Genomic DNA, 281,703 nt, shown 5'->3' on the forward strand with positions numbered 1-281,703 from the left:
AGGAAAGACTAGTGTCCTTAAGAATTGCTTTTGCTCAAATATGGGAACTAGGACACAAAAGATGACAAATGGGACTAACCGAATCTATCATAAACGTGCCTGTGAATTTGAACATTGTGCAAAATGCTTTGCCCCTATCATTGAATAATACATCAACTGTTGCAATGTCGCTTAAGCAACGACTTGAATATAAAAGTGCCTTTCAAAAAGGAATGGTAAGACCTAATATTATTATGCAAGCTCTTCATGAATTGGAAAACACAACATTGTACAAATTAGAAAATGTTCAAATCAATGATGCATGGTTACAATTATTGGAGGAAGAGCAACAAGATAAAACATTAAGTGAATCTGTGTCATTTGATTCTGATTTAGAAAGTGATAGTAACAATGCTAACCCATCAGAGACACTAATACATGGATTTACAGATTCAAGAAGCATACGAAACATGGATGAAATTTTTTATTGAAATAGTACCTACTAAAGAATCTTACCCAATAGGAATATTCAAAGATAAATATGTAGAGGAAATGAATTTTCCTACATTATTTTTTGGAGAACCACGCAATAGTCATGTCTCAGAAAAATTAAGTTATCAAAAACTCGCACAATGGGAAGTCCTAAACTGTCATTGTAATTTTGCACTCCATACAACAAATATTTTCTTCAAAGCAGTCAAGATACTAATACAACATGTATTGTCAACAATGTGGATCAAAATCAAAAAAGGTCAACTTAAAGGAAGGAAACTCATTGCAAGAGATGTTAAAAACAAGCCAAATTTGGAAAAGATATTGAAATCAAACATTGGATATGTTGACTTCAAAAGGATACGAATATCTCCAGACTATTGCCAACAACTTTAAAAAATGCCTTTGCTATGATACGTCAATTGGGACCACCAACTTTTTTCCTTACCTTTACAAGTGCATAACAAAATTGGGAGCCATTAACAAAAACTCTACACTCTTTGCACAAAATAGATGAATAAAAAAGAGACAACAATGAAAGAACTTGCGAAAGTAATATTGACATAAACACACTCATTCGCAAAGACCTAGTCACATGTGCATGTTATTATCGACATCAAATAAAAGCTATCTAGAAAATAATAATGAGTGATGTCTCCTTCTTTGGTAGAGTTTCTGATTTCTTCTCTGTAACAAAATTTCAAAATAGAGGTAATGAACATGACCATCTTTTGATTTGGGTAGATAATGCACCAATCTATGGGAGAGAAAGCAATATGGACTTAGTTAATTTTTTTGATAAGTACATAAGATGTAGTATAGAGCATTTAGAACAATCTCTAGCAAAATTTCAAATACATCATCATACAAAACAGTGCAAAAGATCAACTAAAAGAACATGTTGATACAACTTTCATGTCCCTCCCTTTCCAAAAATAGTGATACTTGAAACTTTAGCATAAAGCTCTTATATAATATCAACAAATGCAACAAACATATTCTCAACACTACAGAAAGCAAAGTATGATAGTTCATTCACACATGATATGTTTCTGAATGAGCTGCAATTGACAAAGTATGACTATGTCAACTCAATTAGGTCAATATTAGATAGGCCTACTCTATTTCTGAAATAGAAACCTTGTCAAATATGGAACAACAATTTCTCAAAGAAAATGCCATTGTTGTGGAGAGCAAATACAGATGCATAATTTGTGTTGAATGCATATGCTGCAGCTATGTATTGCAGCTCATATATGGAAAAAGTAGACAAATCAATGACAAATGCATTCAAACGGATTTGAAAAGACCATCAAAGAAATAATATAGATGCACTTCACATGATAAGAAAACTAGAAAATTCCTTACTTAACTTGCAATAGATGTCAACACAACAAGCTGCACATTTAGTCCTTTCAATGCCACTCAATCAAAGTTCCCGAAGGTGTATATTCATTGACACAAGACTTGATGATGACCACATTTTTGTGCTTAAATCTTCGAAAGAGTTGAGAGAAGAGCTAGATTAATCTGAGAATATAATGGAAAAATATGCACTACATTACTATGTTAACCATTTAGAAACTCTAAAGCACATATGCTTTGCTGAATTTGTTTTAGAATACTATAGAAGTAAACATTTTAGTAGAAAAAAATTAAAACCTACTATAATATGTTTTATGAATTACAACATCCATACTGATCCGAAAAACTACTATAGAGAATAGGTCCTACTATATGTTCCATTTATAATAAGTATTCAAAGAATCTTTAACAATTTCAGCTGTTGGCAACTAGCATATGCACACCATAAAACAATTGTTATAAGTAATCGTAGAAAGTTTTGCCACAATATCAACAAAAAATGGGGAAACATTGAAGAAGAGGAAAATGAACTACATTTCAAAGAGTCCAACATACAAAACTCAAAGGAATAAGAAAAAAATGACATAATACATGAAGATTACAACATATCAATAGATATTCCAACAAATTCATATAAAAACATGTGTACATCATCAAATGTTGGATTTGAGATTGTCAAACACCCTTAGATAATGAATAACATTGACTACTTCAACTTATGTCAAACACTTAATATCGAGCAACAAATGATAGTTAAAGACATCATAATCAGGGAACAAAAAGATAGAGCCACACCAATACACCTTTTCTCAACAGGCGGTGCTGGCACTAGGAAAACATTTACAGCTAAAGCTATTTACCATGCACTCCTACGTCTATATAGTAATGACATTAATGATGATCCTGACAAACCAAAGGGATTGATAGCTGCATATACATGAAAAGCTACCTATAACATTGGCGGTGTCACCATACATTATGCATTACACATACCATTCAATAAGTCTGAATTCATCCCTTTAAACAATGATACACTTGACAAGATGTGTAAGCACTATTTCCACCTTCGAATCCTACTCATAGATGAAATATCCTTAGTGGGGTCCTCTTTCTTGAGATACATTGACTTACATTTGTGTGACATCATGCAAAAACCCACTACTTATTTTAGAGGATTAGACACAATCTTCTATGGTGACCTATACCAAGCATTACAAGTTCTAGATTCAAATGTCTTCGAAAGCAAACCAACAGGTAAAGAATTGATGCCCTACAATTTTTGGAGTGACAATATAAAATGTTTCTTTTTGAAAGATACAATGCATCAAAAAGACCCTGTGTTCGTTGACATTCTAAATAGAATCCATATAGGTAAACAAATAGTAGAAGACATAGAATACCTTAATGACCATTGCATAAAACCCATACCAACTAACCCTACTCTTCCTTTCCTATTTTTCAGGAGATTAGATGTAGATAAACATAACAACAAGATGTTATCAAATATGCCCAGAAGTACAATTACATTAAGAACAATTGATCACTTTCAGGAAAACTACAATGCATTACAACTTTATGCTCATACAACATCTCTCCCTACTAAACTAAATGTAAAGGAAGGAGTTCTCATAGAAATCTGTTCAGGAAACTACAACACACAAGATGGTATTGTCAATGGTTCAGATGGAATTTTCAAATTATATACTAGAAATAATGACCACAACATTGTGTGGATCAAATTCAATGATACAAGCATAGGCTAGCAACAAAAAACAAAGTATATTACATACTACAATGACAAAATTGAACAAGATTGGGTACCAATTCTATGCATTGCAAGACCAATCCTTAAAATGATTGCAAATAAAAAAATAACCATGCGAAAACAATTTCCAATTCAACTTGCATGTGCTCATACTATCTATCGATCTCAAGGGCTAACAATGAGGGCACTTACTTTTGATCCAACAAGAGTTAAAAATCATGGCCTCACATATACAACACTTTCACGAACAAGAACAATTGATCAATTATACTTGCTCAAGCCTCTTACAATGAAAAATTTAAAAGTGAAATAGAAAATAATTAGAGAGATGGAACAACTAAGTACAATTGCACAATGGAACTTCAACATGATAACATATGCTTGGAATCATCACAGCATTTGACCATTTGCTCACTAAACACTCGCGGATACCATGCACATTTAGTTGACCTCTCAAATGACTATGACATCATCTCTTCTGATATCTTATGACTACAAGAAGTCAATGACAAAATTGATGACTTCATACCTTTTAGTGACAAATACAACTACTTTTATATTCATGGTATCCATGGTTTACTAACTTTAGCAAGAAAAGAATTATTAGCAACCAAGGTCAAAGAACACGTTATAGAAAACATAGAAATACTAACAATCAAAATAACAAGCCTCAACAATAAAATTAATATTACCAACTTATATGCAAGGCAAAACACCAATATAGATGAGTTACAGGCAACTCTAAATTACATACTAAACAACATAGACCAAAATAGCATATTGTACATAGTAGGAGATTTCAATATAAATATGCAAACAGGTAGCATTCAAGCTAAAACTCTTAACAATTACATGCAACACCACAAACTTAAATTCCTCTTACAACATACATACAATATTAACACCTCACTTATTGACCACATTTGGTCCAACAGAACTACAAATATATGCAATATTTACAAATTAGAAGCATACTAGACCGATCACCTGACCACAGTATTGAAAATCCATCCAACAAATGACAATTTTAACCAACATTACTAAAATTACTAAAAATCCATCCAACAATACCCTACATTTATTGAAATACATTTACCACCAACAACTACCTACTCTATATAATCGCATTGAGTACACATAACCAAATCAGATAACAACTCCTTTTGCCATTTCTTGACACTGACAAAATTACATGCTACAACAAACAAAATATGCAATATTACAATTTTCAAAATAAAACGATTCAGAATACTCCATGGCAAACAATTATGCTAATAATATTTTACTAATTACTATATTAACATCAAACTTTAAAACTCAATAACCACATTATACAAATTACAAAATATTTGCACGCTAACAAAGAATATGATGCACTAAGCCAATTTCTCCTACCCACAATTTATTTACAGGAATCAATGGATGCAAACAAAAGAGTAGGAAAGACGACACAAATGAGGCAAGAACTATCTACAAAAAGGTAATCTTTGTTTGTTTTTAAAAATTTTTCAGTTTCATATACACACAAAAAATGCACTAATATACATGCCAATGTAGGACAAAAGTGAAAACCACTGACTACATTTTATAGAAGACATAAATGCAAGAAAACAAGGCAACACATTTGAAGGAGATGTCTTAGTTGTGTACAAAGTCAACCTTGACAAAGTCAACAAAACACAAGAAGTTCTATGAGCAGACCTGACAGATATCAAAGCAGAGATGACAGTAACAGTGAGTGTCAATGAAAACTTAATTCACCAATATGAGGACAAAATAATCCTAGGCATGGGTGTTTCCATAAGTGGATTTGAAATTCAATCAAAATTAGACTATGATAGAGGTGATTGTGATTGCATTCTTGTACTAAAGGAAATAAGCATTGTTGAAACAATCAATCACATATGCAACGACTACAATTTCATCCCCAGCACTACAATAAGGAACCTGTTGAATAGCACAAGCAACTACCCTATTGGAACAATAGGTGCATTGGTCATTGCAGCTCAAAAGCAAGGCAACATCAACATTCTAGAAATAAAGGATGGTCATTATGATGAAGATAGAGCACATGTAACAATTAATAGCAATCACTTCTTCAATTATACTTTTTCAAATTACTGTAGCATTTATTATGCAAATACTCAACCCAATATTTTAAACTCTATCTATATATTTTATGTAGCTGGAAATCCATCCAAATTTTATTCGGCACTATATCTTAGCAGAAGAACATCTTGCCTGAAATGAAACACCAACATTATTTTTTAGAAATATTATAACAAGGACAGATAGAAAACAAACACTTTGTACAAGCCTATCAATTTTTATTTGGAAGTTAAATGACAAAATAACATTGCAAATATTACATGACATAATGCAGAAAACTAGAGAGGTAATAGAAAACCATTGCTAAATTGTAAACAATTGCTGCTATTAAATGTAATTAACACTTAGAGACTGCACTTTGAAATAGGTCAATGGAAATTGAAGATTGCGAATCCATTCTCCAATCCATTTGGAGCATTTTGCCCACACTGCCAACACAAATTTGAAGGATATGAAATCTTTGAAGAAGAAATTGGACACTATATTGGATGCAAGCAAGATGTCAACTATGTGCACAAGTTACACCTAAAGACATTGCTTTTTAGTCAAAATAAACAACCAATCCAATGCTTCATTGACAACACAATAGTTGAACAATTAATCCTAGCACTCCATAACATCAAGTACGAGGAATATATGTAGCACAAATCCAAAGTTGTATTCATCCTAAGAGAGCTTTGCATTGAAGGAACTTTCACATTGACCCAAGCCAATGCAATTATGCATGTCAATTTTCTTCAAACCACTCAAGCAATTGAAAAGGTAAGCCTACAAATACTTTAAGAAAAGCACTAAATACATAAATTATTGCACAAATTTGTCATATGGCAATAAAAAATATGTAACTTGATTCTTTTGTTGACATTGCAGGACAAAGAAGAATAAAAAAGCTACAGAATACTATTTTAGAAGAAGCTTTGTTACAAAGTGCATCAAATTGTAATAAACCAGATTGCTATATTGCAAATATGCTTAGAGACAATATTCCACTGATACCTTAGGTTGAATACTATACCAAATATGACTATAACTATGTATCTTATTTTCAGACATATTTCTAAATTGTTAATCTGGGTTCACTTCTTTGTGACCCTCTATAGCATCGTATCTATAAAACTAGTCTACATGGTATGAAGTAAATTAAAAAATGAAACAACTATTTGTTACTGTAATATGTGCATAAATTTTACTGCTCTCATGCATATATCATGCATATGAAGGAATATGATATATGTACACAAATTTTACTATTATCATGCATAAGAATGGATATGATGCAAATGCTTCTTTGTTAACTTTACAAAATGCTTTTATAATTGTTTCAATATAAATTATGTAATTTGAAATAAAATTAATAGTGACTTTCATTTTTAGATAGTGCATAGAAGATTACGTGTCTAAATTATGGAAACAAGATTTACCATATTTATATTTTCTTTAATATTTTTATGATAACAAGCACTCCTCAAATACTAGAAACAATAGTAATTAATCATGATCTTAAAATATCTTCTTAATCATTGTATCAATTTATAATTTTTCTTTCAAGTCTCAAGTTCTCCAAGGTTAACCTACAATTAACACCTTCAAAAGTGTTTTTTAGAAAATTGATTCTTTTAATTGCTCTAACCAATACAAAATCAAAGAATTCATATTTTGAAATTAGCTAAAAAAATATATCTATAAAAAATTGACAATTGTATTTTGTTGTAGGAAAACTTAATTCTACCTTCTCAGTGCTTTATTTACTTACTCAAATAAAACAAATACAAAAAAATCAAATAACAACAAGAGGCGCAAGCGCCAAAGTTCCTGTATTTGAAGATATTTGTGTTGTATAGATGTGTCGGAGAGCATAGTTGGAAAATGGTAATTTAGAAATTAGTTTTTCTTTAATGATAATCTTGTTTGACTGCTAATTGCAAATGAAGAACAAAATTACAAAGAGAATACACATAATATAATGAGAGGTCAGAGAACCATATTCCACCAACCAATTACTTAAGCATAGCCAACTTGCAAATTTGTTGGGTGAGAAATACAAGGGCAAAATTTTTTTGCTTCTGCTGGTGCTCAGCAATTTCCTTACAAAATATATCATTTCGAATCATTTGGATATCAATTCAAAAACATTACGATACAAACCATCTCTCAGACAAAAGATTAGCTAATAAATACCTTAGAAATAAACTTAACACTAGAAGAATCACCGCCTGTAGCAAGAGCAGGGATAGGCCACATGTGTTGCTTTCGTTGTCGCTCTTCACTCTATCGTCCATGCATAGCCTTGCATCTTCGCCAATTTTAATCAGACATTAACGCAGCAGGTCTAGAAATTGATGCTGGAAGTTATGATGTAGTAATAGACGTTTGTATGATGCTTCAAGATTTCAAGGCAGCTTTTGGACTTTTTAGAGACATGAGAGAAGCAGGGGTGGGTTCATTAAAGACAAGTTACCTTACTATTATGACTGGTCTCACCGAAAACCACGGGCTTGAGTTGGTGGTTGCCTTTTTGGATGAGGTGGTTGTGGATCCACGAGTTGAGGTTGGTGTTCATGACTGGAATTCTATAATTCATTCCTTTTGCAAGCTTGGGCGTTTGGAGGATGCAAGAAGGACATTTAAGAGAATGGCATTTCTTCGTTTTGAACCAAATGCACAGAGTTACTTGTCTTTAGTTAATGGATATTGTGCAGCAGAGAAGTACTTCAGTGTTTTTCTCTTATGGGCAGAAATGAAGAAGAGGATGGCACATGCTCAGGAAAGAGGAAAAGAACCCTTGACAATTAGTCGGGATTTAATTGATGGTTTTCTATTGGCTTTGGTCAAAGGAGGGTTTTTTGATGGAGCAATGGAGGTAGTGGAAAAAATGCAAGAACTCAAAATATTTGTTGATAAATGGACATACAAACATGTTTATCTTGAGACTCACAAAAAGCTGAAACTGGCAAGACTTAAGAAAAAGAGTTTTCAAAAGGTGCAAGCAATTATTGCTCTGAAGAACTGGGTAGGTTTATCCACATGATTGAAGCAACCTTCTGGGTACTCACAACCAGAATCTAAATCTTATGTCTGTCAGAGATCCCTGTATTGTTTGTAATTATCATGGGTTGACTAGTGATGAAAAGGGATGCAAAATGCATATATTGTCTCTTTGGTAGGTTGGTCTTATATGAAAAACATTTTTGCATCGGAAGGTGTAAAGCAATCAGATTTTTTGATTTCCTATCTTAAGGATTGGGGGAATTGTGATTTTTTCAGAGAACTATATGAGTCAGTTTGTTGATCCAGGCTTCTATCAACATCTTGACTTGAACTTTAGTGGATTTTGTGAGGCTAGATTATATTCATTTTTTTTTTTCACTGAACACGTTTAATCTGTCACATTCGTGAGGACACATTTATGGTGCATGACCTTTGTTGACTGAGGGGGACTGAGACTTGGGAAGTTGAACACTGCCTCCTATTGTACACAACACAAATTCATGGGATAAGCTCATGAGAAGTTGAATATGGGGTGGGTTAATCACATCCCCACTTTCCAGCTATTTGATCCATTTTTGCATCTTTTATCCATTCAAGTTTCTTATCAGTTGTCAGCTTTGCGCTCAATCTAGATTCTAAATCTTTGTTGTAATAGAGTGACTTCAATTTTGCTTTCTTTAGATATATCAAGCTAAACAAATATTTAGAGTTTAGATCTCTCAGTTTTATGTATTCTGGAGTCGTAAAAAATCCAATCTGAAGCTAAAATTCTTAACAAAACTCAACATAAGCCTGTCTAATCTATGTATCCAAATTCTGCTTCTCTGCTATTTTTTATCTCCTAGGATGACATTATAATATTCTCGGTAAATGAACGTAAAGAAGACCAAACGTTGTACAGAGCAAAGCTTAAAAACAAACTAAAAACCATTACAAAAGAACTAATTAATTGTTGTGAACTAATTAAGCAGAAATTGTCTTCAGAATACAGTAGATATCTTCACCATAAAATACCATTATAATAAATATCTATAAATATTTGCAGATATTAAACAACTTGAGAAAAGCATAAAACAATGGAAATATATGACACAGGAAATATTATAAAGTAGTATGCATTACTGTGATTGTCGAAAAGCATAAGATGTTTCAGCTACAGGTAGCGCAAATAGTATGATCAGTGTAATATTCAAATCAAAATTGTTCGAATGTACTTCTTAAGAAACTTAGTTCAAACAAAAGATATTACAGTGCTTGTGTAATTGTGTTTCTGAGCATTGATTGCTCTTACTATATCGAAGGGACAAAATTTTCTAAGCCAACCATAAGCAAAATGGAAGCATGTATAACTGTATGCATTATGTCTCCAGTCTTGATAGTATGTTACTTGTAAAACAAGATTCATGCTGGCAAAATGTTAGAATTGTTTAACAAAAACAAGTGAAAATAAGATTGTAAACATATAGATGAATAGTACACTAACCTATGTTGGTGATGTCATTCTACTATTCTTGAAGTAGAGTGGCACGTACAATCATGTGCTGAATTTGCCTTTCATTGTGAAGTTTCGTAAAGTGAAAATGACTGCTAATTTGTCGGAAATATACTTCTCATAGGTCATGTTTTTTAAAGAAGGCCAGATTTGTTGGACAATGTTTTTTTCAGCAAACCAGTGGATTGTTTGGTTATTGTTGTTTGTTATAATTGCTTTTATGTGTAGACAGTATATGTAGTTGACCTGTTCTTTGCATCCGGTACAATAAGCTTGTTTGTCATCAAGTACATCATACTTTTCAAATCTAAAATTACAGTTAGGGTAGTAAGCATGGAAAGGATTGCAAAAGGCATTTGTAGGCTCCAGAACTCCTAGTACCTACAGAAAATAAGATGGTGTTAGTATGGCAATAAAATGGGGAGGAAGAAATGAAGAACAATAGGCATTTTAAATTTTTACCTCGAATGTTGTGTGCAAGAGGTCATTTAGTTGTTGAGTTGTTCTTTTGTCATTCAGTGGACAAATATATGTTGCAAGAATAGTGCAAAGAGAGTGTTTTTGATCAAGCTTTTTTGCAATGCTTCAAAAGAGCAGTATTGGCATTTCATTTTTATGTAGTTTCTCTTGCATTTGGAGGTAAAAGTGGGCAAATTTGGAATGCATGTACAGTTGTTATTAGATAAAACTGTTAATCATTTGATTTTAAAAAAAAAGGAAATAAAAATATACAATTGCAAATGAAAATAGAAATACTATGCAAAAGAATACCAGTGCTTGATCCATGTTTGTGTGACCATCTTTGATGTCAAGTATGTATTGAGATCCTTTTTTGTATGCTGTTGCGACTATTGCACCAACTTATCCATTGGGGTAGTCTTCTGTACTAGTGAGCAAGTTTTTTATAGTTGTGCTTAGAATGAACTTGTATTCAGTAGACAACAGTGGAATTGTTTCTACTATGCTATAATCATTCAGAGTTAGTATGCAGTCTGAATCTCCATGATCATACTCACTCTTAGGTCCAATGTCAAAATCTGTAATTGCTATAGCTATGCCTGCAACTATTGTATTCTCATATTTTTGTATGAGGTTGCTTCCAATACTAAGTGTTATAGTCATTTCACCTTTGGAGTCTGTCAAATTTGCACGTAGAACTTCTCGTGTTCCTGTGGTTCTATCAAGGATAACTTTGTACACAACGAGCACATTTCGTTAAAAAGTATTGGCTGATTTTCTGGCATTTAAATCTTCAATAGTTGTTAGCCTTTGAGTAGTCAATTTTGGCCCAGGCAAATGAGGAACCATGTCATTAGTTTTTTTATGTTCGTAGTGTTAGAAAGAAATGTCATTAGTTTAAATGCTCAATGTAATTATCTTTTTGCCATTTTGTCTTCATTTGGGTCTGCTTCATGTATTGATCTTGTTGAATCCATTGTTGCTACAGGACAAAATTAGAATATTTAAAGTGTGTTTTTGTACTGGTTGTTCTTTGAACCTTTCAATAATTGTGATGAAATTTAGTTACTAGGGTTCATGGTCATGGGATGAGGTTCCTTATTTGTGGCCTTACTAGTTCATAGTTCTAAGTCAAAAGTATTACCTCCTCACTATCGTGTCAATATCATTGATCACTTAAAAAGTTTACCAAATACTTAAATTATAACTATAAGAATAGTTTAGTTTATCATGTCTAGTTTCTTTTATAAAAAAACATCTTCCTACTTGATTGACTTTATCAAAGATTTTTAAAAACTTGGCAATAATGACCTTTTAGTTAGTTTTGACATGGTTGCCCTCTTTACCAAAGTTAGACCATCCTTGACTCTATTTAATGTAAGAGAAATCGATGGAGTTGTAATGGGACCTCCTTTAACCCCCTTTGTTTCCAATAGAATTCTCTCATCAAAAAGTGGGATGGCTTCCTAGCCAGAGTAGTCTTCTACAAATCCACACACACATATCTCTACTTTCAAGCCTCTTCTCATCACCATCCAACCCAAAATCCTTGAATCCTTGAATCTCTAGCTAGTAGAGATTTTAGGATTTGTGAATAAAACCATATTGAGCTTGAGTTAGGTACCCCTTCTTGGTATGTGAACACCTAGCCATTTTGGTGTGAATTAGATACAATTAATGTATTAAGACTCAAAGACAAAAAAATCTAGTTAGACTGAGCCTAATTGAATCCATTTTACCCAAAATGTTTCACATGAGAATTATGAGGATCAAAGACACCAAAGGTAATCAAGTTGAAATTTGACTTATAAAGGGTAAATCCTAAGAAAATAGGTGTTTAGGAAGCTAATTTGTGTTAGCAAGAATGTTAAGTATATTCCTTAAGGGGAGATTGTTAGCACGTTTGGAGAGATGATTGAGTAGTTGGTAGTTGGATTGATTTCTTATGTTGTTCTTTGAACTCTAAATTGTGTATGAGAGTAGTTGAAATGTGGTCGTGGGGGAAAGTGAATATTTGTGAAGGTGGCAAGATGGTCTATCCAATAGGCTTCTGTTTTGTAGGTGGAACATATTTTTTCTAGTGTGTTTGTCCATATATGGTCGATGAGTTTTTTGTTTGCAGCATGTGCTTCATTCAGGATGAAGTTCATATTGTGTTGTTGCATTTGTTCAGTGAATCTTTGTGTCACTTTGTTTTTTGTAGACATGTCAAAGTTGAAGTCACTGACAATGAAAAGAGGAGTATCGGTAGTTACAAATGTGACTTGTTACTTAATTTTTGCACATGTGTAAAAATTTAAGTATACATGCAGTGAAAATACAAAAAGTGCTTTTCATTTCATTCAAACAATAGAAATGTCTTTGTATTTATTTACTTTCAAATATACATTGACGTTTTCAAATAATGAAATGAAATGATATGCTGAAAAGAAATGATCTCACACAAGCCGTGAGTATAGCTCACTGTATTAAATTTCTTTCATAAGGAAATACATGAACAGATACATATGAATGAAAGAAATAAAGAGTAGAGATAACCAGTCATTGCCTATTGCTTTGACTGGTTATGCATTCTATCCCCGGTGCATCATAATCTAGCTCTAAGCTTCACATGATCTCCAGCCTGCAAAAAACATGAAAGCAACTGATGTTAGATCCCGAAGGATCTAAGCAATGACTACCTATCTCTACAACTACATACTCTATCTATTGATGCATCTCATTATGAAAGACAAGAAAGCTAAAAGAAATAAAAGTTATTTATGGGTGTCACGAGCCCGTCATTGAACCTCATAAATAATATGCCACAAGGTACAAAAGATTACAACAAAAGAATTAATGATTGATAGCATTGAAATGTATAACTTACTGCAGAAAAGCATGGACATGATTGTTTCCTTCGATGAAGACAATAATTGATTGGAAATTACAGCAAAGATTTAAGGAAAATGAAGTAAAACCTGTTTGTACATCACAAAGATTTAAAATTACATTTTCAAAGAAATAGATATGTAATAGCAGTGAACTCGGTTTCAAATAATACAAAATGTAACTGGAATCTATATATGCAGTAGATACAGCCTATCAACAAATACCCACAGTGGAGGAGGAAGTGTAACATGGTGGTCAAGGACTGTATCAACCAGATCTTTGCCTTGGGAAAAATGGGTCAGCTCTATGGAGTTATGAATGATAGAGACAAATACATATATATTTCTTTGGAGGAAATGAAGGCTGTTGAAGACTACATCAAGAGACAAGGAAGGGTATTGAATACTTTAGATGCAGTATTGGATGTGAGTGGTGTTTATAATCGAGAGAAGGACCGCTATGATCACCATTAGAAAGGGGTTTGATCATGATTTTGGACATGGTTTTAAAACAAAATTGAGTTCAACAGGCCTTGTTTACAAGCACTATGGAAGGGAGATAGTAGTAAAGAACTTGGGTTAAGCCCAGATCATTTGGATGTTGAGAGTGTTTATCTTGCTTTATACAAAGGTTTTATGGAGGAAATTGACACTATTGACAATGGCATCAATCAGTATGATACTAAAAGCCAACTAGGTATATCAGTAATACATATTTGTCGACAAAGGTTTCACATATCAACCCTGATTAGATGGAGGAAAATACAGCTGGGAAAGAGGACCACCTTTTTCATTGTGCTATGATGGTTGTTGGTAAAGACTTTGTAGAGATGTTGTACCATTATGCCAAATCTTGGTTACCTGGACGCTCAATAGTTGTGGAATGACATTGATCCAAGTGGAGAGATAATGTTACTAAAGAGATATTGCCCATGGAAACAACATTATTTTCAGCTTGAGCCGAAATTGAATGAAAATTTAAAACGTCATTGAGTTAAGCCATTACACAGCAACAAAACGTTTCCAGCAAATATAAACAAAAAATTGCAGATTTGAACCTCTACTTGCAGGCAGCAATGAACAAGAAACATTAGTAATGGGTTTTAATAGTGCCTCATATTTTTTAAACAAGTGAAGGCAACATAGATTCGCAAGATGTTTTAGCAGTTTCTCGCGCAGCAACTGGTCTTGCAAAGATGACAGAAAGGAAACTGTTTATGCTAGAGCATACAACTAGTGACTTGAATCTACCACTAGACACTCAAATTAACTGGGCAAAGGAAAACTAATATATTTGATCTGAATTTGGAAAGTTCTAAAAATAAGAAGAGAACTAATAAAATCCATATAGAAGTATCATTAACAACAGATAAATGACCATGCTTCCAGTCATGGCGGATTAAAGCAATAGATTCTATTTGGGTTTTTTCGAAACATAATTTGTTATATATTCAAAGAGAAACTTCAAAACTTCAGATGCTTTTTGAAAGTGCAGAGAGCCCAGTCACAGTTTCAAGTTTGTCCTAGAAAAAATCATAGTAATAGCATCAGATTTAGAAAATTTAAACTCTTACCTCTCTAGCTATAATGGAAGGTGCACAGTCACGGGAGAACGAAGACCAAGTAATATGTAGCAACAAAGAAAAATCCAGAGATCCTCAACTTCATACAGCGTATCAAATATAACAAATTCATCGATGGATATAGCGAACTCATTAGAAGACTCCATTTTCTCCAAACCCTCGAGCTTTCCAAATGTTTCATAGAAAGATGCATATTAAAAACGAAAGCTTTTTAGGGTTAAAGCTTGTTACGCCCTTTTCAAAGTTACATAATTCTTTGAGATCTGCGGCCTTTCATGGGATTTTATTTCTTTTTGAAATAAAATTCATATGTGTGATGAGTGAGGTTAATGCTGAAGTTTTTTTTTTTAGCTTATAACATTACTTTATATTCTTGCATATAACTATAATAAAGAAATAATATTTAAATGATTAGTTCTAGTCATTTAATATTATTTTCTTATTCCAAAATGTAAGAATATTATTTTAAATCATTTCTTTTGCATAGATATTAATGTAAAGAGAAATATTTTAATGACATAATTATAAGTCATTAGATATTTTTCTATTTTTAATGCAAAAGATAGAGTCATGTCATGGTCTTTAAGACTGAAAATAGTTAGGAAACATATGCATGGAATATAGGAGGTCGGATTTTGACTTTGCTAAGTCAGTTTGGGGGTCTTTATGACCAGTTTGAGCATTTTGTTGACAGTGGAAGGTGAATCATAAGGTTCTTTATGACTGAGTGGAGCTTTTTGAGCAAAAGATCATTATTTTAGAAGGTTCTAAGCCCTGTTTTCTAGGCTATCTTTCTGCATATGACCCAAACAGTTGAGCATTGTACTTAATGAGTTTTTTAACTCATTGGAAGAGAGTTCTGATTTTATGACTGAGTTTTGAGACATCTTTGGAGTCCTAAGCTTTGTTATAGGGTCTGTAATTCAACATTTTGAAGAAATAATGCCAGTGACAGCAGTGTGATTATGCCTTATGAAGTAAATTGTTAAGTTCTTTTTCCTTTCTATAAATTCTGTGTGTGTTTTGAATGATTTGATAGGTTAACCTGTGAATGTTTACATTATTCCTTGTTTTCTGTCTCATTCCAGCACCTTTTTGTGGAAAAGTAAGTCTGCTTGCAGGTTATGATATGTGTTTATAGGTGAAATTAGTCAAAGTGAGATAGTAATTTATCTTCTTTTTGTAGTTTTAGTATTGAAACCTTATCATAAATCACTTGTGCAAGCCTTTACAGGAAAATGTGCTTTATCTGTATTTCATAGAACTATAATCCTCTTTGTTACATGTGTGTTACGTCTTCATAGTAACTTCTGGTGTATCACCTCTTTTCTTAGTTTAAGCTTTAGGTTTTAGGTTTATTTTCTGCACTTTCTTACCTTTTCCCTATAAGTTTTCATTAAGTTTTAGAGTGTTTCACTAAAATATATAATAGGAGCCGGCCTAAAATCCAGAGGTTTCATTTCATTATCCAGTCTCACATAATGAAATGACTCCCATGTTAAGTAAGGGTTACTGAACATTGCCAGTTCAGTAGGGTTCAAATCGTCAAACTTAACAGTTTTGGCATGCCCGATGGGACCTAAGCACATTTTTCAACTGTGCTGGAACAACTGAAGGTCATTTTTCAACTATCTAGCAGGAGGTGATGAATTTATGAGAAAGATTCAAACACGAAGTTCCACTTCTTTTGAATATCTGTAGTTGGAAACTCCAAAAAGACGTGGAAGGAGCTTATGCAGGACAAAGCCAGCATCAAGGAGGCAACTTTTGATCCTTGGTCTTCGTGTATACAGCAGAACACATCAAAGAAAAGTTAGACATTCAGTAAGCCCATTAATAAGAGCTGATTCTTTTGGCATTTCTACTGATTCAATTGAAAATTCGGCAAGTACTGGTTTTATACTAGCAACTACAGTCAATACAAGTTTTCAACAACAGCTTGTATAGCAACAACTAGTACAACAGCATGTACAACAACCTCCACCAATGGCGAGGGCATATGCTTTTGTGCCTTTTAATCAAGGGAGTCCCTTGAATTTTGCACAACATCATGATATACCATTGGCTACATTGAAGAGTCTGCCTGATTTCACAGGAGAAAATCAGACTACAACATATGAGCACATAAGAGATGTTGCAACTTTATGCAACGTACATCATGTTACAGAGGAGGATGTGGCTACTAAGCTACTGGCAGGATCATTTAAAGGAAAAGCACTTCAATGGTTTAGAAGCCTAGCTGTTGGTTCTATAGGCTCATGGGATGCTTTGGGTGATGCTTTAACAAGACATTTTGAGGATAAGTCAGACTTTTTGTCACTTGTGGAGTAGCTCACAACCATAAAGCGTGCACCATAAGAACAAATGATGGATTTTAATAACTGGTTTCAGAGAACCTGGACTAGGATACCCAATGTGGTAAGACCTTCAGCAGAGCATGCTTTTCTTTATTATTTAAGAAGCTTAAATAGCGATATTTCAGTAATGATTTGGTCTATGGGAGGTGTTTCGCTGCCTCAAGCTTATGAGATTGCTATTAGGGCTGAAAATAGTCTTATCCAGGCTAGTAAAATAGCCCCTAGGCCTCCAATGCCCATTTTCCCAAACATTCAGTCAAATATACCATTGGTAATTCCGCCATTTAACCCATTACCTGTTGTTCCCGGCCAAGATATTACCATGGCAGGTCCTTCTCCAGAGCTGCAAGAGATTAAGAACAATTAGCTCAAAATTGAAAATATGATGCAAACCTTTAGTAATGAGCTAGTTAATCTTAAAAAGCAACAATTTCAGCCTAGGCCATCTCACCAACAGCAGACTCTAGCTGTAAATCTACCTTATCACCAGCAAAATCAAGGCCAACCTCAAGGAAATAGACTGCCATTTCAAAGGTAATACGATGAGTTATAGGCAGAATATTAATCAAAGACATTTCTAGTCATATAATCCAGTTCCTCTTAATTCCGCGAATCCAGTTAGAGACATAGTGCCCATGCAGAATAATCTTGCAGTGGACTTTGAGTGGTGTTATCCCTGTAATGAACCTCACAATCAGGCTACATGCACAAATGGAGTTATAAATCAGGCATTAATGGTGCAAAATACAGTAGCAGGACAACAAAATGTCACAAATGATGCACCTAAACAACAACATGATGTACCGACTCCTGAGATTGCTTTCCTCAACTAGTAGAGAGATGAGTTTTGCATAGTCAATAATGACTCATCAATATCAGCAAATACTCGAGCTAAGAAAAGAGCTCTTGAAGCAGACCAAATAGAAAATAAGGGTAAAACCACTGATACAGCTGAGCCATCATCAAGTGCTACAAACATGGTGGGAGACACTCATGTCCTTGTCACTAAGGAAAACATTCACAAACCAGTAGAACATGTTGCTGCTAAGATACATCAAAAATCACACTTTGTTGCGCCATTCAATATAGTGGAGAATATGAAGAAGAGGAACGTGTCTATGTCAATGTGGGAGACTTTGGCTATTCCTGGTCAAATGGATATCCTACAAAAGGCCCTTTTGGATGAAGCAAATCCCAAAGCAAAGATCGTGTTAGCCAACACGGATGAAAAGAAGGATGACAGCAAGAAAACTGCCAAGGAATCAAATAAGGTAATAAAACCACCTTCGTTTTATCTTTCCTTAATCATTGGTGACAAGTTAGTCCATAACTATATGGTAGATAGTGGAGCTACAAGCTCGGTAATGCCAAAAAAGATAGCTAACCAGTTAGGACTAAAATACTAGCCTATTGAAAAGGGTGTTGTTCAACTTGATGGGACGTCTGTAGGTACTATAGGCGTGATTAAAGATGCAAGTGTCACCCTTCATGCCTATCGTAATTTTACCATTCAACAAGATATATATGTCATAGATTTACCTCTGTACTTTGCTATCTGCTTGTCTAGGGACTTTACAGCAAAGATCAGTGGTTATTTGTCATCTGATTGGTCTCATATGCTTTTTAGGACTAGATATGGCACTAAAGTAACCATTAAATCTGAGTTTCTTGCAAAAAACCATATAGAACCTTATACACCCAGTGCTGTCAATGCAAATTTGCTTGCATTTAATGAAGAGGAGTGTCATACAGTAGCTGAAAATCGAACCCAATTAGATAACGTCCCAGATATTCTTCTTGATGAATGGGCCTCTAGTCAAACTTTTGAGAATCAGTATTTTCATATAACAAATGCTGACTTAGGGACCTACATTATCCATGAACAAAATGAAGTCATTCCAGCTTTGGTCAAACTAGCAAGTCAGTCGATAAAGTTCAAAGATTAGCTATGGAGCATGTTTTTTGATGGTTCGAGAGGTAAACAAGGTGCTGGTGGGGGTGTTATGTTGATTTCACCTGATAATGAAAAATATTATGCCGCTTTCAGATTCAATTTTTCTTGTACCAATAATACAACAGAGTATGAAGGATTAATCCAAGGGTTAGAATGGGCAAGAAAATGTGGCATTAAGTGTTTAAAGGTATACGGTGACAGTGAATTAGTAGTAAACCAAATCAGATGTCTAAATGTTGTAAAGAATGATATTTTGAAATCTTATAGACATCGTGTTTGGGATTTACTTGAACATTTTGATGCATTTAACATACTGGCTATTCCTAGAAACAAAAATCAGCATGCTGATAGGCTAGCAGCTGTAGGAGCTCAGTATGATATTGTTAACAAAGTGTCTGCACATACTGATCAACAACATATCAAAATCATTACCAGACCTTCAGTTCTTGATAATGATACTAATTGGCAAGTTTTTTACAGTGATGAACAAATTTTACAATTTTTGCTGGAAGAAGATGTTTTTGCTAATTCTAATCAGCAGAGGTATAAGGATCAGTATGGTGACCAGGTGATCCAGTTAAAAAACAACAAGTTGCCAAAGGGTTTAGTAATGCTAGAGAGCATTTTTAATTCAGATGATCAGCTCAAATCTGGAAAGGCTAACTTGTTGGTTACAAAAAAATAGTATGCAGACCTGGAAATTACACTGGGTAAATGTTTGAAATTTGGTAAAGTTAACTCAGCTGAAGAAAAATAAGATTTTCTTCATTTGTTTCAAGAATTCAGCGATGTGTTCACTTTGCAGTATAGTGATTGAAAAGGATTCAATCCGAGATTGGCACATCACACAATAGAGCTGGAACCATCAACAAAACTAGTGCGGCAAAGGCAAAGGCCTATTAATCCAAAGATGGAACCCTTGATGCACAAAGAGGTTCTCAAATTAATCGAGAGTAAGATAATTTTTCCTATTAAGCACACGAGCTGGGTTGCAAATTTGGTCCCAGTAAGGAAGAAAAATGGAGAGTTACAATTGTGTGTAGAATTTAGAGACTTGAATTGGGTCTCACTGAAAGATAGGCACCTGCTTCCATCCATGGAGCAGATATTATAGTGTGTGTCAGGGGCTGAAAGGTTCTCTTTGTTGGATGGCTTTTCAGGCTATAACTAAATCTTGGTCAAAGAAGAAGACCAATATAAAACAACGTTTACAACAAAATGGGGTACAATGGTGTACAAAAGAATGCCATTTGGATTGTCTAATGCTGGAGCTACCTTTCAGAAGGTTATGGAGATGGCTTTCAGCAATTTGATGTACAAATTTGTTTTGGTGTATTTGGATGATGTCACAGTTTACTCACAGAAAATAGCAGATCACATAGATCATTTAAGGTAGTTTTTGAGCGCTGTACAGAGTTCGACATCTCCTTAAATCCCAAAAAGAGTATATTTTCTGTACATGAGGGAAAGTTACTTGGATATGTTGTATCAAAGGCTGGCATTATGGTGGACCCTGAACGAGTTGCAACAATTCTGGAGCTGCCTTTACCACAACACAAGAAAGGCCTTCAAAGTTTCATTGGTCGTATCAATTTTGTGCGAAGGTTTCTCCCTTATATTGCAGCACTTCTTAAGCCTTTAATAGCTATGTTGAAAAAGAATGCAGTTTTCGCATGGACAAAAGAAGCCACAAACAATTTTCAAGCTATCAAAAACTCGTTAGCATCAACACCTGTCCTAATCAATCCTGATTTTAGTAAAGATTTCATTCTTTATGCGTATGGGGGCTATGACGTGATTTCAACCATGTTGGTACAGCAAAATGCAGAAGGATTGGAACAGCTAATCACATTTTTCAGCAAAGGACTAGAAGAGTATGAGCAAAGGTACAGTTTCATTGAGAAACACGTCCTTGCTGTTGTGAAAAGTCTTAAAAAATTCAGACACCTATTAACACATAACAAAGTTATTTTGCGTGTCACGCATCCAAGTGCTAAGGAATTCCTCTTAAGTAAAGATCTGAACAAGAAGAGAGCTAGCTGGATCACACATGTCATGGAGTATGACGTCGATTTTCAGATCACTAAGCTGGTTAGAGGGAAGGGCATGTGTGAGCAAATTGCAGATAAGGATATTTCAGAACTTGAGAAGTAAGAAAATACAATTTTGTTGATTGGAGCTGCTGGAATTGATGATCAACCAGCTAGCTGGTTGCAAGATATGATACATTTTTTGAAAACTAGTCATTGTTCAGGTACCTTGGATCGAGCAAAGAGAAGATAATATTGCTTGCAATCAGTCACTTTTGTGCTGATTAATGACATTTTGTATAGGAAAGACTTCAATGGAGTCCTTCTCAGGTGTGTGGATTTAGATCAAATTGCTCAAATATTGCACGAATTTCATGATGGTCATTCCGGAGGACACTTTTCTCCAAGGACTACAACTTATAAGATTCTAAGAGCAGGCTATTACTAGCCTAATTTGTTTAAATATTTTCATACACATGTCAGAAAATGCGCCAAATGCGCTATGTTTGCAAGAAAAGAGAGGCTGCCAGCTTTGCCTTTGCAGCCAATTAAAACAGAACAACCTTTTCAGAAGTGGGGAGTTGATTTTATAGGGCCCATTAGCCCTCCATCCAGTGTAGGTCATAAGTGGATTATTACGGCCACTAATTATTTCACGCACTGGACTGAAGTAGCAGCGTTAAAAGATGCAAATGAGACAGCAGTCTTGAATTTTTATGATGATATTGTGAACAGGTTTGGAGTACCTGATTCCATTATTTCTGATAATGCGCTTGCTTTCATTGGAATGAAAGTAACTGATTGGGCCTTTGATCATGGGATTTATCTTAGCACCAGCTCAAATTATTACCCACAGGGTAATGGATTGGTTGAATCTTCAAATAAGAATCTTATAAGGATTATCGAGCGCAACTTACAAGAGAACAAGAGAGATTGGCATTCAAAGCTGAAAGCCGCCTTATGGGTTGACAGGATTACTCCAAAGCAAGTTACTAGAAACTCACCTTATAGGCTGGTGTATGGGAAAGAAGCCAAATTATCCATTGAGACAGAATTACCTGCACTTGACCTTGCCACACAGCTGGTTTTGTTTGAGGAAGGTAACCCTATTTTAGTGCGGTGCACCCAGCTGATGGAGTTGAAGGAAATAAGGAAAAAAGCCATGGAAACCATGGAGTATTAGCAAATGCAGACCACGAAGAGCTTTGACAGAAGAGCTTGAGCTCGGGAGTTCCATGTTGGTGACATGGTACTGAAGTGGGATGTTTTGAAGAGCAGGCCAGGCCAGCACAATAAATTTGATCACATGTGGGTTGGACCGTTTCAGATTGTTGAGTGTAAACAACATAATGCCTACCAATTGGCTACCATAGAAGGAGACGTACTACCAATCACTATGAACAGGATCCACCTCAAACCATGCTTTGAGGTATGAGTTTCAGTCCTACCTTGTATATAATAGGTTAGTTTTTCCTGTTTTCAATAAGTGTGTTTGCATTTAGTTTAGTTTAGTTTTCTATTCTATTTTGGTTTGGTAGTCTAGGTTAGTTTAGTTGCTGGTTTACATCATTTTGCAGTCATATTCACTCATTTCATTCGCACATGCATAGATATGTGTACTTAAATGCATGCACATATCCAACACATGCACACATACACACATACATATCGCTGACACTAAAATATGTCTGGCTGTCCACCATACATATCTGCATATGCATGCATATGTTGCATACACGCATTCCTTCAAGTCCATCCATCTACACATACGCCAACCAAATGGTCGACTATGATGGTGCAACTTCTAAAGTTGATACTTGAGTTTTGACCCTGCATACCCATCAATTTAATAAGAATTTCCAGTCTTATTAAATTGATGAACATACATTCAAAACTAAACCAACAACTTTAGAAGTCGCTTTGTGTCAGGTTTAGGTGCTAGGATTGCATAATCAGACTCTATGCCCAATGAATAAGGCAATTTAAACACTGGTCAAATGTCAAGCAAGCAAACATACAGTAGAAGTCGCCAAAAATGTTACTTAATTTTTGCACATGTGTAAAAATTTAAGTATACATGCAGTGAAAATACAAGAAGTGCTTTTCATTTCATTCAAACAATAGAAATGTCTTTGTATTTATTTATTTTCAAATATACATTGACGTTTTCAAATAATGAAATGAAATGATATGCTGAAAAGAAATGATCTCACACAAGCTGTGTGTATAGCTCACTGTATTAAATTTATTTCATAAGGAAATACATGAATAGATACATATGAATGAAAGAAATAAAGAGTAGAGATAACCAGTCATTGCCTGTTGCTTTGACTATTTATGCATTCTTTCTCGGGCACAGCAGAATCCAGCTCCAAGCTTCACATGATCTCTAGTTTGCAAAAAACATGAAAGCAACTGATGTTAGATCCCGAAGGATCTAAGCAATGACTACCTATCTCTACAACTACATACTCTATCTGTTGATGCATCTCATTATGAAAGACAAGAAAGCTGAAAGAAATAAAAGTTATTTATGGGTGTCACGAGCCCGTGCTCGAACCTCGTAAATAATATGCCACAAGGTACAAAAGATTACAACAAAAGAATTAATGATTGATAGCATTGAAATGTATAACTTACTGTAGAAAAGCATGGACATGATTTTTTCCTTCGATGAAGACAATAATTGATTGAAAATTACAGCAAAGATTTAAGGAAAATGAAGTAAAACCTGTTTGTACATCACGAAGATTTAAAATTACATTTTCAGATAAATCGGTATGTAGCAGCAGTGAACTCAGTTTCAAATAATACAAAATGTAACTGGAATCTATATATGCAGTAGATACAGCCTATCAACAAATACCCATAGTGGAGGAGGAAGTGTAACATGGTGGTCAAGGACTGTATCATCCAAATGTTTGCCTTGGGAAAAATGGGTCAGCTCTATGGAGTTATGAATGATAGAGAAAAATAAATATATATTTATTTGGAGGAAATGAAGGCTGATGCAGACTACATCAAGAGACAAGGAAGAGTATTGAATACTTTAGATGCAGTATTGGATGTGAGTGGTGTTTATAATCGAGAGAAGGACAGCTATGATCACCATCAGAAAGGGGTTTGATAATGATTTTGGACATGGTTTTAAAACAAAATTGAGTTTAGCAGGCCTTGTTTACAAGCACTATGGAAGGGAGATAGTAGCTAAAGAACTTGGGTTAAGACCAGATCATTTGGATGTTGAGAGTGTTTATCTTTCTTTATACAAATGTTTTATGGAGGAAATTGACGTTGTTGACAATGGCATCAATCAGTATGATACTAAAAGCCAGCTAGGTATATCAATAATACATATTTGTCGGCAAAGGTTTCACGTATCAACCCTGATTAGATGGAGGAAAATACAGCTGAGAAAGAGGACCACCTTTTTCATTGTGCTATGATGGTTGCTGGTAAAGACTTTGTAGAGATGTTGCACCATTATGCCAAATCTTGGTTACCTGGATGCTCAATAGTTGCAGACTGCATGAAGTTGTGGAATGACATTGATCCAAGTGGAGAGATAATGTTACTAAAGAGATATTGCCCATGGAAACAACATTATTTTCAACTTGAGCCAAAATTGAATGAAAATTTAAAACGTCATTGAGTTAAGCCATTACACAACAACAAAACGTTTCTAGCAAATATAAACAAAAAATTGCAGATTTGAACCTCTACTTGCAGGCGGCAATGAAAAAGAAACATTAGTAATGGGTTTTAATAGTGCCTCATATTTTTTAAACAAGTGAAGGCAACATAGATTTGCAAGATGTTTTAGTAGCTTCTCGCGCAACAACTGGTCTCGCAAAGATGACAGCAAGAAAACTATTTACGCTGGAGCATACAACTAGTGACTTGAATCTACCACTAGACACTCAGATTAACTGGGCAAAGGCAAACTAATATATTTGATCTAAATTTGGAAAGTTCTGAAAATAAGAAGAGAACTAATAAAATCCGTATAGAAGTATCATTAACAACAGATAAATGACCATGCTTCTAGTCATGGCGGGTTAAAGCAATAGATTCTATTTGGGTTTTTTCGAAACATAATTTGTTATATATTCAAAGAGAAACTTCAAAACTTCAGATGCTTTTTGAAAGTGCAGAGAGCCCAGTCACAGTTTCAAGTTTTTCCTAGAAAAAATCATAGTAACAACATCAGATTTAGAAAATTTAAACTCTTACCTCTGTGGCTATAATGGAAGGTGCATAGTCACGGGAGAATGAAGACCAAGTAATATGCAGCAACAAAGAAAAATCCAGAGCTCCTCAACTTCATACAATGTATCAAATATAACAAATTCATCGATGGATACAACAAACTCATCAGAAGACTCCATTTTCTCCAAACCCTCGAGCTTTCCAAATGTTTCATAGAAAGATGCATATTAAAAACGAAAGCTTTTTAGGGTTAAAGCTTGTTACGCCCCTTTCAAAGTTACATAATTCTTTGAGATCCGCGACCTTTCATGGGATTTTATTTCTTTTTGAAATAAAATTCATATGTGTGATGAGTGAGGTTAATGCTGAATTTTTTTTAAGCTTATAACGTTACTTTATATTCTTGCATATAACTATAATAAAGAAATAATATTTAAATGATTAGTTCTAGTCATTTAATATTATTTTCTTATTCCAAAATGTAAGAATATTATTTTAAATCATTTCTTTTGCATAGATATTAATGTAAAGAGAAATATTTTAATGACGTAATTATAAGTCATTAGATATTTTTCTATTTTTAATGCAAAAGATAGAGTCATGTCATGGTCTTTAAGACTAAAAATAGTTAGGAAACATATGCATGGAATATAGGAGGTCGGATTTTGACTTTACTAAGTCAGTTTGGGGGTCTTTATGACCAGTTTGAGCATTTTGTGGATAGTGGAAGGTGAGTCATAAGGTTCTTTATGATTGACTGGAGCTTTTTGAGCAAAAGATCATTATTTTAGAAGGTTCTAAGCCCTATTTTCCAGGCTATCTTTCTGCATACGACCCAAACAGTTGAGCATTGTATTTAATGAGTTTTCTAACTCATTGAAAGAGAGTTTTGATTTTATGACTGGGTTTTGAGACATCTTTGGAGTCCTAAGCTTTGTTACAGGGTCTGTAATTCAACATTTTGAAGAAATAATGCCAGTGACAACAATGTGATTATGCCTTATGAAGTAAATTGTTAAGTTCTTTTTCCTTTCTACAAATTCTGTGTGTGTTTTGAATGATTTGATAAGTTAACCTATGAATGTTTACATTATTCCTTGTTTTCTGTCTCATTCCAACACCTTTTTGTGGAAAAGTAAGTCTGCTTGCAGGTTATGATATGTGTTTATAGGTGAAATTAGTCAAAGTGAGATAGTAATTTATCCTCTTTTTGTAGTTTCAGTATTGAAACCTTATCTTAAATCACTTGTGCAAGCCTTTACAGGAAAATGTGCTTTATCTGTATTTCATAGAACTATAATCCTCTTTGTTACATGTGTGTTACATCTTCATAGTAACTTCTGGTGTATCACCTCTTTTCTTAGTTTAAGCTTTAGGTTTTAGGTTTATTTTCTGCACTTTCTTACCTTTTCCCTGTAAGTTTTCATTAAGTTTTAGAGTGTTTCACTAAAAGATATAATAGTTTCCGGCCTAGAATCTGGAGGTTTCATTTCATTATCCAGTCTCACGTAATGAAATGACTCCCATGTTAAGTAAGGGTTACTGAACATTGCCAGTTCAGTAGGGTGCAAATCCTGAAACTTAACATGACTATTTCATAAATTGATGTCATGATTTCAGAAAATGCAGTATTAGGTCATATGTAAATGTTGGAAACATTGAGTTCAGTGGAATGGTGGCGTGGTGTTAATGTAATGGCTTCAATATTTTTTGTTCGATGGTGTTTTACATTGGAGACAAGTAGATTCTTTGACACAAAAGTTGCTATGCCATGTATATGATACATCATATGGTGGTTATATTTTTCAAGCAAAATATTTGTGAATGGTGTATATATGTGTGTTTCTTGTAAGCATAGAATGCTTGAGGACATTATGTCATGGTCAATGGTAAGCTCATGTGCATGGATTTTTAAGCTACGGGTGTTTAATGTGCACAATATTTTGTGGGGCAAAGAATTTGAGCATGGTAGAGGCTTGTCAAGTTTCCATTGTGTTGTTGATTGCAGCCGATACATTTCTTGCTCAATTTGTTGTTTGACTTTAAAATGTTTGGGAAGTAAAGGAGTCAATAGAAATAATGATTGAATTTTTTTTGTTCTTGATAGTGTTGTGTATGTTAATCCATGTTGTGTTATGCATGTTGGATCAAATGCAAGCCCACCCATTGTTAATCCTTGTGATCGGTGAATTGTTCGAGCGCATGTGATCTGTATTGGGAATTGGTTTCTAATTTTTATTTTCTCATTACTAAGTACCTTTGGGATGGGCCTTGCAATTCGAGTTATGGGAACCCAGTGTTTTTCTATTGTTGGAGCATAGTATTGATCTAGTGCTTTTTGTTGTTGTTTGCCAACTTTGGGGTCATTGAATTGGATCCATACGATATCAAAATCTTGATGTTTTGTGTTGACTTGAAGATTCCATTAGACCCATTTACTAGGCCATCTTGTGTATTGTAGTTCCCTCCAATAATCTCAATGAGTATGTTTGGTTTTAGGATAATTTGAGTTGGTAGTATTGCTACATGATTATATAGTCGTGTTGTTGAATAATTGTCATCTTCAACATCTATTGCATCTAATATTATGGGTGCGCCTATAATTGTTGAGAGAATATTGTTGTTGTATCTATTAACATTATTTCTTCTATAAAAAAGGTAGGGAAATGTTGGGTCAGATGGTGGTGGCTTTAGATAATTGTAGTTTATGTATTGTATATCTTCGTCTGTTTGTATACCTAGGCGTATTCTATTGAGTGTTGAGACAAAATTTTCATCTTGTTGCCGCATGGTTATGGTTAATGAGTAACACTTGACATTGTCCTTCCAAAAATTGTGAGGCATTAACTCTGTGAGATTGTGTTTGTTGTCGAGGACTAGAGCATCTAGTACAGGGAGTGCCTGGTAAAGGTCACCACAAAAAATTGTGTCAAGGTTGCCAAAGTATGCAGTAGGCAATTGTTTAATATCTCATAATCATTTGTCAATGTATCGTAGAAATGTAGAGCCAACTAATAAAATTTTGTCTATGAGGAGCACATGTAGTTGACCATAATTCTTGGACATTGAGTCCATAATTTCTATGCTAAGTGGGACAAATTTAGATTTGTTGAAAGGTATGTGAAAGGATGAGTATAGTGTTGTCCCTCCAATGTTATATGTTGCCTTGCATGTGTATGCAGTTATTAGTCCTTTTGGTTTATTTGGATCATTGTTTATGCAATTTCTATATAGATGTATTAGAGCTTCATAAATAGCTTTTGCAGAAAAAGTCTTTCCTATTCCAGCACCTCCTGTTAGGAACAAGTGCAATGGAGTCTTTAAATCTTTCATTTTTTTCATAATAACATCCTTGCAATTGCTTGTTGTTCTATATTTAACATTCTTATCAATTTGCAGTAGTCATTATTATCCATTATTTGTGGGCATTGAGCAATTTCAAATCCATTTCGAGATATGTTTTGTGGGGTTGTAGGGAATGTGGTTTGCATATGCTCCTGTATATTATAGTGGTCTTCTTGTTTATGTAATTTGTCTATATAGCATGTATTTTCAATGTTGGGTTCATTTTCAATTAGTTCATTGATAGCTGTATCAATATCACCCCATCTAGAATTTGTATTATAGCAGAAATTTGCTCAATTCAATTGGATAGTATTCTCTTGATAGAAGTATGCCTTTTCCCAATACTGGAAATTATGTTTCAATGTCTCTTCACTTAGTGTGAATGGCATGTACAAGAGTAACTATTCTTTAAAATGATTTTCTGTGTTGACGTGTTTGTTGAAATTAATGAATCATATAACTCTTGGTTTGTTATTTAGTTGAAGTTTTCTTCCATCTTTTTTGTATTTTGACACAAATTCTGCAAGGCATATGTGTGCAATAGTGTGAGGGTGTTTTAGGTAGTAGTCAATTATAGATTTGTGCATGACATTTTCAGAATCATCAGATTCTTTGTTTAAGTCTTTCGCAGATTTCAATATGAAAGTATGATTATCGTCTGATCTTGTGTCGATAAAAATGCACTTTCTAGAGCTATAATTTAAAGGGAGTGATAGAGCAAGATGCACTGCTTGTTGAGATGACATTTGTTGCAAGTTAAGTAAAGCATTTCCAAGCCTTGAAATCATTTTGACTGCATCAATATTGTTTTCTTGGTGGTCTTTACAAATTCGATGAAATGCAGTTGTCATTGTTTTATCAACTTTTGTCATGTATGAGCTGCAATACATTGCTGCTGCATATGCATTGAGGACAAATTGTGCATCCATATTTGCCTTCCATATTTGGGGTTTTTTTTTGGCAAAACTATTGTTCCATATATCAGAAGGCTTTTGTTGAAGGTAAATAGTAGGTCGATTGATTGTTGATCTTAGGGCCATTATGTATTCAGGTTCATTGGTTGAGATATCATCCAAGAAATTTTGGAATGTATATGTAGTGTTGTAAGTTGCTTTTTCGATTTTCGTAAGAATGTTTTTTGCAAGTGAATGTGTAGTTTCATCTGTTTCAAGTAGTGGCTCGAGTATTGTAGTCTTCCTTATTGGTGGAATTGGGAAGTTGAATCTACATTGTGTTTTTTTTTTTTTTTTTTTGCACTGTTTTGTATGATGGTGCTTATGCAATATAGCTATATGTGCTTCTAAATCTTTTGTGTCACATGTGATATAGGTGTCCACAAAATGTACAATGCTTGAATCATTTTTCTTTCCATAGATTGGTGCACCTTTTACCCAGATGAGAAAATGGTCATGTTCATTTCCACGATTTTGGAATTCAGTTACAGAGAAATAGTCTACAATATTTTAAAAAATGGAGTTGTCTGCAAAGATCAATTTTTTTAATGCATTTATCCTATGTCTATAGTATCGAGCACAAGTTATCAGGTCTCTTTTGATTAGGCTAAATGCATAATTTTGATTTTCATTATAAATATTTTATTTTGTTGATAACTGGTAAGAGTTATGAAATTCTTCAAGCGTGGTGTTCAAAGGTAGCCAATTTTGTTCAGCACTAGTGAACGTGAGGGAAAAAGTGGGTGGCCTCAATTGTCGTATCATCGCAAAAATATTTGTTTTTAATTGTTGTGTGTAGTTAGGAGATATTCGTATTTTTTTGAAGTCAACATAGCCAATATCTAATTTGAGTATTTTTTCTAGATTTGGTTTATGTTTGACATCTTTTGCTAATAATTTTCTTCCTTTTAATTGTCCTTTTCGTATTCTGATCCACATTGTTGATAGTACTTGTTGAATGAGTATCTTTATTGTTTTGAAAAATAGATTTTTTGTATGGTATGCAAAATTTCTATTTGAATTTAATAATTCCCATTGCACAATTTTTTGGTAGCTATAGTTGTTCAAAATATCTTCATAGCGTGGTATGCCAAAAAATAGTGTTGGAAAATTCATTTCCTCTGCATATTTATCTTTAAATATTCCAATGGGGTAGTTGTCTTGTGTAGGTGCAATCTCTATTACTTTGTCTTGCATGTTGTGAATGTTGCTTGATTCAGTGAATCCATGGATTAGAGTTTGAGATGGTTCATATTCATTGTCACTTTCATAATCTACTTCACTTGTGCTATTTTCTAAGTTTTCTTCAATGTCGTTATTGGTTTGAAGCGCTTGTTTCTAGTTATCATTTCTTTGTACATTTTGCAATTTGTATAAGGTTGTGGTTGTTAATTGTTGAAGTGCTTGCATGGTCAAAGTTGGACGCACCATGCCTTTTTGGAAGGCATTTTTGTATTCAATGCGTCTTTTTAGGGACACGTCAATTGTTGTTGTGGTATTAGTTGATAAAGGCAACGTTGTTTGTACAATTTCTGTGTTGACTGGGACATTAATAATTGAACCTGTCAAGCACATTTGTGATCTCTTGTATCCAAGTTTCCATATTTGTGCAAATGCAATTCGTAGTGAAACTAGATGCTCTTTTAATTGTGTTAATTGTTGTACATATTGTAATGGATTGTTCATTCTGATATTATGTGGAGTTGCATATTTAGGTACAGTGGAATGCTTTAATGAAGTTTGACAATTTTGACAAATTGAATCTGTTAGTAGATTGTCAAATGATTTGACCAATTTGCAATACATTTCTTTTTGTTTATTTTTGAATGTTCTGATGTCTTTCTTGAAATACAATAATTGACAAATAGAACATGTATAATTTGGTGTATCTTTAATTGTTTCTTCGAACACTTGTGTTGGGGATAATTTTTTTTAGTTTTTTTAGGTATGGATTGTTCATGTTTTAAGTTAGAAGAGGTTTTGATGTGGTTTGCTTGGAATTTTTGTTGTTCCACCATTGTATCTGGACATATAGAGTCATGGGAATCAAGTTCATAGTTTCCTCATATTTTTTGCTTTAGGTGACGAAGAGATGTATGTTCATTTGGTTTTCGTTTTTGGGCCATGCTAATTTGACTTTTGATTTTATTAGTGCTTTCTGAATTTGGCTGATTTGTCATTGTTGCATCTTGTATGTTTGATTTGAGATCAATTGTTTGCTTAAGCTCTTTGGGTAGGCATTGCATATCTTGTGTGTTAGTATTTCTTGTAGATTTCATGAGAGGTTCGAAATGTCCAAATAGTGGATTAAGATCATGGAATAGTAATGAATATGATTTTGTATTTGAATGTTTGTTGAAATGCAAGTACTTTTTCCCTCTTGTTGATGACCAAATAGATATTTGTATATTCAACCAGTTTGATAGCCAGTGTATACATAATATATCTCCCCAAAGTCTAGTTTTTGTATTTGGTGTTGTTGGTTTTGTAGACAATTGCATTCTTCGTAAATATGTTTGAACATCGTTGACTTTGTGCAACTCATATAGACTTTGTGGATTCAATTCATGGTTGTTGGAGTCAATGGCTTATGGTTCATGTCTTTCTAGGCAAGCTAAGAAATAGTGAACAATGCCTTTTCACAATTGTATTGATGTATATGTATTGTTCAACAAGAACTGCAATGAATCAAAAAGGCAATCTCCTATATTATATTTGAATTTATGTAATCTATAAAGTCATTGTTCCCTAAGTATGTTATCAATGTTACAATCTTGAATTTTTCTATTGTTTTCATAGTTCTCAATGTCTTCAACTTCTATATTTTTCATTTTTAGTTTATGTGTTGTGGCGATACTAGAATAGAGTGTGATCTACTTCTCTATAGCATAAATTAAATAATACAAACAGAAAATAATATAAGTAGTCAAAAGTGAAAATAAACTATATATTTTGTGCAAAACCTAACAGAAAAGCAATTTCATTTCTGGAAAAATAACAAGCATAAAATACATGCGAAAATGGAATTCATACCTTAAGTGTCCTATTTTCTTAACTGATTTGTTGACTTTGTTTTCTATATGTGCTTTATTTCTTTATGCAGGCTACTATGTGTCTATACCTGTCAAAAGCAACAAGTGTTCTTAGCCAACCTCAATTTAGAAAATGTGACATTAATGGTTACTTAAAATATTGATTGACTCCTCATCCTAAAATAGAAATATAGACGAGACTCATAAACATAGATATCTTAGATAAAGGAGGAGACAATAATAGAATACAAAATAATAATATGATAAATAAATATATTTAAGATACAGTCAATATTTAATTAGTATTTGAGAATATAATTCTCATTTGAAATATTATTTATTTAGTAAATGTATAAAATAATTAATAATTAATAATAAAAAATATAATATTATATAACTTAAATAAGATAATATAGTTAGTATAACTAACTCTATAATTGAACATAATACTTTAATTGTAACATAGTATACTAACGTATACATTAATTAAAATTTTAAAAGAATATATATAAATATTATTTAAATATTTCTCTATATAGAAGAGTTTTATAAAATGATAGAAATTCAATTGAATTAGAAAATAAAAATAATATTTATATTAAAAAGTATCTTACCTATATTTAACTAAAGATATTTAAAAATGTAAAGAATATTTAACTAAAAGAATTGAGAAGCTTATATATTTTAAATAATTTGAATTAATATTACAACTAACATTAATATGACTCAATAATATAATTATTCTCATTCACATGGAAAAATAGTTACATTTCAATTGAAGACAATTTTTTTTAATCTTTCATATAAATATTTCTTGTTTTTTTAAAAATAGTTCTCAATATATATTTTTTGTCATTGTTGTAGTAATTATTACTTATTTCTTATATTTTTAATAAATTAGGTAATTTAAAAAAAATTATAATGTCTAAATTATTATATTATCTGAAATATTCATTTTATTTAATAATTTTTATGTACAAATATTTATTTAGAATATTATATATTTTAAACGTACAGAGTTTATTTTTAAAAATTCAATGTCAACCAAATTAAAAAAGAAGAATAAAGCTAACTAATCTATGAATGTCAACCAAATTAAAAAAGAAGAATAAAGCTAACTAATCTATGACAAAGTATATAGTATATATAGAAGGGTAAATGATAAAAATTAGAAATAGACTAATGCTGAAAAATATATTAAGAATAGAAAAGAGTCCAATAATTTTTGCACTATTAGGATGAAACTCATATAGAATACTCAATCGAAAGACGAAAAGTTAATGGGATATCATTTTATGAATGCAAATTGCTCATGCTGTACACAATTAAAATAGCTTGACAAAAAATTTAGTCAGGGCTCAAGGATAAAGATCTGACTGTTGTGTGTGTATTTGATGTGGAATTTGATCTTGAAGGTCAAATAAGTTTTATTAAAATTATATTTCATTATCAATCTATTCAGAGCTGTATAGAGCTTCTTGATTAGAGTCAATTGGCTGCTTTTCCAAGATTGGCTAAAACTATTACAATTATATACAACAAATAAAAATTGACAAAAAAAGGACAAGTAACAATTTATCTTAAAAGAAATCTCCCCCAAGCTTTTAAAATTTGAGAATCTTCAGATATTTATATATAGAAGATAACTTAACACTATTAACCTCACCAACTAAAATACAATCCTTGAAAAAATTGACAACAAAATGAACTCCCTTACAATGAACTTTTAAGATTGGAAAATTTTCAGATATATCATAGTTATATACTGAAAGTAACATAACACTACCAATCTCATCAATTAAAAGACAATCCTTTAAAAAAAATAAAAATTCCCTCTTGCCATTAATAGATAAAAACAAAAAAATAATATTAAATCTCAAAAATAAAATCTCCTTCAACTAAACTTATTTCCAAATATTTATATACTGAACATAGCTCCACACTATCAACCAACTACACCGATTGGACAATAATAGGACTATGTGTACTTGGAAACAAGAAAGGTGGAAAGATTAGGACGAATTTTATCCTTGTTGTAAGGAATTGAGTCAGACTTTTACTGCACAGACTCTGCAAGAGACCAGCCATGTTTAATTTTCTGCCAATTTTGTTCTGCGTGGCCATGCTTTTGATCTTTTTGAGATAGTTTCTATGTGAAAAGGAGCAAAATTAGAGCACACATTTTTTATTTTCTGTCAAATTTGTCCTGCTTTGTCCCACATTTTATCTTTCTGAGATAGTTTTTATGTGAACAGAAGTACATCGAACAAAATATTTTTATTTTGAAATGGAGCCAACTATGGTTATTTTGAATTGTATGTTGTCGTAGCATGAGTTTATCGTACGGATCCTGTAATTTTAGAGTTCTTTTGAGACTCGATTAACCATTTATTGTTGGGAGGTAGTCAAATATGCTGAGCTTTGAAAAAATTGTACCAAATCCTAAATTGAACCAAATATCAATCTTCAATTTTTCTGATCTTTGGCCCACACATGGCACTGACCTCTTCTTTTTTATGAAACAAAGTTAAGCATACATATCATTCTACATGTCTGAACCAATTCATTATGGGAATGGGGTCTTAGGAAATGACATGTTGGCTTATTTGAAAGACATAATTGTGTAGCTCCTATTGTCAAAATAACCAGAGCAGCAGTGATGGAGAACCAACCAAGTCTTCTCTTTTCAACATCCATTTTAATTCACGGTACCAGCAGAATCAGAAATCTCAGAAAGAGTGGAAATTCTTTCCTCTCTGTGGGCGTGACTATGACTGGCTATGGCTAATGAACAAGAAATAAACAAAACCCACTCCTAAAAAGATGTTACAGCCATGAGATACCAAAATTCTTCTGCCATGAGGTAAAGAAATCATTGCAGTAGCAGGCGCTTCAGCCATTAAAATGATTACAAAATTCAATAGCCTGTAAATGAATTCTTACGCGCACAAGAATCGAAATTCATCATGATCCAATTCAAACAATGAGTCCGAATTTAACAAGCCCTAAATTAGTGAAATTTTCTTGTGGGTATTGATTTTCTTAGAAGCCACAAACGCTTAATAGGTAACTAAAGCAAGCCCTTCAGTCAATAAAATAGTTAGAAAATTCGCACAGCCCTAAGATGCATTTTACATTACGATCTAGTATCTGTACCTGTGTCAAATTTTCTAATTGATGGCTACCCTTGGTCTAGCTGAGAACTGTATTGAATCCAGTCTTTTGTATTGGTGGTATTGGTCATCAGTGGAATGGAGACAATAATTAGAGGACTTGTTATATGGACTTGTTATACAGCCAAAGCTCACAACAGTTCTGAGATTCGATTTGAATATTCAGGCCTCCCCTACTCCTCAGCTACCCTTCTATAACTAAATACTTCCCCAAACCCTATGATCATATTTTAAACATGCGCACCTGCTCTAATTCTGTCTGTATATTCGTTACATATATGCCAGTTCCCCTTTTACTGCGTTATGAATACCTTGTATTCAATTAGCTTTTGTAAGCTTTCATTTGTGTACCCAACGTTTAACTTTTTCTGCCTGTAAGCAGCTGTTAGAACGAAATGTGTTTCACTATTTGTAAAACTGGAACTGATTCCAGAAGCGGATGCTTCCAAAGCCACCAACGCTTTTGAAATGAAATGGGTAAGTCTCCTAATGATTTTAAAAACTTGAAAAATGAGAAAAACTCAGAAAAATGGAATGGGTTTTTTCCAAAGCCATTCAAAAGCTTGAAAAAGGTGAAGTGGGTATTGTAAAGCTACAACAAAAGAAATGGGTGTGAGCTAAAATTGCTTTTTTAACAATAAAACCCAGAGAATGTTGATTTTTAGAGCAAAAGCCCCAATTTAGCGAAATGCAACAGAGGAAAAAAAAATTCATTTTGTGTTCATCATGACCAGCGATGAAAAAAATACAACAAAGTTAACAGAAAACTACAACCCACATAGTCTGTAGATCCCAGAACAGAGTATTCAAAAAGAATTTGCACATGAAAACTAAAATGTATTCAGTTACACTGTCTATGGTCAATAATCGAAACAGAGCAAAATATACCCGGGACGAGATGTTCTAGTTGTCAATGTTCTAAACGGTTTTGAATCCTTAAAGCTTCAGAAGAAGAGCAGCGTCTGGTGGTGTCTGAGTGAACGGTGTTTGGGTGTTGCCGAGAACATAGGAAGATCTCTGGAGGCTTTGAGATGCAGGCACTAGTAAAATATGGCTAAAAGATGGTTTACAGGGCATACATTAATAATAGCAATTAATAGACATTAAATTAATGCGAAAGCTGTCAGATGACAGATCACCTTATAGGAATTTAGTAGACATTAAATTTGTGACAACAAACATTAAAGCGATGAAATGTGTCGTAGCTGTCAGATCACAGGAACAAAAACAATTAATTATATGCTTTTTTTGCCACATAAAATCTATTTTACTCATTGCATTTTTATAATTAAGCCAATCAAATGTAAGATTAATGTTTTTTATTTTTTTAAAATAATACAATAGTAATCTAAACTTTATAATAAATAAAGCTCTCCAAAAAAATCTGTAATTTCATTGGCTAGATTTTTTAGTTTTGAGAAACTGGAGGAATCCAATAGTTTCCCTGCCTTGGCAGAACTAATAATTACCAAAATCACCAAGTTCTCTCACCTCAACACTATAAGCTACAATTCAAAATACATGACAACAGGAACTGGACGCTTCGCGTCCTTGTTCGAGGTAGGGCATCCTCGACATTTTCATATTTTGCCTCTTTTTAACAGGTTGAATTTTCTATGGAGCGGAAAGGGTTCGACTTTGACGGATCTGGAGGCTCCTTCGTGCGATATCCAAGGTCGGCTACATCTTTGCTTTCAAATCAAACAGGTACGCTCATGTTCGCATTTGAGTACCTCATTTTGAATTTATGTGCTGCTGCTTTATGCAGTCTTTTGTTTTCCGGTTCGTTAGGATCGGAGATGTTTCAGCAAAAGCACTGTGGATTTGAAATGCAAAATGCTCACCCCATGTCTGTTATTTTAGATGTAAATCTATTCTCTTACGAGTTTGAAATAGGTATTTAGGGAATAGAGAGGCATAAAATGTTTAAAATATCACATATATGAATGTATTTGCAACTGTTAGTTACAGAGGAGAAAATTTATAACTTCATTTCAAAGTTTATGGCTAAAATATCACATACATGAATGTATTTGTGACTGGTTGTTATAGAGGAAAAAATTAATGAATTGTTTCAATGTTTATTATAAAATATCATATACACAATGTATATGCAACTGTTAGTTACAGGAGAAAATTCATAAATTTATTTCAATGTTTATGCTTTTGAAGGGTTAAGTATTTGTACTACTGGTAAAGCGTGAAGTATTTTGATTTCTTCAGATGCGCAAGCTATAGATTTACAAAAAAAATTGGTTAAAAAGGGATACAGACGGATAGTCACCTTGTAATTTGGTGTAGAAGCTAATATTCCTTTTCAGTTTTCCCCTAGTTGAAGAATGACGGCGTCTGTTAGGGTACTCTAGTCCAAGAAAATGTGAAAATAAACTCAACGTATTTCAATATTAAGGCTTATAAAATGTTAAGTATGGAATTGCTGGTGGAGAGTCAAGTATCTGTCATGATTCAGGTGCTCAAACTGTAGGCTGAAAAATGTTAATGACAAAAGGACAAGAAAACAGATAGGTAGTCACCCTGTAATGTGGTGTGGAGGCTAACTTATCTTTATTGATTTTTCCCTAATTTTTAAATGGCAGTGTTTGCTTGTGAATTTTAGTGCAAGAAATTGTGAAAATGAAAAAAGGTTTGATCAAGCTATTTGGACATTAGGCTGAGAAAGCTACAGCCTAATATATTGTTCGCTTCCTGATGCAGTCTTTGAAAAATTAGTAACAGTCTATGGCAATTTTCAGTGTTTAATGAATGTTAAAAGAGTAAATACTAATGGCCATGAGACGAGTCACACAAAACATGGTTGAGGTTGAAAAACATGAATGGTAGAGCCTGAAATTAAGTTGACAGATGTGATTGGTAGAGCCTGGAATTAAGTTTGATCTGTTTTGAATACGTGGCCGGAGGAATGTCAATAGGAGACTTTTGGAACGAAGGTTTCGTGATGTGAATCAAAGACTTTTAGAAAGGAGCTTTTGTCATGATTCATGTGTAAAAGTATTAAAAGTATATTCACACAAATCTCATTCAACCCTGAAAAACATGTATTTGTCGCCTAGTCAAAAAGTTAGTGTTTTGCATGCCTTAAAGGGCCCGTTTGGATTGTGGGAATTAGCAGGAATTAGAATTCACAATTCTAAAAAAATCGTAATCCAGTGTTTGTTGACAATTTGCTAATTATGATATGTAATTGTTGTCATTAATGGCAACACATGATCTACATGTTGACAGGAAACCTCAGAAATAAAGATACTTAATGTTTGGTGATAAGAAAATTGTCTAAGTATAGAATTTGGCTTACAACAGTATATTCGTTTGTTTATAACATGTTGCAAACATCATATTATGACAAGCGAAGTTATATGGAGATAGTATACATGTTGATGATTACGTGTATAACCTTGGAAGTTTGTACGGATTGTACGAAACAGAGTTAATCATGTTTTGATGAAGCAGGACAATGGAATTGAAGGAAAGAATTGTTTTGGTTGCTCAACAATTACTAGTCCATTTAGGGCCGACATCCTAGATGTTTACTCTAACTTGGAAAAATGAATTGTGGTCTTAGCCGACCTAACAGTATTTTATGTAAAGGCATGGTATTTATGCAAAGGACTTCTTGCGATAAGAAGTGTGAAATCTTGATATATCATGAGAGCGAACTTGTGAGCGAATTTTTGTGAAAGCGATATATGCGAAGTTTTGTATGAACTATTTGGTGATCTGAGATCAAGTTGAAGAAAGGCAAATAATAGTAGATTACTTGTTTGAGTGAGCTCTTCATGTAGTTGAAATTACATGTTTGGGCAGTGGGCTCATCTTGCATACATTACCCTACAACTCCTAATAGGGTTGGAATCTTCTAACAGGGATTCAAAAGTCTCATAACAGGGACTGTTATATCGAATTTGCTCATTGACTCCTAACAGGGTCCATCCTCTAGCAAGGAACATATATATCAGTATATTATCTAGTAGGTATCATCCCCATCGGGGTTATCTCTTGGCTAGGGTTTCCCTAGTTAACAAAATATGGTGTAATGAGTTATCTTTGTGCATTATTACTGTTACTATCCAGCATTACTTTATTGATTTGTTATGCATGGTTTAAAGTAAGCAATAATATCTAGTTGGCAACTAAAGTTTGTAGATTACTGATTCACCCCACCCTCTCAGTAATCCCTATTTCTAACAATTGGTATCAGAGCATAGCTACTTTTAAGAGGCTTAACAACTTAAGTAAAATCCCTATGGATATGGAACAATTGATAAAAAACCTCAAAGAAGCTCTTGAACAAATTGATCTTCTTATTGAAGAAAGAGATAAGCTGAAGGACAAATATGAAGAATCTAAAGTATACATTGGTCACTTGAAGGAAAAGATTGAACATCTTAAATTCAAGCCTGAATCTACTGATTCTGCAACTATTGATGATGACTATTCAAAGTTGAAAACAGAATACAAAATTCTGAAGCATGAATTGAAGATTACAAATTTGAAGTTGACTTTGAGAAGTGATCCTAGCAAAATTGAATCTGATTTGAAGACCAAAAATGCAGATCTGAGAGCAAGTTTGGCAAAGAAAACATCTGAGTTTGAAATATTGAAAGAAGATCATGAAGAACTCCATAAGTACAATACTATTGTTAAAGGGGAACTAACACAGTGCAAACAACAGCTTGAGAAGCTCTATTCTAGCAGAGAAAAACTTGATGATTCTGTCTATACAAAGACCTTCTTATGATAAGATTGGTCTCGGTTATTTGATTAATATATTTGCAAAGAAACCTGAGATTAGATCAGATCCGAAAGAAAAAGACAAATCTGATGATAAGATTTAGTCGAGTCAATCCTTTGAGAAACCTAAAGAAGTCGAGCGAATCAATGAAGTTGAAATCTTGGATGAACCAAAGCAAGTGGAGACTCCCAAGACAACTAGGTGTAATTTAGAGTTAAGTGCTTTTTATGTAATGAAATAAGTCATATGAAAAGAGATTGTACTAGTAAGTCATTTAATCATGTTAAGGACTTTTATTGTCATAATTGTCATGGTATGGGTTATAATGCAATTGATTGTAGGAAACCTAAGTATGATAATGATAGAAGAAATAGTAGAATCTCTAGAAATACTAACCTTGCAAATAGAAGAAGATCTAATGAAAGGATATCGAGAGAAAGAAGATCTTATGATGACAGAAGACAGAGTGTGTGCTATAAGTGTAACAACTTAGGACACATTGCTTGGAATTGTCATGCACCTGATGATTAGTAGAATCCTAGAAGCAGAGCACTTGTATGTCAGTTATGCAATAACTTCTGACACACAACATGGTATTGCAGAATGGACAGAAACTTTAGAGATAAAAGGAACAATAGAAGAAACTTCGGATCAAAAGGAATGATGGAAGAAACTCTGGAAATGATAGAAGGAACTAGGAAACTAGTAGAAGCAATGAAGAACAAAGAAACATTGTAAGTGAACTTCGAGAAGAACTTAATGAAGCATTTGTGAAAGGAACAAATATCTCAAAAGAAAAGTAAATTGATGATAAGACAATGATTGAAGTCAGTTGTTGAGTTTGATCCAATTAAGTTGAATTAAGCTTGTTCATAGCATCAAAATTTGAGAACTTCAGTTACAAACCGAATTAGAGGTAGCGAAGTTGGGAAAAGGTGTATCCAGTTGTGTTTAGATGGTACCTAAGCTCGCTTGTAATCTGGAGCTCATCTAAACAAGTTATGATGAAATTCAGAGTTATTGGTATTACAGTAAGAGTTGATTCTATAACAAAAGATGAAAAGTACATTTTTATAGAGAATCTCATGATGTGAAGTTTTGAGGATGTTTGTCATGATGAAAGGAGGCTATAGTAAACCTCGGATGACATCTGAAGATCAGATAGATTAGTTTGTGTAGTTATCTAATTACAAAACCCAAATAGCAGCTTGTTCATGTTTGCAAAGTACACAATTAATGCAGTTTCAAGTTGATGCATAAATGGAGTACAGAATTGATTTAACTTCATTTGCAAACACAGTCGAAGAGAAGTGCATTCTGAAGCGACTTGTCAGAGCAAAGCAAACCCTATTTTCGGAAAGAGGTATTTTATAGTTTTTCCACAATATTTGTTCGGTAAAGGATATTGTTGATAAGAATTATGGATATGTCAGTTGTTCACAGTATCAAGAATAAGGATAGACCTGAGTTTAAGGTAGTTTCCGTAAAACCTAGTGATGGAAACCCTATTTTTGCATTGTCTATCACCCCCAACAACATAGTCTATTTGGAAGATATAGAAAATTATTTGAATTGCAAGTTCGAGTCTATTGGCAGTGAATATATGAATAAGGATATGGAAATTATCTTTAACCACGACATGACAGTAAAGACTGGATTTGAGCATTTGAGTGAATTGGACTTCTTTAAGTATCATTTTTACGTGAACTAGATATAGATGAATGGACACAAATTATATTGAGTAGAATACATGATGGAAAGTTATGGATGCAAGATAATGTAATAGACATTTCTGCCAACCTTATACATGAGGTAATTGGTCTTAGCAAACAAGGCAGTGTACCCATAGGAGAGAAACTAGTCAAGAAGAAAGTAGAAAGCTACACTAAGGCAATTTACAATGGGAAGGCTATGGTAATCAGCTCCATCAAGCAGGATGATGTGAGATTTCTTAGCAGAATAATAGCTTATTCAGTTTGTGCAAGTTCTAAGATAGATGAACTTTCAACAGGTTTTATATATGCAACTTACAAGATTTGTGTTGAGAAAGAACAGGTGAATTTGAGTGAAATTCTGAGAATGCAACTCTTGGAGAACCTTGAGAAGATTAAAAGAACAAAGAATGGTGTGTTTAGGTTCCAGTCATTAATTAATCACGTAGTCTTTCATGTGCTAAAGAGATTTCCTTACTTGTCAGTAATAGATATTATGAGTAGTGATAGATGCACTATGGAAAAGATATCAAAGGTATGCAGAAGACACCCTACAAACAAGGTATTGGACAGTGCTAATCTGATTATGAGAACATTCCAAAATGAGATGAAACAAAGATTTAGGATCTCACCTACTATTGTGGATAGATTCAAGGAGGACATATATATTTTAGTTGACACTAACTATACATACATTCCAACAGTAGAACCTCAGGAAACATTTTTGGATCCTTTGAGCTATGAGTTGAGTGATGATATTGTAGTTGGCTACATTGATCTATTGTTGAATTTTGAGATAGATAAAGCTAAGTATAGATTTGGTACATTTGATGAGATCACATAGCATGCTCATCAAGCAACCTTGGAGAAGGCATTTCACAAGAAGGTTGAATCAGTTATGAAGAAGGCATTATTTGAGGCCGGAATGACAGAAAGTGAGTCTAAGGTAGTGAGGCAAACATTGAAACAAGGTGTATTGAATATTCAACCCTTGTCAGATTTAGTTGCAAAGACAACTTCGGGACAGAGTAAACCTTATGCAGCAGCATTCGATATTCAGCCCAGTGAACATAAGAGAAAATCAAAGAGATTAGCTGAAGCAAGGCCAACAAAGGCAAAGAGAGTCAAGCAGATGGCTTCAGGACCTGGAAAGAAGCAGAAAGCATTGTTGACAATTGAATCAGTAGTGATGAAGAAGTTGAGGAACAAGAAATCAAGGTGACTCCACCTAAACAAGCAGCAAGAAAAGCTCGACAACCATGGAAGCCGAAGATTGAAAAGATAAACACAACAATTGCAAATGAGGGAAACTTTGTTCAGAGGAACAAATTTTATGATCTTTATAATAACTTCAAGAAAGATCAAATTGATATTTCTACTATAAGACACATCATTGCAAATGATCTAAGTATGAAGGATATCAAAGGAGTAGTGAACCAAAAAGTCTATGAGAGACTTATAGAGAAGAAGATTTTTAACTTTGGAAGTCTATGCTAAGGGCAATCTACAAGACTGATGATGAAGATGAGATTAAGAGATTTTGAACTTCGGAAGTCTATGCAAGGGAAGACGATTTTGAACTTTGGAAGTCTATGCTAAGGACAATCTACAAGACTGATGATGAAGATGAGATTAAGAGATTGCTGAATAACCTTGCCTCATACTTGTGAAATAAATTAAGGCCATTTTTATTTATGGTTGGAGAGAAGGATAAGTTGAGGAAGGAGACAACAGTAGCTATCATTAAGATGTCAGAATCACAGACAACAACTCCTCGAGCCCCTAGAACAATAGAAGTATCAATAAGTGGTGATACCATGAAGATTGATCAAACCAATGTTACTCTGAACATTGATGATACCAATCCATTTGGTGGCTCCAAACCAAACATACCTGATACCAAGGATGTTGAAGATAAGGTGAAGCAAATTGAGGAAGAAAAAAGGCTTATAGAAATTAAAAAGCAAAAGATAGAGGAAGCTAAGCAAAAATTGCTTAAGATGATAGGAAAAGAAAGGAAGAAGAAGATAATAAAAGAAAAATAGAGGAGGAAGAAAGGAAAAGATTAGAAGAAAAGAAGGAAAGAGAAGAAAAAGAAAGGAAAGAAGAGTAAGAGAGGAAAGCCAGGGAAGCAGCAAAGAAATAGAGGCAGGATGAAACTAAACCATCTAGTTCATCTACTCTGCTCTCTCTTGCTAATCTATCTACCGATGACGATGATCAAACAGATCTAATCTCATCCTCGGCCAAATTAATTGAAAAAAACAGGAAAGTAAAGAGTTTACAAAGAACACGGATGGAAGTGACAGACAAGCTACACGGTACATTGGTAGTTCAACACTTAGAATTAGATCCCAAACAGAGAGCACACGCAGTGCTAAAGTCTTTTGATGAAAAGTTTACAAATTTGCTAAATGTTGCAGAGGCAAAAGCTCAGATTTCCTATGATGCTAACTTGTTTAGCACCATCTGCCATAATATCAAGAATGACTTAGTTAACCTTAATACATGCATCAAAGAACTTCAAAAGTATCAGCAGGAAGGGGAATTCTTATATGTTAAGTGTACCTTATCATACAAACTGGCTAAGAGTTTGGATAGCCAGTTAGATGCAAATTTGAATGAGTTAGAGGCCTTATCTAGCCTAATCGAGCGCCCATTGAGTAAAGTTGATGATATTGAAAGCCAAGTTGCCAGTGTTCACAGTGAGATTAGGAAACTGGAATTTCGGAAAGAGCAGATATTAAGGAGAACATCTGATTTCAGAGAATCCATTGCTCTGAAGTTATCATTTGTTGAGAAGCAACAAAAAGAATGTGTCAAGGCCAAGGACACATATACTAACTTCTTGTATTCAGATATCAATGCAGTTGAGATTGTGCATCATATGCATTATGTGCAATTCTCTCATCAACAGAGTCTACAAAAGAGACATGGACGAAAGGCATGGACAGCTTGAAAATTGTTTTTGAAGATTGTATGAAGATTATTACAGCATAAAGGCAAGGACAACAATTTTGATAGTTTTTGGATAGAATCTTGACATTCTGTGACCTTTGTCATTGATGTCAAAGGGGGAGTAATAGAAAAGAAAATTGTGAAGCAGAGAAATACTTGTTTAGTATGAAGTATATTGTAAGGGGGAGCATATATATAAAGTTGTAATAGATGTAATGTTTATTTTGTTAGTTAAGTTTTTGTCACTTAGCCAATTTTTCCTATTTTGTTGCCATTAATGCCAAAGGGGGAGATTGTTGACAATTGGCTAATTATGATATGTAATTGTTGTCATTAATGGCAACACATGATCTACATGTTGATAGGAAACCTTGAAAAATAAAGATACTTATTGTTTGGTGATCAGAAAATTGTCTAAGTATAGAATTTGGCTTACAACATTATATTGTTTTGTTTATAACATGTTGTAGACGTCATATTTTGACAAGCGAAGTTACATGGAGATAGTATACATGTTGATGATGACGTGTATAACCTTGGAAGTTTGTATAGATTGTACGGAACAAAGTTAATCATGTTTGGATGAAGTAGGACAGCGGAATTGAAGGAAATAATTGTTTTGGTTGCAAAACAATTACTTGTCCAATTAGGGCCGACATCCTAGATGTTTACTCTAACTTGGAAAAATGAATTGCGGTCTTAGCCGACCCAACAATATTTTATGTAAAGGCATGGTATTTATGCAAATGACTTCTTGCGGTAAGAAGTGTGAAATCTTGATATATCATGAGAGCGAACTTGTGAGCGAATTTTTCTGAAAGCGATATATGCGAAGTTTTGTATGAACTATCTGGTGATCCAAGATCAAGTTGAAGGAAGACAAATAACAGTAGATTACTTGTTTGAGCAATGAGCTCTTCATGTAGTTGAAATTGCATGTTTGGGCAGTGGGCTCATCTTGCATACATTACACTACAACTCCTAACAGGGTTGAAATCTTCTAACGGGGATTCAAAAGTTTCCTAATAGGGACTGTTATACTGAAATTGCTCATTGTCTCTTAACAGTGTCCATCCTCTAACAAGGAACATATATATCAGTATATCATCTAGTGGGTATCATCCCCACCAGGGTTTTCCCTTGGCTAGGGTTTCCCTAGTTAACAAAATATGGTGTCATGAGTTATCTTTGTGCATTATTACTGTTATTGTTTAGTATTACTTTATTGATTTGTTATGCATAGTTTAAATAAGTAATAATATCTAGGTGGCAACTAAAGTTTGTAGATTATTGATTCAGCCCCCCTCTCAGTAATCCCTATTTCTAACACTATTTGGGTCGACGAAACAAGAATTGGAATTTGAGAAAAATAGAATTCCGCATCCTCATTTATCCCCCAATTTGAGGATTTGGTCTTCCTTCCAAATAGTTGGTATTGCTCAAATATCTATTTTAATTCCAATTTTGGAAAAACAAGCATCCAAATTAATGAAAGAAACTTTTATTCAAAGAACGAAAAGTCGGAATCGGCAAAGCCTACTTGAATCGTAAATCGCCTATGGATTGCCACGAATCGGCAAAGTGATTTTTGACGATTTATTTTTATTTTTAATTTTTTAAAATTAAAATTATTTAAATTTTGCAAAAAAAATTTTTGTGAATTTTTGGGGCCCATTTTGATGATTTCTAGCGATTTTTGGCTCAAAAATAGGCGAGTCGATTCATCGACTCACCATGAATTGCATGCCTTAAATCAGATTGCCTGAATTGTCTGAATTGCGGTGATTCACGTTACTCTAATTTTATTTGATGTTCGTCATAGGCCTTTTTTTTGGCGCTCACTTTTGGTCTGCTAATATTGTTGTTGCCACTTTTGCTCACCATTTTATCTACTCTAGTTTCTCAACATTGTTGTTCTGCAAACATATTGTCTACAAGTATGGAATGATTTTTTATCATTTTGGGTTTGCTAAGGTTTATATATATATTCAATTTCTCCTTATCGTTCAGTTTTTCCATGTTGTAGAGATGAGCGCTTTTAATTATCGGGAGGTTGCATTCTTCGTTGGGTAAAATCTTCCTGTAAGTGGCGATGTGTTTTTTGGGGCTTTTTTGTTGTTGATGTTTTAGCGTCAGGAGAAGTAAATCCGAATCTTCTATGATGTTATTATTTCAGAGATATAAGCAATTTGTATTCTGACTCTAATATCTATCTTTCATTTCTAAGAAGTATGTAGGCATCAGTATCTGATATACATGACAGAGGCATATCTATACGTACATGTATTCATACTAATGTATGCATAAATGTAGATATACATACACCTCTATTATGTATATATATTAATTATGACAGTAAAATATGCATTATGATCGACCGACTTGAGTGGTCAAACTTCATATTATCCATGATAGACCTTGCTGTCGGATTTCACATTACACATAGCAGATATCACTGTCGAGTTTCATATTACCCATAACTAAGATTAACGCTGACCTTTTGTTATTCCTGACTGATGATATTGTCGGGGCGTTAATCCACATTAAGCATGCTTTCTTATGTCGGGTCTCCAACCCGTGTTTTGATGCAATTTATATCATCGTAATTAAGCCCAGTGTTATCAGGTAAACAAAAGTATGAACAGTTATGTGTTAAGATAAACATGTCTCCGAAGAGGCAAGGGCCACGTAGGGGCATGACTCTTCGGAGTCATGACTGTTCATTATGTATATATTTGGATCACACAATCTGCAGTGAACATATACAACAAAACATACAAGTACCTGCAGAGTTATACTCATGTTATAATATTATTGCCATTATCATTCACAATATTTTTCTTACAATGATCCAGTAAAAGCAATCAGTGCTGAGGAAGAAAGAATTCAAAGAACCTGCTTCAAATACAAAAGATAAGTAAAGTTATTCTGCTTATTTGATTCAAAATTTAAAACACATATTTGTAATTGTTTATCTATCAGAGATCCTATATTTCTAACATTTTTCTTTTGAGCTGTTTCTTGTTGAAGGCTTTTTTTGAGCCGTTTCTAGTATGTATCATGCATGGTGATCTCTTTTCTTTGGTTTCGTTGAAGGCTTTTTTTGATCCATTTCTAGGGTTTGTTGTATTTTGTTATTCAGTGTTCTCCACCACAGAAATATAAGTCTGTTCCCTGTAAATACTCTGCAACTGTGCTAGAAAATGGCGGATCAGAGCCAGCTTCATGTGTTGATGTTTCGTGGCTTGCCCATGGCCACATAACACCTTTTCTAGAGCTGGTGAAGAGCCTTTACAGTTATGGCGTCAGAGTTTCATTTCTCTCCACTCCCTCATTGAGAGGATTAAACACCAAATATCCCTAATACCGCTACTCATCCAAGATTGGAGCATTAATACCGCTATACCCCCAAGCGAGGCTCTCACGTATCTTCCTCATCCTTCACGAATATGCCACAATGTTTAATGCCAAAACTACAAAGCTTTATCAAATCGACCCAAAATCCAAAGCTTCCACCTGTCACTACCAAGCATTTACTCCATTTGAATGCATTCATCCTTCTTTCTGAGTTTTCACGGGTCTGAAGACTCTGCCATTTGCATTCTGCTGCATTGGCATTACAGAGCAGATTCATGTTTTGCAGTTCCCTGCCATCCACAGGCCTGCAAATGTTAGACATAAACATTAATATAAGCGGCGTAGGAATAATCATATCCTTTGTTCAACCACTTAATTTATTATTACTTCTGAAATTTTGGAACCATGGAGAATATTTTTGAATATTTGATTTTGGGGGATGTTTTTACAGGAAAATCTGTATACCCACAATACTTAAGAGACAATGCTAAGATTTTTTTTCTATTACAAATAAGTCAACTAAACTACAATATCGAGTCTCTTTGCTGTGCACTCATCAATCGACACAGTCTACGCAATATCAACATTACAGTCAAATATATGCAGATATACAAGTATGAGACATGTGAAAACCACTATTATTCCTTACGAACCACACAATCCATACTGATGGGCCTTCCACCCCCCTCAGTATTGTGTCTTTTTGAATGTCTTGACTGTATGAGTGTATCATTACTTTACCACTGATATACCTTCTCCAGGAAATGCAGCAAGTATAATTTCTGCAATTGGTACTTTATCAGCCTGTTTTTCTTTCTTCTGTTCTTTAAGTTCTGTCATGAAGTTGCCTATGTCCTGAAAGTTAAAATATGCCTGGCTATCAATGCATTGATTGCCGCTAACATGGATTCTGATCTCATAACCCTGTTCCCCACCTTTTAGGCAGGTTCATGAACTCAAATTTATACTTTTATTTGCAGCAAATGTCCTATGATCTCAAGACTTACATCAAATGTCCTTAGCTCTTTGCATTCTACCAAATTTCTTACAATCATTTGTTTGATTGCTTAGTTTATTCCATTTCTCGAGTACCCTAGCTATATCATTGATCTTAATTCAAACCTGCACTGCCTAGCTACTATGGATTGAATAAATAAGCATTGCAATCAATGCACTTACATTTAAAACAGGGGCAAATTGAAGCAAATGACACCATTTCTGGTTCGAGGAACATGTGGACAGATCAATGAGTCTTGATCAGTCCCCATCTCTGAAGGCAATTCTTGAATAGCCATATCTGGACTCCCCTCTTTATAACTGTTGTACTTCTCTTCGGTCCCTGTTGATCCATCCAACTAACGAAAGTCTTTCTGTTGAGTGCTTGTATGTATCTCTGTAAATGGCATTCAAGCATATCTAATTTATTCAATGCTCTAAGTCTAATCATTCAGCTTAGGACTTATCACCTTTCATGCCTTTATTTGTAAGATACTGTTTTGAAATTTTTTGTTTACATAGTTTCTTTTTGTACTTGTGTTATCATAAAAGAATGTGTAACAGAGGGTCAAGACATTTTTTAGTACTTGTGTTTGGTGCCAATTGATTACATTTTTTGTGATCAAAATTGCAAATGGAAAGTGCTACTAAATGGCAATGAAAGTTTTATTGGACGATGCCCATAAGTACATAATCCTAGGCATAATATCAAATTTGGCACCCACATTTATGGGATGGTTGTTTCTCAGAAGTCAGTGTTAAATTTGTGAACATTTTTATGGCATAATATCTACGAAGTGAAAAGCTTCGGGAAATGAGTTAGAGTCAATTCGAAGTTGAGGATTTTGGATATCAGACATTACATGCCCGATCTTCCATAGCTCTCACAGTTCAAGCACATTATTACATGCCTCAAACTGAGGCTTCATCAGACGTGTAGGATTGTTATTGAATACAAAATGGAACAATGCTTTCTAATTACATCCCCAAGTTTACATTCAAGTGTATTACTTGCTGTGTATTATTTGTGATTTTGTCCTCTTTCTGATCACTATGTTTGTCTGTCAGTGCTGTATTGGATTCAATGGAAATTTCAATCTGCAATAAACTAGCAAATTCCAAGATTATGCTCGTATGTGACATGATTCCTCTGTTAGTGCTACATTGGATTCAATGATAACTTTCTGTCTGCAATAAACTAACAAATTCCAAAATTATACTCATGTTACACAATTCCTCTGTTAGTGCTGTATTTGTCTATGTAGTAAAAGGTTGAAACTCATAGATGCTTCAGCCATAAATCACACCATAGTTGATATTTCCTTCTGATCCAACCTTAAATATTGTATTATCTTATCACTGAATCTGTTATATATCTCCCTCTGATATGTTGCGACTGGTCTGCCCTTTCATTGATTTCTACTATTTACTCTCAGAAAGTTGTTCATCATCATTTTTTATAATTTTATCGAATCCATGGATCTAATGAAACGTGTCTTTACATTGGTTTTAGGTTACTGATGGATCTAATGAAAGATAAAAACATTCTAGGGCACATTGCTAGGAAGAGAAGAGTCATTTATGCTCTTGTAGTTGATCTTGCAGCCTTTGCTGCATCTATAGCAGCAACTGTACAAGAAGGTAGAAGAGCAATATGTAAGCGCAAAAGAGGCGAGATTCCCTTTTATAAATGTATTATCTATTCGAATAAGACTGATTGTCATGATCAAATTCGAATGAATAAACAAGCCTTCTTTCATCTAGTTGATATTCTTTTGCAAGAAGAAAGCATCAAAAGTACGATGCACTTAACGCTAGAAGAACAATTGGTGATGTTTCTCCATATTCTTGGCCACATTCTGAGGAATCGTAAAATTGCTTATAACTTTGGTCACTCAGGGGAGACAATCAGCTGATATTTCCACAAAGTTTTGACAGCAATCTTGGCACTTCGTGGAAATTATTTTTTGCCACTTGGTCCAAACATTCCTCCAGAAATTAGTGGGAAGGACCATTTTGATCCGTACTTCAAGGTACATACCCCATTGGTACACTTTTTTTTCCTTTAGTTCTTTTATTCCGTCCCTTTGATTATAAATTTGCCCAATGTAGGATTGTGTGGGAGCAATTGATTGAACTCATATTCCAGTCACAGTCGATGTCGACATGCAAGCTCCATATCGTGATAGAAAAGGCAATTAATCTCAAAATGTTATGGGTGTGGCTTCATTTGATTATAAGTTTCAATATGTTCTTGCTGGATGGGAAGGGTCAGCTGCAAATAGTGGTGTTCTATCTTCGGCCCTATCAAGATCCCATCAATTGGTAGTTCCCCCTGGTATGTCTAGTATGTCTATATACTGATACATGTGACTTTCTTAAAAAGTCATATTAATAAACTTTTATTTTATGTAGGAAAATATATTTAGTGGATGCTGGATAATAATTAGTTTCAATTGGGTGTGACCTAAATAAAAGAAAAGAACCCTCCACAAAGTGCCACAGTTGATGATTAAGAAATCTGATTTCACCATGTTGGGTGATTGAGGGTTTGAAAATATGACAGTATCAATCAGATATATGGGGAAGAAGTTGGTGTCCTTCCTACCTATGCCCAAATGGAGGCTTGGATTCTAGGGTGTTTACATCCATCAAAGCATTATTGTAAGGCATTTTTTTAGGTATAACTATTGGAAATGCTCTGTTAGACACATGTAATATATGGAATCATAGAATGCAAATCGGTTTTGGATGAATGGAAGGAATGACATTTTGTTTGTTTGATAGGACATAAATAATGAGGGATCATAGTTAGCAGCTTTAATTCACTATTAGCCTTGTCAAAAGAAGGTTTAATGGATGTAATGAGCCTGGTCTATTTAAAAGTGTTGTTTGGTTTAATGTAGGTGAATTTTGGGTAATAAACAGTCCATGATTTGAATTGCAATGATTTTTGAGAAAATAATATTAATGTGCCTGGAAGGAATCAGTCTAGTTTCGCTAAAATGCAAATGGGTTTTGGTTCAATGGAATGAAGGCCATTGTGTTTGTTTGATAGGACATATATTATGAGGGTTGATAGTTAGTAGCTTTTATTTACTATTAACCTTGTCAAAAGAAGTCTTAATGCCTAGAATGAGCCCGACCTGTCCTAAGGTATCGTTAAACACAATCTTAACATTGTAAGCTTTTCCTTTTTCTAGGCAGGGATAACTTTAAGAAACCTCTCCCAAGAAAAATATGTAAAATGCTGGTGAAGTCAACATTAAATGTGCAGGAAAAATTTCTAATCAAGGGCAATTGTTTTGTTTGAGGCAAGGGAGAAAATTATTTTCTTTTGGCAAAAATTTCCTTTCCCTATCAAAGTTTAATAATAATTATGGCGAATTTTTTTTTTTTTTGGTATGCAAATACATGTAGGCGATTTTTTTTGTTGGTCAAACATTTTTGTAATGTAAGAGGTGAATTAGTTATTTCATATAACGCAAAATATTAATATGGCTAATATGTTGGTTGCCACGAAGAGATTATTTAATTTTTTGGTGAATTTATACAGTCACAAGTGGTCCATGGCTCACATGCCAAGTGTACACTATACAATGTACTTGTAGTCTGGCAATCCATTAAGATTCAATTAATAATGTGTCCTTTTTTATTCCCAACTTGGTCATCATCACCTTTCATGTTATCATTTTTATGATGAAAGGAATTAATTTGGACCATCAATTAAGATAGATCAATGGTTTCAACTCTATTTTGGGTCTAAATTTAAATGTTATAACATAGTCTAATTATTCCCGAAGTCAAGACATGTGTCCCAAAGCCCAAAACGTAAAATAGTTGGCTAAATAAGGGTAGTTGGAGACACGTGTCGGTAAAATGGTAGGCGATGCTCAACCCTAGGGAAAATATTATTTTATTCTAAGGGTGAAATAACATTGTCCAATAAGGAAACATTAGGGAAAGGTTGGCGAAAATTTTAAGATAACTGTGTCCTAAATGTAGATTACATTGGCGATTGGATTGGGATTTGGGACCAATTATGTGTAAACTAACAAGTGATTAGCCTAAGATTTGGACCCAAATTATTTAATATCTCTGCGATGTGGTTGACCCCATATGTAGGTTTTATTCTCCAAATTGCGATTTCCTAAAGAGATGGAATCACCAATTAGCGAAGATTCGCCACTAAAAAAATCACTGGTTCTAGGTGCATGCAGTAATAGGGGTTTACTAGTGGATGAGGGCCATAAACACTTCGATCACATATGAATATAGTACTTATTTATTAATATTTTGAAAATTTGATCTGGAAATCTTCATCTTGAAATGGTCAGTAACCCCTAAAATATTCAAAACTGTTTAGAGATATTTGTGTTAGAAAACAACATATGTTTCTCAGAAAAATACATTCATAATTTTCACAAGAATTTACCAAAAAAAAAAAAAAATCTTAATGAAAAAGGTCACTTTGTGATATTCAAAAGACAAAAAAAACTCCACTCTTAGGCACTCTTGAACACTGATCTTAGAACTATTGGTAGCAAGTCAAATGTCCAACCCTAGTTACAAAAAGTTACAGCAAAATAAGGATGTCAAGCTCAGGCAAAACAACAGAAATTAAAATATTTCAGCATGTGCAATAGCAATTAACCAACCGCCATATCCTTCTTGTCTCACTTCTTACTTAAAAGGTGAAGCTACTTCTCCTTGCACAACATACCAAGTTTTTGGAGCACCCAAATGCAGAGACTTCAAACTCTGCAGGTCAAATGGTTTTGCAGTAATCACAGAGAGAGAGTCTGGAATGGTGGAGCAGTTCAACAGGTCAAATGGTTATGGATTTATAACACCTGATGGCAGGGGTGAGGAGTGATGGCGGTGGAGTGGGTTTCTTAGAAGTTAATCAGTCAGTCATCCAACAAAATATTTCAGGTATGAAGAAGTCTATGATTGCTGTAGACTAAATTAAAAGATACAATTTGAATTGTTTTACTATAAGCTGCAAAAAAATGAAGTTACCTGCCCCAAAAAACAGCATTCTCTATTCTGAAGAGTGTTATTAATATTCATGTTTATTCAAGTTTTATGTGTCTTCTTGAATGATTAATTGTCTATAAGGGATGCTATTTTAAATTTTACAGCTATGCCCCTTTCTAGCTATAAAAAATCCAAGCAACATGATAATTGAAAACTTCTCCACGCAAAATTTCATCTTAGACTTTGAGTTTGATAATGTTTCATATCATGCATAGCTGAGGCAATTTCTCATCCCTATCAACTGGCAAACATTTTATTCTCCCATCTCTATTTTCTGTTTGCTTGTTTTAATTCATAATCAGTCGTTTCTAATATAACTATAAGAATGCAAGTTCCACATGAAGAAATCTTTTCAAACTTCAGAGAAATAGTGCCTTTCAATCAAATTATTTTGTTTTTTTCCTTAATTTTCTATTTAAGCCTCATCACTTGAGGGACAATTCAACAGAATGCAAGAGGCAATTTTAATGACGATTTGATAAAATGAGCATGGACTTACTTCTTCTCCAAAGTTTCCCAGGTACGTACATTTTCTTAAAAGGTTCACAAAAGTATTACGATCTCGTAGCATCCCCATCCTTCCCATTGTCTAAAATAAATTCAAAACCTATTACCCACACCCATGTTGAGTATGTCCTACAAGCATTGCATTCAAAGAAGCAATGTTCTCTTCTGATTACATCTAACATTTCACATGCATTATCATTGTTTCCACGTTGAACATGTGTTGTCATTGTACTAACCCATGACACAACAACCTTCATGATTATTTTCTCAAACACTTGACAAGCTTCCTCGTTGCTATAACATTTCCTATTTTGCCAATTTTCTCACTTCTTATGTCTTCTTTGCAGGACTGTGTTCCAACTATTCTTGATTTATTCAGAGCCAATGTAATTATTCATGGCACTTCTATGAATCTAGAAATGATGTGTTGGAGATTTTCAGCTATATGTGCTTCGTAGGTGCTTCTATAACCACAACTTTTCTCTAATAAGTTGCTCAGTTGGAAGCTTTGCAATGACCCAAACACTTTACAACTCTTCATGTTTTCAAGCATTTCAAATTTCTTGTGTTTTGGATCTCTCTCCCTCTACCTCTCTACTCTCTATCCATTTCTCTTCCTCTTCTTCCCACTCTATCTCCAACTTTTCTTTTATCTACTCTAAACTAATGGCAGGAACTTTTAATGCTTTTAGTGTAAATTTTAATAGGTCTTATTGGTGGAGAGTAAACAATTATATTTTCAGACTTGAGAGGAATTAAATCCGGAGACCTTGAAGTTTATTATAAGAAAGCTCGATGATTAATGTAAATTCAAGATATCTTCAATATATATATATATATATATATATATATAGAAGCATAATCAGGTAGGGGCATGACCCTACGTGATCGTGTCTCAACATAACCTTAACTGCATTGTTTGATAACCAAACATGACAACCCGATACTGGATCAGTGTGATTGAAAAGACAAGGTGACCAATATTAATCGGTGTGGTAGGCAAGACAATGTAACCGATATTAATTGGTGTGTAATCACCTGATACTAATGATGTGAATGTAAACCAAGACTTCCGATAATAATCGGGGTGAATATAAGGCAAGACTCCCGGTGGTAATTAGTGAGTAAGAATAGACATGGATGATGTGATCTCTGATTCTATTAATGACAAGGTAGGAAGAATAGATTCTCATTGATAATCGGTATTTGCAGTATAAGGTTATGACAGATTATATATATATATATATATATATATATATACACACATATGAATAATCAATACTTCATTAGATGCTTTAATTCACTATACAACTAACATTCTTAACACTCCCTCTTTAGCATTGAAGGATTTGAAATATATATATATATATATATATATATATATATATATATATATATACAAGTTTTAAACAACACTTAACTGTGGTTAATCAATTATGGTGTCCGGCAAAATCCGACCCGAAGAACCATGGAGGTTATCAATATGTCTGGCAAAATCCGGCCCGAAGAACAATGATAACTCTTTCCTTCAACAATTTTGGTGTCAGAAGGTCGATCAACTATTGATAAGATCATCACCTTACAATATTGACCACATATGAAAGATCGTCACTTTTCATATTAAATATTTGCAAAAAATCTAATTTTCAATATTCATGAATATTTATAAATTTACAAATGTAATTACAAATTTGTCATACCAAGTTTACCTCTAAAGTACTCTATTTTCATCCTTGCGAGAGGCTTGGTAAAAGTATCAGCATTTTGATCATCAGTGCTGATGTAGATCAACTTGATCACATTCCTGTCTCTAATATAATGGTATGGAGTTTCGATGTGCTTTGATCGATTGTGAAACACTGGATTAGCGGAAAGCTTGATGCAGCTTTGGTTATCATAGTGAATCACTGTGGGATCTAATTTCTTTCCAAATAATCTAATAGCTTTCTCAGCAATATTTCTTTGTGTGCTCCTATGGAGGCTGCCACGTATTAAACATCGGTGGAGCTCAAGGCGACTGTAGGTTGTTTTCTACTAAACCATGATATCATCGTTGACCCAAGACTGAAGCAACATCTTGTTGTACTCTTGTGGTTTATGGAACAACCAGTGCAACCAAAATCGGTATAACCTTCAAGTTTGAGTTCAACATTTCTGTACTTTAATCCAAGACCAATAGTGCCACGTAGATATCTCAAGATATGTTTTGTAGCCATTAAATGTATCTTCTTTGGCTCACACATAAAGTGACTCGATACATTTGTCGCATAGCAAATATTGGGCCTAGTATTTATCAGATACATGAGTGATCCAATGATTTGTTTGTAGAAAGTAGGATCAATAGATTCTGAATGTATTGCTTCCTCCTTTAGTTTGTGTAGATTAGTTTCCATTGGAGTTGCAAGTGGTTTGTTGTCCATCATTCCAAATCTAGTCAAGATGTCTTGAGTGTATTTTTCCTTGATTTAGAAAGATATGATCTTTCTTTTGACATACTTCTAGACCCAAAAAATAGTGTAGTAGGCCTAGATCTTTTATTTCAAATTCAGCTACAAGATCTTGTTTGCATCTTTCAATTAGGTGATCATTTCCTGTTATCAATAGATCATCAAGATATAAAACAAGTATTAACATATCATTATTAGAGATTTTGAAATATATGTTAGGATCAGCTTCGTTCTTTGAGTATCCTAATTTGGTGAGGTAGCTATCTATCCTTTCATACCAAGCTCGTGGTGCTTGTTCGAGGCCATAAAGAGATTTCTTGAGTTTACACACATATAGATTCTCATCTTTTATAACAAAACTTTTAGGTTTTTCAATATATACTTCTTCATTAATGACCCCATTTAGGAATGCAGTCTTGACATCCATTTGGTGTATCTTCCTTCCTTTGGCTGCTGCAATTGCAACAATTGTTCTTATTGAAGTGTATCGAGCAACAGGGTCAAAAGTTATTTCATAATCAATACTTGCCTTCTGAAAAAAACCTCGAGCAACAAAGCTTGCTTTATGTTTTTCAATACTGCCATCTGAAGCATATTTGATTTTGTATAACCACTTTGAAGAAACAACTGATTTGTCTTTTGGTCTAGGTATAATATCCCAAACATCATTTTGTAGTATGGATTGATATTCTTTAACTATAGCATCTTTCCAAGCTTGACAAGTTAGGGCTTCTTTAACAGTTGATGGTTTAGATTTAGTAAGCTCAGTTACTAATGCAGTATAACAAGATTTGTTTCTGCTTTTCTTGCTTTCCCTGGATATTTCATCTTGCTCAACATTATTTTCTTCAATCATTTTTCTTGCTCGTAATGGCCTTTTCTTGATATTGGAGATGTCTCTATCTTTTGTATCTGGTACTAGTTCATTCTTTTCTGATATGTTTTCTGTCTGAATTTCTATTTGAAGATTTTCATCTAAGTCTGTAATGGGCTCATCTTCTATATTTGTTGATAGTTTTAACATAGTGTTTTCCTTGAATATGACATCTCTACTTACTTCAACTGATTTTTGTCTAGGTACATAAACTCTATACCCTTTAGAGTTTTCACTGTACCCAAGAAATATTCTTTTCTTCCCAGATGGTTCTAACTTAGTTCTTTTTTCTTTAGGTATGTGAATATAAACAGAGCAACAAAAAATTCTAAGATGACTTAAGTTAGGTTTAGTTCTTGTAAAAACTTCTTTAGGTGTTATGTTTTCTAGTATTGAGTGTGGGCATCTGTTTTGAATGTATACAACAGTATTGGTGGCTTTCGCCCCGAATGAGAAATGTAAGTTTTGATCATGAAGCATGGCTTTTGCTACTTCAACAATGGTTGTATTTTTTCTTTCTGCTATCCCATTCTATTGAGGATTATAAGGTACTGTATACTCCCTCTTAATCCCAACAAAGGTACAAAAAACTTTGAAATTTTTAGAAGTATATTCTCCCCATTTTTTGATCTTAGGGTTTTAATTCTTTTTGATGTTTGATTTTTCCACAATTTCTTTGAATTCTTTAAATTTTGATAGAACTTCATTTGATTTTTTGACTTTTAGAAAATAAATCCAAGTTTTCCTAGAGTAATCATCAATTAATATTATGTAGTAAGAGTAACATCCTAGAGAAAGTGTTGGCATAGGCCCACACAAGTCAGAGTGAACTAGTTCCAGAACTGATTTAGACTTGTGCTCACTAGGAGGAAAAGTTCTTTTAATGTTCTTTCTTAGAGCACATTCTTTACAGGTGCCTATATGCTTTGAATTTAGGCTAGGTGTTCCAGTGGTGATTTTCTCTCCATTTGAAAGTGAACTAAATCCAATATGTTCGAGCCTTCTATGCCATACTTCATTAGAATTTGTTACTTTGTAGTTAAGAGCTTTGTTTTGAATGTTGCATAGTTTATATAAGGTCCCATCTCTAGTCCCTATGGTGATAACATTTTTTAGATTTGAGTTTTTAGGTAGTACAAAACTTTGTCTTCATTGAAGGTGACTTGAAACCCTTCATCAGCTAGTCCAAAAATTGATATTAGATTTCTTTTTATGCTTGGTACAAAGAGAACATCTTTAAATTTTAGTGTGACTCCAGTCCTTAGTTGTATAGAACAGGTCCCAATTCCTTTCACTGGATAGGTGGAGTTGTCTCCAATGGTGATTCCTTCAGTGAGATAATTTCCAAAAATTTCAAAGTTATCTTCGAATCTTGTTATATATCAGGAAGCACCACTAACTATTATCCACACATTTTCATTTGATTTCATCTCACTTGATAAGGTGGAGTAGAATAATAGATTTTCATCTTTCTTTATTTTGGCTAAAGAAGCTAAGATTTTTTCCCCTTCTGGACGATTTTTGAAAGTATGTCCAAATTTCTCACACTTATAACATTTAACTTTGGAGAAGTCATTTCTTTTGTAATTATTATTCTCTTTCCTTATGTCATATTTCTATCCTTTGAATTTTCTCTTTTTCCCTTTGTTGTTAGAGACTAAGAAGAGAGCTTGACTTTCTCCCTCTTGATTTGATATGACCCCTCTAGAGGTTAGTCTTGATTCTTCTGATGTGCAATCCTTTTTTAGTTGATCAAAAGCTGGTATTGAAGGTCTGCTGATGCCTTGGATGAATGCATCCCAAGATAAGGGTAATCCTCTAAGTGCTATTATTGACAGTCCTTCATCTTCTATTTTGCTTCCAATAGAAGATAGATGATATTTAATTTCTGAAATCTTTCCAAAGTAGGATGAGATTGTTTCACCTTTATTCATTTTAGTATTCATTAGTTGATTTTTTAATGTAATCAATCTACTTGAGTTATTGATTTCAAATGTATCCTTAGTTGTCTTGAATACTTCAAATGCCTTTTTTAGATTTGAGATGAATGGAAGAATATGATCTTTTACTGAATCCACAATAATTTTCCTGGCTTTATTATTTTGTCTTTTCCAAGTGGCTTTTTCTGCCTCATCTTCAGGTATTTAAATGTCTGATTCAATAAAAAATTCTAGTTCTAGTTCTTCAAGAATTGTAATAATCCAAATTTTTCAAGAAAAGAAATTTTCTGCTCTTTCAAGTCTGTCCTCTACTCTAACATTATTTGACATGTCACCTTTTGATTCAAGATTAAATTTGATAGTCTATCTACCAACTTGGCTCTGATACCATGTAAAGTTTAATAGATCTTATTGGTGGAGACTAAGAAATGATATTTTCAGACTTGAGAGGAATTAAATCTGGAGACCTTGAAGTTTATTATAAGAAAGCTTGATGATTTATGTAAATTCAGGATATCTTCAATATATATATATATATATTACATAGGGGCATGATCGTATGTCATCATGTCTCAACATAACCTTAACTACACCATTTGATAACCAAACATGAGAACCCGATACTAAATCAGTGTGATAGACAAGAAAAGGTGACCGATATTAATCGATGTGTTAGGCAAGACAATGTAACTGATATTAATCGATGTGTAACCACCTGATACTAACGATTTGAATGTAAACCAAGACACTTGATGATAATTGGGGTGAATATAAGGCAAGACTCCCGATGGTAATCGGTGAGTAAGAATAGATGTGGATAATATGATCTCTGATTCTATTAATGACAAGGTAGGAAGAATAGACTCTCACCGATAATCAGTATTTGCAGTATAAGGTTATGATAAATTATATAATATGATCTACGATTCTATTAATGACAAGGTAGGAAGAATAGACTCTCACCAATAATCGGTATTTGCAATATAAGGTTATGACAATATATATATATATATATATATATATATATATATATATATATATATATATATATATAATGTATAGATTCTATACATTATAGTATAGATACATATGAATAATCAATACTTCATTAGATGTTTCACTTTACTAAACAATTGCCCTTCGACCCCGCTGGGGGCGTTGCCCCCAGACCCCTGGTCAGTTTAGTTATCAGTCTTTGGGAAGTGTGACCAGTTGATGAGACCTAGAGCTGCTGCAGGAATAGAGTGTTTGTATGCTAGAGGTGGAGAGAGCATTGGAGCAAGCCTTTCGAGAGGGGTGCTACGCCTTGAGGCATTCGGAGTAGGTGTTGGTTGGACGTGAGGCTATTTTGGTGGATGCATAGAGAGCTCGGGAGGAGTTGACCACCCAGTTGGAGGTAGTAGAGCGACACTTGTTTCCATGTATCTAGTAGTTGGAAGCAAATAAGGCGGCACGGGTGGCTATCAAGGTCAGATTGGCTAAGGAGAGTATTGTGTTAGTAGAGGCTACAGATGCAACGTATTTTTGGAGACCAGTTTGCTGCAGGCACGGGAGGAATGTGAATGTGATGTGATGGAAAAAGATCTATCTTGTTATAGTTAGTCATAGTTAATTTATTCCATTTTTTTAATTTGTCTTGGACATTTTGTAATTGTCGTCCGGAGACGATTTTACTTTTTGGGGGGATGATGTTGTTGGTAAATTCTATATTGTAGCCAACGGGTAGAATTGTATCCAAAAGGGTGCATGACGGTTGAGTCACCCGTTCGGGAAAGTATATGTGCATCATAGGGACTATTGAGACATAATCATAATCATCATAATCATTATCGTAAGCATTCTACTTGGAGTGCATATTGCATATATGAATAAAGTATTTGTTTCGTGTGATTTCTTACTGTACTACTTGTGATAAGTATCTGTTTACCTTGTATGGGAAACAACCACATGAAATGGGAAAACTGCTGTGTGAAGCAATCAATAAAAAGTAAACTCAATTGCCGCATGAAGGAAAAGGAAAAAAAATAGTTTTTTTTTTCACGGTTGAAGTCCAATGTTGATGGGAGTTGACATGGAATCACCAGGTCGACAAGGGAATCGAATGGAAACGACACCAAACTTTTTGAATAATATCAAATTAAATAAAATGGTACCCTATGTTGGCCCACAAGTGTTTTTCTTTAGGTTCCGTTTCCAATTCGACTTGTACCTGGAGATGATTCCCTCAAGGTAGTGATTTGGCTACTTAGACATAATTAAGTGAACTACTTCACAACTCTATGCTGGACCACAGGTGTTTTGCTTTAGGCTCCATTTGCAAATTGACTCGCAACTGGAGACAATGCCCTCAAGGTAGCGATTTGGCTACTTAGGTATAATTAAGTGAACTACTTCACAACTCTATCTTTTGAATTGTCATTGTTTATGGAGAATAGCTTAATACTAAATTGTGGGCCTCATTAATTAGATTTTTGTTAAATTGGATTTGTTTGTAGAAAAGAGCAGTAGATTTTATTACCTTGATCATATCGCTTATTCATGGTCTCATATTTATTTTGATTTCCAAAATTGAAAGATTATATTGTATAAAAAGATCATTATATTGCAAAGCAGCAACCAAGATGGAAATATGACTTTAGAATGTGAAGGGTACACTCCCTAAAAGAATAGCACATTTGTTGAATTTTCTCTTAAGAATCAGAAAAGATTGAAAACTGAATGGCATTAATGTCCATTAGCCCTTTCCATTAGGAACCCCACTGACATGTGGAAGTTGTAATATAAGTGAACATATGTATGGATAGGAAAGGTTGGAGGCCACTTAAAGAAATGAAGTAGAAGCAGAAAACAAAAATTCTTTTACCATGGATCTCAACAGCTTAACTCAACAGTTACCATGGGTAAAATGGATGTCCACTTCATCACTAAGCTGCTGCCCAAGTATAAATTCTCATAAAGATATGACTGACATATGAGCTTATCCGTCTCGGAGACGATTCTTCAGCATGGATCAAAGATACAGATGGCCTTTCATACATAATAATATTACTTGTGAATTACAAAATGATCTTTTTGTGTTTTCAGAAGAAGAAAAATTTACTTATAGTCAGCTAGATGGTTGAAAGTTAGGTTTGATGTTAAAAGTGCTCAAAGCGTTCATTTTTCAAATGATAAGACCAAACTGTATAGAATTGTGGTGGAAGGGTTAGAAAAAGGGGCGATCCTTATCTTTGATGCCTTTCATATTCTTCTTGTTGTGGAGTAATATTTATATAGAATTGGTGGTTTAGTCATTCGGATGTTGCTCACCTAGTGGCAATGAGTGAGCAAAATATGGCTAACAATTTACTTGCTGTTCGTAAACAGATTTGTCCTCCGAAAAGAGATAGAAAGAATGACTCAAGATGTCCAACATGAAGAGCAAAGTTAACTAACAGTTGGAAAGACTATCATGGGATTGATAGCTTTCCTCTGAATTATGAAGTACAACTCCCTCCGAAAAGATATTCAATGAATTAGATATAGGCCCAAAGATACAAAGGCTACTAACATTCATTCTTCACTATGAAATGAATGTGATAATAATTTGAAGGATCCTGAGGAAAATGGATAAATGATCAACTGATCATCTATAAAATCTTTACATATCACAGAGAAATCAGAGGACAATTAAATATTTTAATCACAAAAACATAAGTGCACAAAAACCAACTGATTCATGTTACACATACACTTAATTTGGTTATGCAGACGCGAACTCAAAAACATGATTGAAGTAACTGACTGATCAATTTCAATCAGAGAAAATAGTATTCACGCCTACAGATCTGATATACAAATTCCTCTTCATTTCTGTTGGTTTTGGTGATCACTGCAAATGTATTTGCATATACTATTATGCTATATATTTTCCAATGGCAGCGATTTCACTCTTATTTATATTAAGGAAGAGACATGAGATGTGCCTCCTCATGAGACATGTCTATCCATTATTATCTAATTACTATAATAACAAATGATTATTGAATTATATAATATCTCATATATTTAATATATATATTTTTGCACTTTAGTCTCATAGTTTATCCAACTGAAGCTAACCGCTGTTTGATTTCTATCATTATTGGTTTGGACATGCGGGCAAACCACATCTGGTTTGTCAATCTATGTTATCATATTATCATTTATCTACAGTTTAACCACTTCTTAAATATGCAGCAATACATAGATTATGTGAAGAAGATTTCGTACATGATAAACCATCCTAACTGTTCTCTTGGTGTAAGATTCAACAAATGCAATATTTCCACACAAGAAAACTCAAACCCTATGAAGATTTTGAAAGCCTTGACAATGTTGGCCCACCATTTTTTTTGCAAAACTGGTTTTGGTGTGGCTTGCTTCTTCTTGGTTTGTGGGTGCACGTTTACGTTTTATAACGTGCAAGTGACACGTTGTTGATGTCAGTTTTTGTACCACTACATAACATATTAGCAATTGAATATCTAATACGGAGTATCAGACACACAATTGCTCTCTTGAAAAGTTAATACTTATGCGAACATAAGAGGAACTTCAATGTTCCTTACACCTGTGGATACTAACTCAGTATATCGATGTGATTTGCTAGTAATCACGTAGACGGCCTTACACTATTTGTTTGAGGATGACTTGGACTTTGGTGGAATGATGGTGGTGGTAATTCGGTGTGAATACTAGATGATGTTGATGGAGGAGGTGATGGTGATGGAGGGTGAATGTTCTTGTGACTTACGGCTTCCTAACTTTCCTCTTCAAACTCCAACTCCTAACTACTTACTATTCTACTCCTACTCCTATGAATGGAAGATTAGCAAATGGACGGGGATCGAATCTAATGAAAGTTTACCGGTGGCTCCACCTCCATAGATGCAAAGATTCGAGGAAAAAGAACTAGTTTACCACACAAGGCTTCCCAACAAGACGCTAGGATGCTAGTGGTCTAGTTATTAATCCCTATCAAACATCCACTAATGCTACCATGCAACTATCCATCTACTTTACTCTTACTTAGCAACTTGAAATGAAATCTATTTTGACAACTTCAAAATGAAAATCTTATTTTAACTAGTGGAAGTAGAAACCATGCAACGACACCAAAAGCTCTTAATCACCATGCAAGTCACAACAATGAGAAAGAAAAGCAATTTTTTGGCATTATCTTTGCAACAATTTTCTCTGATCATTAGAAATGAGAGCAAATGGCCTTATATAGAGGCTAAAATGTACAACCAACGGTAGAGATAAAGAGGCAAAACCGACGATCCGACGATCCAGATTGAATCCTAGAAACCCTAATTAGGGTTGCCACTCAATCGGCCAATGAGAAGATGCCACCTCGTCAATGGATCAATAAAAAAGTGAAAAAGTAACAACCAATGAGAAGGCACCAAAATGATTGCCAATCAGAATTAGGCACTTGTCCTTTCCTAGTAGAAAGAGAAATTGCCACTTGGGCTTACATCAAATGATCTTCTAATAGAAATCTCCCTTTTTCTTTCATTCTTTTAGCTAAGGCAATGAACTTAGCTAGCCTTTCGTTGACTTCCTCCATAGGAGGGCAAGGTGTATGCTTTATCTTGAGCTCAGCTGATTTCATCATGCTGCTTGCTGCCTGTAGTGTCTTCTCATGGTCCTCATAATCTTTTGCGTATCCAATAAAGGCATTGAGGGAGGAAAGGGTGCCCAAATATTTCTTCTTGATAGCGGCCTTTCCTAACTAATCCAATTTTGATCCAAGCCCTGTCTCATTGATGTCCTCTTCTCTGATGTCTTCAAAATCAAATGCCGCCCCAACGTTGCTCATCATGGTTGAAATGGAAGTTTCGACGCTTGGGCTGTGATATGCAACTGCCTTCTGTATCTCCTCAAGTGTTCTTAATCTGGTAGTCAAGGCAACAAACCAAGACTCAACTTTACTCAACCTTCCTTCATTAACCAACTTGGCCCTTTCCAAATATGTCTCTGGTAGCCCAATGAACGCCTGTAGCCTGGGAATACCTAAATCCTTGACGAGAAGGAAATCCTTCCACTCCTCTTCAAATACTCTGAATTTGTTTCTAATAGTCACTAATGACTGGAATGTCAAGATAAAGGAAGGCAAGAAATTTCGCCCGTCTTCGATTGTATCATGGATCCAATCCTTGACTTCATGTAGCTGAGCCGATATCTCTTCTATGTTGCTCCTGTTGTCTTGACGAAGGACTGCTTGGTGCAGCTATTGGATAGGCTAACAATCCCTCCAATATTTGTTTTCGGCCTCCAACTTTATGATCTTTTCATTTGCTTTCCTCAACCTTTCTTTGATTGAAGCTATACCCTCTTGGATCTCCTCAGATTCCATGTCATCTGTGTTTCTTCCCAAATTATGTTCTACTATTTCATATTCTTGAGCTACAATCTCATCCAATGCCTTGTTGACTGTTGGTATAGCAATTTGAACCTTTTGGTGACCATCACTGTCGCTTCTGATTACCTTTGCCACCGTTTTTGCCATTTGTTTTTGGTTCTCGCTATCACCCTTTTCTATTAGTCCTTGGATGTCTTCAACTGTTCGAGTAGTTACTACCTCGCCTCTTGGCATAAGCATTTGCCTTAACCATAGTGGTGCGGTGCATCTTCCCAAATTTGGATTTGGTTCAATTAGCCTATCATCACAAACGGCCTCGGGCGCTTGACTTATTTCCTCAATATCAATCAGTCCATCTTCTTCTCCACTAGTAACTGCCATGTCATCTTGTTGGTTTTCTGAGAGAGGAGAATACTCGGTGCTATTGCTGTAACCACTTGACTCTGAATCAGAGCTCACTTCTTCCGCGGTCCTTTGTTCATTTGTGTTATCTTCTTGGCCTCTAACCTCAATTATACTTTCCCTTGATGGTGCTGCATGCTGTCTCTTTGCTGGAGGTTCTAGATATTCTTTGTTTTTCTCAACCTCCAAAGCTCTCTTCTTCTAATTCTTTCTTGTTGCCGGCTACTTCCTTCACCCTTCTGTCCAACTGATTCCATTGGACCCTCTTTTGGCTTCATCTTCTCTTAAGGGGTATCCTTTGACTTTGTAGCTTCCTTAATCTTTCATTGTACCATGACTCGGTATGCAAATCAACTGCTCTTGTAATTGCATCTAAGGAAGGATCCTGATGATCATCCCAATCTACTAGATTCAACTCTATTCCCCCTACTGTATCATAATCTTCTCTTAGCACATCTCCATCATCTTCCAGTTGATCGGAAATATCAAGGCCTCTCCATTTGATATCTAATCTTCTCTTAGCACATCTCCATCATCTTCCAGTTGATCGGAAATATCAAGGCCTCTCCATTTGATATCTCTCATCATGTTCATCGACAATCTTGAGAAAGCTAGCTTTCTCACATGAAAGTCATCCTTGGCATTGGCCCAAAAGTCTTCTATAGTGGGAACATGTTTAAATGCATTTCCATGAGATACCTTGATAAGACCATTAGGATCAAATCCTTGCCTTGCGCTGTACCATCCTAAATGATACCATTCCAATTCCTTCTCCACAACTGCAAAGGCGACACGATTGGGGCAACTATCATTGTCAATTCCAAATGAGAAGGTAATCCCTGACTTACCCTCGAGTTTCATTATTCTATCATAATGCTCAAGTTTCCTAGCCAATTCCATCAAACCTACGTTGTCGGGTTGGTATCTTGGAAGCCTCTTGGGACAAATTGTGCTTCCTGCTACTCTAATGTATGTGAATTGCAAAAATTGGATGAACCAACTCCATATTTCTTAATCTTTGCTCCTGCTTCTGATGAAAGTCTCTCAGTAGGTGTCCCTTGTAATACCCTTACTGTCTTCATGGCAAAGGCCTCATAGAATATTTTGTAATCTTTGTTGTTGTGCAAATGAAGCTTTGGATAACATTCATGCACTAAATATTGCCCCGGCCCACTGCCAATTTCTTCGAAGGCCTTAAGTCCCAAATTTTTATACAATCTAGCAATTAGGTAAAACATATAGGATCCCATGTAGAATTTCTTTTGGTTTTGTACGGTTCTAAGTTGCAACTCTAGATTCTCGCTTATGATCCTAGCACAATCAAATCTTCTTTTTCCTTTTTCAATTTCATCAATAAAGAAGTACATCCAGTTTTTGAATTGCATACCTTGAGCTAGGCCCATGCCCGGCTGAGGAGCACAATGAGGTTGCCATATTCTAATTTGAATTCTGCCGCTGTGAGCCTCGATGATTTGGTTACTCCTTTCTTTCCCTCGTGTAGCCAATTCTATTTTAGATACATGAAATAAGCTTCTTGGTTATCCTGAAATGACTTGGCCGCCTAATCCATCATCACCACTATCATGCTCTTGTACTAGGGAATGTAAAATGCTTCTTCGATCGCCTGTCCGCCAATGTTGGCCAACACCCTCTCCCTTTATAAAAAATGATGGATTTACTAACCAAATCAAACCTAGATACACATTCCATAACCAATTCTGGACACGGCAAGGTAGGAGGAAAAGTTGTTGCATGTACAATTCCATTTCTGTATATCTTCTTTGCTATGGGGGATTGTCCTTCCTTTAGTCTATTCTTTACCTGTATCATATTCACTGTACCAACATTGGTATCGATTATTTGCCTCATTTTTGAGAAGAAAGTTGTTTTGGGCATCATATCCTCTTTGTCTTTCTTTGTGTTTGTTCCTTTAGGGTTTTTGCTTGCACTAACATTTACCATCCTAAATACTTATTTCTGCCCCTTCGTTCTAAGTGATATGGACTACTCTTATTGATCTTCAACCTTCTTTCTATCGATGAATTCTAACTTATTTCTGCCTCGCCAAGTCCTATTACTACACTTATCAATCTCCAATCTTCAACCAAGGGGTGGGACTACCACTTATTTCTGCTTCTTCATTACCTTAGGATGGACTACACTTATATCTCCCAACTTCATTCGTAGGGTGGTCTAGCTTATTTCTACGTCTTCAAATGTGCTATTATGGATTCTACCCTTATCAATCTCCAATCTTCAACCTAGGATGGGATGATGAAGTGGTGGATGATGAATGGAAGAAGAACCAAGAGAAACAAAACTAGAGAAGAACAAAAGAACGAAATTTGCTTAAGGACCACTTTCAACTCTAAATGAATTGAATTTACCTTTACCGATGGCCGGGTCTTCTTTTGAATTTCGGATCAGACTTAAGAATTTCAAGCCCCTTGCAAATATTGATGCCTTAGCTGAGAAATCAGAATTTTGTCCACTTGAAATTGCCCATACATGTGCCAAAATATCAGATTTAATCACTTGTTTCCTTCACCAACCAAAATCGGCCAACCACTAGGGGAAAAATTGCAGCCTCTTTAGAAGAAATCAGACCTCAATAATAAGTCGTCTAAGGCCATAAAAATTAGATCTGCCTTAGGGAAGTCATCAAACATGGAAAATTTGGCCATTGCAACAATTTGCTAAGCCCGGAAAATGTTCTTGCAAATAAAAATCGCCAAGTTTGGAAGAAGGCTGCCCTAGCAAGGAAAATCGCCAAAAATGGAGTGCAGATCTGCTTTATAAGAATTGCCAAGGAAGAAGAGCTTCTTCTTGAAACAAATCGCCAAACATCAAAATCTGCCCTTTGCAAAAAAAAATCGTCCAAGCATGGAAGAGGAGGATGGAATGAATGAGGGGGTAAGGGGAAGGAGATCTCTCTTATACCTAATCTACATGCTTTCCCTAGTTGGTCGACTTGCACCTAGGAGAGGGAAAAAAACATTAATCAATGCACAATTTTGGCTTAGATTAAATGATAAGTCAAAAATTAATTTTGCCACAATGAAATTTGCATTTTTAAATTGCCAGTTAAATCCAAAATTGCAAAAATAAAATTAATAAAGTCTTGGAGATGCTAAACATTTTCACTTAATGACGATTTAGTAATTAATATATCATTAAAAATTGGATTTGGCAAGTCAAAATCGATTTTTTCAATTTTAAATTACTAATTTCTTTAAATATTTTAAAATCTTCAAGGCAAATTTAACCCATTTAATGCCAATTTTTGCAATTTAATCTAAAATCAATTTTGCCATTCAATTTTAGTTTTTTTCAACAGAAATAAATCATTTCTCTCAAATCTAAAATCGATTTTCCAATTTGATTTCACCATCACAAAATTAATTTTTTCACACAAAAAATTCAAGATTTTCCGAAAAACCTCAATCTAACAAAATTTCATTTTTTGAAAATTACTCAAGTTTATACAATTATATCCAATTTTTAAAAAAAAATTGTCTAAGTACAAAATTCACAATTCTATCTTGTCAAGTGTTGTTCTTTGAAACTTGTTCGGCCTACGGATAAAATTATTTGTTCTGGAAAATCAAGTTAAAACCGGGTGAAAACAAACCTAAACCTTTCTCCCTTCGGGCCCGAAATCGTCCAAGAAGTAAATTTTTCTAAGATTGGATTTTTTTGGACAACTTCAAAAATTATTGCCAAGGCAACCGAAAAAAGGGGTCCCCAAAATTTTGGGGCAATGGATTGAGAACCTCACAACATCTGGTGACTCCACTGGTGAAATGATCTTGAACATTTCAAGAAATAAGTAACTTAGAACAAAAATCTCAGGATGGCCTATCTGCAAATCTACTTAAGGACGAGCACTCAACAAGGGAAAGAACTCTCAAGTTACTCTTAAGCAGTCTGACCATAAGTTACATATGTGTGTGCAAATGATTTATTCCCCGCTCGACAAGGACTTGATAATTTTTCAGATCTATTAATCTTAGCTTATTATAATATCCTTACTTCAAAAGCAACCTAGATAAAGCCCTGCTGCCAGTTAGGCGTCTATAGCCTGGACGGAGTTATCGCTGTGGCACCACAATCATGGGTCTACCTTTAGTGATTATTTTTATAGCACTGGTAGAGATGATTGCACACCCTTGAACCAAATTTCATCTTTATTTTTACTTTGATATTGCTTTTTTCTTCTTCTTTTTTTCATAATATTTCCTTTTCTTTCCAATCTTTTGTTTGGCTTGCAGGCAATGAAGCTTGCAGAGGGTTTGGAAGACCACAGTGGTGCTGAGGCAAGCATAAGATTTTTACTAAGTCCAACTTCACTTTAAAACACCAAGAACTCAGAGCAATTAAGTGTGAGTAGAATGTTGTAACCATGTCAAAGATAACTTAAGAATCTCTATTGATTTCGACCCAAATTTAGTACAAGTCCTATCATAGACCAATGACTAAACACATCCTTTAATCTCTGAACCTTGTTAAATGTATTCGAGAAATGAACAAGACAGACTCCGTTTTGTCGTCAAAGTTGTAAAATCTACACATCTCGCCCACGAATGATAACATGGACCCCCTTTGCTCTTGCAAAGGCCCAAAACCAAAACTGCTCTCCATCTGAGGGAAGTTAAAAGATCCCAAGTCAAATGACTTGATGCAAACTAAACTCGAGCTCTGTCTCAAACCTGAACTAAACAACTAAAAGAAAACTACTCTAACCAGCTAAAAGGGAAACTACTCTAACCCTCGGGCCAAATGGTCCAAAACAAACTCTATTCTAAAGAATGGAAAACAAACTAACTACTAACCGAAAGCAAACCTATTCTAACTATGTACAAAAGGGCTCCAAATGGAGTCCTAGGTGTAATGTCCCCTCTTTAGTTCGACATGACATTTATCATGGATTTTGCCTATTCCAGACTCTCGTAGGCAAATGGTGTGGAGAGAGAGTCAATTCTGCGGATCAGATGGTCATATCTTGCTCTTGAAGAAGTGTTAAGAGGTTATATTTTATTATTATGTGTTATTGGGGCCTACATGTTATAATTTTAAGTTGAGTTGCACTTTTTATTTTATAAAATTACTTTATTATAAAAAGTGCATTATAATGAGATTTTATAAAGGATGTTTCTAGAAGTTCTAGAAAAAGTGCATTATAATGAGATTTTATAAAGGATGTTTTTAGAAGTTCTAGCAACTTTTTAGAAAAGTGAATAAATAGAGGGCTGGGCCTCTCATTTTGGACATGCTTGGATTTGAGATTTCTTCTATTTCTTCCATTGTGGAGCAAATTTGTAGTCTCTTGGGTCTGCAAATTATTTGATCTTTGGGAACGAATCACTCCCTTGGATTGGCGACTTTGAGGGTGTGAAATATCACCTGAATTGTTGCATTTGAGGAGTTGGTAATTCAGCCATCTCATTTGGACTTCATTGAGATTCAGTTATAAGGGTTTACTTTGGTTGGAATAAGGGTTTCAGTTGTGCCCTAGCATTTGTGGATTGATTAACAAGGTTTGTAGACACAGTTGTGCATTATTTTCAGACTGCCAGTCCAGGGTTTGGACCCACGTTTTTGCTCATAACTCCTAATTGGCTTGACAGATGAATTTCATATTTTAAGGGGTTATTCAGCAACCCTAGGCGCCCAGATTTATTGCTTTTGGAGTGACAAAAAATGCTGCAATATTTTTATCTAGCAGCCGTACTAGGCCGTACCTGTACGGCCCTGTCAATTAGGCAGCAACAGCAATTTTGTGAGTTGGTTTGGGGCAGATTGTGAGGTCTTCGTGTGGCATTAATTCAGCATTCATATCCGGCAAAATTGGAGCTATTCCAGGTGCACAAATTGAAGTTTTGATTGCCAAAATATTGCATGTTCTGGATTAGAACAGTCAGCACTGTCATTGCATAAATAGTTATTTCCAGTCATTAATAACTGTTGTAAAAGTTTCGTCATTTGCATTCCAAATCTGAATTGGGTTATTGTTCATGTCATAACATTGCATTGTCAAGAGCTTGATGTGTTAGAAGTGCATAGTTGTGACAGTCTCTCATTGTAATCAGTTCTATTTGCTGTCATAAAATCAGAATTGCATTGGACTTCATATTTGACTTTCATATTGTCATCTATCTCTTAGATTGGTAGTGTTATAATCTGGAATTGTTTTTCATACATTATTGGCATCATATATTGAGGTTTTGTTGTACAACAATTAGTAATATTGCAGCCTTATTCGGTTACATGCCAACTGTTTGACAAAATTCCTAAGTCCAGTTTGAGGGTTTCAGTGGCCTTTATAGTAAGGGTCTTTACAGTGGTATCAGAGCTATAAGTCCTGCCATCCTGTGGATGTCTTATAGGGAATTTGGAACAGCTGGATAGGAGGGAAAGTGTTTGACGAAATGTCAAAACACTAAAATCAGAACATTTATGAGCATGCGACAGAGGCTTTATAATTTCCGCAATACCAAAGCAAGACAAGATAGGATTTCAGACTTGCAGAGCGAACAGTCTAGCTCATCTGTACAGGTGGATATAGAATCCAGTCATACAGACACAGGGGAGGTATTCTTTGATCAAGACTACGACTACAATATGGATAGAGGCGGGAATGCTAGTCCAGATCAGCAAGAGGAAAGATTTTTACAGTTATTAGACACCTTGGCACAGGGACAACGATTAGCCGAACAAAGAGTACAGGAACAGAATCAGAGAATGGAGCTTATGATGCAGATGATGGCTCGTCAAATGGGGTTGAACGCTAACATAGGTGGAGGAAATAATCAGAATGGTAACAATCAGAATGGGAATAATCAGGATGGGATACATAATGGAGGTGAACAAACTGGGAACAATTTCGGTCATGCACCCCAGCAAGCTAGGACAGTGAGTTCGAGACCTATGATTCCCACGTTCCTTCCTAGAGCTCTAGAGCAGCCAGTACCAGAACCCCAGATCACTGACATACAGGATCAGCTAAGGAGAGATTGGGAAGCAGGAGGTCCAGATTTTACAGCTGCAATCACCTTTAGAGAGTATATGGATGTGCGGATGAAGCATATGCCCCGTGGACATGACAGGACTCAGAGCTATGAGTTACGAAAGAAAGTAGGGAAACTTCAGTTACCATATTATGATGGCTCGGGGAAGTCTACAGCAAGAGCTTGGGTTCAAAAACTTGACACATACTTTCAATTGAACCCTATGTCTGAGGAAGAAGCTATTAAGTATGCAGCAATTCACCTGGATGGGTTAGCACACGAGTGGTGGAATCATGGTATGATCACTATGGGTCATGCACACATTACCTCATATATGGAGTTTACGGAGAGACTGATTGAACGTTTTGATAAGAAGGATCCAGAACTCCATTTCAAGGAGTTAGCTCAGCTTAAACAATGGGGATCATTGGAAACATACATTTCAGAGTTTCAAAAACTTGCAGTGTTAGTAACAGATGTATCTGAATGGAGGCTATTGGTTTTATTTATGGATGGGCTAGTTGATCCGTTGAGAGGGTGGATTAAAGCTCTCAACCCTCCCACTTTGCAGGAAGCCATTAAGAAAGCTCGTGACATGGATTCCTCTTCAGCTTCTAAAAATAAATTCCAGGCAAAGAGTTTCCCTTCAAGAAAAGATAGGGACAGGAAACCCTTTCATAGAGAGACACAGCTACATAAGGAGGAAAGTAAGAGGTTGGACAAGGAGACACTTAATGACTTGCGTAGGAAGAAGCTATGCTTCTATTGCAAAGGCCCGTATGAGTATGGCCATGACTGTCCTATGAGGCCAAAAGGGAAGACCAACCGAGCAATGTGGGCTTATTACGAAGGTTCAGATTCAGATAGTTCAGAACATCATGATGAGGATCCTGATGAAGCAGAGGGAGAGCAGGAGATAGACAATGCAGGGCAACAGCAGGGAACAGAGCTACATTTACAGGAAGCACGACTGTCTAGTATCCAGAGAGAGGGATCTTTTAGAATTCGGGGAGTTTTGGCTGGGCAGAAGGTTATTACATTATTGGACACAGGTGCCACACATAATTTCATTGATGCACGATTCGTGGAGAAGCGTGGACTCATTACTGAGGAGTTTGTGGGACTAAGAGTCAAGGTAGTTGATGGATACACTCTTCGTTGTGACAGGATGGTACGAGACCTACCTTTGCGCCTGAACAACTATGAGTTTAAGGCGGACTATCATGTGGTCAACATGGGTGACATGGATATAGTACTTGGAATGCAGTGGCTACATTCATTGAAGGTGGTTACCCTGAGACTAGAGGATATGGAGATACAATTCGAAGTGAATGGTAGGACTCATGTGCTTAAGGCTATCCGTAATGGAGACATCAGGACTATCTCATTTAGGCGGCTGGAGAGATTAACTAGGCATAATGATATAGAGTGGGCAGCAGTTTGTACTTTGACACCTACACAGGAGGAGCAACATAAGACGGAATATCATCCTGATATTCAAAAATTGAGGATTAAGTACGAAAAGGTATTCAGTGAGATTCCACTAGGCAGGCCACCGGACAGAGGCATTGAGCATGTTATTGAGCTGGAGGAAGGTGCTAAGCCTATCATGATCACACCATATCGACACCCAAAGCGACTCAAGGATGAGATCGAAAGGACCATCGAGGAGTTGCTAGCTATGGGGCACATCCGACCAAGTAAGTCACCTTTTGCATCTTCTGTTGTTTTGGTAAAAAAGAAGGATGGAACTCTTCGGATGTGTGTTGATTACAGGGAATTAAATAAGAGAACCATTAAGAACAGGTATCCCATTCCTTGCATTGATGAGTTGATAGATGAATTGCATGGGGCTTGTTATTTCACGAAAATTGATTTGAGAATAGGATATCACCAGATCAGAGTCCGTGAAGAGGATATTGAGAAAACTGCTTTCAGATGTCATTGTGGGCACTTTGAGTTTGTAGTCATGCCTTTTGGTCTGACCAATGCACCTGCCACTTTCCAGTCCACTATGAACAGAGTTTTCCACCATCAGTTGAGGAAATTCGTGCTGGTGTTTTTTGATGACATTTTGATCTATAGCCGATCATGGCAGGAGCATCTAGAGCATTTGGAGACAGTGTTGAGCATTTTACAGGAGTCCTTGTATGCAAAAGAGTCCAAATGTGACCTAGGGATGACCGAGCTGTTATATTTGGGACACATTATTAGTGCAGATGGAGTGCGGATGGATCCTGAAAAGATTCGCGCTATTGTTGATTGGCCTCCACCAGAGAACCTTACACAGTTGAGGGGGTTCCTTGGTTTATGTGGTTTCTATCACAGGTTTGTCAGTGGCTACTCACGACATGTAGCTCCCATGACAGATCTACTGAAAAAGGGGAATTTGTGTGGACTCAGAAGGCACAGGACTGTTTTATGAGATTTAAGGAGATAATGACTACATGCCCAGTTCTAGCATTACCTGATTTCACGAAGCCATTTGAGCTTCAATGTGATGCATCTGGAGAGGGAGTAGGTGCTGTACTTATGCAGAATAAGCACCCCATAGCTTATGAGAGCAGGAAGCTCAGAGGCCCCGAGCATTCGTTCAGTATATATGATAAGGAGATGTTGGCCATCATGCATGCTTTGGCCAAATTCAGACAATATCTTGTGGGTAGCAAGTTTTGTATTAAAACTGATCATAACAGTTTGAGGCATTTCTTGGGACAGCGGGACCTGAATGATCGCCAACAAAAGTGGGTAAGTTGCCGGCATATGATTTTGACATCTCATATGTCAAGGGAACTCAGAATGTTGTTGCAGATGCTCTTTCTCGAAGGCCACACCTCTCACTCTTATGGTTCAGATATCAGAGAATTGGCGACACTTGATTATAGCAGAGTATGCCAGGGATACATGGGCCTCCGATATAGTGGAGGGAACAGTGATTGATACCAGATACACACTTGTAGATGATTTAATCATTTACAAGAACAGGATTTACCTAGTCCCAGGATCGAAGGTTAAGCAACTGATTTTGAGAGCATTTCACGACTCACCGACAGCAGGCCATCCCGGGTACTTCAAGACTTATAGGTCAGTTCGAGAGCGGTTCACTTGGAAGGGGCTGAAAGCTGATGTTTGCAGTACGTTCGAGAGTGTCTTGTTTGCCAGCAAAACAAACAAGAACACACCTATCCGGCAGGGTTCCTACAGCCACTTCCGATCCCTGACAGGAAGTGGGAGTGCATCTCCATGGACTTTATCATAGGTTTGCCCAAGGTACAAGGACAGGATTGTATTTATGTGGTGGTAGATAGATTAACAAAATATGCTCATTTCTTTCCTATCACTACTACCCACTCAGCAGCTTAGGTGGCAGAGGTTTTCTTTCGGGAGGTTTTCAGATTGCACGGATTGCCTCAGAACATTGTGAGTGACAGGGATAGCCATTTCATGAGTCATTTTTGGCAGGAGGTATTCCAGTTATGTGGCACAGAGCTTACACCCAGCACTAGCTATCACCCACAAACCGATGGTCAGACGGAGATTGTGAACAAATGGGTGGAAGGGTATTTAAGGAATTATGTGGCAGCTCAGCAGTGAGCTTGGGTCAGATGGATATATCTCTGCGAGTATTGTTACAATACTACATATCACATCACTATACAGATGACACCCTTCATGGCACTTTACGGTTATGAAGCACCTAGTTTCTTGGATTTGTTGTTGGGCGACAGCTGGGTACCAAGTGCAGGAGAATTATTACAGGAGAGTAAGGATATAGTTGCTACTCTCAAAGATAATATTGCGAGAGCTCAGAACCAGCAGAAGCAGTATGCCGACCAGAAGAGGACTGAGCGTAGTTTTGAGGTGGATGATATGGTTTACCTCATGTTGCAGCCATACAGGCAATCTACTCTTAAGAAGAGTGGTGCAGAGAAACTCAAGCCACGCTATTACGGACCATTCAGGGTTATCAGGCGAGTTGGTGAGGTGGCTTATGAGTTGGAGCTTTCGGCAGACGGCAAAGTGCACAATGTGTTTCATGTGTCCCGCCTCAAAAAGGCGTTGGGTCAGAATGTGGTACCTTCTGCAGTATTACCTCCTTTAGACGATGAGGGAAAATTGATTTTAGTGCCAGAATCCATCCTGGAGAGCAGAGAAAAGCAGCTTCGCAGAAGAGTGATCAGAGAATACTTGGTTAAGTGGAAAGATCTACCTGTTGAGGATGCTACTTGGGAGGGGGAAGCTATTTTGCAGCACCCGGCGTTGAGATTGCTTGAGGCCAAGCAATTTCAGGAGGGGCGGACTGTAATGTCCCCTGTTTAGTTCGACATGACATTGATAATGGATTTTGCCTATTCTAGACTCTCGTAGGCAAATGGTGTGGAGAGAGAGTCAATTCTGCGGATCAGATGGTCATATCTTGCTCTTGAAGAAGTGTTAAGAGGTTATATTTTATTATTATGTGTTATTGGCGCCTACATCTTATAATTTTAAGTTGAGTTGCACTTTTTATTTTATAAAATTACTTTATTATAAAAAGTGCATTATAATGAGATTTTATAAAGGATGTTTCTAGAAGTTCTAGAAAAAGTGCATTATAATGAGATTTTATAAAGGATGTTTCTAGAAGTTCTAGCAACTTTTTAGAAAAGTGAATAAATAGAGGGTTGGGCCTCTCATTTTGGACATGCTTGGATTTGAGATTTCTTCTACTTCTTCCATTGTGGAGCAAATTTGTAGTCTCTTGGGTCTGCAAATTATTTGATCTTTGGGAACGAATCACTCCCTTGGATTGGCGACTTTGAGGGTGTGAAATATCACCTGAATTGTTGCATTTGAGGAGTTGATAATTCAGCCATCTCATTTGGACTTCATTGAGATTCAGTTATAAGGGTTTACTTTGGTTGGAATAAGGGTTTCAGTTGTGCCCTAGCATTTGTGGATTGATTAACAGGGTTTGTAGACACAGTTGTGCATTATTTTCAGACTGCCAGTCCAGGGTTTGGACCCACGTTTTTGCTCATAACTCCTAATTGGCTTGACGGATGAATTTCATATTTTAAGGGGTTATTCAGCAACCCTAGGCGCCCAGATTTATTTCTTTTGGAGTGACAAAAAACGCTGCAATATTTTTATCTAGCAGCCATACCAGGCCGTACCTGTACGGCCCTATCAGTTAGGCAGCAACAGCAATTTTGTGAGTTGGTTTGGGGCAGATTGTGAGGTCTTCGTGTGGCATTAATTCAGCATTAATATCCGGCAAAATTGGAGCTATTCCAGGTGCACAAACTGAAGTTTTGATTGCCAAAATATTGCATGTTCTGGATTAGAACAGTCAGCACTGTCATTGCATAAATAGTTATTTCCAGTCATTAATAACTGTTGTAAAAGTTTCGTCATTTGCATTCCAAATCTGAACTGGGTTATTGTTCATGTTATAACATTGCATTGTCAAGAGCTTGATGTGTTAGAAGTGCATAGTTGTGACAGTCTCTCATTGTAATCAGTTCTATTAGCTGTCATAAAATCAGAATTGCATTGGACTTCATAGTTGACTTTCATATTGTCATCTATCTCTTAGATTGGTAGTGTTATAATCTGGAATTGTTTTTCATACATTATTGGCATCATATATTGAGGTTTTGTTGTACAACAATTAGTAATATTGCAGCCTTATTCGGTTACATGCCAACTGTTTGACAAAATTCCTAAGTCCAGTTTGAGGGTTTCAGTGGCCTTTATAGTAAGGGTCTTTACACTAGGCTTGGAAATAATGCTTGAGGAATTGCCCATTGATAGGCAATGGGATATCCTCGCCAGTGAGTGTCTTAAGTCTAAATGCATTATCCCCGATGATCTCTGAAATTTGGAAAGGACCCTTCCATAGTTTGTCAAATTTATCATGTTGTACCTTCCTTTCATGTGCTTTGTCCCAATATAAGACTAAGTTAGAGATCCTGAAGGCCATATTTTGCGCTTTTCTGTCAAACCAACGTTTTACTACCCCTTGATGTTTTGCAAATTTTTCTAGGGCTTCGTCTCTTTTTTCATCTAACTGCATCAGTTGAGCCAACTTAACGTAGATTGCATCTTCGTTTTCATCATAGTACTCCTGCATGAACCTTAAGGTTCAAATTTTCAATTGTATCAGGAATATAGGATCTTGTCCATAAACCAAATGATAAGGAGTGATTCCTATGGACTCTTTAACTCTTGTTCTATTGACCCACAAAGCGTATCTCAGCTGTGTGTGCCAATCTCTTGGGTTCCTGTCTAAAAGTTTTCCAATCACAGTCAAAAGGTTCTTGTTTGTGGATTCTACTAGGCCATTCCCCTAGGGATAGTAATTTGACGAAAATTTCAAAATGATCCCGTGGTCAAATGCCCATGTATGTATGAAATTTCAAAGAAATGAAAGTAGAACCATTATCACATACAAAAGAAGAAGGACAACCAAACCTAGTGGTGATCTTTTCCTCTAAAAATTTAATGACAGTCTCAGCAGTGCAATTCTTGAAAGCTTGAGCTTCTGACCACCAAGTACAATAGTCAGTTGCAGTTAGAATATACCTGTGTTGTGCTAAGGAAGGTGGATTGATAGGACCAATGATGTCAAGTCCCCACATTGCGAAAGATCTCACCTCAATAATAGGCCGCAAAGGCATTGCTGGATTTCTTTCTCTCTTTGCTGATGTCTGGCAAACATGACAAATCTTTACATGCTTGTGAGTGTCTTTGAACAAAGTTTGCCAATAGTATCCGACTCTTAGTATCCAATGTACCATAGCTAGATCTGATCCATGTCCTGTTCCCCATTTATCATGAAAATGTTCCAAAATGTTTTTGGCTTCTTCTTTTCCAACGCATCTCAAATATATCCCCTCATGATTTTGCTTGGATAATACTGCTCCTTCCAACATGTATCTTTTGCTCTTGAATCTCAATGCCCGCTTTTGTACTAGATTTAAATATGAAGGGCATCGGTGATTTAACAGATAGTTGATTATGTCCTGATACCATTCATCAGGGTGTACATCCTCCAATTCATAAACTTATTGCACAAGTCTAGGCCCCTCTGATGCCATGGTTTGCACCAATTGTTGTCCTCTAACCAACTTCATTGGTCGAATTTCTATGTCATATTCCTGGATAGTGGTGACCCACTTGCCTTTTCTTTCTCCAAAGTTCATTTTGCATCAAAAGAGTCTTTACTGCTATGTTAGGCACAATTGCATGTACCTTGCTTCTCCAGATGTAATGCCTGAATTTCTTCACTGCCTTCACTAAGGCATAAGCTTGTTTCTCCACATTTGGATCATTCAATTCGGCTTCTCTAAAAGGTGCACTCATAAATGATATCGGGTGCTCTTCACCCACCTCATTTTTCTGTGTCAAAATGGCCGCACACGCGTGATCAGAGGTGAAAGAATATATACTGAATGGCCTCTCATAATCTAGGCTTACTAGAACTAGTGCATTGATGATAGCATGTTTTATCTCTTCAAATGCCCTCTTTGCTACTGGAGTCTAGTCCATTTTTGCATCCTTCTTCAACATGTCATTCATTGGCTTTACAATCTCAACAAATGCAGATATGAATTTTCTCACAAAGTTGATCTTTCCAAAGAATGATTTGAGCTCTTTCTTGCTAGCTGGTATGCCAAGTTTGGAAATTGCTTCCACTCTCTCTAGATCTATCATGATACCTCTTTCTGAAATTACATGTCCCAGAAGTTCTCCTTCGGTAACTCCAAACATACATTTCTTCGGATTCAAAGAAACTCTGAACCTTCTACATCTTGTGAAAACTTTCCTCAAATCTAGGATGTGATCTTCTCTATTCTTTGAAAATACTGTTATGTCATCCATGTAAATGATAATGCATTTGTCTTTTAAGTCCTTGAAAGCACAATCCATGGCCCTTTGAAATGTTGCACTTGCATTGATCAGGCCAAAAGGCATCCTCCTGTATGCAAATGTTCCCCACTTCGTGGTGAAAGCTGTCTTCAATCTATCTTCTTCTTTGACAGTCACCTGATTGTACCCTAAATATCCATCCATATATGACATCATCTGTGCTCCATTTACAATTTGTTGGACCTCATCTAGTGATGGCAATGGATAATTATCCTTTTTTGATGCTTTGTTCAAATTTTTGAAATCAACACATAACCTTACCTCTTCGTTTTTCTTCCTAACTGGGACAAGATTGGCGACCCACGTTGAATGTGTTACTGGGAAGATGATCAGTGCATTTAGTAGCTTCTTTACTTCTTGATATATCAATGGTTCTAACAAAGGGTTGACTGGCCTTTGTCGCTGCCTGAATGACTTACTCCCTTCCTTCAGTGGAATCGTGTGTGTAATGATGGAAGGATCATATGTTTTCAAATCTTCATATCCCAAGAAATTACATCTGGGAATTCCTTCATCAAACTCACTATATCTGCCTTCTCCTTAGGTGTGCAAACTTTCCCAATATGAACTATTTTGGGACAATCCTCTGTTCGAAAATTAACCTTTTCGCATACATCACTTCCTGTGGGTTGATATTGCACTTTGTGGAATTGGTCCATGTCAAATATTCTTTCCAACTCAATCATTCCCTTTGGAATAGTATTTGTCTTTAAGCTCATAATTCCTTCTAAATCGATCTCTGCTTCTTCGTCCACTTTGCCATCGATGATTTGTGCTGTGAAGACATTTGAATTGGTCAAGAATTTGAGGATATGTCTATCATCTTCAAACACCTGGAAGTTCTTGACATTATCTGGTACTATTGGGACCAATGCTAACTCAACTCTAAATTTCTTCAAACCGTCCAACTTTATTGGTGCTAGTAAGCTTGTAGTTTGTGCGAGGGCATTTGCCACTGAATTATTTGCTCTATAGCTAAACTTGATATTGAAGGCATCGAAGTCCTCTATCAAATCCCAAACTCTGTTTCTGTACCTCTTCAATCTCTTGTCATGGCAAGCGAACTTCTGCTTTATTTGCTCAATTACTAAATATGAATCTCCAAGTACATGAAGTATCTTGGCACCTTTCTTGATAGCACACAAGCCTAAAATCAAAGCTTCGTATTCTGACATATTGTTGGTGCATGGGAATTGTAATCTATGTGCCTCCAAATATGTTGCCTCTGTTGGGCTGACTAACTCGAATCCGGCTCTAGCTCCTTGCTTAGTTTTGGAACCATCGAACCTTAAAGTCCATATTTCATCGCTTTCTTGATACTTCTTCTAGGAACTCTTGGACTTGTCTTCGTCAATTCTCTTCATTTCAAAAGTGGGTTGTGTAATTTGGTTCTTTGTTTCACCCCTCATGCTACTTTCTGCTTCATCATCTTGTAAAGCTTTAACCTTCTGTTTGCTGTGTTGATCATACTATTTTAGTGCCCTTGGGATTCTCTTCTCTACTTGTTCTAGGGCAACTGTGCACAAGGTGCAAGATAACTCCAAATGGAATGCATTGTGAATTTTGCACCAGTTGGGTAACAATAAGTCTCTCACTGATGTTCAGTTACCCAACTCTATTCCTTGCTGTACAGTTCTAGTCACAAAGTTCTTAAAATTCTCGAACATGCCTTCACCCTCGTCGGATGAAGCATCTAGATCTGACTCAATCAGGATCTCAGTGGAATCCCTTCCTTCACTTATGATATTCATTGTTAATACTTCTATTCTCTTAGGTCTATAGGTGTTCACACTCGTTTCCACAAACAATATTTCATTTGGTTCCCCATATTCTGTAACTGTCAATCTCAACCTTGGGGTGCTATCGATTATGATTTGGTTGGCTATCGATTATGATTTGGTTGGCAAGTCCTTTCCATGGGAGCCACATGTGAGAGAAGTCAGTTGCCATGTATCCAATCAACCTTCTAGCCCAATCTCTACTTAGGATCAATCCATAGGTATCGGCTACATCTACCACTGAAATATCTACCATGTGTTCCATTCTCGTAGCAGATGCCAACTACACGTGTATGTTGTGTAGCTCACCCACTACCGGTACTTCTGTCTTATCCAATTGGGTAACCTTTTTGTTTGATCCCAAAGGTGTGAATTCCAAACTTCTACAAATATTCAAATGTATGACGTTACTTGATGCTCCTGAATCTATCAAGCAATTATGAAGCAACTTCCCAAATATCCTTACTGATAGTAGGAATGGGGCTGGCTCATCCTTCCCTTGATAATACACCATGGGTGTCTTATGTACTTGCTTTGGCTTTACTCCAAAGTTTGTCAGTTGAACCAGCTCTTCTTTCTTCACAGTTTCCTTATTGTTTACTGGGTCTTGACTTCTTTGAGTTTTTTGTTCCGTTAGCATTGATCCTTGAGCCACATAAACTAGTTGAGGCCCTGGCTGTTTGATGAATTCACTGATATCGCCATATGCAATCTCTTGTGTAGAGCTTCCTATCTCTCTGGGTGAATTTGTCATGTTCTCTCCTGGAATGTCTTGAATCACATGCATCGAGTTAGGAGGAGGCCTTCCTTGAGTATGTGTTGTTGCACTTTGAATGTGAGATCCTTGTGATTTATTATCTTTCAAACTATCAAGGAACGTATCTCTAATCTCCGCTACTTTCAATAATTTGAACATAAGGAGATTGATTTTGACCTTCTTCATCTCCTCTATCACACTTTGTCCTAATCTTTTCAACTCATCATTATTCACGACATTGCTTCCAGTTCTTCCTCTATTTGCTTCTTGTGTTGATTGGACACTCTGAGATTGTCGAGTATCTTGATTGTTCAGTTGTTTGCTTTGTTGAAAACTCTGCTGTCCATTTCCATTGTTATGATTCCCATGTCTGTATTCGGGTGCATCCCTTGAAGAATTTGGTACGTTACTTGCATTGGGGTGTGGATGCATATTGAAATTATTTGGGGGTATGGAGGATGTGAAGGGTCCATCATTTCTCTTATTGTTCCTCTGATAGAATCTTGCATTGCTAGCTGGTTGTTGAAATGTTTGGTTCCCACCTGTTCTTTGAACTAGAATAGTGTCTCCCAAAGGTGGGAAAGAAAAATCCAACCCAATTTTATACCCCTTTTGATCCATTAACTCGTTAACTAGCTTGTTTGCTGAGTTGGGAGTAAATCTCCCTTGGTGTTCTTCATATGCTTCAAATTCTGGCAGAAATGAAAACTCCTCAAAAGTCAAGCACTGATCATATCCTGAGGATGGGACAATTTCATACCTCGTGACCTTAATATCCTCTTGGTTGTTTGACTCATCTATTATGTTTTGAAACATGTTGGATGCTTTCTTGAACTCAGCACATCGTAACTCCGAATGTTGATCAGTCTCATGGAATCTGCAATATTTAGACATGGCGGACTTAGGTAGGAATATTCTATCCACAAGTCTACTATCCGTTGAGGCTTGATTATCAAGTGGCGACACCACATTTCCATTGTTTAGGCCTGTGTTCCAAGTCCTATTCTGGTTAGACTGATTGTTGTATTGTTGGTCTTGTGACTGGTTGTTACCTTGATAGCTATTGTTTTGATAGTTCCTTTGATAACCACCACCTTGGTTATTTCTTTGGTAGTCTTTGTCTTGATAGTTTCTTTGGTATCCTCCTTCTTGATGATTTTTTTGATACCCTCCTTGGTAACCTCCACCTTGATTTTGATAATTATTTCCTTGATTATTTCTATGGGAACTTTGTAGTTGATTGTTTTGTTTCCTCAAATAAGTGACTTTTGTAGATAGCTTCTTAACTTGCTCGATCAATTCCTTCATTTCCTCCTTTTCCTCTTGCGTTCTCGTGGATGAACTTGCGCATTGTAGATAAATTGGCATTGATGGCGGTGCCCGAGACAACGAAGGTCCTAGATGTACCATCAATTGATTTGTAGGTGCCTGGTATGTGAGTTGTGGAACTAGATTGTTCGGATAGCTAGCACTTGGAGGTTCCATTCCTTGTTGGCCCAATTGCTTCTCTATTTCAATTGCTTTAGTGTAAGCCTTATTCAATGCTGTGGGAGCAGGATTCACCATTCTTGTAAACATAGCCATTTGACTGTCTAAGGCACTGTAGTATGCCTCCAATGCACCTGCCTCCGTCATTGTGTAAGGGGCTTGCAATCTCGTGTAGGCCTTATGGAAACGATTGTTGAAGGAACTTATTGACTCCTTATCATGTCTCCTAATGTCCATAAACATTCTATGTAACTTTAGTGGTGTGGTGGGCATGCCAAATTTTGTAATAAAGGCTTCTCTGAGCTGAAACCATCCTGTTATAGATGATGTCGACAAATTGACGAACCAGTAATAAGGTTCTTCCCCCAATGAATAAGGGAAAAGCCTACACACTACATCTTCATGTTGAATCTTTCTATTGCACATTGCATCTTCAAACACTTTGATATGCTCCTCTGTTGTATGGTTAGGGTCATTAACAAAGAACTTGGAGCAAAATATTGCCGAATTCTTTGATAAATCATGATATTGTTGAAATGAAATGGTTGAGCATTGTTTTGAATCCATGGTGGTTGAGCCATCGCTGCTTGATTGACTTGAGCTTGAACATGTTGATTTGAGGGACTAGCCAAACTTGAAGTATCAGCTACCCAACGGTTCCTTGATTTCTTATGAAATTCTAACACAAGTAAATCCTCTTCTTGGTGTGGCGTAGATCTCAATATCCTTTGCCTCCTATCAGATTACAATTTTTCAAACCTTTCAGGGGAGAAAGACCCGATTCTTCTATCCAGCTTGTCTATAGTTTAGACCTGATTGATTTCTCTAATCTGAGTTTTCCTCAAGAGCGGTCTAAGCTTGTCTTCGTGCTCTCCTTTCTCTTTCAAGCTTCCTTTCTAGTTCTCTTTGACATTCCAAACTTTTCTGAATTCTCCTTTCAATAGCTCGTGCTTTCCTTTCTTCTTGATTCAATATGTCAACGGTGCCCAGATACTTATCTGGCGCTAGGAGGGCTTCATTGAAGTTCATTGGAGGGCGAAATCTAAATTCATTCTTGGGAAAATCAGAGTGTTATTGATGGGCATACCCTCCATTATCGTGCCATCAACATTATCTAGCACTAGAAGGAGGGCCTGAAAGTGTTTTGTTTGAGGATTTGCTCGCATTCAACTATGAGGAAGAATGGTGCTTCCTAGATCAAATCAACCTAGAGCAACTTGGGGAACACTCCAAGACCACATCGTAGCTAGTTTGTGCTCAACTGCTTGGAAGAAAATTGTTGCAAAGATAATGCCAAAAAATTGCTGTTCTTTCTCATTGTTGTGACTTGCATGGTGATTAAGAGCTTTTGGTGTTGTTGCATGGTTTCTACTTTCATATAGTTAGAATAAAATTTCTTTTCAAGTTGTTAAAGTGGATTGCATTTCAAGTTGTTAAGTAAAGAGTAAAGTAGATGAATAGTTGCACGGTAGCATTGGTGGATGTTTGATAGGGATTTATAACTAGGCCACTAGCATTCTAGCAGCTTGTTGGGAAGCCTTGTGTGGTAAACTAGTTCTTTTTCCTTGAATCTTTGCATTTATGGAGGTGGAGCCGCTTGTTAACTTTCATTAGATTCGATCCCCGTCCATTTGCTAATCTTCCATTCATAGGAGTAGGAGTAGAATAGCAAGTAATTAGGAGTCGGAGTTTTGAAGAGGAAAGTCAGGAAGCTGTAAGTCACAAGAACATTCACCCTCCATCACCATCACCTTCTCCATCAACATCATCTAGCATTCAAACCGAATCACCACCACCATCATTCCACCAAAGTCCAAGTCATCCTCAAACAAATAGTGTAAGGCCGCCTATGTGATTACTAGCGAATCACATCGATATATTGAGTTAGTATCCATAGGTGTAAGGAACACTGGAGTTCTTGCTTATATCTGCATAAGTATTAACTTTTCAAGAGAGGAATTGTGTGTCTGATATTCTGTATCAGATATTCAATTGCTAATATGTTATGTAGTGGTACAAAAACTGACATCAACAAACGTCTATTCCGTGCTGGTGTTATTATATGATCGATACCTTAATATTACCAATGACACAACAATTTCTTCAGTTCGTAATAATATGAACTCCTTTAACCCTTATATAATAATTATTAACGACAATTGATTCCATGACAGGTCCAGGTTTGTCAAAGCTGATAGGCTGTCTACAGACTCAGGAATCTTATCCATTAGACAACTGTTGGGCAACCATAAATTCTCTGTCAGATTCTAAGGAAAACATGGATTGTTTGCCAACTTCAACTCTACAAGGTTGCTCATATTCATCAAAATGCTCAAAATAGTTCCCTCCAGAAGATTACAAGATAGGTCCAAAGTCTCAAGCCTTCAAAGCTTGCCAAAGCTTGGAAGAATCAAACTGATGAAGTTGTTAGGGAATAGATCCAAATATTTCAATTCAGATAGATCTGATATAAAATCAGAGAGGTCTCTAACGAAGCGATTCTATAATAAATCCAAATGTTCAAGCCTCCTGCACATGGAATGGTTAGGAGACAACTTTTCCCCATTGTTATTGTACACCAGAGATAAACTCCTAAGATGGGGCAGCCAACAAACTACTGGAAAATGACCCAGATGAATTACGACTACTTAGATCGACGACCACAACAAGTTTTGATCTTTGGTTACATGAAAATCCTTTCCATCTGACTATGTTTTCTCGTGTGCTAGGAAGGATAAGATAAATTTATTATCTAATTTCATTTTCTATATTCCTCATATTCAATCTTCTTTTATGTTTTCATGCTAGTGTTGCTTTCTTCCTTACATTTGCAGCCTGACTCTGATACCATGTTGGTTTTGGTGATAACTGCAAATGTATTTGCATTGCCTATTATGGTATATATTTTCCAATGGCAGCGATATCACTTTATCCATTATTATCTATTTAATATAATAACAAATGATAATTTAAATATATATTATCTTATACATACATACATACATATATATTTCTGCACTTAAGTCTCATAGTTTATCCAACTAAAGCTACCAAACATCAACAATTTCTAAGTACAACCTCATGATTGTTAATGTTGTAGCTTCAGTCGAACTGAATTGATCTAGAGTTAATCCCTTATGGTTATTGGTTAAACACTATTGTGTTGATTAATCATCAATTATATATTTATATATATATTATTATCTATTTAATATAATAACAAATGATTATTTAAATATATATTATCTTACACACACACACACATATATTTGCACTTAAGTCTCATAGTTTATCCAACTAAAGCTACCAAACATCAACAATTTCTAAGTACAACCTCTTGATTGTTAATGTTGTAGCTTTAGTCGGACTGAATTGATCTAGAGTTAATCCCCTACGGTTATTGGTTAAACACTATTGCGTTGATAAATCATCAATTTTATATATATATATATATATATATATATATATATATATATATATAATGTCTAATGGAAATTAATTTACAATAACCAATATTGATTAACATAGACATGTATCTTCATGAGACATGTCTCTTCTACTATATATATTCATTTGAATCTGCACTTGGAAAACACTTAAAAACATATATAGTGCCATTACATTTGCAGTGATCCTGAAAACTGAACACGGCCAAATGTAGAAAAGAAAAAGAAAAGAAATCAGAGCTTTAGAGGAGTTGAATGTAGTTTAAAAATGTAATAAAGATTGTGGAAGTGCTACAAATGTAGCAAAGCAATTGGAAAATATGATTTTTTTAGTAGTCTTAGAGCCTTCAGTTACAGAAAGAACATTTCTGCCACATGGATACTACTAGAGACATTGGCCATATAAATGTAGGAATTAACGTGGATTATGAAGACATAACTGAAAATTAATATATGCCCATGTCTCAGTAACATGGTACCTGACTATTGTAGACTTGTGCCAATTTAGAGTTGACGCTGGGATCAGGAAAGCATCATATATAAATATAAAAGGGGGAGCGAACAACTTGTTTCAACCCCAAAGAATTACCTAATTGGGTTTCCAACTGCAGAAGATATAAGGTCGGGAAAAAGTAGATTTGAACAGACAACATGTCTGCATAAGGAAACATGAAATTGACGGAGAGATGAGGACAAAAGGTGGAAAGAATAAGATAAGTGTAAGAGACAATAAACCACACCTACATGCAGGTATTGTAAAGAAGTTGCAATTCTGCAAATATATCGGGCCAACATACATTACAGTGAATAAACAAGGAAAAAAATTTAAAAAGAAAAGAGCACATGGGATTCAACCCACTATGATATAAAAACAATTGGTTTTTGAACATATATCAAATGTGACACACTCTTACATTGTAGAAAGGGAAGCATATAATCGTAAGACATTAGGGATTGACATTAATTCATAGAGGAGGAACCACTGAAAGGATTACAAAACAAAGCATATCTACGTCATCTTAGTTTAGACATACAAAGCAAATGTATGATCCTACATTTCACCCCTTCCTCTTAGTGGTCCTTGATGCTTAGGCTAAATAAACTGCCCCTATTGACTATTTTGAGTGTTAATCCCCCCACTGCATATACGTGAGGAAATGTCAATAGATGAAGACCCCTAGCTATTGTTGCAGTTGTTGTTCTTCTCATAGTATCATAGCAAATTTATTCATATTCCTCTCCATTCGAAGCAACTCCCTACTTTGGACAGTCAAGACGATCAGTCCTAGGGGAGAGAAGTCATCCACGTCTACTTCAACAGCTAACCGAGATACGGATAGGGAATGCTTCACCTATCATATTCACATGACATCAAGGACTAAGTCCCTACCTCCACTACAAAGGTAGGGGTGGATCTTTTGGAAAAGTCACATGGGTGTATGAATAAGTTAGAGCTGAATACATCCAAAGTCGGATTAGGCAAGATCACCATTAATTATGGAGAACTTTAACATATATCAAAACATAGGTTTACATTGATATGGAGATAAGGTCTCTAGTACCAACCCAACCAAGTAGGTATAAAGATATGTTTTGGCATTTTATTAGATATATATTTTTATATCAGTATCAAATGGGATATTATAGTTAATAATATATATGCTCAAAATATATATTTAAATTAGATAATTATTGGAATAATCTTATATTATTATGCAAATTATTTATTATCTTTGAGTATTATATTAGTTTGTCTCTTATCTTTTATTTCAATACGTACTATAAGAGCTATTTGCCTTGATCTTTTCCTTTCTCTTCGAGGATGTTCTTGCAGGAAAAGGAAGATTGATATCTGATTAAGAGGTAGTCAAACACTACATCAAAGGCAATATTGGATGAGGAGTTCAGAAGATTGATATTCAAAGGGAGTTTGAAAATTCTTGTAGTATGGGCCTACCTTCTGTGTGCCTGCATGATTATCACTTGTAAAAGTTATTGGAAGAAGTTCATTGGGTATTCTTGAATATTGACTTTATATTCAACATCCTGCCATAAATGTATATTGGTGACTCATCCTTAGTATTGACCATTCCTTGAAAGCAATTATTTTTGCCAATGGCAATTTATTAAGGGTATAGTGGTAAGGAAGCTTGGTGCATGGATTTGAAGGAAGGATTTTTTGATGCTTCTATAACTAGAGATTGAGCAATTAGATTTGAACTTTCTGTTGCTGTGTGAATTCTAGGTTTATAAGGATTCCAAGTTTTGGTGTAGTTGTATGAGGTGAATTGTAAATTGAATTGAGATGAAGATGATAAATTTATTGGTGGCAGCTTTTGAGTAGATAATTTGCATGAAGACTTTCCTTGCTATGCTTGAAGTTTCTCAATTTCTTGGTTGGAATATGAACAAAATTCCAATACATTTCAACTCATATTTGAGTCAAAACATGTCTAATTGAAAATCTGCAGATCCTAGCTGATGTTTTGGGTATCGTGATTTTAGGAAGAGCCTGTGATCTTCGTTGCTAATGTGGTTGGCATCACTGTAGTTCATAATAGATACAACTCGGTTCATTCCTTCAATATCCTCATCATTATGCTAGAGTATTGGAATACAAGAGATCCAACAAATTGGACATTTTGGCATTACCTGTAGAAAGGTGATTCAGTTTGAAGAAGAACTGCAATAGAAGCTGTGAATTGGAATGATTGAAATGTCAAGAAATGCATAACAATTGCTTATATATTGGCCTCTATGCATACATAAGAGATGCTACAAGATCATCCTAAAGATTCTAAGCATTATAAAACGTGACTACTTCGTGTTGAAGTTGAACATTACCAAAAGATATGATCTTCTCGTAAGACTTTGAGCTGAAAGCTCGACCTGATTGCTTGTATAATAAATGGACTAAGTTTCTGAGATCTACTAAACATATAGAAGTTTTCCATAATTGATGCAAAATTGTTTAATGCTATAAGAGTGAGAATTTTACTATGTTGGGGGGCAGCGCGGGGGTTGGAATAATAACCAATGTTCCATTTCCAGTTGAACCATCTTTAGAAGGGAGCTGTAAGGGAAGAGACATCATCAGGGTTTCAAATCAGAGTCATCTTTTGATTTGATGCATATGGGCCTCATTGGAAAAACTTGTATTAAGGATGTTAATGTGCAAATAAGTATTTATTATTTTTGAGTATTATAATTACTTTCTTATTGTAGTGTCTTTCTTTATATGAATAATAAGAGCCATTTGCTTGGACATGCTCTTGTTCCATTCCTTGGTCTACTTCCAGGAGAAGAAGAATGATGCATTAGGAATGTTGTTGAGTGATAACAAACGAGACTATGAAATTAAGACAAGACAAATGGCTCTTTCATCGAGAAGGAGCAGACTGCGATGAAATTTTGTTCTAAGATCAAGATTGGTCGTCCATATATTCTTATGATAGTAGTTCAAGAGTGAGTAACTAGAGGATCTACTTTAGTTGACATCGGAAGATCTTGGACATATTATTTCAAAGGGAGTCTAACAAGCAACCTTGGATGTAGAAGTCAATAGATTGAGATCTGGTTAATGAGGAAGAAATTCGAGGTGAAATTCCTTTTATTGCAAACTTCTCTATGAGAGAAGTTTGAGGTGAAAGCCTTTGTTCCACCCTTTAGGAGCAGCTATGGTTGATCCATCCTCTGACATGGTTCATGGTCGATATCATGAGTAACTATTTTTCTTATGTGGATAATGTCATTGAAGGTGACGATCTTTCATTGATGTGTTTGTTTGGTTGCAATTGTAAGGTGACGATCTTAACAATGGCTTCACTTGCTATCATGATGGACCACATTAAGTTGCTGTCCCAAAATGCGCTAGATATCATGATAATGAACATATCATGATAGACTACATTAAGTTGCTGTCCCAGAATGTGCCGGAGATCATGATACCTGTCATGATGAACTACATTAAGTTGTTGTCCTTGAAATCATGATTGTTATCTAAAAGACTATATTTATTTGCTGTCCTGGAGTGTGCTAGAGATCAAATAACCCATATTCTTCTAGGATATGACATTATCTTAGTAGGCATAATGGACATGATGTCAATGGACATACCAATAGAATATAAGTATGATGAATATCATATGGTTGATATTCCTCGTTGAATCATAATCTAGATTATATCGAGCATAACATGTATTTTAATGGTGTTTCCCAAGTTTAAGTTCGTATCTTTTTGCTCTAGGGTTTTGAGTCAAGTCAAGTGTTAATGTCTTGAGTTTGAGTCTAGATTGCTCATAGGATGGCCTTTCTTCTCATCATTCCTTTGAGCTAACCTGATGCGAGAAATCATGTTTGCAATGCACCAGTCCAATGGCTATTAGGTTTTGGAGGGTTCTTATGCGTTTCCTTGATGAGAAGAAGGTCTGGATATTCTGCTGATTCATCTTTCTTTGTTCCTAATCATGTTGAAGACAAATATTCATTTTGTGTAATAGTTTTTCATGGAAGATATTGCAGATGATCAAGATCGAATGCAAGAGAAGCAAATAAATCATCAAAAATGGTGAAAGAAAACGGTCAAAGGTGGTATGACTTGTTAAAATGAAATTGATGGCTTATATTCAATCTACACGTTTAAGTTGCAAAGTTGACAAGTCAAATGGCCCAGAGATTAAATTCAGATCATTGGATGAAGACCAGATCGACGGATGGTGTTTTAAAGATGGAATTATAAGTATTCAATAATGAAACTCTTCAACCGTCAGATCTTTAAAAATCTACGCTCGTCATTATGTCGCTTTTTGAAGTTGCGTGGAAGATAACCAAAGCGACATTACACAGTTCAACACGTGTCTTGATGGGCCCATTATATTCCATGAAGTGCCACGAAGCAAAGCAGTCCAATGTCAAATTCTCCAAGCAATGGAATAGTGCCCACTTGTCCGCCACGATGTGCATAGTTAGAAAGTGGACCTGCACCACAAAACAAATAGAGATTTAAGATCATCTATCACCACTGTCAGATTCGAAAAATATCAATGTCTATCGTATTTTCACTTTCCAAAGATGCCCGAGGTTTAGCTAATGCGAGAATAGTGAGATCATCACACATGGATTAGGTGGGCCCGTGCTATAGAGCAAACCGGATAATTAAAGTTTCCAAATCTCAGCCGTTAGATTTGAATAGATCAACATCTATCGTATTTTTGCTTTCCAAAGATGCATGAGGTTTAGCTAATGTGAGAAAGCGAGAACACGACACGTATACGCAAAGGGACCCACAGAGGAAAATGTAAAGGAAGAAACAAAGAGGTTTATAATGATTTAATCTTGACTGTTGATTTGAGATCAATGATGGAAATTCAAAGCTGCAGTGACCGTTTAATATGAATTATACAAACTTGGTGCCAAACAACCAAATATGAAGAAAATGATGATTTTCTACAAAATTCCAAAGATTGCATGAAGTTGAACATTCATCATGTGTTTTTAGAAGTATCATGGATTCATAATCATCGATAGAAAAGATGCCACGTGTTCATATCATTGGATAATTTCATATTTTATTTCTTTTTCTATTTTGTGATTGTTGCTCTACTGAACTGAGAAATGATAGAAAACTATAAATGTAATCTCTTTTGATAATACAAAAGTTGGCAAACTTGATGGTGAATTGGTCTATAATTCCATTTACTCCATTTGCTTGTCATGTTTTGTGGCCCATGCATAGAGTAGTTTTGTATTAAGAGTTGAAAGACAATCATGTATGATTCTGTAATTAGTAGATGAATTCCATTTCACTTTGATGCTATAAATTATTGGTTGGTTTCAATTTCATTTAAGGTTGATAGTGAAAGCAATTCCATTTGCCCTCATATGCATATCTCTTCATTCCTTTTTTGAATTTAGATGGTTAATCTGCATTTAGAATAGAAGTAAGAGTTAGAAATATCAAGATAAGCTACTACAGTCATTCCATTGTGTGTGATAGGTTATTTAAATCCATCTTGCGTGAATTGTTTGCGCCTACAAACTATTTGGTTATCCTTTACTGCTCTCAGGTTAAGAGCTTATGATGTGAAAACTTATGATCTCATAAAAACATATTCATTGCATATCATTGCAAATCATAGGGAGCTATACCTAATCATTTAGAGGGCAGTGATAGAATACATACACTGAACCATTTGTTGGTAAACATCCTTTTGTCTCTCCAAACATTGGGTATCAAAGAGTTAGGTTATAAAATCCAATAGGAGGGCAAACTGTTAACCAACAGTTTTTGGCGACTCTACTGGGGAAATTCAAATAAAGCTTTGAAGAATTTTCCTTAATGTTAATTTGCACCCTAATTCTATATATTTGAGTTGCAAGAAAAGGTCTTGTGGAAATCGGGTGTTCGCCATAAGCACTTGATGCCAATTTTACAGCCTCAACCCGCTGAAGAGAAGAAGCAAATTCAAAGTTGAAGACTGGTAAAGTTTTCTTGATCACCAGGGTTAAGGTAAACTCAAAAACAATATTTTTTTGAACAATTGATACATCCTGGATTCCAAATATACCAGGAGTGCCAAAGAAAGAGAAAGGATTGACCCCATATACAAAGAGCTCAACAAGGCCAATTTTCCTATCCTAGAAGATATTTATAGAAGAGGAAGAGCACATGTAAGGGAATATGTGACTAAACAATTCCAAGATACTCACTTGTTGGCAGTTGTTCCTCCTAATAGAACACATAGAAGTCAATCTTCTTTTCCTATTGTTAGAACTTCTATTCCTCCTACTTTTGAGCAACACTTCCAGTTTTTGTTACTTTTCAAACAAACTAGAATATTATACCAGCAACTATGGCACAACCATAGGGAAATGCTATTGGTCCTCTTTCCCTTGGGGCTAATAATGATCAGCCAAGAGCATCAAGGAAGAACTTTCCAAAATTTAATGGTGATGGTAGCACCTTTGCAGAACAACACTTAGTGCTTTCCATAAGGCTTGTGGTGTAGTAAATCCTCAACATGAGGATGTGGCTGTCAGAATGTTTGTTGATACACTTGTAGACAATGCTGTTGATTGGTTTCAAGTCCTGCTTGCAGGATGCCTCACAAATTGGGATATCATGAAACAAAGGTTGAAGAATGTTACAAAAGTACAGAGGATGCACAATTATTGCTGTTGCAATTGGTACAGGTAAAGAAAGAACCATCAGTTTCCACGAGAGATTTTAATGCAAAGTTCAATAAACTCATCAAAAGAATATTTGCTGCAAGTGCACCTACAAATGATAATAAGAAGACCACCTACATTAGCTCTATGCCTCCTGATCTGGGATATCAAATTAGAAGAGCAAATGTAGCAAACTTGCAAGCTTCCCAGACACTAGTTGTGGAGATGGAGGATGACATGATAGCCTTTGGTAAGTGGAAAAGAGAATTCCAATCTAGAACCATGAGTAATACAACTAGTACTTCAAACAATACAAAAGCCTAAAAATTGTCTAATGAGCTCATTTCATTAAAGAAACAAATCAATAGGCCTGCTCATTCTTTCCATCAACCTCATCAAGAAGGTTCTAGAAACCGAAATGGAGGTAAAACATTGCAAATACCACCAATTCAACAAAGATTAGCAATTGAGTCTTCCCCAAAAAGACAAAATATGTGTGCTTTTCACTTAAGGGCAGATCATGATGGAGATACATGTGCTGATATGATCAGGCAGATGGTGGATAATAAAGAACAAATAGTTGAATATCCTAAAAGTGAGGATGATCATACTCCTCATGGCGACTCTGAAAACTTTTTCTTGGAGTATGAATCAGATTCAAAAGCAGGAGGTGATTGTTTTGCAACTATAGAAGGACCTCAGTTAAGAGTGATGACTAGAGGTCAGAAGAATAGAAATCAGACCAACAATTCAGTTCCTGTCAAAAGTAATGCACCATCAAACAAAGCTGATAAAGATAGTGGCATAGTAACTCCAACTGCACAAAAGGAGTGTTAAGTTGTAGCTTCTGTCGGATTGAATTGTCCTAGAGTTAATGCTTCTATGGTTATTAGCAATCATTAATTAGACATAATATATATATATATATATATATATATATATATATATATATATATATATATATATATATATATATATATATTGTATGCTATATATTATATATTTATATATAATTTAGATATGTTATAGTTAGTAATGTTTTAATTAATGATTTATTAATATAACCATATAGACATGTCTCTTCTCAAGACATGCCTCTTTAAGATATATTTATATATCTTGGAAATCTGCAATTGAAACACATAGAATTACAACAATGTTATTACATTTGCAGAGATCTTAAATCTAACATGGTATCAGAGCCTACTGCAAATGTATGAAATCCTTCAAACTATTAAATGGAATATCTCTAACATTGAGGGAGACACAACATAACTCCAATAGAACTGCGCAAGATTCTGAATAATACATAAACACATAGGGCCATTACATCTGTAGAGATCCTTCATTCGTCATCACCAATGTGGATCAAATATAGAATTCTCAAGTTTGTTTAGATCACAATGATAATTTGTAAGTCACAGTCCACAAATTGATGTTAAAGTGAAGAGAGAGCCCACTTGAGAGAGGTCCTTGTGCTTTGTGGGACTTTAAGAAGAGATGGAAAGCTTATCATGAAGCTCTATCTCGGCAATGAAATTTAGCCGATCAGGCTGCTCGGTGAGGAAGATTGACTATACCGACATTTTGAATTAAAACATTGTGTTTCCGAGGATGACAGAGATTGTTTATGATGGCGTCACCTGCTGCCCAAAGTGGATCTGCTATGTGCAGATCAAATGAGAATGATGGAGTAATTTGAGATATGCATATCATGTTGTGCTGAAGCAAAACCGACAGCTCCACTGACACATGCAGAGAGGACACGGCCAAAGTGATCAAATTTGTATGCACAACTCTAATTAAATAATGTACATTAAGCTTGTGAGAATAATCAAGTGGGCATGGAGTAGTTTTTTTTTTTTTTTCTCTTGGGAGGATTTTGTGCTTTACGCATTCCTGCAGAACAGTAACATATGCGGAGACCACATTTCTTAAAAGGACCTTGTGATCAAAATGATTCACATGCTTTGTCTATGCTTCCGCATTTTGCATATATGTCGACCAAAGCATTTTCATAGGAAGCGATAAACATTTTGCAAAGCTCCCATTTTGACACAGGTGCGAAACGACGATCAGCAAGCACTAGACATGATGGATGGAAAATGACTGGCCGTGTGACAACCAAGGTGGATGTATTCAGCTTCGGAGTGGTGTTAATGGAGCTCATAACAGGCCACAAAGCCTTGGACGAGACACAACCTGAGGAAAGTATGCATTTAGTCACATGGTTCTACCATGGCTATCTAAGCCGTGACTCATTCAGGAAAGCCATCGACCCAATGTTGGGTGAAATCACAGATGACTCATTCCAAAGTATCTGCACAGTGGCTGAGCTTGCAGGTCACTGCATGGTGCGGGAACCTTCTCAGCGCCCAGACATGGGCCATGCTGTGAATGTGCTCTCTCTCCTCTTGTTGAGAAATCAAAGCTAACAACTTTGGTCGACATTTCTAAACATCTTCATTTTCCCAGTTATCTTAACAGATATTAGAGTTTAGATATCCACATTTCACTCTTACATCTTTTGATCAAATACGAACGCGTTGAATTCAGCAAGAAAGACGTGAATCGTCATTTTTTCTAGGATTTAGAGTCGCCTTGTGAATGTGGCACAACTTTTGAATATGATCAAAATTATGAAAGAAATGAATAGCAATGGAAGCCAACTAACATAGACAACAAAGTTCAGCTCAAGCCTTTCATATAGAAAATGCCTATGGCGTAATAAGAACATATTAGGTACCGAGGCCTTAAAGGTAAGTATATTTTAAGTACTGCATTTCATGTTATTAATGAACATTTTTTTCTTTAAATGTAAGAGATATGTCATGTATGAATAATTCAAGGGAAAGACATAATAAAATGAGTAGAAAAAAATAATAAAATGAGTAGAAAATAGATATTAAAAAGAAGGTGATAAGTGATGAAAATAAAATCTACTCCACAAATAATATAAAGTTAATACATATTTTCTTCTATATTATTGAGTCAATACATATCATTAAATATATGATGATTATATATGCATATAAAGTATATATGTTTTCTAAATAATTTTTTATGAATAGAAGTGAATATAGATCGAGAAATTGGTCATCTTAGAAAATATTGTTGGAAATGGAGATTATAATGTGCATATAGAAGATGGAATATATATATATATAATGTTCAATGTATATACATTTATTATATTGGAATAATGGGGATCACTCTCAAAGTAAGAGGGAATGATGTTAGTTTATAAATATCTACATTTTATTGGTAAGATCTTACATTTAGTATTATATTAGTCTCTCTCTTATTTATATTTTGAATACATAGTATGTACCTTGAACTTTTCCTTTGAGGATATTATTGCAGGGAGAGGGAGATTGATATTCAGAGGAAGCCTGACAGTTTATTAGAGGCAATTTTGGAAGAGAGGGAGTAAACCTAGATTTCCAAATGATCAATACATTGTACCAATCATCAGAGCCGCGATTCATGAAAATATCTCACGAATATGTGATTTTAATGGGACTACCCAAGATCAAACAAATACATGTGAAATATTAATGAAGTTCTTAAGAATTCATTTAAACCATCTTCGAGTCTCTCTTTTTGAGTAAAATTTGAGTAATAAGTTGAAGATTCATACACTTCGCACAATCAGACTCAATCAAGATATTGACATGTTGTGGATAAGGTTGAGAAAATGGAAGGAATATTTGATTTTATTGTTAAGCTAAGTGAATGTTTTGATATTCAAAAGAAAAAAAAGAGAGCAAATTGGAACTTAGAAATGAGCTATCATATTTGATACAAAATTATTCAATAATACAAGAATGAGTGGAAATTTTACATTGTGGGGGGAATCATAGTCAATGTTCCATTTCCACTTGACTCTTATTTAGAGAAGGAGATGTTCTAAGAAGAATTTTTTTTTTAGCTCCAAAGAAATTGTGATCTAGAATTCATTAGTCTTATGACGATCAAGTTGGATAAAGTAAGGATCTTGAAACAAATATCCATGATGATCGAGATTATGAGTATCCTTCCTTATTAAGAGGGAGTCTAGAAATCAATGTGTGTGACTACATGAATTTAATGGGCCTATCCCTTGTGAAGATAAGGAACTCTAAAATTTGATATTTAGAAGGAGTTCGAAAGTCTTTGTGAGTGACTACACCTTGTGAAGATCATAAAAAATGAATCCATAAATAACTTGCATGTTCATATAATGGGTATGTAAAATTGTTTGATGATATAAGAGTTGGAATTTCACATCGCGGGGGGGAAAATGTATTAAGCAATGTTCCATTCCCACTTTAAACCATCTCTAGACTTGACGTTTATGGATAGTCATAGCAAGATAAGTAGTTCTTACTCTTGAGTATTATAGTTATCTACTTACTATAGTCTCTCTCTTTCTTGTTTATAAACTTTTATGTATTATATCTAAAGATTTTCTTTTAGAAAAAGAAAGTTGGTTCATTTTGCTACCAAGATTATTGTGCAGGCTCTGGAAGTGAACATCTTTCATGAGTAAGGTTTTGAAGAGGGAATCTAACATTGGTTCAAATTAAGAGGGAGAAAATAAGAACATGATTCTGTCAAATTTTTATTCAGAGGGAGTAGATCATATCACTTCAAAGGTAAACTTGACATGATTAATGATTATTGTTTCTTACGCACTTATTGACTAACATCATATGGTTGATGATTATATGCATACAGTGATAAATCTACTCTTGTAGAAAATGCTTCATGACTTAATGTCATGTGGCCTTGTGATTTTGGTGCATTTATCACAAGGATGAGTTATATTAGTATAGATGAGCAAAGTGCTACTTCAGAGGTAAAATTGATATGACTTTGTTGTAAATGCATTTACTAAACTATATATTCATGAATATAAAATTATTTTTTCTTGCAAGCTTGTATTGTGAAAAGTGACGACTTTTCTTGTGAAAGGTGACGACCTTTCGTGTGTTCTGATCCTATTATAAAGTGACGACTTTATTTTAGTTGATCTTCAAACAATGGTTGAATTTAGTGTTATCTTTGTTCTTTGGGCCGGATTTTTCCGGACACATTGATAATCTTCATGGGTCTTTTTTGGGCAATAGCCGGACAACATGAAAATCCATTGTTTTGAAAGTTTGGGTTATCTTTGTTCTTTGGGCCGGATTTTGCCGGACACATTGATTGTTGTCAGTAAATGTATAGTGTAGCCGACAGGTAGAATAGTATTCGAACGGGCGCGTGACGCTTGAGTCACCCCTTCGGAAAGGTATATGTACACGTCTGAGATGGACTTTGGAATCATCGATAAATCATTGTAGTAATTGTAATCGGATTGTAATCTGCAAGTGCATACATGAATAAAGTACCTGTTCTGAATTAAGGCGTGTTATACATGTGTTAAACTTCTTACCCTATGCGGTAAACATTTGGCGCCATTGCTAGACGTACCTAGAATGAAAGAATGAGGATTGATGTCGAATTTTCCAAACAAGGATCAAAACAAGGTAAAAGATAAAAATGAACTAAGTACAACAAAAGAAATTTTAATTTTAACACAGCAAGCAGAGCGTAGACAGAGACTTCAGCAGATTGCCAAGGGGCACTGAACGGGTGAAGAGGCACAGACGGAGGGAGTGCATTCACCTAGTAGGCTGAGGAGTGCCGAAGAATTGCTGGAAGAAACTTGACAACACTTGAATTTGGTGGAGGAAACAAGGGAAGAATTCTTTAACCTGTATATGCCGACGGGAGAGTGTCCGAACGGAAGGGAAGCAACTCGCATGGTTCGGAGTGCCGAGGGAGCACGAGCGTGGAGTGATCTCTTTGTCCTTGATACACCGGACGAACGGATACAGGCGGAGAATAGAACGTCATTTGAAGACTTCTCACTAGACAACGTAGTTGTTGGAAACAAGACTGTTATCCAAAACAGCGCGGGAGACCAGAACAGCGCGGGAGTCCAGAACAGCACGGGAGCTTAGAACAGTGCAAGAGCTCAGAACAGGGCGGGTACACAAGTACCTCAGAATCAAAGGCAAGTAACGATGGCTGGCCCTAAAGAAAAGTTACCCAAGTTTCACGGTAATGGTTCAGCAGACCCTATCAGACATTGTAAAATGTGTGAAACCATATGGACGGCAAATGGTGTGATGGATGAGGATGATTGGGTAAGACAATTTTTAGCGACCCTACGGGGTGTGGCGATAGACTGGTTTTCTGACACTAGTCCTTAGAAACTGAATACATGGGAGAATGTTAAAAAAGAATTTATAGCAGAATTCAGATTACTCCGAGATGATAATGAAATTGTGGCAGAAATCTATAGCAGCAAACAAGGAAAGAATGAGACAGTCTGAACCTATGCCAGGCGACTGAAAGAATTGATTGGAAAAATGGAGAATCAACCAGCGGATGGGTTGAAAAAATGGTGGTTCATGGAGGGGCTATGGACGGCTCTTAAAAAGAAAATGAAGATAGTACCACCGGCGTCGTACACCTATGCATATACTCGTGCCATGGATTTGGAAAGCGAACAAAAGACAAGTAAGAAGAAGAAACATAAATCCTCTGATTCGGATGATTCATCCTTGGAAAGCAGCAATAGTGATGAGGAATCAAACAAGAAGTTGAAAGCACTATAGAAAGACATGCTTCAGATGATGAAAGAATTCAAAAATTTGAAAAAGAATCCGGATACAGTAAAACGAGAACTGTGGTGCACAAATTGCAAGGAGGACAGTCATACGAAGGGTTCATGCCCGAAGAAGCAGTTTTGTGACATCTGCCAAGTAGCGGAGCATTCCCTGAAAGAGTGCCCCTTTAACTTGAAAACAAACGGACACCAGTAGGTGTTACTAACGCAGGAAGCGTAGAACAATAGCAACAACACGGGCAATGATGCAACTTCAGGTGGATATCGAAATAATAATAGACGCGGAAGGGGTGGAAACAATAACAATAACAATGGAGCCCGGAGTAGAATACAATATGATGTGAGTGGACGGCCGATGATATAGTGCTGGGCATGTAATCTTTGGGGTCACTTCGTGAGGGACTGTACTACAAAGGAGACGCCGCAGCTACTGTGCAGATGGTGTGGTTCAGGGGACCATGAAGATTCAAAATGTCCAAAACAAAGTGTAAATTTATTAAGTATTGAAACAAGTAATGAGAACGTGTTGGCGATCACGCAGGAGTAGGTGAGGAAGGCAAAATATCTGAATGTGGAAGAAGAAAAGGAGAGGTTATAGAAAGCCTGATCAGAGATAGAGAAGCAGATGATAGCAGAGAAGTCACAAGTAAAAGACACTACTGTAACTCCGAAAAGAAACTTGGCGGAACAAAGCATGGTGAAACAGATAATGCAAATGGAAGTGCCAGTTAAATTAAATGATCTTCTTCTCACCATGCCACAACTACGTATGGCTATTATAAATATGACACCATTCCTGAGAATGACGGAGGAAGCAAAGGATAGTAAGGAAACAGCCATGGCAGCAGCAACATACCCGATGTTATTAGCACTTATGACAGGTAGACACCCAACAGTGGTGGAGATGGGCATTCTGGGTACGGTGCTAACGGATACAATAGTAGATGGAGGATCGGGAGTGAATGTGATGCTGGAAGATATTTGGAAAAAACTTGGACAACCAACACTATGGCCACCCACCTTTTAGTTACTAACAGCAGATCAACATGGGATAAAACCCTTGGGCACTTTGATGGCACAGTTGGTAACAATTGGGACACAACCATTTTTATTGGATTTTGTAGTCATTCCATTAAAGAGAAGAGGGTATGACGCCATCCTGGGACGGGTGTGGTTGGTGCAAGCTAAGGTAAAGCATGATTGAAAAAGGAACACCCTGTCAAGGGAGAAAGGAGGTAGGAGTTTTATAATCGATTTGCATACACAGATGGTAGGAGAAGAAGTAGCATCGTCGGACTCAAAAGGCGAAGGCGAGAATAACGACGAAGGGAAAAAAAGGATGGAACCAGATGATGAAAGGGTATTGAGATTAGAAGGAGGGTCAACTGATGACGACCTAGATTTAGTAAACGGATTGCTACATTGGCAAATGGAAGATTATGAGGTCTTTCCGAGCTGCAACATCTTGAGCGTTGAGGAAGAAAAAATAGGCGATGAGTTTTCGAAAGAGTTCAGTGAACTAAAGGAGGGAGAAGCGCAGGTGGATGAAACACCGGCCCATACGTTCAATAAAGATAAACCAATAAAGTATGAAGAGCCAACAGTGAAAACAATGAACTTGGGTGATGAGGAAAATCCGAAGAACATTTTTGTAGGAGATGATTGGAACCCAGTATTGAAGGTGGCAACATTCAGAATATTCATGGAGTACAAAGATGTTTTTGCTTGGACGTATAAAGACTTAAAAGGAGTACCACTAGAGCTATGTGTCCACCAGATACCATTAATTGAAGGTGTGGTACTTGTATAGAAGTGGTTGAATCGAAGGAATAAGAACTATGTAGCATGGGCCGTGGAAGTTGCACAAAATAGGTGGAAGGTATGGCGTCAAAAGCATTTAAAATTGAACAACTTTCAACTCGATCAATTGGTACTGAAGTATAATGGATGAAATGAAATAAGGCCTGGAAAATTTTAAGTTAAATGGGTTGGACCGTACAAGATACGGGAAGTTGGATATAACGGAGCAATTAAACTGTGGACACTAGATGGAAGAGAAATACTAGATGCCATAAATGGATCAAATTTGAAAATATATAGAGAAAGAAAAGATCTTCCACCAGCAAACAGCTGAACGAAGAAAAGATGTTTATAAACAATGTATATACGTAGGAAGTGTATATTTTGAAGTGAAGTTAGGATAGTATTTTAACTAAAAAAAAAAAAAAAAAACAAAGGGGAAGAAGATGTAAAAATGTGATAGAGTCTAATTTTAATTATAAGTAATGAATTACAGTTGAGAAGATTGAGAATAAGTAATGAATTACAGTTGAGAAGATTGCAAGTAAATAAGGAATTTTTTTAAAAATTTGGAGCGAAGATTGCCGTACGGCCTTAGTACAGATGAGGTAGGGAAAGATGAAGAAAATCAAATAAAGTAAGAAAATAATAATAAAGCAAGAAAGGGAGCCTTTGATGGTCGTACGGATGCAAGGCTTTATAATACAAATAAAATAATATCATACCACCTTAAAGTACTAAAGTCGCAAATAATAAATAAAAAGGAAGACCGTATGACCCTTGGTGTATGAAGAAGACCATATGGCTAGACTTGAGCACAGGAAGTGTGAATTGAAGTCCATATGAAGCGAATTGAAGTTCGTACGAAGGAAGGAAAGGCGATTGAAGTCCGTACGACCAGACTGAAGCAAGGTAGCATGAACTAAAATCTGTACAGGAAACCATACCATTTTTTTTTCCTAACTCCCCCGCACGTTTTGAGTGAGACCAATAACAGCATGATTGGAGGCAGTATAGAAGTAGGGTGTAACTCCTCCCAAAATACCTGCAACACTAGATGTTGAGATAATGCTTTTTTTTTGTTGTTATTGGGAATCATAAACCGGGTTGCATGCTTAATGCCATGCCTTACTCCTTTTACATTGATATTCATCACTCGCTCGGAATCAGACATATCATATCACTGGAAATGTATGGTTCAGTCAATACCCGTACAGGAAACCGTACAGTAAAGAGGAGTGCTTCAAGGACGACTAAGACAACTCAGTGTTAAGGAAGAGATCTGCAAAAATACAGCTGTATTGTGGTATAGTGAATATTGTGGGGACAATGAAGCAGTGGAAGAGATCCTGCGATCCTACCGCAATTTCATATGAACTTGACCTACGGACCGTGGCTTGGTGTTCCTAAGTTGGGTCGATGGGAGCGTGCTTCTAAACTTGGTCTGGATGTCGTAGCTGCAAGTTTACATACAAATCACCAACAAGGGTTCATGCTAGATTATTATAGAAGGGGAGTTGAGGAGATCAAAAACTAAGATTCAAAGCAAGGCAGAACAAATATCATAGAAGTTGTACCATCACCTAGGAGGCTAAATCAAGTAAGCCGTACCATAGGAATAGCTCACAGGAGTTGTAGAAGCCGTACAGTATGGAAGACGGCAATAATTGCGAAAAGTAACTGCCTTAACGGTGTGACATTTATTCACAATACGACAAAAAGGTGATAGTTGTGCAATCAGCTGGGAAAAGGGCTTGGAAGAGAAAGCTAGACGAAGACACTGCCATGAACAAGAACACGAAGACATTACCATTTGGAATTCGTGTAGCAAGACGGACTTATGCAGGGTCTAGTAGTGCAGGTGCAAGTAAGAAGAAAAAGCAAACCAAGCAGCCAGGAGAATTTCCTACAGTACAGAGTATCACATTCGAAGGTTTAAATGGTGCAGAGTGTCGGAAATGGTGGTAGGAGACTCGGGAAACCACTAGGTGAAGGTTAGTATCTGGAAAGCACAGGTGGAATGGGTAGTGCAAATGCCAGTATTTTGCATTAGAGACTACGAGGGGTTTTTGTGCATTATGATTGAAACTTATGACAGGTTCTCCAGAAGCAGTACATTTGAATATCTTGGTTGCAAGTTAACAGTATCATTCAGACCAGCAAATTTTACATGGGTATTTGGCATACCTGGTCATGCACAAGGTGGGAGAAAAATAGAAAGCAAGCTGAAGAAGTTAAGCCATGAAGTGAAGATGAAGTTGATACAACTTGTGTGCGGAGCCCTGTCGCAGGTAGAATAGGAGGCTCTTTCAGACACGTCCAAAGGAAGAGGACTAAAGAAATCTAATATCCAGGAGGGGCATTGGCGTTGTTTGATGGACATAGTTAAAAGCTGTCTCACAGGTTCGAGCCGCGCTTCAGATATCTCATTTCCCCACGTAGCCATGATGAACAGAATCTTGCACAGCAGAGTTTATGACTGGGCAGCACTATTGGCCGAACAGATGTCAGAGTTTATGACATTGCAGCACAAAATATTCTATATGCCACATTATGCTATTGGTCTGTTCTTAGAGGCGACAACGCAGATGATCTCGAATGATGCACTAGAGGCAAAACTGGGACCACTCGCGCCTGGCGAACCACCTATAATGCAGTGGAAGCACTTGGCTACTCTCGACACCAAAACAGTAGGGCAGAAGCGACCAAGGCCAGATGGTGGCGACACAGATAGTGGCCGAGAGGAGACATCTTCAGAGGAGAACGGGTCTGAGGGGGAAGAGGAAGATGACGAAGAGGTAGAAGTGATCAGGGCTATGCCCTTGAGATTTTCAAGGCCTGTGCTTTCAACTACGACACACTTGGTTCCTATAGGTATACATGGTATCCCAGGGTTTGGACAGATCAGATAGCTGGTAGTGATGACACCAGTCTCAGCTGCGATGCAACTCATCGTAGAGACACGCGCTATAGCAGAGTCACATTGATGCAGGCGCAATCTTTATTTTAAGCTTGTTTGTTAATAAAGAAACTTCTAGATAAATAATCTAAGGTGGTGAGGCTCTCACAAACCTTGGAATAGATTAGTTCCAATTATGTAATAGGAAGTTGAGACATTATAGGGATGTCATTAGATTAGTTTCAAGCTTAACTTAGCCTATTTTATAGTATAAAATAAGCCTCAGTGCAGCTTGCAAGAATGATAAGTAGTGTATGGTAAACCATAATGTAAATAAAGCTGTTGTTTTACATCCGACTGTTTTATTCGAGTTCTTCTTCTGTGAGTCTTTTGGTCTCTGCTATCATTTTTTTGGAGTGTATTTTCTAGAATGCATTAGTTGGTATCAGAGCCTGTCAATAGCTTTTGATGCGATTAGACGATTGGGTATTAATCTACGCTAGGCTGCAACTGAAGATGCCAAGTTAAGGAGATCATCTAATTCCAAGTTAGATCGTTGTTGAAGTCACTGCTTGTTGTTTGGTATCAGAGCAAGTCTGATACAGCCGCTGGGTGAGGAATACATTCGCAGCCACGTGAATAGCATATAGAAGGAAGTCTTTGCAGTTTGGAAAATTTTTGATGAGGACCCAACGCAGAGATCAGTGCAAGAAAAAAAGAGAAATGTTATCTGGCGTCACTGTGAAGGTGCAGACATAAAAGATCAGTCCCGGTAAAATGCTCATAAGTTTCTTGTTTTCCAACGAAATTCAGAAATTCAAAATGTTTTGGAAAGCTGGGAGAGAGGAGCATCAAACCCAGAAATCATTTTGAATAATTCATTTCAGCGAATGAACAACTTTCATCACAAGGTGACGGATTTTACTACAATATATAGGAGTAAGTTTTATGAATTTAAATTTAATACTGTTTGCATATTTGAAATCTCTTTTCTAAGTGATCCATTTTATAAAAGAGGACATTTTGATCTTAGTAAGAATAAAAAAAAAATTGTATGAGAAAAAGATTATTCTTCAGCCCCCTGCCATTATTGTCTGAAAATAAAGAAGTCCCAGCGAGTGTGAAAGAAGACCTTTGCCTAGAGATGGCATTCAGAGTTCGTGGAAGAAGAGGAGGTCGAGGAGGAGCAGCTGCAAATGTAGAAATCCTAGAAGAGATGAGACGCATGCAAGCACGACTGCAAGCTATGGAACTTGCACAAAGAGGAGGTATTGATATGGAAGATATCAGTGACAAAGAAGAAGCTCAGGAGGCAGAGGTAGAACCTGAGGAAGAAGGATTTGAGACAAGATTCATTAAAGCAATTACCAAAGCGACTTCCAAACCCAAGTTGGAAGTGCCTATGTATGAAGGTAGCCTGGATGCTGAGAAATTGATCGATTGGATCAGCGCAATGGAGAAATACTTCGAGTATGAAAGTGTCGCTGATGACAAGAAAGTCAAATTTGCAGTAACAAGACTAGAAGGTCATGCATCCCTCTGGTGGGATGGAGTACAAGATGAAAGAAGACAAAAAGGGAAATTAAAGATCAAGAGTTGGGATCGGATGATAGCAAAGCTAAAAGGTAAATTCCTACCTAAAGATTACCAAGTTAATCTTTTTAAGAAATTACAAAATCTTAAGCAAAAGGAAGTGTCAGTTAAAGATTATACAGAGTAATTTTATAAGTTGACCATTAGAGCTGGTCATATTGAAGATGATATAGAAAAAGTGGCTCGATATCTCAATGGATTGAGATATAATATTCAAGATGAAATTAATCTTTTATGTCCAAGAACAGTGGAAGAAGCATACTAGTATGCTCTCAAAGCAGAGGAGAAGCTGTCTAGAAAACAAGCGCAAAGCTCGAGAGGGAAAAGTAGGAGCTATAGAGGAAGAGGATCATCAAGTGGTAGAAACCAATGGCAAGCTCATAGGGAAGAAGCTAGTAGTTCACATCACCAGGAACAATCTTCCCCAGGTAATGATTCCTTTAGAATCAGAAGACCCTATTCAAGAGGTAGAGGTAGAGGATTTGTTGGCAAATGTTTTAAATGTAATAAGTATGGACATAGATCTTATGAGTGTCCAAAGAACTCTGTGACAAGCCAAAAAAGTGCACACATTGCTCAAGTTGAGGAGGAGATTGCAGAATCACTTGTTCATACAGATGTACCTGAGGTTGGAGAATCACTGCTCATGAAACGAGTCCTACTTAAGCCGACTAAAGAAATTCAAGAGCCATTACAAAGGAAAGCATTATTCAAAACTACCTGCAAGGCCAAAGGTAAATGTTGTAAAGTTATAATTGATAGCAGGAGTACTGACAACCTTGTATCCACTGAAATGGTTGATAAGTTAGGCTTGAAAAGGATAACTCATCCAACCCCATATAAGGTGTCTTGGCTGCAAAAAGGACATTAGGCATTGGTAACAGAACAGTGTCAAATAGAATTTCAAATAGGGAGTTATAAAGATAAAGTAATATGTGATGTTATGCCTATGGATGTCTGTCATATTCTCTTAGGTAGACCTTGGCAATTCGACAAGAAGGCAATCCATGATGGAAGATGTAACACATATACTTTTGAAAAAGATGGACATAAACACACACTAATACCTCTTGAGGATGAAAATGTAGCTGAAGAGGTCAGTCCTAAGGTATTAATGGTAAGTGGGAAAGAATTTTTGCATCAAATCAAGGAGGAGATAAATTTTTCTCTAATTGGGAAACCAAAGGTAATTCTTACAAGTACAAAATTGGTTGATTTACCTTTGGAAATTCAAAATATGTTAGATGAATTTATTGATATTGTTGTGGATGATTTGCCTAATGAGTTACCACCAATAAGAAGTATCAGCCACCATATTGATCTTATCCCTGGAGCTAACTTGCCAAACAAAGCAGCCTATAGAATGACTCCAAGAGAGAATGAAGAGATCAAAGCCCAAGTACGAGATTTGCTTGACAAAGGGTTGGTCAGAGAAAGTCTAAGTCCCTATGCCGTTCCTACAGTATTGAGTCCAAAAAAAGATGGAGGATGGAGAATGTGCACAGATTCTAGAGCCATAAACAAAATCACCATCAGGTATAGATTTCCTTTGCCTCGTATGGATGATTTAATGGATTGTCTAAGTGGTGCTAAGTATTTTTCTAAAATAGATTTAAAAAGTGGATATCATCAGATTAGAATAAGGGAAGGTGATGAATGGAAAACGGCATTTAAAACTAATGATGGGCTTTATGAATGGTTAGTAATGCCATTTGGTTTAACAAATGCTCCAAGAACTTTTATGAGATTAATGAATGAAGTGCTTAAGGAATTCATAGGAAAATTTGTAATAGTCTATCTTGATGATATTTTAATCTATAGTCAATCAAAGGAAGAGCACCTTCGACACTTAAGATTGGTTTTAAGTAAGTTGAAGCAAGAAAAACTTTTAATCAATCTTAAGAAGTGCATATTTTTGAAGGATGAGTTAATTTATTTGGGTTTTGTAATAGCTAAAGATGGATTGAAAATGGATCCTGAAAAGGTTAAAGCCATAATAGATTGGCCTACTCCAAGAAATGTTTTTGAAGTCAGAAGTTTTCATGGACTAGCTAGTTTTTACAAGAAGTTCATAAAAAACTTCAGTGGTATTTGTGCTCCAATTGTTGAAACAATCAAGGGAAATAAACAATTTTTCCAATGGACTAAAGAAGCAGAAACAAGTTTTCAATTACTGAAGAAAAAGATTACTGAACAATCTATTCTAGCCTTACCTGATTTTGATAAACTCTTCCAAGTTGAATGTGATGCTAGTGGAACGGCTGTAGGTGCTGTTTTAAGTCAAGAAGGTAAGCCAATTGCTTACTATAGTGAAAAACTAAATGATACAAGGAAGAAATATTCTTCATATGACAAAGAATTTTATGCTCTTGTTCAAGCTCTGAAAAAGTGGAGGCATTATTTAATGCCCAAAGAATTTGTGTTGTATATTGATAACCATGCTTTAAAGTTTATTAGTAACCAAACCGAAATAAATCAAAGGCATGTAAAATGGATTAAATTTCTTCAAAATTTCACCTTTGTTATCAAGCATAAAAGTGGTCAAACTAACAAAGTTGCAGATGCTTTGAGCAGAAAAAGTTTGATATGCAGAGCTCTGAAATAAGCATAATGGGTTTTAATGATCTAAAGGAGATGTACAAGGAAGACATAGACTTCAAAGAAGCATATGAAGCATGTGTGAATCCTCTTAGTAAGGATAGAAGTCCTTGGATGGATTTCATGATACAAGAAGGTCTTCTGTTCAAAGGAAGTCAGCTTTGCATCCCAAGAAGTTCCATGAGAGAGAACTTGGTGAAAGAAAAACATAGAGGTAGTTTAGCAGGACACTTCGGGCAAAACAAGACACTAGCTCAGTTGAGTGCACACTATTATTGGCCAGGTATGAGCAAAGATGTTAAGAAGTTTGTAGAAAGATGTAAAGTGTGTCAACATGCCAAAGGAGGTGGTCAAAATGCAGGTTTATATCAGCCATTGCCAATTCCTAATAGGCCATGGGATTCAGTAAGTATGGACTTTGTACTTGGTTTACCAAGAACACAAAAGGGGCATGATTCAATCTTTGTAGTAGTTGATCGCTTTTCCAAAATGGCTCATTTTATTCCATGTAGAAAGACAAGTGATGCTACAAATATTGCCAATTTGTTCTTCAAGGAGATAGTTCGGTTACATGGACTGCCTAAAAGCATTGTCTCTGATCGGGACACTAAATTTGTAGGACACTTTTGGAGGACTCTATGGAAAAAGTTGGGTACAAATTTAAGCTTTAGCTCAGCTTATCATCCTCAAACAGATGGTCAAACAAAAGTAGTCAACAGAAGCCTTGGGAACATCTTGAGAAGTTTGATCAATATGCATCCCAAACAGTGGGACTTGGTACTTGCACAAGCAGAGTTTGCATACAATGACTCACCTAACAGAAGCACGAGTATGAGTCCATTTCAGATTTTGTATGGTATGCATCCTAGAGGAGTATATGAGTTAAGGAATTTGGGTAAATTGGAAACAAGAAGTGCCGATGGTGAAGACTTTGCAAGAGCAATGCAAGATTTGCATGAACAGGTAAAAAGGAAACTTGAAGAAAGTGCCATCAAGTACATAATGAGAGCTGATCAGAAAAGAAAGGAAGTCAACTTTAATATTGGTGACCTTGTTCTAGCTCATCTTAGAAAAGAGAGATTTCCAAAGGGTGAGTATAATAAGCTAAAGGCTAAGAAAATTGGCCCTTGCAAGATCTTAAGAAAGTTTTCTAGTAATGCATATGAAATAGAACTTCCACTAGGAATTGCAATTTCTCCTATATTTAATGTTGCAGATTTATACCCTTTCAAAGGTGAACAACAAACAATTAAAGCACCTGGAAAAGATAAAGAACAGATTGTTGAGTGGAAACGACAATTACCCAAAGAAACACCCAAGCAACCCGAGGAAATTGTGGACAAGAAAGTGGTCAAGAAAACTAGAGGCAAAGAATATTTCCAATACCTAGTCAAATGGAAGGGCCATCCACTTGAGGATGCCACATGGATGACAGCTTCAGAACTATCCAAGCATGGTACAAATATTGAAGACCTCATGGACAGGAGTTCATGAACAAATCTGTTGTTTCTTGGGAGTCTGATGCAGGCGCAATCTTTATTTTAAGTTTGTTAATAAAGAAACTTCTAGATAAATAATCTGAGGTGGTGAGGCTCTCACAAACCTTGGAATAGATTAGTTCCAATTATGTAATAGGAAGTTGAGACATTATAGGGATGTCATTAGATTAGTTTCAAGCTTAACTTAGCCTATTTTATAGTATAAAATAAGCCTCAGTGTAGCTTGCAAGAATGATAAGTAGTGTATGGTAAACCATAATGTAAATAAAGTTGTTGTTTTACATCCGACTGTTTTATTCGAGTTCTTCTTCTGTGAGTCTTTTGGTCTCTGCTATCATTTTTTTGGAGTGTATTTTCTAGAATGCATTACACATTCAGCACCAATGGAGATAGTAGCTCCAGAGGCACCAATGGAGTCGGCTCGTGAGACTCTACTAGATACAGGAGAGACTTTGGTACCGAACAGAGAGATGGAGATAGACACAAAGATAGGGGTGTTGAAGGTACCCACAGGCGAGGAGTTGGGGGCACCAGGTGTTCGACTGGATGTAGTAGAATCTGATGCGGTGGTCACAGTAGACACGACATTGTTAGCATCACTTGAGCAGGACAGTGAGAGAGAGGACATAACCTAGAGGGTGAGTGCTTTTCTGAGTATGAGGTTCCATTGAACTCTGATACCTCGAGTGACATACTTGCTGACACCCACGCAGGAAGTAGTTTTAGAGACTCCATTTCAGGAGGTCGCGCAGACACAGAGTGAAGGAGTGCCACATAGCGCTGTTGAGCGTATGGCGGATGCAATGGAGAAGGCTATGGGTATACAATAGGAACACCCACTAGCGCAGGAGACAGTGATGACGGAGGTAGTTTTTCTTGATGATGTTGCAGCTCTAGCATCTTGGAATCGCGAGGTTCTGGCTTCGACAAAGACGTTGGCATTAGAGTCAGTAGGGAAGGAGCTGGAGAGAGTCATATCCTTCATACAGACAGGATGTCCAACTGCCTTTATGGTTTGTTTTGAGGAGAGGGGATGGCTCGATGTGGAGACCATGGAGATGCAACAGGATTGGTCCATGACGAGGGAACCCAAGATGGAGGGTCGGATTGAGATACCGATTTAAGAGATCGCGAGGTTACACAGGGAGATATACTACACCCTTCAGAGGAGTCAGGCAGACTAGCTAGCAGCTGAGAGAGCTCGGGAGGAGTCAGTTGCTAGGTTTGCTTCAGAGAGGGCAGCCTGGGAATCGGAGAGGGCGGCCTAGCAATCCGAGAGGACAGCCCTGGTAGTAGCAAAAGAACAGTTAGCAATAGCAAATGAACAGTTGACGATAGAAAAAGAAAAGATGGCAGTAGAAAAGGAGAAGGAATTGGGAGAGGTTGGAGAGATGATGCAGTTAGCCCTAGAGCTCCAGTTGGAAGAAGAAGCAGAGCTGAAGATATGGAAAGAACAGGTTTACAAGCTAAGGACAGAGGTGAACGAGTTGCGGACGCGGATGGCCACTACGCCAGGGACGCATCCCTCTATCTAGTACTTATGCATTGATGCATTTTGTTAGTAAAATTTTGTTAATGAATTTTATTGTATTGTCGTCCAAAGACGACTTTTCTTTTGGGGGGGATGATGTCGGTAAATGTATAGTGTATCTGAACGGGTGTGTGACGCTTGAATCTCCCCTTCGGAAAGGTATATGTACACCTCCGAGATGGACTTTGGAATCATCAATAGATCATTGTAGTAATTGTAATCGGATTGTAATCTGCAAGTGTATACATGAATAAAGTACCTGTTCTGAATTAAGGCGTGTTATACATGTGTTAAACTTCTTACCCTATGTGGTAAACATTGATAACCTTCATGGGTCTTTTTTGGGCGATAGTCAAACACCATTTTTAATATGTCATTTTTGGAATATCATTCTAAGATCCTATCTCTTCATATACTCAAGAGAATAATGTGTTATATATCAATCTTCCCTAGTTAAGAGGGAGTATTAAGGATGTGAGCAATTCTGTATATTAAAACTACTGGTGGATATTTTATCAGCCACATTTGAGTGGTACTCATACCTAGTAGTATAAAGATGTTTCAAACCCTCATTGCTAAAGAGGGAGTGTTGAGATAACCTTGATTGTATCGAAGTCATAGCTGTGTAGAAAGCAATAGATATACATATCATTATTAGAATCAGATATTGTTGGCATGTTTATATTGAAACATTTCGTGAAGCAATGTCTTCTATAAATAGGAAGATCACAACTATGACATGATTAATATTTTTTTCGTATTATCAAAGGACAACGTATACTGTATATATTGATGTCTTTAATATGACATTCTAAGATTATCGTGATAATGTATTCTATGACAATCCTCCTGAGCTAAGAGGGAGTGTTAAGTTGTAGCTTCTGTCGAATTGAATTGTCCTAGAGTTAATGCTTTTATGGTTATTAGCAATCATTAATTAGACATAATATATATATATATATATATATATATATTGTATGCTATATATTATATATTATATATAATATAGATATGTTATAGTTAATAATGTTTTAATTAATGATTTATTAATATAACCATAGAGACATGTCTCTTCTCAAGACATGCCTCTTTAAGATATATTTATATATCTTGGAAATCTGCAATTGAAACACATAGAATTACAACAATGTTATTACATTTGCAGAGATCTTAAATCTAACAAGGAGCACAAAGGTAAGTCAGCTAATTCCTTTGACATCATACAATACTGTGAAGAGGTAAGAATCCAAATATCTCCATTGGATTAGTTGAAGTCTAATCTTGATCAATTGCAAAGATTAGTTGAGCATTGTAATAATAAGGATGGGGGTCATGTTAATATTAATGCTAATGTTGATCATCACAATGAAGCTAGCACTAGTGGAACTTCTTTGACTAATGAAGATTTTGCACTCCCTAAGTTTAAAGAAGAAGAACCCGTTGTCTTCGCCACATGGCCAAATAAAAAACCAGATCCCTTCTACATTTCCTTGTTTATCAATGGAAATAGATTAACTTCATCATAGATTCAGGAGCCTCTGATAATGTAATGCCTGCTTCTGTAGCAAGAGCTTAAGGATTTCCATTGATTAAGACTTTTGGTAGATGTTACTCAATGGATGCAAAACAAGTTCCTTTGCTTGGACAAATAAAAGATGCTCAAGTTGCCCTTGCTGCCTATCCTTCCAAAAGGCTAAAACTTACTATTCTAGTAGCAAACATCCCTGCAAGCTATGGCATTCTCCTAAGTAGAATTTTTTGCAAAGACATGGGAGGAGAAATAAAACTAGTCTGGTCTTGTGCCACTACCCGAGTTGGAGATAAAAAGGTGAAGTTAGAACCATAAGAAAAGGCAAAATTCACTGTCCTGAAATCAGATGATCCTAGGTCTCAAATCTTGTATCATGAAATGTAGTTTGGTAATTATATGTTGTTCTCTAACACTTGATATTTCAGAAGAATCAGAACAAACTAAAGGTGATTAGTTGTGGACTCTAGGATTTGACGACAATTGTGCTAATGCTGGTTCAGGTGCAGGGGTAGTGTTGACATCACCTAGTGGGGAAATGACTTGCTTGGCTTAGAAGTTAGATTTTAAAAATACTAACAATACTGTAGAATATGAAGCTCTCCTCCTTGGAATAATGGCAGCAAAACAAAAGGGAGTCAAGGTACTTAAAGCTCAAGGAGATGCAGAGTTTGTGGTGAGACAAGTCAAAAACCAATGTGCAGTAAAGAACACAAGATTGACAAGCTACCGTAATAAGGTGTGGGATGAAATTGAGAGTTTGGGTGCTTTCTCAATTATATTAGTACCCAAAGAATTCAATTCAAGAGCTGATTCTTTGGTAGTTTTTGCATCATTGCTTCTACCACATCCTGATTTCAAAGATTAGATCTATAAAGTAGAAGTTCTATTCAGGCCCAATGTTCTTGATAATGAAGATTCATGGTAGGCATTTGAAGATGATAAACACACACAAAAATTCATTGAAGGAGAAGATCCTTTTGAATTCTTGTATTTTGAAGGAAGAAGTAATGCAAATGGTGATGATTTAGTGATAGGTGATAAAAAGAAAATAGAGCCTGATATGATTCAATTGAAAGGTAATAAGATTCCACCCTATCTAATTTGTTTAGAAAAATTTCCTGATAGGCATGATGCATACATTTAGAGGGAAAGAGATAAGAAAGGAAAAGCCTGTGGTGAATATGATGGAATCAATATAGGGACATAAATCAGCCCAAAAATGATAAACATAGGAAAGTTTTGCACACCAGAGGAGAGGATAGAGATTAGGAAATTACTCATTGAATTTCAAGATGTATTTGCTTGGAGCTATGAAGACCTTAAAAATTTCTTGGGTGGAAAGTTGAAACATGAAATTCCTCTTAAACCAGAAGCAACACCATTCAGGCAGAAACAAAGAAACTACAACCCTATAGTTAAAGGAGAAATCTTCAAGGAGATTGATAAAATGTTGCAGGCTAGGATCATATATCCTATTCATCATTCTACTTGGGTTGCTAATATTGTGCCAGTGAGGAAGAAGAATGGAGAGATAAGGATTTGTGTAGATTTCAAAAATCTAAATCAAGTCTCACTCAAAGATAATTTGTTCTCCCTAATATGGACCATCTCTTACAAGCTATTGCAGGATCAGAAATGATGTCCATGTTAGATGGTTTTTCAGGATATAATCAGATTTAGGTAGATGAAGCAAATCAGTTCAAAACTGCATTTACCACACCATGGGGTACTTTTGCCTACAATAGAATGCCTTTTGGCTTAATTAATGCAAGTGCAACCTTTCAACGTGGTATGAATTTGGCCTTTGGTGATTTGAAAGATAGAATCATTGCCATATATCTTGATGATTTGACAGTCTTTTCTAAGAAGAGAAAAGATCATATCAAATATCTAGAAAAAGTGCTACAAAGATGTAGAGATCATGGTGTCTCACTGAATTCAAAGAAGTCAGTATTTTGTGTGGCAGAAGGCAAGACGCTTGGTCATATTGTATCCTAAGAAGGAGTGAAGATTGATCCAGACTGAGTTAAAGCTATCCAACAATTAAGTTTGCCATTGAGTAAAACTGGAGTGAAGTCTTTCTTTGGCTAGGTAAATTTCTTGATGAGATTTGTTTCCGACTTCTTTGAAATAGTTAAATGTATAGTTGATATGATGAAAGGCAATAAAACTTTCAAATGGAGTGATGTTGGGAAAGAGGCTTTTGACGATATCAAGGGTGCCATTGCCAAAGTCTCTGTGCTTGTCCATCCTGACTACACTAAAGAATTCATCATTTATTGTTATGCCTCAGAACATAATATGTCAGTTATATTGATGCAAAAAAATAAAGAGAGAATACAAGCTCCAATTGCTTTTATGAGTATACTATTAAAGAATCAAGACTTGATATACTCATAGATGGAAAAACATGCATATGTACTGGTGAGAGCCCTTAAAAATTTCAGGTTTTATGTGTTGCATTCTCATTCAGTAATATATGTGCCAGTCCTTGCAGTAAAAAGTATTCTGACACAACAAGAGGTTGGTTGTAATAATAGAGGAGTGACGGAAAAAGTCCAAGAATATGACATAGAAATTAAGCCAACCAAACTTGTAAGAGGTAATGCACTCTGTAAAGCCTTAGCAAAAGATCAACAATTCAAAGAAGGAGATACTCCAAAAGTTCTTATGGTAAGTCTTTAGGATCCTTGGTTCTCAAACATTGCTTATTTTCTGACATATGGTGAATGCCTTGATGGATCGACTACTAAGCAAAAAAGAGATCTAAAACCAAAAACCTTGAAGTATGTGATTCATGATGATGTCTTGTACAAGAGAGCAATTGATGGAACATTTTTAAGATGTGTGGATAAGGAGCAATAGGTAAAGTTGTTGACATCTTTTCATAATGAGGCATGTGGAGGACACGTCTCTTCTACCGTCACTACATTTAAAATTTTGAGGCAATGCTATTATTGGCTTGGCATGTTTAAAGATGCATATAAGTGGGTGGCTAATTGTGAGAAAGGCAAGATGTTTATTGGTAAACCTCAGCTTGTTGCCCTACCTCTTAGGCTGGTGATAATTGAAGCTCCTTTTCATTAATGGGGTTTAGATTTTATAGGTCCATTTAATCCTCCTTCTAGTCAAGGACACTCTTACATATTGATTGCCACAAATTATTTCAGTAAATGGGTTGAAGCAAAGCCAATGAAGAAGACTTCATTAGAAGTAGTATGTGAATTTCTCAAAGAGCATATATTGATCAGGATTGGAGTTCCTGTGAAGTTGATAATGGATAATGCATCTTATTTTTCCTCTTCAAAGATTATTGAATTTTGCTCTGATAATGGTATTCAAGTTGGGCATTCCTTTGACTATGGGCAAGCTGAGCCTAGTAATAAGAATATGATTAATATTTTGAAAAAATTGGTCTCAGATAATAAGAAAAGTTGGCATAAGAAGATTCATGATGTTTTATGGGCTGACAAAACCACACGTAAAAGGGCCATTGGTATCTCACCTTTCGAATTAGTCTATGGAGTGGAAGCTAATTTGCCACTGCCTCTAGAGCTTGCTGCTTGTAAATTAAAAATTGTGATTGAAGATGTTTTCAAAGATAGATTAGAGAAGAGGATCTTGTATCATACGAAATTGCAAGAAGAAAGGGAAGAGATGGTTGATAAAATCACTGAACATCAAGGAAAGGTAAAGAAGTGGTTTGATAGAAGAACAAGGCCTAGAAAATATATGGAAGGCAATTTGGTGTTGCTATGGGATAAGAGACATGAGCCAAGAAGCATGCATTCCAAATTTCAATCTTTGTGGAAAGGACCATTTCAGATGATACAAGTGAATCAAAATAACTCTTTCAAATTGACATATTCCATTGGAGAAACCCTGCCATGTTCTTATAATGGGTAGGATTTGAAGTTGTATCAAATACAAAATTGAAAGCAAGTAATCCCTACATAGTAGCTAGATAGGTAGGCCTTCTTTTCATGCAGTTTGCTTTAGCTTAGTTGCTTGCTTTCCTAGGTTGTTTGTTGTTTTCCTAGTTTAGTCTGTTCTTTTTGTTTCCAAGTTGTCACTTTTTGTGCTGAACCAGAGACTGCTAGAGCTTTTTCAAGCATTATCATGCTTAAATCCTTAGACAGAGTCAATTGTTGTCCAAGTTTCAATTCATATCTTTTTGCTCTAGGGTTTTGAGTCAAGTCAAGTGTCAATGTCTTGAGTCTGAGTCTAGATTGCCCATAGGATGACCTTTCTCATCATTTCTTTGAGCTAACTTGATGCACCAGTTCAATGGCTAGGTGATTAGGTTTTGGAGGGTTGTTATGCGTTTCCCTGATGAGAAGAAGGTCTGGATATTCTGCGGATTCATCTTTCTTTGTTCCTAATCATGTTGAAGACAAGGATTCATGCTGTGTAATAGTTTTTCATGGAAGATATTGCAAATGATCAAGATCAAATGCAAGAGAAGCAAATAAATCATCACAAATGGCGAAAGAACCTGATCAAAGGTGGTATGACTCTTGTTACAGTGAAATCGACGGCTTAAATTTTAATCTACATGTTTACGTTGCAAAGTTGACAAGTCAAATGACTTAGAGACTAAATCCAAATCGTCGGATGAAGACCAGATCGACAGATGATTTTTTAAAGATGGAATTATAAGTATTCAATGATGAATTTCCTCAGCTGTCAGATCTTTAAAAATCTATGGTCGTTGTTATGTCGCTTTTTAAAGTTATGCGAATGATAACCAAAGCGACATTATGATAGTTCAACACGTGTCCTGATGTGCCCATTGTATTCCATGAAGTGCCACGAAGCAAAGCAGTCCAATGTCAGATTTTCCAGCAATGGAATAGTGCCACCTGTCTGCCAGGATGTGCATAGTTAGAAAGCGGACCTGCACCACGAAACAAATAGAGATTTAAGATCATCTATCACCATTGTCAGATTCAAATAAGATCAACATTTGTCATATTTTTGCTTTCCAAAGATGCAGGAGGTTTAGCTAATGCGAGAAAGCAAGAACACGACATGTGGATCAGGTGGCCCGTACTACAAAGCAAGCTGGATAATTAAAGTTTCCAAATCTCAGCCGTCAGATTTGAATAGATCAACATCTATCGCATTTTTACTTTCCAAAGATGCACGAGGTTTAGCTAATGCATGAAAGCGAGAACACGACATGTATACACAAAAGGGACCCACAGAGGAAAATGTAAAGGAAGAAACAAAGAGGTTTATAATGATTTAATCTTGATCGTTGATTTGAGATCAACGATGAAAATTCAAAGCTGTAGTTACCGTTATGATATGAATTATATAGACTTGGCGCCATGCAATAGAATATGAAGAAAATAATGATTTTCTGCCGAATTCCAGAGATTGCATGAAGCTGAACAGTCATCGTGTGTTTTCAAAAGTACCATGGATTTAGAATTGTCGATAGAAAAGATGTCATGTTTTCATATCATTGGATAATTTCATATTTTATTTTCCTTTCTATTTTGTGACTGTTGCTCTGCTGAACTGAGAAATGATAGAAAACTATAAATGTAATCTGTTTTGATAATACAAAGGTTGGCAAACTAGATGGTGAATTGGTCTGTAATTCCATTTACTCCATTTGCTTGTCATGTTTTGTGGCCCATGCATAGAGTAGTTTTGCATTAAGAGTTGAAAGACAATCATGTATGATTCTATGAATAATCAGATAAATTCCATTTCACTTTGATGTTTGTAGTATAGTGATTCCTTTTACTTTCTTTATAAATGGTTCTATTTCTTCTCTTGTTCATTTAATAACATGTTAGATAGTTTCATTGGGAAATGAAAGATAAATGTGTATGAATCTATTAGTCATTGGTTGGATACCATTTCATTCAAAGTTGATAGTGAAAGCAATTCCATTTGCCGTCATGTGCATATCTCTCCATTCCTCATCTGCATTTACATGGTTAATCTACATTTAGAATAGAAGTATCAAGATAAGCTACTATAGTCATTCTATTGAGTGTGATAGGTTATTCAAATCCATCTTGCCTAAATTGTTTGTGCCTACAAACAATTTGGTTATCCTTTACTACTATCAAGTTAAGAGATTATAATGTCGAAACTTATGATCTCTTAAAAACATATTCATTGCATATCATTGAAAATCGTAGGGAGCTTTACCTAATCATTTAGAGGGCAGTGATAGAATACATACATTGACCCATTTGTTGGTAAACATCCTTTCATGTTTCCAAATATTGGGTATCAAAGAGTTAGGTTATAAAATTTGATAGGAGGACAAACTGTTAACCAACAGATGGATATATGTTGATATCCTTAAATATGTTTTTTTCAAGAATATCATATTGAAATTATATCTTTCTATATATTTGAGAGCATAATGTGTTCAATAACAATCCTCCCTAGCTAAGAGGGAGTGTTAATGTTGTAGCTTCATAAAAGTTCCCTGATGAATCTCTTCTGCTGATCTGCTGTAATTTTATATTTTTAAATTTGTTTTCCTTGTTTATTAAAATTTTCTTGCAGAGCTAGACAGAAGTTGCAGAAGGGTTTGATTGTTTTATATTTTTGATGATTTTTCAATAAGTAATAACAGAAGTACAATAACATGAACTAGTTCTAAAAATGTATTCCAAATACATATAAAGCAAAGTCACTTCAAGCAGATTTTTTTTTAATATACGCCTAATATGTAACCAGATGAAGATTTACAATAATATCCAAATGATTACAACCAAGAATAAAGCCAACCTGAAGGCGTGAAGGTGAAATATGAGCCCAAAAGGAAGCTACGGCCATAATCCAGCTCTCAAATGCTGTACGTGGAAAAGTAGATGGCTGCCAAGTGCAGCTGTACAATTGCAAAGTGCCCACACGTGGGTAAAATACCCAAACCCCAGCTAAAACTCTAACTCAATACTGCGTTCCCCAGAAGAAAGAATGCACAATTTCCAAGATGCTTCTGACTGCAAGAATCCAAACCACTGTTTTGAGGGCTACATCCCAAATAGGCAAAGTAAGTGGGTTTGGCGTCCCAAATGCTGAAAGCTCAATTAGAGCCCAAAACACAAATCCAAGATGTAATATGTTAATGATGCCTTCAAACTTTGTCTTTACCTCCTTATAACCCACCAAACTTAGCTCGAACCCTAAAAGTGTCCCCATGTGGCGTTAGGTTATAAAATAATATATTTCTTATTTTTTAAAGTGGTCAAGTATCCAGAAAATGGCCTTTTTCCCAATAGAAATAAATCCGTTCAGCAAAATGCTATGAGTCAAAAGAGAAATATTTAGAAAAGTTCAAAAACTTTCCAACGAGCTATTACACCAAGGGATATTCACCTAGATGAGGCCAAAAAACCCCTTATTACTCCAAAATGGCCTTAACTTAGCCCTATTTAAATTATTAAAATCCTAACTTAGGAGAATATTTAAATATATTAAAATATTTCCCAAATAGCGAACTGATAGCCAAAACACCTCTACAAGGTGAAACTAAACTCGTCACCTCCTGTGACTGATGTCGAATAATCTGAAATAATTGACAGTCTCATCCCTCAAAATTAGGGATACTCCTAAAAAATAGGAATGTCTCCGAATCTCCCGAAACTGAAACCATAGAATGATCTCGTAGAGACTCAAGACTTAACCCATCTCCACCTCCTAGAATGATTAAGGAACTACTCTCAACTGCTCTCCTACTATCTGAAACTCTAGACCCAAACATTGTGTACCCTGACTGAGACCCTAAACACCACTGCCAGCCTACGAGACTCTAATGATAGGCCAACTCTATTGTCTCTAATGTCCACTCTAGAAAGGGGATATGACACTTCAGTCAAATTTAATTGATCTAGAGTTAATCCCCTATGGTTATTGGTTAAATACTATTGCATTTGATTAATCATCAATTAGACACACACACACACACACACACACACACATATATATGTATGTATGTGTGTATATGTGTGTGTGTATATATATATATATATATATATACACACATATACATACACACACATGTATGTATGAATGTACGTACGTATGTGTGTGTGTATATATATGTTGTTAATAATGTTTAATGGAAATTAACTTACAACAACCAATATTGATTAACATAAAGACAAATCTCTTCTACTGCTATAAATATGCTTTCGGATCTCCGCTTGGAAACACAAAAACATATATAGTGCCATTACATTTGCAGTGATCTTGAAAACTCAACACTGATCATCTTACCCATGCCACCGCATTAAGCTGCTCAAAAAATAAAATATACTTGCTTATTATGATGGTAAACTAGTCATTGCATTACTAAAACAATGAGGAGAAGAGAAGATGTTAATTTTCTTGAGGATGATAGTTGACACCATATTTGGTGGATATTTCTAAAGAATTTTCCACCGGTGGAAAATCCTAACGTCGAGGATTTCCCCTCCTTATCAAACCTAGAAGAGATGCAAGATCACACTAAAGCAGGGGTGAAATGGCAAGTTTGGGGAGTCTAAGTGGCAAAGTGGATCCGGTTGAAATTCATGACGCTAAGGGTTTTCCATCGGTGGAAATTCCTTATGCTAAGGAGTTTCCACCACATCAATTCACCTACATTCCACCATCCTCTAAGGCATTTAAAGACCAATTCATGGCATGAGGGCAACATCATGAGCAAGAATAGAAAAAGGAATCACCAAGGAATGTTGAAATGAGGTAAAATGTGAGAAAATCCTATTCTGTGGAAATTCCTAATGCTAAGGATTTTTCCCTGGTGGAAATTCCCAATGCTAAGGATTTTCCACCACCTTTTCCCCTTTTCGTTTTTCACCAAAATGCATTTCAGGCAAGTGTTAGAGGTAGAAGATATGGAGTTAGGATGAAATTGAGCAACAATGATGAAGTTTGGAAGGTTTTAAGATAAAGAGAGGCTACACCATGTTTGGTAGAAATTCTTGAAGCTGAGGATTTTCTCAAGTGGAAATTCCTAGAACTAAGGATTTTCCACCAGCCAATTCTCATCTTGTATAATCACTAGAACTAACCACCATGAATTGTTCTCGCAACCTATGGATGGAAATTAAATTTTTTGATGCTAGCGCTTTTAACTTTGCAATCAAATTTTAAAAAAAAGTGGGGCTTATCACCACTAAAATGCCTAGCTTTTGATGATTTAAAACAAAAATCTGAATTACCTCATAACATATTGAATGGGTAGATTGGAGAGTTGTAAGAGAAATGAATTTTAAAGCTAAGTGGGATGAATTTTATTTATCACTGCTGTGATTTTATTTTCTGTTTTTCTTTTTTTTTTGCGAACGTAATGTTTTTCTCCTTTGTTTTGCATTACGAATTCAATATGGAGGGCCAAATCAAAATTCATTTTTCGAAATTGTTCGAAAATCTGAGCATTGTTGGTGAACATACCCTCCATTGAGACACCAACAAAAATTGGCACTAAAAGGAGCTAGAGGGCAAGGTGATAATCAAGGCCTCAAAATATCATGTCCCCTATTTTGTTGAATAATAAAATAAATAAATCAATTTAATAATAAATTATAATATAACTTTTTATTAAATACATAAATTGTCTATTCTATAAATTTAATAAGACAAGAGAATGCAATATGAACAAAGCAATATAATAACAAAATTAGATAAAATATTTTAATAATATAATATATGACATTACATTATAATATGAACAATAAAATAAAACTATAGATATTATTGCTAAAATATATTATATAATCCCTTGAATATGATTAGTCAAGAGAAAATAATTAGAAATATAATGCCTGTTTGCTAGAGACACATCCCTTCAAGCATGACCTAACATAAGGTATAAAAGGTGAATTCCCTCATTAGAGAAAGGGCATGATATAGGGGATTTCTACAGTGAATAAGGAGAAGATACAAACATTGATAAAAAAAATATCAGAATCGAACAATGGTTGGCATTCAGACATACACACCCAACACTTTATATCCACGCAGAGGGAATAGGAAACAAGTAAGGAGAACATTAGAGAAACTATTAATTCATGTAGCGGCAGAAGTATACAGACTTACCTGTAGCACTATAACAAAGGAGGAAAATTAAGAACATTTAATAATCAACACCATATCATAGAACAAAGAGTGAACAACAAGAAGGTTGAAGCATTACATACTGAACAAACTTCCTTGAGAGAGAAGTTTGAACAGAATGAATAATAACAATGAAACATCATGAATACGGATAACTAGAAGGAAATTCTAGTCGGGAGTGACTCTCAAAAGAAATTACAATGAGATAGAGGATATTCTTGGTTGCTCATCACCATATCTCTTTAATCGAACATTATTGATTGCATAGACTTAACCAGAAAATAATATAAAGAGATCAACAAGAGACGACATATCGAATAGGTAGAAACAGACAAAATGGATAAGTTAAGAAGCCATGTTCATCACTTATAGAGATAGAGAAGATTATCAGGAAAGGAAAATAACATAGTCTAACTCGGCCAGGAAACAAGAGCATTGGAACCAAACTTGAAAAGTGTTTACAACTATAGATAGACACCAACAATTGCATACCAATTATTAGAATGAGATCACGTCATCATTTGAAGAAAAGTCAATATTCTGAAAACCTTACACAGAGATCTATGATGCATATGTGGATACGATAGGGGATAGATAATGGGAAGATTGAAAACAAGAAAATACGTCCAGATTATAGTAAGTGAATACTGCAAGAGACTAGGCATCATGCATGTATAGTTATACATATCGAAAGTATTAAATTTCTCTTCAGACATCTACAACTACCATTTGGAGTGTTGGAGAATTCAAATATGCATACGTGTAGATTAATAAAAATAGTATGACTTACATCCGCATATAAGGAATTTAGAGGTAGAATGGAAATATAAATAGATGTAGAAGAAGCATAATATAAATAGTATTTCAAGCCTTTTAATTAATACAAAATTATATGAAGTTTATAGCCAAAGAAGATAACTATGAAGTCAAAGCAATAACTTATAGGAACTTGATTTACGTAGCTATACAATTCCATCAAGATATATTTTAAGAATGGGGTACAAGTTTTAATGGAAAGAAGTCTTTTAGAGTAGATTGTAAGGTGAATAGTCTTAAAGCTCAGTAGATCAGAGGAGGGGACATTACACAAAACTTCAAGTCGATGCTACAAGAAGATGGCTCAAGCTCGAGGACCCATGAGAAGTATAGATTCATGTGAAAGCCATCAACTTGCAAATTCAGATTGTAATCAAGAGGTAATTTAGGAAAGCACATCAAATCCAGCCTTATGAGGATATATTCAAGGAGAATCAAGAAATACCAAGTTTATGGGTTCATGAAGATGCAAATGATTCAAGTCAATTCCATGAGGAAATTTCAAAGGATAGAGAAATCTCAAACATTGAGAGATGCTATTTGCAATTTTAACAAACACTTTTTACATGCCAAGACTCCAAGCACAAGATAAGGATCATGAGGTGGCAATTGCTTGCCTCTTCAAATTAGGAAATTTCAGTTTCAAGCAAAGTCAATTAAATCGTGCCAAGCGTCCCATTTTCTCATTGGTTAGGAAAATCATTGCAATTTTCTTATTGGCCCCTGAATTGGTGTCTTCATGTAATTGGTTGTAAATTTGGCGACCCTAATTAGGGCTTGTGGGAAGAAATCTGAGCCCTTGGTCTTGAATCAATCTTGGCCCGTAATTGTATTGTAATGGAACTACTATAAAAGGCCAAGGCCTTTTCAATTTTAAGAGAAGAGCTTGAGGAATTAGTTGGAGGTGAGATTGAGAGCTAGAGTAGCGTATGATAGCTAAGGGAGAGATTTGATCAAATTGTTGCTATGATGCTTTCAAAGTTATGGATAGTTCATTGTTGGTTCTTCACAATGAATTACTTGTTATTGCTGTGGATTGTTGCATGGTTTCCTCAATCTTTCACTTGGATTAAATTTATTTTCTTGTTAAATTAGTTTAGATCAATGGAAGTTGTTTTGGATGTTTACTTGTTTGATTCGAACAAATCTGGGCCACTAGCCTCTTGCCAATGGTAAGGGTGCCTTGTGTGGTAATCCGATGATTCAATGCACTTAACTTCAATTGATGTTGAATCCTTAGTTTGCATCCATTTGATGGGACTGGAGAGGAGATATTGATTTGAAAACCATTTGAGTGTTCCTTAGAAGCTTGCACTAGGTGGGTGGAGTTGCTAGCAAGATTACATCTAGTAGAGTTCAAGTTCATCCATGATTCCTTGCATTCATAGTAGAAGTAGAAATAGAAGTTATAAGTTGGAGTTGAAGTGGAAATTTGGAAAATCAAAAACTACATTTCCATTGCACATTGTAAAGTTAAATCTTTAGAAGTGTAAACAGTTGATGTCCATTGGATGAATATCGTAAATCCTTTGTGATAACCAACATATCACATAATAAAACTAAGTTAAGTCCACAATTAAGAAGGAACCCTAAAGTCAAATTATGATCTTACTTTGCAAGCTTAGCACGAGAGATGACCTTATATTGAGAGGATTGAGTGTTTGGTGTTTCTCCTTGAAACATTAAGTATTTGGTTCTGCATGTTGTAGTGGAATAAAACTCACATCAACACATCACTATGTGATTACATCTAGACAGTCAACGAGGAAGGAGGAAACAATCATCTAGTTGTTGCGACAACCCTACATGTGTTACGACAAAACTCCATAGATCACTCGGCATGGTGTCACAACCTCGACACCCTTCCCCACATTAGGTGGACGAATAAAACATGTCATTCACCCTGCATGACCATACACCAAGTGGAACAGGCACACAATGGTCGTATGTCGCATGGTAGTGTACCTCATGGAGAAAACACACGTCACACCCCGCATGCCAATACCTCTCAAACAGGTGATTGACGTAGCTAGCGATATACCTAGCTAGGGTATCTCCCATATGCTTACTAACACACAACAACCGAGCAACCATGGGGCCCCCTCTACAAGCATGCAAGGACCTAACTATCGCTCTAGATCAAGTAGGAATAAAATACATATACTTATTGTGTGCCTACACATATCTAAGTACATGGCATCGTGTCCTTGAACCCAACTCGCTACCATCAACAGCGTGACATCATTACTAACACTCCTTTTCAATTTGCTTATACACTTAGTGTATGTGCCTATTAGGTAGCCAGAACTCTTCAAAAACTTTTTTGGCTTATTTTCAATGGCTTTTGACACCTTTTCAATAATTTATATTTTGGCAGATGGTTAGAGGATTCTAGCATTGCTTGTTGAGTCCACCAAAGCAACTTGTTTATCTTAAATATAACTTTCAAATTTTGCATACATGTTCCTAATATGTTGGTTGCAAAATAGCATCTTTTCTTATGGTAAACTCTTGCACTTCCAACTCATTTTTTGTTTGAGGGGAGACTATGTCTTTATTAGGCTATAGGCTTGTTAGACTGTCCATAGGCAGGGATCAAACACAACCCATTTGACCATGTATTGGTACATTTTGTTTTATTTTCTTTGCATCTTGTGATAAAGTAACTTAGTCACATTTTAGTCTACAATTCTTGTTTAGACGAGTCATGACATATCATTATTCTCAATTTAACATATTTTTTTACCACTTTTAGGAATATAATAAATTTGCAAAAATTTCTTCGGCATTAAATGAATTTTGTGTTGCGACCTTTTAAATACTTATTGTATTTTGCTTTTTAAAGGCACATCTGGCTTCTTTGTCGTGCTTTTCTTCCTAGGTCTTGGGGTTCCTTCTAGCTATATGCAAATCACATCCCCCGTTTCCTTGATGTCTCAAAAGGATGACATTGTGGAACATAGGAAATTACAATTCTTGATGTTTTGATTTCTTTTATTTATATTAATGTAATGTCCCCTATTGGGATATTCCTATATTTTGCCTAAGAACATGAAATGAGTTATGAATTATATTGAGATAGTGCAGCTTACCACCTTAAAGACCCTGCAACCATGTTAGTTATCATCATGAAAGGTGAAGAAACATATAATTGACAATATTGCAAAGAGAATCCTAATCATCATTGTATATGACATAGTGTGCATGTGGGATATAATAATAGTTTCCCTATCAACCTATCCTCTTCATGGAATCCATTGGAAAATCATATAAAGGCGTCTTGAGCTTATTCCTTTCCTTTAAGCCCAAGAGTATGGGATGACACCTGCCATTTGGCCTCCTGGCCCCACTCGGGTTGGCATACTTGAATGAAACTTATGTGCTACTTGTATCCTTTATTATTTATTCCTCCATAATGAGACAGTTTGTTGATTAAAGTATTAAAAAGTCCTATATATATAAAATCTATTACCCATAAATATCATAATGGCAAGAATATATATATATATATATGAAGATAAGATTAGAAGTCAGCAAGATCAGAGTTCCATGCATTATGTGTCATACCAAATATTTGTAAAGCATATAAGTCTGCTGACTATTGTTATTCATTATGAAACTGAAAGTCTCTTCCTTGATTGATTGCCTTATTTCTTTGCTTGGATGCCTCTTCCCTAAATGACAATCTGCATTATATATCTCTCCCCTGGGATTGCAGAGTCATGCTCTATTTAATAGCCATGTCAAAGGTGGTGTCTTTTATTGTGACCGTTGTCTATTACTAACTTAACTGCTGTCATCTAAATGAAACCGCCCTAACACTGGTACCTCTTTATTCATAACCTGTGGCTATTTAGCATAATCTCACCATGCATTAATGTAGCACAATTCTTAACCCTTCTTAATATATTGACTGTCCTATTCATTTGCCTATCCTGGGCTCTTATGCATCGATAGGCAGAAAATGGTGAAGTCTTATCAATAAGATCATTTTCTTGAGCACTGATATCTTCCTTATGGTGGGGGCATGACAATTTGCGCCTCTAGGATTTGATAAATGCATGAATTAGGCCTAAATGTTTTCCTAATATTGTTCAATGTATCATTTTTGCCCATATGTACAGTTCCAAAATCATATCACTTACATGGATATATCAGGACTCCCATTTGTTAATGGTGTGAATTGTTAAATGCATCTTGGGACCTGAGTTGTATTGGGTGTTTTATATTATTGTTTTGTTTTTTTTTCGTGTATATGTTTAATATCAGAGATATCTAATGCAAGTTTGAAGAAATAAAATCTGGCATTGCTGTGTAGGAAAGCTTTGTTATCACCTGCGTTATGTATTGTCAGCATTTATATTACTGACTTTATTCATAAACAAAAACAATTATAATTTCAATTATTTATGTTTGAAAGCAATTGCTAGAGGAAAACACAGGGAGGAACAGAATGACTCATGGATTAGAAAAGTGCATATATTCTGCTCAATGTATAAAACATGTAAACGAGGGAGCCATGTGATTTCAAGAGTTCGTAATGATGAATTGATGCATTTTGGTTTTTCAGAGTTCCTGTTTAAGATTAGAAAATGTTATATTTTTGGAGTTGCAAGTCCTTGGTGATTAAGGAACTCTAATTTAATTAATAATCAGATAATAGAGGAAAATCTATGTTTTTAAAACATTTTGGAGATATTCACTTTAGACTTTTAATTTCTATACTTAATCCTCGTGTGCTTCTCTGGTACCAGCATTTTATAACTACAATACATGTACAGTCTTCAAGACTTCATGTGGATTTTGATTTTCTACCTTGTCTAATTGATGAAGTTAATGTTGCATGATTACATGTCCACCATTGCTTTAGGATGCTAATACTTGTTAATAATCATCAGAATTTATTGAATGTAGATAGTCCTTGATTGTTTGATTGGGCAATGCTCTTAAGATCTGGTTTCTCTGTTTGTTTGTATTATATATGGTATGGGTGAGAATTAAACCATTGAAGTTTTCTGTGCTTTCTTTGCAGTTTTTAGTATTTGCAGCTTTGCAATCATGTCTTCACTGAGAAATGCGATAAAGCGGCGGACTCATAAGGAACGTGCCCAGCCGTATGTAACCTCATCAATAAATGAGATAAAGTGAAATTCATTGTTCAGTTTACATCTTCTTAAGTTTAACGTTTGAAATGGGATTTTAAAATCACAAACAGAATTCAGAATTTCTACATTTTTGTTTATTTAGGGCAGCAAGGAACAAACTCGGATTACTAGAAAAACACAAGGACTATGTAGCTAGAGCTCGTGATTTCCATAAGAAAGAAGAAGCTATCCGGGTATGTACTACAACATGGCAGCAATTTTTTCTCACTATGAATTCTGGCAGTTGCGTATAACTATAAAACATTGAATATGAAGTAAACCATTTTGGTTTACTTTTAAAAATTCATGTTATTGACAAAAGTCTGTATCATTGATGATGTATTTCTTGTTCAATCTGTTCAGATGAAATTGTTTACTGCACAGTCCTGTAATTGTTCAAATACATGCATATTTCCTCTTTTGTTCACTTTCTGATGGTTTGCATTTTCAATGCAGATACTTCAAGAGAAAGCAGCTTCGAGAAACCCTGATGAATTTTATTTCAAGATGATCAAGACTAGACTGTGGATGGAGTCCACCGCCCACAGTAAGCATACGCTATTATAAAATTTCAGTATATTTTAACCAGACTAGTTTGGTGGAGTTTTTAAGCATTTATTTTGTTATTTAGGAGCCTTGCAAAGCATTATTCAGCAGAGGAAATGTTATTGATGAAGACTCAGGACATTGGGTATGTCCTTCAAAAAGTACAGAGTGAAAAGAAGGTATGTGCATTATCATCTGCATCATGTTATTTTTACACATTCACATATTCACTTGTTGTTTGGCAATGACAATCCAAGTTTGTTACGAATTATGCAGAAAGTTGAACGGCTTTCCTCTGTGCTGCATTATATCAATAATCCTCCTTCAAACAAGCACACTTATTTTGCTGATGACAGGTAACAGTAGTTAGTTGAACGGCTTTCCTCTGTGCTGCATTATATCAATAATCCTTCAAAAAAGCACATTTATTTTGCTGATGACAGGTAACAATAGTTACTAGGTGTTTGCATGTAAAAATGATACATCTGGTGTTGCAAAAAGTTTCACAAGTTTTCTACATCCAATTGCATTGTTGACATTATTACTTGCATTTATAAGGCATTCAACTTATTCTTAATTTAAGAGAGATGTGGTTCCGAATGATGAAATTTTAATAATCCATTAATTGAGTAAATAGTTGAGTGACTCTTTGCTTTGTCTCTGTCTTTCCATCGCAATTTAAATTATCGTCGGTTTTGGTCTGAAACTGTAATGGGCTTATCATTTTGAAAGTTGCATGGATATGGATACGGATACAAATATAGCTAGAGTATAAGACAGACAGGGCCATTTTTTAAGACCCCCAATATGGATATGGTTGGATATGACAGTAAGAAAAAACAACTACACATATTTCATAGAATTTTCTAAGTTATTGTATGATATTTTCATTACTTAAAAAACAATATATACATGTCATTGCTACATATATAATTAAAGCTGACTTAAATATTACAATATTTTAAAATTGATAGAGATGCTCTGGAAGATAATCCAAAAAATGAGTAGCTGAAATAGAAAAACTTCTCAGTTGTATTCCTCATTGGGTTTAGGTTTTTGTTTATAGTTATACCTACAAAAAGAGTTGCACGATTGAAGGTTTTTTGAAACCTTCAAAAAAAAAATAGAGGATGATTTATGTCAACTTTTAAAAAATCAATCACGTAGTATTTGGCATAGTCAGAAAAAAAAGGAATTTTTGGCATTGTGTGTAGGGAATCTAATGTATATCCATACCATATTGTATCCATACCCAATATGGATATGGATACGGGGATACATGTGCCCAAGGAGAAGCAGGGGAGTTTCCGGCTACTCTGATCATTTTATTTGTCAAAATTGGTCAAGCTTAGTTCTTTGTCAATGTTATGCTATTTTTAAATCATTGATTGGGCCATGTAACTGTTAATTGTCAGACCACACCAAGGAGATTTTGCTCTCAGAAATCTTCATCATTAATTGTGAAGAGATAAACATAAATAACTAAAATAAAAACAACCGAACTGAGTACACTAATCTACAAACATGTACTGCTTTAAAGTGTGAACAATGAATATGCAGAATTAAACTCTCAAACCTTGTTGACCATTTTCACCCTTCTCTGTGCTGTGACCTTGCTTATCAACCATTTAAGATTTTAGTACCCACTTGCCATTGCCAACAATCCCAAGGGGCAGTCTCACCTGAGGAGCACAAGTTTGGAGACCCAGTACTCTTCCTACCATGGAGGTTAAAAACTTAAAACACACCAGATCTGAGCATACAACACACATGCAAAAACGATAGTAGAGTAACATGAATGCATAAACATTGAAGATTCTCATTTATATCACCATAGTTGGAAAATTTGGAATAAAGAAAAACTTGGCAGACCAAAATTATTTGACTTAGCAAAAATTTTGCAGACCCAAATTTTTTGCCTTGGCAATAACTCGGCAACTTAGAATCTTCTTAAATTTCTTTAGAACACATTTTTTCTGCAAAATTCAATGACAAGAAGTGTCTAGTGACTCCATAAAATTAGAACATAAGTGTTTCCTAATAAATTTGATTGATTTCGATTGTATCAGCATACAGAAACCTTATGGGTGATAGCCTGATGCAGTAGCTAGCTGACAAAATAAAAATAGCAAGACTAGAATCAAACACAACATTTTACAGCTTCCTCTTCCCTAATGTACTGAAAACTAGGGAAGAGGTAGAGGTTCTAGTTCTTGGAGTCTGCTATGGCTCCTTGTGCGGCATGGGAGGCAGTGGTTCGACCTCCAATTTGGTAGTAGATGGCAATGACTCCTTAATCTCATCAATGTCATCGAATCCTACATCTGCTTCTGCCTCCACATACTCCTATGCTTGCTTCGCCAAACCAAGAATCTCATATTCAGTAAACAGTGGAGGCTTCTCATCCCGCCCTATCCAATCAGTATAAGGATCTATCTCATGCAAATCAATGGGATCCTTTGGTTTGTACTCTACCCTTCTTGTGTGCAGCCAAAGGTTGTATAGCACGAAGTAAAGGTGATTAAGGTGTTTTTGGGCTAATTTGTTTCTCTTCTCTGTGTGGATAGCCTTTAACAAGCTCCAGTTGTGCTCATAGCTGGATATACCACAAGGTTGGCATAAAATGCATAGGAGAAATTCTCATGCCCTGTTATAGAGAGCACAACCCTTATCCAAGTGCAGACATATTAATAGAGAAGCTTGGTGAGGGAATTGATAAAGGACTGACCCATATTTAAAAAAAAATATAATTACTAGCATATAATAATCCTGACTTACTATAGTCAAAAGTTAAACCCAGGCTAATGATATTTTTGTCAAACAGTTGGTATGTAATTCTGATAATAAGCTCTGGTATTGCTATAAATAATTCGGTTCCAGAATGTATAACAATATAACTATGAAATCTGCATACAACGTAATAATCTTAGAAAATAACAGTACTGCCTTTTATTAATTACAACTCACAGAAAACCCCATACAAAGTTTTAGCTATGATATATCATGGAGTAACAATTACTAAATGGAGTTTTCAACATTTATCTATATTTAAATTTCAAACGCAGACAAGTAAATGGTGGAACCTGCTTTAGTGGAATGCTTGACCTGTGAACTGCCTGACGTGAAGTTGCTTCAATTGGTGTAGTCGTTGGTTAGCACAGAGGATGCCTGTGTAGAAAAACCGTGGCTCACTGTTAGACTTCTGAACTATCACCTCCATTACTTGCGTGCAGACCCTGCTATGTATTCCCTGCCGACAGTTGGTAGAGAGTGGACCCGTGTAGCTACCCATGGGTTACTGTCACTGCATATAGACGTCACTGCGAATTCTGCTGCCTTCCATGTGCTGCTTCTGTTCTTCCTTTCCTGCTCGTCACTCCTGGCTGTGAATGCATTCACGTACAGTATTCTCACTGTGGTGAAAGCCTGGCTGCCAATCGACTATTCTGATCACTCCCTTACTTGGTCACTGTAGGTACGGAGCTAAGGCAACATAGGTAATGCCAAAACAATGATAATGGACGGATACTTCACAATATACTGATTTCTACTCCTGGCGTCCCAAACACAAGATTGTCCAGTACTGACCTGTATGTGTTAGAATGTCTTCAAACACCTGTAATACCGTCGATTCCCACTTCTTAAAAGTCTTCAGTGCAAAAAACCTGGAGTCACAGTTCTGAAATGCAAATGTGAGATACTAGGTTTGTGTCTAGTCTCATTATTCTTCCTCAAGTGGTCTTGTCCTTAGGAAAATCTAGTCACAATTAAGCAACCTTTAGGATTTATAAAATAACATATATTCTCCTAATGACAATCCCAATGCCAATGCTTTCTTTTATAACCTCGAAGTGTGGAGAGATACAAACATCTTAGCAATGTGGGATAAAAGACTATTTCATCTTTTAGTTACTTAAGTCATTTTGTCATTAACTAACTTTAAACTATAAAGTACTTTATATTTCAACTCAATAAAATAAAGTGACTGTAACCTTGGAATTTCCCATTTAAAATCTCCTCCACTGAAACCAAAGCTCCTGTGACTGATAGGCATCCTAAATCACATGCTATTATCCTATTCGGATGGAAAGATAGACCAACTAAGCGCTAAAATAGCTAGCGCGAAGAAGGGGACATTACAATGCTCCCTTCCTGGGATTACTTGCCCTTAAGCAATCTCAATGCTAGATGCTATAGGATTGACTCGCTTTCCCAAGTGGCATCCTCATAAGGTAAATCCTTCCAATGAATCAAATATTCCTTGATGGACTTGTTACACAGCTTTCTCTCTTTGATCTCTATCACCTCTGCTGGAACTAATACAAGCTTCCCTTCCTCATTGAGCAGAGGCAACTCTATTGAGTGAATTGTATGCTGGCCAATCACTTTCTTGAAGCATGAAACGTGGAATACGTTATGAGTTTTGTTGTCATTAGGTAAATCTAGCTCATAGGCAGTGTAACCTGGGTGCATGCACCCGGGTCAAAACCTCAGCGCACCTGGTGCGGGTGTGTCATGCACCCGAGTACCCCTGCTAGTAGCTTTTCTGCCGCCGCACCCCGGCCGCACCGGTTGAGCACCCGGGTGGGACGTGGTGCTTCTCGGGTGTGCGTGTGCGCAGTGCTTCCCGGGTGCTCGTGGGTTGCTTCTTGGGTACTTGCGGGGTGCTCCGAGAAGAGGCCAAAAAAAGTAAAAAAATAACAAGTGTTTTTGCATTTATTTTTGTTTTTGTTTTTTAGGCACGCTAACCCTAATTGGGTGTGGGTCCCATGTGGTCTATTTGAAAGCTTAATAAGACCAATAGACCCCATTTTCATTTCACCATTTCATTTCATTGTTTTGGAGCAGCAAGGAGCTAAGTGAGAAAGAGAGTTTGGAGGAGCTTGTGAGAGATTAGTGGGTGGTTTTGCAAGGGATTGCAAGATCAAGAGGAGCAAGAAGGTTTGATTTGGCAAGTGTTCCTCAAGTTCAATGTAGGGTTTTTGTAATGTCCCCTTTCTAGCATTCATAGCATGATGTTGTCGTTAGCCTATTTCCCCATAGTCCCGTAGGCTAACTAGGACAGTAAAGGGGCTTAGAGGCCATTTGGCCTAGACAGTTTCAGTTGCAGGTCTTTCTGAGGGGTTCTAGGGCAACTTTGGGCATACTTACTATTTATAGTAAGTCATCTTGGACATGGCCGGACATTCAGTCACAGTGGTATGTCGATGGTAATTATTTAAAATTGACAGGAAACTTATTTATCATTGATAAGATTTGTTATGCATTGATAAAGCCATTTTATAAAGTTAAATTTAAATATTTAACTTTATTAATGCATAGACTATAGTTTGTGGGAAATATTTAAATTAAAAGAGTTCCCTTTATTTTTATAACACATTGGAGACATAAGGTACATAAAGGGAGTTATGTTTTATCCCACATTGAGAAAACGAAGGATTGAGCTCTTGTGAGAACACTATAAAAGAAATGGAAGAGCTTTTTTTTTGTATGCTTGGATGAAGATTAATGTTATGTTGCTGGATATCTGATTATTGGGCTTGGAGGACAGAATCCCTCTTTGCTAGCATTCTCTTCGCTATTGGAAGACACAGTCAGGAGGATCAAGGGTGTTTTCACTTCAGGAAACACATTGGGTTTCATTTGGGGCGTTCGCATAAAGAAATTTACAAGGGTTTGAGATGCAGATCTGAAGTTAGTTATTGCTATAGTGCCGCATGAACAGTATTTTGCTATAGTCGGCATGAACAGTATTTTGCTACAGTACGGCGTAAATAGTGTTGGTATCAAGTTTACTTGTTTTTTCGGCTGATTGGAAGTTTGGAGGGCTGCCGACTACATCTGCAAAATACTACGGCAACTAATCCCAGGTTTCTTCTGTCAAATTTTGATACTTTGCATAATAATTGTTGAATACAAGTCTGAATAGTTGTTACAGCCTTTAAGGCAGCTGTAAGTGCACATCTACATTTAAAAATCACCCTTTATCAGCAGATTTTTCATTTACTGTTGAATGTGTGCCAAGTGTTTGTGAAAATGTTATGATGTGTATTATGCATTTTAATGTCACTTCATAGTTGTTCGTAAATCTACTCATTGGAAAGCAATTTATTGAGAAAATCAGCTTTATGAGTTTGCATACAAAGTGTTTGACAATATTCCTTAAGTTAAATTTCTACAAGTCAAAGTTCAAATTAGGGGAGGATATTACAGTTTTTTAAATTTTTTTATTTTACTTAGTTTTTTTGGTTTTAAAAATCAATTTATAATTATTAAATTTAGTATTTAGTTTCACTTTCAAGTTTTTTTTGAATGTTTCATTCTTGAATCTTGTTGATAGTTGATAGTTCTTAGTTCTATGATTTTTATTATCTATATTAATTTTTAATTTTTTTCATCGTTCTTAAAATAAAAATATGTCAATATGACATATGTTGAAACGTATTTAGTATTTACTTTTAATGTTTAGCTTCATTTTTTAATATTTTAAATTTTTAAATAGTAAATGCTAAAATTAAATAGTAAACTTTTAAGTTTAAATTATTTTTACTTGGGATGAAATGTATCATGATCATTTTTATAATTTTATTTTCATTTTGTGAAATGTAGTTTTATAAATGGCTTCTAGGTCTGGCCAAAGTGCAGAAGACATGGAAATTAATGAGGCAAGTGCATCTAATTATGAGCCTAAACCTGAGCCTGAAGGAAGTGATCATGGGGCTAATGTAGGTGGTCAATCTAAGCCTGAGGAAGAGCCTCCTTATGTTGCACTAGGGGTGCCTTCTACTAATTGCCTTTCAGAGATTTTGACGAAGTATGCTAGGGGTCCTTATGATCCAAAGTCCCCTCTTAAACAGTTTGCTACAAAAATTGCACGCCCTACACCTTCAGGTGGTGGCACACATAAATGGAAGTGCAATATATGTGGAGCAGAATGGTTTGGCAATATTACAAGAGTTAATTCACACCTTTTTTGGAGTGGCTATGATGTGAACCCATGCATATTCTTGTCAAATCCTGAGAATGTCAAATACAGAATTGAAGTGAACAAACTATGGGGCATTCCTGATGATAGTGATGTTCCAGTGCCTAGATCTTTGTCTGCTAGGCAACAGGTACAGAATATACAGCAGTTACAAGGGCAGCAAGATACATCTACTCGTATCTTGCATCAGAGAGCAGGGACTATGTCACCTACACCATCATTTTCCTCACCTACACATAGTTCAGCAGGGGACAGCAGTAGGGGGAAACAGAAAGCAACTACAAGTCGTAGTGGTAGTAACCCCATTGCTCATTTATTTAACATGCATGCAGGGGACTGTTTAGATGATGCTGTTAGTGATTTCTTCTTTGCCAATGGCATCTCTACAGATGTGGCTTGATCTCCCTATTTTGTGAGGATGATGACCATGGCAGTGAACGAGGGAGAGCCATCATATGTGCCACCAGGTGACCACAAGATGAGGACTACAATGTTGGGTAGAGCCTATGACAAGGTTGGGATCTTGATGGAGCAAATGAAAGCATGTTGGATGGAGTCAGGCTGCAACATTATCATGGATGGGTGGGCGAACATTAGTCATCGTCCACTCATCAACATTATGGTTACATGCACTGAGGGCCCATACTTTTTGAAGGCAGTTGATTGTTTAAGGCATCGTAAAGATGCTGATTTTCAGTTTCATGTGCTTAGGGAAGCCATTGAGGAGGTTGGACCACAAAATGTGGTCCAAGTTGTGACAGATGCAGCACATGTGTGCAAAGCTACAGGGAGGCTTGCTAAGGCAGCTTATAGGCATATTTGGTGGACTCCATGTTGTGTGCATGCCATGAACAATGCACTCAAAGACATGGGGAAAATAGAGTGGATTAGAAAGGTGGTTAATGATGGGAGAGAGGTGTAGATGTTTATTTGCAATCACCATACATCACATGCACTTTTCAGGAGTTTCGCAAAGAAGCAATTCCTGAAACCAGTTGAGACCAGGTACGCATCATATTATATTCTCTTGGAGAGAATGATTGAGTTGCAAGAGCCATTGCAACTCATGGTTATGACACAAGAATGGAATCGATGGTCTGAGTCCAGAACAAAGTAGAGGAAGAGGGTAAAGGAGACAGTGAAGAGTGATCAATTTTGGAGTGATGCAAAATACATAGTCTCCATCATTACTCTAGTGTTTAAGGTGATCAGATATGGAGATGCAGATTCACCTAGCCTTGGAGAGGTTTATGAGTGCATTGATTCCATGCTTGGGCAAATGAGGGCTGCTATGCATGAGGGAGACCCCACTCTAGCATTCTATACGGAGCACATTGAGCCTATCATTCACCGTACTTGGGAGAAGTTGAACACTACTTTGCACATGGCTGCCTATGCATTGAACCCAAAGTGGTACATACCTAGGCTTGGTAGAGTCACACCACTTCGGGCTAATGAGGTGAAAAATGGGTTCTTTCAATGCATTGCCAAAATGTATGATATTGAGACTGCTAGTGAGATTCGCACTGAGTGGTCCGAATTTGCTAGTCTTTCAGGTAATCCTTAAATCTTGATTCAGTGCTCTAAACTCTTTATAATTATAAGTTCTTTTAATAATTAATTGTAATGACCCTTACTATAAAGGCCACTGAAACCCTCAAACTGGACTTAGGAATTTTGTCAAACAGTTGGCATGTAACCGAATAAGGCTGCAATATTACTAATTGTTGTACAATGAAACCTCAATATATGATGCCAATAATGTATGAACAACAATTCCAGATTATAACACTACCAATCTAAGAGATAGATGACAATATGAAACTCAAATATGAAGTCCAATGCAATTCTGATTTTATGACAGCAAATAGAACTGATTACAATGAGAGACTGTCACAACTATGCACTTCTAATACATCAAGCTCTTGACAATGCAATGTTATGACATGAACAATAACCCAGTTCAGATTTGGAATGCAAATGACGAAACTTTTACAACAGTTATTAATGACTGGAAATAACTATTTATGCAATGACAATGCTGACTGTTCTAATCCATAACATGCAATATTTTGGCAATCAAAACTTCAGTTTGTGCACCTAGAATAGCTCCAATTTTGCCGGATATGAATGCTGAATTAATGCCACACGAAGACCTCACAATCTGCCCCAAACCGACTCACAAAATTGCTGCTGCTGCCCAACTGACAGGGCCGTACAGGTACGGCCTGGTACGGCTGCTAGATAAAAATATTGCAGCGTTTTTTGTCACTCCAAAAGCAATAAATTTGGGCGCCTAGGGTTGCTGAATAACCCCCTAAAATATGAAATTCATCCGTCAAGCCAATTAGGAGTTATGAGCAAAAACGTGGGTCCAAACCCTGGACTGGCAGTCTGAAAATAATGCACAACTGTGTCTTCAAACCCTGTTAATCAATCCACAAATGCTAGGGCACAACTGAAACCCTTATTCCAACCAAAGTAAACCCTTATAACTGAATCTCAATGAAGTCCAAATGAGATGGCTGAATTACCAACTCCTCAAATGCAACAATTCAGGTGATATTTCACACCCTCAAAGTCGCCAATCCAAGGGAGTGATTCGTTCCCAAAGATCAAATAATAATTTGCAGACCCAAGAGACTACAAATTTGCTCCACAATGGAAGAAGTAGAAGAAATCTAAAATCCAAGCATGTCCAAAATGAGAGGCCCAGCCCTCTATTTATTCACTTTTCTAAGAAGTTGCTAGAACTTCTAGAAACATCCTTTATAAAATCTCATTATAATGCACTTTTTATAATAAAGTAATTTTATAAAATAAAAAGTGCAACTCAACTTAAAATTATAACATGTAGGCCCCAATAACACATAATAATAAAATATAACCTCTTAACACTTCTTCAAGAGCAAGATATGACCATCTGATCCGCAGAATTGACTCTCTCTCCACACCATTTGCCTACGAGAGTCTGGAATAGGCAAAATCCATGATCAATGTCATGTCGAACTAAAGAGGGGACATTACAGTCCGCCCCTCCTGAAATTGCTTGGCCTCAAGCAATCTCAACGCCGGGTGCTGCAAAATAGCTTCCCCCTCCCAAGTAGCATCCTCAACAGGTAGATCTTTCCACTTAACCAAGTATTCTCTGATCACTCTTCTGCGAAGCTGCTTTTCTCTGCTCTCCAGGATGGATTCTGGCACTAAAATCAATTTTCCCTCATCGTCTAAAGGAGGTAATACTGTGGAAGGCACCACATTCTGACCCAACGCCTTCTTGAGGTGGGACACATGAAACACATTGTGCACCCTGCTGTCTACCGGAAGCTCCAACTCATAAGCCACCTCACCAATTCGCCTGATAACCCTGAATGGTCCGTAATAGCGTGGCTTGAGTTTCTCTGCACCACTCTTCTTAAGAGTAGATTGCTTGTATGGCTGCAACATGAGGTAAACCATATCATCCACCTCAAAACTACGCTCAGTCCTCTTCTGGTCTGCATACTGCTTCTGCTGGTTCTGAGCTCTCGCAATATTATCTTTGAGAGTAGCAACTATATCCTTACTCTCCTGTAATAATTCTCTTGCACTGGGTACCCGGCTGTTGCCCAACAACAAATCCAAGAAACTAGGTGCTTCATAATCGTAAAGTGCCATGAAGGGTGTCATCTGTATAGTGATGTGATATGTAGTATTGTAACAATACTCGCAGAGATATATCCATCTGACCCAAGCTTGCTGCTGAGCTGCCACATAATTCCTTAAATACCCTTCCACCCATTTGTTCACAATCTCCGTCTGACCATCAGTTTGTGGGTGATAGCTAGTGCTGGGTGTAAGCTCCGTGCCACATAACCGGAATACCTCCTGCCAAAAATGACTCATGAAACGGCTATCCCTGTCACTCACAATGTTTCGAGGCAATTCGTGTAATCTGAAAACCTCCCGAAAGAAAACCTCTGCCACCTGAGCTGCTGAGTGGGTAGTGGTGATAGGAAAGAAATGAGCATATTTTGTTAATCTATCTACCACCACATAAATACAATCCCGTCCTTGTACCTTGGGCAAACCTGTGATAAAGTCCATGGAGATGCACTCCCACTTCATGTCAGGGATCGGAAGTGGCTGTAGGAACCCTGCCGGATAGGTGTGTTCTTGTTTGTTTTGCTGGCAAACAAGACACTCTCGAACGTACTGCAAAACATCAGCTTTTAGCCCCTTCCAAGTGAACCGCTCTCGAACTGACCTGTAAGTCTTGAAGTACCCGGGATGACCTGCTGTCGGTGAGTCGTGAAATGCTCTCAAAATCAGTTGCTTAACCTTCGATCCTGGGACTAGGTAAATCATGTTCTTGTAAATGATTAAATCATCTACAAGTGTGTATCTGGTATCAATCACTGTTCCCTCCACTATATCGGAGGCCCATGTATCCCTGGCATACTCTGCTATAATCAAGTGTCGCCAATCCTCTGATATTTGAACCATAAGAGTGAGGTGTGGCCTTCGAGAAAGAGCATCTGCAACAACATTCTGAGTTCCCTTGACATATGAGATGTCAAAATCATATGCCTGCAACTTACTTACCCACTTTTGCTGGCGATGATTCAAGTCCCGCTATCCCAAGAAATGCCTCAAACTGTTATGATCAGTTTTAATACAAAACTTGCTACCCACAAGATATTGTCTGAATTTGGCCAAAGCATGCATGATGGCCAGCATCTCCTTATCATATATACTGAATGAACACTCGGGGCCTCTGAGCTTCCTGCTCTCATAAGCTATGGGGTGCTTATTCTGCATAAGTACAGCACCTACTCCCTCTCCAGATGCATCACATTGAAGCTCAAATGGCTTCGTGAAATCAGGTAATGCTAGAACTGGGCACTTAGTCATTATCTCCTTAAATCTCATAAAACAGTCCTGTGCCTTCTGAGTCCACACAAATTCCCCTTTTTTCAGTAGATCTGTCATGGGAGCTGCATGTCGTGAGTAGCCACTAACAAACCTGCGATAGAAACCACATAAACCAAGGAACCCCCTCAACTGTATAAGGTTCTCTGGTGGAGGCCAATCAACAATAGCGCGAATCTTTTCAGGATCCATCCGCACTCCATCTGCACTAATAATGTGTCCCAAATATAACAGCTTGGTCATCCCTAAGTCACATTTGGACTCTTTTGCATACAAGGACTCCTTCTGTAAAATGCTCAACACTGTCTCCAAATGTTCTAGATGCTCCTGCCATGATCGGCTATAGATCAAAATGTCATCAAAAAACACCAGCACGAATTTCCTCAACTGATGGTGGAAAACTCTGTTCATAGTGGACTGGAAAGTGGCAGGTGCATTGGTCAGGCCGAAAGGCATGACTACAAACTCAAAGTGCCCACAATGACATCTGAAAGCCATTTTTTCAATATCCTGTTCACGGACTCTGATCTAGTGATATCCTGATCTCAAATCAATTTTCGTGAAATAACAAGCCCCATGCAATTCATCTATCAACTCATCAATGCGAGGAATGGGATACCTGTTCTTAATGGTTCTCTTATTTAATTCCCTGTAATCAACACACATCTGAAGAGTTCCATCCTTCTTTTTTACCAAAACAACAGAAGATGCAAAAGGTGACTTACTTGGTCGGATGTGCCCCATAGCTAGCAACTCCTCGATGGTCCTTTCGATCTCATCCTTGAGTCGCTTTGGGTGTCGATATGGTGTGATCATGATAGGCTTAGCACCTTCCTCCAGCTCAATAACATGCTCAATGCCTCTGTCCGGTGGCCTGCCTGGTGGAATCTCACTGAATACCTTTTCGTACTTAATCCTCAATTTCTGAATATCAGGATGATATTCCGTCTTATGTTGCTCCTCCTGTGTAGGTGTCAAAGTACAAACTGTTGCCCACTCTATATCATTATGCCTAGTTAATCTCTCCAGCCGCCTAAATGAGATAGTCCTGATGTCTCCATTACGGATAGCCTTAAGCACATGAGTCCTACCATTCACTTCGAATTGTATCTCCATATCCTCTAGTCTCAGGGTAACCACCTTCAATGAATGTAGCCACTGCATTCCAAGTACTATATCCATGTCACCCATGTTGACCACATGATAGTCCGCCTTAAACTCATAGTTGTTCAGGCGCAAAGGTAGGTCTCGTACCATCCTGTCACAACGAAGAGTGTATCCATCAGCTACCTTGACTCTTAGTCCCACGAACTCCTCAGTAATGAGTCCACGCTTCTCCACGAATCGTGCATCAATGAAATTATGTGTGGCACCTGTGTCCAATAATGTAATAACCTTCTGCCCAGCCAAAACTCCCCGAAGTCTGAAAGATCCCTCTCTCTGGATACTAGACAGTCGTGCTTCCTGTAAATGTAGCTCTGTTCCCTGCTGTTGCCCGGCACTGTCTATCTCCTGCTCTCCCTCTGCTTCATCAGGATCCTCATCATGATGTTCTGAACTATCTGAATCTGAGCCTTCGTAATAAGCCCACATTGCTCGGTTGGCCTTCCCTTTTGGCCTCATAGGACAGTCATGGCCATACTCATACGGGCCTTTGCAATAGAAACATAGCTTCTTCCTACGCAAGTCATTAAGTGTCTCCTTGTCCAACCTCTTACTTTCCTCCTTAGGTAGTTGTGCCTCTCTATGAAAGGGTTTCCTGTCCCTATCTTTTCCTGAAGGGAAACTCTTTGCTTGGAATTTATTTTTAGAAGCTGAAGAGGAATCCATGTCATGAGCTTTCTTAATGGCTTCCTGCAAAGTGGGAGGGTTGAGAGCTTTAATCCACCCTCTCAACGGATCAACTAGCCCATCCATAAATAAAACCAATAGCCTCCGTTCAGATACATCTGTTACTAACACTGCAAGTTTCTGAAATTCTGTAATGTATGTTTCCAATGATCCCCATTGTTTAAGCTTAGCTAACACCTTGAAATGGAGTTCTGGATCCTTCTTATCAAAACGTTCAATTAGTCTATCCGTAAACTCCACATATGAGGTAATGTGTGCATGACCCATAGTGATCATACCATGATGCCACCACTCGTGTGCTAACCCATCCAGGTGAATTGCTGCATACTTAATAGCTTCTTCCTCAGACATAGGGTTCAATTGAAAGTATGTGTCAAGTTTTTGAACCCAAGCTCTTGCTATAGACTTCCCCGAGCCATCATAATATGGTAACTAAAGTTTCCCTACTTTCTTTCGTAGCTCATAGCTCTGAGTCCTGTCATGTCCACGAGGCATATGCTTCATCCGCACATCCATATACTCTCTAAAGGTGATTGCAGCTGTAAAATCTGGACCTCCTGCTTCCCAATCTCTCCTCAGCTGATCCTTAATGTCAGTGATCTGGGGTTCTGGTACTGGCTTCTCTGGAGCTCTAGGAAGGAACGTGGGAATCATAGGTCTCGAACTCACTGTCCTAGCTTGCTGGGGTGCATGACCGAAATTGTTCCCAATTTGTTCGCCTCCATTATGTATCCCATCCTGATTATTCCCATTCTGATTGTTACCATTCTGATTATTTCCTTCACCTATGTTAGCGTTCAACCCCATTTGACGAGCCATCATCTGCATCATAAGCTCCATTCTCTGATTCTGTTCCTGTGCTCTTTGTTCGGCTAATCGCTGTCCCTGTGCCAAGGTGTCTAATAATTGTAAAAATCTTTCCTCTCGCTGATCTGGACCGGCATTCCCGCCTCTATCCATATTGTAGTCGTAGTCTTGATCAAAGAATACCTCCCCTGTGTCTGTATGACTGGATTCTATGTCCACCTGTACAGATGAGCTAGACTGTTCGCTCTGCAGGTCTGAAATCCTATCTTGTCTTGCTTTGGTATTGCGGAAATTATATGCTCATAAATGTTCTGATTTTAGTGTTTTGACATTTCGTCAAACACTTTCCCTTCTATCCAGCTGTTCCAAATTCCCTATAAGACCTCCACAGGATGGCAGGACTTATAGCTCTGATACCACTGTAATGACCCTTACTATAAAGGCCACTGAAACCCTCAAATTGGACTTAGGAATTTTGTCAAACAGTTGGCATGTAACCGAATAAGGCTGCAATATTACTAATTGTTGTACAATGAAACCTCAATATATGATGCCAATAATGTATGAACAACAATTCCAGATTATAACACTACCAATCTAAGAGATAGATGACAATATGAAACTCAAATATGAAGTCCAATGCAATTCTGATTTTATGACAGCAAATAGAACTGATTACAATGAGAGACTGTCACAACTATGCACTTCTAATACATCAAGCTCTTGACAATGCAATGTTATGACATGAACAATAACCCAGTTCAGATTTGGAATGCAAATGACAAAACTTTTACAACAGTTATTAATGACTGGAAATAACTATTTATGCAATGATAATGCTGACTGTTCTAATCCATAACATGCAATATTTTGGCAATCAAAACTTCAGTTTGTGCACCTGGAATAGCTCCAATTTTGCCGGATATGAATGCTGAATTAATGCCACACGAAGACCTCACAATCTGCCCCAAACCAACTCACAAAATTGCTGCTGCTGCCCAACTGATAGGGCCGTACAGGTACGGCCTGGTACGGCTGCTAGATAAAAATATTGCAGCATTTTTTGTCATTCCAAAAGCAATAAATCTGGGCGCCTAGGGTTGCTGAATAACCCCCTAAAATATGAAATTCATCCGTCAAGCCAATTAGGAGTTATGAGCAAAAACATGGGTCCAAACCCTGGACTGGCAGTCTGAAAATAATGCACAACTGTGTCTTCAAACCCTGTTAATCAATCCACAAATGCTAGGGCACAACTGAAACCCTTATTCCAACCAAAGTAAACCCTTATAATTGAATCTCAATGAAGTCCAAATGAGATGGCTGAATTACCAACTCAAATGCAACAATTCAGGTGATATTTCACACCCTCAAAGTCGCCAATCCAAGGGCGTGATTCGTTCCCAAAGATCAAATAATAATCTGCAAACCCAAGAGACTACGAATTTGCTCCACAATGGAAGAAGTAGAAGAAATCTCAAATCCAAGCATGTCCAAAATGAGAGGCCCAGCCCTCTATTTATTCACTTTTCTAAGAAGTTGCTAGAACTTCTAGAAGCATCCTTTATAAAATCTCATTATAATGCACTTTTTATAATAAAGTAATTTTATAAAATAAAAAGTGCAACTCAACTTAAAATTATAACATGTAGGCCCCAATAACACATAATAATAAAATATAACCTCTTAACACTTCTTCAAGAGCAAGATATGACCATCTGATCCGCAGAATTGACTCTCTCTCCACACCATTTGCCTACGAGAGTCTGGAATAGGCAAAATCCATGATCAATGTCATGTCGAACTAAAGAGGGGACATTACATTAATTTTTACTTATAAGTTATAACTTTATTTAAGTTATTAATAATTTTAATATTATGTTGTAAACTTTGAAACTTGTAGGATACTCGGATATTGCAAAGGTGGATCTCAAAACCATGGCACAAACGAATCCCATTTTGTGGTGGAAATGTCATGGGTTACAGAAGTTAAAGATCACCTCACTAGCCATCCGACTGCTTTCTCAGGTTTGTAATACTAATAACTAATTCCAGCCCTTCAGGTTATCTCAGGTGTCTAGCTCCTTAGCTGCAGAGAGGAATTGGTCCACCTATAGCTTCATTCACTTTGTTAAGAGGAATAGACTTACCTCTAAGAGAGCGGAGAAGTTGGTTGCTGTACATGGTTACTTGCGGCTCAAAGATCACAAGACACGCGAGTACAAGGAGAGCCCCGCAATACGATGGGATGTGGAGCCAGAGGATCCAGCTTAGATTGATAAGGATGTCGATGCAAAAGCCAATGTAGGGCTAGTTGGTGTTCCTTTAGAGGATTAGGATCTTACCCACGAGGAGTCTAGTAGTTCCAGTGATGAGGACTTTGGCATAAGGGATGGTTAGAGAGCACTTGAGATGATTCCATTCTCATTATTGACATTTTGTCATTTTGTTGATTGTACTCACTTTGATATGGCTATGATACATTATTATTATTTCACTGTTTCATGCTATTCGGCTCATTGTCATCATGAGCATCTTTATGATATATGATATTCATAGAATCATATTTGAACAATGAATTTTGAATCTTGCATCTTGAACTAAGTTAATTTGTCAAATGGTCATTAGTAATGGTTATGAAGTTTCAAGTTTCAAGTTTGAACTTATGGTTTGTGAATCGCATTTCAATTTTCTCTATTCATTGTAGTCAACTATATTTGGTATGTTAATGTTACATTGTTATATAATATATTGAAGTATCATTTCATAATTAGCATTTTCAGTCATATATTAATAATATTATATATATACTATGCAACCCCCTCCCTCCACTCCCCCTCCTCCCCCCCCCTTCACTCCCCTGCTGCCGCACCCCCATCGTCCCCAAATTGAGGCTATTTCTTTCTACACTTGAAACTCATCTCGATGTCCCCCCGCACCACCGCACCCTTGCGCCGGGGTAACATTGCTCATAGGTGACCTAACCAACTTGCCTAGTAATGCGATATGGACTAAAAAATCTGGGTTGAAGTTTATGAGACCCACTCTTCTTCAAGGAACTCTACCGGTATGGTTGGAGACGTAGATAAACCAAGTCACCCAACTCAACTCCGCACAGTCTGTTGACGATTAGCGTACATCTTCTGCTGATTTTGGGCGCGTAAAATGTTCTCCCAAAGATATACGAGGATATCCTGTTGATCCTGTATCCAATCCTTGGCTTGTGGTGCCCTGCTATCCTGCAAAGCTAGGTCTACGAATGACAGGGGCTCACTGTCATAGAGAGCTCGAAATGGAGACATCTGAATGGACATGTGGTAGGAGTTGTAATAGTACTCCGCTAGATACAACCACTTAATCCAGACTCTCTGTAGTCCTGCTACATAGCTCCGAAGATAACCCTCCACCCATTTGTTAACTATCTCAGTCTGTCCATTTGTCTGGGGGTGATAACTCGTGCTGAGTGTTAACTCTGTACTAGTCAATCTGAACAGTTCTTGCCAAAAAGTGTTAAGAAATTTTCTATCCTTGTCACTCACAATGGTGCGAGGAAGACCATGCAAACAAAAAAACTCCCGAAAGAATAACTCAACTACCTGAGAGGCTAACCAATCTGATGCTATGGCAAAGAAGTGAACGAATTTCGTTAATCTATCCACTACCACAAAAACAGAATCCCTGCCTTGCACCTTAGGCAACCCTGTAATAAAATCCATGGAAACTCTCCCATTTTTGTGCTGGAATGGGAAGAAGCCGTAATAACCCGACTGGAAACTCATGCTCTGACTTGTTCTACTGACAAGTCTAACACTTCCTGATATGCTGGAGGACATCATCCTTGAGGCCCTTCCATGAAAATCTTTCCTTGACCTATCTATAGGTTTTGGAGAATCCTGGGTGTCCTGCTAATGGTGTGTTATGTAGAGTTTCCATAATCTTACCTTTGAGTTTAGATCCTGGTATGAGGTAAATACAATCCTTATAGAAAATCGCATCATCTATTACCTTGTACCTACTGTCTTGAAGCTGTCCATCCATAATCTGACATACCAACAACTGAGACTTCCAATCTGCTGAAATATCAGAAATAACACAACATTCCGCTACTGAGGGTCTTTTGGAAACTGCATCAGCAACTACATTGTTCTTACCTTTAATGTACTCAATGTCAAAATCATAAGCCTGAATCTTGCTGACCCACTTTTGCTGTCTTTCATTAAGATCATTCTGCTCTAAGTAGTGCAAACTATTGTGATCCATCCTAACTGTGAATTTTCCCCTCACTAAGCACTGTTTGAACTTGGCTAAAGCATGCATAATAGCCAACATTTCCTTATCATAAGTGGAGTACAGTCTCTCACCATCCTTGAGCTTCTTGCTCTCATAAGCAATCAGATGCTTATCCTGCATGAAAATTGCACCAATACCACTCCTTGAAGCATCACACTCAAGAACAAACGGTCGAGAGAAATCGGGCAGTGCCAAGGCTAGGCATGTGCTCATCACCTGTTTGAGCCTATTGAAGGTTTCCTCTGCCTCAACTATCCATTTGAATGCCCCTTTCCATGTGAGGTCGGTGAGGGGAGCCGCTATCTAAGACAAACTTCTAGTGAACCTCCTGTAGTAAGAGCAAAGACCCATGAATCCTCTCAAGTCTGATACGTTCCTTGGTGGTGGCCACTCTAGGATTGCCTGCATTTTTTCTTGATGTACCTTCATTCCATTTGCACCAATCACGTGACCAAGCTAAAGAATCTCGATCAATCTGAACTCACACTTGGACTCCTCAAACAAGAAGTGCTTCTCCATGATAATGAGTACCTCGTCTAGATGTTGCAAGTGCTCCTCTCAAGTTCTGCTGAAAATTGATATGTCATCGAAAAATACTTATACGCTCTTCCGTAGTTGCTTTCTAAAGATGTGGTTCATATATGACTGAAATGTAGCTAGTACATAAGTGAGTCCAAATGGCATAACCAAGAACTCGTAGTGACCATAGTGCCATCGGAAGGCTGTCTTATGCACATCCTCTTCGCGAACTTGTATCTGATGGCACCCCGACCTGAGATCTATCTTTGAGAAGTAAACTGCCCCATGTGACTCATCCATTAGCTCATCAATGCGAGGGATTGGGTACCTTTTCTTGATGGTCCTCTTGTTGAGAGCCCAATAATTGATACATATGCGTAGAGTGTTATCCTTCTTCTTCACCAATACAACTGAAGAAGCAAAGGGACTGGAGCTAGGTTTGATGTGTCCCATGTCTAGAAGTTCCTTAATCGTCTTTTGAATCTCCTCCTTATAGTGCTTGGGATGACGATAAGGTGTCATGATGACGGGTTTGGCATGCTTCTCCAACTCAATGATATGCTCAAACCCTCTATCTGGGGGAATGCCTGGCGGTATGACCTCAAAAACCCTCTCCATGTTTGCCCACTCCATGTCATCATGCCTCATGATTGCCTCCATCCTCTGGGTTGAAATCAACCTGGGTTATCCCTTTGGCATAGCCTTGAGGATCGCCTATCTACCATCTGTAAGAATTCTAGTTGCATCTTATCATGATCAACTATGTACCTGCCAATAGTCTGCAACTGCTGTCTACCTAACATGGCATCTAACCCATCCAAATCAACCACATAAAAATTTGTGTCAAGAAGAAAATCATCAAAATGAATCGGAAGTCTTGACACCTTCCTTGCGCATCTCAATCTCTCACCTCCTGCCACTGTAACCTCAAACTCGGGTATGTCGTCAATCTGTAACTTCTTCTTAGTAACCCATCGTGAGCTTATGAAGTTATGCGACACACCTGTATCCAAGAGACATATAATATGCTGTCCTCTAACAATTCCTTTCAAACAAAGGGGTGTCCCGTGGGATCGCTAGGAAGTGATGCTATGATAGGAGGCTACCCTTGGGTGCCTGCCTTCTTCCTCTCTCTAGGTGGTCGATCCTCATTCTCTTCCTCATCACTGCCATCAACATCGCTGCCTCTTGTTACTCATCCTCCTCTGAAAGTACCTTTACATAATGTATTTTGCCTTTGCTAAGGCCTCTATGATTTGGTGTCCATGGCTCTCTGCAAGTGAAGCATAACTTCTTCCTCCTGAGTTCATTCCGTGTCTCAAAGTCCATCCTGGGATGTGTAGCCTTATGCTGGTTTTTGTTCTTTTGGAATGAAGTGGACCCCTTATACGTTTTCTTAGGGGGCTGTAATATCGAAGAGGGTGACTCTAGATCATGTGCGATCTTAATAGCATCATCTAGAGTTGGTTTAAGTACCTTAGCCAAACCTCTATATCTATCTTGTAAACCCTCAATGAACAACATTATCTTACGCTATTTTAGCATATTTGGAACCATCTCTAAGATCCACTAAAACTCGTCAATGAAATCATCTAGAGATCCGCCCTATCGTAATTGTGCCAAATCCGTGTAATAGACCTCTATATCCTTCTTGGCAAAGCGAGTAATCAGCTTAGAGTTGAAAGTCTCATAGGACATAATAAGGCCATGATTTTGGGTAACCAACCTATGATGCCACCAATCATATGCCGCTCCCTCTAAATGCATCATAGCAAATCTGATGGCTTTTGTCTCTGACATAGGTTTAAGTGTTAGGTAAGTATCTAGCTTGTGAATCCAAGCTCTCGCAGATGTCTTATTGCTGCCATCAAAAGTAAGGAGAGATAGTTTATTCATAGCATGCTTTAAGTCTCTGTTTGGTGCTCTAGGTCTCCTATCCTCCTGCTGTCTTTCTATCTCTTGTTTCTGATTAAGGTATTGAATAAAGGACATATTTTGTTTAACCAGGTCAGGAAACAAATCCCATTCATCATACATCAGCATAATGTTTTCTGGCAGTAAGTTTGTTGCCGCTGGTGGTGCTACCTCTTCCTCTGCATTAAAAATGGGCATTAAAGGCTTGTCTGTGCTTTGTGTGGGGGCCCTAACAACTCGGGGTGAACCTGCCACATTGCCACCTCCACTATGATGACTCGAGGCTGCCCTGTGAGGCAGAGCTAACTGCTGCATAGCGCCCACAAGCTGCTGAAGCACATTAACACTGTTGTTCTGTCCATTTTTGATGGCCTGCAATGGTTCTCCCATTTCTCGATCCGGTTCAATTTCATTATGAGCCATTTGAATGTTGTTTGCTTGTTCTGCTTGTGCAATCTGATCAACTTGTTTAGCCTGTTCATCCTGTTCACCTGTTCCAAAAATTAACTCCTCATCCGCTGAATAACTATCCTCAATGTCAATCTACTCTGAGGACTCTACTTGTTCCGGTTGGAGGTGACTAAATTTATAAGGTTTCTTCCTCATACCTCGATGTCATTTTCTCTATTTATTCCAACCTGTTATGTAGTAAATTTTCCCACAAGATGGCAGGATCTATGGCTCTGATACTACTGTAATAATCTTGACTTAATATGGTCAAAAGTTAAACCCAAGCTAATGATATTTTTGTCAAACAGTTGGTATGTAATTTTGATAATAAGCTCTGGTATTACTGTAAGTAATTCGGTTCCAGAATGTATAACAATATAACTATGAAATCTGCATTCAATGTGATAATCTTAGAAAATAACAATACTGCCTTTTATTAATTACAACTCACAACAAACCCCATACAAAGTTTTAGCTATGGTATATCGTGGAGTAACAATTACTAAATGAGGTCTTCGACATTTATCTATATTTAAATTTCAAACACAGACAAGTAAATGGTGGAACCTGCTTTAGCGGAATGTTTGACCCGTGAACTGCTTGACGTGAAGTTGCTTCAATTGGTGTGGTCGTTGGTTAGCAGAGAGGATGCCTGTGTAGAAAACCGTGGCCCACTATTAGACTTCTGAACTATCACCTCTGTTACTTGCGTACAGACCCTGCTATTTATACCCTGTCGACAGTTGGTAGAGAGTGGACCCGTGTAGCTACCCATGGGTTATTGTCACTGCATATAGACGTCACTACAAATTCTGTTGCCTTCCATGTGTTGCTCCCATTCTTCCTTTCCTACTTGTCACTCTTGGCTGTGATTGCATTCACGTACAGTATTCTCACTGTGGTGAAAGGCTGGCCGCCAATTGACTATTCTCATCACTTTTGTACTTGGTCACCGTAGGTACAGAGCTAAGGCAATGTAGGTAATGCCAAAACAATGATAATGGACAGATACTTCACAATATACTATCTCTATGATACTTCTTCTACTGTAAGATAAACCGATGTCTACTCTTGCCATCCCAAACACAAGATTGTCCAGTATTGACCTGTATGTGTTAGAATGTCTTCAAACACCTGTAATACTATCAACTCCCACTTCTTAAAAGTCTTCAGTGCAAAAAACTTGGAATCACAGTTTTGAAATGCAAATGTGAGATACTAGGTTTGCCTCTAGTCTCGCTATTCTTCCTCAAGTGATTTTGTCTTTAGGAAAATCCAGTCACAATTAAGCAACCTTTAGGATTTATAAAATAACATATATTCTCTTGATGACAATCCCAATTCCAATGCTTTCTTTTATAACCTTGAAGTGTGGAGAGATACAAACATCTTAGCAACATGGGATAAAAGACTATTTTGTCTTTTAGTCACTTAAGTCATTTTGTCATAAAGTGACTTTAAACTATAAAGTACTTTATATTTCAACTCAATAAAATAAAGTGACTTTAACCTTAGAATTGCCATTTAAAATCTCCTCCACTGAAACCAAAACTCCTGTGACTGGCAGGCATCCTAAATCACATGCTGTTAGCCTATCCGGATGGAAAGATAGACCAACTAGGCACCAAAATAGCTTGCGCAGAGAAGGGGACATTACATAGCAATGGGCAGACTAAGGTTTATAGAAAACTGGACGATGAATAAGGGGGCCAACCAATGTAGATAATTGTCAGCGCTTAGCTAACAAACAACCTTATATGAAGAGTTGGTTAGGTAGCCGCAGGAGCTAACTCTATGCCTGTGATTGGTTTTGTTGGAGCCAAGGGCTTGATGGAGCGGAATCCATGGTGGCCTCTATACCACAAACTAAAAATTATCTTGTTGCTGATTTTGCTAAAATATGTCTGAAGCAGTTGTGGTGACTATCCAAGCATGATTGAATGCAGGCAGTTATGTGGTCAGATATATATTAACAATGTTGATATGTGCTGCGAGCAGCGCTTAATCAACTTTAAGAACGACACACAAAAGAGACACATCATCTGTGTTGGTGATTAAAATCAATGTGGCATCGTATCTTCTGATTATGTAATGACAACTATTTGTAACGAAACACAGGTGTAACTGCCGTCCTTTTGTCTCTTATGATAGTTGAAGTTCATGGGACTATGTTCGATGCTCTCTTTGTATTGATGCTATCTTCACTCCATAAGACTGCATGGTGTGTTATCAACAGCTGTGTATATTCAGTTTCATGTCCATTTGGCATTGCCGTGTACTTCAATCGTTTTCCCTAGTCGAAATTTATAATGACTGGAATCATTAAAGTATGTGGGGGTGAGGAAGATAGTGTGCGACTTCTGACGTTTTACTGACAGACTTTCTTTATTGATATTACCTCTGTGATTATATGGGGAATATTCTGTTGTGTATGACGGTGTGTGAGAAGAAATGCATTCTATCTTCAGTACTTTCTTTGAGTGATTGTTAAGTGTTAACAATCTCTGCGAAGGATTCATCCCAGATTAAAGCTTGAGAACTTTGTCTTGGGTATTATGTATGACAGTGTGTGTGAAGAAAGGCATTGTGTCTCCAGTACTTTCTATGAGTGATTTTCAAGTGTTAACAATCTCTGTGAAGGATTCATTCCAGATTAAAGCTTGAGAACTTTGTGTTGAATCCTTTTGATTTTTCAATAAAGAAGATCTTTTGGTGTGGCTGGGGTTTTCCCTTGAGTATGAGCGTATTTTCAGGATTATATCTCTGGTGTTCTAGCATATTTGTTTTACTTGTTTCTGTTTACTGTTTGTTTTTTATGCAATTCTGGTTCAAAACATTAAATCCCTTGTGAATCGAAGGGTTGTGACTCCCACACCTTGAAAGATATAAGGGGGAAAAGGCATTTTATTTGTGAAGGGGAAGGAAATTAAAAGGGTTCATAAAATAAGCACATATTGACAGATCAATCAATCAGACATAGAGCGATTTGATCTTTTATAAATTAATGAAGGATTGCTCATGGAATGAGCTGATCAGCAATTGCAATTATTAATAAGGATTAATGCTAATAACGAATTGATCATTGAATCATACAGGTTGAAATATAAGTAGCATATAAATTCTTAAACTTTCCCAACTGAATAAAATTGTCAAACACTTTACTTGTATGTCTGACTGTGATGTAGAATCTTTGATGAGTTCATTTATTCATGGCAATATTCTGATACCACTGAAAGAATCCTCGTTGAATCTTTTTCACCTTTCCCTCAGTAATTTTATCAAACATTTTGCATGCTCCAGTGTATGAAGAATTTTCAATTGGAAATGTAAATGCCAGAGTTTGAGGTAGAATTTTCGCAAGTTGCAGTGTACTTAAGGAATCTGTTTGCTACTTTACAGGAATAATATGCAAGGAATACGTCATGTGAAATGCAAATACAATCCAGTATTAATAAATAAACAGTTTCATACGGAACAGCTCAGAATTCAGCAGGGATAAGCATAGAAATTTGACAAGTGATAATGTTAATTAAATCCAGTAGCTATTTAAACTAGTGTGGGACCCCAAGCTCACCATACAAAGCTACCAATGAATTTACATTCACACCAAGACTCCATTTTTCTGTGTTTGAAACCCTGGTCCAAATCCACATCTCAAGAAACCACATCTTCCAAAGGCTTATAAAACACAGCACATCTTAATCACAAATGGAGTTCCCAACCAAGGCACTGATTAATAATAGAAAAGGTGACTCAACACCAGAGAAGATAGCTGCTATGTCATTTTGCACAAGGGAAAGGAAGCAACAGTCAAGACAAATAAGCTTTTGCTGCATTAGAACAATGGCTCATATTTCCTTCAGTAGAGAGTTGAGACCCATGTCTTATCTATGGGCTGGACATAACTGTGCAAAAGTAGACAAATTAGTAAGCCACACCTTGAACCTTCTCATTGCAAGTTTTCTTTTTTCTTAATATGCCTTTGTTTTCTGCTCACACCATGATGGAGGAAGCACAGGGATGGAATCCATCCACCGTAGGTTTCCGGAAAATAAAACTCTCGCAATTTGGCAAGGTTAAAACAATATGCTTTATTTCAAACACTCAACAATATAGATATATTTCTCTCCACATTGACTTATCTTTCCAAAACAAAGCACCTAAACACAAATATTTTGATGGCTTCCTTCATTACTCATTTCAGCAACTTGTATTTTCATAAGTAATATACAAGCTGATAAAAAACAATTCCATTTACTTAATCAATTCACTGTAGCTGCTCATACTTTCTAAAATCAACTCGTCATATAAAATATTATCTCACTGCAAAGAATTCAACAAATGTAAAGGGTAAATAATAATAAATATCCACATCTGCAAATTTGTCTTACATTGGGACTTTTGAAACTCTATGAAACCTGCTGTGAGATTCCCAAATGAAATCTCTAATTGGAACTTGAGGTTTGTCCAACAGAATAATTCCAAGGGTCTCTGACCTTTAGCATTCCTGAATCAATAGCTAAGCTCTCTAGCTCTCCAAGAGAAAATAACAAATCCAAGCATACAGAAATGAGACCCAAGCTGTCTTTGACAACTTACCAAGGAAACCCCTAGAAGACCTTTCAAAATTTTCACTTAATATTTAACTTTGCAAATAAGAAACAATAGAGTGACCTTTTATAATTCTCCGTTGGCATAAAAACCACTCAATAACATTACTAAATAATTAATGAAGTCATCATTAATGATTTTTTGACAACTTAAATTTTAATTATTTAATTAAATTATAAGGTCTCAATAAAGGGGACTTTATATATTTTTATTATATATAAAAAACATTCTTAAGCAGTTTATATATATTCACACACACACATTGATATTGGTGGTGGTTGTTATTGTCATTGATGTCAACCCTCTGCCTGCTTGATGTTGAGAGCTTGCTGATGACAATGCTGTGTTGATGATGGTCTGTGCTGGTGTTACTTGGTGGTGTCCTTTTGTGTTAATCCTTTGCTTAGTGTATTTGTGAGACTGTGAGATGAGATGTTGTCATTGATGTTTGTGATGTCAACCCTTTCTGAGTTGGCTATGAACATGTAGAAAGTTTGCTAAAGGCCAGATGTATACCAGATGCATTGTTGATCTGAAATTGGTATGTCGCAGAAGGAAAAAGTGCATGCTGATGTTAGATGGTGGTGGATGGTTACTTATGGCTAAATATTCCCTGGTGCGGATGTCCACCTACTTGATGTTGAAGTTTACACCATTGCATTAAAGATGCTGCTGTTTTATTGATGATCATAGTTAGAATTTAGACATGAGGACTAGAAGCATGACACTGTTGAGATGAAGATTAGGAGCATGAAACTAGCATGGACAGCGTTATGAATGCTATAATGAGCAATTGAGGCTTTTTGATCATTGAGGAATGTGTTCGCAGAGAAATGCTTTGGAATCTGCTTGGAAGAATGCTCCACATTCCTCTGAGTTTATTGGTATGGCTTGCAGTTTGGAATATAGATTGTATGTTACAAGGATCTTCCATTGCCAACTCATGTCACCGGAGTTATCGCTGACATTTCTAATGTATGTAGTATGTTGGCAGTTTGGTTGTTTGTCAGGACTGGTCTGGTAAATGCTTCACATTTCTCCACATTGATGTTTGCAGTGTTGCGGCTTGGAGGGAATGTTCATAATATCTGTGCAATGTCTCAGTAAAGTTTACCTATAGAGATGTGTATTGCAAGTATGATTCCGGTGATATGCTTCATGACTGTGCTTTTCTGGTTTTCCAGTTATGTTGCAATGATTGTGACAGCTTGATTTCTGAAAAAATATGATATATGTTCTTGGGAATGATGTTGGATGTTCAAGGAACATCTCTGCATGATCTGCATAGCAGTAATTGTGGTCTTTGGTGCTACATTGTGTTTGGGGTTGGTTTGTAGGGTTGTTTGTGGCTATCTGGACAACATGGTTTGTTCTCTTGCTTGTGACTTGCTCTTGATTGTAGCAGATGATGTATTGAGTTGGTCTTGGGTCTCACCATACTGTGGAAAAATTCACATTAAGTGGTTTCATGTTGAAAATGTGTTTTGGGCCGACTAATTGTTGTAACACGTTACTCTATTCCTGACTTTGAAGGTTGTGCACCAAGTGTGTGCGATGTTTGGGATCACCTTGGATATTGTGTTATGATGGTTTGGGTCTTTTCTCTTGAATTGGACCGCTTTCACTATAGTTATGTTTTTGTTGCCAACTTGTCCGAATTAACCGTTGTCCCTTGTCCCTTGTTCTTTCCAACCTGATTGATGTTTTCTGTTGATCCAAATAGTATAAATAGAATATCAAGCTAGTTGGAAAGTGTGGAGAGTGTGTGTGATGGGGAAGATGTGAGTTTGAGGAAGCAACAATGTGTTGTGGAAGTTATGGAGCTGAATTGACAATGTTTGTTTGAGACATCATGTCGAAAGCATCTACATTTTTAGGAGAATGCTGGAAGCAGTTTCCGGAAGGCTTATATCGTTGTACTTCATTTCATGTATCTTGTGTTGAGACAATAAGTCTCTTCTTTAGGTCCTTTTCTACCTTGCCTTGAAGAAGTGATCTTCAGTTTGCAAGTTATTTGTATATTTGTCCGAACCCTGAGACATTGTGACTTGCTATCAAGTTCAGTAGTGATTCTATTGTAATATTTCATATATTGTGAGATGATATTCACCATGGTTTTCCCCTCCTTGGTTTCTTCACATAAATCTGGTGTTCACTAGTGCATTGGTGTTGATTGTTTTATCTTTCACTACTGCTATTCAAGGTTACATTTTTGGAATCGAAGTAAAGGTTAAAAATCTATGTTTCATGATGTTTCAGGTATGGGGACAGGGGGATGTGTTTTTGGGACATATATTATAGATAGAGAAGGAGATATGTTAATAATTGATTATCAACAAGATCATATGCAAATAAATCACCGATTCACGAACTACAACAGTAGTATAACAGCGTAAATGATATTAAAAGCAGTATAAATTTGTTTAACAACATTATAACAATAATCTCAAACATCAAAACCATGGTCTATCAATATAAATATCCAAATCAAAATATCTCAAACATGTATCCAAAAGTCTCAAAAGAACAAAAAATAACAGGCTATAGGGACAACTTATGAAAGTAAGCTTCATTCTAGCTATCAAATATTTAAAGGCTTAAAAACCTCTGAGTCACTACCTCCCTCTAGCACAAATGGATCATCCAATGAATGTTAAATTTTAAATTCAATGGCCTTAAAGTCTCTCTCTTTATATAAAAAACATTAGTTGAATTGTTTTTTTGTCCTAATAATAAAATTATTAAAAGCTATCAGATTAAATTTATAATGATAATATATTTTTTATTTAATATAAATTTTCTAACTTGTGTTTGCTATTATAAACATTAAAAACTTAAATTAAATAGTAGTTTTATAATTCTTAATACATAAAATTTTAAACATATTTAATCATGAATTTCATTGCCAAATATTTAATCATGAATTCTATTATTGGCGGGCACAATTTCAAACCTTGTGCCCTCCCCACTATTTGTTTCCGTATAACATAGTTTAAAATTGTAATGTGTCCTTTTATCGCTTCAAATTCTCATTGTGGAGTTTGGAGTAAATTATATTATGATTAATTTTGAGTATATTTTCACCTACATGAAAGATAATTATTTCATACACAAAATAAAGTATATTTAATATTATAAACTTCACTTAAATAACTGGACACTTAAACTAATATATTTCCCTTTCACTGTATCCTTCCACTTTATACTCAGTTAGGTGCCCCGCTTTTTAAAGAATTGGGCCCTTATTACTCAATTAACCCGACCTTATTCTCTTACGTTATTTTTCCACCCTATGCACTTACTCCCTTATTGGGTTTCCCTTAATATCTCTTCTATGTGTGTTCCTATCTTTTAAAGGTTTCTTATTACCTTAAAAAATCCCTTTAAAACATTTATACCTACGCATCTGTTTTTCCATATTATTAATTACCTTTTTTGGGGGTTTTAAGACACATCATTGAGAAAATTGGGACTGCAAGCACTACTGATTTTAACATTAAAATTCTCCCTGCCGATGATAGCCACTTACCCTTCCATCCTTCCATTTTTTTAAAACACTTTTCTGCTAAACACTTCCACACATCAATTTTATTTCTGCCTTGGAACAATGGGATCCCTAAATATCTACTTGGAAGTAACCCTTGCTTTATATTAAGAAGTCTACAAATTGCTACCTTTTTACTTACAGGGGTATTAAAGAAAAAAATCTTTGATTTTGCCCAGTTAATCTTCTGTCCTAAAACTTTCCCATATGTGTCCAAAATCCTGTTCATCGTTTTGGCTTCCTGCTCTGAGGCTTCCCCTGTTAAAAAGGTGTCATCCACAAATTGGAGGTGGGAAATAGCTTCCACACCCCTAGCCACTTTCACACCTTTCCAAAGGCCTCTATTTCTCTTTACACTAATCAATCTCCCCAATACTTCAGCTAATATGATAAAGAGAAAGAGGGACAAAGGATCCCCTTGTCTTATTCCTTTTTCTAACTCAAAGAAACCTTGAGGGCTGCCATTGACCAATGCCAAGAACCTAACAAAACTCAAACAACCTTTGACCCACCTTATCCAAACTTCATTAAAACCAAACTTATTCAGAACTTTGAACATAAAACCCCAGTTCACTTCATCATAGGCTCTCCTTATATCTAATTTCACCATCATTTTACATAGTTTCTTTATTCTAATAGAATGAATCATTTCATGGGCTATTATAACACCTTAAAAAATAGTTCTCCTTGGTGCAAACCCACTCCGTTCCGTCAAGATCACCTCACTTAAAACCAGCCTTAATCTATTTGCAATCACTTTGGAGATGATTTTATACAAAGTATTACAAAATGAAATAGGTCTAAAATCTTCAAAAGTCCTACATTCTTCCTTCTTTGGCACTAAAGCTATGAAGGTATTATTTATGTCTTTTAAAACAATCCCCCCTTGTCTAGATTCCTCAACCACCTCCCATACTTCATCCCCCAAGCAGTTTCAGAAGAATTTGAAAAAACTTCCCGTAAACCCATCCTGTCCTAGGCTTTTATCCTTGCCTAAACCCCACAGAGCATTTTTTACCTCTTCTTTAGTTACTTCTACACATAACATTTTGTTCTACATCTCTGAAACACAATGAGGAATACAATCCAAGACTTCACCTTCTATTTCCTCACCTTCTTCCTCTAACCTTCCATTGTCTTTGAAAAAGGGTAAAGCCTCCCTCTTTATTACCTTCGGGTCATTTACCAGCATCCCTTCAGAATCTACTATTGAGAAAATCTTATTATGTGCTCGTCTCACTTTGACTGAATTATGGAAAAACTTGGTGTTTCTATCTCCTTCCTTTAGCCATGTTTCCCTTGATTTCTACCTCCAATACGCCTCCTCTCTCAGTATGATTTTCTCATATTCCTTATTTAACTTCTTTTCTTCTAGGAAGTCCTCCCGCATTCCCTACAAAAGTATTCTTTTATTTAAATCTTTTAAAGATAGTTCTAGCTCTTCTTTCTTTTAAAAAATATTTTGGAAGGATTCCCTGTTCCAGTTCTAGACCTTCAAATTCCCTTTGATATATTGTGACTTTTAAAACATTATGAAAACTTTATTCCCTTCATAACTTGGGGCATTTTTCCACCACTGTTCTACCAACTCCTTAAAGCCATCTCCTCTTAGCCACATTGCTTCCAATTTGAAAGGGCATCTATCTAGGGAATAATCTTCCGGAATTCTCAGACTAATTGGAAAATGATCCGATCCATGGATAGGTAATATTTCAGCTTCCACCATCCATTCAACCTGTGTCTAGTCCCCCCTAAGCAAAATCTATCCAACTTTTTTGCAATATTCATAAACCCCGGTCTTCTATTATTCCATGTGAATTCACCTTGCTTTAAAGGGATATTCACTAACCCATTATTAGTGAAAAAGGCTGAGAAGTCTTCCTGTTTAGCTGATCTCCAACCTCTTCCCCCAGCATTGAGTGTTCTCCTTCCTCTTTTTTGACTTTCCCCCACCTGAACTTTGTGACTCTTTCTTTTTGATTTTGCTAGGGTCCTTTTTTCTTTTAGAGCCATCATCTCCTCCAAACCAAGGTAATCCTCCTCCAGCATATCCTCCCTATCCATTTTTTCCTCGTTCAAGCTCTCATCAGAGGTAGAGGCTCCGAACCATCCCTTCAAATTTCTGATTGGGGAGATTTCAGCATCTTTGAAGACCTCTACCTCACACCTATCTTCTTCCCCTTCTGTAACAAACCTATAGTCTTCCTCTTCCTCATTGCCCCTATTCACCTCCATAACATTTCCATCCCCACCATCTTCAATACAAACCTCTCTTCTAATTGGGGTTCTTCTCTACTAACTAAATCTAGAGGATCTTCTCTCATCCTTAAGTCTTACCCCTACTCTCTTTCCCCCAGCATCCACTGCAAATCCAAACTACCCACTTTTCCCTCCAGATCTTTATTTTGAAGTACAGCTTCAACTCCCTTCTCTTCCTGGCTTTCTTGCAACACCTTCCTAAACATTTTCTCTCCTTAACTCACAACCTGCTCATTTACCATTTTTTCTCCCCCTTTCTTCTCACTATCTCTAACATTGTTTTCTCTAGTTTTCCAGATCATAATGCTTTCCGTTTCAGCAGCAATCACTCTTGATCTTTCTTCTCTCCTTTCGTGCACCTCTACTTTTGCTTCAGCCACCACTACCACTCTATTTAATAACCTTTCATCCTCATTCCCCTTTTGTCTTCCCTCTTGCTTACACTTTTCTGATTCATGGTCCTCACATAGGCAATGCTCACACATCATCAAACCTTCTTCTATTGACAAAGGTTGCCTCCAGACTTCCCCTTTAGAAAAAAACCTCAATCATTTCTTGTGTAGGATGACAATCATTCCACATACATATTCTTGGGAACATTTGTAAAGTTTCTTTATCAACCATTTCCACAACCTTCACAAATGTCCCCAATTTATTTCCCATCTTCATTCCTCAAGCTTACCCATATAGGGAATTGCTTTATTATTTCCTTTGTGGGATCAAAGTTTGGTACCCATGCTTTCAGATAAAAACCAAACCCATCTAGGAAATACAGTCCCCCATTCAGAATCCGGTCTCTATTTTGTGCCAGCTCCACAATTGTCATACATAACCCATTCTCCAAAGCTTTGAAGTCTTTCGCCCTTAACCACTTTTCATCACACCATTTTTTTAGCTTCCCTATCGCAAGCCATGGTCCTCCCCATTTGAAAAGAAAGCATTACTTTCCAATAAATTCCTCTTCTCCTTCGTAGGGCCTTATTCTAAAACTACCCTTTCCACTGTGCATCTCACCATTTTGTGGTCCTCAATCAGTTGTTTCTCCTAATTCTCCATTGCTTGTGGTTTCCTCATTCGTTTTGCAATCTCTCCAAAATTCACTTATCCCCCAGATTAAAGGATGAGAATCTTTCTAAGTTGCCGGATTCGGACCCTGGAGCTCGGGTCCAGGTCCGGATTCGAGCCTAGGTCCGCGACGGGTCCAGGCAAGGTCCGCGTTTTGGCTTGCAGGTCCTCCCGGGTCCGTGCACGCAGGCCAAAACATGGACCCGTCGCAGACCCGGATGGACCCGCGGCAGGTGGGGCCAAAAAGTGGCCCAAAAAAGCATTAAAAATATGTTTTTTTCATTATTTTTTTTCCCAAACCCTAAAGTAAGGCCTATTAGACGCATTTCATTCATCTAATCTCTCATTTGCTTTGTCATTTTGCTCTCTCATTTTGGTGTGGCCATTTTGCAAGTTTGAAGAGAAGGTTGTAGAGATTGTTTGTGGAGTTTCAAATCCTTCAAATAATCAGTCCTGAGTGTTCCAGGTATGCATTTGATCCTTCCTTTTGCTTCTTTCATAGTTTGTTTTTAGTTTTTTAAATTTTTTATATTTATTGTTCTAAATTTTTATCAAATTTTGTATAAGTTTTGAAATATTTTTAAAATTTTTTTTTTATAGATTGCAAGAATCCAAGAATGAGTAGTCAGGGTTCAGTGGGTGGGGTGGGATCCCAAAGATTTAAAATTGATAAAGGCTCTCTTTTGTGGAAGTATACAACAAGAATTGAGCAATGTGTTGGTGGGGGAGGGTATATATGGAAATGCAATTTTTGCCAAAACGAATATAGAGGCTCCTATTTCCGGGTTAAACATCATTTGATAGGTCCACCAGGTCAAGGGATTTCCATGTGTGAGGGGCCCCCAGAGGGAGTTAAAAAAGGGTTGTTGGCTCCTCAAATAGGAGGCATGTTAAAAGAACAAGAAGAGGCTGATAGGTTAGTGTCAAAGGCAAAAAAAGATAAGTCAAAGCAAAAACCACCAACACCACCCTCTCAAACAATTAGTAAACCACATCCCTTCCTACCTACACCATCTATGGATGAAGATGAAATAGAAACACCAGCATCTTGCAAGAGAGGCCCATTAGATACGGCATTTGAAAATGACAAGAGAGAAATTGCTGACATAAAGGTTGGGCATTGCCTCATTACAAATGGTGTTTCATTCAATCTAGTGAGATCCCCTTATTGGAGAGAGATGGTGAAAGCAATAAATGATGCACCTCATGGTTACCAATCCCCTGGGTATGAAAAGTTGAGAACCACCATATTGCATAAGGAGAGAAAGAATGTAGAAAACCTCCTCAAACCAATTAGAGATTCTTGGATCCAAACGGGGGTGAGCATTGTCTCTGATGGATGGAAAGATTGCAAAAACCGTCCATTAATAAATGTGATTGCTATTTGCCCCAAGGGGGCAATGTTTTTGAAAGCGGTTGATTGTGAAGGGCAAGTAAAGGATGCAAATTTTATTGCCCAACTTCTCATTGAATCCATAGAGTCCGTGGGAGCTGACAATGTTGTCCAAGTAATAACGGACAATGCTAAAGTTTGTAAGACTGCAGGTGCTTTGGTAGAAGCACGATATGAGCATATCTTTTGGACACCATGCACTGTCCACACCTTGAACTTGGTGATGAAAACAATGGGCAACCAAATTGAATGGATGAAAAATGTGTATGAGGAGGGTGAGCAGATCCAAATGTTTGTGACAAACCACCATATGTCACAAGCAATTTTCAGAACTTTCTCCTGCTTGGAATTATTGAAGGTAAATTTTAAACTTTATTTAGCTTCATTTATCAGTTTAATTTTTGTGTCATACTTTACAAAATTTAATACATATTCTTAAATTTTTGTGTTATCAACTTATCATATTAACTTACAATTTGAATTAACATGGTAATAGGTTGCTGAAACAAGGTTTGCTTCACACACAATCGTCCTTAGACGACTTGTGAGGGTAAAAGAGGCATTGGGTCAAATGGTTATTAGCAACAAATGGGGTGGATGGAAGCAAGTTGATACAGAAAAGGCCAAAACTGTAAAGGATTTGATCTTGAGTGATAATTTTTGGAATAGGTTGAAATATGCATTAGAACTCACCGAGCCCATCATGTGTATGCTTGGGTATGCCGACAGGGATGAGCCTTGTTTGGGGAACATATATGATGCCATGGACTCCATGCTAGAAAGAATGAAATCAGTAAGTTTAAATTTTTGTACAATACTTTATCCTTGTATATTGAGAGATTTTGATTTTTTATTTTAATTAAGTTATTAACACTACATCAAGATAACTTACATGTACATCATTTGACATCCCAGGTCATTCAGAGGAGAGAGCAGGATCCTGATACCTTGTACACTAAAGTGGAGAAAATTGTTCTACATCGTTGGAATAAGATGACTACGCCTTTACACCTCCTGGCATATGCACTTTCTCCTAGATATTATAGCAGTGAGATACTTGCTATTCCTGGTAGAGTGGCACCATATACAGATCCTGAAGTTGCTGTTGGGTATAAGAGGGCACTTAACAGGCTCTTTAGTGATCCTGATGTGGCATCAAATGTTAGGAGAGAGTTTGTTGATTTTGTCTCAAGCAAAAATGCAGAGCTTGATGCAATCAATGACCAAAGTAGATTGGATGCCATTGGATGGTGGTACTTATACATGGGGAAAGTTACATGTACCTCCAACCTCTTGCCATTAAGATCTTGTCACAAGTATGTATTTAAGTTTTTTATCCTTTTCTTATGGCCACTTAGCTTGTCGAATTAGCACTCTTAAATTCCTATTGTATTGTAAAATTACTTAGCTAATTTTTAAAAATTTGTTAGTTGTCTCTCTAGGTTGCGAGCTCTTCTGCTGTTGAGCAGAATTGGAGTACATACTCCTTTATCCACTCAGTGAAGCATAATCGGTTGGGTTCGAAGAAAGCAGAGGACTTGGTATTTATTCACAACAACTGGCGCCTCCTATCACGCAAGGATTCAGGATATAAGAAGGGACCAGAGAAGTTGTGGGATGTACTACCTGAGACTTTTGACTTGGATATGACTGTCCAAGATATATCTAGAATTGCCTTGCTAGATGTTGAGGAGGACGAGGAGGAGGATGTGGCTACATCTGGGGCTAGTGGAACAAGTTTGGATTCCAATGATGTGAAAAATGTCAATGATATAGATGAGGATGAAGCCATTGATCTCTCATATTTTGATGACCCATTTGACCCTTGAAGGGCATTTGCATCTTTGATAAACTATGTTTAAACATTTGTCATTGACTCATTGAGTCATTTATGATTTATCACTATGTTTCACAGTTTCAAACTTTATTAAGTCATAATTTATTATCTATCAATCTGATGAAGTAGTCTATGTTTTGAAATTCCATTTTGCATTTTAGTAATTCAATGTATGATTTTATTTACAACATTAGCATAGATTAATGAGTGAGTATTTATTGTTTATCTTTGACATTTGGCATTGATCAATAATCAAGTAACATTGATATATTCATACTATGGAATGACTTAGTTTTACTTTTACAACTATGTGAGTTTTTTTTTTTTTTTTTTTTTTTGCATATATATACTCATGAACCCACCCACAAACCCAAATGGGGAAAAAAAAAATTGCCCGAACCCACGAACCGAACCCCGAACTCGAACCCGTCCCGGAACCCGAATCGGCAACTTAGGAATCTTTGCATTGGATGGCTTTTGTGTCCATAGAAACGATTCCTTTATCCTCCATTTTGCCAACTCCCCTCCTTTTGTTGTTCCACATTTTCCCATTGAGCTCTCTTTTGAAAATTTCTTCCTTCCCCCTACCATCTCCCATTTTTGTTAACCCTAGTAGTTCAGACCTTCATGCCTTCTGAATGGTTCAAACCTTCCAGGATGCTGAAAACTTCTTCCTTGCTTATTGTAACCGCCCTTATTCTTGCTCCAAACCCCTACTCTCCACCGTTCAGCCATTCTTTCCTGTTAAAAATATTTTGACCAAAGATTCTGCATAATAATATTTAGATCAATCAATAAAATATGGATTAAATGAATATCAAATTTAAATGTATATTTGAATATATATAACATAAACATTTTAAATATGTATAATTTCAATATATAATTTCCTTGTTGATACCAAATATATGTCCCAACCAAATGTCAATCAATATTCACTTAAATTTGTAAAATAGGTAAATACTTACCTTTAATAATAAGAGTGGCCCATGGGTCGTACATACCTGCAAGATTGGTTTATTCCCCCTATCAGTGGAATTCTCGTGGGAGGCACTGGTTATTTGGAGTGATCTTTAATTTGTTTTCCACCTCTGATGATTAGTGACTAATGTAATACTTTGATATGGGATTTGCCCCCCTTTTTAATAATTCTTAATCTTTTTCAGAATTACTGCCTTCAATAGTTGTAGTTTTCTTTAAATGTAGGAATATACATATATATTTTAGTCTGTATTTGATAAGATATAAAGGTAGGTCAAATTCATATAATTGCCCTTAAACATGTTTTCCTTTATTTCTTCCTGCCCTTGTTTGATCCGCTTTTCTTTGCTTGGTCATGTATTGTCTTATTGCAAGAGTATTGCTTAAACCTTGTTTTTAGTCTATTTACTTTATCTTCCTAATATTATTCACTTTATTTCTTTACATGCTATGCACTGTAAATGTTACTAAAGCCTAATATCATGCTCAACTTATTTGAGTGCAACTGTTTGCTTTTAAAAACAAATGTGTCTCCTATGTTTGTGCCAATTTCCTCTCCAAAATATAACAGCAGGCCATCTCAGGTATTTCTCTTATGTAAAATAATTTTATTATCTTTTGGCCTCTCAGTGATAATAATTATCTTATTTATTGGGTACTTATTGCTGTGTGGTTTGACTTCCTGTATTATATCGATTTGAATTTCCTAATACCACTTGGTGACATTGTACGCTCTTCCTAGCTGGTGCCACTGTAACATTGTATATGTATAATTAGTGGGCCACTACTTTCACATAGATTCGGCATGATTGTTCAATCTCTTTCTTGATATTACATTAGCCATTAATTTCTTGGTATTACATATTGCTTAATTTCTCTCTCCCTTTGATGAATAAGATCTTGATCTCCCCTGAATGAGAGAATGGATAATCAAGGAATACCAGTAGCACAAGGAGAGGACGAATCAGATGAAGAGGGAAATAGAAGAGGTGAAGATGAAGAAGAACCCTTGGAAGAGTTGAGCTATGAAGATAGAGTGCTTTGGGCTTTACAAGGAAAAAATGAAGGGATCAAGATTGAAGTCTTAGACTATGCTGGTAGTCTTAAGCCAAAAGAATTGATAGACTGGTTAAATGAGATGGGTAAGTTTTTTGAATGGAAGCCTATGGCAGAGGGAAAGAAGATGAAGTTTGCTTGCACAAAAATTAAAGGGACATGCAATGATATGGTGGGATCACCTCCAGAAGGAATGAACCAGAAAACAAATGGAAAAGATCAAAACGTGGAGCAAGATGGAGAAAAAGCTTTGGGAAAAGTTCTTATCTTTAGATTACTCACAGACCTTGTTTTGTAAGTTCCAGAATTTGAAGCAAATTTTGTCTTTTGTACAAGAGTACACAAATGGCTTCAAATTTTGTCTTTTGTACAAGAGTACACAAATGAGTTCTATAAGTTATCCATGAGAATAGAGCATCAAGAAGATGATGAGCACGTGGTTGCTAGAATATATGAATGGCCTTAAATTCTCTATCCAAGATGAATTGCACATGCATCCTGTTAATTGTATGGAGGAAGCCTACCAATTAGCTCTAAAGGCTAAAGAAAAGCAGAATCGATAATACAATCAAAGGAATTGAGGAGGAAGAAGGGGTCCCTCAACACCATTTCGAGGAGGTTCTAACTACGGCTGAGGAGAATCCTCCCAAGGATTCGAAAGAAATACAGATTCCAGACAAGATCCTACAAAAGAGGAGAGAGGAAGGGGATTTCAACGAGGACGGGGTTATGATAGCGGAAGAGGATGGGAAAACCAATAGAGGCCCTTTACCTGTTTCAGATGTGGAGAAGTACATTGAGCCTTTAAATGCTCAAATTATAACATGCCAGAAATAAATCAAGGAAGACAACCTAGAGTGAACCCGGCTCAACCAGAAGAAGAGGAGCAAGAAGTTTCACCAGATGTGGGAGAAACCCTCATGATGAGGAGATCAGTGATCATCCCCAAAAAAGATCAAGTTCCTGCAAAGAACTCTGATGATTCGTGGCCCCAAACCAACATTTTTAGAACTAGATGCACTTCTGGTGGAAAGGTATGTCAAGTTATTGTTGATGGGGGTAGTTGTGAGAATATGGTATCTAGAGAAATGGTAGAGAAATTAAATTTACAATGTGAGAAGCACCCTCGCCTTTATTGTATTGCATGGTTTAAGAAAAGGAATGAAGTATCAGTTGATAAAAGATGTTTAGTCAAATTTGCCCTAGTAAAATTTTATAAGGATGAGATTTGGTGTGATGTTATCCCTATGGATGCTTGCCATATGTTTTTGGGAAGACCATGGCAATATGATAGGAAGGTCATGCATGATGGGGAGAAAAATACTTACACATTTTGGAAGGATGGCTCTAAAGTGGTTTTGTTGCCACTTAAGAATGAAAAGAAGAATGAAACCATGTTGTTTGCAAGAGAAGTTGTCAAAGAAATGAAAGTAACAGGTTGTTGTTATGCACTAGTACTAAAAAGAGGAGAAGAACAAGAAAACTCAGTGCCACCTGAGGCAATGAAGGTGCTAGAGGAGTTTGCTAATGTTGCTCCTGAGGAACTACCTGATGATCTTCCACCCAAAAGAGATATTCAACATCATCTTGATCTTATTCTTGGAGCAACTTTGCCTAATCAAGCAGCCTATTGGTTGAATCCAACACAACATGCAAAGTTGAATAAACCAGTGATAAAACTGATGCAAAAGGGTCTAGTTAGGGAAAGCATGAGTCTGTGTGTAGTACCCGCATTGTTGACTCCAAAGAAGGATGGCACATGGAGGATGTGCACTAATAGCAGAGCAATCAATAAGATTCCCATTAAGTACCGGTTTCCTATTCCTTGGATAGAGGACATGATGGATGAATTAGTGAGGGCTAAGTACTTTAGCAAGATTGATCTCCGAAGTGGCTACCACTAGATCCACATTCGAGAGGGAGATGAATGGAAGACAACATTTAAGACAAGAGATGGTTTGTACAAATGGATGGTTATGCCTTTTGGGTTTTCGAACGCACCTAGCACATTTATGCGGTTGATGAATATAGTGCTACAACTTTACATTGATAAGTTTATTGTAGTTTCTTTTGATGATATTCTGATCTATAGTCGAAGCGAGGAAGAACACTTACAATACCTGAGAATCATCTTGAGTGTCTTAAGGAAGGAGAAGCTCTTTGCGAACTTGAAGAAGTGTAGGTTCATGCAAACTAGTTTGACCTTTCTGGGCTTTGTCATTTCTCAAGCTGGTGTTCAAATGGATCTAGAAAAGGTAAGAGCAATCCTAGAATGGCCTAGTCCTTCTAGTATAACAGGAGTACGAAGTTTCCATGGATTGGCAACTTTCTACTGAAAGTTTATCCAAAATTTTAGCAGTATTGGAGCACCCATAACAGACTGTACCAGAGGAAGGGAGTTCACATGGACACTGGATGCTGAAGAGAGTTTTAAATTCTTGAAAAAAGAAAAGGTAACCGAAGCTCCTATTTTAACACTTCCAAATTTTGACAAAGTTTTTGAAGTAGTGTAATGCTTTATATGTTGGGATAGGTGTTGTTCTTAGCCAAGCAGGTAAGCCTGTGGCCTTCTTTAGCAAGAAATTGAATGAAGTAAGAAAGAATTATTCTACCTATGATGTGGAGTTTTATGCAATTGTTCAAGCATTAAGACATTGGAGGCACTATCTAGTCTCACATGAGTTTGTGCTGTTTACTGATCATATTGCTTTGAAATATCTCAACACACAAAAGAAGTTGAATAGTCGACATGCCAAGTGGGTATCTTTCTTACAGGGATATACTTTTGTCCTGAAACATAAGTCTAGAAATCAAAATCAGGTTGTTGATGCCTTGAGCAGGCGTGCTACACTATTAACCACAATGGAAACAGAGGTTGTTGGTTTTGATGCTATTAAGGCCTTTTATGAAACTGATGATGATTTCTTGGAAATTGTAGAATAGCTAAAGGCTTCATCTTCTGGTAAGTTGGATCATGTAAAAGGTGATTATTTTATGCAGGATGGTTACCTCTTTAAGGGTAAACAACTATGTATACTAGGCGGATCCATGCGGGAAAACATTATTAGGGAATTTCATAGTGGTGGACTAGCTGGACACTTTGGAAAGGACAAAACAATAATCTTGGTTGAAGATAAGTATTATTGGCCCAAGATAAAGAGGGACATCACTAAATATGTGGCAAGGTGCAGAATCTGTCAAGTGGCTAAAGGAAATTCATAGAATACAGGATTATACATGCCTTTACCAGTACCCACCAAACCATGGACTGACGTATGGATTTTGTATTGTGTCTCCCATAGACTCAACAAGGTAATGATTCTATTTTTGTGGTTGTTGATCACTTTTAAAAAATGGTCCACTTTATTGCTTGTAAAAAGACCAACAATGCAACTAGAGTAGCAGACCTATTCTTCTCAGAAGTTGTTCGTTTACATGGCCTTCCAAAGACCACTACCTCTGATAGAGACACTAAGTTCTTGAGCTGTTTTTGGAGAACTCTTTGGAGGAAATTAGGAATATAGTTACAGTTTAGTAGTGCTTATCATCCTCAAACAGATGGACAAACGGAGGTAGTCAATCAGAGTTTGGGAAATCATTATGCTACATTGTGGGGGAGAAGTCTAAACAGTGGGACTTGGCATTGCCCCAAGTAGAATTTGCCTATAACAGTTCTGTTAACAGATCCATCGGAAAATCTCCATTTCAAATTGTCTATGGTAGAAACCCTCAAGATCTTGTGTCACTTCCCTTGGGAGACAGAATTAGTGATGATGGAATTGCCTTTGCTGAACACCTTCACCAGCTCCAGCAAGATGTTAGACAAAAGCTATAGGATAGTAATGCGAATTACAAGATTGCTGCAGATGCTACTCGGAGACAAAAAATATTTTCTGTTGGTGACTTGGTGATGGTTTACTTGAGGTGTGAACGGTTTCCTACAGGCACCTATCATAAATTGAAGTTTAAAAAGATTGGGCCTTGCAAAATCATCAAAAATATTAATGATAATGCTTATGAGGTCAGCTTACTAGCAAATCTTGACATTTCCCCTATTTTTAATGTTTCTAATTTATACACATTCCATGGAGATGTTCTCAATGTAGATGACAGCCAGGGAATGGATTGGCAACATCACCTCCCCAATAAGAAAAGGAAAAGATTGCCAAAATTCTTGACAAAGCAGACTACCTCCACAAGGCATGGCCATCATAATAGATACTTGATAGAGTGGGATGGGTTACTTGAAACAAAGAGTACATGGTTATCTGAGTGGGCAGCAATGCAATTGGATCCAATAAAATTGCAGCAATTCACTGACAACCACTTGTAGGAGGTGTGTTTCTTTCAAGAAGGGGAGAATGATGCATTAAATTCCGGAAGTCATAACTTTTGACTCGGATGTGAGTTTTGGCTGAAATTTTACAGGCAGTTGCGTGAGGAGTTATTTGGATTGTCGATTGAGCTCAGCTCGATAGGTGGCCATTTCGACATTTTTTTCGGGAGCCTAAAATTTCGTCGACCTCCGAAATTGGTATTTTTTTGTTTTTTCCAATTTTTTAGAAATGTTTTTTTTGTAATACATCTGAAATCATGTTCTTGATTTCGTGGATTAGTTGGCAATTCATCTTGCCTTAGCTGGGGGCTTTTCTCGAGAAAATTCGAGATTCGTAGGATGGGTTTTGGAAATTACCAAAAAATAAAATTTTTATTTTTTCCGAAAATATGCCAAATATGGTAATTTTCAGAATTGTAATAAGTAGGTGTTTTCTTTCATTATAAGGTAGAGTAGAGTTGAAGAAGTTTAATGAAGAATCTGGTAATCTGAAAATCTGTGTTGTGTTAGTATTTTCTGAGTATTATTTTGAAAGGGGTTTGGGCTACATCAAGAACCCTACTCAATGATTGAACTTGAATTTAGGGCTTTGTGATGCTAGGATGTGAAAGTGAAATACCCCTAGAATGAAAAGATGGAAACCAAATAAAGACTTGTGTCAAAGAGTGAGTAAAACAACTTTTCTTAATTTTGATGGATAAAGAAAAGTCTTTGCACATTCATGAACCCAAAATTTGGATGCCTATTTGTCCCTTAGTCCCATGACAGAAATGATTCCATCAAAGTTGCCTTTTATAGTTGGAAGGAATTGCACATGATTGGTGGCATCATAATTATTATACAAAACACTATAGGTTCCAAATTAAATTAGAAAATCAAATTCAAAGGCATTTGTTTAAACAGCTCAGAGAATGGTGTAAGGTTGGGCTTTGACTTGTGTTGCTTGCTGTGAAATCTCCATTAATTCAAAGTAAGGCCAAACAAATTATCAACTTGGGAAATAACGAGGAATTTTATTTCCATTATGAACAACCTTGATTTTGGCTTTGAGTTTTTGTAATATCCCTGTGAAAATATAAATATAAATGTTACCTGGTTAATTTATTTCTTTGTTTTCTAGCATATATGTAATCAATGTCTAATATTTAATTTAATAATAACTGAGGATTAATAAAATTAATATAAAGTTTAAATACATAGATAATACAATATTTATATAATAATAATTATAATATTCAACACAATATTATAATCAATATAATAATATACTATCAAATATTAATAGTGGTGCTAAGTCTATATTACAATGATGACTTGATATTGAGAACTGATAAGGATCAGTCAAATCATAGACACTGATCAAATATTACCAGCAGTGATAATTAGACAAGCGATGATGCAATGCCCCAACCGTGATAACAACTCACATATTTCCTTAAAGGAAAATTTAGATATGCATCAACAGGCATGAATCATTATCAAGGGAAATCCATTGTACTTTTGTTTGAACAAGAAGGGCTTCTTCATAATCGGCAACTTGTGAAGAAAAGAAATGTTAATCCTAAACAAATGAATGTTAACAGATTATAGCAATTATTGCTGTCAGGATTCAACTGTATAGTTTCTTGAGTCAAACTCATTGACCCATATTTTATGAGTCACGTTCACAAGAACCCATCTCTTAGGAGAACACTCATGAAATATGGGTCAAAGAGTTTGACTCAAAAACCTACACAGTCGAATCCTGATAGCAATATCACAATTTGACTTGCTGTGGAAAATATCTTGTCATATTATAACAAGTCAAAATCAATTAGTTCCAGGCAGCCACATCTTGAAGGGACAACTAATGATAGTGGAAGAGACATCTCCTTATGAAGAAAGACGTCCTTTCAAAGAGAGATGACTCAAGCATCCCTATGAAGGCTATATACTATAAATTTGCATTTAAGTAGAGAAGCATGGAATAGGAAATCAGAATGGAATACAAGAAGCATTAAGCAAAGGGAATAAAGAATACAATATCTAAACAAGATATTATAAGTATATTCAATAGTCTTCACTGCCTATACAAGGGACGTTCAGTATCTTGATATTTACTAGGAAGAAGTGTAGTCATAGATAATTAAGAAGATTACACATACACACACATTACGCAGATCCTGTTACTACATCAGTACCGGAGGAGGTAAGGGCTGAAGTGACCAAAGAGGGGTAGTCTAAATCCAACTAATATGATAATTCCTAAGATGAGGTAGGGATCAGTGTCCCTTTGAAACCTTGATGGCATGGTCCCAAGATACGATAAGGGCTTGGATCTGTAAACTTCGAGGGAACCTATTGAGTTGGTCTCTTAGCTCTTTGGTTGTAATAAAGTCTTCTCCCTTGTCAAACTTAAGTACTAATAAGATCAGACTTGACATTAAAGAACTATAAATAGTACAAGGAACCAAATTACTTAATATGTTCAATAATATATATTTGAAAAAAGGTATCTTTGCCAATTCAGCATTAGGACATAAGAATACTAAAATGGGGGTAATTTGGTAATAACCAAGCCTGAACCTAGCAGGGGACATTACATTTTTTGGATGTCTTGAATATTGATATGAAGCTTAGCCAAATTTCGCACTAGGGACGAAGCTTTGCTTTACTCCACTTGTGAGACATGCTTGCTACTAAAAAGGTAGAGTGCCCTGTAGTAACATTTGTAGCTTGGTTGTAGCTATGTGAACGACATACAAAGAGATAATTTCTCAGTCTTCTTATCAAAATGCAGAGGATTTTCTAAAATGGGTTTAGCAGTCTCAGACTGACTAGAAATCTGTGGATGGTAAATACCAAAATCGAAAGCAGTGATACAAGGAGCATGAGTCACAATTGGGAATGAGAGTTACCACAAAATTGTCCCCAACATGCTAAAAATGTCTGCACTTTATGAAGCTCCAATGGCCTTAAAGAACAACATAAAGATTGCCATCTTGTTAAACTAATGAACAAACTTAAAATACAGTGATGCTGGTACATGAAGGGAAGACAATGCTCCAAACACAGGCTTAAGTGATACATTATGATGATAGTGTTGTAGACGACCAAGAGTAAAAGCAGTAGAAGCAAGAAAAAAAATTATTTTAAGGTAGGCCATGAGAGAAAACAACCTTGTTTTACTGTTGTCTTTTTCCTATTTTATTTTTCACATCCATTCTTTGGCCGTGAGAAACTGGTTGTGCAATTTTCCATTTCCAGTGAGTGTTCCTCAGGGTTTTCTTGGATAATAATTCTTTTGTGCTTTTTTCTAATTCTCATTGTTGTTTATGATGTTGTCAGTACTATTCCTGTTTCCTTTTGAACACAATTCTAATTTTATTCTCTAAGCATTCAAGTTTTCTACGACTCCATTTGAAATGAGTTCAAGTAAGTGTGCAGTTGGTGGTTGGCCTATTCTACTAAATAGGCATATGCTTGAAAGTGTACAAATCATTTTAGTAGACCTATATAATGAATTACCATATTCATGAAGTCTGTGATGTCCAACAAACATTTTACTTGACTCTAGTTAGAACCCTATTTACCTTTGTATATACATCTCACAAAAGCCTTAGAATTACTCGCCATTCATGATCTCTTGAAGGGCTGCTCTCACATCCTCCTTCACCTGGTTACATTAATTTCCTTCGATTATCCTGCATGGTTCAGGCCAGTTCAGCAAAGCAATCTGCATCTGTATGCTGTTTTCTCAATTAGTAAACTACCATTTCTAGCCAAAAGAATGACATAGTGAACCCTTGGTGCAACCTAGAGTCAATTGTCATGTTTTTGTAACTTTTATGACACTTATTAAGATCAAGTACTGGTGGGTAGAAGTCCATTTAATAAGAATCTTCATACCATTGGGAAGCTTCCATTACATTTGTCAGTTTCTTTCTTAAAGCAACTAGAGGTCAAGGTTGTAAGGAAATTAGAAGGCGTCTTAAGCATAATTGCCCAGGGCATGGTTTTCATCCAGTTATTTTATCCTCTTCTGATAGCACCCCCTTTGTTCTTTTGATCAATTGCCTGTTTTTTAATTTTTTGAGCCAAAAGAACAAAATCTCATATCAAATTTTTGATTTCAGCATATACATCAAGTTTGCCTAAGAGTTCTTTGTGCTGTTGAAGAAATAATGACTGTTTTCCTCTACCTTCTTAAAGATCTAACTTTTTGGCCCATCCTCTCCTTCAGGCTTCAAACACTCAATTTGGTGAATTTTATTTAGGAAATGATCTATTTCCAAAATTTCGAACTGAATGCCATTCCCTGTAAACATATCTGTAAAATAAACAATCAATTTTTGATAATTTCTTATCCCTGTGCTGGTATTGGCTAATATCCATCGAAAACGTAAATACTAAAGAACATAGAGATTTTTGAAAAAAAACAAAACAAGTGTTCCCCTTGGTAAGGTAAGTGTTTTAGTTTGCTGTTTTTTCAGTCTTGTCAAACTGGGCTTGCTCCCCCCTCTCACAGTGACCACTATATCGATGACCTTATGTTAAAAGCAAAGTCAAAATTCCTACAAGCCTTGAGAGCATGGAGTCCTGTAATGAGGAACAATTTGAGTTAATAGCTTTTTCCCCCTGCAATTTTCTGTCCTTTTCTACTTCTGTCATAATTGTACTTGCCCTCCAGTTTATTTACTTCCGAGCAATTTAACGATTATCTGTATTTATTCTTAATTCTACTTCATTTTACATAACGTTTTAAGATCTGTATTGAGGAAACAAATAAAGGAGCAAACATGGACAATTATCTTGTTCTGGCTATCAAACTAAATTCTTTACTTACTACTATTTTAGCAGGGTTACTTTCTTACTGTCAGTCAGAATAATTTTCATGCTAGTAATCTCGTATATTTGCATAAATGCTTTTTGATTAACATGACATTGAAAACGTGTTTATAATACTCTGACAATTACTCGTATTTTGTGATGTACAAGGGAGGAGGCAAAGGAACTTCAACAACTTGTTCATTCTTCAGAAGAAAAGGCCGTTCCACCATCTGAGTTGCCAAGGCATATTGAAAAGTGATCTTTTCTTCTTTTCCTGGGAGCTTGGTAGTGACAAAAATTGGCTGATTTTGTGTGAAATGAATGAGTATTCGTACAATGATCAGGATATCTTTAACTAGTCACATGGATGTGCCAATGTAAACAAAAGACAATCTGTTGGTAGTGGCTTCCGGTTAATTTTTTATTTAATAAGAATGCTGAGATATAAAAACTATTTTTGAGCAAACATATGTCTTGTAGGTAACTGAATTATCTAATCTAGAAACTTCAAACTCAGCAATATTTAAATTGTTGGAATAGGTGAGTAATTAGTTCTTTTCTCATCACTAATGTTCATGTTCAGCCTTTTCATATTATTGCACATCCTCAGAAATCTTGTATTGTGCATAACTCTAATATTTTGTGTAGTGTTTTTGCTGTCCTGATATTGCTGAGATTTTTTTTGTGCACCTGTCTTCTGTTTGTAGGACAACCGCTAAAGCATACAAAGAGCTTGAGGAACGAAAGGAGAGAGTAAATGAGATGCAAAATGTGGTAATGGACATGAGTCTGCGCAAGGAATTGATGGTATGATACGTTGTGTTAATTGACATGATTGTAATTTTTGATTGCTCCATGCTCACCCTTACATAACGCTCCTGCAACTTTTTTGCCGTAGGGGAAGGGTAGGAAAAGGAAACTCCGTGATGATGAGGTGGCTGTCCCAACATCTGCACCAGTTTATAAATGGTGCAAAGAACGGAAAAGGTGATGCGTTCATGGTTTATCTGGATTTGTACAGCTGTAGTAGGTTATTGAGTAGATATATACACGAATATGAAGAATATTGAAATGTACTATTAAAATTCCATTCTTGAGAATGTAGATGATAGCCAAATAGATTTGTAATGTGCACATGTTTGGCAAAGTCACGGACATGAACTTGAATGCTCATAAAATCACATTGGTCAGGATTAATGTATTGGATTTCTTTTATGTAATTCATAAATTTTGTATGCATAAGGTGGGATGTGCTAGGAAGCATTTCTCAGTTGATTCAAATATATTCTATGACAATCTCTAGACCATACAAAAGATGAACTACAGTACTCAATTTATTTGACAAATGCTGGTTACAAACATAGATTTAAAGGTATTTAGTTATTATTAATCGATTGATTATTTTGTTGGAGTGTCGCTGGCAAAAAGGTCTCATGTGGGGTCTCACTAATCTGGAACAACCCGTGTTAGGGAAACTGTACGGTCGCTTCACACCCCGAGCTGGAGTTAAGGGCGAGAAGAAGGTCGTAATAAGCTGTGCCTGGGTTTGACTCCTGGAAAATAAAAGCTGTAAAGTATGGTCACGAAGCTGTAAGAACTCGTGGAGATAGAGTGCAATGCAACGCTGATTGGTGTACCTGAAAAAATTCGAGAGGGATCTGCAATCTCTAAACAGACAGTAAAATCTCCCTCTAATCTCGTAGTATATGGGGCATCTGAAAAGAAAATGAATCTCAGATTCTGCCTTTGCTAAGGTACAAAGTGTACACACTCGATCCTCTCTAGCAATATGGTGATCGACCTGAATCCGGAGTTTGTGCGAGCCCACCCTAAAGGAGCCAAGGGAGATACGCAAGGCATGAGTCCAATATCTATGTAAGTACTCACGGCGTACAATAATCCCATCTTGGATAACTAAGAAGTGCTCAACGTAGAAAGCCATCCTTGGATGTAGTCCCCTTGGAGGATCCACCCAGGTCCGTGTGATATACTTGCTATAAATGTCAAGTCTGACATGCCCGTTCAACTCTTGCCGAGAAGGGAGTAGATGAGCAGGGGCATCCAATGAGAACTAGTAAGGAGGAAGATGATCAATGTCGATCCCCACTGAACTCAGTAGGATAGTAGCCTGAGCATACCAACCACGGGCTCTAGTGGTTGGATCAACGTCAACAATAGCAACTAAGGAGCAGTAGGCTAAATAAGGGTACCTTTGTTGGCCTTCCTCCGAGTCAGCAAAGCCACGAAGACGGTGGAGAAACCAGATCAAGTCAAAAATGGCTGCAAGTCTGAATGGGTGAGCACCGAACTCGGCCTACTATGGGGGGTAGAATCGTGACATCTGATAATCCAACGGAGGAGCATAATCTGGGTACGCTCGATCATGGCCCAATCCGAGTATAAAAGAGAAGGACCCCAAACCACCGAACCATAGAGCACTGTGGGTCTTACTAAGGAATCCAAGAGGGATAGCTTAGATGATGTATCCTGAAAGTGGTGTCTAAAGCACTGTCTCTCGAGCATGGCAAGGGAACCCAACCCTTTACTGATCCGAGGTTGAATAGTTGATCTCAAGCTGAAACGAGATCTAGAAAACTTAACAACGAGATCTAGAAAACTTAACCCCAAGGTATGTGTAAGATGATGTAATCTCAACTTCCCAACCCTAGAAGTGAAAATGGAGATGTGAAGTCTTCAAATCGTTAAAGACCATAACCCAAGTCTTCTCAAGGTTCACAACCAGCTGTCTCATATCACAAAAAGATGCAAGTCTATCTAAAAGCCTTTAAAGACCCTCAGGAGAGGAAGCAAGAAGAACCACATCATCAGCAAAGAGAAGGATGGAGATCAATACCTGGTGTAAATGACTATCATCACCTGGAAGCGAGGAGTCACTAAGAAAAGCCTCGAGTTCATCAATGTAGATCTCAAACAAGGTGGGCGAGAGAGGGCAGCCCTGCTTCACCCCAATGGTGCTCTGGATAGGATCAGAGAGGCCCTCTGTCGTCCAGAGTCTACCAATCATAGTCTCATATAACCTCATAATAGCCGTCAATAAGATCTTAGCAATACCAATATCTCTCAGTCTCTGAAAAAGGGCTACTCTGGGGATGGAATCAAAAGCCTTACGAAAATCCACAAAAAAACAGTAGACTTTCTTCAAGTGATGTCGAGCCTCCTCGATAATAGCTTGTAGTGTAAAGATATGATCTATAGTCCGGTACTCTGTCCTAAATCCTGCTTGACCCTTAGCCCTGCAATTCCTCCTATCAAGCTCACTGGATAAAATAGTATTCAAAGCTGTAGCATAAAGTTTAGCAAATGTATGCCCAATCATGATGGTCCTATAGTTTCTGAGATCAGAGGTCAGCCCAGACTTATGGATCGGGTGAATAATGTGTCTCGACCAAGAGTCTAAAAAACCAAAACAAACCACTATTAAAGAGCGTAGAGAGATAAGGGCCCAAGATCGTGGTACCAAGTTTGAAGAGCTCCACCTGAAAACCCTCCTCATCAGCCGCCCTGTTGCATCTCATAAGTCTGATGGCCTCGTAAATGCTAGAGGTGGAGAATAAGTGACAATGGGGGAGCGGGCTAGGAAGGGGGGCGAGCTGACCCGGGATGTCATACAACGTGGAGATATGGGAAGCAAGGAGATGAAGGTCGGGGGTGGACTAGGGTTGGCTACGCCTGGGGAACATGATGCGCCAAAACAACTTGGGATACTGAATAAGCGTGTCTCGGAGGGATCTGCCCTGTGAAGCAATAAATAATCGCTTCTTATGGTGAAGAAAGCGTTTGTAAGAGAGTCGTAAATTGGTGAAAGCAGGGGAATGAGTATCAAAAGCCAAGCGCAAGGAGCGGTGGAAAGTTTTACAATCATCATCAAACCACTAATTCATGGGACAAGTATTTCGTCGAGCCGATCTGTGAGTACTGGAAATGGAGCGGTGAGGGATAGAGAGGAGAGCCGACTCCCAAATCGCGGTAGCTAATGAGTGAAACATGGTGGACACCTGACTGTGATCCGTGAAGCTAGCTGGGTAGAGGAATCTTCTCAAATGAAAAATAAAGAGGTCTTGATCACTATCCTCGAAACAGAAATGAGTGTGGGGGTGGAACCGGGAGGGTGAGTAGAGATGGGTGATAAAGGGTGGGAAGAAACACAGCCCAAAAGGCTAAGTAGGGCATGATCAGCCAAGGGAAGACGGGAGATAGTAAAATGTTGGATGGAGGGGAGGAAGGAAGCAACAACGAGGATGTAATCCACCACACTCATACCCCCAGTATGAGGCCAACACGTAAAAAGCTCAGAACCCGAGAAACAAGAGAGGCCATTCAGAATCACCAAGTTGGAGGACTCACAGAGCTGGAAAAGGTGGCGACCATAACAAGTTAGAGGTCCACTGTGATCCTCGGATAAATGTTGAAGCCCCATACTAGTAAGATCCCTCTTAGTAGTACAAATCAAATCGGACCCATGGTCATATTGGGGGGTCTGGAGATCTTTAGTCCGTGCATTAAAATCTCCTAAGATGATGATGTCACCCATAGCCCCAAACTTGGAGATGCTCTCGAATAGGTCTAAAAAAGGGTTCCCATCCTCAACACTATGAATGGCGTAAGGTGAGGTAGTCGGGAAGTAACAAACAACAATAAAGATATCTTTCTGACGGTGACTGGTACCTCCAACTTGGATCCACATAAATCTGGCATAAGTGTCAGAAAGAACCAATGTGGTATTATTGAACAGATCATCTCTAATCAAAAAAGCTACTCCATCGGAACCACGCACACCACCCGAAGCTCAAACCTCCTCTCTGCAAACTGAAAGCCACTAATACCCTATGTAACTGAAAGCCACATACAAATATATTATTATAGAAATTTATAATTTTTGTGAAAAAATTAAGTAAAGTTAAATATATGGTATTATAACTTAAAAGGAACAGTGATTAAATGGCAAATCTTCACCAAATGGCTATTCTATATCTTTGGAAAATCACAATTTGGCGAATAAAACCTACATACAAGGTCAAAGAGGTCACCAAGATATTAAATAATTTGTGTCCAAATCCTAGGCTAATCACTGATTAGTTTACTCATAATTAGCCCAAATCCTGGTTCAATCGCCAATATAATATACATTTAGGACATATTTATTTTAAACTATTCGTCAACCTTCAACTAATTTCTTCTTATTGGATAATGTCATTTCGCCCTTACAATAAAATAATATATTCCCTAGTGTCGAGCATCACCTACTATTTTACCAAAGCATGTCTCCAACTACCCTAGTTTAGCCAACTATTTTATATTTTGGACTTTGGGACACGTGCCTTGATTTCAGAAAGATTTAGAAATTTATGTTATAACGTTTAAAATTAGGCCCGAAATAGAGTTTAGGCCATTGATCTATCTTACATCAATAGTCTACATCAATTCCTTTCACGATAACAATGATAACATGCATGATGACGTTGACCAAGTTGGCAATAAGAAACGACACTTCATTAATTTAATTTTAATGGAATGATAGACTACAAGTACATTGGGCATTGTACACGTGGCATATGGGTCATGACCCACTCATGACTTTGTAAATTCATTATAGAATTAAATAATCTCTCTGTAGCAACTAACAAATTAGCCAACTATATTAGTATTTTGCATTATATAAAACAATTAATTCACCTTGTACATTACAAAAATATTTATGACAAAAAAAAAATTACCTACATTTATTTGCATGCAAAAAAATAATAATTTAATTAGCCACAATTATTATTAAATTATGATACAGAAAGGAAATTTTTGCCAATAGAAAATAATTTTCTTTGTTGCCTTGAATAGAAAAATCGTCCTCGATATGAAAAGTTTCCTTCATATTAAATGTTGAATTCACCTACATTTTACATATTTTACTGGGGAGGGGTTTCTTAAAGTTATCCTTAAAAAGGAAATCACATGTTTATCTACAAATTTTAAACATGTTTCGTAATTAAGTACATCATTTGAAATGTTGGTAGACATTACAAAGATACAGTTAAATTAAAAATATATATTAGAATAATAAAATTATTTTTTTTCAAAAATAAAATTTTGCTATTATAGAAATACATAAAATAATTAAAATGTAAGATTGACCTTTAAGCACTTCGCATCAAAAGCGAGCACAGACAGGAAAATTTGGAAGGAGCATGCAAAATAACTCCATCTTTACAGGCAAATAAACACAAACTTAAATATTCCTTGATTACAATTTAGGTACCGACCCAAAGGAATACATATCTAATAGATATAATCTACCACCAATAGAATTCATCTTCAACATTGAAGTAATCCCAATAGATTGGTCTTTTCATAAATTGCAAAAATTCTTCATTTTCGTGTGTAATAAAAAACAATCTTTTGAATCAATAGAAGACAACAATCTCCAATTTGAAAGAACGATATACAACAAATTGTGTTGAGTTTTGTTAGGGTAAAGGAGGTCATTACGATTTTTTTTGTCGCATTCCAAGTTAAACTACTACTGATCATATAGGAAAACCTTAATTGGCACCATGAAGATTCAAATTTGCAAAAATTACAATAAAATTTTTGAATTTTAGAAGGTGTGGGGGGTGAGTATCTTTGAAGTAAAGAGACACAACATAAAATGGCTTTATAATTTGCGAACTCATCTGTGAAAAAGTAGGCAAACAACTTTTTGGCTAAAACAAAATATGCAATCGCCTTCAACCTTCAAACATCAAACAGATTTTAAGCCCTAACAAATCTCCTGGAAACCAACAACGAGAAGCAAGAAATATCATAGGCTCTAGGACAGAATAATACCTTTGTCAAATCAATATCAAAATAGAAAATTTCTTTGCTTTGATTAAATACGCACGAAAAGGTTAGGATCCAAGAATTCAACCCTTAGCATCGAAAGATCCAAGAAAGGAAAACACAAAGGATTGGATCACTGTAAAAAACAAAAAAGATAGAAAAAGGAAAAGCAATGAAATTGTAAGGATGTATATTCCACCACACAATATAGCGAAGCATAAAAATGCATCCCAGAACAAACTCTTCATTCACATTCTATGAATTGGAAAGCTAAATTGAATTCTAAAATCACTTCTTATGGAGTAACTGCAAAAGAAGGACAAAAAAAATGAAGTTGAGGAAAAAGAATCCAAAGGGGGCAATGAAAAGAAGAATATAGATCATGGACAAGACAACAAAGATCGAATAGGGGAATGCCATCATTATAAGTAATGACATCAATGAAGAACGATGACATGAATGTCAAATCTACAACATCTATGCATATTGGAATGGGCACAAATCCAAAAATCCCAAACTAGGGGAATGACTGGAAACATTTAAAATGGAATAGGTAAGTATCTCTCACTATCTAATTGTTTAGTTTATTTACATTGTAAAAATGAAATTGTGAGAAATGAAATTTTATCAGTTTCTTCATGCTTTTACAAAGGCTACCCAATTTATTTTTTCAAATGGAGACCAAACATGGATGAGAAAACAACTAGCATACAAAGATCTCCAAAATGGATAGTAATCAAATCCATCCCCGTAGAAATTCTTAATTCTCACATTTTGGAAAGGATTGGGTCAGCTCTAGGTGAATTCTTAGGACTGGACATTGAACATAGAGATAAAAAAAGAAATAAAATTATTAATAAAATTGAAACCAAAAATCGTGGCTAATAATAAGATCAAAATTATAACAAACATATCTTATTATATACTGCAATTCTCAAAATTTGAAGGATATCTTAAGAATATTTCTTTATTAGATAAGGAAAATAACTTGGGATTAAATAACTTAAGTCTCAAGCAAGCACATAGATACTCTAAACTTAATAAAGTGCTTCCTAGTCTGATGAAGATAGGCTTAGACATGCATATAAAGGCAAAATATGATAACTCAACCTCATTAGAGAATCAAAATTTTAGTCAACATAATATAGCAAATGATAGAAATGAAATAGAGGGAGATATTATTGAAGAGAAGGTAAGACTATAGCCAGACAATAAAAATAACATTGATGAACAATCTTTAAAATATAGAGGGGAAGAATGTAATAAAGAAGAAACCCCGATTAGAACTTTGACACAAAATTTGGAAGAAAGCATAATGGAAAGAAGAAACAAATATGAGTAAGAAATTATAAATTTGTAGCAATGTGAGCTATGTATAAAGAAATAACTAGTCATAGAAGACATAAGAGGAAATTTGAAGATATATTATTAGGTCATAAATGAATTCCTACTGATTCACAATGATATTGGAGATCAATTCACTCTGTGGGAGGAAACTCACAAAGAACACGTCGACAATATAATTAAACAAATGACGTTAGAAAATTTGAAAGCACATGAAAAGTCCTCTTAGACGAATCTAGAAAATAAGGGACATGATGTGGTCAATATTACTAATCCTGATAGGAGTCTCTTAGAAGTAGCCAAAGAACAAACGAAGGAGATGAAAGATCACCAGAATTTATAAGAGCACATGAAGAACATTAATACTGTAATAGAAAATGAAGAAAATGAGATAGATAAAGAAATAGTGACAATTAGAAATGACAATAAAGATCATTCACTTGATAACAAGTTGAATCAAACAATGGAAGATAATACTTATCAAAATGACAATCTAATGATAGTTTAACTGTCTACCACTGCTCATACAAACAACAACAAGATCATAGAAGGCTCAATAATAACATATCAACTAGCTTTAAACCCAAGCTCATAAAGAGATAGTATGTGGATAGTCACACCAAAGGGAACAATCAATATATCAGGAGAAAAAAGAAAAAAAAGTTCTAAATTTTGGCAAACCCCATTAAATGGAAAAATCCACTTGACGAAGACATAACATTACAGGCTCAATAAATTGCAGACAAAAAAGAAATCTTTATTAACACTCAAATCCCTTTGCAGGTGAAAACTTTTATCAATACACACGGAATAAACAAGAATTATAGTACAACTCTGAATTCAATGCTCAAAAAAATAAAGGGAAATGACACACACATTACACAATTCTGGGAGGAATTTGGAGTGCATGAGGAAACATAGAATGAAGAAAAATACCTCAATGAGTTTGAAGAAAATATAATACAACCATGAATGGAAGAGGAGAATGAAAACTTAGAGGATAATCTTAGTGACAGAATAATGCAAGAATTAATAGAAGAGGTTGAAAAGGTAGATGAAACTATCTCAAGAAGTACTCAGAATGCAAGCAAAAACATAGAAAAATTGGGTATAATAGAAGATATAGAAGGTATTAAGAATCCTAGATGTGGTAAATGAAAAAAGAAACTTGGTAGAAAATCACTAGTTGAACTCAGAACCAAAACTGGTGAGGTAGGAAACCAAAAGAGGATCAATGATTTACTTAATGTAGGGAAGGGGAAGTTCCTTCCCAAGGAGCTATTAGGATAACCACATGGAAGGTTAGGGGCTTAAATGCCCCTAACAAAAAATGCTTGCTAAAGCGTAATCTGAAAGTTTTTGAATGATAGATAATTTTAATACAAACTAAATTAAAGAAAGAGGAAGGAGATAAATTCAGAAGGTTAGTAGGATTATGAAAAAATGGAACATGAGTCTGATGGTGCCTCAAGAGGCCTAGGAAGTATATGGGACCCTAAAAAAGTCAGATTTGAATTACAAAAATTCCATAATAATTGGATGAGAGGAAAAATAAGAAATTTTAAAAGAAAATCAAGTTTTAGCATGATCAATGTATATGGTCCTATACCAAATTCAATTAAGAAATTATTATGGAAGGAGATCGGTACTTTTTTGGAAGCAAATTTGAATCATAAATTCTTTTTAGGAGGACATTTTAATAGTTTTTTAATCTACAAGGAAAAAGGAGGGATAATAACAATTTCACAAGCTACGATAGACTTCAACTTCAATGACTAATATAGAGAAAGAAGCTTAATAGATATCCCTACCACCAATGAGATATTTTAATGGACAAATAGGAGAATGTTTATGCAACATAGATGAAAGATTGGACCGATTTATATTCAAAGGAAATCTAACCTCTTTCAAATTTATTTTTAACACATCTATTCTACCCCATTTAGGATCATATCACTTTTCAGTAAGATTAGACATTGTAGATGCAATAAAACCATATAAGAATCCATGTAAGCATGAAAAATGTGGTTCTTAGTGTTGAAGATCTAATTGAAAAGATCACTATTCAAGAAAGGAGATTGTTGACAAAGAATGTTTTCAATCATTGTTTTGTCACTAATGTCGAACTTTCTATTTGCTAGAATGACAATTTCTTATAAGATCCAAGTACTATCACTTAGTTCATTGATGAAGAGGATTTAATCAATAAGATGTAACAAAAGCACCTAAGGGAAAGGTTGACTTATGAGTTTGTAATGAAGTATAAGGATCAGTTAAGACAATGGTAAAATGATGTATTGATTATACACTTGAAGATACAGAGATTGGCTACACTTAGAAACTCTAGAAGAATAAGTTGTAACAAAGCTATCTACAAAGCTTGACTAAATTCATTAGTGGGTGCTGAGCAAGTTAGTTCATGTCGAGCAGATTATCAGTAAGTGCTGAGAAAATGTAAAATCTAGTGTGTGCTGAGTGAAACAGAAGGAGTCGAGCAAGTTCAGGTGTCGAGCTAGACAAACATGTAATAGGTGCCTAGCATTAGTAAAACTTAGTTGATGTCGAGTAACACAGTAGATGTCAAGTAACATAGTATGTACCGAGCATCAGAAAGTCAATAGTGCCGAGTTGCTGCATTATTTGAGAAGTCAAAGATTCGCCAGATTTGAGCCAACAAGTTTGTTACCTTGAATTTTGTGAACCAAATAAAAGATAAGGATGTTGAGCTGGTGCAACAGAATTTTAGGTTAACCATTTTTAGGCAAATAGAGGAGGATTCTTCATGATGTTTCTAGGAGAAACAAGATAAGGGGTAAATACATCGTATCTTACCTAATCCATTCGAACCAAAAATAAGAGCAGGAAGATTAGAACAAGAAAAGTATTCCAGACTTCTATTTAAGGAGTTGCAGGTCAAGAAGCAAGAGTGGTTAGAGAGAGTGTGTGGTGTCAAGGAGAAGACACCGAGAGGGAGGAATAGAGTACAAAGACTCTGGTTCGATAGGTGACCACAGAGGTGATTGCGTTGGCATAAGCATGGAGACTCAAGGAGACAAAGCTTGAAAGGAGGACAAGCTGTTAGAACTATAGAGACTAAAAGCCAGACAAATTTGTGAGTTGAATTGAGATCTAAAATCTGCAAGTTATGTTGTGAGTTGTATTAGATCAAAAGCCCTTATTGTTACTCTCTAGCAATTATACCAGTTAGGGAAAAATCTTATGGACTTAGGTTAGTTTAACAACCATTTTGTAAATCCTTTAACAGGGTGACATTCCAAGTGAATGTTCTAAAGTCCTTTAACCAGGCCCACTTCTAATAGGGTGGTTGAAATCCTTTAACTAGGTCACATTTAATAGTGTGTTTTGTAGCCTTTAACAGGGCATCACTTCAGAAAAGTGAGAAAAGAGTAGCATGTTACTGGTGGATTTTCCCAAATTGGGTTTCCACGTAAATCACTATGTTATGTGTTGATCTTTCATGTCTTATTCTTGCATGTTGGTTTATCAGTAACTTGCTAAGAAGAATATTTAGCTTGGAATCATGGTTAGTTTAAATGGGCTCACTATACTTAGTGAAAAAAATTTATCAGGACATTTGGACCTTGAATAACTGATTCACCACCCCCTGCCCCCCCCCACTCTTAGTTATTCTAAAGTATTTCTAACACTTAGATGAAGATTTCCTTTAAAACAGAAAAATGGTGACTGGAAGAAGTTAAAGGTTTAAAATGTTTTATTTTATGTCAAAATTAAAAGCACTAAAAGATAAGATTTTGTAGTGGAATAGATAACATTTCAATAAAATATTGAAAGATAAGATAGAAAATGAACAAGAACTTAACTCTCTTAATGAGGAAGTAATTAGAGCAGAAATGGACAATGAAGTATACCAAAAAGAAAAAGAATTGTTAGCAATCCAAGAAGATATACTTACTAAAGAAGAAGTTTTCTGGAGGCAAAAATCTCAGTAAAATTGGCTAATGGAAGGAGATAGAAATACTAAATTCTTTCACAACAACACATTAAATCATAGAAACATTAATAGAATATCAAAAATCAAGGATACCAATGGGATTTTAATAGAAGAGCCTAATAAAATTGTAGAAGTGTTGGTTAAATATTTCAATGAAATTTATAATAATTATGAATCTTCAAACTTAACAGCTCAAAATAAGATGTAAGGAAACATTCAAAGATTCATAAAAAATGTAGATAATAAAAACTTAAACAAAAAATTCTCTAAAGAAGAGATTAAAAAGGTTCTCTTTCAATTAAACTCAAACATGTCACCAGGTCTAGATGGCTACCAAGCCTTTTTTCTTCCAAAAATGTTGGGATATATTAGGACAAGATCCATGGGAAGCTATTAAGGCATCTAGAAACTCTGGACCATTATTAATTGAAATCAATAAAACTTTCTCAACATTTGTTCCAAAGAAAAACAACCATGAGGAGCTGAGAGAATTTAGATTAATAGCACTTTGCAATATAATATATAAAATTTTATCAAAAGCTATAGCAAATAGACTTCAGAAGCTTCTATCCAAACTTATTTAAGAAGAACAAACACGTTTTGTTATGAATAGATCAATTTTAGATGGTATCATTATAATTCAGGAAGTTATTCATTCAACACAGATTAACAAAGAACCTTGTATGATAATGAAGTTAGACATTCAAAAGGCTTACGAAAAAGTTGATTGGTGATTTTTTTATGCAAAACACGAAAAGCATTCGACTTACCTCACTAATGGATAAACCTTATATTCAACTGTATTTCAACCCCCAAAATACCTTTATTAGTTAATGGAATGCTAGAAGGATACTTTGGAATAACAAGAGGCATAACGGAAGGGGATCCTATTTCACTATTCTTTTTCATTATAATCGTAGAGGCCTTTGGAAGAGCAATTAAGGAAGCACAAAGGAATGTCAGAATCAAAGGGTATACAAGCAGCTGAAGCTATCCCTAAAGTAGCCCATCAATAATTTGTGGATGATATGATCCTCCCTAGAGAAAGTACATTAGGGGAAGGACAACAAGTTTAAAAAATCATACATATCTATATGGAACCATAAGGGAAAAAATTCAATCCAAACAAATCAAAAATCTTCTTACTAAATTCAAGTCCAAACATAGAAAATAATATATGCAACTTAATGGGCTACAAGAAGGGCTCCTTCCCTTATAAGTATTTAGGTATTCTTTTAGATAAAGTAACCAGGGATGACAAGACCTAGAAATCATTAACTGAGAAGATTGATAGGAAAATAGAAAGCTGGAAAGGCAAATAGCTAAATAAGCTAGGAAGAGCTACAATGATTAAATCTATACTTTCAACTATACCTACGTACCAAATGTCATGTCTTCCTCTTCTTGCAGGAACCAAGTAAATATTAGAAATAAATTTAAAGAACTTTTTTTGGTAGGGGACAAAAGAGAAAAAGAAACAAACATTAATAAAATGGGAAAAAAATTGTAAACCCAAAGAATATGGAGGTCTCAGAATTAAAAATTTAAATTGGCAAAATAAAGCATTAGGAGCTAAGTTGGTATGGAGAATGTACCAAGAAAAAGAAAGCAAATGGGCCATGATTTTGTACTCAAAATATTTAGACCCAACTGACCCTTTATCTATTTTTAGGACTATTAATCCACCTAAAGGGTCAAGAGTCAAGAACTTCATGATGGAAGCACAACCTTTAATTACTACTAAGCTAGCCCAAGATATAGAAGCACGACCTTTAATTACTAATAATTTGACTTGGGATATAAGAACATGAGAGGATGCTCCTTTTTGGGAGATTCATGGGATGGACTTCCCCCCAGACTCTTTGAATCTTCCCAATAATATCAAAACAACATTAATTAATCTTTGGGGAGCAAAAGTAAGTGATTATAAAATCAAAGTCAATGAGAATGAATATAAGGGCTGATAATGGAAACCTCTTGAGGAAACTCAATTAAGTCATCTAGAACAAAAATCTTTAAAAAAGTTATACACCAATAACAGACAAATCATAAAGAATGAAAAGAAAAATTAATTTGGGGGGAATCAAAAGATGGTAAATACAATGTGAAAAAGGATATGAAAGGATTATTAATTCCCAATAATGACAGGAAATGATACACCACTTAATTTATGTTGGGATAAGGCATGCCTCCCTAAAGTGGGTGTTTCTTTTAGGGCAATGCTCTAGAGCATAATTTTAACTACAAACCATTTTACAAATATGGGCTTTGAAGGATAGTGTAGATGTTCCTTATGTGAGCATGCATATGAAATAGTAGATCACTTATTATTTAATCACCCCTATATAAAAGAATGTTGGTCTTGGTTATGCCAAAAATTAAATTGGCAAACAACACTTCCAAACACACTATTGGAGTACTTAGAATGCTAGCCTAAAAATGGAAACAATAGAGTTTATAATAATCTTTGGCTCATATCCCCATCAATTTTACTATGGGAAATCCATAAAGAATGAAATGGAAGAATATTTAGTAAAAAATCCATGTTGATACCTTCCTTCCTCAATAAAGTGGAAGCAAGCATTATAGAAGTTGCAAATAATAAGGAACACTTAAAAAGAAGAAGGAGCATTCACATAATGGGATGTAGAGATGCATAATTATTGGACTAACCTAATCAATCCACCATTATTATGTACACTAAAACAAGAAAACTGGCTCGAGCATAATGTAAATGGGCTTTGCCTCCTTTGGGATGGGTGAAACTCAATTTTGATGGAGCCTCAAGAGGAAATCTAGGCACAATTGGTTTAGGTTGTACCCTTTACTCAAGTAAAGGAGCTTGCCTCACAACATGAGAAAACCCTTTAGGGGAAATATCAAATAACTTAGTTGAAATGGAGCCCTAATAGAAGGTCTAATTATCTATAAGGAATTGAGAATTACTTAGCTAATTATAGAAGGAGACTCACAAATTATACTAAATACAATAAGAAAGAAAAACACACCTAACTGGCAATTGCAATCTAAGCTAGAATATGCGATAGCAATACTTAAATCATTTGACAAAATAATGATAAAACATATTTCTTAGGAAGGAAACAAAGAAGCGGATAAATTTGCCAACTTAGGAGTGGATGGGGAGGATAAATTTATAATAAATAAAGAATAAGAAAAAAAGGATGACACAAAACTTTACTGTAACATAAAAATCCTATACCTTAAAACAATATCTTAAAGTACCCTTGGATAAAGGAAAATTTTAATCTAGAACTAGAACTTCATCAAACCTATCTCTATTATCTTCAATAAGAATGATATTAGTTACAAACAATCTTAGCCAAAGTCTCATATATTATAGATTCTTGACCTCTTCCTATCTTTGTAAGAAGACCAAGTTTTTTTTGACTTCTGCTCTAGTTTTTACCACCTTTTTTCAGTCAAGGTCCTTTTAAAATTAAAAAAATAATTCAGGATAACAATTTTTAAAGAATAAATATTAAAAAGAACATACTCCTACATTAATACCAAAACAAAGGAAGGATTAATGAAAAAAATCAAACTACCTAGTTAAGTTAGGGATAAAATAAATGCACTAGATTTATTTCTTATTAATTGCATATTGATGTAGAAACTCATGGAATATTTATGAAATCAACATGCAAAGATATTTATATCCAATTAATCGATCCAAAAAAGGCTTTATACCAATCAAAAATTTAAGTGATAATAAAATTACGAATATATAAAGAAATTAAAAGAACTCCTAAATGCAAATAAAGAAATTGGAAAGGTAAAATGGAAAACTTAAAGAATTAACAAAAACCAAATTCAGGATCCTCAAAATAAGAGATTTTTTCCTTTCTTTTTTGGTTACTCTCTGCTAATAGTTTCATGTGAGTTTGAAGTTTCATGTAGAAGACAAAAAAACACAAAGGATTTCAACTTTGTATCTCTAAGAGAAATTAAATGCATCAAGGAAATAAAAAGATGCTCAAATGTGGATAATCAATCACTATGTAAAAATTGACATAAGAGATCCGCAAGATGGAAAGGAAGGAATATTTTCCAAAAACCCCAACAAGGACAAGGGCACCTGAATATAAAATCAAGAAAACCAAACTAGAAAATAGATGAAGGCATTGGATTTTTTTTGTAAAGAAGGCTAGGAAAACTAGGGTATGCCCATTTTAATTTTGTATTGTGTATAGGACCTTGATCTTGGGAAAGACTAGAGAGTTTCTTTCTTTGTTCTTTCCTATCGGTGCCCATTTTAATGGAGAGTTTGTAATTTTATTATAATAATATTATCTATAGGGCTTCAACCTTTTACTAATAAAAAAATATTGCTATTATGAATTAAAATATGAGGCTACTATGAAGTAAAACATAAATATTTAAAATAAAATATTGCTACTTTATCTAGCATCTTAGAATATACGAGGCTAAAAAGAGCACATACCCCCACATTAGGATCATGACAGACACATACTATCTCTTATAGGCAACCAAGCTATTTTAAGCTTTAGGCATTTAGTAAATTTTTTTAAAAAAAAAATCAAATTTATTAGCATTCTCTTATTAAAATATTGGTGAATAATGACTCCTACTCCTGCCTAAGTGGCAATTCAAACTACTTCATTGCTAGTATGGAGGCTTCCCATCCCTCTGCCATGGCCTGGTTCCCTACCGTGTCTCTTGCTCACACTGCTCCATGTGCTCCCACCCAGGTGTATCCTACTGCTGTAGTTTCTCACCCAAATGTTGATTGTGGAAGGATACTTGTTGTTGCTGCTTCCCTTGGTGGGTCTCTTTGATCATCATGGGTTGAGCATCATTCCCTGATTGATGCTGCTAATTCCCTTCACCCTTCAGTTGTGGTTGTGGAGGCTTTCTACCCTACTATTGTGGATCGGGTCATTGCCGCAGGTCCTGCACCTATTTCTCTAGCTAATCTTGTTGTGGATGCTTCTCCTAATGTGTCTCGAGTTGTTGTGGGAAGATCTACAATTTCTTATGTAGACGTGGCCACTTTTAAGGTAGGTATTAATGCTCCTCTTCTAAGGAAACGGTTCTATTTGGTGGTGCCTTCTATTGGTCATTCAGTTGTGCCCGTTTCTGTAAGTAACCTGCTTGTGCTTAATCTCTATTCAGACATTGTTGATGAGATCAACACATATGTGGTGGATTACTCTTCTAATGCTTCTATTTTTGATTTTAGGGTTTTTTGGCCCTCTCTTTCGGATTTGCATACTTGGATCTCCAAATATTGAGAACCAATCATTTTGGATTTAGTTCAGATTTATCCTATGTATTGTGAAATTTTCTAATGCCGATGACATAAATTCTATTGTATTCTATGGTTTCTCTTGGGAGAAAAGGTTCCCATTGATGGCCAAATGTTGGTATCTGACATTTAATTTAACTACTGAATCCTTTAATAAGATTCCTCTTTGGGTAAGGCTAACAAATCTTCCCCTTCACTTTTGGTAGGACTCACTCTTGGAGGCTATGGGGGATGCCCTTGGGGATTTCTTGTTGGTTGATTTAGTCTCCTCCAATGTCTATAGGAAAACATATGCTCACATCCTTGTGGAGATGGATGTCTCCAAGGGCTCCTTGCAATGTTGAAATTAGAAACTCCAAATGGTTCTTGGATTCAACTTCTTGATTATTAGGGTATTCCTTTCAAATATAGGAAATGTCATAAGATTGGCCATCTTGTTGTGCGATGATCCCCTAACAAGGTTAGATTGAAGAAATCAACTTCTTAGTGGTTAAGGGTTTCAAATGATCACTATATGGCTCAAAAAGTATCCATGGATATGGATGGGGGTGGATAGCTCTTCTCAAATTGATCTCACTTTGGCTGAGGATTCTGTTAATGTCTCCGATGATTTGAATGTTGTCCCTACAATGATTTTGACTCAAAATGTTGATACTAGCCCATCTCCTACTACTGACTCTGTTGATCTGATTGATATCCCTTTGGTGGCTTTGAGTCAGAATGCTGCTACTATCCCTTCTATTGTTGACTTTGTCTAGAACACTGTTGCTCGTCCTTCTCCTGTTGCAAGGGTTTTGGGGGTTAGTGGGGATTGGAAAAAAGTTGCTGGGAAGGTGGAGGATGGTTGGACATCAATTAAAGGAAAAAAATGAAAATCCTCCAAACCTTCTTTTGATGTCTTTATGTTCTCAATAGATTGGACCAAAAAGTAAATCTTGATGGTCTGTGGACTCTTGGGCTGTTTTCCCTCTTGTTGGGAACTTTGGTGTCATGTCCCCATTTTGGAGGCAATTTGATTTAATTAATTTAATTAATTAGGTTGTCCAAAATGATGAATATTTTATGAAGATGACTAATTAATTATTTTAATTAAATAAATAAGTGGTATTAAGTTAATTATTTATAAAGTTATCAAATAAATAAATATCAAAAGGTAACTTTATATTTAATTAATTTAATAAAGTGACTTGAATTATAAAGTATTTTTTATAAAGTCACTTAATAGATAAAATAAAATAATGTTCTAGAAGATTTTGGAGAAAGTGGAGAAAAAAGAATAAATAGGCACCCCAGGCTTCATTCTAATCATCCAGATTTGTTGTTGTTGATGTTGATGTTTGTTGATGTGCATTGTGGAGCCTAGGGTTTCTGCAATAGTCACAACTGGCCATTAAGAACGAAAAATCTCAATTGGTACGCAATTTTGAGGGTGTGAAATATCACTTGAATTATTGCAACTGGGAGGAAGATACTTCAGTCTTCTATTTGTGCTACATTGAGAAAAAATATTTGTGGCCATTAAGAACGAAAACTCTCAATTGGTACGCAATTTTGAGGGTGTGAAATATCACTTGAATTATTGCAGTTGGGAGGAAGATACTTCAGTCTTCTATTTGTGCTACTTTGGGAAAAAATATTTCAGTTTGAAAAAGCAAGTCGAAAAAGCAGTTCGAAAAAGCAGGCTGAAAAAATAGTTCGAAAAAGCAGGCCGAAAAAGCAGTTTGAAAAAAGCAGGCCAAAAAAGCAATCTGAAAAAAGCAGGCCGAAAAAGAAAAACTGAAAAAGCAGGCCGAAAAAGCAGAACCAAAAAAAGAAAATTCGAAAAAGGAAAAAAAAATTATTACAACCATTTACAATCAGGGGTGGCAACTAGAGAGGCACAACTTGGGCACTTGAGGAGGTTATTTTCTATTCAGTGGTATTGCAATACATCTATTCTCTAAGGTGACTTCATATGCCAGGTCTGATGTGTATTTTCATAGTTGCCTTTCACTATAGAGTGCTGTTGTAATTGTCATTTCGTATCAGACCTATCATTCATTAATAGATACATCATTCATTTTTACATTTCTCACAATGGTATCAACAATCCATGGCTTTAGTTGTATTTAATCATGCATGTAATTAGCGTACTGTTGTAGGGGAGTATTGAAGTTAGATATTTAGTGTTGCATTAGTTTTCATTAGCAGCTATAGGTGCATATTACTTTACCAACAATCATCATATTTTGATATCTTTGTAAATGCCCAGAGTCTTGGCTAACTTAGTATGAATATTGTATTGGATACTCATTCTCAATTAAGGAGATACAATTGTTGGTCATTAATAAGCGTTAATATATCATTTTTTATCAGCCAGTTAGCTTGCATACCAACTATTTTTTAAAATACCAGTTGGCTGTAGGTGATCATTTTCATGATTAGAACTCATATATGCATTCACTATTGCCAAAATTAGTTTCATATTTATGTTAGGTCATTGTTTAGACAATTTGAAGTCTTTTGTAAGCATTCTCTTTGAGGCAAATCCAAACAAGAATTACTGCAGCAATCTAAAAAGTTATATCAGTCAGAGGACCCTTGCTTGCAAAGTGTTTGATGAAATGTTAAACAATTGAAGTATAAAGATTTTTGGTGTTGGAAGAAGTTATAGCCTATTGGGGTTATTACAGTGGTATCAGAGCTATTGACTTGCCATCCTGTTGGGTAGATTGGACATTGAATCAGTTAGTTAATCATGTTTACTTCAAGTACCCAGAAGCAGTGGGACAAGGATATGAAGAAGCTTAAACAAAATTTGAAAAGGTTGGATGAAAGTAAAAAAAGGATGAATGAATTGATGATTTCCATGTTTAAGAGGACTACGTCATAGAACAAAGAGAAAGAGGAACAAGAGGTCTCTACAAGTGAGGTATTTAGAAACCTCTACAAGGAGTTTTTAGCAGTTGGTGACCAGCATATAGCCGAATCTAAGGAGGACAAAAATCAGACAAGTTTGGAGGAAGATGTTGGGCACACAGTACTTCAGGAGGTAGTGGGAATGGATATTATGCAGATTGATAGTAACGATCAACTTGATACTCAAGTTGAGACAATTGTATACAGGTCGTTAGAGGGTGATGTCATAGGTACTCGGGATGGTTTAGTTCCAATAGGCAGTGACTACAACGTAGTGGGTTCAGATGATGATTATGAGGATGTTGTTGTGCATTATGGTGAGATACCTGGCAGAGATGAGCAGATATTGAGCATTCATGAATTTGCTGAGAGAGAGTACCAGGCACAGTTAGATGCTTCGTCATATGAGGTTGAGACTGGTAGTACTTCACAGGATTTGTCCAGCCAGCTCAAGGTGAGCGAAGATAGTATTGTTACTTCATTATCTCATCATGATAGAATGTAGGATATGATAGAGGATCACATCTGGATGATTCAGTTACAGGGTCAACATAAGGGAGTTCAGGAAAAGTCTTCTTGTGTTGACTTACAGGTGATTAGGGAAGGAATGGGAATGATGAAGTTGAGTTATTTACATCTTCTATCAGATCATGACCATCTTCTTAGCCTTGTCGGAGACTATTCAGATACCTGGAGGAGGAAGGAGGAGGAAGTTGACAGGCTTTCTCGCGAGCTTGAGGACATTCAAGCTTCTTGGATGAATACTCCATTGGCATTACAGGACTGGGAGAGACATGGGAATGAGCATGGCATGAAGCTGAGCTTAGTTTCATCTTGCACTCCTGATACTCAGTTTTCTGTGGCAGGCGGATCATATGTGGTCGCTAATAATGTTGTGAGTTCATCTTGCATTCACATCCAGGATATAGGGACAATGTCAGACAGGTATGTGGAGTTAGTTGGCATTGGTCATATTACTCAGGTGAGGAGTTTGCTTGAGTTACCAGTTGATTCTAGTTTACGGATATGGACTCAAGATTGTTATATTGGCGTTTGGGATTCAGTTGACTAGAGATCTTTATCACTTTTTGGTAGTAGTGATTGTTTGGGTGCTATCATGGATTTGATTAGTAGATTGCATGGTGTTGTCTTTTCTTGTGCCAGCAGCTTGTCCGATGTTGGTATTAGTTTTTATACACCGGTGTTGGGCTTGGTTCATATATCTAGTCAACCATTCTTGCTGGAATGTGTTGATGATCTTTCATATTTGGCAGTGTGTACAGATGAGTCCCAGGATCATATTGGCATTGATGACATCTAGGAGGATGCAGTGGGCAGTTTTGAAGACTTAGTTTCCTTGGCAATTTCTTTTGGTACAGAAGAGTTGGACAACAGTGCTACAGTTTTTGATACTCTGTATGTTGATATGAGCTTTGGAGTTGATTCGCAGGATATGGTTGGTAATACTCTAGAGACCAGTAACTTTGAGGATACTCCCTTAGATAGTGTGTCAGAGGAGGTTTGTAGGAGACATTCTAGCTAGTGCCATCATGTGTCTAGTCAGTTGAGAGTTAGTGAACGAGACATTGCTATCGCTTGCCAACATTTCGATGTTGCTCGTCAATTGTTAGCAGTTTATGGATGGGGTTCTCCTACTAGTGATGAGCAGGGAGGCAGTTATTTTTCCTTGACAGAGATCCACTCTTTATGGGAGGCTATTCAGATTTTGAGACAGAATTATATGTAGCTGGTAGCCGATAGAGGTTATCTTATGGAGTGGGGGAGTACAGCATATGATGCATTATTGGCCAGGGAAGATGAGGTGAGTGAGCTTACTCAGGAGCTCAAGGTGACTTCTGAGATTCTTGAGAGTACATAGTTGGCTTTCGAGGAGTCACGATTTCATTTGGCTAAGGTGACCGTGGAGTTAGAGCGACTGCGGTCTTTACCAGATTCTGTAAAGTCACAAGATGTGGTGTCTGGTGATCTGAGGATGTCCATGGTCAAGATTGTCAAAGACAGTGGAGATGGGGATGCATCCATCCTTGATACTAACATTGGCATATCAGGTTCGTTCCCACTAGAGTCAGGTTCAGTTGAGTTGGGTGTTGTAGAAGATTGTTGTGGTATGCCTGACATAGTGGTGGCCTCTAGTACTGATGGCACAAAGACTAGAGATGTTGTATCAAAGATCATGTTTGATGTTGGTGAGCCGGCAGTTGGCATGGTTCCTGCTAGTAATACTACTCCCTTGGTGATATCTTCGGAGGTAGTAGTCAGTTCCAACTTGGTTAGTGATCGATTGTAGTTAGTTTCATCTAGATTGCAGTCTGAGCCATTGACTGAGATTGGTGCATTCTATCGACATTACACTGTGAGGTATGTTCATCAATTTACCTTTGATGACCATGTTGATGAGATGTACTTTGGTTCCTAGTGCTTGTTATCAGTTATGGGATGGTTTGACGCCTCGGGATGAGAGTTGTGATGAGCATGACATGGTGATAGGTTTTGCGATTGACAACTTGATAATACACGACTTAGAGCAGGAGTTTGGGAGTGATGCTTCAGCAGTTATTGTTATTGATTCTACTCCTTTGGCTATGACATCTCTTGACTTAGCTGGTGATCAGTCATAGTGGGTTGTATCACTTGTTCATGGTGAGTTGTTGACTGAGGTTGGTTCTTTTTATCAGCATTATACTGCAGGGTATGTGCATCAGTTAACATTTGATCCTTGTGCTGAAGAGTTGATAGTAGGAAAATTTGGTTTGGGTTCCATTTCTTGCTATTTATCTTGTGATGTCTTTTCACCAACAATAGTGCATGGGAGTTATGGTTATAAGACAATGGTCTGTGATCTGCAGAGTTGTGTTGACTGCAAGAGTTGTACAATGTGTGGATTCTCCATACTTGGTTCAGTTTCATTTGGGAGCGTTCACCATTGTTATAGAGTTGGATTGTACATTCCGTATAGGCCAGTGGGATGCGTTGATGGTATTTACTATGTTGGCAGTTTGATTTGTCCACTTTACTTGGGTTCTGATGTTCTACGAGTTTGTGTCTCGTGGGTTTCTGACTATGGCAGTTGTGATTTTGGAGTTTGGTTGAGTTGTAATTGTCAGTTTGACTATGGATTCCTCTTGGTTATATTGCAGAGGATATTACATGAGCCTGTGTTAATTGACAGTAGTATAGTTCATGACTACATTTGGGATCCAGGCGGATTGATTGGTTTATTATTCAGTCATTGCTTGGGGACAAGCAATTTCAGGAAGGGTGGACTGTCATGTCCCCATTTTGGAGGCAATTTGATTTAATTAATTTAATTAATTAGGTTGTCCAATATAATGAATATTTTATGAGGATGACTAATTAATTATTTTAATTAAATAAATAAGTGGTGTTAAGTTAATTATTTATAAAGTTATCAAATAAATAAATATCAAAAGGTAACTCTATATTTAATTAATTTAATAAAGTGACTTGAATTATAAAGTATTTTTTATAAAGTCACTTAATAGATAAAATAAAATAATGTTCTAGAAGCTTCTGGAGAAAGTGGAGAAAAAAGAATAAATAGGCACCCCGGGCTTCATTCTAATCATCCAGATTTGTTGTTGATGTTGATGTTTGTTGATATGCATTGTGGAGCCTAGGGTTTCTGCAATAGTCACAACTGGCCATTGAGAACAAAAACTCTCAATTGGTATGCAATTTTGAGGGTGTGAAATATCACTTGAATTATTGCAACTAGGAGGAAGATACTTCGGTCTTCTATTTGTGCTACATTGAGAAAAAATATTTGTGGCCATTGAGAACGAAAACTCTCAGTTGGTACGCGATTTTGAGGGTGTGAAATATCACTTGAATTATTGCAGCTGGGAGGAAGATACTTCAGTCTTCTATTTGTGCTACTTTGAGAAAAAATATTTCAGTTCGAAAAAGTAGGTCGAAAAAGCAGCTCGAAAAAGCAAGCCAAAAAAGCAGTTCGAAAAAAGCAGGCCAAAAAATCAGTTCGAAAAAAGCAGGCCAAAAAAGCAGAACCGAAAAAGCAAGCTGAAAAAGAAAAACCGAAAAAGCAAGCCGAAAAAGTAAAACCGAAAAAGCAATCCGAAAAAGAAAATTCAACAAAGCAAAAAAAAAGTATTACAGCCATTTACAATCAGAGGCGACAGCTAGAGAGGCATGACTTGGGCACTTGAGGAGGTTATTTTCTGTTTAGTGGTATTGCAATACATCTATTGTCTAAGGTGACTTCATATGCCAGGTCTAATGTGTATTTTCATAGTTTCCTTTCACTATAGAGTGCTGTTGTAATTGTCATTTTGTATCAGACCTATCATTCATTAATAGATACATCATTCATTTTTACATTTCTCACAATGGTATCAACAATCCATTGCTTTAGTTGTATTTAATCATGCATGTGATTAGCGTACTGCTGTAGGGGAGTATTGAAGTTAGATATTTAGTGTTGCATTAGTTTTCATTAGCAGTTGTAGGTGCATATTACTTTACCAGCAATCATCATATTTTGATATCTTTGTAAATGCCCAGAGTCTTGGCTAACTTAGTATGAATATTGTATTGGATACTCATTCTCAATTAAGGAGATACAATTGTTGGTCATTAATAAGCGTTAATATATCATTTTTTATCAGCCAGTTAGCTTGCATACCAACTGTTTGTTAAAATACCAGTTGGCTGTAGGTGATCGTTTTCATGATTAGAACTCATATATGCATTCACTATTGCCAAAATTAGTTGCATATCTATGTTAGGTCATTGTTTAGACAATTTGGAGTCTTTTGTAAGCATTCTCTTTGAGGCAAATCCAAACAAGAATCACTGCAACAATCTGAAAAGTTATATCAGTCAGAGGACCCTTGCTTGCAAAGTGTTTGACGAAATGTCAAACAACTGAAGTATAAATATTTTTGGTGTTGGAAGAAGTTATAACCTATTGGGGTTATTACATTTGGTGTGTCCCCCTAGTTTGTTAGCTGGTTTTCCATAATTGTTTAAGATCCTTATTGTTATATCTTTCTTGTCTTTTTGTGCAAAGTTTTGAGTCCTTTCAAAAACTGTTTTTACTTAATCAAAACAAATTGATTCAAGTTTTTGAATGCAAAATTAGTCCCATCTTATTTTGTTATATTTATTTAAAATATTAGGGAGATTTTTAATTAGTTAATTTTTGAGTCAATTTATATTGAAAAAGACCAATGAGCTTCCATCACCTACCCTTGTCATTCCAAAAAAAAATGCATAGATATAGGGCCCTTTATTTGACCATAAAAAAGATATATGCTCTATTTCTTTGCAACATCAACAAAAGAAAAAATAAGAAACATAGAACATTAGATCATCCATTCTCTAGATTTTGAGTTTTTCTATCTTGCCAAAATTGAATCCAAAGAATGATGAGTTATCTTCAAAATTTGGAAATCAAATCATTAACATTCTAAATAATTAACATTATTAAATGAAGTTTATGCATAATGTACTATGTATCTTGTTATATATAACTTAACTATATTTTACTATCGGTTAATCATTGTACCTCCTTTCAGTGCAAGTGTTAGTAGTTATATATTTAGACATTTATTAATTAACAATGTTCTAGCTTGACACATATTAGATGACATAGATGGAGATGTTGCCAGAATCCTTGGTGGTTTGTCATTAACAATTTGACTTGGCTCGTGGATTCTTGTGACAGGTAGACCACTTTTCCTTAGGTTCAACATGTTGGCAAATCGTTGTGTTGGCACAAAACAATTTAGTTATATATTAATTGCAGATTTGACAACTTTCCCAACACCTTTTTTAATTTTCCAACAAATTTTCTTGCTCCTTTTTAATTTTTTGGGTAGATATGACACAATCATGTCAAATTCTACAGTATAATAGCCTATTGGCTAATAAATATATGTATTGATAAGTGAAATGAATATTCTCATGTCTTAAAAAATTATCATTTATTATAAGTGTCTTATATAAAATAATATTTTAATTTAAACAAATATGATTATTCTTGTACACAATTATTGTGGTACTAATATATATGTTTTGTAATACTGTCACAAGAACAAAGAGTTAGCACAATAAGTATAGATTGAGAGGGATTGTTTAAAAACAAAAGGTTAGCACAGTAAGTACAGATTGCGAGGGATTTTTTAAAAGGTCTATCATTCCATTATTGGTATTTTGTGTTGAATAAAATATATATTTCAAATAATAATACATTTCAATATAATTGATATTTTGAATAAAAATATGATATCTCACAAAGAACAAATGATGTTTTTGTTCAATTGCTAGGGGTGCCCTATTTTTCTAAGGGGAAGGAAGATAAATCATACACCAATTCGAGTAAAAAGCCCAATTTTGGACATTCCTCAATTGTTTGGTAAGTTGTGTGATAAGTCACATCTCTAAATGTAAGTTATATATAGATGAAAATATTATATTTGAAAAAAGAGCAAATTATGTTATTGTTCAACTACTAGGGGTGTCCTACTATTCTAAGGGGAAAGAAAGATAAAGCAATATAATAATTGGTGTAAAAAGTCAAAATTTGGACATTTCTTAGTAATCTAGTAAGTTATGAGTCACACCTCTAGACCTTAGTTAATATTGGATAAAAAGACATGTCATAATTGAAAGAATTGAAATTCCCATTATATTCGATGCAATCATTATATGCCTAAAGTTAACCTACATGGCTGCTAGCACCTCTCTTATTTGTGCCTATTTTTCACTCCATAGACATGAAAAAATATTAAATTATCTAATATTGAAAAATATTGGATGTAGTCAACGAAGGAGTCTTAAGCTTTGAGTATTTAAAAAAAACTCTGAAATAATTTAGTCAAAACATATGCATCAAGACACGTATTATTAATCTCCTTAAGCACTATATGATTGATTGATTGTTGAAATCTCTTGTGAAAACAAATACTTTTTTTATTATTATTTAGGCACATATAATTGTTACTAGCATCTAAACAAATTAAGATTAAAAAAGTTTCATTACTTGAACACCATACTAATCATTGAGTGAACCCATCTATTGAATATTCTTTCTTACTTGTAAATTTTGAGTTAGTATCGAGGAGGGGGACTTACAATCTTCAATCTAAATGTTCTAATTCCTATTTAACATTTCTTAACAAAAATAATCAACCCCCTACATCAAAATGACTCTTAATTTACTTTAGTAGGATTTTCTTAGAAATTGTAGCTACCTCATTCTAAATTAACCTTGTATTGAAAATGTAGCCATTGTAAATGTTAACTAATGATGGTAGTGTGAAGGATCTACTCTATTAAAAAGCCTTTGAGAGAATAAAGCTATCTACCATACTTCATCTATATCCTTACAAATTGGGATGACTCAACTTTTTTAACACTCAAAGTATACAAGTTGAGCTCTCCAATATCACTTCCCATATAAATTTCATCCCTTTCAAGAAGAGATGCTCCATGATGGAGGTTTGTTAAGTCATCCTCAAACATTCTTATATCACACTCTTAAATGTGAGTATAGTGCAAATCTACACAAAGTAGTTGTACAATAGGCAATAAAAATATGATATTCTTGAAATGAATTCATGCTCTAGAATACTTATTGTGCTTTTTTCAAAGTAAAAATACACCATATAACTATGCATTCTTGACGTTACACACCTTATGGAAGAATGGCATATTATGAGAAAGATATTATATTTTGGAAACCATGCCTATAGAGGTTATATATACTTATTCTTAAAGTTGTAGAAAGGGCTAACTCCCACTCTAAGGAAAATACTTTATTGAATAATAGCTAAAAATCAAGACTTTGTAGCTACTTCCTAGTTTGAATATAATGAAGACTTTTGTTGAGCAATGATGAGTGATTGTTCTAAGATGATTTACTCATTGTGTTACTAGTGGGGTAACATTCATGCCATTTTCATGGCTTGTAATAACTATGAATTTGAAATTTCTAAATTGTTTTACGATTTAGACTAATTTATTAGCATAAGTGAATTTAAGTATTTTTAATTGGAAGACAATTTTGTTCAAGCATATGTTGTGTTGAAAATTATTTTAGATAATTTATATATGGGCACAATCTTTTCTATTTAAAAGTGTATGTGCTAAATGCACATGTGATGCCACTTTGATTTATTTTTACCTTAGCTTTTTTTGTCTTTCATTGTACTTTTCTTTTCTTGGTAAATGATTCACTTCCCTTATGTTTGTGGTAGAGTTTTGACTATTATCCATGTTGAGTTATGCTTAGAAATACAAATAACCAACGAAAAGGAAGAGAAAAATAGATACAAGAGACACACAATATTATCTTGGGATAAACCTTCCACTTGAAAGGAAAAACCCAACCACACAACAAAATTATCAGTTTATTGATAAATAAAATGTTAAGTGCATAATGTTTTTCTCTTGATACAATATATAAAGAATATAGAGACTCTTCATTACATAACTAAATGTGTCTTCATTTTCCAAATACAAAACTCTTTCTATTTCCATATGCATGCCTCAATGCATGGCATAAGACACATGACTCTATATTTAATATTATCCCAATTATTATAACAAATGTCATCTTTAGCTGAAGGTGGTCATAATAGTTATAATGAGCATATTTCTAAAAATAGAGATAAATATCTATATCATAGCTACATTATTTAACATTCCCTCAAGAAAGAGAGAGATCTTTATCATAGACATCATGTAACTGTGACAAAAAAATGTCAACGATAAATTGAAATCATATAGGTTCTCATAAAAAATATGCTATCTCAATATGACATAATTCATGGAATCACTCAACATGAAACACCTACAAGAATCAACTAACTTTAATCACGAACCCTCTCAATGTGATGCTTTCATGGAATATCTCAACATGACAAGCTTGCAAGGCTCTTGCATCACATACTCTCTCAACATGATGCTAGTATGGAATCTCTCAACATGATGCTAGTATGGAATCTCTCAACATGACAAGCTTGCAAGGCTCATAAATAGCTTATATAACAAGAGATTCTATTTTAGGGATTAAGTAATAGATGGAGGTTCTTTAGGTTGATGCATTCATTTGACAATTCAGGGTCTTTTGGCCCTCTCTCAAGGATCTCCATACCTAGATCTTAAAGCACAAGGACACTTCTTTATTGCCATATTTGATGATGTGAATGATAGAAAATAAACTCTATGTGATCATTTCTTTACTTGGGAAAATTGTTTCTCTCTGATGGTTAAACCTTGATATAAGGACTTTGACCTTGCCACTGACTGTTTTTGTAAAATGCCTATATGGGTTCAACTTCCTAATCTCCCTCTTCACCTATGGCATGAAGTTGTGCCAGAGGATGTTGCAGAGGCTTTAGGTGATTTCTTAATGGTGGATTCATAATTCTTTGATATAATGCACTCTACCTACACAAGGATATTGGTTAATATTGGTGCTTCTAAAGGCCTTCTAGTGGAGGTTAAACTTTATAGCCCCGTTGGCTCTTGAATTTAACCTTTAGATTATCTATTTAGATGGAAGAATTCTTTTCATTACTGGACATGTTGTGACAAAGTGTGAGGGTTGAAAAGATCAAATCTAGGAAAACCTCTTGGTGGATGGGGGCTTTGAGGCAAAATTATACAATGGTCCCCTAGGTTTGTTAGGATGTTGGTGTTGTTCCTTCTTCTACTCCAAATGATGCAACTTTCCTTAACGATGTTGAGGCACCCCCACCTATGGCTAGCCTTGTCAATGGAGTTTTTGATGCTGCTACTGATTAGATTCTAAATGATACTATTGGTCTAGTCCAACATGTTGGTTTGACTGGAAGTGGTTGCATTGTGGCTATTGCTGATAAGATAAAGGCATTTTTTGTAGGACATTTCTAGACTTGATTGTGCATGATTTTGATGCTAAAAAAATACACAATCAAATCCAAAAATAGTTCTACAAATTTCAATGTACTATGGAAATTTGATAATGTTGAAAGATAAAGGCAGTTGACCATATTCGTTTGGGCTTTGAGATGGGTAGTACTTGTGTTGATGGTGTTTCTTCTGTTGTACTTGTCAAAATTGATGCTAAGTTTTTTGGTGCTGATAGGTCTATTGATTCGTTGGACTGACATTGTATGACAACCAAGATTAAGGAGGGTTGGATCATGGTTAAAAGAAAACATTCAAAGAAGTTCCCCCTCATTCTTCTCCCAATTCCCTCAATAAGGGGGTATTGGGAAATCTTGAATTTTGATGTTTGGTTGGGTGGTCCAATTATAAAGCTTACTCTTCCCTTGACCGTCATCTTGTTCTATGGGGTTTGTTAGTTGTTTGGCAACCCCTATTCTGTTTAAGCTTTGTTTAGTATTTGTGTCGTGTCTCTTTGTTGAGCATAATGATTATCTTTTAGGTTCGGTCCATAGGTTTTTAGTTTCTATTTGTTTTGTATCCTAGTTTTATGGTTCCTTCAAAACTTGTTTCCTTAATAAAAAGTTTAGATCTGATATCATGTTAAGTTATGCCTAGAAATAAAGATATTAAGGAAGAGCAAAATAGATACAAGAAACCCAAGATTATCTTGGGGAAATTCTTCTACTTGAAGGGAAACCCAACCACACAACAAAAATATCACTTTATTGATAAAGAAAATGTTCAAGTGCACAATGCTTTTTTCTTGATATGATACATAAAGAATAAAGAGACTTTTCATTGCATAACTAAAGGTCTCTTCAATTTTTTGAATACATAACTCTCTTTTTTTTCATATGCATGTCTCAACACATGTCATAAGACATGCCTCAATATTTAATATTATCTCAAATATTATCACAAATGTCCTCTTTAGTTAAATGTGTTCATAATGAATATAACAAAAATATTTCAGAAAAATAGAGATAGAGTTCTCTATCGCAACTACACTTTAACAATCTAATCTCCTTTTAATGATGCCTAATCTATGAATTCACGCCCATGGAAATATAAGACACATTAAAAAATAAATTAGTTTATTAATAGAATGAAAATTATTAAATATAATACATAAATTCTTATAGGGTCACAACATTTTTTTTGACAATCAATATGACAAGTAAAAGAAAAATAATTAATGATTTTTCACTTTTATTGAATTATATTCTTAAACAACACTTTTTTTCACAATCTTGAAGAAAAATATTATAGAACAATTAATTAATTATTTGAATATAGATTACTTTGAAACCCCTCTTTTAAGTTAATGAACATTTTTTTTTGTATAGTTATTATTATTTTTAACTCTTGAATAATGATTGTAACATGTTTTCAATGTATAATTTTCCAAACAATTTTATATATTTATTTATTTTATAGGTAATGAATTGTTATACTAGAAATACCTAGATTGAATGTGGGTAAGTATTTAAACACTTTTTTTCTTTTTTAAATCATACACATTTATGTATTTTTTTTCTTGGTCATGTAGATTTGATGATAATTAAAGAACTTGGTGGTTAAATGAACAATCTCATAATGGAGTAAACTTGACTTGTGTCACCATTTCCTTTTGATATTATATCACCACCTTTATCAAATGACTCTTCAATAGTTTTAAAGGAAGGAGACGTGGATCAAAGACAACAACATTATCACTCACAAAGGAGGTTAGTAGCTATTTACTCATCCAATATGATGCATTTCATGTTATTTTTCTTGCTACATCTTATTTTAGCCATAGAATCATAAAATGATTCATGTGTAAGATTAGGTCTATCCTTCAAGTTAATAATATTTGAATAATTTTCAACCATGTAATTGTATTTCCTCCTTCAAAATAACCTTTTTTTTTTGTAAACAATACAATTTTAAAAAGAGTAGTGGCACATGCTCTAATATGTAATATGTGTTTCCAAGGATGTCATTCTCACTTGATCTTGTTTATTGTCAACCCAATCACATTACAAACACTATCTTGTGGTTCATATTTTACCCTATGTTATTATATTTTATTGTTAAAATATGAATTATATTATGACCCTCACAATTAAAACAAAAATGATTACAATAACTTTAAAGGTTGGATCCTATAGAGAAGACACCCAAAAGACATACACTACTAAGAAATTTATAAACCAACAGTCCTTAATGGCTTGACCTTGGCATAGTATTGATCTAGGTCAACCACTTCAGACCATTAAAATTATCAATTGTGTCAACTGCATTTCTTTCCAACACATAAAATTAAAATAGAGGACACATGTTGTGCATACACTTCTAGTTATGTCCCAGTTGCCAATCCCCCTTTTCTTCAAGGAATAATTGCAACCAACCTTGGTTTCTTCACCACCTACCTCTAGGATCCTTTGTGATCTTCCTTAATAACATGATAACATAAATTATTAACCTTCAATCTTTATCCTAATGTACAATTTGAAGATCATCGAATAATAAATTTTATATAACAAATAGTTTATTATACCCCCTAGCTACATTTTCATCCACTATAGAGTGTTTATAAGACCATTTTATTAGCACCACTTATTCAACTTTGTATGAAATTTTTCTTTCATAAGGTCCTTTTGCATTTTCTTTACAAAAATATTAAATTTCTTGAGCACCATAAACTTCCCATTTTCAATAATATTGTGTAATTTGTTTTAACAATGTAGTGAAATCTTACCCTGGTCATTCTCATTGTTGTAATAAAATGTACTATGAAATTAGATTCTTGAATTGTCCATTTTGAATCTGTTAATTATATATTTGACATATGCCATTAAATATTGACTAAATAACCTACCTATGTAAAAAGAAATCCATAAGACATCTTAAATTAAGGTGGTCTACTATGAAATCTCATTCTTTAATTGTCCATTTTGAACTATACAACCATAAAATTAAACACAAAACACATTTTTTAATGTGTGCCATTAAACACTTACCAAAATTCCTACCTAAGCAAAAAAAAAAAACCATATGACATCCTAAATCAAGTCCTTGCACTTTCATTTTGAATCATTTGAATTATCTCCCCCATCCTCTTCTTAATGTTGTGATTGAATCTATTATGAAAAAACATTTCTCAATTTCCATCTTGAATTATACAACCATAGAATCAATCAACTATGTTTAAAATATTTTCTAAAGATAAACCAATTACATGGTAGAGCCAATAAACTTAATCAAATTATTAAAAATCTCACATTTTTTCCATATCGTAATTCCTCTTCCATAAAGGGATTGATGGGGTCACTTTTACACAAAACCATAGAAAATGGGATAAATTATAATGTTAATAATAATTTAGTCTACTATAAAATTATCAAATATTCAAAATGTAAAAACATCCTTTTTACTATTACTTCACAACTTGCTAGCAACCCAATATCTTTTCGGGTAGGCTAAAGACTCAATTTTTTTAATTTGAAAGGGGACACTGATCCATCTTGACACTAGCTAGCCTTACACAAACAATGAACACAAATAATTTAATCAGAAATATCACATGCATATTTCCTTAATCATTATATATTGATAATGAGCTTCCTTCCTCCACTAAACTCTTACTCCCTTTTTTGAAGAGAATGCATTTCATCTTCATTATTCATTCATGCACGATATGCTAGGGATTTGAAAATATCCCATGCATATTGCTCCAATCATTATAGAGTGATAATGAGTTTCCTTCCACCGCTAAAATCTTACTCCTTTCATTAAGAGATTGTAATTCATCTTCATTAATCATTCATGGAAGAAACAATAGGGAACCTTTAATAATAAAATATTATTAGATTCTTAAATAACACTTGGCCATAACTTGTATTATTTGAGTTTCAAAGTGCAAATACCATCAAAGTTTAATTTAGACCCATAGATACTAGTTAATATTGGGTATATTTTATTTTTGAATAATATCTCTTTGATGCAATGGGCATCTTCTAAAATACTAGCTATATTTATCAAGTATTATTTTTAAGCTATTTTGAGAACCCATATTTATCTAGCGTTATGCCCCTTCTATAATTAATAATTGATTTTGATTTCAATCTTTTTAAATCCAACATTTCTACCAAAAAGGTCCCCCTCCTTCAACGTTTTCTCATTTGTTTCTAACAAAGGATCCCACATCGGACAAAAGATGATTGAAATATACTTCTAAAACAAAATGACCAATACAAAAGTAACTCTCAAATATTTTTCGAATCCAACATTTTTACCAAATAAAGGTTGTTATCCTTCAATTTTTTTCTCATTTTTTCTAAGGACCCCTCATTCAACAAAAGATAGTTGAAATTCATCACAGATACAAACTCCTAGGACAAAATGACCAACATAAAAGTAACTCAAATTGTCCTAGGAATATTATAAGATAAGCTAAGGTCTCTTAACCAACTAATCTAGATAGAAATTTTGGAAAGATAATTCTACAAGGTCAAGGTAAATAAGATGAAAATACAAGTTTGAAAGTAAAATAGGGTACATATATTAGTATACAACAAATGAAAAGATTTCTATTTTTAAAGACTTTGTAGTGTTTGCAATATTACTTTGAAAGTTTGTTACAATGACAGGTCAATCAAGAGAAATTTTTACAAGTCATGGAATATATATTGGTCCTTTCTCATCTAGCAATATTTGGGATTATTGGGGTAAGCTTCATTTTTTGCATCTATTATTAGACACAAACTTACATATTTTTGATATTTTCTATATTATTTTCAAGAGAAGTAAAATCTTCCATTTTCCAAAAAGTAAAGTAAAAATTGAGTAATATTTAGGCCTTGTATAATCTTCCATTGTGCAACAATGTTTAAGAACCTTGTATATCACCTAGTAATAATATTCTCTAATAACTTTAATGTAGATGAGAGATGATTTGTAATTTATTATTTTTTTACATCTATTTGATGTCAATGTGTTTTGATATCTTTTTGTGTAGATCTTCATAGGGTTTAAATTGCAAATCTTATTTGGGCCAAATGTAGCCAAGGTGACAAATAAATACAATGCTCTTTATCTTGATCTTCCTTCAAATATGGTAAGGAGATTTATCTTCTTTTTCCTCTCTCCTTCAATTGATTATAATAAATTTATGTCTTCTAGATGATGTTCTTAAAACTTTTTAGGTACTAGTAAGTATTGGGAATGTTTTGTTTTTTGGTTAGTTACTTTATAAGGTAGGTTGGAAGCTTTTTTATGGGATGGGTTGGAGTTGTATTCAAAATGAAGATTTCCCTTTACTCCAAAGCATTAGCTATTGGACTATGAACTAGATTGATGGGAAGTACTACTTTTACATCTTGGATTCAAGAAATAGTAAACCTAACAACTAAATGATTTTGGGTAGTTGGAATGATTGGTCTTCTTTTATGTATGATATACAAATGATACAAGCTTTTCATCATATAGCTAAAATATTATTTATGCATTATATACATATCTTAAGGATTTATTTATTGAACATAATAATCTAATGATTATATTGACCTTACGACAAAATGTTGTGAAAAATGACAGGAATGGAGTTGGCCAAATGTCACTTACACTAGGGATTGAATCTACAAGGTTAATTACATACATGAACAATAAAATTCAGAAACATCAACTAGTCTTCAAATGGATCCCATCATGTCAATATGATAAATTTGGTTTATATGGTTTTATCATGCTCATATTCATCATTGGAATACTTTGGGGAGGAAACCTTATTTTTCAGTGTTTGATTTCACATCCCGCCGCAAGACAAAATTAAGGATAGCTTGTCTATTTGGACCATTTAGAGTATGGATAAGATGGTATATGGCATGCCTCAATGGACAAGGAATTGGGGCACAACAACACTTAAAATGGCTACCAGTGGGAACACTACTTACAAATCTCATATCAAGCATCATTATGGCTACATTATCAACAATTCATCTAGTCGTACAACATTTTGTTAAAATTATTTCCTATAATAATTTGAAATTTTCTATCTACTATATCGTTTCATTACTTATCATTTTTTTTAGGTTAAGGATGATACTGGGAAAATTGTGATAGAAGGTTTTGAGCTTCATTTTTTAGGTTGTATGAGTACCATGTCTACATTTGCAGTAAAATTTTGAGCCTTGCATCAAATTGGCTATCCTTGGAGAGCTTGTGTGTGTGTGTGTGTGTGTGTGTGTGTGTGTGTGTGTGTGTGTGTGTGTGTGTGTGTGTGTGTGTGTGTGTGTGTGTGTGTGTATTGTTATCACTGATTCCCATATTTATATTTGGAACCTTGATATACTCAATACTAGTATGGATTAGAGGACATTCTTAAACATGAAATATACAATTTTGATATTTTGAGGCTTTTTGTAAAGGGAAAACAAAATCAAATGCATTCTTTAATTGGTTTACTAAAGATACTTTAATACATGTTTGCAAAATTGACTAATTATTTAGTTATATATAATTTAATTTAAAAAGGTAACATATATAAACTATATAATCCCATTAATAAGCATAACATACATGGAATATGTAATCCCAATAGTGCTACATTTGGACCTGAATTGTGATGGTAGGATATCACAATTACGATGGTTAACCATCACCTAAGAAACAGTACCAAGAAATGGCTCTCGTCATACGAGTGTCACACTTTTGGCATCACACATTATGATGACAAGCTCTTTTTTCATAATTGCGATACCAAAAATGACACAATTTGGTAGACGATAATGCCAATTGGTCATCGTCACATTGTCATAATTGTGACAAGTGGTCATCGCAATTACAATGATTGATTGTTTCATTATTTCATTGCCATAGAAACATCCATCCTTTATGACCAATAGTCATTAGTCAACATACCATTGCAAGTGCCATGGTGTGCAACTGCCATGCCATGGATGCACTGACAATCCATCAGATTATTCCATTATGAATGTGATGGGTGTCTGATGACATTGTTCTTGGTCCAATGACATTTCATCAAGTGAGCCATCATAATTATGACAACGTTCTGAAATATTAAAAAATAAACTGTTTGGTAGGAATGAAGATGAGAAATTGCAATATACTTTGATGTACTTATTTTTCTTCTAGCTCTTCAGCTCTAAGCAATTGCGATATACATGATATTATGGTTGTGAGGACACTGACCATACATATATGGTTTACTGGAATATGTTGGATAAGCACAATAAGCAATATTCAAATCCTTCAAAGGGAATTGCAAAATGTGGAATCCTAATCTTAAATATCATTATTTGTATTTGTTGATGAGAACTATTTATTGTGGAAGGGCATTGCAATGATGTAAAGCATGATGCATTGCAATGATCAAAAGCAAGTACAAGTCATGATCAATATGATTCAAAGTTATTTAAGGTTTTCTACTGTGGTAGATGCAACTAACACTTCATATCTTTCTTTTTACAAATGGAAAAATCTTCTAAACCAATCTCCATATCGACTATACTTCAACTATGGTAACTATAACATCATGTAGCAACTGTGTTGCCAAATTATTTACATCATATATTACCACTCATATGGTGTAGGAGCACCTTGACCATCTCCCATGGAATTTTAAGTCATAAGTAGCATTTTTTGAGTCATGCTAGATTAGGGTAATAGTCATTTTATTTCATGTTATTAAGTGTTCAATTAAGGTCATGTTGACCAAGTTCATGTTTTAAGCAATGTGGGTCAAAGAGAGTCAAAATGTGGGAAATGCCATGTAAGTCAAAAAATAGAGTGCTAGAAAGGTCATAATAAGATGTTGGACCTATTTAGGGTGCCTAGAAAAAATGTGAATGTATAAAATACAAATATGTGCAAAAAAGTGTAAAACTGTCAAAAAAAAGTTGCTATAAGCAATTCTTGCAAAATGATAAGTTTTGTGGAAGATGGACAATCATCCATCTTGGATGACCTCTTAGAGGAGGTGAAAGGTCTTGTTATGATATAAAACAATGTAATCTCATGTGGAGACATACAAAAGAAGAGAGGTGGAGTAGAAAAGTGCAAATTGTGAGGTATAACTTTGTATAATACAAGTCTATTTTGTTTTGTGAAAATCTACATAAACTGGTATTTGAGTAACAGTCTTAGTATCTTCTCCTTTGTCTCAAGGTATTGGTGATTATTAAGTTCTTTTTATATGGAAAGTAAGGTCTAAGAATCACTTTTGATGTTAAACTTGTATATAGGATCATTGAGTTATTGTCAAATATCATTACTCCCTATTTTAGAATAACAAACCCATACTTTGCCAGATTGAAACACCACTTTAGTTTCTTGTTATCACTGAATGGAGTTAGAGGAATATGTTAAATATCTTCTTGGTTTTCTTAATAGCCATCTCATGGTTTTGAAACATAATCATTTCCCTTTGTGAAGAGTTGGCCGAAAATCAACAAGTTACATGTTGTTGCAAGAAAAATGCAGAGAATCTGTAGTTAGAACATCACAGAAGTTTGTATATGATCAACACAAATGTTTGGAAGATTGATTGCATTCATAGAATGTTGAGGAACCTTTTTGAAGAGTAAAACAAGTGAATTATTGGAGTTTGAAGGCCAATTACCACATTCATCAACGAAACCCTCATCAATTCAAGGGTTTTAAGGTTTGGATATCTCCTCAATGACTAGGAGCTCGAAAATTAGAAGTTGGAGAGGTCTTAGTAAGATAATTATGAAGTCAAGTTAATTTGTTATTGTTCTTTGAGATTTTAGTCAGTTAGGAGTTAGAAGGTATGTTTTAGGCCTATTTGTCTAGACTCAGGCTTGGAAGTTATATGGTTTATTGAAAGTTGGGAGTCTTTATTTTTTTGGAATTTAGTCAAGCTTAGTATTGGGTATCTTAATCCCCCATTGGTTTTGGTAGCCCAAATTTCTTATACTATGAGAGCCACAATCTCCTATTGCCTTTTCTTAGTTTAAGTTCCACATACATGTACCTAATTTCATCAAAATTCAAAACATATATTGGCCTATATAATGAGCTCTCATATGACACTATCTAAGACAACACCATCAATGCCACTACCAAATGGAAGGCCACAATTACATTTGTGAAAATGCAGAAGCTAGAGCCACTAGAGCACATCCATAAGATCATCAAAGATCATGTTGACATGTCTACCAAAAAATAACATCATGATAAGTGTGTTTATCTTGGAGAACTTTTATTTGTCCCATGCAACATACAAGCATGAGGCATTGCAATGATCTAAAGCAAGTACAAGTCATGATTTACTTGGCATATATGCTTTGCATTAATGTCAATTACTGATCAAACTGCTGTGAAACATGAATTATAAAAAGTGCACTAACTAGCTTGTTTGCAGTTTGGTATTCGCTTTTACCATTTCTTGCAACCTTTCAATTGAACTTGGACAACTCTATGAAGATGAAATATTAAACTCGTTGGGCTCTACAAAAGGTGTAAAGTTAATTAGAGAATTATTGATGCCAAACTATACCAAAGAAGAAGTTGAGATCTTTTATGAGTAGAGTGATTTAGCTTCAGGGAATCACAAGCTCCCATGATAGTGGAAGTTCTTATTGAACTACCATAAATTTGCATGGTATGTCATATTTTGAACAAGGAACATATACAACTTGCCAACATGGAAGGAGGAATTGATTGGAAGCATGAAATAAACCATCTAATTAAGGTAACAAGAATAAAACCTACACTTTTGTTTAATATAACACAAAATTGGCCTAGGTACATGAGTAACCATATTTTAAAAGAGAATGATGATGGAAGGAAAAGACATGGCCACGACCCTCTACTAAGGGATATTGTTTCTAAATGTAGAAACATTAGATCATTGCAATTCTCTTCTACAACAAGTAATTCTTTTCAACAAATACAAACAATGATATTTAAGATCAAGATTCCATATTTAGCAAGTGCCCTTGAAGGATTTGAATATTGCTTATTGTGCTTATCCAACATATTCCAACAAACCATATATATATGGTCAGTGTCCTCACAATGAAAATCTCATGTATATTGCAATTCCCTAGAACTGAAGAGATAGAAGAAAAATAAGTGCATCAAGGTAAATTGCAATTGGCCAATCTAATTCTAAAATCAAACAAAAAAAAAAATCTTTCTCTTCTTGTAATTACATGTAAATAAATAAAATCTAGAAATCAAATAAGTACCTCAAAGTAATGATTGAATAAACTAACTTTTCCTATTGCTTTCAAGACAAAAAATGAATGCTTTTATATTAGAATTTGTTTGCTACTTGTTGATCTTGATTTTAGTTCTTGGATGAAAGAATTATTTTTAAAACTCCTTAGCTCTCTTGAATTCTAATAACAAAATAATTCTTTACACAATTAAATTCAAAAACTTTTCAACATTGTAACACATTTTCAAACTAATTGAAATAAAAACAAATACAGATGACAAAAAAATAGAGTTTAAGAAGAAATATGAAGCAAACCCATTGGGAGCTTAAAAAGATAATAAAATGGGAACCTAGCAACACAAAGAGAAAAAATACCTGGTGCCAAAAAAAAACCTAAGATGGAATGATATGCTTGTTTCAATGCAAGGATGTTTTGTAATCAAATTGAGGGGTTAAAATTAAAGAGAAGGTGACGAATGTACATTTGTATAAACAATCAATTGAAGTGTGGGAAATTAATTGACAAGATATGAGTCATGATGAGATCTTGGTTTAAGTCACTATTAGACCTAGCAAGACATTAACAACTATTTAAAAAAAAAATTAAGAGTGACTTTAATATGCATACTGGAATTCTCTCTCTCTCTCTCTCTCTCTCTCTCTCTCTCTCTCTCTCTCTCTCTCTAATTTATTATTATTATTATTATCTATATAATGTTTGAATATAGTAATGATCGCATTCATTAAATTTTTACATCTATATGAATCTTGTTATAACTATTGGGTAAAAAGAATATGGGAGGAAAGAGAAAAAGAATTGAATTGGCAAGCTACAAAGAGTGGAGGAAGAAGATGAAGATCTGGGACATACTAGAGCAAGAGAATTTTACTGGTTATATGGAAAAATTGAAAGGAAGCAACCTTGCTATTACTCGATATTTGATAAAGACATGGAAATATGGGAGTGTTATGGTGGGGAATCAAAGGATGGAGGTTTCTAAAGATATCATAGCTAAAGCTATGGGGCTTGATACAGAGGGGATTAATTTCTATTGGGACAAGAAGCTATCAGATCAAGTGGTTGATGAGTTTGCAATCTCAACCAAGGAACACAACAGACTGGTGAAAATAGGTAATTCCTACTTTGGCCCTGGTTCCATTTCACACCACTAGAGATTTTTTATGTTTGTGATTATTGAGTATCTTACCTTAGATGGCCACTTCACTAAGATATATGGTCACCATTTCATGTTGGTTAAGCATTTTAGGCATAGGTTTAGGATAAATTTTCCTTTTTACCTCAGACAATCTTTGGGTAATTCTATTCTTGGCTTTCAAAATGATGCTAAGGGAGATCGTGCCTACCATGAGGGGTTAATGGTTTTAATAATGAACATTCTAAAGTCAAAAAAGGTGGATAGGCCCAGGCAAAATAAGAAAGCACTTGATTATGAGACTGAGGGTAGTGATTCTAAGGAGGATTTTGATAAGGAAACAGAGGATGAGGTGGAGGAGGTTGATTTAAAGAAGAGAATGAAAGGTGAGTTGGGAAGCTCTTCTAAGAAGAAAAGGAAGGAAAAGAAGAGTGATTCGAAACAAGATAGTGATTATGAGGAGTAGAAGAGAAAGGATTTTTAGAAGAAAGAAACTTTGGGAAAGGTTTCGGGAAATAGGGAAAAGAATGCTAAAAGGTATTATGTCCCCTCTGACAATGAACTCTTAATTGAGAGAATGGAAAGAAAAAGAAAAAAGGAGTTTTCTTAGGGTGTGGGTGATGAAAATGATTTCAAGGGTGTGAACCTAGATAGAAACAAATAGGGGGAGCAAGAGTACTTTGAGTATTATAGGGAAGAGGATGACCAAGGGTTCCTAAAGGGAATCATGAGTAACCCAAGGTCTTTGTTGAAGGATATTGGTACCCTTAAATAGAAAATGCAAGATATTTCAAGGGAGTTTGATTAGCTCAACAAGAAGACAATGAGGGAGAGAATATTGGGTTAGCACATTGATAGGCTATTCGAGGTTATCAGCAATGTGAAAGAGGTAAAAACTTGATGAAGTGTGTGCCAACAATTGAAACCAAGAATAAGAACCTTGATTAGTTAAATAAAGATATTCAAAAAAGGATGGATGGTCTAGATGCTAGAGTGAGTAACATGGAGAAAATAGTCGAGAAATTGGCAAATCAAAACTCCATTATTGTAAATGAGGACTAGGGCCTGAGAAAGCGCATAAGGGATAATTCCAAGAAGATTTAAGGAGTGGAAGCAAAAAAGCTGGATAAAATGAGGGCTTCTACAAAAAATAAGAATATACTAGCAGACCAAGTAGTGGACCTATTGAAGACCCTGTAGCTGTCTTTTTGCTTTCCTTTTGTTGCCTTTTTATGCATAGCTATTCTCTGGCCTCCTATTTTTTTGGCTTTTTTTGTATATTCTCTGAGGCCTTTTGCTCTCTAAACTTTTATGTTCTTATTTCTCTAATACTTTGTTAAAGGTTTTAGGTCCTTTAGAACCTATTTTTACGCAATCAAAACTATTAGGTAAAAAAAATGAACAATTATTTTGTTTAGAATTAAAAAATAAATTTTCTATACTTCTATCAATTTCCTTATTTTAATTGTTGTCCCTTACCATCCTCCCCATATCGAAAACTTGGGTGATAAAAGGAAATATTGGATGAAGGTTTGTGTGAGATCAAATATTCATTTTTTTTACTATGACAACATAAGGAGTTATTTATTGTTCTTGTAAACATATTACTCCAAAAAATTCAAATCCTTTGTATAACATATGATTTCACCTTGTGCCAAAAGGATGCATTCGAGATGAGAACAAATAGACAATTGGGTAGAAACAAAGAAAGAATGATGTGAAAACACTGGAAGCAAATTGGAAAATATATTGGAAAACAATCAATAGAAAACTAAAAATAAGTTCCAGTGAGATGCAAATACAAGATGAAGAATCCAATGATCTATTTATATCAGAAGTTAATGGAAGTTGAACCAGATGATAAGTTTATCAGTAACACTTCTCTAATAACACTTCTCCTTATATCATACAACATAATATAAAGGTTTTGACCAAATTCCATTTCCTTGACACTATTTCATATCTTGAAAAGAGTTTCTAAATAGGAGATTTAATTTGGGGGTCATTTAGGATTTGTAGCAAAAAAAATTAAAACTTGATGAATAATTAGAACTTTGATCTTACATGGGATCTTTAACATGGTATTAGAGCCTAATTAAGAGAAAGATAATATTTATTTAGAGAAATACCTTTTCTACACTAGTAGGTTTTGTGAAGTTTGAAATAACTTCTATTGATGTTTGTTCATACAAGCTCGAGCATCTCAAGAGTTTTCTGCTCTTTCTTGAGACAATTACTATACTTTAGCATCCTCTACATCCTCCCTGTAATATTATTCAACATATCACCACACTCAAAAAATAATAACGAGAATAGTTCATGAATCAATGTATACTTTAGAATGATCTAAAACCATTTGTTTCCACTATTTAAATTCTTTTTCATGTCTCCCAATTTACAATAAAATTTATCAAATGCAATTAAACATGATTGCAAATAAATAGAAACAATAGAATAACTTAGAGAGGAACAATTTGAGGCAAACATAGTAAGCCATTCTTTCAAATACTTTATATACTACAACTAAATTTCATAAATAAATGAGTTTGACTATGTCATCCCTCTGCATTTCCTAAAACCAAGATATTCACACACTTAGTTGTCATGCAATCATAGTTTAATATTGAGCTTCACTTGGTTTTGAGAATAGTTTAATATTCTCTATTAATTAGGGCTAACCACGTGAAGGTGGAAGCTCTTTTGCACCCCCCCCCCCCCCCCCCCCAACATCGAAATTCTCCGATAACATGTAAAATTCATTCATTCTATCAATAAAATGTAACAATCATAAATTATCACATGATAACATTCAATAACACATTAGTTTCATTAGAAAATTCACATGAACATTTAATAGAACATAAATAAAACATATATACATAAACATCAATCATTATCTAATAAGTTATATGAATCATTTCTTTTTTCTTTTTTGCTTTTTTGTCCTTTCCTATATTTTTGCAAAGGCATATCCATGTCATCATTGATATTTCTTCGCACCCATGAATGTGCACTCGCTGTCATTTGCAAAGGAAAGTCATTTGCTATAACAAATAAAGTGGTTAAATTTTAGCACTCTTTACCTTGTCCAACCACATCATATTGCCCATTGGCTTGGACCTCAACATGCTCATCAGAAACAACCATTGCATCCCCTCCAACTGCAATACAAGATTTTTTTTAATCCCAACACCTATCATAGTTAAATTTGTATTACTACACCAAATTCAATTAAAAATGTTTACTAGTTTTAATAATTTAGAAATAAAAAATCAAATAGAAAATATATATCTTGAGTACTAGGATCCACATTTGAATTACCACCTCCATGGTGCTTGAGTGATGTATCAGGATTGGAAGGCTGCAATCCAATGTAAATAATTAGTGCATTTATCAACAATATATACATATAAATACAAGATAAATATTGAGAAATCTTAATTATTCATTTTAATATGTATATCGAATATATAATCATTGTTTCCTTACTTTAAACAAATATAACAACTTATATTTTTGGAACTTAATATCAAATACAATAATTGGTAGAGTATTCAATCTAAAAGATAAATCAATTAAATTATTTACCTCATTGACTAATCTAGTAGAAAAACCTTGCATACTCATTTCTCAGAGTCATTTAGCCACAGTTGTATAGCCTTTTGTGTAGCCTAATTTCTTGTCCTCTTCAGAGATTATTTTTTAAAAGTCCATGGCCTACATTTTTTATTGGTATCATGATTTATTTTTTTCGTAATCAATTTCATCAAAGACCAATTTTTTTACAATTTAATTATTTGCATATGATTTTTCATTTACTTATACTTACAACTTGTGCAAAAAGTTTTGAATATCCACCTGAACTGAGCTTGTGTTGCTCGTGTTTTTTTCTTGCTTTGGTTGCCTTTGATGTGTCAAGCAACCTATGTGAAGTTTGAAATATGTTAGATCACTTAAGTATTAAGAGCAATTATTACATAATTTCATTCTAAATATTATGACATGCCTTCTTTCCTTGGGTGGTACCAGTTCTCCATCATCTCTTACTTTTATCTCAATGGCATCCTAATGCAAGAGCATCCTGGGTGTAAGAGCAATCTTGCATCATCCAAAAATATTTTTATTTTTAGTCTTTTCTATTTTAATAAGGACTAGTAGACATGGTGGTTACGATTTCTAGGAACTTTCTATTTTTAGTAATTTTTTCATACAAGCTCGAAATGTTCTCATTTTCTACATCAAGGTTCATTTTAGAATTATAAGCCTACCATAAAAATCTCATTGCTTTAGCTTAAGTACCAAAGAAGTTATTGTGAAAATTCAGTGGAAAAATTTGTAGAAGAATCTTCAAGCTCACCGTTGGAGACCTTAGAGTGCTTGGATGAGGTCCAAAAACTTGATGGAAGGGTGCTAATGTGGTTTTGAGCTTGTATATCATGAGAAGAAATTTTTGTAAAGTGGTTATAATAGCCAATTGGAGGAATGATTCGAGAGTTATGGCCTCCCAAAGTTTGCTACCTAAAATTTTTAAAATAAATATCAAAGATGTATTCGGCTGACTCTATGTTTTATTAGGTCTGTCAACCCTAGGTATTAAGTTGTAATGTCTAGAACCTTCTCGGGCAGCATAAAATTGCCTATTTAAGAAAGGCCCAAACATTGTCTAGAACAACTCTAGGTGTAGTTTGCAACTTTGTCTTCTGAATTATTGTAATGAAGGCACCCATTTGGGTTAGCATATTGTAATTGTAAATTCTATAATTTTGCATTTGCGATGATAATAAGAAGTCCATATTTTGTTCTTGCATTTGCTATTGTTTCTTTTTTATTATTATGAGTTTATGGTATTAAGGAGAGAAAATTTGCAAAAAAAAATTCAGGCTCACCATTGAAGGCCTTAGAGTGCTCGAATGCAGTCTAAAAACTCAATGAAAGGGCACTAGCATAATTTAGTGTCTATAGATAAGGAGCTGGCATTTCTAAAAAGTGGCTATAATATCCAATTGGAGCAATGGTTTGAGAGTTATGACCTTCCAAAGTTGGGCTGATGTATTTAGATGACTCTATATGTTTTGTTAGGGTCTATCAGCCCTAGGTATTAAGTTGCAATGTCTAGAACCTTCCTTGGTGACATAAAATTACCTATTTAAGAAAGGTGAAAACATTGTCTAGAACAACTTTAGGTGTAATTCACAACTTTGTCTTACAACTTACTATAATGAAGGTGCCCATTCGAGTTAGCATATTGTAATTGTGAATTCTATAACTCTACATTTTCTTGTGATAATAAGAAGTCCATATTTTATTCTCACATTTTGTATTATTTCTTTATTTCTATTATGAGTTAATGGCATTAACGGGAGCATCCTTCATCAAGTGGTATGAGAGTTAGGTTCTTGAGTGTGTGGACAGATTGTTGACTATGAGGCAATTCACACCAAGATTGTGGTTTGGGCTGAGTGTGTAGATAGATCATTGATTGTGAGGCAGTTTGCACTAGGGTTTCAATGAAAGTGCAAAAAAAATGTCTCCATGAAGAGAGTGTGGCAGAAGAGTTGTAGGTGCTACACCCAAGGGTCTTAGAGCACTAGAAGAACAAATGTGTAAAGGAATAAATCTTCCTATAAGAGATGAAAGTAAGGATGAGGATGACATAGAAGAAAATGTTGAAGCAAAGGCATTTCTAAACCTAGAGAAAGAGAGGCTTTTAAGGCCATCCCCAAGATTGGAAAAAGACCTAAGTTTGAGGTTCCCATATTTTTGGAAAATCTTGATCTAGAGGAGCTAATCGATTGGATCAATGAACTAGAGGAGTACTTTGAGTATGAGAATATTGAGGATCCTGATAGGGTCAAGTTTGTGAAGCTAAAACTTAAGGGACATGCAAAGATCTGGTGGTAGGAGGTTCAATTGGAGCATAATAGAAAGGGAAAAGGAAAAATCACTAGATGGGATTAGATGATAGCTAAACTAAAGCAACAATTCACTCCCATAGATTATGAGCTTGATCCATTGAAGAAAATGCAAGGGTTGAGGCAAGCGAGAAAATCTGTTCAAGAGTATATTGAAGAGTTCTACTAAGTTCTCATTAGAACTGGCCATGCAAAAGTTGATAAGGAGAAAGTGGCCCATTATCTTAATTGGTTAAGGCCAAGCATGTAGGAGAAGATGAGTCTTGTTCGAGTGACTAGTATTGAGGAGGCCTACAAGTTTTTCCTAAGAGTTGAGGAGAAACTAAGCAAGAAGTTCAACAACAAGAATAGTAGAAGAGGTCATGGTGGAAGATCTGGTAGGTGATCTTATGGTGGCCATGATGATGATCAAAAGAAAAAAGATGAGGTTGGAGGTAGTAGTTAGAACCAGAGGGGAAATAGTTCCACTCATTACCATGATCAAAATAATAAAGATCAGAGAGGAAGAAGCAGGGGACAAGGATCTAGAAGAGGAGGCTTCTATGGGAAATGTTTTCACTATGAAGAAGAAGGGCATAAAGCATTTGAATGTTCCCAGTGCCAAGGAAGGATAGATTAAAGAACAAAAGGCTAGGCCAGAGTTGCACATATTGATGAAGATGTCAGATCATCACATTCTAAAGATGCTAAAAGAGGAGAAGTCCTAGTTAATAGAAGAGTCTTGCTAAGTGGTGAGAATGTACCTAATCAAAGAAGGATCTTGTTTCACACAAGGTGTAGATGTGAAGATAAATGTTGTGATGTGATCATTGATGATGGAAGTACTAACAATCAGGTGTCAGAAATGATGGTCACAAAGCTAAAGCTAAAGAGGTAGAAACACCCGTGTCCATATCGTATTGCTTGGGTGTAAGATGACCACAAGGTCATGGTCATTGAGCAATGCTTAGTGAAGTTCAAGATCAAAAGTTACCAGGATGAGGTACTATGTGATATCATACCTATAGAAATATGTCAGATGTTGCTAGGTAGGCCATGGTAGTTTGACAAGCATCCTGTACATGATGGGTGAGTAAATATCTACACTCTAACCAAGGATGGAGTGAAGCATAAGTTGAAGTTGTTGAAAAAGAAAGAAGCGAAGGTATGTAGTGCTGCTAGAATATATATATTTTATGGAAAAGAGTCTCTCAAAGGTATGAAGCATGAGTATATGTGTTTTTCTATAATTCCAAAAGATAGTAAAGAAGAAGTAGAGGAGGTGCTTGCAGAAGTTGCAGATATATTGGGAGAGTTTTATGATATTGTATTAGATAATGCACCTGATGGATTACCCCCAATAAGGAAGATCAATCACCAGATGGATTTGATTCCAAGAGCCATTTTTCCAAACAAGACAACACACATAATGACACCAACAAAAAGTGAAGAGTTTAACAGACAAGTTCATAAGTTGTTGTAGAAGGGGTCGATTTAAGAGATTTTGAGTCAATGTGATGTACTAGCTATATTAGCACCAAAGAAGAATGGAAAATGGAGGGTGTGCACATATTCTCATGCTATCAACAAGATCACAATCAAGTACAAATTTTCATTACCAAGGATGGATGATATTATGGACTATTTGAGTGGTGCTAAGTATTTCACAAAGATAGACCTAAAGTGTGGGTACCATCAGATTCACATCAAAGAAGGAGATGAATGGAAGACTACTTTCAAGACAAGGGAAGGATTGTACGAGTAGTTAGTCATGCCTTTTGGGATAAGCAATACACAAAGCACTTTCATGAGGCTCATGAATGAGGTACTGAAGGAGTTTTTGGGTAAGTTTGTAATTGTTTACCTAGATGATATTTTCATCTTTAGTAAGACATTGGAGGAGCATTTGATTCATATTCAAAAGGTGTTTGATAAGTTGAGGGAAGAAAAGTTGCTAATAAACCTGAAGAAGTAAAGTTTTATAAAGGAGTTGGTGTACCTAGGATTTGTAGTCTCAACAGAAGGTCCAAAAATGGACCTAGAGAAAGTGAAGGCTATCCTTGACTGACCTACTCCAAAGAGTGCTATAGAGGTAAGATCTTTTCATGGATTGGCTAGGTTTTTATAGAAATCTCATAAGAGGTTTTAGTAGTATTTGTGGACCCTTGATTGAAATAATGAGAGGGGATAGGAAATAATTTAAGTGGAGTGTAAGAGTAGATAAGAGTTTAATCTATTGAAACAAAAAGTTATTGAGCAACCTATTTTAGCACTTCCATATTTTAGCAAGGTGTTTCGAGTAGATTGTGATGCTAGTGGTACTACAATAGGAGCTATTTTGAGAAAGAAGGTAGACTTGTTTCTTATTTCAATGATAAATTGAATGATGCAAAAAGAAAATATTATGTTTATGATCAAGAATTTTATGCTATAGTTCAAGAATTGAAAAAGTGGAGACACTATCTTCTTCCTAAGGATTTTGTTTTGTATACTGCTCATCAAGCTTTTCAATATTTTAATAGTCAAGGAAAATTAAACCAAAGACATTTGAAGTGGGTTGAGTCATTGCATAGTTATACATTTTTTTTGAAACACAAGAGTGGGAAGTCTAATAGAGTTGCATATGTTCTTAGTAGAAGACAAGTTTTACTGACAAAAATGCAGATAGAGGTGGATGAGTTCAAGAAACTCAATACTTTGTATCTAGATGATCTTGATTTTGGTGAAGTTTGGAAGGATTGTACAAAACTTGTTACTCTTGATAGGATAAAATGGATGGATTTCATGATCCATGATGGTATGTTGTTCAAAGGAAGCTAGTTGTGCATTCCCAGAAGATTAATGAGGGAGAATCTCATGAATGAAAACCATAGTGGAGGATTGGTTGGACATTTTGGTAGAGATAAAATCATAGCTTTGATTGCTAAGAATTATTATTGGCCATATTTGTAGCAAGATGTGAAGATGTTTGTAAAAAGTTGTAGATTATGTTAGATGGTGAAAGGAGTGAGGTAGAATACAGGGTTGTATCAACCATTACCTATACTAGAGAAGCCATGAGCGGCTGTCAGCATGGATTTTGTTCTTGGATTATTGAGGACTCAACATGGGTATGATTCATTTTTGTGGTGGTTCATAGGTTTTCAAAGATGACACATTTTAATCCATTCAAGAAGACTAATCATGTTGTTCATGTTGCAGAGTTATTTTTCAAAGAAGTGGTGAGACTACATGGTCTACCAAAGAGTATAGTTTCAGATCAAGATACCAAATTTATGGGGTATTTTTGGCATACATTGTGCAAGAAGTTGAAGATAGATTTGAAGTTCAACTCATCACATCATCCACAGATTGATGGACATACAAAAGTTGTGAACTAGAGTTTGAGAAATTTAGTGAGATGTTTGGTTGGAGACAAGCCAAACGGTTGGGATCTAATTTTACCATAGGTGGAATTTGCATATAATAATTCTATTAATAGGAGTACTGGTAAATCAACATTCCAAATTATATATGGGAGCAGTTCCAGAAATGCTTCTAAATTGATGTAGTTGGATAAAGGAGAGATAAGTAGTGTTGAAGCAAAAGAATTCACTGAACATTTGAAGAACATCCATGAGGAGGTGAGGAAGCACATCATAAAGATGAATACATAGTACAAGGCTAAGAAAAATGTGAAAAGGAGGTATAAGGAATTTCATATTGGAGATGAAGTCATGGTTCATTTGAGAAAGGAGCATTTTCCAATGGTACATATAATAAACTGAAGATGAAGAAGTTTGGACCATGCAAGATAGTGAAAAGGCATGATTCTGAAAATGCCTATGAAGTAGAGTTGCCTACTGAATTGAACATTTCACTAATATTTTATATTTCAAATTTGATAGAGTATTATGAAAGAGTTGATGGAGATGAAGTTGCAAAACCGTAGTGGAGTATTCCAGCAGCTAGTTTAGCTACAAAGGAGATTCAAGAGATATTGAACAGTCATATTGGAAAAAGTACAAGGAACAAAACTTATGAGGAATACTTGGTCAAATGGAAAGGGAGGCGAGTAGAGGATTTATCATGGCTAGCAAGGGAGGAGGTTAGCCATCTTGGTTTTCCTCTAAACACCTGAGACGTGATGAAGTCACTTCTCAAATTACATTGGGTGTTTGATACAAGAGCATGTTGGGTGTAAGAGCAATCTTTCATCACCCAAAAATATTTTTATTTTTAATCTTTTCTATTTTAATAAGGACTAGTAGATAGGGTGGTTACCATTTTTGAGAACTTTCTATTTTTAGTAAGTTTGCCATATGAGCTCAAAATGTTCTTATTTTCTACATGAAGGTTCATTTTAGAATTATAAGCCTACCATAAAAATTTCATTGCTCCAACTTAAGTATTAGAGAATTTATTGCAAATTTTAGGTGCAAAAATTTGTAGAAAAATTTTCATGCTCACTATTGGAGGCCTTAGAGTGCATGGATGAGGTCTGAAAACTCGACAGAAGGGTGTCAGCATGGTTTTGAGTCTATAGATTAGGAGTTGGCATTTCTAAAAAGTGGTTATAAATAGCCAATCAAAGCAACAATTTGACATTTATGGCCTTCCAAAGTTGGGCTACCTGAAATTTTCAAAATAAATGTAAAAGATGTATTTGGATGACTCTATATGTTTTGCTAGGGTCTGTTGGTCCTAGGTATTAAGTTGGAATATCTACAACCTTCTCAGGCAACATAAAATTTCCTATTCAAGAAAGGCCCAAATATTGTCTAAAATAGCTTTGGGTGTAGTTCACAGTTTTGTCTTGCAAACTACTTTAATGAAGGCACCCATTTGGGTTAGCATATTGTCATTGTGAATTTTGTAATTTCATATTTGTGGCAATAATAAGAAGTCCATATTTTGTTCTAGCATTTGCTATTGTTTTTGTGTTTTTGTTACGAGTTTATGGTATTAAGGAGAACATCCTTCATCACATCCTTCGAAAGATTATCCCACTCAACAATGGGAATATAGAGGAGCCATTGATAAGAAGATTTTTTTTCCATTTGAGTCCTATAGTTGAACCTAATATACTTCAAAGCTTGGCCTACTTTCTCAAGGTGCCTAAATCTCTGAAAGATCTTGGGTCCAAAAAGTGATGTCATGGTATCAATGAGTTGGTCTTTTAACTCTTTTGATTGCAAATTCCACCTTTCAAAAAAAGAAAAAAAACTGTTAGATTCATAAATGAACTGAAGCTTCCTATTAATTTACTCGAAGAAATTGATCAAATTAAGGAAATATGATCTAGCAATGAAATCAAAATATGATACCCTTTGCATATGGTTGACCCAAATATATACAAACATTCATCATTAAATTTTTCATAAAATATATTATTCCCTATAAAATAATAATGTGATTAGTAGTTATTGCAAGGGACTACATAGGAGGTTAGTGCATTTGATTATGAGTATAAGATTATATAGTAAAAGGAAGGATCAATCTTTAAAGTACCTGGTAGTTGGGGTACTTTCAGGGTAAGACCATCTTCATTGCTAATGAGCAATTGATCACAATTATTTAATTGATGCGTACACTCTGAGAGACCAATTTTAATGCATTTATTTTATGAATTAGAAAGTTCTTGATTGTTCTATTTTCAATCTCCTTCCCTGATTCAAGATTCTTTTCATCTACCTCCATTTCTTGGCCTGATGCATCCCCTATTTCAAGTACATGGCCCTCTATTTGTACACCTCTATCTTGGATTTCTATAGCTAATCTAACAATGTTTTTTAGTGCTTCTATTTCATTCTCTAACTTGAGAGTTTTCTACTCCAAGACATAAGTCTTCTTCATTTCTTCCTCATAGTGCCTCTTAGTTTTAATGTACCACTCATAGGTTCCTTCCAACTATTCTTAAAGAACATCCATCTTGTTCTTACCTAGTAGAGCCACTGAAGTGTGCATTCCATGAATTTGGCTGCTGGAGGTGGAGTGCAAATTCCAAAATATAACATTCCCTTTAGGGGATTCTTTGATTTCCATCAGAGTAGGCTTCTAATCTTCAGGAGCCAAGCTCCATACTGCCATAGTTTAGGCATCAATATTATATCTAGAGCCTTTTAGTTATCCAAGCTAATTTTCACCTTCAAATGAGATAGACTTGTCTTGTCTTCTCATTTGGTCTAGCAGAAAAGATGAACTGATATCCCATCTTGGGAAAATAATCATGCCACTTCTTCTCACTAGATCCCTTGCCTCTTCTACAATGAGGGTTTCATTGGCAGAATCATATTCTTGTAGTTTATATAGTAACCCAACAACTACCTCATCAGAATCACCTAGATTTATTTGTAGAGATAGCTCATTTTGTTTCAAATTGAACAAGAAGCTTTTAAATTCTTTAGTCTTAATGAGATTATCATCACTCATAAACTCATTTGCTTCTATAATTCTATTATCTATCATATAAGCTTGTAATTGTAGCTTCTTATCCCTTTTCTCATCCTTAGAGGCCTGAGCTACCAAATATCTCCTTCTAACATCATCAAAATATTGTCCACCCTTGGGCAATATTTGTAAGGCTTTCTGTTGAGCATTTTATGGTATTTCTACCATATTTTGTTTCTTATTCGTTTGCTCTGTCCCTTCTGAGCTTTCAGACCAATCCTCATCATCATCATTGAATTTAACCACAATATCTTCATCAAAATATTTAGGATCAAATTTCTTGCTTATGTTTTCAGGCACTTGTGTTGATATTTCATCAAAATTCTCCACACACTTATCCAATCTTGACTAGTAATCTTCTTCAGGATAGAATCCCTAAAAGGATGGATTTATTTTTTTCATCTCCTGCTCAAAGCTAAGAACATCCCTATATTTTATCATTCTTTCTCAACATACATCCTCATTTAACCTGTCAAAAATAACATCCTCTTCCCACATAGGCTTTGTAGGAGGTAAATTGTATCCTCTCATGTTCTTTAAGACATGTTTGACTACATTGCATGGGTGATATGTTATAGATGGTCCAGTTGGAAATTTGTAACCTCTCAAATAGGCATCAGTCTCTTCAATGGCATTTTTTCCTATTTCAAAATCTCCTGCCTTAGTGCATCTACATAGAAATGTTCCTTTTTTGATAGCCTTACCTAGGTATTCTCTATTTAGTGAAATTAATTTCCAAAATACTTCTACAAACCCTAGTCTTTCTAGGACATATTTGGGCTGCTCAAATAGAAAAAAACTCCCCCAATCATGTGTCAATAGTTTCCTAGCATCATAACACATCTTAGGCTTAACAACCCTCCTAACACTTCTAGGGATTCTTTTATTAGCCAATCCTATCATTTTTAAAACATGATACATAAAACTATTATAAAAGGAACTAACATTGGAGTATGGGTAGAATATTTGACATAACTTTGTCCACCTTTGTACTGGTAGTCTCTCTCCTCATTCCTCTATGCATTTAAAGAATCTTTGATCAAATAATCAACATTCTTGAATAGGATCAAATGCATGATCATTGAATAATGAGGGAACCTAAAATCCTTCAAATGTCCTTGTTGTGCAACAATGATTTCATCATGGATTTTGTCAAATATATATGTTACATAATCATACCCAACATTGGTGTTAGGGTCTTGAATATTCATATCTATAACATAGTGTCCTCCTAGGGCATTCATGGTTCCATCTGAACCTAGGGTTTGGTTGAGACCAAAGACAATATTCTAGAAATACCTCTAAAAGTATTCAAGAGGCATGGTTTTTTCTATCTCCTTCTTTGGAATCTCTTCCTTTCCTTTTTGGACATAGGGATGTGTCTTGTCATTGCTCTACCCATATAAAAGCTCTTCTAGCTCTTGAAATTCTTAGTTAGATCGTTGATGTCAATAGGCAACGACATTAGGCCTCCCAGATCAAATTCCTCTATGAATGGCTCCATGCTAAGGATAGGAAAATGCTTTAGTCTCTCTACTAGAATGATTTATTGACTAGGTTGTAACATTTGATTAATGCCTTCACCAGGTCCATGCCCACAAATATTTTTGGTATAATCAATTTGCCTAAATTTATGACCCAAGGGTTGCAAACTAGAACCTTCTCTGTTCTATTTTTGTAGAAGAACCATAACAATTCATATCCATTTATATCTAGAACCTCTACATCTCTACATAATGCATATGGATCTCTAAAGGAGTGATCATTTGCAACTTTTCCATTAGTAAAACTAGGTAAAATATGTATCCATTCTTCCACAAATGAGCTAGTACTTTTTGTTTGTGACGTAGGTTCTTCAATCTGTCACTTTACAATCAATTCACCTTCTTTCTAAGCTATTTATTTAAGCAATATAACTAATTTTGAATTTTGTGTCTTCAATAATCTCTTCGAATTATTCTGCAGCTTCAAATTTTCTCTAAAAACTCAAACAAATTCTATAACTAGTAATGGAAATTTTGTGATTCTTCTAATTCATTTGTTTCTACAACAAGTGCATGGAATTAATGGCATTTAAATATGCATGCTTTAAAACCTAACAATTTTTTAAAACTTATCACATTGTTTTACATCTCTTGCTCTCTTATCTCGATGATGGATCATGTAGTGTGATTCAAAAATTTGATGGTAAAAATATCAACACAATCTAATCCAGAAAATAAGCACCATAGTTCTCAAACCATTGTGATTTGGCAATGACTTCTTTATTCATTACTTCACATCTTCACCATGGTTTGGAAATTAACATCTTTCATTCTTGCAATGTTGTGATGCTTCATACATTTACCTTGTCCCTCCGTCACAACTACCTAACATAATGCCTACTATAATAGTGCGATGTTGCGCTAAACATTTTCATTAGCTATTACTTCATCTTTCACAACATTACAACTCAATAATCTAACTGTCTTTGAATGCTTGCAAAAGTACAATCAACATTTCTTCACCATTTCACAACTTAAGATATTAATAGCAAATGAAACCCTGTGATCTTGTGCTAACCTTTAACTTTAACTATTCTAAGTCATTTCTTAAGCTTGCAACTTTGAAATTTAACCACAACTAAAATCCTACAATGCTGCAATCCCATGTCTTCGCTACTTCATAGCTCGTACCTTGAGTTAGCTTTTACCTCTTGCGATGATATGACAATTTAGATTTTAATTGCTTGTTCACTTTTCAAAAATACATAGTTGAAAATATCACTGCATCTTAAACCCTTACAAAAGAGTGATGAGCATTTCTTCTGACTGTTAGATGCCTTTTGTTGTCTTACAGCTTATAATTTCTATTCATGGCTTAGTTGTGCGATCGTGTGAAAGAGGTTTTCTTTCATCGCTTCTTAATCAATCACTACTTCATAACTTTAAACATTTTCTTACTTCTTACCCATGTGATGCTGCAATCAACCATCATCTTGAGTATCTTCTATGTTGTTGCTTCTTCAAAACTTAAACTCTTAACTCAACAAATAACCTTGTGAAGGCAATATCACAAGCTTTCGTAGCCTTGTTACCTTAACTCGAGTTTTCTTTTAACCACTTGCAAGCATGCGTTAGTATTAAAACTTAACTTCTATTTTCTTTTTTGCATCCTCACAACTTAGATTTCACTGTCAATCTGACCATTGCAATGTTGCGATAAAAATTATGTTGACTACTTTTCTCCATTTCACATGGTCATAACTTAAAAGCCTTTAAGTTATAATCAGTCATGATCATGTGATAACTTTAGAACTTAACTACATTATTATTCATTGCTTCATCACTACTCATAACACCTTAAGTTGGAAACTACTTGCGACCTTATGATCAATAGCTTATTGCTTCTTCGCAACTGAATCTCATCATTTGACCTTAGCAATTGTGAAACCACATTGACCGTGTTGATGAGCTTTTCACACCATCGCAACTTGAAATTCTCTATGCCTAAATTGACCTATGATCATGTGCTTTTCATTATATCGCCCCTTTGCATCACTAATTTGAATGCTAGCACTAACCACTCTAATACCACAATGAATTGTTTAGAAACCATTTCGCTCTTTCCCATCCTTGAACAAGGTTAGTGATCAAAACATAGCGATGTTGTGATTAAAATGTATTCACAACATCACAACTTAAGAAATAAGAGGAGCATGAAATATAATGAGACTTAAGGATATAATTGCATAAGCAAGGTTTTTATCATTTATCCCTATTAAAAAATGCAAGTCAATTTCAAATGAGTTCCAAAAAAACAAAAGACAAGATAATTTCTCTAGGGTTCTTTCATGAGGGAAAGACAAATTTTCAAAAACCGTATGCAAATTACAAAAAATTCTTCCTAATTTTCATAGAATATGATAAAATTTTGCTAGGTGAAAAATCAAACTATCAGTGGCTCTGTTTGGGGATGATGGATAACTTTTATCCATGCTCAAATGCATAATTTCTAGCGAAAGCAGACCACATACTTGATACAAAAGCTAACAACTTCTTCAGAGAGCACACCTGACCAAGTAGGGGAAAACACAAAACCACATAGGAAAACATTGTACAAGGATTTACAAGGGACTACAAAATTTATAGAATGTATAGGAAACCCTAACTACTATTTATGGAAATGTTAAGTATTTAAAGAAAAATACCTCTTCAAGAACTGACAACTCAAGACTATCACCAGATAGTTCTCTTATGAAATAGGAATCTTCACCTTTATTTACATGGATTTGATAAGGGCCAAGCCATATGGGGTCAAATTTACCATGCTTTCCCTTGTCTTCCAGTCTAGCATTCCATAATAGTACCAAATCCTCAGGCTAGAACTACATATCTAATGCTCTCTTGTCATAGAAACACTTCATCTATGTTTGTAATCTTGCATTTTGTGTAGAAGCATCTCTCCTTGTTTCATCCAACTGTAAGATATCATCCATTCTTTGTTGCATATCATCAACAATGTCTTCATCATAAACCTTGACAAAATTATACATCTCATTTATATTATTTTGAGGTCACCTTGCCTAGATCCCACACACTAAATCAAAAGGGGCACAACCAATAGCCTTTTTCACTGTAATCATGTCTGTCCATAGTGCCAGAGGAAACTTAGAATCCTAGGCTCTCTTATTTTCTCCTAAAATTCTTTCCATAATCTTGACAATTTTTTTATTGCTAGACTCAGCCTAACCATTTCCTTAGCAATAGTAATGTGATGATGTAGATGTAGTGATGTCATATTTCTTGGACAAACTTTTATATTCATCTGATCTAAAGCACATATCATTGTTAGTGACAATTTTTTTGGGCATCCAAATTTGATAATGATGTTAGTCAATATAAAATTTATTACCACCTTACTTGTTTCATTCCTAGTACGGATTGCTTCTACCCACTTTGTGAAATAATCAATGGCAACAAGAATCCAAGAATGCCCTGCCATATTTCTTACACAAACTTTTATATTCATCTGATTTAAAGCACTCAGCATTGTCAGTGACAATTTTTTTGGGCATCCAAATCTGATAATGATGTTAGTCAATATAAAATTTATTACCACCTTACTTGTTGCATTCCTAGTAGGAATTGCTTCGACCCACTTTGTGAAATAATTAGTGGCAACAAGAATCTAAGAATGTCTTGCACTAGATTTATTTGAGATTTCACCAATGAAATCAATACCCCATTGCTAGAAAGGTTCTTGCACCTCCACTAGCCTCAAGGGTAGATTTCTAGAAAACTTTAATTTTCCACTAAATCTCTAACATGCATCATATTTTTAAACCAACTCTTGTGCATATTTGAACAATGTAGGTCACCAAAATCCAAAACTAAGGATTTAATGGGTTGTTGTTTTTTCCATATAATGACCCCCACACACTCCTTCATGTATGTCACTCAAGATCTTCTTTGATTCTTCTTCATTTACACATTTCAAAAGAACACCTTCCATGTTTCTCCACCATAACTGACCTCTGACAATTATATATCTGATGGCTTGCGACTTTAGAGCCCTCTTTTGATTTTTAGTTAATCTTGATGGAAACTTCATATGTTTTAGGTAGAAGATTATAACTTTGTACCAATCAAAAGTGTCTATATCACATAGATCACTTCTACAACTATTATCAAGTTCATTAATCTGATTTTCTTCAAGGTTAGCCTTTGCCATTAACTTAGCAAGGCCTTGACCTCTAACCAAATTGGTAATTTAAATATCAATATTAAATTCTTGCAAAAACTTACTAAAAAATGCAATTGGTTATTCAAAACCATCCTCATTCTTTTGCAATAAAATAGCAACAACTGTGTCAATTGAGGCAAAAGAAAAAATGTGCATAGGCTTTGAATAATTTGGAGCTCTTAAAATGTGTGTATCGTTGATAGATTATTTTATCTTATGAAACACCATGCTTGGTTCTTCATCCCATTTGATCTTTGAACCCTTCTTCAACATATTAGAAATGGGCCTACTTATCTCAACAAAGTTGGTGACAAATCTTCTAAGAAAGTTTATCTTCCCAAAAAATGATTGGATACCTTTTACATTCTTTGGCTTCTAAATTTTATCTATAGCACATTTTCTAGGGTTCAAAGATATTCCAAATTTTAAAGCTCTGATGAATAACTTCTCAAGGTGCATGCAATGATCATTCTCATCTTTTGATTAAGTTGTCAAGTCATCCTAGTATACTACTAAAAATTTGTCAATGATATCAGCAAAACTTACATCCATAACCCTTTAAAAAGTAGCACCAATATTTGTTAATCCAAATGACATTCTACTATAAACATAAGTACCTCAAAGTATTGTAAATGCAATTTTATACTATTTTGACTCTTTTACAACTACCTAGTTATAGCCAAAGAATTCATCCATCATGGACATGAGTTCTAATCCAGTGACTCTCCACAACATGGCCTCCATGTTTAGCAATCCATAGTTATCTTTCAATGATGATATAATCAAATTTTTGAAGTAAACGCATAATCTGATATCTCCATTTTTCTTCCAAACTGAAACCAAATTTGACACCCAAGATGAATGCCTAATAGGCTTGATAATCCTAACATCTCTTATCTTTATCAACTCTTCCTGCATCTTGGGTGTAAGAGTAGGATTGATTGGTCTTTTCTTCTTTCTAAAAGGCTTTGCACCATCCTTCGAAGGAACTTCATGTTGAAATAAATCTTCTCTATAAGCCTTTAAATCATCATATGACCAAAGAAACACATGTCTATATTTTCTTAATAAACTAATCAATTCTTGCCTAACCTTAGGAGATAATTATTTACCAATGTACACCTTCTTAGGTGCTTCATTAGTCCCTAGATTTACTTCTTCTAGATCCTTAGCAGTAGACTATTTGTTTTCTACTTTAGACCTATCATGATTGTCAAAGATAGTTTCTAGCACAACCAACCCTTTTGGGATCTTGTTGTTTTTTAATTATACAACCTCCTATCCAAAGACAATTTCCTTACCATCAAAATTCTCAACATAAGCTGCACAATCAATTTATTGTCCCTAAAATTGGTCTTCATAATTTAGGAATCTTATTATATCTCTGTCTTCTTCAAAGACTTGCAAACATTGGATGTTATCAGTGACTAAAGGTCTAATTTGCACTTCTCTTTTTGATAAACCAACAAAATTTACATCATCAAGTTTAATATAAATATTTGGTAATAGGTCTACCATCTTACTGTTACTCCTATCTTTCTAGACTATTCCAAAAGCATCAAAACATTCAATCATGTCCCAAACAACATTTCTATATTGCTTCAAACTTTTATTCTTTGAAACATAAAATCCTCTGACTTGAGAAATAATTAGCTTAGAATCACCAATAACATATAAGCATTTGATTCCATGTTTATGAGCTAATCTCAATCCTAGCAACAAAGATTCATACTCCACTATGTTGTTTGTACATGGAAAACTTATAGTAAAAGAGAACTTATAAGTGCAAACCTCTAGAGAAATCAAAAGAATACTTGCCCCTGATCCCTCCTTGTAGAAAACTTCATCAAAGTACATCATCCAAAGATCATCATTTTCTGATTTTGATTCAGCTTCTTTGTAATAGGTACCTTGATCTTATCTTTATTCAAAACTAATACTTCAGCCCTAAAAGCATTCACATCATTATCTACAAAGCATGTCATGTCATCTTCCACTTCTTGCTCAATCATGTAGATACTCTTGGGCTCTCTATTCACCTTTACCAACCTATCATTAATTTGAAAAGTAGCATATGAAAAATCACATTGCAGACTTACAACCATTGATGCACTCCATTTTCTAGATAGTAACATGCCATACTAGGGTGGGATGTCTACAACTAGGACACTCATGGTTTTCTCCTTTTTAGTATAAGCAAGTAATCTATAAGGTAGTGAATTTATGGTCCCAATGATAGTAACATCCCTTTCATCCATAGCACAACATCTACCTTGAGGGCTATCCACTTTCAATCCTAATTCCTTCATTACATCATAAGGCATAACTGTATTAGATGCTCCAGAGTCAATCATACAATTCTTTAATGTTTTCCCATTTGCAATGATACTTAGGAAGAAAGGATGTACACTTTCTAAATACTAGTTTATAGAATCATCTAAATACAAAGGTGAAATTTGGAACACAACAACCTCAATTTCAATTTTCTTTTTAGGCTTATCAGGGGTCTAATTTGTATTACATTCATAACTAATCTTACTATCTACATCCTTGGCCCATGCTATGGCTTTTCTTTTATGCTTAGGGATTCTAAGCAACACTAATAGAGAAACTTTTAGTATGAGTTGTGACAATAATGAAAACATATCAATAGGAGGAACAAAAAAATTGTTAATAGACATACCTTTCACCTCCTTTTGTTTGTCACTCATAGTGGTGATCATTAATGATCTCTTTTTCTTTCTACTATCAATAGTTTGGATTTCAAGACCTTTTGCAACATCTTCTTTCTTGGATTCCCATGTCTTATTAATAGTTTTCACCTTGATATTGCTCTTATCCTTTGGCTCACTAATCTCTATTTTCTTTGGATCAATTTTCTTAATAAAAGCACCAGACATTTTATTACCTTCAACCTTATGCATCATGCCTCTGGTCTAAACTTGAGCAACCACGTCTGCAGTGATTTGATCAATCTCTTCCTTAGTTGGAATTCTCAAGGTTACTTCATTTTTGGATGACATCATATTGCAAGTAGTATCATCTTCCTCATCTTCATCTAAGAAGATTTGCTACCATATTGTACTACTAAAATATCTTCTATCATGAACATCATATTCATTATCATCACATTCATAAGCATTATCAGAATATTAACCTACCATGTTGCATCCAACATCTTCAACTCCACCACCATAACCATATTGTTCTTCATATTTTTTCGATCAGAAACAAATGATAAAGAAACAATACAATACTTTGGTGCATGAGGCAATTGATAGAACTTACACCACTGAAGGTCATCAACCATGTTGATATATTTCTTTTGTAAAGGATCATGTGTATTTTTCTCACTAGTATTTCTAACAGGAAGAACAATAGGCTTCTCATCCTTCCATTGGGTTGTATAAGGGAAATTTTGCTTTCTATTTTGCCTGTTGTAATTGTTATTGAATGAAACTTACTCACCAGTATTGAGCTTATTTGTGTTAAATATTGGTGGATTCATATTCTTAAGTAGGTTAAGAACTTGACCCATTATATCCTCTTCAGGTTTCTTATCTGTAGCAGGCTTTTCACCTTCTTTCTTATTGTATCTTGGATTGAACCATTTTTATTCATCTCTTCTTCCCATGTTACTAGAGGCTTTCCTATTGTTCTCAATATTCATAGCCATCTTGTAAGCGTCTCTTAAGGTTCTAGGATCCTTGTCTCTAAGGATACAGGCCATTTTACTGTCAAATGCATTGAAGTAAGTAGTAAGAAAAACATCCTCCCTTAGCCTCATGACTTGGAAAATTTAATACATCCCTTTCTAAAATGTCACACTAAAATTAAATTTGAACTCATTTGGGCTCTTTTTAATATTGTTGAAATCATTCAACATGAAACCAACATTTGCATTATCTCCATACTATTCTTTGAAGAGTTTTTCCAGATCATTCCATGAACTAATGCTATCATCAGGCAATCTCCTGAACCAATCCCTTGCATACTGTATCAATGAATGTAAAAAAAATGTCATTACCATATTGTCATGCTCCGCTTCATAATCAATCAATATTTGAACAAAAAATTTGATGTGCTCTTCACCAATCCCAACATTATTTCCTGAAAATTTTATGACCTTATCTCTAAGATTTTTTGGAAATAGGATGTGGAAACCCAGGGATGCCTATAAATGAATTTTTTTAATACTTTTCCATGTATATGGGTCTTCTCTGAAAACAACCAGCATTTGATGTACTTGCTACAACAACTTGTCTTTGGATAGGGATTTCGGTTTGCTAAACTTGATGAGCAATAGGTATCTAACGACTAGTAGTGGAAGATGAAGCAAGGGCTGATTGTGATATGTGTTGTGGTTTCACAATGCACACCCCATTTCCAGGAGAAATGAGGACTCCCTAGTAAATTTTTTGTTGGAAATATGTCCAATCAATCAAATAAGGTAAGTAACATGGTTTTGATTTATGGCAACAATTTTTTTTGCAGATTAGTCATGTTCATTTGTGAAGGAAAATTGTCTAAGTATTAGACAACATCACATCAGCATGATAGATTTGATGATAGCAAAATATTCCCTTGGAATATTTTCTTGTGCAGTTAAATAGGGACACATGACATCATATTGATGATGTATACCAGTGCGCATGTCCATATGATCAACCGAGTCCAAGTTATGAAGGAATTAGTAATGCAATGATGATATATTATAGAATAGAGCATATCAACAGAATGTGTTAAACAACCTAATTTATTGTTTTGAATTACCATTTCTTAATGAGCCAACTCCAAGGCTGTTATGTAAGCCAACTAAGGAAGAATTTACCAATATTTTTGGTATAAGTAAAGGACTTCATTTATGAAGTTAGTGTGAAGTGTGAGAAAGGAATAATCAATGATTGTGAACTTGATATGATCTTGTGAAATGAGAGTAACAAGTAAATGCAATATTATATATGATGTGAAGCATTTTTATGTCAAATATGATGTAGATTGATATGTGTGCAGTCACTCTTCTATGAAGAATTGTTAGTCAGAAGATTTGCAAAGCACAACAAGTATCTTAGTATTGTATGTATACTTATTTCTTGAATATCTTATTGTATAATTGCATGTTAGGGTAGTGGGCTCTTCTTGCACACATTTGTATTTGATCCACCAACTCCTAATAGGGTTGAAGAAACTCCTAATAGGGTTGAGGCTTCTAACAAGGCCTAGTCTCCTAACAAGACTTGAGACACTATACATTCTTCATAGACTCCTAATAGGATCAATATCCTTATCCGGATCCTTTATATAGTCAATCATCTAGTGGGTTTCATCCCCACTAGGGTTTTCCCTTGGCCAGGGTTTCCCTAATTAACAAAATATGGTGTTATGATCTCTCTTTGTGTATGGTTGTTTATACTATTCAGCATTATAGGTTTACTTTCTTATGCATGTGGTAAAGTAATTAATAATATCCAGTTGTGGGAAAAAAGATTAAAAATACTAATTCAACCCCCCCCCCCCCCCCCCCTCTCAGTATTATCTATTTCTAACTTTTTTTGCTTTCCCAGACCCCTAGTCTGGGGTCTGAGTCATTTTTGGGATTCTACTTGGAGTCTAGGTCAAGCCTTAGCCCTTCAATTCAAAAATCTAGTTTTTAGAATTTAGAAATTTCAAGATAAAGGATGATTTTTGGGTTAAGGTGTACACTAGCACACCTATCATGGGTTCACAAGTGCGCTAGATGAACTAGTACGTAGGTGCACCTTTTGAGGTGCACACTTGTGCACATGCGTAGGTGTGTACATCCCAAAGGTGCCTATGGTCCTGGGTCTACAAATACCTAGGACCACCTTCCCCTCTATTCATTATTCTCCCTCTAGCCTCCATGAGCGCACCTCCACCCCCCTAAGAGGAAAAAGTCTCCCTCGAAGTAGAAAAGAGACAAGGTAGTCCCCCCCACCGAAATGTAGAATGTCGATCAGTGATAGCTGCTCCAAGATGAATGTAGAAGTTGATCCCTGATTGCTAAATAATGTTCCTCCCTTTAGGAAGAAACAATGTCATAGGTACATATGAGATGCTTCCCTAATGTGTAGAAAGAACCCTAAAGATGAATGATGTCTTTGAAACCTGCTCAACTATCCCTATGTTGATACTGACGGTTGCCCCTTCCAATATTGCTAAAAAGAACAAGGTCATATCTAGCAAGGATGGATGTAGAACATATCCCAAAGAACCATCTATCTCCTTAAATGATAAAGAGACCTCCTACAACTTCTGTACATAAGGACTCACAATCATATCAACTTGGTAAGACTGATCATGTAGAGAATGGACAAAAGGGTCAGCGTATTCCCTCACAACAACTAAAGAAGGATCTTCTTCATCAAAGAGAAGATGTATATCATCAATGATGTCTTCCAAATCTGCTATGTAGGACTCCACAAACAAGCTTGAAATATCTGTTATGTAGTCATCCCTTGATGCTGGAATTGGAAGACAAGGTGTACCCAACTGTACTGAATTGCATGGACCTATCACTGTAGCAATGTATGCATATGGAATGTGCTGATGTAGTAACCTTGTTCTCCATCTATCAATAAGATCTCCCAAATCTGAACCTGTTGAATCACTATCGCTATTGTCACTATCAGTTTCCACAATGTATGAAGTATGGAGAGGATTAGAAGATAAGCTAGGTGAACTTTCCTCAAAGTGAACATTCCTCTCTATGAATATCTCATGAGTCTTAGGATTCATAAGTCTATATACCTTAACATTGTCTTTATATCCAATGAAAGTATAACGCCTTGGTGGTGGTGCCTAGCATTCCCATGAAGATATGTGTGCCCATGTTGGACAACCAAAAACTCTGAAGTGTTTCACAATTGGTTTTCTTCTACACCATGCCCCAAAATGAGTCATTTCATCTAAGACATTATGAGGAGACCTATTAAATATGTGATTGACATTTTTTATAGGTTTGATTTCAAGTGATGGATCAAGAGACTTAGCTTGAATCATGCAACTTGCCATTGACTTAAGAGTTCTAATGCTCATTGTTGCAATGCTTGTATTTTGGGGAATAAATGCTAATGGACTCTGAAGATCAATACCCTCAAGTTCACAACAGTCTCTAAGTCTTGAGTTCACATATCTACTTTCATTGTCCATATGAAGAACTTTGATGGCTTTCGTTGATTGCTTCTCAACATGACTTTTGAAGGCTGGAAACTTATCAAACACTTCATTCTTGTGATTAAGAAAGTAGACCCATGTGTAGCATGAAAAATCATCAATGAAAGTGAGGACATAGAGATCCTTGCTAACCGATGTCATTGCAAAGGAGCCTGCTAGAACTGTGTGAACCAACTCAAGAACAATTGATGCTCTCCAAAACTTCCCTTTGACAAACTTCTCTTCTAGATGCATATCTATTAAAAATGTTGCACATTCACCCTTAGAAAATTTGATTGTAGCAAGACCTTTGAAGATATTTTTTGAGCTAAGTTGATGAAGATAGTAGAAGGCAAGATGTCCATACCACTCATGCCATAATTTACTCTGTGGTTGAGAATGTGTTAACAAGGCATATGAAGGAGGCTTAGGCACAAAGTGGGAGAAAGAATAAAGCCTTGTGTCATGATTGACTTTATTCGCTACAACCAATGAATCATCCTTAAGATTTTGCACCATTATTGAATTAGGAAGGAACTCAACTTTATTGCCACCTCCATAGTGAGTGATTTGGTAAATTGAAAGAAGATTAGTGCTAAGGTTAGGAACGTAGAGAACATCTTTAAACTCTCCATTTTCCATCTCAACTTGTCCTTTCCCTTCAACTTCCACTTGTGTATCATTCCCTACAAATATGTGAGGTACCTTAGATTGCTTCAATGAAGAAAAGTTTCCTTTTGAATAGCCCATATGATATGAGCCACTTGAGTCAAGAATCTATTCCCCTGAAGTACTTGAACTTGCCATAAATGCTTGCCCTTTTCCCTATGAAGTGGATGGATTTGAATCCTTGGTAGCATTTGGCACATTGATTTTTTTCTTCCTAAGTAAGTGTTCCAACTCATTTATTCTCTTAGTTTTCTAATGATGTTGATCATGATTCAGTTTCTTGCAATATGCACAAAATAGTTTATCCTTCTTGTTAGAAGAAGAATTTCCTTGTTGCACATGAGGAGGAAGATTGTTGTCTCTAATTGTGATTTTTGATTCCATTGCTTTTTCTTGCTATTGGTGAAATTTTTCATACCTTGATTTGATTGGTTTTCATTACTAGCCACCAATGTTGTAGACTTGGATGACTTGAGAATTCCCATATCTATCAACTTGGATTGTTCCAACATCAACATTTCTACAAATGCATCAAATGTAGGATTAGTGAAGGCACTTCCCATGGTCAACCTGTGAGTGTTGTAACTTGAAAAAAAAGATGCATAGTTTGAAGGTAGCCTCTTCAATATGTAATGAATCAATATATCATGCTTCATGGGACTACCACAATCCTTAAATAGTGTTCTCAACTCATTGACTTTGTTGACATAGTCTTGAATTATGTCAATTTTTTTAGGATACAATAGAAGTAGATCATCCTCAATTTGGAATCCCTTTTCATCATCCACCTTACAATACAAACCTTCAAGTTTCTACCAAGCACCCTTGGCATCCTTAAAGATGGAAATGTGGAAGAAGAGATCTCTATGAACACAACTCCTAATAATTTCTAAAGCCTAGTTGTCTTTAAATTTCCAATCAACTTGTACATTAGCATTAGTGAGTTTTACAATTGTTCCATCAACATATAGATTTAAACCTATTTCCATTAGTCTACTCCATACAATATCTTTCCATGTAGTATTATTGTGTGAAGTTAAAAGTAGAGTTTTAGGAGAACCCATGATACAAAGAATTAAAAGAGAACAAGAGAAAGAGAGACACAAGAACACAAGACACACCCCCCCTTTTCACTTAATCAAAGAATGCCCCCAAAAGTGATTCTTTTTGAACTTTATATGTAGTGTGTTTACAATAGGCCACTTGTCAAAATGGACAAAAGTGAGCTTTTGATTTTGTTGTTTACAACCTCATTTTGGAGTTCAAATCTAGTACTTAGCAATGTAGCTAAGATATTCAACAATTTTTAAGTTTTAATTAAAGCAATACAATGCAAAAAAGGACCTATTTTTGAAAGTGGTATTTCTATCCACAAAAGCCTATATTCTGATTACAGATCTAGAAAGTAGATAAAAAAATATGCACTTTAAAAAAAATGAAACTTGAATGCGTGTCTAGATGAGCTTGAAAAAACCTTTGAAGTTGCAAAAATTGAGATTTGCAATTTTTAGAAAAATCTAGGAATAGAGATCTCAAACATCCTACACCAATGTGTAGATCACAAAATTCCACCCCAAAACAAAAAAATTGCTTAGAAAAAGGAGTCCATATGACAGAGATATCGTTGTTTGAAAATCACCTCTACAATTATTTTTCCTGAATCATTTCCATCGCACCTCCAAAAATCAATTGACTCTAGATTTCACCTCAGATGTCCAATTTTGATGAAACAAAGGTCAATTTTGGGTTTTTTTGACCTTCTGAAGATGATGTCAATATCTGATTTGCACCAACAAGCTCCAATCTTGTCTTGAAAAAAAAATCTCTTCTATTGGCCTAAAAGGCCAATTTTTGGTAGAATTTTAGAAATAAAATTCAAATCCAAAAAGCAAAAATGCAGAGATGCAAAAATATTTAGATCTGAAAAATTAATTGCATAGATCTAAAGAGATCATACCAATTTCGCAAATTGGGCCTTTGGGTTTCAGTTTGCAAAAAAAAATTTGCCTTAGCTTTGATTATGGCCCAAGGTAGGCAAACTTATAGTTAAAATTCACCAAATCAATCCTATAGACGTAATGGTGAGGTCCACTTTGGCTCTAGACACTCCCAATAACTGTAAATACTTTGAATTTGAATCATGGTCCTCTAAGAGGTGAAGCAAAAATTGGTCTCCAATGGCTATGTGAAGAGAAGCTCCCTCAGCTTTGATACCATGTAAGAATTTGGTATAGCTATGATACCATGTAAGAATTTGCCTTAGAAAAAAATCACCCAAGATCAAGAAGCTCAAGCACTAGCACAATATGGACCAATAAAGTATGATAAAAATAACAATATGAAATTGAATTGATGTACATACACACTAGGAGTGCCTATATATAAAGGCGTCTAAATTGACTAGGAGTTAGAAAAATGATAAGCCTCACAACTAAGCACATGTTCACCAAGAGTGGATTATCCTCCATTGAGCATAGAAATTAGTGTGATGAAGCTCACATAGGCGTGTCACATAAAAAGATGTTGTAGACACCATGTGCTTAATTAGAGTGCAAACATCTATGTTGTCTACATAACAACTCAGATAAATATGCAAACTCTTGTGTTATAGACACCATGTGCTAAAATGAGATGCTAAATCTTGTGTTGTCAACAAGATAACTCAGATGAGTATGCATACTCCTAAGTGTCTAACCTAATAAATAATAAAATAACGCATTAACCTAAGTAAACTTAAGTAAAGTGTAATAATAATTAATTATTTACACTAACAAAAATAACATAAAAAGACATGGGTATGGCCCATTACCATAGGTCTTTTTGAAGTAAAAAAGAAATAGGATATCATGACCTTTCATGTAGAATGTGATCAATATCTCTTGGAGGATTACAACTCCCCTTGCCCTTATTTCGATAATATCGACAGAGTACAACATCTGGGAGGAAAGCAATTTGTTCATGAAAATGCAATAGAAGATCATTGGATGAATTTAATAGATGACTATGATATCCAAATAAGGGATTATTATAGGATGACTCTATATCTAGTAGGACGCACCTTGAAAATAAAGATCATATTGAAGGCTATCCAACAAGACACTTAAGATGTCTTAGATCCCTTATACAATCATGACAATATATTTGATAGATCAATCATGAATGCAAAGATGGACATGGATGAAAATGTAGATATAAACCACAAGGCTAGGCATATAATTCAGTTGACAAGAGACTGGATCAAGAAGTCTTTTAAACTTGACCCAATTCCATAGGCTGTCACCTTCCAAGCCACAACACACCTAGTAAAGGGTAAAGGCACAAAAGTGTTAGTGCCAACATTCCTTGCCCAATCTCTAGTTAGGCCAAAAATGATATATAAAAATGACAGAGATGTTGGGTACTTCAAGGAAGACAAAGGGAAAAATAAAAGGAAATGAGATTCTCCAAAGCAAGCTAAGCCTGAAGTTGAAGAACCTCAATTTCAAGAGGTAGCTCAAACACCTAAGAGTCAACATCCTCAAAATGAAGAAACAACTCAAGCTCAAGATACTCCACAAGTGCTTCCATCAGAAAAAGAACAAGAACTAGTGTATGGAGCACAAGAGGTGTCACCACCTATACAAGAGGAAGAAGCCTCTCCTTTACCTGCTAAGAAAGCTGGGGTTGGACCTAGTGTTAAAAGGACTAGAAGAAAAAATATATAGAAAAAGGTTATACCTATTCCTCTAGTCTCGAAAACCATCCCTGAGGTGGATGAAGAAGATGAAGAAGACAACCTCCCTTTGAATCAAAGGACATGCTTAGCTAGGGTTGCCCAAGAAGAGAAAAGCATAAGCTCCACTATTATGCCGCCATCTATTCTTAGGCAACCTATTGAGGTTACAACTTTAGAGAATGAGAAAAAATAATAAATGGGTGAGCAAGAGGGACAAGGAACATATACTTTCAACTTTATGCCAGTAGGAACTAAAATGGTGGGTGATAAAATATGAGATACACCTATGAAATGGCATTTGGGAGAGAATTGGAACCAAATATCACCTCTACCATAAGGATCTTTGGGTACCTCACCACCATCATTTCAACATTTTTCATTTTGGACAAAGGCTCAACAACTCCTCTCCCTCTTGTTACCAAAGAAGAACAAGAAGGGTATGAAGAAGAGCCGGAACAAAGGCCATCCAATGAAGTATGGTAGGAAGGATAGATACCTAAAGAATCTTAGAAAACTTCCTAGGATATAGAGGTGAGAACTTTGGATACTACAAATAAAGGTACACCAAATCTAGATCTCTCGCTAAATGAGAAGACTCTGAAAAGTAGGGATAATGGAAAAGGGCCTATAGGGAAAACCTCCTCTTCAACCAAATAAATATCTCCTATGCGCATTGTACTAGCTTGGTTGAAGAGGGAGGTTATGGTTTGACAAAAGAGGTAGCTAAACTTGAATGAAGAGGAGAGTATGGATGTGCTAGTAGAAGCTATCAAGAGTCCTGAGCCACCTACAGGTGATGCACAACAATTGAACTTCATAATGAAGTATAAAGATTAGGACTTACTTGCTCATATAGTTATTCCTCCTCCACATGTCGAGACTGAATATTTGACTCATAAGACTCATAAGAAATATTTGATTAAAGAAGTCTTATTAGGAGAGCCTACAGTAGATATGACTAGAGTAATGAACACTATGGGCATCAAGGAGCTGTTCAGGCATTTAGATGTAAATGAGAATGAATTGATAAATTTGTGCAAAGAGAACAAAGCTACTAAGAGGCTATCTACATGGAATCGTAGGTCTATTTAATCAAGATGAACCAGAGGTTACTCTCACTGTGACACTAGAAAGGAGAGATAAGGGGAGTATCCAAGTTGATTCATTTTTCGGAGCATGTCAACAATTGTGTGACAATTTTGAGCAGAAAGGTGTAGAGATAATATAGGCTAATTTGAACCTATTGTATAATGTTCACTCTAGTGTGGAGAAATTGGTATTTATAGTAGACCAAAATTTTGGGCTCATGGATGAGGTACATACATGGGTAAAATACCTTCAAGCACTCCAAAAAATAAAATTTCAAAGGTATCGTACACTCACGAAAGTGTATACAATAGATGAGATTGAAAAACTTGAGGATTGGATTGAAAAGATAGCTGCTAGAAATGAGGTCATGGAAGAACTTCATGAAGATATTTAGAATTTAAAAGACTAGTCTTAAGAGAAAATTTTGTATGCAGATATTTATTATGATTCTATTTCCCTTGAGATTTTTGAAGATGATTCAAATACAATGCTCAAGTCAGTGAAGGTACTGGTTGAACATTTTGAAGGACTTTCAAGGATGCTTCATCTAATGAAGATATTAGGCAAGAAATCAAGATTGAAGAGGTATGGTTAAAACTTGATAGTAGAATTGACCATTTTGTGGAAACCCAAATGGGTATCAATAATTATTGGAAAACAGTCAGGCATAAATACGAGGCTTTAGATTTTCTGAAAGCTTCCCAAGTGATGGAGATGTTGAGCTGTCATTTTCATGATGCTTAATGAGATGAATCCTTTCGAACTCATCTCTTGAAAATTTGATATGGGATCAACTCCAAGGTTCTAGGTGATCTTGCTACCCACTGGAATCCACTCCATTGAAGATAAGTGTGTTTGTTCATGAGGAGGCCTTTGCTGGTTCTAACCAATTTCGGATAAGATTTTGAATCTTCTTGTTATCTCAAACGGAAAAACCACACAAAAGAAAATATTTTTGTATTTTTGTATTTTTTAAATGAATGCAATCTAACAATGCAACTATATGAATTCCTAATTTAACAATGGGTTAGTAAAAATAAAAATAAAGATAAGGTAACAAGAAGTTTAAGAAAATGACTTAAAAAGTAAATCCCTAATGGACATGAGCTACAAAAACAACACATTTGTGAGTTAATCCTTTGAAAAGATCAATAGGTAACCAATGAAAATAGAAGCAACACTTCCTTAATTCCATTGATGCAATCATTGATGGAAATTTAGTAACTGTAAGATGTTTCACTTTTCATCAGATCACAAGGCTATAAAAAGTGTGCTCATGTGAGACAAAAAGCTATGGTGGAACAATAGGGTGATCTATTCTCAAACTAGGTATGTTAGCAGAATTTGTAAAACTATAACAAACACCAAAATTAAAAGATCTCACAATCAAATCAAAAAAACAAAACCATTAGCTCCATTATTATCATGAACAAGAATCCAAAAAAATAACACACTTAGGCAAGAATAACTACACTTCAAATGAGAGCACCAATATCATATATTATTACATCAAAATAATGGTTTGGAATACATATTACATTTCTGAATTTATAAGAAATCTTCTCCTCAATTTGTGTTGAGAGTGAGAGATCTCTCTATGAAAACATATACTTCTAAACTAATAAAACAAATCTATTTATGTACAAACTGACTCTCAAACTAGTGCTAAGCAGGACTCCATCCTTATTTCTATCATTTAATGGATGCATGAGCCTTTACATGTCTTAAAACAAAGAAAGCATGAGAAAATAAGAAGAAGAAAGCCATTAGATGATGTAGGAGTCTTTGGAGGTGTCAAAAATAGAAGCTCAATGTTTACTGGATGTTTGTAGGAGTTAAACTACCGTTAGAATGCATTTTTGGTGCATCGAAAGCTCTAAATTTGGAACTGACAGTTAACTATCAGTGCACCTCTGACTTATTCAAAAACTTCTAGCATACCTTAGAAGAAGCACACCTTGGATGCAATGCACCTAGTGCACCTAGCACACCTAGTGCACCTCAGAAGCTGAGTCCAAAAAATGCAAAATTTTACCAAGTGTCAAAATTGAAATTCTAGCTTCTAGGTTTTGTTCCCCTTCACACTAGAGCTATGTCTAGGTATTTGCTATTAAATTTCTCTATAATATTTGTGACATGGGTTGTATCTACAAAATCTAAAGCTTCATATTTGTCCTTCACTTTTTGCCTATATTTTCCCACCTCGATGGAAGTTTTTCCAAATCTCCCAATTTCACGTCCAAATCTAGCAATGCCTCTTCGGTCTTAAATGTCTATCTAATATCATCAATGGAAGCTTCTTCAAAAGTCCTTTAAAACTATCCAACAACTTCTTCTATAATCTTCAATTTATCCCTTGAATCATCTTCAAAAATTTCTAAGCAAGCATCACTGTAATGTCTCTCTGCCTCCAAAGTTTGCTTTTGGGTTTGATCCTTGAGCTTATGAATATCCACATGTAATGTTTCCATTACTTTATTTCCATCCACAATTTTCTCTATCCAATCATCTATATTATCTAACTCATCTATTGTATATACATCCATTAACATTCAATACCTTTGACCCTTTATTAACTGTAACGCTTGCAGGTCTTTACCCTAGGCATGTACTTCATCCATTAACCCAAAATCCTAGTTCAATATAGCAACCAACTTATTTGCATTATTTTGCATATGATGTAGCAGCTTAAGATTTGCTTGTATGATCTATACACCTTTCTCTTCAAAACTATCCCGCCACTACTGACAAGACTTCAAGAATGGATCTGTAGTGCCTGCCCCTAGTTCGCATTTCTGTTATCATTGTCAAATTCCTTAGGCTGATTTTATGCATTGATTAGTTTTAGAGATACTGGATTTACAATATTATGATATTATTTCATGTCTTGATTACAAATATATCGGTTATAATTGTTGCTTAGTTGATTTCATTCATGTGTTGTTAATGATATTTTGATGATCCTAGTTAGTAAATGTGGTTTCTTTTATAAAAATGTTAACATGATGTCTTTAATGATGATTATGTTGTATTGATAGAGATGCATTATTATATGTACGCATTTGATGATACTTACCCCATACTTGCATGTGTATGGTGCGCGTGTTTATTTTATCTTTCTGTCTGACGTGTTTGATGTGGTTAAGGGAGGGAGTCGTAGTCACCTGCTAGTTGAGATCTACACGATGAACCACTCCCCGCCATTGTCTATTTAGTTTAGATATATTATATACATGTACATGCTCGTCTTTTATGCAGGATGTAGGTATCGGGCATCGACTTCCCTGAATTGCCAAGATGAGCGTGCCCTATTACAAATACTCAAATGGTGAGAATGGGAAGATAATGATTAGGTCCAATCCTAGCCTTAAGCCTATAATACTTGTCCTGCAAGGAGGACTCGTAACAGACTGTCTACCGTTTTTAAACCCGTGAGAATTTTGTGCGTATGTTGTTTTGTGAATCTTTGATGAATTTCTATTAATTAAGTCTAATTAATAGATTAAATTAATAATTTAATTTAATGGAGAATTATTATGATATTATGAATATTTAATTATATTTAATTAATTAAGAAATTAATTAAATATAAAGAATTAAATTGAAAATAAAAGTTTTAAAATTAAATTTAGAATGGGATAATATTTATTTAATTTAATAATAATATATTTAGAGTTCATTTTTAAATAAATGCTAAATATTGTTGTTATTTAAGTTAATAAATATTTATCAAATTAAACGTTCAAAAATAGATTTAAAAGTGAAAAGATATTATTTTATGAATAAATGATTTAAGTTTGCATGATGCATGTATGAGTTTAAAATATAGAAAATTAATTAAAAAGATTTTTTTTAAAAATGTGAACTTGAATATTGATATTTTAATAATGTGCACATGAGATTGAAGTTATAAATTTATTAAAGTAAAGTAAAGTGGAAAATTAAATAAAGTAAATTTAATAATTCACTTAAAGTGCATGAAGGAATAATAAAAAAATATTTTAATTTAAAAAAGAAATTAATTGTGCATGAAGAATTAATTAAATAAAATAATAATTATTTTAGAGTTGTGGAGACAGAAACCCAAAAGGTAATTAAATTCTATATTAGAGGGTTTTTGGGGTCATTTTTGGGGGAGTTTTTCATACACAGATTTGAGGACACACACAGGTTTGAAGAGAAAATCAGAGGGTTTGGAAAAGAAGGGAAGTTTTTCGTAGCTTGAAGGGTTTCACTTGCAGTAGGAATCTTTATCTAGCTGCCACTGTTTAGCATCAGATCCAGGTAGGATCTCGTGGTTTAATTGTATAGTAGTTTTGCTCTTCAAATTTTTGTTTACTCCGTGTCTTTTGCATGTGTTGTTTTTCTGTATGCAATATTGTTCTTGATTGAGAAATATCTCTACATGACTTAGATGGATACTTCATTGGGTTTATTTTAGAGAATTGTATTTGAATAAGAAATTAATTAAATACGTGAATCTTTCAGACATTGAAATCAAACTTGAGATTTAAAAGATAAACGTCTTCTTTCAATAAATTTTAAGAACGAAAATTAATTTGGGAAAAAGTTTGAAATGAAAAGAAAATTTTGAATTAGGATATTGAATGGTTAAATTTGGTTTTCCTATCAGAGTATTAATGTACATGTTATTAATATATATATATATATATATATATATGTATTTTTTTTATTTTATTAATTTTATTAAACTTTATATAAATTAAAATTTATGAAACATAATTATAAAATTAAAAAAATAAATTTAAAAATATATATATATATTATAAATATGTTTCGTTTATATTAAAATAAAAATAAAACATAAAAAAAAATTAAATTAAATTTTTTTGGGGGTTTGGATCCCCCCCCCCGTACCTGCTGCCAGCATTAAAGGCCGTGGCATCTGGTACCGCTGCTGTCGCAGGCAGCAATTGTACTGCTGCTACGCGCAACAGGGTACCCTGCGGCCGCAGAGCAGCGCAGGCCGACGGGCCTTAAAACACGTAGGCTTTTTTTATTATTATTTTATTTTGTTAAAAATTTATTATTAAAGTTATTAATATTTATTAATATTTAATAATAATTTTTACGTAAACTTTGTTATTATTTATTAATGAATTTTAATATGTTAATTTTATTAATATTTAATAATATTTTATTAACAAGTTTTATAATGTAAATTATAGGATTATTTAGTAATTTGTTCTAATGAATGTTATTATGAATTTATTAACATTTATTATTTTTATAAATGAGTAAGATTATTTTAATTTTATATTATTAATTAGTTTAATTAAATGAAATTTAATTAAAATTAATTAATATAAGAGAATACTTAGTGGAATTCAGAATTATTTAAATATTAATGATATTGGCTTTAATGAAATGGAAATAATTAATTTTATTGGAAGAACAATCATTATTATTTTAATAATTAATTGATATTATATAAATGGGGGTAATCTTATAGTTTATCCAAATTAATTAATGAGTTGACTTGTAGAATAAATTGAGAATCTTCTATACTTAAAACATACATTAAAACGTAAAGTGAAACTTTACTTGTAATCAAATTATGTATTCTCAAACCGAAACTCAGACTATGAAACTGTGTTGTTTTTCTTGTATGGCTTATACTTGTGGATTCTCGAGTTGTTTAGATGTTGACTAGTCTAGGATGTACACCAAAGGTTTTGTGAAATTTTTTTTGATACTATTTTGTGGTTGGATGTCATGATGTGCTTTGTGATTCAAATTGGGATTATACCTTGTGGAACTTTTATGTGTACTTGGATGGGAGATCCATCTTATTTCAGGTTGCCTGTTAAGGAACCGAGTTTGATCATTATGGGTGTTGTGGTATGGGATACAACTGTGTTTTTATGTGCTTAGGAGAGGTTGTCTAGGTATGTGACTTGGGAGTGGCTTGCATAGGGGTCTGGGACCCAAAGTGGTCAGTGCCAGGGTAATGTAATGCAAGTTATGTAATAAGTGATAATCTAGTAATTAAAATTTATGGGGGGGAACGCACTAAAAAGATAAGTTAGAGATTTTTGATCTACCCATGCCTTGAGTGCTTGTATAGACTAAAGATGGAATTGAGATGAGTGCCTCGTCTCCTTGAGAGGGCTCTCTAGTTTCCATATGTGTGATGTTGAGGGTTCGGGGTTCAGAGTAATCAGTCCAGGGTAACTCAATGCTTGAGGGTCTGGGGTCTATTAAGAGATCAGTCCAGGGTAACTCAAGCAGCCATGTGATGACACTCCCTAGTATGTAGTCTGAGTCTCCTCTGTAGATTTTGTGTATCTCTGGTGGTGTACTTATTGTTGGTGGTGTATCTATTGTCGGACGTGTTTATTATGGTTATTTACTTTCATTGATGATGATTGGTGATTCATGGATGATGTACTTTTGACATGTGGCTTTTGACTTAAGGTGATTATCTTTTGTTGACTTTGTCTTATGACCTTGGTATTTGGTTTATACTTGGTTCATGTATGATGTTTGGTTATGTGGTGTCGATATTGGATTGAGTGTTCTTACTTTTGGATTATTTTATCTTCTTGAGTAGTATGTGTTTCCTTTGAGGTAGTTTTGGCTATTAGGGGTACCTTGCCTAGGAATGTTTTATTTTTGATAGCCGTATGTGGATCGTTCATTATCTTCCCTGCACGGTGGGAGTGGAAGCCTGACTAGGTAACCACGCGGTCGGGAGGTAGTGCCTTCTTACCATTTGGGTCCCCCTTTACATTGCTAGCTGTTGGATGTTCGTTGCAGGAGATGTACCTTTATTATTCTTATTTCTTATCTTAAAGACTTCTTTTCAGATGATGTATATATGTTATCATGTATTCTGATTTATTGTATCTATTTTCTCATACCTTGCGACATGTGCAGTGGATGTTATTAATTGGATATACTTTCATTATATTGTTTATACTTATGCATTTGCTTATGTGATTGTGTATCTATTATTCTTTTATGATCTTGAGACATTGTACTTGAAACTTAAACTAATTAATTTAAAATCATTAAATGTGACTCAACGTAAAGGAACTCTTGAGGAATTGAAACTATATCTGTAATTGATTATGTGTATTTGTTGTGTATGTTCATATTGCTTCCGCATTAATGTTATCTTGATGTTGTTTAAACTTCAAAAAAAAAAATAGTTCAGTAAACATTGTAACATGTTAGGTTTATTTCTCTTGGGTTCCCGAGCGGGGCGTTACAGGATCAAGTTGTATAGTCTCCTTATCCCTCTTCTCAAGTGCCACATTTAGAGTCTCTTTAGAATTTTCACAATCCAATAGACCAAATACTTTGTTGAGATATCCACTTAGGATTTCATTCTTCTTTCAAAGGGTTATCGATTTAGTCTCATCTTGTTCTCAGTGCCTAAACACTTCTTTAATTCCTATTGTAACCATTACTTTGAGAGTATCCGGAGTGGGTTTTCCAAGCATGACCTCTTTGATTTGATAATCTTTGGGGTCAAATCCTCAATATCTACATGTAGAGGAGGGATAGCAACATGGGCAAACAAGTCCTGATTTTGATCACCCATGACAAAGGCCAATATTCATGCATCACCTAGAGGTGACTTAGGTTTCTTGACAGCTTCAATTAATTCTCCCATTCCTTCTTCCTTAGTAGAATACAATAGCCTTTTGTGTCTCACCATCACTTTCTTCCTCAGCCACCTTGGAGCATATTCCATTAGAGATCTATTTGTAGACGAACATGGAGCTTGTACTACTATACCTTTTCCTTATCACTCCTCTCTAGAGTCTTTTTCTTTTGTGAGAGATCCACATTGGGTGTCTCTATGTCTGTCGAATCCAAAGTCCTCACCTTTGTATCTTGGGAACTCTGTTGAGGTTCTTTATATATTTCCATTTCTTTGAAACTTCATCAATGGGTATTTATTGTAGCTCTTCTTCCTATTCAACCTGCACTTGTTCTTCATTACCTAGAGGGATAGGAGTAGCTGAACCTTTATCCAATTAAGATAAATCTTGACTTGATGATGGTGAAACACTCTTAGGTACTTGTGAATAAGGTGGTAATTGACTCCAATCTTCTTGTAGGGCTGATTTGTTGGAGTATCCCTTATTTCATTACCTACAAACTCAATGCCTACCGACATGAAATCAAAATCTAATGTTTTAAAGACATCAGCCCCTTCATCCTCCTGCTCATCAATCCATTTTTGTAACTCATCCTCAGAAGTTGTAGATTGAATAGGCTATATGGGAATAGATGGTGGTGTAATAGTGGATCTTCTCTATTCTAACTCTATAACCCTAGCAAGACAAGTCCTCTAACTCAAGGGAAGGTTATCTTCTTCATCTTCATCATCCTCTTCTTTCTCTTCTAGAATAACTTCTGGAACTAATGGAAATGGAATAACCTTTCTTATTACCTTCTATCTCCTTTTGACTGGAGTTTTGATCTTTCTTCTCTTTGGAGCCAATGGGGAGGCTTCTACCTCTTGTTCAGGCAAAGACACTTCTTTATTTATATTTCAGCTCCTTGCCCTTGTTTTGGTGGTGGCACTTGAGGATTATCTTGAGTCTGGATAGCTTCTATGTTTTTTACCCTTTGTAGATTCTCTACCCCTTGTTGTTTTGATGCTTGAGTTGTTCCTTCTTTCAACTTAGTTTACTAGGGTGAAGTTCTTTTCCTCTTGCCTTTACCCTTCTAAGCCCTAAAGTATCCAACTTCTCTATCAAGTTGGTGCACTATTTATGGCATCATTAGGGACTGAGCTATGAAAGTGGACACTATCACCTTTTCTCCTCTACCTTTCACTGAATTGGATGTAGCTTGGAAAACTACAGTTTGAAGAATTGGATCTAGCTTGAATGGTCTTTTGATCCAATCCTTGGTCAATTGGATGACATGCCTCGCCCTATGAATAATATCTGAATTTTCCTCTTTATCGATCTTTGAATTCATGATAGGTTGATCAAATATCTTATCTCTATTATATAATGAATCTAGGACCTCTTCGATATCTTGTTATACTATCTTTAAAAGGACCTTTATCTTCAAAGCACTGCATGCCAAATAGAGAGTCATCCTACAATAATCCCTTATTCAAATTCCATAGTCGTCCACTATGTTCATCCAATGGTCCTCTATGGTATCTTCATGTTGGAACTATTTTCCTACCAAGTATTGAACTCTTCTATTGTTATCAAAATAAGGATGGTGCGAGTTATAATCCTCCAAGGGATACTGATCCCACTCAAACTCAAAAGTCAACATATCCTATTTTTGGACCACACTAAATGGTCCCACAGTAATGGCCCATACCCAAGTTTTTTTGTGTTGCTTCCCTACTCTCTCATATGCAGACAAGAGTTGTTGTGCAATCTCCAAAAATATAAGTCTATCACATGGATACCTAGGGAGCTTCTTTAGATTGACAGTTGTACCCACTACCATCAAATAAGTGAATATCTTATATTGGATGTAGTAGGCACTGATTTCGGTAATCTTTGCAACTGCCTCATCTGACATCCTTTTTACATAATCTACTCCAATGAATTGGATGATTGCCAAAATGAAGGCATCATTCACTATTCTATATTCTTTGTTATGCTCTGAAAGCTTTTTCTTTACCAACTAAGGGTATATCACAAAAGACCATACATTTTCATCTTGCATGTTGCCCTTTTTGAACAATCCCAGATAGTCTGTTGCTCTTGCAGCTAATAGGTATACCAAATAGGATGTCATATAGAACTTTTGATTGTTCTTTACTGCCACCAGTTTCTCATCCAAATTCTCACTAAGAATCAAAGCCCAATCAATTGGCATCTTCATTGTTCTGATGGTCACAATGAAGTGTACCATCCATATATTCAGGTGTCCTGATGCCAATAACCCCATGACTCTACTCAAAATTATTATAGAATATCTGATATCATCTTTCATATAGCCCCTTGTCATGTCCACTTTTGCATGCTTTGCATCCAAGAGGAGTCTTATCAATGAGATACAAAGATTGGATGATTTTTGATGCTTCCTCTCCATGTTCTCTATACCATCTTTTTGCTTGATGATATATCAACCTGATGTACTGATCTACTCTTGGAAGATGCAATACATTCTCTATATTCTTAGGTCTCAGATCTAGCATAATCTCTCCAATTATACTTTTCACAACCCTTTCTTTTAAGACATAGTTCTCTACCAATGCCATGATCAATTTTGAAGACTATACTGATACCGAGTGTGATACTATGTTGACTAGCCCTGATCTGATAAGAGAAGATATCATTGGAGACCTCTCGGTTGGTTTTTTCATAAAACTAAGAAAGCATTCCAATCGATATGGCCAAGCTTAGTGTCCTTTGAAAACTACTAGTTTTGAAGCCATCTTTACAGTGAGGGAGGCTGAGGAGGAAGCCATTGAATCTACACAAAATTAACATCCATTAGTCTAGAAGAGAAAAACTAATTAACATAAATCCTGATTATAACAAAAACACAAGCTAGAAACCCTAATTCTTAATATTGCTAAAAAACACCAAAAAAATATATTAAAAACCCTTAGTTGAACAAAAAATGGTGCACCTTGCACACCTTGGAGGTGTGCTACGTGCGCCTTCCCCAACAAAAATTTCAAGATGAAGGCTGTGTACCTAGCACACCTTGTGGGGTGCACTAGGTGTGCACCCTTATGGTGCTTTAGTAAGAGAAGTGTAATAGGAAATGGTGCACACATAGTGCACCTTATGGGGTGTGCTAAGTACAAACCCTTTACTTTTCTAGGGGGATGTTTATCTCTAGTAAAGATGCACATGTGTACACCTTGGATAGGTGCACACATGCACACCTTTATCTTAGGTGAGGTTTTTTAGCTTAGGTTTTTTTGTTTGTTAGTTTTTACTAGAAAAAGGTGTGCACCTAGTGCACCTTGATAGTGCACATGGTGTGCACCTTCCCTTGTGTTCATTAAAATGTTTATGTTTGTGTGTAGGTGAGGGAAAGCAATTAGGTGATGTGGCACATCATGGGAGTTTTAGTGGTGTGGAAGGTGATAGCTCAAAGGAGAGAATGATGAGGAAGGGGTATGGAGTCCCATGCTTTATAGACTTGGGATTGAGCACACCTCATAGAGGTGCGTAGGTGCACATGTGTACATTTCCAAGGGGAATGTGCTTTCCTCTAATGACTAACACAGTAGTGTACTTGGTGAGGTGCACTAGGTGCACTAGTGTGCCTCTTTATTGAAAAAATGACTTCCTCCCTTAGAAACAAGGTTTTCGACATCTAGGTTTTCAAGCAAAGACCCAAATTAGCTAAAACTAGTAGGCAAAACTCTAAAAAAGACTCAGACCCTAGACTAGGGATCTAGAAATCTAAAAAACTAAAGTAGGGGGTGCTCATTTCTAGGGAAAATGGGGTGTTCATTGTGAAACTATAATTGGACATTATAGAAAAATTCAAGAGCAAACATCTAGATGTCACTTTGGTATAAAGGGGAAGAAACCCCAAAAGCTAGAAATTCAATTTTGACACTTTGGAAATTTTGGATTTTTTTAACCTGCCACTAAGGTGCACAAGGTGTGCTACTCCAAAGGTGCACCAATTTTTTTTGAAGAAGTCAGTGGTGTGTCAATAATTACCAACTAATTCCAAATTTAGAACTTTTCGTGCACCAAAAACACAATCTGACGATAGTTTAACTGCTAGAAATACTTAGAGAATGCCAAGCTTCCATTTTTAGAGCTTCCAGTGACTCCTAGATCCTCTTAGAACTCCCTTATTTTTATCTACTACTTCTATGACATGTAAAGGCTCATGCACCCATTAATTGATATAAAGATGGGTGGAGTCCTACTTAGCATCATTTAGAGAGTATGTTTTACATAATTAATTTTTTTTTAATTACTTTTAGGCATATGTTTGCATGAATAGATCTCTCTCCCTCTCTCTCTCTCTCAACACAAATTGAGGAGATGATTTCTTATAAATTAAAAAATGTAGTATGTATTCCGGGCCATTATTTTGATGCAATAATATATGTTATTGGTGCTTTCATTCTGAGTGTAGTTATTCTTACTGGAGTGTTTTATTTTTTGGGGATTCTTGTTCATAATAGTAATGGAGCTAATAGTTTTGTTGTGTTGATTTAATTTTGTGATATTTTAGTTTTGGTGTTTGTCATTTTTTGACATATTCTACTGACGTATCGACTTGGAGAAGAGATCACCCTATTGTTCCTACATAGCTTCTCATCTCACATGAGCGCACATTCCATGGTCTTGAAATTTGATAAGAAGTAAAACATCTTTCTACTTTACAAAATTCCCATCAACTATTGCATCAGTTGATTTGAGAAAGAGTTGCTCCTATTTTCATTAGTTTCCTACTTGATCTTTTCAACGATTTAACTCAGAGACGTGTTGTTACCATGGTTTATGTCTGTTATGAATTTCCCTTTCATGTTATTTATCTTCATCTCTCATTATCTTGTCTTTTTTTTTTTTTTGCTAACCCTTGGTTAAACTAGGAATTCATATAGTTGCATTATAAGATTGCATTCATAAAAAATAGAAAATACCAAAAAAATATCTCTTTTATGGTTAATTTTGAAACAACAAGCAGATTGAGCATCTTATTTGAATTGGTTCAAACTAGCAAATGCCTCTGTATGAATAGACAGATTTATCTTCAACAGAGTAGATTATAGTAGGTCACAAGATTGCCTGGAACCCTCAAGTTGATCCTAGATTAGATTTTCAAGAGATGAGTTTGAAAGGATTCTTGTCATTAAGCATCATGAAAAATGATAGCTCAATAGAAGTGGCGCTAGAAGGAGGGCCTCTAACCATTCATAATAGAAAAAAAAAACTTGAAAATTCAAAATTTTACATTTTTTACAAGTTTAATAAAATTTCTATCTATCATTGTCCAAAGGTGTGTAAGGTGCGCCATATTTTTGAGAATGTGTGCTTCTACAAAGGTCCACTTTTTCCAAAAATGACATAAACTGGAAGATCCCGATCCAAAATCCTCATTTTAGCGAGCTTTAAGATCTTTAGATGGTGAGCCAAAGTTATTAGAACTCAATCATTTTTGTAAGCCTCCTAGTGACAAAGGATTTCCCAAAATTCTCTGACTTTCATTCAACATTTTGTCATCTTCCTTAGTTTTGCCTCTAAATCAACCACCCTTCATTCCACCAAATCCTTCACCAATGGCCTTTTTTTGCAAATGTTGTAGACTCACCAATTAAATTGATAGGGGTACTAAACAACCTTCCTAAGAATTCAAAGAAATTTTACCCAAGGTTCATCTATGGAGAGACAAGAACAACTAATGATCACATCAAGGTTTTCAAAGAAATTTACAATTGAAAGAAAGTTGCTAATGAGAATGTGGTTCTTCTCTTCTTCCCATACTTGGAGAAGTTTCCTTTAATTGGTACGTAAATTTACTACCAAAATATGTCAGAGACTAAGAAACTTTAAAAAAATTATTCTTTGAACAATTCAAAAATTTCATTAACCCAGTTGTGATACATCATCAATTCATATCAATCAAAAGGGCCCACCAAAATGGTTTCACACTTCAATCATCACTTTCATATGGCATATCACAAGCTAGAAATGTCATACACTATATTGGTTGAAGCCGCATTTTAGATTTATCTAAATTCTATGGACCATCTCACGATTATTTTCTTAAGAAGACTTCCTACTACAAATATCGACACATTGGAAAAAGTCTTCTTAGAAGCAATTACCTTCATGAAACAAGCCAATCCTAATGGAGGAGGATTGATTCCCCTAGCTCAAGCTATTACTAGAATACCAATGTATCATATTGGAGCATCAATGATGCCTAGCCAGTTCATACCAATGAATTTGACTCTGCTACAATAGGCTCCTACTCCACAAGTTCCAGTTTTAACATACCTAGGATATAAACCTCCAAAAACTACTTTCTTTGAGCAAAAGGCAACAACGTCATCTAAAATAGAGAACAACATTGCATCTGAGCTTGGCCAAATGGACAAGACCATGTCTCAATTAATAATGATCTAACCCATTTGAGGTTATCACAAGGACAAAATAACAACTTTCAGAGAACAAATCTTGGTCCCTACAACAACAATAATTACGGTCAATACTATAATAGGAATTTCAACGAAAACAACAATGTGCAAAAGAATAATGGAGGAAACAACTCCAATCCCCCTAATCACAACAACAGTTTCCAAAGAAAATCGACAATGGAGCACCTATCTAAATAATGGAAGCATTTCTACAGATAATAACAACAACAATGCCTAGTATTTGGACATCAATCAGTATGACAATAATAAAAATGTACCGAATGATGATGGCTCATATTGCAATAGAAATCAACAAGTAAATCAAAATGGAATGAGAAATAGTAATGAGTCCCCTATGAAATTCAATGTCACGATGCTAGAATCCTATGATTCTTCACAGAATACAGGAATGGAACAACCACCCAATGAAGAATATTGTTTTCCATTCAGTCGGGACCCAGATACTCAACCTAAATAAATGTTCACCTTTCGAAATTATAATTGAAATACCTACAATTTGTGAAGCTAGAAGGAACCCATGATCGATGGTATTCCTCTTGCATTATAGCGAACACCTCTAGATTTGAGAGCAAGTAACAATCTTGTACCTATCAAATCCCTAAATGGAGGACAACAAAATTAGAATCAAGGAAATGTGCCTACAATCTTGAAAAATCTTGCATGCTCTACTATAGTGGAATGGAAGATTTGAAATGAACAAAGACCAACATGTCCATGTTTGGTATGCTAAAAAATTATCCTAATCAAAGGGAAGCATTGATGAAAACTCATGATCATATGTAGGCACCCCATAATGCGAATATTGTTCCTCAAAAGATAGTATCAAAAAAGGTCAATGCTTCAGAGGCCATGCCAACTATGTTAAAGACAAGGTTGAGGTGCCCCTCTTTTTTCTTAGCATTAGAATATATGGGAAGAATCTTCACAATTTCCTAATTGATTAAGGAGCTTCTTGTAATGTTATGCCACTTTCAATAGCACACAGGTTGGGAGTCACCCCTCAACCATCTAATTAAATAGTGATACAACTTGAAAAAATGGAAGTAAAAGTTATTGGTGTGTTGAAAGATGTTCGGATACAATTGATAGTTAACCCCCAATTTCAAGACATCATAGATATAAATGTGGTTGAAATTCCTGAAACATATGGATTTCTACTAAGTAGAGAGTGGACAAAATGCTTAAGAGGATGGTTTTCAACGGATTTTACTCAACTGTGGTTACCTTGGAAATGGTTGAATAATCAGATCAAGATTGATGTAGAGCCAAAATTGAAAATGATGATTATAGAACACAATGCACCAAATGAGGTGGCATTTCTACAATCTGATTTAGGTTCTTATAAAGTGATGGCTTTTGATACAACTTCAAATATAACATCAGATGATCAAAATAGAAGATCCATGATTCCGATCCCAAAATAAGAGATCATAATGCAGTGCATAGATATTATAGTAGCCAACTTACAATGTTTAGGTGAAGAATTAGACCCAAGTTTGTTGTTTCTTCCCAAATTTTGCAAATTGCATAAAGTTACTCATTCATAGTTTGAATGTTCACATTGCCAGAAGCAGTTTGTCAGGTATTAACTCAGATAATGGAAATAAAGAGTGGCCACATTCCAAAAGAAGTACCTATAAAAAATCCAAATTCCACATATGTATCTAAAGCCATGGGGAATAATGGAGAAGAGGTAGAAGATCTCAATGTAGCATACAATGATACTTGTTTAGATGGTAGAGGTTTGTCTTCTCCTACTCCAAGAATGATTAAGATCCAAAGAAGGAGACATTTCATTAAAGGCCAAGCTTGGACTTCCATAGTTGTTCATCCTAAGTTTAAAGTTGAGAAAACTATAGAATTGATTGGGGAAATTCAAGATCAGCAAGAGAAACATACATTCCCCATATCAAAGATAAAGAATGAAAAATCATCAAGCCCACCGGAGGAGAGATTACAATGGATCCCAAAGAAACAATCCTTTAAAGTTTAAATAAAAGAAAAGCTACAGATGAAAAAGCATAAGTCTAGGAAGCCCAAAGAAGATCCAATCTAGACACTCTGGTTCAACGACTCTAAATGCAAATTAGGAGCCAGTTTAGGTATTGAATTAATCAACTCAAAAGGCAAGTCTTTTTATGTAGCATTTTGATTAAAGTTTAGATGTACTAACAATGTTGTAGAGTATGAAGCCTTGATTCATTGACTTCTCTTCACATTAGAGAAGGGATTCAAAGCTCTCATAATCAAAGGAGACTCCTAGTTGGTGACTAGACAAGTGAAATCAATTTATTCATGAAATGATAGGAGATTATGTTGTGATGTGGAGCCTAAACAAACTCAGAAGTTTAATTAATGTGGTCTCCCTCAAGATTATCTCTATGGGGATTAGGGGGCAACACCCCCAAGAAAAGGTCAATGGGCAGTGCCCCTATGGGGTCTTGGGGCAGCACCCCAGGTGAACTTCCTGTCGTAGTATAGGGTGGGGGTTGAGGGAAAATGCCCCGATGCTGGTTTTTAGGGGCAGCAACCCCAAAGCCAAAAATGACCTTATATTGTAAAAGGTGTTGGATACTATTTTTATATTATTATAGCCCTAATTTTGTAAGCGGCAAAAAAAACTTATATAAAAAGGCTTAGGGTTAGGTATTTCTCTCCTGTTGTTACGATGACTTCTATTCGCATTATTTTAAGTATTGTGGCTACTGAAGATTTGCATTTGGAGCAACTTGATGTTAAAACAACCTTCCTTCATTGTGATTTGGATGAAGTAATATATATGACACAACCATAGGGATTTGAGGTCAAGGGTAAGGACAACTTAGTGTGCAGATTGAAGAAAAGTTTATATGGTATGAAGCAAGCACCTCGACAATGGTATCTAAAATTTGAGAATTTTATGCATGAGAATGGATATAGTATGTGTAATTTAGATAATTGTGTTTATTTTAATAGGTTGGATGATGAGAACTGCATTATTTTATGTTTATATGTTGATGATATGCTTGTAGCTGGGTCTAACATGGATCATATTAAGAGGCTGAAATACAAGTTAGCACATTCATTTTCTATGAATGATTTAGGGGTAGAAAAAAAAATCCTTAGTATGAAGATTTGTAGAGATAGGAAGAACAAGAAATTGACTTTATCTTAGACTGATTATATTGAGAAGGTTTTGCAACATTTCTCTATGGAGAATGCTACAGCTATCAACACACCTTTACCTAGTCATTTGAAGTTGACTAAGGAGATGTGTCCCAATAAACAAGAAGAGGAGGATAAGATGTCTAAGGTACCTTATACTTCAGCTATAGGAAGCTTGATGTATGCCATGGTATGTATAAGGCCAAATAATGTACATATAGTGGGAGTTTTTAGCAGGTATACGAGCCATCCGGGGCTTGATCATTGGAATGCAGTTAAATGGATTCTCAGATATTTGAGAGGAATATCTAGTAAGTGTTTAAAATTTGGGGGCTCTACTATTGATTTATAGGGCTATGTTGACTCAAATTTGGTAGGAGATATTGATACCAAGAAAAGTACTATAGGTTATTTATTTACTGTTGGTGGGGCAATAGTGAGATGAGTTTCTAGGTTGCAGAAGGTTAATGATTTATCCACTACAAAGGTAGAGTATGTTGCTACTACAAAGGCATCCAAGGAGATGATATGGATTCAATTCTTCTTGGAAGAATTGGGACACCCTCAAAAAGATAATTATTTTTTTATAGATAGTTAGAGTGTCATTCGTCTTACAAAGAATTCAGCTCTGCATTTAAAGACAAAACACATATAGTTGTGATACCATTTCATTCGATCAGTTTTGGATGATGGATAGTTAAAGCTTGAGAAGATACATATAAATGAAAATCCAATAGATAAGTTTACAAAGGTAGTGACAAGGGAGAAGCTAAACTCCTCTTTAGCTTCGATTGGTCTTCTTGACTAAATAGAATAAAAGAATAGCAAAGTCTAGGGTGATTTGATATTTCAGTGAGAGCTACAAGTTTAGTAGTGCTATGATCAGTCTCCAAGTGGTCTGATTAGTCTCCAACTAGGAGATTGTTGTGATGTGGAACCTAATTAAACTTAGAGGTTTACTTGGCACAGTTTCCCTCCAAATTATTTCTATGAGGGTTTGGGGGCAGTGCTCCCAAGATGGGGTCAAGGATCAACACCCCAGGTGCGCTCCTTGTTGTAGTACAAGGTGGGGTAGAGGGGCAATTCCCTCGGAGGGGTTTTAAGCCAAAAATGACTTTATATTGTAAAAGGTGTCAGCTACTATTTTACATTATTCTAGCCCTAATTTTGTAAGTGACAAATTTTTTTTTGTATAAAAAGGCTTAGGTTTAGGGATTTCATAATGTAATGTGTGATGCAAAAATTTTTTCTTGCGGCAGTATTGAGCTATAAAGGATTATAGATTTTAATTAGATTGTAATCACTCGATTGTAATAATATTGGACTTGCTGTTGGTGGATGTAGCCCAGGGATTAAGTGACCCATGTTAAATCTTGGTGTCTTGTGTTCTCTTATGTGCAATCTATTATTTTTTGATTAGTTATATTTGCATATAAATTTTATTTCTATCTAACGTTAATCCTAATAGATTACTAAAAAAAAAACTTGTATAAAAAGGCTTAAGGTTAGGGATTTCATAATGTAGTGTGTGATGCAAAAATTGCTTCTTGTGGCGGTATTGAGTTGTAAGGGATTACAAATTGAATTGAGGTTGTAATCACTAGATCATAATAATATTGGACTTCTTATTGGCAGGCATATCCCAAGGATTGGGAGAACCACGTTAAATCTTGGTGTCTTGTGTTCTCTTATGTGTGATCTATTATTTGTTGATATTGGTTATATTTTCATGTAACTGTTATTTATGTCTGAGGTTAATCCTAATAGATTACTCACCTACTGAAAGAGAGTATGGGATCTAATGGATGACTTTAAAACTTGGAACATAAGGTCCATCCCTAGAAGGAGAAACATGGTAGTAGATGCCCTAGCAATTTTAGCTAGTGCATTACAACCCATCGAGAGAACAAAATTGAAAAGATTTTCAGTAGAATTGGTTGCTGCCCTATCTATCCTACACAACATTACGAACTTCCAAGTTTTCTAGGATGACCAACACATACTTGAGTTTATCATGTGCAATGACCATTTTAAGGGATAATAGATTGATGACACTTTGGATGACAAACTTGAGGAGGAAGAACTTGAAGATGAAGATGAGATTCTCAACTTGAAAACTAACGCTATCCCTAAGGGGATGGTTGAATTGGAGCACATTTTTTATTGTCATGAACCAAAACTTAGCAAGAGAACAGTCAAAGAAAAAGATATCGAGAAATGTGATTCATATAATCTGGGTACAGACCAAGATCCTAGAATGGTAAGGGTTGGAAAGGCATGCAATGCTCAAGAAAGGGACGATATGCTCCAATTACTTAGGGAGTTCAAAGATGTCATTTCTTGGAGTTATGAACAACTCAAAATATATGATCTTGGTATCATCATACACAACATTTTGTTAAAACTAGATGCCAAACCTTTTTGACAAAGGCAAAGACCTATTAATCCCATTATTGAACTATTGATAATGAATAAAGTTAAGAAGTTTCTTAATGCTAAGATTATCTTCCCCATTCACCATTCTATATTGGTGGCTAACTTCGTTTCAGTGAGGAAAAAGACTAGAGGGATCTGCCTTTGCATGGATCTTCACAATTTGAACCTAGCATCTCAAAAGGATAACTACCCTTTGCCTCCACTTGATGAAGTATTACAATTTGTCAATGGATCCAAAATGATGTCTTTCTAAGATGGATATTCTAGACATCATCAGGTGATGGTTTATGAAGTATATAGGCTAAACACTACTTTCACAATAAAATGGGGGGCTTTTGCCTACAAAAGAATGCCTTTTGGATTGATCAATGCAGGGGCCACATTCCAACAAGCCATGGACAAAGCTTCCAAGGGACTGATAAACAAATGTATAATTATCTACCTAGATGACTTAACTATCTTTTCAAAGGATCAAATTACTCACATTGTTGATTTAAGACAAGTGTTCAATAGATGTCAGAAATATGGCATATCACTTAATCCCAAGAAGTGTTTATTTGGGGTCACTAAAGGAAAGCTCCTAGGCCATATTATCTCCAAAGTCAAAATCTCCATCAATCCTAAGAGAATTGAAGCCATTCTAAAGTTGTCACCTCCACATAGTCATAAAGAACTCAAATCTATCTTTGGGAATAAATTTTGTGCAAAAGTTTATAAGTGGATTTGTTGAGATAATGCACCCTCTTAATGATTTGTTAAAGAAAGGAGTGAAAACAAAATGGGTTCCAAAAATCAAGAAATCATTTGAGAACATCAAAGTGGCTATTTCTATAGCTCCAGTACTTGTCAATTTGGATTATGAGATGCCATTTAAAAATATACTCTTTTGGTTCAAAACATTCATGTGCTAGAATTCTTATGCAGAAGAAAGGTAAAGAAGATGAAAGACCCATTGCTTTCATGAGTTGTCCTCTAAAGAAAATTGAGTTGAACAATTCTAATCTTGATAAATGATCTTTTTCTTTGATAAAGGAAGTCAAGAAATTCCACCATTATATACTAAGGAGTAAGGTGCATGCAATTATGCCTGATCCTATGGTTAAGACATTACTGATGTAGAGGAAAATGGATGGTGATACTACAAGAGTTTGATTTAGAGATTCAACCAATGAAGTTAGTGAGGGGACATGGATTGGAAAAGATGATAGCTAATAATGAGATTGAAATTGAGAATAAATTCAGGTTTGATGATGAAATCAACACAGAAGATCAACAAAAGAAGATTATAGTTTCTCATGTTGATATTGAACAAGGCATAATAATAGATGTTTGGTATTAGGATATTGTTTACTATCTTTTACAAAATCAATACCCCAATTGGATGAATAGTTACTAGCGTAGAGGTCTCAAGATGAAGTGTGAATCTTGCATACTACAAAATAGAAAATTGTCTAAAAGGAACTATGAAGGAATCTACCTAAAGTGTTTGGGACATGAGGAAGTAAAAGAGGTTTTGGAGAAGTTTCATGATAAGTATGACACAGGAAATGGATCGGTAGAAGCTATGACCCATATGATTTTAAGATCAAGCTAGTTTTGACTTACAATCTTCAAGGATATTTTTGAACATGTGTGTACTTGCCATATTTGTCACACTAGTACTAATAGAGAAAGACATCCAGCGATACTATTACAACTAGTGTTCAAGGTACAGCCTTTTGGAAAGTGGGGACTGAATTTTATTGGTCCAGTAAATCCACCATCATCAACATGACATACATTTGTTCTCATAGCTACAGATTATTATACGCATTGGACAAAAGTTTAGACTTTTAGAAATTGCACAACAAAGGTGGTTGCACTATTCTTGGAAGAACACATTGTTGCTAGATTTGGGATACCATTCTTTTTAGTTTGTGATAATGGATCACCTTTGTTGAATCTACAAATAAGGACTTGATCATAGTGATAAGACATTTGTCAAAGGAAAATCCTAAAGATTGGCATACTCAATTCAAATATGCGTTATGGAAAAACCAAGTCAGGGTAAATAATGCTTTGGGAATATCCCCATATTTTCTCATTTATGGACAAGAGCTAGTATTCCCACTTAACCTTAGGATTCTTATTTTGAAATCCATGAGTGGCTACATTGAAGATGCTGATAGGGTTTAGATCAGATTAATGAATCTCTTGGAGATGGATGAGAAACAAATAGCTACTTTAGAGCATATGGAAAAATATTAGGCTATCATTAAAAGGTGCTTCAACAAGTAGGCCACAATCAAATCTTTTAGAATATCTGACCTTGTTCTTCTATGGGACAAGGTAAAAGAAAAGTCAAGCAACCACACTAAGTTTCAACGCTTTTTGGATTAGCCCTTATCAAATTGCAAAAATTTTGGGAGAAAATAATTTTAGGCTGAGTTCCTTACAAGGGGAACTAGTTTCATTGCTAGTCAATGGGCAATTCCTAAAACATTAGTTTTAGGCCTAAAAGCAGGGAAATTTTCAAAAATAAAAATAAAAATTATTTCTACAAGTGTGTTTACTTTTTGCAAGTGTGTTTTCTTTCAATTGTATGTTTAATTTTAGTTGCATGTTTGCTTTCAAAGTTGTTCCAGTTTGGGGGTTAGGTGTAGTCAATATTTTACCTTGATGCATTTCATAAACTACTTTTCTTGGTTTCAACTTTTGGGAAGAGTTATTTCTTTGTCAAAGCATTTAGATGATTTTGTTTCTTATAAAAACTAAAAAATAGATGTTACTTGCAGTAATAGAGGACTTCCAGTCTTTAAATCAAAATTGTAGATTAACATTTCTCAACACTTTACAAATTTAAAAGATTGATTATCTTGGTGTTCTCAAATCAAGGTTGATGGCAGCAAGTGATACTCCAAACCCTACTAGTTCAAACAAAAAGACTTTTCAAAGGATTTGCTAAGGTCATTGTTTGGCAAGTTTCCATAAAGTTCTTAAAAGAGGAACACAAGGAATGTCAACTAAAGAATGAATTTGAGAAATGACAACAATACCCTGGCCACACAATCTAAGTGTGGTTAGGGTACAGAAAGAAAAAAAAAAAAAGAAAAGGTGGTGTTAAGAATGAAAGATTCCAAAAAAATTGAAAAAGGTAATCTAACATTAGGGATATGCCCTCCAAAATGGCTATCCAATATCTATACAAATTGCTTTATGGAAGAATCAAATGGTGACATGCGAGCTACATGTAAAAAATTTAGAAGATTACTCTAGACCTCAAATGAAAAGTGATAACCCATTAAGAGCCCTCAAAATAGATTCTCTCATCTAGTCTAATAAGTGATTAATAAACAAGTTTTGTGAGAATTCCTGACAAATGGACTGGCAAGGTGGAACATTATCTCCAAGTTGTTAGAAGCTTGTGATAGACTACATTTTGAGATGTCAAAAGGAAACAAATAGACTAAGAACACATTGAACTTAAAGACTCAAGATTCTAAAGTCTCGACTATAAATCAACTCAAATACACTTGAAGTATTTAGGATTCAATTGGTATTTGATGCATGTTATAAGAATGCTTGCTAATGAAGCAATGCCTTTGTCATTTCTTCCCTTTTGTTGGGATAATTTGTTGTAGTTTCACAACGCACACCCATTTATCCTAGAAATGGGGACCCCCTAGTAAATTTTCATTTTGCATTCCTAGACCCCTAGTCCAAGGTCTGAGTCATTTTTGGGACTCTACTTGGAGTCTAGGTCTAGCCTTAGCCCTTCGGTTGAAAAACCCAGTTGTCAGAATTTAGAAATTTGGAGATAAAGGGCAATTTTGGGGTTAAGGTTCACACTAGTGCACCTAACGTACATGTACACCTATCATGGGTGTACAAGTGCGCTAGATGAACTAGTATACATGTGCACCCTTTTGAGGTGTGCACTTGTGCACATGAATAGGTACACACATCCCAAAGGTGTACATGGACTTGGGTCTATAAATACATAGGACCACCTTCCCCTCTCTTCATTATTCTTCCTCTAGTCTCCACGAGCGTACCTTCATACCCATCAAGGTGTGCAATTCTACAAAGACACACCACACACAAGTCAAGACATTATAAAGGTGTGCATGTGTGCACCTATCCAAGGTGCGTAGATGCACACCTTTATTTGCATCTTCAAAACTAAACAAACTAAAAAACACACAAGTAAAGATGCACACATGCAGACCTATCCAAGTTGCGCTTATGTGCGCCTTTCATAAGCAAAACACCTAAAGAACACAAATGTAATGGTGCATAGATGTTTGTGCCCCATTGTTTTAAACCTAACACACAAACACAAAGTGAGGGTGCGCACATGCTCACCCCTTCAAGGTGTGAATATCTACACCCTTAATACTTTTGGAGATTGCAAAGTCCCCCATTGCACATGGTTAAATACAATGTGAGTAGTAGCACCCTATCAGGGTGCATACCTACGAAGGTGCACAACTATGCACCAAATAACTTTTTTCAAGGTTGTTAAGAAAACCTAGCACACTTATTAAGGTGTACAAGGTGCACTAAATTGTATTTTATGGATTGTTAAGTGGGATAGAGCTAATTTTGCTAGGTTTCGATGATCAGGGTCTAGTTTTTTAGTAATTAAGATTTGTTTAGGGTTTGACTTTCAACTTTTTGAACTAATGTTTTTTTATGTTTTGTGCAAATAAAATTGCTTCCTCATCATCCTCCCTTGTAGAGAAGATTGCTCCAAAACTAGTTGTCTTCATGTTTCAAGGTGCACTAAAGAAATCACACTTTCAAGATGCACATTCAGAGATTAGAGATATTAAGTTGGGACACATAGAATGGAACACATTCCTAGTACTCTATAGTAAACCTAAAGAGAGGTCCCTGATGCTCTTAACACTTATGAGATAAGGGTTGGTCAATGTAGGATCACATCCAACATCAATACAATCTTTCGAGCTTGTAATGGTATTGGTAGAAAACTGTGTCAAAAGAAAGAGTTGTCAAGAGTTTAATAGGGGAGATTGTCTTTGAGCTAAGATCAAGGAACATTGACAAAATTTTCCACCTCTTGAGAGCTAATCAATATGTGAAAATCACCTACCATCAAGCAAAAATCATAGGCCTAATGAAAAGAAGGCTATAATTATCATACAATCATCATTTTTTATTGATAGGACACCCTTGGGATGAAAAATAAGAAATGCAGATATGACTAGAGAATATATGAAGGACAACATCAAATACTCCATTGTACTTTTGAGTAGAGTCATGGGTCTATCGGTGGCTAGGTATCTTAACATTTGGATGGTACATTTCATAGAGACCAATAGAATAGTCAAACTGCCAACTAATTGGGCCACAATACTAAGTGAAAACTTAGATGAGTAGCTAGTAGGAGTCAAAGTTGACCCTAAGTTTTACATGACATCATACTTGGTGTATTTATTAGTGGCAAGGATAACTAACTATCCAAGACTATTCAAGAGGGGAAGCATGCAAGATGTTGATGCATGGCCTTATGTGGTATACCCCCAATTGGTAAAGAAGAAGCTCTCGGATCAAAGCAAAGAATACTAGATAGTGAATGATGTCTTCATTTTTGCAATCATCAAATTCATAGAGGGAAAGGTTAATTTAATTTCATTAATTAAATTACCTTTTCTCCCTTCTTAAGATTTTTCTTTATGCACTTTTTGCATTCTCTATTTATTAATTAATTAGTAATTATTAAATAGCTTTTACCTTTTAGGTTACCCTTTGTAACTTTTTAGGTTACCCTTTTGGGTTTTTATCTCCTTTTATAAGGATTTATCTCTTTACAATTTTATTTTTTCACTTTTGATAATAGAAATCTCTCTTTTTGCTCATGAAGAATGTCTCATCTATGGATCTGAAAATTTTAGCCTCCATACCTTTTTCTTCATGGGATCTCTTTTTTTTGGGTTGTACTATCTATTGTAACAATGCTTTGCCCTTTCTAATCATTGTTTATATCATTTGTAAGCATGTTTATGCAAACACACTGAGATAAAGTGCCACTCCTTGCATTTTCAGGATCTTTTTCATCACTACGACTTATTGTACTTGCACTATATTATAAAGTGCCATGGGGGGATAATTGTTTTTCTTTTAGTGCCCTCTTCCTTTGTCAAGTGAGTGTCCCTTCTATGACATTATCCCCATGATGTGTCGATGACACGTGCCTTTATAGGTGTTTGTACCTCTTCCTCACTCTCGATGTTCTTGGAGATATTGGTTCACTTTCTTAGTTGCTTGTCACCTCACCCTTGTCTATATTAGAGGGGTTCTTTTGTTGTTTCTCATGCTTTCTTAGTTTTATGGAGTGAGCTATGTATTTAGTATTTGATCCTATGTACTACATGATTGCAGTGGTTGGATGCCTATGCATTTCGGTGAGATGGATCATTTACCATATAGACACTCTTCTTTTCATTCCTACTTTGGTTGCAACCTTCCTTGTTTTGATTGATCAAATTTTCAAGCTTTGGTGTTTTATGCCATTTGTATTTTCGAGTTCAGTTATTTTTCATTGTTTGCCTCTTGATTCAATGCAGATTATAGTCTTCTCTACCTGGTCAGGCTTTATTTCAAAGGAGGTTCTACATATCAACAATTATTTTTTGATTGAGTTTGCAGCTTCTACATGCTTCAATGGTTTTCTTCATGATCACTCTTTGCTCCTATTTTCTAGAACATTCCTCTAGTCGGAGGCTTCTGTAGTCATTCACTAGGCTTCCAGCTATCTCTTTTTGGAGTAGAGTTTTTTCCACTGGGTTTTTTCTATTTCTCTGTTTCATAGAGATTTGGTTGTGATTGGGTACCTCATCAGGCCTTGTTGTCAGGACCCAAGTTTGCTTTCATCATTGCATTGTAGTTTCCTTACTCTTTTTGCATTATTTTTAATTGCATTGTTGCTCGTCTTAATAAGGGTGTTAGAGAAAAAAGTTAATTTAATTAAATTAATTAAATTACCTTTTCTCCCTTCTTAAGATTTTACTTTGTGTGCTTTTTTGCATTCTCTATTTAATAATTAATTAGTAATTATTAAATAGCTTTTACCTTTTAGGTTACCCTTTGCAACTTTTTAGGTTACCCTTTTGGGTTTTGATCTCCTTTTATAAGGATTAATCTCTTTGTAATTTCATTCATTCACTTTTGATAATAGCAATCTCTCTTTTTGCTCATCAAGAACGTCTCATCTATGGATTTGGGAATTCCAACCTCTATAGCTTTTGCTTCTCTCTTTCTATGACATGTGTTTGCATGCAGGTGATTCTTGGGAGTTGTTGGGTTATGCTTTCATCAACTTCAACAATTATGCAAAAAGGATGTCAGTAGAGGTAGCAGTAAGGATTGCATAAATCGACGCCTACTACATCTAGTTCAAGTCATTCACTTACCTAAGGGTAGCTGATACAACTATGAATTCAAAGAAACTCTTGAAATATCCATCGGATAGGCTTATCTTGTTCGAGATTACAAGATAGCTCACATCTGCATATGAAAGAGTGAGGAAACAACATAAGAAGACATGGGTATGGCCCATTACCATAGGTCCTCTTGAAGTAAAATAGAAGCAAGATATCATGACCTTTGACATAGAATGGGATCAATATCCTTTAGAGTATTACAACTCCTCTCACCCTTATTTTGATAATATCGACAGAGTACAACATCTGGCAGGAAAGCAATTTATTAATGAAGATGCACTAAAAGATCACTAGATGGACACAATAGATGACTATGATATCCAAATAAGAGATTATTGTAGGATGACTCTATATCTGGCGGAATGCACCTTGAAAATAAAGATCCCACTGAAGGTTGTCCAACAAGACACTCAAGATGTCTTAGATCCATTGTACAACCACGACAAGATATTTTATAGACCATTCATGAATGTGGAGATCGATATGGATAAAAATGTAGATATAAACCATAGGGCTAGGCATATAATTCAATTGACAAGGGACTAGATCAAGAAGCCTTTTAACCTTGACCCAGTTCCACAAACTGTCACCTTCCAAGCCACAAAACACCCAATCAAGGGTAAAGGTGAAAAAGTTATAGTGCCAACATTCCCTACCCAATCTCTAGTTAGGCCAGAAAAGGTATATAAACATGATAGGGATGTTGGGTACTTTAGGGTAGACAAAGGGAAAAATAAGAGGAAAAGAGATTCTCCAAAGCAAGTTGAGCCCGAAGCTAAAGAACCTCAACCTCAAGAGGTAGCTCAAGCACCTAAGAATCAACTGCCTCAAAATGAAGAAGTAGCTCAAGCTCGGGAT

At 35.5% G+C, this 281,703-nt stretch overlaps 4 pseudogenes across 1 annotated transcript; all 4 read left to right on the forward strand.

Annotated features, from left to right (window-relative positions):
* Positions 1–13,768: 13,768 nt before the first annotated feature.
* Positions 13,769–14,512, forward strand: LOC149572204 (uncharacterized; annotated as a pseudogene).
* Positions 14,513–24,441: 9,929 nt separating this feature from the next.
* On the forward strand, positions 24,442–37,199 carry LOC149572205 (uncharacterized; annotated as a pseudogene).
* On the forward strand, positions 35,861–182,656 carry LOC149572206 (putative U3 small nucleolar RNA-associated protein 11; annotated as a pseudogene). Its single transcript, XR_016359904.1, has 9 exons — positions 35,861–37,862; positions 133,139–133,220; positions 133,354–133,444; positions 133,707–133,797; positions 133,882–133,975; positions 134,073–134,152; positions 181,583–181,669; positions 182,122–182,221; positions 182,313–182,656. The product of XR_016359904.1 is annotated as a putative U3 small nucleolar RNA-associated protein 11 (transcript).
* Positions 182,657–198,214: 15,558 nt separating this feature from the next.
* LOC149572207 (uncharacterized) lies at positions 198,215–218,053 on the forward strand (annotated as a pseudogene).
* The last annotated feature ends 63,650 nt before the right edge of the window (positions 218,054–281,703 follow it).

This window comes from Cupressus sempervirens, chromosome 2 (assembly GCF_028749045.1).
Source record: "Cupressus sempervirens isolate cs-2001-9-10 chromosome 2, ASM2874904v1, whole genome shotgun sequence".
Taxonomy (NCBI): Eukaryota; Viridiplantae; Streptophyta; class Pinopsida; order Cupressales; family Cupressaceae; genus Cupressus; species Cupressus sempervirens.